At 33.4% G+C, this 219,783-nt stretch overlaps 1 protein-coding gene across 2 annotated transcripts; it reads left to right on the top strand.

Annotated features, from left to right (window-relative positions):
- The first annotated feature begins 377 nt into the window (after positions 1-377).
- On the top strand, positions 378-218,803 carry LOC114343580 (phosphatidylinositol 4-kinase alpha). 2 transcript variants are annotated; one of them, XM_050645476.1, is made up of 30 exons: positions 378-581; positions 644-857; positions 16,041-16,459; positions 24,545-24,971; positions 32,517-32,681; positions 41,659-41,712; positions 50,490-50,741; positions 58,103-58,298; positions 72,944-73,231; positions 78,364-78,512; positions 84,895-85,065; positions 91,132-91,405; positions 96,304-96,609; positions 103,731-103,869; positions 108,902-109,198; positions 120,948-121,133; positions 124,866-125,055; positions 130,950-131,157; positions 141,152-141,381; positions 143,411-143,628; positions 143,850-144,031; positions 152,252-152,426; positions 158,421-158,558; positions 158,652-158,772; positions 176,742-176,932; positions 177,254-177,430; positions 179,870-180,046; positions 193,909-194,155; positions 200,955-201,114; positions 207,494-218,803. In XM_050645476.1, exons 1-30 carry the CDS (start codon positions 492-494, stop codon positions 207,717-207,719), a joined length of 6,267 nt encoding a protein of 2,088 aa, XP_050501433.1. In that variant the 5' UTR covers positions 378-491; the 3' UTR covers positions 207,720-218,803. The 2 variants fall into 2 exon arrangements, with proteins under 2 accessions (XP_050501433.1, XP_050501434.1); XM_050645477.1 differs by lacking the exon at positions 41,659-41,712.
- Positions 218,804-219,783: the final 980 nt, after the last annotated feature.

The following is a 219,783-nucleotide window of genomic DNA, read 5'->3' as shown; positions in this document are numbered from 1 at the left end:
CAATTAACCAAATAAGCTTATAAACTGCAATGCGTTTTCTAGCAATTAACAAAATAAGCTTACAAATTGCAAGGCTCAACTGTTTATATGTATCCGTGTTATATTATGTTGCTATTTGTCATTTAATTTATGTTTTAATTTTTAATCATACTTAACATGACCCAATTAATCTCATTTAATTATAATCATCACACCTCATCAAAAGCTTCCTTACAAGAACATAGTCAGCGATTTTGGTATGGCTTAGAACCAGACTACGTCAAGATCGCTAATAAATCGTGCTGGTAATCGCCTTGCAGCGAAACCAAAAACAAAAAAGAAGAAGAAGAAGACATGACACTTGACACTGAGTGGTAGGAGGTAAATGTCAATGTCAGTTTGTCTTGTATTTGTCAAGTCAAAGATATTGAATAATACCAAAAGCAGTCAATAAGTATTCGAAATGCTTGGGATTAATTGAGTTAATATTAAATGATTCTGAATTATACACAATGACTAGAGACGATAAATTATTTTTTCATAAAACAGTACAACATTTAGCACGATCCTTAGCTTGTATAAAAAATGCTCCTTGGAGTAAAGTAAGTTTAAAATTTATATACAACTTGGAACTTTGATCTTTCAGTAATTTTGTCATTTTCAGATACAAACTTTGTTTTCATTGTGTCCTTCAGATCCACAAAATGGTACATTTATTCTAAGTTCTAGACAACAGGATGCCGTCATAGCCCTAGGAATTTATTTTTTGGAATCTGATCTTCAACACAAAAATATTATATTGCCATATTTTTTTAAGCTAGCCCGATTAATAGAAAAAGCACAGTGGCAGGACGAAATTAAACTTAATCCAACAGACAGTTAGTATATTAAATATAAATTTTTAGTATTTATTTATCTTAAGTCATCACAGATAAAGAAAACACCACATATCTATATAATTTTATATCTTTTTAATTGGTGTAAAGTGTTTTTTTTAGTACCTACCATATTGTTTATACTCATTCTAGTTCTTATCCTGTATTGTTCTCTGTGTTTATAAACTTAGTCCTGTCGCCAGGGGGGGTACAACGGCCTCGTTAATTCAGATGGACTTACCCAAGTTTTTTTTATGTATTTTGACCCGTAGAACACGAATTTTTTGGGTAACAGTTGATCCGGATGTCGATAAGATTGTTATAGACCAAGAACTTGAGGAATCAAATAACAGCGATTTTTGGCAAAACAAAACAATATTTTGTATTTTTTGGGTCATTTTAAGCAAAAAATATTTCTACAAGTTTTTTAGTAGGATGCACAGTTTTCGAGATAAACGCGGTTGAACTTTGAAAAAATCGAAAAACTGCAATTTTTAAACCCGAATAACTTTTGATTAAAAAATAAAATAGCAATTCTGCTTAGCGCCTTTGAAAGTTCAAGTCAAATTATGTCGGTTTTGATTATTTGCATTGCTAAAAATTTATTGTGTTATTGTTAAACAAAGCTACAAACAACTAGTGCGTGAGTGATGTTTCTATGATTTCTCATTTAAAATCGAACGAGTAGGTAGAATAGGTACTAGTGCAATCAAGACTATTTCTACGTTACATGCGTTAAAACGCATGTAAAAGCACGGGAAACCCTACGTGTTTATAGCTTTGTTAAACAATAAAAAAATAAATTTTTACCAATGCAAATAATCAAAACCGATATAATTTGACTTAAACTTTCAAATGCGGTAAGCAGACTTGCTATTTTATTTTTTAATCAAAAGTTATTCGGGTTCAAAAATTGCAATTTTTCGATTTTTTTAAAGTTCAACCGCGTTTATTTCGAAAACTGTGCATCCTACGAAAAAACTTGTAGAAATATTTTTTACTTAAAATGGCCCAAAAAATACAAAATATTGTTTTGTTTTGCCAAAAATCGCTGTTATTTGATTCCTCAAGTTCTTGGTCTATAACAATCTTATCGACATTCGGATCAACTGTTACCCAAAAAATTCGTGTTCTACGGGTCAAAATACATAAAAAAAACTTGAGTAAGTCCATCTGAATTAACGAGGCCGTTGTACCCCCCCTGGCGACAGGACTAACTCTCTAATTTTGATTTATGAGTTACACAAGTTGTATGATCAATGTATCTTAGGTATTCCTCCATTTGTTTTTATTAGTCAATTTTTATTTTTAATTATGACAACACTCTTGTTTATGGCATCCTTATAATGAAACTATTTATGCATATAAACGTTACTTTAAATATAACATATTAACACACAATTATTAAAGAAGTTAGATTTATTCTATAAAATGAATATTTATGAATGGATTACCCAAAATAAAATTATTTACATTGTAACACACAAAGTGTTAACACTAAGATGAATGAAGGCTGCATAGCTCAGAATCGGAAGAGATGTAGGGGTTACTACTTGCATCTGTCTTACTAGCTCAGAAGTAGAATAAAATTGGGGATTAGAAAAATAGGTAGGTGATAGGTACTAGAGCTAAATCAGAAATCAGGAAAAATAAAATAAAGAGAACAGGTCAGAAATAAAACAGAACAATATAATCAAATAACCAAGTAACAAATACCAATCACACCTACTTATTTAGTCTTAATCAAAATCTAGCTGTCTAAAAAAAAGGGAAGGGTCTACTTTAACAATATTTATTATTATTCAAACCAAATTTTTAGTTAAGTATCTTCCAGATTTTACAAATATGTCCAAATGTTACAAACAAAGAAAATATTATTATTTAATACCTTTAGTGGTGTACAAAGAAAACAGTGGTGATAAAACATGCACATACATTATGTGATGTACCCCTTTAACACATTGACGGACAGTGCGTCAAATGAATATGCAAGTGTTGTGATACTATGGTTTATTTCACGTTAAGAATAGAACATTACGCTTACAGAGATCAGTATTGCCAATCCTCTCGTGCACTGGTGGATACTCGACTGCCGATAAACGATTCATTCTAGTCAGTACAGCGTGGCATCAGTGTGCTTCTATAGCTCATAAGAAATGCATGGGGCTATATCCACAATGTTCTATTCTTAACGTGTTATGCACATTATATGTATTTTGCAAAGTATAATAGCAGGGTTGGCAAAAACCAAGGTTTTTTCGAAAAAACCAAAAAAACCAGGTTTTTTGGTTTAAACTTTTAAACCAGGTTTATTTGGTTTAAATCAGGTTTATTTGATACAAAGTATAATAAGTCTAAATACTTTAAAAAGTAATAAATTATTTTATGAAATAATAGTAATAAACAATGAAAAAAATGAGAGAGAGAGACATACTTTATTAATACAATGTACCAAAAGGCCATCGACAGAAGTCTTTCAGCCAATTTACACAATTAATATACATTAATACAGTATAATATGTTTTTTGTTAATATTAATACAGTACAATAATTAAAAAAAAAAATTATTTGTATGTGGCGGTAATCACAATATTACTGACAATTCGTTACAATACAGATGATGATTTAAATAGAGTTGTTTATTGTCTTGATGTGTAGCAGATTTCTTCAAAAAGAGTTCTTCCTGGATATCTACGGGCACTGTCCTCTGGTATCTTCACAATGTGGGGCTCAATCAAATTTTTGTTATTGTCATTAATAAAGAGATATTTAAACAGCTTATTGAGTCTCTCATTAATAAGTTCAATTCCAGTTTTATCATACAGCATTCTGTTTGATGGATTATGAAGTGGATTATCAGGATGACGCATTCTAGTAATTTGTCGAAGGCTAGTTGTTTCAGCCACTTTTATATTATTTTTGGCAGGACCTTTAGAATTATAGAAAATTGCAGAACCATACTCCAGCATGGGCCTGCAAATCATTTTATAAATATTGGCTGCTGTTTCAATCGTAATTCCCTCATTCTTGTATGTTAAACTTCTGAAGTGTTTTGCTCTAGTTATAATTTTCCATTTTATAACTGCTGAGTGGTGGTTGAACTTCAATTTGTTATCTATTTCTATTCCCAAATACTTAACAGTTTGGGAGGGTTTAATAATATTGTCGCATATGTTTATAGTTGGTGAGTGATCTTGGATTCTATGGTTAAATATTATTAGTTTTGTTTTAGAAGGATTAATTGTTAATCTCCATTTATTCATCCAATATATTGTGTCATCCACCTGCCTCTGCAATAAGTCCATTGTCTTTATTAAATTTTTTCCATATGATATCACTGCAGTGTCATCAGCAAATTGTAGCAAATTAGTATTGGTTAGTCTGTTGTCGCATATGTCACTGCAATAGAGATTATACAATAGAGGGGAGAGTGGTGAACCTTGTGGAACTCCTTGTTGCACTGAAAATGAATGGGGATATGTTTCATTGATCTTAACTATACACCTGCGTCTTCTAAGAAATTCGTCAATAATCCATATTAGAGAAGGGGAGCATTTCATTCTGTGAAGTTTATATAACAATCCTCTATGCCAAACGGAGTCAAAAGCCTTCTTGATGTCCAAGAAAACTCCAGCGGCCTTTAGTCCTTGCAATCTTGCTGCCTGTATATTGGATGTTACTATTGAAAGACGAAGGATTGTAGATGATTTTTCTCTAAATCCAAACTGGTGTGCTGGAATATATTGGTTTAATTCATTATATAATCTTCCTTGGATAATTTTCTCAAAATTTTTTCCTATTACTGGGAGAAGGGTGATTGGACGGTAATTTTGGGGTAGTTTATGGTTAGTATAAGGTTTAGGAATAACTATTACAATGCCTGTCTTCCACTCATCAAGGAAGAAATGATTCATGATACAATAGTTATACAGGGTGTTAGTAAATAAGTATGAAAAATTTTAAGGGCTAATTCTACATGAAAAATTAATGCCAGTTTGCTCTATTAAACATATGTCCGCAAATGCTTAGTTTCGGAGATACGGGGTGTTGAAATTTTTTTTTCAAACTGCCAATTTATTTATTGTTCTAAGACCAGTTGAGCTATGAAAATGAAATTTGGTGAGTTTTAAGAGGTAGTTATTACAAATTTTATGACATACAATTAAGAATTTTGTATTCATCATTGGCGCGCCTACGGGCAATGGTCTGAATTATTTTAAAGAAAACAATAGTACGCCACTGAGATATTTCGAATTAGAAATTATTTTTAAATTCCACGTCTATATATATATATATATATATATATATATATATATATATATATATATATATATATATATATATATATATATATAATCTTTATCCCTTCTACCCCGAGGTGTAGGAATCTTTTTCTGTTTCTTTTATTCTTTTTTGTTCTTCGTAAATTTCTTCCATATCTTTCTGTTTTCTGTTAGTTTTTTGGCATCGTTCCATGTTGTTCCCCTCTTTTCCAAAATATCCATTATTACTGCATTCCATTGTTTTCTTGGTCTACCACGTTTTTTCCTTTCTATATTTCTGCTTTCCCAGATTCTTTTAACAGGTATATTATCACTCATTCTTTGAAGGTGTCCCCACCAACCCAGCTGTCTTTCTTCTATATAAGTTTCTACTGGTTCTATTTCTAATTCTTCTCTTATTTTTATATTCTTAACTCTATCTCTTCTTGTCACTCCCATTACTCTTCTTAGATATTTCATTTCTATTGCCTGCAATTTACTTTTATCCCTTTTTGTCAATACCCACGATTCACATCCATATGTAAGTACAGGTCTATACACAGTTTTGTATACACTCATTTTCGTTTTTCTTGATATTTCTCGTCTATTTACAAATCCACTGTTTATTGCATAATATAGTCTATTTGTTTTTTGTATCCTATAATTTATATCTATTTCTTGTTTTCCGTTTTCTTCAAATATTACACCTAGGTATTGATATTTACTGACTTGCTCTATTTCTAGTCCATCTATTTGCACATTTATCCTTTTCCTATTTTTATCTATTACCATTGTCTTTGTCTTACTCTTATTCAATTTCATACCGTATTTTGTTAATACCTCATTCCATACTATCAAGCTTTCTCTTAGGCCTTTCTCGTTTCCAGCTGTAATAACCACATCATCCGCAAATGCACATTCTGTCATCCCTATTTGTTCTAATTTCCTATATCCTATGTATATTGGTTTAGTTCTTTGTTTCGTTTCTCTTATTATTTCATCCATAAATATTATGAAAAGAAGCGGACTCAACGTCTAATTCAAATTCCACGTCTAATTTATGATAAAAAACCTTTCTTGCCTTTTTTCATATGGTGCACCGTTTTTATGCAGAAAAATAAAACATCTTGGCGCATATTTTTCATTTCTTAATACATCATCAAGAACTATCCAATATAATAATACTAAACTAGAACAATAACAGAAAATATTACTAATACCATTTCAACTAGGTACAAAGCTGCAAGAAATGTTTAAAATGATCTCCTTTACAGGTAACAGAAGAATTTTATATTCATCATTGGCGCGCGTACGGGTAATGGTCTGAATTTTTTGAAGAAATAAATAGTACGCCACTGAGATATGTCAAACTAAAAATCATTTTTGAATTCCTCGTTTAATTCACGGGAAAAAATCTTTCTTGCCTTTTTTTCATATGCGGCGCCGTTTTTATGCAAAAAAATTAAACATCTTAACGTTTACAAAGTATTTGAATTAAGTTTCTATGCATATGGAAACTACCTCAAATACTTGGTAAGCGTTAAGATGTATTATTTTTTTGTATAAAAACGGCGCCTCGTATGAAAAAAAGGAAAGAATGATTTTTTGTCGTAAATTGAACGAGGAATTCAAAAATGATTTTTAGTTTGACATATCTCAGTGGCGTACTATTTTTTTCTTCAAAAAACTCAGACCATTACATGTACGCACGCCAATGATGAATATAAAATTCTTCTGTTATCTGTAAAGGAGATCATTTTAAACATTTCTTGCAGCTTTGCACCTAGTTGAAATCTTATTAGTAATATTTTCTGTTATTGTTCTAGTTTAGTATTATTATATTGGATAGTTCTTGATGATGTATTAAGAAATGAAAAATACGCGCCAAGATGTTTTATTTTTCTGCATAAAAACGGTGCATCATATGAAAAAAAGGCAAGAAAGGTTTTTTATGATAAATTAGACGAGGAATTTAAAAATAATTTTTAATTCGAAATATCTCAGTGGCGTACTATTTTTTTCTTTAAAAAAATTCAGACCATTGCCCGCAGGCGCGATAATGATGAATACAAAATTCTAAATTGTATGTCAAAAAATTTATAATAACTACCTCCTAAAACTCACCAAATTTCATTTTCATAGCTCAACTGGTCTTAGAGCAATAAATAAATTGGCAGTTTGAAATAAAAATTTCAACACCCCGTATCTCCGAAACTAAACATTTGCTGACATATGTTTATAAAGCAAACTGGTATTAATTTTTCATGTAGAATTAGCCCTTAAAATTTTTCATACTTATTTACTAACACCCTGTATATGCTCATTATCTCCCTATGAATATCTGGATCTAGTTGTCTAAGGATTTTGCGATTGATGGAATCTTTACCTGGAGCTGTGTTTTTTTCCTTTATATAGAGCCTCGTCATATTCATTTTAATATCTGTGGCAAAAAGTTTATCTAATGCCATCCCCTCTTTGTGAACACACACACATATTCATATTCTGTGATGTCCTGAAGAGCATTCAGATACGACTATTTTCATAAAAACAGAAAAAAACAGAATTTATTTAGCATAGTAGTAAAAGCATAAAATCACCAGTTTGGAAGCTCATTAAAAAAACAGGTTTAAACCAACTGGTTGTTAAAAAAAAACAAGTTGGTTTAAACCAAGGTTTTAAGCATGTTGGTTTAAACCTGCCAACCCTGTATAAGAGGGAAATTGCTGAATTTCTGTTAGCACTTATAGTTTATGGAAACAATGAGTTTTTAACATTTTTTGTAAACATGTGGACGACGACAATTCACATGTTGTTCTGAAGCTATTTTCTTGTGGCATTTTTGTAATTCTAACTATTTTTAATGGGAAATAAGCTATTTTAATAACAATTGACATAGTGCCACATTTAATATGCATCTGTAGATGTAATGTGACATTTTTTACACCGATTTTTTGTCACAACTCTTTATTTTAAAAAGGTGGTCTATAGACATTGTGTGCATTGTGTTACATCAATGGAAATTAGACCTCTATAGGCGTACTGTCCGTCAATGTGTTAAAACAAAATCACTACAATACACTGGGTACACTTGAAAAAAAAATAGAAATGAGGACAGTTATAATTTCTTTTATGGACCTCCATATGGAATTACTCAGCTTAGTTATTCATTTGTTTCCACAAAAAGACATTCTAAACTATTATTCTTTACTTTTGACTAACCGCATATTACTTTATTTACTGACTGCTTACTTCACAAAACTGCACGATTAACTACTGCTAAAGGAACTTTTATCAGCAGAGGTGTATTCAAACACCCAAACATTGTACAAATGCTATAAAATGGGCTAAAAAAGGCTGCATAGCTTCGTTCCCATTGGGATGACTTCCCCAGCTAAGATCTAAACAGCAAGTAACATAAAATTTCGTCATCACATCTCAATTCTCCAGCAAAATAGAACAATTAATCCCTCTTACGGTTGAATTGAGCCAATAGCAAAAGAACTATAATGTGCAATTTGTGCTCTGATAAACAGTGGATGCTTTCTATTGAATCTCAGTGATATTTTAAATAAACAAACTCCCGAAGTATATATATAAATCCCGCTGTAAATATTATAGAATTATCATGTAAACCATATTTCTCGATGTTACCATTTTCATAAGGTTGCTAGTTCCATGTACTAGGCAGAACGCACTGAAGATGATCTGATCTAGATCGAAAACGTTTTGCAAATCCTTTTGGATGACTTTTAATAGTTTTTAATAAACTTTTTATACCATTGTACAAATGAAGTTTTTTACTTCTGTATGATTTTTTAATTATGGTATACAGCCAGCTACTGGGTATTTTCCCATTGATTTTGTTTTTATTACAAAATAACATATGCGATGTAATGAAAGTTACTGCTTTTAGTCCAGGGCTCATCTGTTTTGAGATGGACGTTGAGAGGTGACTCAAATTTTTTTGCAGAAATTGCTTGAAAATAACTTAAATAATAATATGTGAGTTATCCTCCCACTCAAAATGGTCCGGAACATTGTTTAAATAATCAAAATGTCAAAATATGAAGGAAAAATTCGATTTTTTTATTGGTTTTTTGATTATAACTTTAAAACTGTTCATTTCTGAGAAAACTTATACTAACATAAAAGTTGCGTAATTAGATTTGCTACAATATAGAATTGGTTAAAAATTTAAAAAATAGTCACCCTTGTTGCAAAATAGCAATATTTGCGAAAAAAACCATACCAAAACAAGTATTCGCATTTTACGTTTTTCAACCATAAGGCTACACTTAGGACCTTCATATTTTACCCAATAAAACTTTATGATATCATAAAACAACACTGTAGATTTCATTAAGATCGGTTTAATAGATTTTGAAAAATAAATTTTGCAATCCAGCTTTCGCAAAAAAAATTCATTTTATAAAAATGTTACAGGACTGAAAATACAGCAGATAGTAAGTTGAATTTTTTTTGCTTATAGAACTGTACTTTACTTTTCATTTGCAATTTTCAAAATTAAAATCTAATAATTACCACGGCGTCAGAAAATTTTTTAAATAAACATTAATTTTTGGTGCTACGCGCAGGACAGCGGTGTTGGATTCACACAAGTTGATTTCCACCAAAATTTCTTCTAATCTTTATCTAATATATTATTTTCTTACTCTATATTTTGTTGTATTTTAATATTTTAATTCCACAAAAATCAAACTAATTTTATTATTGTTTGTGAAATATTGTTTAAACAATTGCATATGTTTAAAAATAATAAACTTTTATTCTCTAAGTTAAAATATATGAACAAAGAAAGTTTTTGCTAAGAAAAGTGTTATTTTAAAGGATAAAGTATGTGTTTTTATTTTGCAATAAACAAATTTATTTATTTATATCGAAATGTAATAAAAATTAAAATGTATCAATCATTATTAAAGGTCATTGAAATGCCCAATCAGAGCAAACTATCCGCTGTCCTGCGCGTAGCACCAATAATTAATGTTTACTTAAAAAAATTCCTGACGCCGTGGCAGTTAATCGATTTTAATTTTGCAAATTGCAAATAAAAGGTACAGTACACTTCTATACGTAAAAAAAAATTCAACTTGCTATCTTCTTTATTTTCAGTCCTGTAACATTTTGAAAAAACGATTTTTTTTTGCGAAAGCTGGATTGCAAAATTTATTTTGCAAAATTTATTGAACCGATCTTAATGAAATTTATAGTATTGTTTTAGTGTATCATAAAGTTTTTCTGAGTGAAATATGAAGGTCCTAAGTTTAGCATAAATGGTTGAAAAAACGTAAAATGCGAATACTTGTTTTTGTATAGTTTTTTCGCAATTATTGCTATTTTGCAACAAGGGTGACTATTGTTTAAATTTATAACCAATTCTATATTGTAGGAAATTTAATTATGCAACTTTTATGTCAGTACAACTTTTCTCGGAAATGAATAGTTTTAAAGTTATAATCAAAAAACGAAGAAAAAAATCGAATTTTTCCTTCATTTTTTGACATTTTGATTATTTAAACAATGTTCCGGACCTTTTTGAGAGGGAGGATAACTCAAATATTATTGTTTGAGTTATTTTCAAGCAATTTCTGCAAAAAAATTTGAGTCACCTCTCAACGTCCAAATGTACTAATATTTTTACAGATCCGCCCTGGTCTATTTATGAATTAGATGGAATTAAAAAAACACTGAAGGTGCTTTTGGATCATTAAAACATTAGTTTGTGCCTAATCTGAAAGTTTTTTGTGAGTTAGTTTATTATGTATGGTATATAAAATGTGTATCTTTTAAAACTTCAACAATCATCATGTGAATATTGATCAAATAATTTTTATTTATCTCAAAAGTTGGAGCTGATAGATAAAAAAAATTTGAAGACATTCTTGGAATCAGTGTTCCCAAAAGTGATAAATCCCTGTTTTTTGTTGATCTAAAATTGTTTGGGCTCTGTTATTATGGTAGGGGACTCCAAGCAGTGATTTTTGCAGTTACTCGAGCATGTCAGCAAATTACATGGGGAGAAACCTTGTACCCTGTGAATGTACCCCTACCATATCGCTACCTACATTCTAATACCACGTATGAGAATTTTTAGGCAAAAGAGTTAGAGGTTGATTCTGAGTATATTGCACATGCTCTACCGAATGATTCTAATCCCAAGTATGAGAAAACATTATTTCTCGTACTTGGGATTAGAATAATTCAGTAGAGCGTGCGCAATATACTCAGAATCAACCTCTAACTGTTTCGCCCAAAAATCATCATATGTGGTATTAGAATGTAGGTAGCAATATATAGGACATTAATACAGGGGAGTTTGTTAAGGGGAGTCTGAAAAACTAAATCTCTCCTTAGAAAAACTCGAAATCTTCAGATTAAGATAAGGTAAGTTAATTACATGCAAAACAGTGTATATTTCAAAAATCTGACAATTTGATCAGGGCATAAGGAAATGGGTGAGTCACAAAGTTTCACAAAAGAAAAGCGAATATTTCATGAAATGAACGTCAGATCGAAAAACTAAAAAATATGTGTTTAATATTTTTCATAAATCTATCGAATGACACCAAACAGGACCCCCACGTAGAGGGGTGGGGGTAAATTTTAAATACGAACCCCGCGATGTTTCGCGACATGCACATCAGATCGAAAAACTAAAAAATATGTGTTCAATATTTTTCAAAAATCTATCGAATGATACCAAACACGATGCCCCACGGAGACGGGGGGCTAAATTTAAAATTTTAAATATGAACCCCAAGATATTTTGTGAAATGAACATCAGATCGAAAAACTGAAAAATACATGTATTCAATATTTTTGAAAAATCTATTGAATGACGCCAAATAACCTCCCACGGAGGTGGGGTGGGGGGTTACTTTAAAATCTTAAATAGCAGCCGTCATCTTTTATTGCAGATTTGGATTCCTTACTTAAAAATAAGTAACTTTTATTTGAGACATTTTTTCAAATTATGGATAGATGGCGTTATAATCGGAAAAAATGATTGTTGGAAATGGAAAATTAAATAAAAAAGTGGAAAGTCCCCCACTTTAAGGAAAGCTTAACTTTTTGAGTTTAGGACCTACTCTTCACAACCCAATAGGTCTCCATAACGCTTGAGTAACTGCAAATTTAGCATACTTTTCCTCCCCTACTATTAAACTTGAATTTGCATAAAATAATTTCAATTCAATTTTCAAAGTGTTTTTAAGATCCTATCTTTTAATTTATGTGTGAAAGTATCTCGCCGCTATCTCATAAATAGGTGATTTTTGCATTTTTTTTTTCAAAATAAAATTCTTGTTTTAGTTTTTAATTTTAAATTAAAATTGTGTCTTTTCTCAACTAAAATAGTAAAATTCTTGCTTTAACAATGTTTCACTTCATCAAAAATTGACAAAATTAATTTTTGTTTACTTTATAATATGAATCAAATTTTCCATGTGGCAACCTATTACGAATTACAAATTTTTTTCTAATTCTACTTGTTTCAATGTAGGTTAGTGATCCTGGAATTTATATTCACTAGATATATTGAATAAATTTTGTTATCAAATTTAAAATGGGTTTTTATAACAGAAATGATTATAAAAACCATTTTGAGTTCTTATCACAAGAAATGAGGTTTCATACAATGCAGATAATGACTCATAGACATGAAATATTCTGTTTTACCATCATTTTATTTAATTTATTTCCTTCAAGGACATTCTACACTGATTTTGTCATTATGCTAATAAAATAATAACCACTTTCCTGTGCTTATGTAATTAAATTCGTAATTATTTTTACCAAATGAATATATATCCATCATACATGCTTTAGTGACATATAATTTATAGATTTCTATGAAGGTAAATGCAAAACAAACATCTGCTTTAATAGATATCCATGTTGTTCCGTGAGGTAAATGTTAAATATAATTAGACAACATTAAATTGACAACATACAATTTTTATTATTAAAATTTTCACTTTTCATGGATCATCCATAGTTCAAATTCCTAAATTTCCAAAGTCAGTGCATTTTCGCAGAGACATCACTCAATTCCATACATGGTGTGGTGTTGGTGTATACTTAATAATGTCCTTTGACTTGGATTAATTTCTCTGTATTAGTATACCTATTTTATCTATAGAACTTGAGTTTCAATTCAAATACATTATAGTTCAATTTTAGACAGAAAAATGATTTTACCTAAATACAGGGTATCTCTAGGATAGGTAAAAAACTGAAAAATAATCAGGGTTTGCTAAGTAAAATTTTTTTGTAACACCATCCGTTTTCATATGATTTTGCCGAAACTACTGGCAACATTGTAATGAAATTTGGTGGGTTTTAAGAGGTAGTTATTGTGCATTTTTTGACATACAATGATGAATTTTATATTAATCATTAGAAATCATTTTTGAATTCCTCGTTCAATTTGTGATAAAAAATGTATCTTCCATTTCTTTCATACGACATGACATACGAAATATCTTAACGCTTCCAAAGTATTCTAATCAAGTGTTGGAAGTCGTTAGCACTCAAATCCTCGGTAGGAATGAAAGCAGTACCAGTATTTAGAGTTGGTAAAGACAGAGTAACAATAATTGTTGCAGCAAATGTTACTAGCACTCACGCGTTACCTTTGTTAGTGATAGACGATGATAGATAAAGCTAAGAAGCCTAAGCCTAGGTTTTTCATGACATGACATTGCTACCACTTACCTCATCATCATCAATGGTGCTACAGCCCTATGAAAGAGCCTCGACCTTCCCAAGTCTATTACGCCAGTCAGTCCTTTTCTCCCATCCTCATCTACACCATCCTTCCATCTAAGTTTTGGCCTACCCCTATTTCTATTTCCCACAGGTTGTGACATAAGGATTCTTCTAGGAGGGTTGTTATGCTGTGACATAATGTTAGATGTCCTGCCCATCTTAGTTTTCCTATTCTTATAAGAGATACTACGTCTTTACCACCAAATATATGTTTATATCTGTGGTATACCTCGTAGTTGTACCTCCTCCTCCAAATACCATTTTCACAGATGCCATCGAATATTCCTCTCAGGATCCTTCGTTCAAATATAAGCAGAAGGTTTTTATCTGCCTTGGAGATGGTCCATGTCTCCGATCCATATGTCAACACTGGTTGTATAAGGGTTTTGTATATCGTTATTTTTGTTTTTTGGCTTAAGTTTCTGCTTCTCATATGTCTACTTAGTCCGAAATAGCATTTGTTCGCTAGGATTATCCTTCGCTTGATTTCTTCCGTCATGACGTTCTCCTTGGTCATCAGGGAGCCTAAGTATGTGAATTAGTCCACCACTTCAAAGGTAGAGTTATCAACAGTGAATTGGTGACCGATGTTTCTGGCTCTATTGTTGGGTGTTGATGCCAATATCTCAGTTTTCTCCTCCTTTACTTTCAGGCCCATATTTTTTGAGGCATTTGAGAAGGTGGTATACATTTCTTCTAGTTTGCGTGTTGTGCGGGCAACTAGGTCCACGTCATCTGCATATGCCAAAATTTGGGATGATTTATTAAAAATATTTCCTCTGTTGTCTATTCGTGCATCTCTGACCGCCTTTTCCAGAGCTATGTTGAAGAGAAGACACGCCAGCGCATCTCCCTGTCGCAGCCCAACATTTGTTTCAAACGCCTATGATTTTTCGCCCTGTATTTCGACTTTGCAAACGACTTCACGCATTGTAGCCTTAACCAATCTTATCAGGGATGTGGAATTCATCCATGGCTTCATACAATTTATTTCTTAGGACACTATCATAGGCCGATTTAAAATCTACGAAAAGATGGTATGTGTCGATATTGAATTCATTGGTTTTTTCCAGTATTTGCCTTAGCACAAAGATCTGGTCTGTTGTTGATCGACCAGGCCTAAAACCACATTGATATTCTTCAAGCAGCTCCTCTGAATGTGCACTTAGGCGACCATATAAGATACTCGAAAATATTTTGTAAGCTGTATCAAGGAGGGTTATTCCCCTATAGTTTCTACATTCCACTTATCTACAGATCTTAAAAATAAACAACGGAATAGAATAATACATATATCAATTTCTGTGACTATAGCTTTTGAGGAAATCAAGTGAACAACTAAAAGCATCGCATATCATAATTATACAATATTATGTTATGTACTAATATGAGAAAAGTGAAAAAAGAGAGAGAGAGAGAGAGAGAGAGAGAGAGAGAGAGAAAAGAAATAAATAATAAAATAAAGATACGAAAACTGCAATGCCTTGGTTACTTGATTAGAGAAACGAAATATCAGCTTCTGCAAAATATCACACAGGGAAAAATTTTCGGAAAGTGTAGAGTTGGAAGGCAACGAATGTCATAGCTACGAAATCTCAGCTGTTGTTTGATTGCTCGTCTAACCAACTTTTTAGAGCAGCTGCAAACAGAATACAATTAGTCATGATGATCGCCACATTTCTAAAGAAGACGGCACCTTAAGAAGATGATGATGAGAAAACAACAAATAAATTAATGAATAGTAATTCGTCGAATAAAATTTATTAGTAGATTACATTTTTATTGTGTTTCAATATAATTTTGACAATTTAAAGTTAAACTGACGAATTTTCTTTGTTATAGATATTTAAAGCGAGATTAACTCGCTTACAATTTATTGGAAGAGTAAATATTTATTTGATAAATAAATAAAATATGTCTTATTTGACGTTGGTGAAACGTAGATGTGTCAGTTTTATTGGTCGAATAACTTTATTCATCGAATAAATTACAATTTGTCGTTGGTGAAACCGGCCCTAAGAATTCTAAATCAAACAATGCTGTTAGGAACTAATCTTTAGAGTCGATGCAATCTCATATGATAATTTTTATCGCTTATTAAATTTGCTCTTAGTATTAACAACTCTTTTTGTTTTAGGAATACCAACAGCAGAAAAATTTAGCTTTTGTTTCCACACTCTTCTCAGTGATATAGCTATAAAATGCGAGGACAGCATAAGCGACATTATAAATACCCAGGTGGACAGCCTTGTTTCTTTGACAAACCAAGTGCTGAAGATGCAAGATGCAAACAATCGAAACAGCGCCAGCAACTTATTCCTGTGCAAAACTACTCTGCCTGTTCTTATAGGCTTAGCAAGAGCAATGGGAAGATTCTGTACAAGCGATCCACCTTTAATTTGTCGAATATTTCCAAGACCAGAACCGCCATTAAGCCCAGGAGCTGCAAGGGAGCAAAATATTTATAAAAGGAGTTTCAGTAGCTTTAGAAATATCATTCCGAGGAGTTTATCTGGAAATTTACACGCTACTGTTGATATTTTGGCAGTTACTGCGGTTAGTATTATTTTTTTAAGGCACAATACTCTGGTATTGTCTTTTCGTTAATTTAACTAGGATTAAACTGTCTTTTTTTTCTTTTGAACTAAAATTCTGAGAATTCAATAAAATGACACTACCAATGAGTCAATAAACGAATTTATTATACAAGGTGTCCCAAAAGTAGCGGAACGGTCGAATATTTCGCGAACTAAAGATCGGATCGAAAAACTAAAAAACACTTTTTCAATAATTTTTAAAAATTTATCCAATTGTTGCGTTCGGACGACCACAGCGACTGACTGTCAGCAGAAATCGGCTGAATGGTTGTATCCAGCGTTGATAGGGAAAGCTTAGTAAATCTCTCAGCGGCTGACTTCCAGCGGTGTCGTCTGAACGCTACCGCTGGCTCAGCTGTCCAGGTCCAGCCGCTGTGGTCGTCCGAACGCACCCAATGACATCAAATACAATTCCCCACTCCACCCCTTGGAGGTGGGGTAGGAGGCAACTTTAAAATCTTAAATAGAAACCATTTTATTCCAGATTTGGATTTCTTGTGTAAAAGTAAGCAACTTTTATTCGAGACAATTTTTCGAATTATGGATAGATGGCGCTATAATCGGAAAAAAACATTTATCGTGATACCATAGGGGTAACTTTAAAATCTCAAATGGAAACCCCCAGTTTTTCTTGCAAATTTGTATTCGTTACGTAAAAGTAGGCAACTTTTATTCAAGACATTTTTTCGAACTGTGGATAGATGGCGCTATAATTGGGAAAAACGATTTATCCTGATACCATAGGTAAATTATAGAAACGGTCTAATATCTCGAGAAATACTCTTCCAAATAAAAAACCAAAAAATGCTTGTTTAATATTTTTGAAAAACCTATCGAATAACATTAAACATAACCCTCCACCACACCCCCTAGAAATCTTAAATAGCAACCTCCATTTTTTATTGCAGATTTGGATTCGCCATAAAAAACTAAGCAACATTTATTTGGAACATTTTTTAGAATTGTTAATAGATGGCGCTATAATTGAAGAAAAAAAAAAACGATTTATAAACTCCATCTATCAACAATTCTAAAAAATGTTTCGAATAAATGTTGCTTAATTTTTCATGACGAATCCAAATCTGTAATAAAAATGTAGGTTGCTATTTAGGATTTTAAAGTTACCCCCCACCCCACCTCCAGGGGGTGAGGTGGACGGTCGTGTTTAGCGTTATTCGATAGGTTTTTAAAAAATATTAAATAGATATTTTTTGGTTTTTCATTTGGAAGTGTATTTCTCGAGATATATAATTTTCTATAATTTACCTATGGTATCACGATAAATTGTTTTTTCCAATTAGCGCCATCCATCCACAATCCGAAAAAATATTTCGAATAAAAGTTGCTTACTTTTACATAATGAATCCAAATCTGAAATAAAAACTAGGGTTTCCATTTAAGATGTCAAAGTTACCCCCCACCCCACCTCTAGGGGGTGGAGAGGGGGTCGGGTTCGATGGTTATTTCGAGACGTATTCGACCGTTCAGCTACTTTTGGGACACCTATATATTTAAAATGTATAGCACGAGCTGTGGTAGTATTAATAGTTATAAATTAAATATTTGTTAATAAAATTAATTTTTTCCAAGAAAAGTTACATTTTTTACATATGTATATGGTTCACTGTGATAAACTTATAATTCATAGTCAAATTTGGGTGTGTGTGAGAGAGAATATGGCTTGGAAGCCGGTCCGATAGTCACAGATTTTTATTTGTTTTTAACCGTGATCTACTAGTTTTGTTGTATTTACACCTTTTTCATTTAAATGACAGTATTTATGTCGTTGAAATAGTTAATCAGTACGTTAATTGTTTCCATGCCATGGAAACTTGGTAAATACTCTATACTAATTGGAAAATTCATTTGTGCTTGTTGTAGATTGTAACATAATTGTTCTATATATCTCTCATTAATTTTGCATTCCAAAAATATGATTCATATATTTAAAAGAAACATTATTACAAAAGCAACATAGTCAAATTTTATTTTTTTAATTAAAAATTACGTAATTGTGTGGGGAAAAGTAATTATGCCAATTTATTTCCCTATTTGTAAAATTCTTATTAGGCTTTTCAAAAACCGTATACAGGGTGAAAATTTTTCTATGAACCAAACAAACTAATTTTTTAAACCCGGACCTGATTTTTTCTAGTTTGAATAAATCATTTGATTAGGTGGTAGTATTGTAATGTTTGACCAAAATATGAGACACATCAAACTTATCATTCAAAAGTTATGACGAATATAAATTTCAGTTGAAATTCGCAACTCACCCTGTATATTATTAAACAATAGGAGTAGACACTTTTTAATGATCATTTGTTAATCCCCATGGGCCTCCATACGAGGTAGGAGTTTGTACAGTTCCTCATGACTCACCCTGTATAGCTCAGATAATCAAAGAAGATCATCAGTGATTGAGTTGAAGGGAATGATACGAGGCCACTATTATTTTAGGTCATACCAATATTAATCCCCTTCATATACATGTCTTGTCCAACCGTCTCCCAACCGTTTCTTCTTTAGCCTTCCTCTCTTAATCCCTCCTGGAACTTGACACTTAGAGATTCTTCTTATTGGGTTATTATCTATTTGGCGTTGAATTTTCGCTAATCATATTTAACATAATGCTCTCATTTTTACATCAATTCATGCCATGACTGCCACTAAGATTATTTTATCCTATGTTGTCCACTTATCCATGAAAGCTTCCTGTTTGGCTTTACTAACTGTTCAATATTCACATAGTAGTAATATGTGGTCTTACACATTATGAATGTTCTTTGGGAAAACACTTTTTTAAAAACTGAACACATAGATTAAAACTTTTATTTTTGACTAGCAAAGATTTTAGTTACAATTCAAATATGTATAAAAATCAGACTTTAATTATAAGATTTTTTATCACACTGAAATAATGGTGGTTTTTGCATGCTCTTTTATAATATTTACAATTGCTGAGAATGCTGTTCCAGTACGTCGCAATTAGTGTTGCAAGAGTCCAGAATGTTCAGCGCCGACAGGCGGTAGCCTCCTGTTGAATTCGCGTGGTAGAATATACTGAATCGTAGCGGTCATTGTACTGTAACTTACAGCAGTCACACAATATACTGGTCGTCAATTATTGTGCACTTAACTCTAGTAATAATGCAACATATTATTTAAGGCCTGTAATAAAAACTGTCCAATAATTAGCTATCTGAAGATTTATATACCTCTATGTTCATCTTCATGCAACACATTTTCTCATAATGAAGTTGTAGATAAAATGAATATCTACACAATAGGACAAACATGAAGAATGACCCAAAAATGAGAGAGAGAGTAAAACATGTTACTGGATACAAAATATGAGAACTCTTACCTGTAATTTAGGAATGACTTAAACACTGCAGGTTCAAAGAGCTATCCAAAAGTTCTAACACAACCAAATACAAATAGAGTAAAACAAACTAGGAAATAAGGAGAAACAAAATCAACATAAATAAAATAGATCCAACAAATTGGATCATAAAGAGAAGCAAAATTCTATAACTACAATATTACTTACTAGTTAACAAGCCTTTCAAATGTCTATGTGCACTATTGTCCAAGTCATTGTCACGCAGACCCTGAATGTGGAGATGTGGCAACTGGCAACCCTGAGATCTAGGCAACCAGAAAACGATTCGAACTTCTGAACACGTTGGTACAAAAAAGTGGGCGCTACACAACTTTTAATTAATTAAAGAAAGACAGCTTTATATTTACAAATTTATAAAGGCACAGGCCGATAAATAGCGCACATGGAAGAGCCTATAATATACACTCATCACCTGTCCGCTTATCTAGATAAAAAAGACAGCTTTAGATTAAATTCGATTCGGGGCCACCACCATCGGCTGCAGGGCCGGAACTAGGGGGGCAAAGGCACGTGCCCCCGGCGGAAAATTCGAGGGGGCGGCAAATTTTTTGCAAACGGCAAAAAACAGATTTAAAAGGTTTTAAATAACTTGAGTAGTAAGACAAACAACATTATGCTAAATTAGTAAGTACAGTGGAACCCCGATAAGTCGGCCCCCGATAACCCGGAAGTCCGGCTAACCTGGACCGATTTTCATCAGACAAACGTTCAACAATAAAAATGTATGTAATATAATATCTGAGAGATAATGTGTATTTGGGTAATTTGAACTATACGAGAGTAAAAATGACTCATGGCACACGGCGGCAGAGCGACGTTCAATGTCTCGGATTATCGGAAACAACAGGCACCTGTATTCCTTTATTTATTTCAAACTGTCTTAGCATTGTTCAAAAAAGTCTATTTAAAAATTTATTTTTTAAACAATGGTCTTAGTCTCCACTGTTCTTAAATAACTTAACATTGTTCCGTATTGTGTGTAGAACAGTCGTATTTTTCGCTTCCGTTCTGTAATCGTGCTTCTGATAGGTTTGTGTTTGCGTGTATTTTTGTCTACGCATGAGTTCTTTACCAAGAAATGAATAATACTCTATACTCTATTATACAACTTTGCGTAATTTAGATGTGTACTGTGCATATAATAATATATTTCATGTTATTTCAATTATTACTGAGTGTATCTGTAAGTATTCTTTTGCTCATGATCATCTTTCAGTGCGTCACAGTTTTTCGATTTCTCTCTAACGCATTAAATTGTATGTGACAGAAAAAAAGGCACGTCTGTGAATACTTTGGTAATTATTCTAGTTTGGTGATTATTCTAGTTGTCCATAGATGGCGCCATAATCAAAAAAGAATTATTTATTAAATAAAATAATACTATTATCAATATAATCTGTACAATTTATAAGACTACACAAATGAAAGAAAATACCATTTTATAAATGCAATAGGCAGAATTGATTTGGTTTTATTCCAAATTGAAAATAAAATTTGACAACTGTCAAATTTAACTAAAATGTCACGTTAGAATAAATGTCATAAATGTGTATTATCACGGACTTACCTTTTTTTCTATAATTTGTGACGCACTGAAAAATGTTCATGAAAAGGAGAATATACCGTATTTTATTAATTTTTACGATATTCTCCTGCTAACCCGGATTTTCGATAACCCGGATCGGCCGCGGTCCTGATTAATCCGAGTTATCGAGGTTCCACTGTACCATAAATTTTTAAACAGTTGTACTGACCGTGAACCTTTGCATTGTTAACACATTCAGAACGTAATCGCGATTGCCGATTACGGCTGACATTGCCCCTGCCCATACGTAGCGCACTACGTACAAATTGTGTTTTTGTAAATGGAAGGCTTTAGAAACAGCATTGGTATGTAAGGGCATTGGCGAAAAGCTTGAAGACCAAATAAATAAAGAAGCATCTCATTGGACAGTTGGAGAGCTGTGTTGCATTGTGTATTTGACAGTATTTGACAGAAACATTGTGTTTTGTATCTTGCAAAGCAAGGAAGGGCCTTTCGAGGAACGAGAGAGGTGACAGATTTCAGTGATCCAGACAGTGGTTCTTTTTTGAATACCATTGATCTTATTGCTCGCTACAATGTTCCTTCAAGTCAGCACATTGATCGGCATAGGAAAGGTGAAGTTTCCTACTTTTCCCATCAAATACAAAAAGTTTTTCTAAATATTATAGCGAATGAAATCAGGAAAGACATAGTTAAAGATGTGTTTAATGCTAAATATTTTTCCCTCATATTTGACTGTACTCCAGATATCAGCCACAACGAGCAGATGTCCGAAATAATCCGCTATGTTAAAAAAACAGCTCGGTGATTGATGAAAGCTTTTTTGGTTTTTTCACGGTAAGCAATAAAACAGGAGAAGGTCTTACACGAGACATATTGCAAACAGTGGAAAACGAAGGTCTTGACATACAAAATTGCCGGGGTCAGTCATATGACAACGGGGCGAATATGGCCGGCAAATATAAAGGTGTTCAAGCAAGGATCCTCGAGTTAAATGAATTGACATATTTTGTGCCCTGTGTGGCACATTCCCTGAATTTGGTCGGAGTGCATGCAGCTGAGACTTCGGTGGAAGCTCAAAGCTTTTTTGGATCTCTTGGTAGCTTGTACAACTTTTTTAGTGCTTCCACTTTCAGATGGGCAGTTCTAAAAAAGCACGTACCCATAACTTTGAAATCACAAAGTAAAACCAGATGGTCCGCAAGAATAGAGGCCGTCGAAGCTGTGTATAAGCATTTTGGTAAAGTTATACTGGCATTGGAAGAACTACTTAACGACCCTATATCAACATCTCATACCAAAAGCGAGTCCAAGTCCTTGCTGGAAAAATTGAAAACTTTTGAATTCATAGCATTTTGTTGTTTCTGGTATTCCCAATTGAAAAGAATTGATTATGTGCAGAAGTTTCTTCAAACCGACGATTTAACAGTTGATCAGGCTGCAAAACACGTGCAGGGACTTCTGCAATTTATTAAATCTTCTAGAGATTTTTCGACACAAGAAGCCCTTGATGAAGCTAAGTTTCTTGCTAGTTTAAACGACGTATCTGAAGAATTTAAGGAGAAAAGAAAAAGGAAGAAGAAAGCCATGTTTGACGAACTATGTGAGGATGAAGTTGTCAACCGTTCCCAAGAAGACTTATTCAAAAGTTCAATCCTAGAAATCACTGACATATTGGTAGTAGAGTTAAGTACTAGATTCAAAGCTTGGGAAAATGTCAATGAAAAGTTTGGATTTGTGAATGGATATCGAATTAATGAAATGAACATCTCTGATCTTAAGGTGAAGGCAGGCCTATTGGCGGATACTTACAAGAAAGACATGAACAAAAAAGACTCTGTATTTGAAATTGACAGTTTCAAGAACCATGATTTGGCAGTAGATCCTAACTTGAAGGATGCAATTGGTTCAACAACTCTTGACATAATTTTGAAAAATAAACTTGATGATGGTTATCCCAATATCACAACAGGACTACAAATATTTCTAACTATCCCAGTATCAGTTGCTTCGGGAGAAAGAAGTTTTAGCAAATTAAAAATAGTAAAAAACTATCTAAGACATTCAATGGAGCAACAAAGGCTCACTGATTTAAGCACCATAGCTATTGAGCACAAATGTGAATCTTCCATTAGTTTTGATGACGTAATATAAGTATTTGCTTCTAAAAAAAGCCGTAAAATACAATTACCTTTGTAAGGTGGTTTATGAGTAAAGAAAGTTAGTATACCTAGCCCCCTATAAAGGGGGCGGCAAGTTTAAACTTGCCCCCCTTACGGAGTAGCCTAGATCCGGCCCTGAATCGGCTGACCATGGTTTCTGCTTTTCGGCGTCTTCAGAGCCGCCTGTGGTGTATCCCGAAGCGAACTGAATCCAAATTGTAATTAATTGTTTTTTAACAAAAAGCGGACAATCTTTTACAGATTGCAGAGCACTTTATAACTACAGAATCCAGTAAAATCCTTGACGTTTTCTAAGAAAGAGATGGTGCGTGGTCAACATCTAAATTTGCTCTGAGGGTGTGGGTGGATGCCTTGGTGCTTGGAGAGCCTTTTTTTGAAAACATATGTTTTAAGCACACATGAACACTTTCTCTTTAATTACAATGTTGGCAATATTGTCGAAGGTTGAGTTATACAGTGACGAGTACGCTAATAACCTGTAAAATAACATAAAAGATGGAAAACATATTAAGTTGTGATATAAAGAGATGAGACTAGTAGAGGTGGGAAATTTAGCGATATAAACCTATAAATTTACATTATATTGATTGTTTCCCACCTTTAGACGTATCGGGCGAGTTTGGCAACTACCACTATGACAGTGATAGTTTTAGTTGACATACTCCTCTGACAGGCCTAAAGGTGGGAAACAATAAATATAATGTAAATTTATAGGTTTCTATCGCTAAACCCACCGACTAGTTTCATCTCTTTTTATCTCACAACTTAATATGTTTTTAATCTTTTGCGTCATTAGCTCGATCATCACCGCATATCTATTATTAGACATTTATCTGGACAGAAGTGCACTGAATTTTTTGAATAAATAGATGTTTTTTCGTAAAATCTAATTTTATTTAAATGTTTTAGGGTGGTTATGATATGAACGATGTGGCATACAACTCGAATTCTTTAAAAAAGGGCTCATCAATATTATACAATACAGGTCCCTACGACGCAAGGACATATTTTTTTGCCAAATTCGGTTCGAGCTTCAACCAATTCCCGCATTTACGAATAAACGAAACGAACGACAAGAAACCTCAAGTGATCTTTCCTCAAAATCACCTCTCGACTATTCTCACACTTAGTAAATCACTATTAACTAAAGAGATTTTAAGTATGTTGGACGAACAGAGCTTGGAAGTCAGTACGACGGGAAAAATTCAGATATTTCCTTACAAATCCTTTTCTGAAACGGTTAATCTGGTTATGGTGACACTTATGAGAGAATTGTTGCAACCTCAAAAAGATTTGCCGGTGCCTTTTACCAAAGACGTACAAGAATTTGTTAAAGGTAAGTATATACAGAGAAATAACGAAAAACCTTCAAATGTGTAATAAAATGATTGATAGCGACAAACTTATTACAACACAACATTAATCCTTAATCGAAATTAATGGTACTGAATTCTTCTTCTTATTACGCCGTCTCCTTTCGAAGGTTGGCGATCCAAATGGCAATTGTAGTTTTGGAAACTGCCGCATGAAAAATTTCTGCAGATGAGCGGTCAAACCATCTTCTCAGATCCTTCAGTAACGAGTTATGGCATCTTCCTACTGATCTTTTGTCCTGTACTTGCCCGGTACTGAATAGTAGTGTTAAAATATGATGAACGTCTATGTTGATTTGTAGCCCGAAGAGTTTATAATTTATGGTCACTTTCTGTTCCACATTTCCATTCCATACAATAAAATACATAAAACAGCATCTTAATATGAGGTTCACAGATTGTCTCGCTATTTCAACTCATTTTCATATTTTCCTGATCTAGTCTGGTCCAGATATTTATAAATGTAAAGCATATTAGTCCAAGAGCTGGGAGAGGATTTTGCTCTTGATAAGTAATATGGACAAACTATGCGGGAATATGTTGAATTAGTCGTGCATTTTTTTTTCATACATGCCTTTCCCACACGGGTGGAAACCAGAGCGGGGGACGAGGGTGGTTATAATGGGTCAAAGTCGCGGTTTTTAATTTTTTTTGTGACGTTCATGATCTAGATCGTGCACCAAAATTTGGGAATAAGTAGGTCATGCCGTAACTAAGCAAAATCTCAAGGGGCGGAAAGCTGCGTGGGGGACAAAGGGGTGGCGAGCAGGGGAGAATATAAAAATTGTAACGGGTTTTTTGTGACGTTCATGATCGAGATAGTGCATCAAAATTTGGGAATAAGTAGGTCATGACTTAACTAAGCAAAATCGCCAGGGGCGGAAGCCAGAGTGGGGAACGAGGGTAGTTATATGGGGTCAAAGTTGTGGTTTTTATTATTTTTTTGTGACTCCTTTGACCCCTTATAACTAGCCTCGTCCCCCACTCTGGTTTCCGCCCCTGGCGATTTTGCTTAGGCACGTCATGATCTACTTATTCCCAAATTTTGGTGCACTACATCGATCATGACCATCACAAAAAGGATCATAAAAACCGCGACTTTGACCCCTTATAACTACCCTCGCCCCACACTCTGGTTTCCGCCCGTAGGGTAAAGTCATGTACACAAGTGATTCAACATATCCCCATATAGTTTGTCCATATTACGTATCACGAGCAAAATCCGCTTTTATCTCTCCGACTATATCCAAATACACTGCGATGCAAAAAAATCGATCCACTAAAAATTTGGTCATTTTTGAAGTTTCGAAATTCCTAACCCTGTTGTTCGATTAAAGTGATTTTTTTACCACGTTATAGCCTTATTCATTGACAATATCGCTGTAATAATATTGTTGCTAGACAGTCAAACTGTCATTGTATACTGAGTGTACGAATCAAACTGTGTTTTTTTCTCAAAGTTCGCATCACCTTGTGGACTATTCTAGCTGAAATTAAAACCTAACTATACCCTCAGGTTTTCTTAACATTTTGTCTTTCGATTCATTCGCTTATGTTGGATAATAAAAAAGTTAGGTACTTTAACAACTGGCCATGTTCGTCATCAGTACAGGGTTTTTTTTTAAATAAATGCGGCAAACTTTAAGGGGTAATTTTACACATGAAAATAATGACAGTTTGCTTAATAATCATATGTCCGCAAACGCTTCGTTTCCGAGATACGGGATGTTCAATATTTTTTTACAAACTGTTGAGATATGCAAATCAAATTTGGTGGGTTTTAAGACGTAGTTATTGCACATTTTTTGACATACAATTAAGAATTTTATATTCACCATTGGCGTGCGTACGGGTAATATTATGGGTCATAATACCCGTTTGCGATGATTATAAAGCAAATTGTGATTATTTTCTCATGTAAAATTACCCCCTAAAGTTTGTCACACTTATTTAGAAACACCCTGTACTGATGACGAGCATGGCCAGTTGTTAAAGTACCTAACTTTTTCATTATCCAATACAAGCGAATGAATCGAAAGACAAAATGTTAAGAAAACCTGGGGCTATAGTTACGTTTTAATTTCAGTATTTTATAAACGCTAGAATAGTTCACAGGGTGATGTGAACTTTGAGAAAAAGGCACAGTTTGATTCGTACACCCGGTATACAATGACAGTGTGACTGTCTAGCAACAATATTATTACAGCGATATTGTCAATGAATAAAAGGCTATAACGTGGTAAAAAAATCACTTAAATCCAACAACAGGTTTAGGAAATTCGAAACTTCAAAAATGACCAAATTTTTAGTGGATCAATTTTTTTGCATCTGAGTGTATATTCCTGGAATCTTTAAATTTTACTAATCTGGAATTTAAACTACTGAAAAATGTGTTTGTCGATGACATTAAATATGGTCTACGATCCTCGGATCTTCGCGAATTAATTTGGTCAAAATTATCTTCTTCTACAGGTGCCTATCTTCTAGAGATGTTGGCGACCACATTGACCCATCTTATTCTATTCACAGATAGATCAGTTGACGTTAGACCAGTCCACTTCCTAAGACTGGCCAGCCTGGATATACGTCTACGTCCAGGGCCTCTCTTGCCCTCAATCTTGCCTTGTAGAATCAACTGTAGAAGTCGGTATTTATTATTACGCATAATGTGGCCAGAGTAAGCCAATTTTCTGTTCTTTACGGTGTTAATTATTTATTTTCTTTTCTTAGCCTCTCGAGAATAGTTGTTAGTTGTGTGGTGTATATATGTGATCCTCAACATACGTCGGTAGCACCACATTTCAAACGCCTCTAATCGTTTTATGGCATCTTCTGTAAGACTCCAGCTTTCTACTCCGTAGAGGAGGACACTAAAGACGTGACATCTAAGAATTCTTCAGAAGAGAATCTTCCTAAGGCTGTTAAAATTATGCTGAACGATATACAAGGTATTCTTTTTCTCATGATCATCTTTCAGTGCGTCACAGTTTTTCGATTTCTTTCTAACGCATTAAATTGTATGTGACAGAAAAAAAGGCACGTCGGTGATTACATTTCGTCGGTGACATTTATAACATTTATTCTAGTTATTCTAGTTGTCGATAGATGGCGCCATAATAAAAAAATATTTTTTTTAATTAGATAATAATATTACAAATATAATCTGTATAATTTATAAGACTATACAAATTAAAGAAAATACCATTTTATAAATGCAAGAAACACATTTGATTTGTTTTTATTCCAAATTGAAAATAAAATGTGACAACTGTCAGATTTAACTAAAATGTCATGTTAGAATAAATGTCATAAATGTGTATTATCACGGACTTACCTTTTTTCCTATCATTTATTACGCACTGAAAAATGCTCATGAAAAGGACAATACAGTCCATTATACCACGGTAAAATATTTCTATGTCTCTTTCTCTCCTATGGCGCTACAGCCCAAGTCTGGCCCTGGCCTCATCCAGCATCCGCCTTTAAGTATCTCTGTGCCTAGCTGCTCTCCTCCAGTTATCTCCTGGTATAACTCATGGTTGAACCTTATTCTCCGTATATCATTATCGCAAATGGTTCCCAAGGCAAAAAGAAAATTGAATTTTTTAAGTTTTTTTTGGGTTATGATTAAAAATTATTTTTTGAAATCTTCTCTTTCTAACAATATAGAACACATTACAGTAGAAAATATCCTCCTTCTTCTTCTTCTTCTTCTACGGCACTACAGCCCAAATTGAGCCTTAGCCTCCTTTATTTTTTGCCTCTACCCTTGCTTGTCTGTGGCTGTTCTTCTCCATACATGTACTCCTAAAAGGGCTTGTGCGTCGCTGTTTACTGTGTCTTCCCAGCGCTTTCTTGGCTTTCCAATCGGTCTCTTTCCCTGCATTCTAGCATTCAGTGCTCTTTTTGGTAGCCTATCCTCTCCCATTCTTATCACATGTCCGGCCCATTGCAATCTTTGTATTCTAATGAAGTCTGACAGGGGTGTTTCCTTATAGAGTTGATAAAGCTCGTTGTTGTATCGACTTCTGAAGATTCCGTTTTCCCTCACAGGTCATGGTTACAAAATTATTTGTTTTCTGAACGTTTGCACTCAATTTACCGGGGACCGGTGAACGGCACAACCAGGATGATCCTAAGGGGAGGTTACAACTATGAGGGGTTTTAACCCCCAAAACCCCCCTCGTTACGCCACTGGTACTGATAGCTTTCCTTATAACCTATTGTTATAAAGAGGTTATAAAAGGTTATTGTTATATTATATTAAGTGTTTTATGTTTTTTCGATTTCCTGAATACTAGGTTTTTTAACTTTTGATGTCAAATATATCTGGATCCTTAGATGATAAAACGTTCATATTTTTACAGTAGTTGTAGATGGATAATGTCAAGTTCCTGGTAAAGTTTTATGTCGTTAAATGGAACTTCGGGTGCCCTTAATATATTTCTTTCAAAAATATTAAAAAGGTTTATTGTCTTTTCTGTCATGATCCATGCTTCTACGCCATATGTTGCTATTGGTCGTATGATGGTTTTATATATTTTGAACTTTACTTCTTTATTGATGTCTTTGGATCCAAACACCTGCGTCAGAGAAAAGAATGCTTTAGCAAGCCTTATTCGTTTCCTTATTTCCTCCTTCTCGCTGTCGTCCTCAGTTATCTGTACACAAAGGTGTGTGAGCTATTTTACTACTTCAATATTAGCGTCGTCTATGGTCAAATTCTGCAAGTTTCGTTGTTTACTTTCTTGTATTAGGGCTTTATTTTATCTACGGTGGCGGCTAGCCCTATTTCTTTCGCATTTTCTTCAAGCTCCACATAAAGTTCTGTGGTGTCTCTTGCGGTGTTTCCCATCAAGTTTACATCATCTGCGTACATTACAATCTGCTTAGGCGTATTAAACAATAAATTTATTAAAGAGTCGAAGTCAAACAGAACTATCTCCCTGTTTTAGCCCTTTAGTTATCTGGAAGGTACCTGTTAATTTAGTCACAGGAACGCTGTGACTAAATTGTGGAAATCACTACAAAAAAGTAACATCAGCTACACTCTAGTCAAAGCCTTAAAAAATCTATATGAAAATTCTACATCACAAGTAAAAATTGGCAACACACTATCTAAAAAGTTCATAGTTGACAAGGGTCTGCGCCAGGGCTGCTGTATTTCACCAACTTTGTTCAAGATATATGTTGCAAAAGCACTAAACCAGTGGAAACGTAAATGCCACGGTATGGGTATAGACCTCGGAGAGGTTTGTTTATATATCTTACAATTTGCTGATGGCCAAGTCATCATAGCTAATGATAAAGACGACCTACAGTATATGGCAAGAAAACTAAAGGAATAATATGAACAGTGGGGCTTGGAAATTAATGTGGAAAAAACTAAATACCTACCCATAGGAGCTGAGCTATCCAATATCGAACTAGAGGATAATGAACAAATCACAATCAATCCAGTGATTGGGACTAATAGAGATCCTGAAACATAAAATTTCAAAGTTATTATTGAAATATAAATTATTTCCTATACCATCAACAAGGATTTTTGAAAGATATTATAATTTGGAAAAATGACGAAGTGTTGAATTTTTTTTTTAATTTAGCTAAAACATTTTCAGTTTCGAAAACAGCCAAATTGACATTTTTTATCCAATCAAAAAACCCCTAGTTGATGGTATAGAAAATACCTTATGTTTCAACAATATCTTTGAAATTTTAGGTTTCAGGGTCTCTATTAGTCCCAATCACTGCAGCAGTGGAGCTATGTTTTTATTTTCACGGTGCCAGTAGATGGCGCATAATTCGTTTAATTTTCAATATTCTTTTATGAAAATTGTTTTACATATATGTACTCCTTTTTATAGTAAATGCTCATGTAAAATTTCAAAACAATTGGTACAGTTCTTTTTATTTTAGAAATTCCCAAAAATGTATATTAATTTCCACGAGGAAAAAACTTCCTGTAGTTGGCTGTATATCATTTATTACAAAAAAAAAGAATGTGTGTGTACTTTGTACGCACGTAAGAAGATATTCTTCTATTATATAATAGGTAATTTAAACGAAGTAAATATACTTAAAAGGTTATTTGTACTTATTTTATTTAAAAATCAAACTAACTTTCTTATCTACCACTTTCAAAAAAGAAGAATATCTTCAAAAATTGTATAATAATATACTTACAATCATAAAATCTATAAAAAAAATAATAACTTGCTTGGGGCTTGAACCCACTTCACGTCCACCGCGCCGTACGAAAGTTGACGCCATTTCAAACTGCACCAAACTCTCGTATACGTCATGTGGGAATATACACAAACTAAACGTTTACACCATAAATTTATATGAATTTAATAAAATTATTAGTTTGATTTTTGTCGAAATAAAATACAACAAAATATAGAGTAAGAAAACGATATATGAGATGAAGATTTGTAGAAAGTTTGTTCGTAATCAGATTATGGAAATTAAAGCATTGCCTACTAATAGGTAACTACATTATTTTGTTTACATTTTCCAAATAGATAGGTATTGAAACTATTAGGTATTTCCAACTGAAACATTTAGAATTACGTACCTGCGGCTTTTCAAAACTATTTAAAAAGTCACTATAATTATAAATTTGATTTTATTTCTGTCCACACATCAATAAAAACTAATATTATACAATATTTTTGTTTACCGATAACCTCCATATTGAACAATAATTATTGACAGATCATTTCAAAATTTCAACACCCAATCAGAGCCCGTATAACAACTAATACCATACTTTCGGTGTGCGCATGCGCGCGGATCAATTAAATTTTACCCTCAATCGATTCGCCGCTAAAGAAGAATATCTTCAAAAACATGAAATCCTTTATAAAAGGTATATTTGTTAAAATCCCTATACAGGGCTACATCATAAAACAAACAGAACTAGTTTTCAATCGGTTGACCGATCATCATCAGTGTTTCTTGAATCAAACATGCTAACCACCAAAGTAAAAATATTAGGGTAAAAACCCTTTAAAATTAATCCGTCATAGGAACATATAAAAATGATGTGACTTTACACATGAATGTATAAAATATCCAATGTTTCACGCTCGAGGTACCATAGAGCTAAATTCGACTTGTTCACATCATGGCTGTGTAGAAGCAAGTGAACACAGCCATGATGTGAACAAGTCGAATTTAGCTCTATGGTACCTCGAGCGTGAAACATTGGATATTTTATACATCCATGTGTAAAGTCACATCATTTTTATATGTTCCTATGACGGATTCATTTTAAAGGGTTTTTACCCTAATATTTTTACTTTGGTGGTTAGCACGTTTGATTCAAGAAACACTGATGATGATCGGTCAACCGATTGAAAACTAGTTATGTCTTTGATGTAGCCCTGTATAGGGATTTTAACAAATATACCTTTTATAAAGGATTTCATGGTTTTTTGTATATTAATTTCGTACTTTTACACTAGGAGGATAGCCCCTTAATAATGTTGTTCACTTTTAAGGACTCTACTTAAATGGCCAGACGGAATTACAGAGTAGAAACCACGATGCAAGCGAAAAAGAAGATAGAGAAAACAACTATGCTTTAGTCAATAAATTTAAATTAAATGTAATGGCTAATGCGGCTTGTGTAGACTTATTAGTGTGGGCTATAGGTGATGAAACAGGTAAGTTTTATATAAACATTATTGATGAGCTTTATAAACAAATATTCAACAATTCCAATCATTAGAAAGTGTAAAACAAAACTTCTTATAAACTTTGTCTGACATTGAAATAACTTTGGTAAAAAATTTCCTGTTTGCGGAATATTTAACACTGAAGATAATGTCAAATTAATTTTGATATTAATATTAATTATTAATTATAGACTCAACTAAGTTTGATTATATATTTGAAAAACTTTCTTACACATGCTTCACGAGTAATTTGCACTAAAATTTATTAGATATATTCAACGAACAGTTTGGATTTTGTAATGCCTTGAATTGAAACTACATTTCATATTAAATAATTTGATCAAAAAATAATCAGGAAAAAACGAAAGCATAAACTAAAATTAAATAATTTTAAACTAGTTTAAAATCTAAAATGCATCTGCGACTTGAGTCAGACAATGGATGAGTATATTTTAATTTAGTGTAAACCTTAATAATAACCTCTTAATCGTAACTTCCCCTTAATAACCTTAACTAACTCTTAATAGTAACCTCTAGGAATAATTAAAACGATCGAAAACATCTACCAGAACAACACAATAAAAGTAAAAGTGAACGATGAATTAACTGACCCAATTGAAGCCGGCAATGGGATAAGACAGGGGAATTCCTTGAGTCCTTTATTGTTCAACCTGATCATGGACGAAATAATAAAAAAGTAAGAACTAAAAAAGGATACCAAATGGGAGAAAAACAACTTAAAATAATCTGCTATGCGGACGATGCAATACTAATCTCTCAAAGTGAAGATGATTTACAACGTATGCTGCACCAATTCAACATAATCGCCAGAAAATTTACCATGTTAATTTCCTCACAAAAGACAAAATTCATGGTTATAACAGCAGATCCAATAAGATGTAAATTGGGGCTGGAAGATCAGATAATAGAACAAGTGATGGAGTATAAATATCTAGGCATCACACTATCTAGCTACGGAAGGCTCGAAACAGAAGTGGAAGATCAAGTGAATAGAGCAAACAGAGCCGCAGGTTGCCTGAATGACACAATATGGAGAAATAAAAATATCGGGAAAGAAATGCAAGGCAGAATTTACAAAACAGTCATCAGACCAATAATGACATACGCGGCAGAAACACGACCCGACACAGAGAGGACAAAAAGATTGCTCGAAACAGCGGAGATGAAAACCCTTCGAAAAATCGATGGTAAGACTCTATGGGACAGAGCTAGAAGTACAGATATACGACGGAGATGCAAGGTGTATAACATTAATACCTGGGTAAGAAACAGAAGAATAGAATGGAATGACCACATAAGCCGAATGACAACAAATAGGATAGTCAGGACAGCGAGACACGGTTCCCCAATAGGAAGACGATCAGTGGGAAGACCACGAAAACGATGGAACGACAACTTACTATACTAGAGGCACATTAAAAAAACAGACAGAGTCATGTCTATACAAAAAGAAGAAGAAGAAGAAGTAAACTTTAATTTTCATTTAGATGGTAGTTACTTCTATTAGTAATCAACTATCTGGTTGGATTTATTTGTCAGAGCGCTTACCAATATTTTATTTTGAATGAATGTTTTGAATATTTTGTGGAATAAGTCCAAGAGAAGGAGGTCAAATAAATAAATAAATCGTATACATAAATTCAATCGTTTATTAAATGTAAGTCATGAATGGTACCAACAGTCGTTGTTTAAACGTAATAAAAAATCTGTGAACCGGTAGTTCGCACGTTTATCATCACACACCAGGTTTCGATTATTGCCAAAAACTGGCTTTTGGAGATTATTACCCCATAGGTATTCTCCAGTGCCCATTAAATGATAATACTCGTATGTTTGCTAGTGATGTTGAAAAAGTAACTATTCGTTACAAAGTACTCGTTACTTACGAATACCGAAAGTAACGATTACTATACACAGATGCAAACATTAGATTGTGACTTTTCATTATTGCCATGTTTATTATAAACATGGCAATAATAAAAAGTCACATTCTAATGTTTTGACAGTTCTCTTACGTCAAAAATTTTGACCTACGTAATATCGCTTTTGTAGTAAAAATACTATACTTTGATTACTCTCGATTACTTCGTACCAATCGTATTAGAGCGATTAACGACTATTGTATCTACTTCGATTACTCTGGTTACTTCGTACCAATCGTATTAGAGCGAGTAACGACTATTGTATCTACAACCAGTACACTTGATTGCTTTCTATAAAAAAATACCAATCGTATCCCAGCGAGTAACGGACGGGACCGGTATTTTACGAGTGTTATCGAATATCGTTATCGGTATGAAGCGTTTTAAGGGTGTGACGGAATACCGGTACTCAAATACAAAAGTAAATCATAGTAATCAAAGTAACGAATACTGTAAATGATTACTTGATATATCGGAATACCTATACAAAATACCAACCTACTGACAAATACGATTTTCGATATGATTACCGGTACTCAAATACAAAAGTAATCAAAGTAACGAATACTGTAAATGATTACTTGTTATATCGGAATACCTATCTACCGAGAAATACGATTTTCGATATGATTACCGGTACTCAAATACAAAAGTAACAAAAGTAATCAAAGTAACGAATACTGTAAATGATTACTTTATACAAAAGTAACGACTTGTAACGATTACTGGAAAGTAGCTATAATCAACATCACTAATGTTTGCACCATCGGTTACATGATGGTTTGTTTTTGTGGTTTCATCGATAAACAAAACATTTTTAGATATATATGTAAAAATGTCAAGTTTTCGTGGCTATCAGTTGATACGGGATCCGTTCTTCTTACGCCAATAGAAGCAAGTGTTGCATTTGTGTCTATTGATTTATTAAGTTTCCACATTCCAATTTGTTCAAACCTAGTTATTAATAAATACATTTGATGACAATTCTGTAACGTCTATTTGGCGGGGGGCTCTTTTTTAACCCATTAACGCCCACGGATACCATATTGTTATGGTATCACAATCCTTCTTAATATTATTGAGGCTCCACTGGAATTGTTTTAGAGGAAGTTCGAATATTTTCAGTTTCAAGATTAGCAGACATGACATACTTTCATTCTGTATCATTTGTAAGCCGACTGCTTTTTGTTTTATTGGTGTGCAATTTTTTTGAACAGTTTTTATTTTCAGTCGAAATTATGGATGTTCGACAGGCGCAAGTATATTTTCGCAGTAGTATTGCATATTTTAGTAAAAGTTTGATATAAACGGTAATGTAAATAGATCAAGTATTTGTTTTAAGCATAAAATTTTGAATCAGTTTTAATTTGTTTTGGATATAAAGCCCTAAATTATCTTGATACCATATGGTATCCGTGGGCGTTTAGGAGAAATTGTTAAATTGTTTGGAAAAGCGTCAACATCATTAATTCTTATATTACAAGAACTACAAGAACCGAATATATCATGTTTTACATACAGATAACTTGTTTACCGGCCTAAACTTGTTTTTCTACCTTCGCAATCTAGGATATGGAGCGGTAGGCAGGATGCGAGAAAATCGTATACCCCCATCATGTACTTTGATTAGCAAAAATATGTTTAAAAAAGAGGCTCGAGGGAAGTATGAACAAGTGATTGAAAAAAATAACAGTATTCTACAAGTTCGTTGGACGCCAACTCAGTACTGACAATTTGTTCTACAAATGCTGGTGTCCAACTTGTTTAAAGAAACTTGTACGATTTCCCGTCTAAAATCTAGATGGTACCGCAGCAAAAAGAGCTAGAAGAATTGTTCTTAACAAGAATATATTTTCAGATGTACGGTTTGATGGTATAAATCATTTCATATAAGAGTTTCTTGCCGAAGAAGACGATGTGCAGGTACAGATTGTAAATCTTTTGGCCGAACAGTGTGCCAAAAATGTAACGTAGCAAATAAATGTAAGCAATGGCGGAACAGTGTACCAAAAATGTAACGTAGCAAACGTAACGTAGCAAAACGTAAATGTTTTAATTGTTTTGCAGCATTCCATACAAAATGAATAATATGACATGTTGTAATTTTTATTTAACAACATGTAATTTTAGTTTTAATTTTTGCAATAAAATGAACCTAAACGTATCAGCATTTTTTTAACCCCTGTACATACATTTTACAAAAAAAATATTTTTAGTTAGTTTTAACCAACATCTTTAAGATATACAGGGTGTTTCATTGGGAAAGTAACATACGTTAACTGTAGAAAGAGGACACTTAGGCGATCTCAAAAATACCATACTTAATGGATCGTACTACATTAATAACAAAGATACTGGGTGTTTTATCTATTTTGCCATTTTCTTAATTGATTCATAACTTTTTAACCACATTGTATATTTATTTTATATTTGGCACGCAAATATCATTTAAGGTGTACAATAAATTAATTTATTTACAATTGTAAAAAATCCAGATCCGGATTAAAAAATATTGGAAAAATGTTCCGACCCCAAAACAACACCCTGTACATTAAATTTTTTTTAAATGGATTTTTCAGTTGAAAAGAGGATGAAAAACTAAATTCAGTGGTATAATTTGAATTTTCGGCAAAATGATTTTTCTGGTGAAATTTTGAATTTGAATTCGGAAATTAAGTGAATTGCGAGAGCTGTAAGTAGAAAAAAATTGAAATACAGCTTACAACTTGTCAACCTCACTGTATATTGACTTTATATTTAACACGCGAATATTCTTTTAGGTGTCCAATCAATTAATTTATTTACAATTATTAAAAATCCAGGTCCGGTTTAAAAAATATTGTGTAAATATTCCGACTCAAAAAAACACCTTGTATATTAATTTTCTTTAAAATGGATTTCGGATTTGAAAAGAGGATGAAAAACAAAATTAGTGGTATACTTTGAATTTTCGACAAAATGATTTTTCTGGTAAAATTTTAAATTTGAATTCTAAAATTATGTCAATTGCGAGACGTCTTGTAGAAAAATTTAAAATGCGACTTAATTTTAATTAATACCCTTATTTAATCTAAATTGGTAAAATGTTAATATTTTAGTGTTTTTTTATTATGTGTGAAAAATAGTTTTTGGCAATATTCATCTTTAAATAATGAATAAATAATAAAGGGTCAATAAAGAATACATCACTTTAATCAACAAAATAGCTAAAAATTATAATAAAACAGCGAAAATTTGCAGCCTAATCACTACTCAAAACTAAAGTACTTATTCAAAATTACCACCATCAAAAATTATTTTTTTTTTATACGTAGGTACGGTAAATTTTTGTAGTTAGGTACCTAGCGTCATGTGTACTGTGTGTGTTAAATAAGTGTCTTGTTACATTGCAAAGTCGACGTCATTGTCTTTGCAAAGAGACGCTAATTGTATCCGAACGTCTGCGGTCCCTCCGGTGAGTGCCGATCCCACAAGGACAGAAACTATTTTCATTTATTAATTTATAATAAACGAAAAATTTCTGACCCTGGTGAGATTCGAACTCACGACCATTCGGACCTTTCGATCCAAAGGTAGGCGCTCTTACCACTGAGCCACAGAGGGGGTCATCAAAAATTATTGTTATGTGTGCAAATGTTAATATTTTACCAATTTAGATTAAATAATGGTATTAATTAAAATTAAGTCATATTTTAATTTATTTTACTTTGAGCTTCGCAATTCACATAATTTCAGAATTCAAATTCAAATTTTTACCAGAAAAATCATTTTGTCGAAAATTCAAAGTATACCACTAATTTTGTTTTTCATCCCCTTTTCAAATGCAAAATCCATGTTAAAAAAATTTAATATACAAGGTGTTTTTTTGGTTTGGAACATTTATACAATATTTTTTAATCCCGACCTGGATTTTTTATAATTGTAATTAAATTAATTGACTGGACACCTAAAAGAATATTCGCGTGTTAAATATACAGTGTGGTTGACAAGTTGTAAGCTGTATATCAATTTTTTTCTACTTAGAGCTCTCGCAATTCACTTAATTTCAGAATTCAAATTCCAAATTTCACCAGAAAAATCATTTTGCCGAAAATTCAAAGTATACCACTGAATTTAGTTTTTCATCCTCTTTTCAACTGAAAAATCCATTTTAAAAAAATTTAATGTACAGGGTGTTGTTTTGGGGTCGGAACATTTTTCCAATATCTTTTAAGCCGGACCTGGATTTTTTACAATTTTAAAGAAATTAATTTATTGTACGCCTTAAATGATATTTGCGTGCCAAATATAAAATAAATATACAGTGTGGTCAAAAAGTTATGAACCAATTAAGAAAATGGCAAAATAGATAAAACACCCAGTATCTTTGTTATTAATGGAGTAAGACCCATTAAGTATGGTATTTTTGAGACCGCCTAAGTATCCTCTTTCTACAGCTAACGTATGTTACTTTACCAATGAAACACCCTGTATAAGAATTGCCAAAAAATTCAAAAAAATTAATTTGGGTGTTAATGGGTTAATAAAAAAAGTCACTAATTTTCCCTTATTTGACTATGAAAACCTATTTTTATGAAAAATTAAAGAGATATTTAAAATTTTGTGCAGATGAAAATTTTTTTTACTTGGTTTTTTTAATTTAAAATGTAACTGTTGTTTATAGTTCGACTCCGAACGACTAAATATTTGAAGCGACGACCAAGGCAACACTTTTTGAAGTACATATTTTATTACTTGACATTTAAGACAAATTTTACAATCTAAAAGGGTCACACTGTATGAAACAGTTGCTAGAATATGAAAGTTTTTCAAATAAGTTTGATCTCGCTTCTCGTTTTAAGAAGTCTCTCATATCTTATGGTTATATTTACTTTTTTATATATTTTATGTCTTAATTTTTTTGTAGATAATTTTTGCGGAAATTTTGTTTACACAATCTAAAAAAACAAATATATATGTACACTCCAAACAAATACAAGTTGGGAAAGCACACTACTATAGTTCACATTTTCACATTTTCTAATACGCTAAAATAACCTATATATACCTATTAAATAAAAGAAAACATATTTTACTTACTGCTTTTCTCTTTACTATTGCTTATTGTTGCAACTAGTTGCACACACTTTTTGTTCTAATTTGAAATGCTTTCATTGTTAAAACCAATATAGACATAAATTTAAAAAAAAGTCATAATCTTATGAAGTTTGAGTCTTTTAACCTCTTGGGTACATTTGACGAATAAAACTCGTTATCGTTATGAATAACCAAAGTTGCAGATAACGAGTCTGACTCGTCATTGAAATTAAACATATGCGTGGGGTTTTTCTTGTAATAATGTGCACATGCGTTGCGCCTGTACCAATGCGCATGCGTTACGCCAATTCCCTAACACGACAGGTGGCCGCGTAACAATTGACGCACGAATATACATTTGTTTCAGCACGTTTACATTTTCATTTTTATTTCGTGTATATTACCCTAAAATGGCGGAAATAAAACATATACGCCCTGAGCTTCGCTGGTATCGCCACCTACTTAGCGGATTACTCGTACAACTTTCGTTGGAAATTTCGCTGGAAAGAGAAATGTGTTGCCTATCCTCTGTGAGTTTCGCTGGTATGGCTGGTATCGCCATCTAGCGGATGACTTACTGTTTCGGCCGGAAATTTTACGAGGAAAGGAGAAAAGCAAATAATAATTGTTTCAAACTTATTATTTAATTCGTATCGTGTAATATTTACAACGTAAAGAAGTAATGGGATTGTAATCGATAGTTATTATCAATCAGTAAGTACAGAATTTATTATTCATTATGATTATTTTTAAGATTTTGCTTATCGTTTTGAAGTTTATGTTGACAGATAATATTAGAAACAATTTATTCTGCAAAAAAGTATAATAATTTAATATAATTATAGTATAATACTTCTTAAATATTAAATTATGCATTTATTGCACTAAATAATTAATTAAGAGCGTAAACGTAAAATTTCGCACCAAATCTTTTAAAATGCATTACTTTTTTTCGAATCCTGAGAGAACCAATAAGTATATTTGAAAAATTTAAACGCAGAATGAAAGACTACATTATTATCGAGGGTCAAAAGTCCCTGAAAATTTGTGTTTCATTTTAATCAGTTACAGGGGTGAAAAAAGGAAAAATTTAGTGTGATTTTTAATTTTAAATATGTCTTTCAAAAGAAACTTTTTGTTTATTTTAAGGAACTGTCGGCCTTTTAAATGAGACATTTAGTAAAAATTATATGCAACTCTTAATGCAGAACGTCAAATTTCCAGTTAAAGTTCACTGACTTGTCACTAGTGGCGCTCGCGAATTTTTAATTATCCCCCTACCTACGAGCTCAGAGCGGATAGTTTATAAAAGTGATAAGGAGAATGATCTTGAGCAATCAGATGTAGAATTTATCAGTGATTTGGGAAACGAATAAGACAGTGATAGTGGCACGCCCGACCCTAGGGATTTTGCTCAAGATAGGTGACCATGGCCCCCTCACTTGGTAGACCAAGTCAGTTTCAAAAATTAGCTGTTCTCTAAAATTTGCCGCCCTGGATCGGATCAATGTTTTAAAAAAATTAAACGAATAAGGACTAAAGGAGTTAAAAAACTTCTCCATTTTTAATACCCAAGGATGCTTATACCGTATAGAATTGGGTGTATAGTAATACACATATTACTACACAGCAATAAGGTCTACAGTTATAGCAAACAGAGGTCAATAACTAAAACCAGTATATGTAGAAAATAAAATGTAAGCTAAGGCTTGATCTTGGCCTGTTCCAGGATTCTGCTCCATTCTGAGCTGTTGACGGATGAGAGTTTAGAAGAGGTTACAAAAAGTTATTGTAAAAGAAAAAACTTCATAAGATACACTGTAACATATCATAACTTACTTAATTTAAACATAAAATCATCCTTTCAAATTTTATCAATTTTCTTACTTTAACTTGTTTTTTTTTTGTCATAGTTTTAATAATTTCTGTTCTTTGTTTCTTTACAGTTGATTCTGAATATAATTTTACTACTTTAGTGCACTTCATATTAATAATTTTAGGTGAAAAAAAGCTTTGCCTTTGATTTTTTGTAACCCTCTGTAATAACCTTGCCCCCTTTTTTGATATTTTTATGTGTTTGATTACAACCATCCTATTTTGTATTTGGAGAGCTTGTTACTTTCCTAGGTTTGCACCCCAAACGCGTATAAATTATCTGCCAACAGTGGAATCAACAGAATCGTCAACGTTATTATTTAATAATTAAATACATTAATAATTATTACATTCTGAAAAAGTCTTCGATAAGTTAAATAACTTTAGTGCTGTCACCAAGGGGGGGGGTACAACGGCCTCCTTTATTCAGATGGACTTACCCAAGTTTTTTTTATGTATTTTGACAGGTAGAACACGAATTTTTTGGGTAACAGTTGATCGAATGTCGATAAGATTGTTATAAACAAAGAGCTTGAGGAATTACCGAACAGCGATTTTTCGCAAAACAAAACATTTTTTTGTATTTTTTGGGCCATTCTAAGCGAAAAATGTTTTTACAAGTTTTTTCGTAGGATGTATAATTTTCGAGATAATCGCGGTTGAGCTTTAAAAAAATCGAAAAATTGCAATTTTACCCGAATAACTTTTGATTAAAAAATAATATAGCAATTCTGCTTACAACATTTGAAATTTCAAGCCAAATTATATCGGTTTTGATTACTTGCATTACTAAAAATTAGTTTTTTTTATTGTCAAACAAAGCTATAAGCAAATAGTGTTTGAGAGTTTTGACCCGTGCCAAATGCAGGCGTTTCAATGCATGCTACGTAAAAATTGCCTGTTTGTAGGCGCGCCTACCCGTTCGATTTAATGAGAGATGCATTGAAAACATCACTCAAGCACTATGTGTTTATAGCTTTGTTTAACAATAAAACAAAAATTTTTAGCAATGCAAATAATCAAAACCGGCATAATTTGACTTGAACTTTCAAATGCGGTAAGCAGAATAGCTATTTTATTTTTTAATCAAAAGTTATTCGCGTTCAAAAATTGCAATTTTTCGATTTTTCGAAAGTTCAACCGCGTTTATCTCTAAAACTATGCATCCTACGAAAAACTTGTACGAACATTTTTTGTTTAGAATGACCCAAAAAATACAAAAAAAAATGTTTTGTTTTGCGAAAAATCGTTGTTATGTAATTCCTCAAGTTCTTCGTTTATAACAATCTTATAGACATCCATATCAACTGTTACCTAAAAAATTCGTGTCTACGGGTCAAAATACATAAAAAACTTGGTTAAGTCCATCTGAATAAAGGAGGCCGTTGAACCCCCCTCCCCCCTGGCGACAGGACTACTTAATAATTTGGCAAAATCCTAACTATTATTTATAGATATAGCCCGTAAAAACACACTCTCGGAGTCAACATTAAAAAAATAATAGTTTATAATGAAAAATTTGTAAGAATTACTAAATAGACATGAGTGTACGTTCGCAAATAGTGAAAAGTAGGCTATAACGATAAATCAACCATATAGATCGTTGGGTGCCATTGGGTAACAATAAAGCATTGGGTGTGAGTTGTTTAGCAATAAAATGACACCTCAGTCGTGTAACTATAAACAGACACTTGAAGTGCCAATTTTATTGCCAGGGCTTCTACTAGCTCTTTATCAGATGTATGTAGGTACAACATCTCTAGGTACTATAGCTCTTCAGAGCTTTGATCAAATTGACCACGAAGATGATTTTGTAAGCCGAAAGCGTTTAGCTAGGAAATTAAATAATTGTACACACTTCAAAAATACTTTTCTTTTCCCATTCATTCATTGCTATTTGCCAACTATTTTTTAGCGTGTGGTCTAAGTCCTTCATAAATGACGTTTGACATTATTTTCAATAAAAAGTGAAAATCCTAGTAGTTTTTCTGTATACCATAGTTTACAACAAACTTACAGTGAAGTAAAAACTTTCGAATATAATATGACGGTATAATTTATTTAAAAAAAAATTAAAATTCATCCAAACAGATTACAATTCTTCAGAATGTTTTCAGTCGGACCATCATCAGTGAAACATTCTATTAGTAGTTGAAACTAGGCTAGTACCATTTTGGTTAATAAAACCTTTGAATTACGTGGTAATAATAATAAATTGTAAAATTGATATGACACTATGTCACTAAACCAACTCTTGAGATGGTTTGAATCACTCATCGGGCAAACTGCCATATATGTTCTCTTAAAGTGAATCCTCTAACCTCTAACATCGACCTAGTGTCATATCAATTTTTAGCAACAAAATAATCAAGGTAACATAATATGTATTTAGAATTTCCAGAAAGGATTGACACTATATCAGTTTTACAAATATGTAATATAAGTTCAGAGAGGGTTTTTCACAAACTTTAAATGAAAATATGGTATTGATTCCGCTGTTGACGATATAACTGAATATTTTGATACAATTTTGTCTTGTTTTTTTTTTTTAATAAAGCATGACGTCACCGTCAATATTAGGAAGTTTGTAAATCCGTAAAAATGTATAAAAAAATGGAATTTATTAAATGTTTTTTGCAAATATATTTTCTTTATAGATACGTAAAATATTACGTTCATAAGTTTTAAATTGTAATTAGTTATAGGCTTCATACAACAATACATTTTTTTCAAACGATAGATTAAAATATGGAGAAATTAATTAAAGTTACTAATAGTATCTAAAATAAAAATAAAAACCTGTTTAAAATCAGTACATATATGGAATGCCAGGATTTTATATGAACCTAGGAAACTACAAAATGTAATACAAGAGATGCAACGATTAAACATATCGTGGGCGTACTCGAAAAATCCACTAACTCCATGTTTTTAATTTTGACATTTTAATACCATTAAATCCACAAACATCAATATGTTAACAAATTGGACAAACAGCAAACACCGTATATCTCAAAATTTGTCATCCACCGTGCTTAAATCGGTACATTCAATGACAAAGAAAATCGACTGACTCGATTTTCTAAATATTTTTATGTACATGTATGTACACACCACCTGTGGTTAACATCCTTCAAAAACATATCCAAATACCAAAACTTGAACAGCCAGTGTACTCGATTTTTAAGAGGTAAGCCATAAGGTATAATAATGTTTAAATGCGTTTTTCTCAAAACTTTACTTTTGTGAGTTAGTGGATTTTCCCAGTACGCCCACGATATGTATCATGAGTACGACATCATGGGCATCAGCGACACCAGCCACGAAACATCAGAAAGAACACCGAAGATACAGAAATAAAGAGAGGGATTTGTCAAAGTTATGTGCTTTCTACAATCCTTTTTAACATATACTCAGAAAATATTTTTAATAATATCTTGATGATGATGATGGTCATGTTTGGCAAGGAAACTAGTCCATTTGCCACAGATTTTTTAATGATTATATTAACATAAGTTATATTTATGGTATATTTGTGAATTGAAATTTAACTGTTACAAATTTAAATTATATATCCGGAAGCGTATAGATGATTACCTACGAGTTTAAATATTGATTTCTGATTGAGTGACAGGAGATGGGTTATGTTTACTGGAAGTTGCACATTACTTTTTACAAGGTTCTCAGAAAATATAGCTGATAGTGATTTATTTTTATCACATCCAAAAAGGATGCAATTAATATCACACTGGGAAATTAAAGAGACCTTGGATGGTTAGAATTATGGCATTAAAATTAATGAAAGCTCAATTAACAATCTGAGATTTGCTCATGACGCAGTACTGATAGCCTAATCTCTTCTACATGAGCTTGTTAATGTAATTGTGAAAGCTAGTGAAGAGTACGGCCTTTCTCTAAACACAAAATGTTTTGTAAATTACAAATAATATGAGCTATTTTTTAAATTACTAATATTTGATTTGATTATATATTTCACCTTGAGTTTTGATTTTGCAAGATGCAGTTTAAGCTTCCTACAATTGCTGTGACTCACCTTTTATCGATCAAGACAAAACTTTTTACCTGTAATAAAAAGTTGTATATGCCTTTAACACAATGTAACCAATGAACAGCTATATTCCTCTACCGTTAATAAAGTAGCATAAACTGAAGCCACGTTTGAAGTGAAAACATGACATATATGTAGACTGTTGTTAGAATATTGTGGTTGCAATTTGCAACTAGTGCAAATCGGCTGTTACTTGTCAGTTTTTATAGTGGGGATGAATCAGTCCTAAATATATATAGAACTACGGACGTATATATTAACATATACTGAGCCTACCCTCCGCGCTTCCTGACGATAAGATCTCCATAGACATAATAAAAATAGACTAGGTAAGGTATGTGCCGCTCTGTGCATCGAGGTGTAACGCCAGTATCAAGGACGTCATTCACTTTGAGTGGTCTAGCCATATTTGTCTGTCACATGCGCGGGATCGCTTTGTAAAAAGAGATATATAGACCACCGATCGACTGTCCGCGCGTTACGCTATTTTGCTCAGTATGCCTTGTCTATCCTTATGATGTCTATGAAGATCTCTCGGGAAAGGTTTGTGGTATCTCTTTCTAGTACATTGTATCGAGAAACTAACATGAAACTCAGTGGGGGTATATGCACGGAAGGGGAGGCCTACTGTCGCAGCTTTACTATGCGTAAGAGTGAAACAGCACTGAGCCAAAAAAAAGATGGTGTCGTCTCTTCGCTGAACATGACACTCTGTCTATGTTAATATATATATATATATATATATATATATATATATATATATATATATATATATATATATATATATGTCTATGTATAGAACCTTAAATTTAGAAGTCACACTGCATTTGTTGGTTATGTTGTGTTATATTTTAAGATATTTGTGTAAACTTCTTACATCAAGCTTCCAACATTGACTATGACGTTACAATAAGTAGAAAGTAGTTGCTATGTCCAGATTTTTCTGTATGTATTTATTTGAGTGATAATAACGTGTACCGTTTTAACAGTTTATCCATAATTATTAGTTGCTAGTATTAAGTAATTATTCCTTTGATATTTGTTTTTATAAGTAACGATATTTTATTTGACTCCCATTGTAATTAAAAAATCTTGGGGTTATTCTTACTATCGCTTATGGGTTTAAGTAAAATAATCGAAAATACCGGAAAATTGTGTCCCCCTTTAATAAAAAAACTGACTTGTTACTGAGTTTCTCAGTAAAAAATAATTTTAGTTCCTGATAATAGGTTTGTTCTAGCAAACAGTCAAACTAGTCAGAAACCATCAGCAAACAGTTGGTCAGTGAGAGAACATAATAATACAGTCACCAGTGCTATTCCCTCTACTCGCGCTGGTCGACTATTTGCTGATGGTTTCAAACCGTTTGAAACTGATGCTAGAACAAACCTACTGGCTCTGTTTCGATTTCGTCCGGCTATCCTGTATAAATGCACACGTCGCAAAAAGTATCGCATAAATTTATTAAGTCTAGAACAGCGGTTCTCAATCTTTTTTGTCATTTACCACCAAATACTTTTTATTATTTTTGGTACCACCTAACTGAAATACATATCTAACTAGGTGATCTAATTAACTAGAATAGAGGTGCTGATTTTTACCGTTTTTGCGTTTTGTGTACCACCTCAAAAAATGAAATGTACCACCAGTGGTACATGTACCACCAGTGGTACATGTACCACAGATTGAGAACCGCTGGTCTAGAAGTTTTGATTAGTATCTCCTAAAATTTTTTGAAAATGTCAGGGAATGAAACGTAGGCATTTTTTTAACAGTGGTTTACTCCAGTAAAATGAAAAATCAAAGATTAACTGGCCAAAAAAATTAAAATAATTATCTAACAAAAATAAAAAATACAAATTTATGAAATAAGAAATTTCAAGGAAAAATTGAAAATCTTAGTATATGGTATTACCACCTCTGGCTCTTATGACGTCTCTCAGAATATGTGTGGAAGGCTTCTTATCAGAGGCTGTATGTACTCCAAATCCAAATTTTCCCATCCTTCCGTTAAAGCATTTCCCAGTTCATCAAGCTTATATGGAGCGACGATATGGGCTCTTATTCGTCTTTCTAGGTAGTCCCAAACATGCTCAAGATGGTTTAGGTCTGAGCTGACCGTTGACCAATCGGGAACTTGAATACCAACCTCTTGAAGATATTGCATTGCGGGTGAGCATTGTCTTGCATAAAAACGAAATTATCTCCAATAATTGGAACAAAAAGCACGACATTTTCTTCCAGAACCTCTCTTATATACCGATCAGTTGTCAGGGACCCCTACGAAACACTGTTATTTATGTGACTTGCAAAGCATATCATAATCAAGAGAGCTCCAAAATTTCTGGCTGCTCTTATGTTACACTGAGCAAATCACGCACCGACGCGTCTGTAAACTGGAATACGTCTATTATCCACAAAGTGCAAATCTTGACTCATCAGTAAATAGAATATTACCCCAGTCGTTAATATCTTTTAATCAGCATGTTCTCATGCAAACCTTAAGCCCCGGCGCAAATTGATCCTAAGCGAGACACAACCTGCACCGGCAAACTGCGTGGACAGTTTTGTGAAGCACGCTTATAAGCGAGAGACCGCCAATTGAACCCATTCTACGATCAGTGTATGCGTTCGCAGATCTCGCTTGGGAACGTTTGGGAACTGGTCTTCTTGTGTAAGTTCCAGTTTCTCTATACCATGTGAAAGCTCTTGAAATGCTGGATTGGTGGATTCCCAGAACATCAGCATTATAATACTGCGATCATCCATCTCCAATTAAAGCTACGATTTGGGCTGCTTGTTCTGATGTTAAATTACTTATTTTTTTTTCTAAGAACGCACCTCCTCATTGAAAAATCAAGCAGACTTGATCCCAAAACTTAAATGTTATGGGATTGTAGGAGACCATAGACGAATATTAAACCAAAACTACGAGTATTATCTTCTTCTTCTTCTTGACTGGCTTTACAACTCGGGGTGAGTCTTCGCCGCATCCACTATGGCCCTCCATCGTCTGCGATCTTGCGCTTCGATTTGCCATTGTTGTACCCCAATCCTAGATAGATCGGTTTCAACATCATCCTTCCATCTTTTTCTGGGACGGCCCACTGATCTTCTACCGTCTGGTCTCTCGAAGAACACTGTCTTTAGCACTCTGTCTTCCTCTGATCTTACTACATGACCTGCCCATCTTATCCGATTAGCTTTTATATGTCTGACGATGTTTTCAGTACCATATAGAGTCACCAATTCAGCATTGCGGCGCCTTCTCCACTCTCCTGTCAATTCATCTCTTTGAGGACCAAATATCATTCTGAGGACTTTCCTTTCAAATATCAGCAATTTATTTATTTCTCGCTGATGTAGAGTCCATGTTTCACTCCCATATGTAACAACTGGGCGAATAATTGACATGTACAGTCTTAATTTAGATTGTCTTTTCAGCAGCTTAGATCTTAATAATGATGATAGGGAGTATAATGCTCTATTTCCCGCAGCTATTCTTGCTGAGACCTCTTTTTCTATGTGATTGTCCTCTGTGATTACTGCTCCCAGATATTTAAACTCTTTTACTACTTCAAAGTTGTGGTCATTAATAGTTACGTTCTGCCTAACTCTTGGTCTTGGATTTTTGGTCACCAGCATATATTTCGTCTTCTCTTCATTTATTCGAAGGCCCAGGTTACCTGTTTCCTCCTCGAGCTGTGAAAACACCTCTCTTACGTCTCTTGTAGAATGAGCGACTGCATCTAGATCATCGGCAAAGGCCAACAATAGTTTTGATCCTCGATTTGCGAATCCCCCTGTTAGTTCAGACGATATTTTACTTATTGCGTATTCTAAAGCCAAATTGAATAGCAATGGTGATAAAGGGTCTCCTTGTCTAAGCCCTGATGTTATACTAAATGGCATCGATGTTCTGTTTCCTATCTTTACCTGTGCATATGAGTCTGCCACGCACATTTGAGTGAGCTGCACTAATTTTCTTGGTATTCCCATTTCTAGCATTGCTAGCCATAGTGTGCTTCTTTTTATCGAGTCATATGCTTGCTGGAAATCTACGAAGATTTGGTGTACATCTCGGTTGAATTCCCAGTTTTTTTCTAATATTTGTCGGATGGTAAATATTTGATCTATTGTTGACCTTCCACTTCGAAGTATTATAACTACGAGTATTATAACATTCTGCTAAATATTAAATATATATATATACCGTGCTTAGGCTTCAACGCCCTTCGGTAGGGATCTATGGAGGAGTATCACCAAGCCGCAAGCCCTTATCCCTTGCCATACCGCTCCTCCATAGGTCGATCAGACGCCAGTTATTCCAGACCAAGTCGTAGATTCTATTGAATTTTCTACTACGGCGTTGGCCTTTTATTATAAAAATTAAAAATTACTTTTAAACTTTTTTCTGTTTTAAAAATTATGCGATACTTTTTGTGATTAATGTATATTATCACTTTCCCTATTTTCATACACAAGCGATATTATACAATATTTATTGTAAAATACAGTCGTCACTCAACCACAACGTAGGTGTCACATGAAAACACACAAGTAAGACTTACATTTGACACATACCTTGAGCTTTAATTTTGGCCTATCCTCCAATGCTGTTAGTTAGTGGTACCCACATAATATAAAAAAAATCACTTGAGGCACTAGCCTAAAAATTCTGGGATATATAGTCAATGTTAAAGAGTTATATTACTATCGTATCTCATGCAAACAGTGTAATTTATTATTTGTTAAAAATTACTCAAATATTAAGGGAATAATTACTAACATCGTTGCCTTTACAATGTTTTAAACCTTTTACACTAATTTTAGGTGCCGACAGTCTTTGCGGTAGATTAACAGAAAAAATCAATTCGAATCATGGATACCGATTAGTTATAGCACACATGCCACTGTTGATGGTGTGCCTAGAAGGTTTGGGTAATCTCGCCCAAAAGTTTCCAAATATAGCTTCGACTTCGATATACTGCTTAAGGGATTTCTTGATAACGCCTTCACCGATTTTATCCAAACTACATAGGCAAGCTAACGAGAAGGGTATTAGAGAAAATGTAAAAATTACTGGTAAGATAATTGATGTGTCATTTGGAAACTGTTGATAACAATGTTATTTGTCGAGGAAATGAAGCATTTTGGCTCGCAATTTTTTCGTCCAGCATGGATTTACTTGAAATTTTCACAGAAGGTAGGGAATAGTCCAAGGATCATTTTCTATATCATGCCGCTCTACGCTAAAACCTTGGGGGTGGTTGCCACCCCATCTCAGGGCCGGGAAATTTTTATTACTTTTTAACCATGTAAATCGATGTAAAAAGTAATTCTAAAAAAAATGTTCTTTACATTTTCTTCGTAAAACTAATATTTTTCTAGTTATTCGCGCTTGAAAGTAACAGTTTTTCGATGAAAAAATCGATTTTTTAGAGGGTTTTTGAGAATACCACGAAAAATATGCATATAATAAAAAAAACTGTAGATACCAAAATTGTATCTTTTAGTAACACAAACCAAATTATTTTTCTGTAATATCTTTAAGACCAATACAAACCGAGATACGGCATGTTAAAAGTTAGCTTTTTTCGTCAAATGCATAATTTGAAATATTCAAAGTAAAATAACGGAAAAACTTTGCATTTTTCGAGGAAAACGTAAATAATATTTTTTCAAGTATACGGCTAGGCTTTTTAAAAAATAACCTGCTTTTCTCTATGAAAAAATTAGTGAAAACAACCCCATAACTACCCTTCTAACTAAAAATTGATCTTCACTTTTCTGTAATTCATTTTATATTTGTATTATCAATACATCCAAGAAGTTTGACTTATTTAATAGGGCTAATTTTAGAAAAATTGGAGTTACAGTTAGATTTTCATTACAGTGAACAGTTAGCGAGATATAGCTATTTAAAACCTCTATTTACGAGCAAACACCCCCTTATTCGAGCCCTTTAAACCCACTTTTTTCCAAAAATTCGGATAGTCCGCTTATGGATAATTTTCAAGGTATGTATAATATTGTCCTTTTCATGAGCATTTTTCAATGCATAACAAATGATAGGAAAAAGGGTAAGTCCGTGATAATACACATTTATGACATTTATACTAACATGACATTTTAGTTAAATCTGACAGTTGTCACATTTTATTTTCAATTTGGAATAAAAACAAATCAAATGTGTTTCTTGCATTTACAGCGTGTCTACTTAAGTTAGAAACATATGGGAAACTTTTTTATTATTAATTTTACGAAAAAAAGTTATTCTTCATAAAAAGTTCTGCATGCTCTAAAACCTAAAATTCAATCATTAAATATCAAATTTTATCAATATTATACAAGGTATGTCAAAAAATATTAATTTCGTTCAAGGGTAAAGTATATTTATTTCTCTGAATATCAAAAATTCTAATTATGAAAAGTTGTTTGGAATTGAAAACTAAGATCAAATATGCATTATATGCTTCTAATTGAAAAAAAAATAAGGTAAAGTTTCAATCCTAATAGCGACATTAATAATATTGAAAAATATTAAAAATATTACTAAAAGATTTTTAAATTGAAAACTTATTGGTCCATTTCCCTGGTGACACCTCCAAAGCTTCTACAATATGCAAGCCAGATGGATGCTGCAGTGAAGACAAAAGGGAAGGAATTCTACACTATGCAATTCACAACCCCCGTCTGCAGCTTGGTAAAGTTCCAACGGAAAGTGGACCTAGTTAATCTATAGGAGTAGGATAAAAATAAAAAATAAAAATGTATACGATTCAGAGTGCTGGACTGCGCTCCGTATTCTAATTGAAAAATAAGATTGTTTTGCATTCGCATTGCAACTGAATAAAAATGGTATACATTTTTATTTTTGAAAAAAAATATTTTCCCAACTTTTCTCAAATTTATGGATACTTAACTTCGTTTTTATTTATTACACATAAGATAATCCTTTTATTATTACTTTTACGAAAAAAAGGTATTCTTTATAAAAATATCTGTATTTCCTAAGCCCTAAGATGCAATCATCAAATATCACATTTTATTAATTTTATATGAGTTATGTCAAAAAATATGAATTTCACTCAGGAGTAAAGTACCTTTATTTGTCACAATATTGAAAATTGTTATTACAAATGGTTGTTTAGAATTAAAAACAATGTTTCAATATGAAATTACATCGTTCTATTTGAAATATTGTGAAATATAAAGGTACATACTATACTCATTAGCGAAATTCATATTTTTTGACACACTTCGTATAAAATTAAAAAATGTTGATATATCATGGTTGTATCTAAGTGTTTAGACCATGCAGAGCTTTTTATAAAGAATAATTTTTTTTCGTAAAATGAATAATAAAAGAGTTAAGTATTATATTTGTAATAAATAAAAACGATGTTGGGTATTCATAAATTTGAGAAAAATTTGTAAATTTTTTTTTTTCAATTAGAAGCATGTAATTGCATATTTGATCTTGGTTTTTAATTCCAAACAACTTTCCATAATAAGAATTTTCGATATTCAGAGAAATAAAGGTACTCTACCCTTGAACGAAATTCATATTTTTTGACATACCTCGTATAATATTGATAAAATTTGATATCTAATGATTGAATCTTAGGTTTTAGAGCATGCAGAACTTTTTATCAAGAATAACTTTTTTTCGTAAAATTAATAATAAAACAGTTTCTCATATGTTTCCAACTTAAGTAGACACGCTGTATAAAATGGTATTTTCTTTGATTTGTATAGTCTTATAAATTATACAGATTATATTTGTAATATTATTATCTAATTAAAAAAAATATTTTTTTATTATGGCGCCATCTATCGACAACTAGAATAACTAGAATAAATGTTATATGTCACCGACGAAATGTAATCACCGACGTGCGTTTTTTTCTGTCACATACAATTTAATGCGTTAGAAAGAAATCGAAAAACTGTGACGCACTGAAAGATGATCATGAGAAAAAGAATACCACAGAAAAGGTTCGTATACTGGAAGATGACTTAAAAACTATTTGTATTTGTACATGTTTGTAAATTAGTATTTTTGTGTAAATAAATATTTTTGTAATTCTTTAATTCTATTTTTTTTCTGTATAATCTATTAAAATATCTACTTGTAAAAACTGTAATGTTATTAAGGGTGGTTTTTAAGGGTTGAAATATTATGATATTATATCCTAAAGTATAAAACAATCATTATTTAACCAATCAAAACCAAATTTTACCCATATTAAAGTTTACAATGTTTTTATATAATTTTTGACAGTAAGGGGTAGTTTGCACCCCTAAAAATAATCAACGCCCTTAAGCATGATATAGAATATGAAGTACAGGGTGAGATGATCCTAATCCCAAATTTTTATGTAAATCGATGCAAGCCGAAATTATTCTTTTAGGGTAGTAAATTTTTTATATATAGCTCCAACAAGGGTGGTTTTAAGGGTTGAAATATTATGATAGTATATCTTAAAGCATAAAACAATCATTATGTAACTAATAAGAACCAAATGTTGACAACATTAAAGTTTAAAATGTTATTTTATAATTTTTTACAATTAGGGGTAGTTTTAACCCTTAAAAAACCAAAAGCGTACAACGGCTCAATATAGAAAATGAACTAGAGAGTGTAATGAAGCTAATTCCAAATTTTTGTACAAATCGATGCTGGACGAAAAAATTGCGAGGTTTTGCCATTTTTTCAGCTTTATTTCCTCGACTATATTATTTGGTAGAACAATGATTAATGTCAGTCTGTCGATTAAACGATTCTGTATATATTCCGGTGGACCAATATCATATACACTTGCGAGCCAAAAAATCTACTCAAAAGTAAAATAAGTTATTATTTAAGTTTATATTATTTATTAAGGTTATTTTATTTGACTACGCTGTTTGGCAAGTGTCTATCCACATATGTAAATTTAGAAGTAAAATATTGTGAACAGAAGTAATTTTTACTGCAATGACACCAATGTTTATAAAGTTAGTAACTAAAGAACATTACAAAGATAACAGAAGCTACATGTCATCAGCGCGTCATCAAAACGGACAACGCGTTCCAAGATTGCAGCTTTAATTTTGAATATTTTGTTAAGCTATTTGGCACACATATTTGTCATATAGTAAAGAATGGCGGTACGGGACCCAATTTGAAAAATATTTTAGTATGTGGAAATTACTCCATTTCTAAATAAAATATTACAAAAACGAGCCTGTACTGCCATTAAGAAGAACAAAAAATACACTTTCTTCAAATAAACTTTTTTATCCCATGCCTACATTTTGTGTCACATTGGAACTGCATCTATTACAAGAAATTAAAAATATTATAACGAATTAGGCAACATAGAGAAATAGTCACTATCATTTTAACAAACCTGCGTCAAGTATAACATCACCGTTTTTATACCTGTTCTGCTGTTATCTATATCGATATCTGTTCAGTGCAGTAGTGTATTATTTTATAAAATATTGGAATTCGTTAATGTTAATCCGTAGGAAAGTAGTGCTTGTTTATAATTAATTTAATATATTTTTGTGTAATAGAACCAAGTTGTCGGACTATTTGAAAAAATAAATTTTATTATTAATATTGTGAGTTTTGTAGGTAAGTATATTTTACGTAAAATATTTCGCATTCTAATGCGAGTATATAAAGTTTTAGGAGGATATTTTATTCTAGAAATATCATCAATAGTTTAAAATTTAAATTTTAAATTTAAATAAAAAAACCAAAATACACGCTTTTAATAAAATTTTCAACTATTTTGGCTTATTTTTATAAATATTTATTTACTTTAAAATTGTTTTCTATTACTTTCATTTAGCGCGCCTATGAGTATTTTGTCACAATATTGAGCCGTCATCTTAGTGTCAAATATACCCGACGCACTGTTGCCAAAGTTTCGCAGAACTTTCGAAAAAGGGTGTGCTACTATCTCCCGAAGTAATTTTGATGACGCGAATTTGGCCTCTTAATATTGTATGTGAGAAAACTTGTTATGAATGAAAGTCATTATGTAATGTATATAAAAGTAAATTAACATAAAAAATCAAAATTAATACTGAGTATTTCCTTCTCTGCGTTGTATTACACTTTCCATGCGAGATTTTAAGGACCTTATTAAGTTTCTGACTGATTCCTGAAGAATCGGAATATGGATAATGGAATCAGGATAATGAATCGATCATCCATCTGTGTCATTACTCGTTGCCCAAAACTTGTCGTTGACTGTAGCTACCGATCTCCTGGTATGGACGGTAAGCTCTTGAGACTGCAGACTACGTCATAAGAAGGCAACGGGCAGTCTTCTGACTATAGCGCTCTCGTAATTATACAATTACCTGGGCCGCCTTCGCAGTTGAAATATTAATTTATAAAATATACACTTATTGCACTTTGAAGTATACACACACGTCAACGTTTGAAACGCGACTGAGACGACCACCGGCAAATTTATAGGGGTCTAAATTGCGTAGAACGTGTCCGTTACAATGTTTGCTGCATTCCCTATGCAATACAGAAATATGCAAATTTTACAACACTTTGCCAAGGTGCACAAAACAATTATTTTTTTCAAGCTCTAAGACATTCTTTTTTTGAATTAGTTGTCTTAATAATCCGGTCAACTTAGACATCAAAATAGTTGGCAAACAACAAAAATTGCCGGAAAGCCAAATTTTGGTGGAGAGCTAACGTTTACCATAACAAATAAAGTTTTAAAAATCCCCATCGGTCCCATTTGTGGAACAAAAGTTATTCGGGGTCAAAGGTCAAAATTTGAGATTTTTTGGATTTTTCACGAAAAAGGTAAGTTTTATCAAAAAAAAACCTCAAACCAAAGTTGTAGATCTTAACATTCTCTACAAAAATAGTCCTTACGATTTTTTTCCTAAGAGTTACCATTCCTGAGATATCGCGATTTTAAAATATATTGTCCTTTTCATGATCATTTTTCAGTGCGTAACAAATGATAGGAAAAAGGGTAAGTCCGTGATAATACACATTTATGACATTTATTCTAACATGACATTTTAGTTAAATCTGACAGTTGTCACATTTTATTTTCAATTTGGAATAAAAACCAATGAAATGTGTTTCTTGCATTTATAAAATGGTATTTTCTTTGATTTGTATAGTCTTATAAATTATACAGATTATATTTGTAATATTATTATCTAATTAAAAAAAATTATATTTTTATTATGGCGCCATCTATCGACAACTAGAATAACTAGAATAAATGTAATAAAAATGTCACCCGACGAAATGTAATCAACGACGTGCCTTTTTTTCTGTCACATATAATTTAATGCGTTAGAAAGAAATCGAAAAACTGTGACGCACTGAAAGATGATCATGAGAAATACTGTACATTATACATTATATGTACTATAAGCCACGTATATACCTACATATCAGGCACTAAGACAAGTATAAATGCTTATTTGAGTCTCTTTTATATAATATATTATACTATTCTGCAAATATTTCTTCAAAAGATAAATCAGTCCCAATCTGAATTTTCTCTATCCACGTGGCCTTGAAAACATTTGGCTATACCATTGTTTAAAAAAGAACAAATTGTCTATTCTAAACAATGGCTATATTATTGTTCGTAGGTCTTGTTCATGGTACCTGTTTCTTTTAGTGCTAAAGGTCCAGTTCAAATGAATATAAGTACTTATTACAAGCGTCTACTTTTGAACATCCGGCAAGAGGAAGAAGAAGAAATCGAAGAAGACTTGGCTGTTGAAGTAGACTTTCAAGAATATGAATCTGATTAAAATATCTAAAGAAATCAAAACAATAGTTAACCCAATATAATCAATAGCAATATCAGTAATCAATAATAAGGTAATATCTAGAACTTAACCGGTATTGTTTCCTTAAATTATCCTAAAATTGTCAAAACAGTTAGTAGAGTAGGAATACAGGGGAAACCACGATAAAAAAACGCGCCGACTACACTACCTCACAGGTGCATATCATGTATAATGTGACTTTTAGAATCGCGATATCTCAGGAATGGCAACTCTTAGGAAAAAAATCGTAAGGACTATTTTTGTAGAGAATTTTAAGATCTACAACTTTGGTTTGAAGTTTTTTTTTTGATAAAACTTGCCGTTTTCGAGAAAAATCCAAAAAATCTCAAATTTTGACCTTTGACCCCGAATAACTTTTGTTGCACACATGGGATCAATGGGGATTTTTAAAACTTTATTTGTTATCGTAAACCCTAGCTCTCCACCAAAATTTGGCTATCCAGCAATTTTTGTTATTTCAAATGTCTATATAGACCGGGTTATAATTCAAAGAACATGAAATTACTAAGCATAAACTACGATTCATCGATTGTGTCGAGTTTTTTGCCTGCAAATGCACTATAATTAGTTACCAAGTATAATCAAATTATATTTTTTAGCTCAAGGTAATCAACTGAAAGCAGAAAATACGAAAACATTGTCTCCTGTCCAGACAGCATTTGAAAAATTGAGGGACGCTGCTATCGAAAATCTGTGTATAGCTTTAAGTGCAGCTCATACATTAGATCCAGATTGTGTTAGAGCTCTAGTTGCTTCCGTATCGAATCGTTTATTTACTGCAGAAAAGAGCGACAGGTAAATAGACCAAATACATTTTAGAAACTGTTTTCTTGTGGTATCTATAAGTTAAATATTATATTTTTTATATAATCTATATATATATATATATATATATATATATATATATATATATATATATATATATATATATATATATATATATATGAGCAATATTTCTACTTTTCGGTGAATTTTGTGGGGAGGGTCCTCGGATTTTCTTCAAATTTTAGTATGTTATTGGACCTATTTAAAAAACGTTATCCTGAGAGTTACAGACCCCTAGGGGCCTTAGAGCCCTAGTTAGGGCCCGTCAAAGACCCAAAAAAGGTCGTTTTTGCCGTATATTTGACAGGCTGTATATCGGCTCCCATTTAACCGATTTTGACTTACCAAACGTCATTGTCTTTGTAATTTTAAGTAGTTTTTTCCATGACAATTTCAAGGCTTTAGTCAATAACCCTGATTTTTGAGACCATTTTAAGTAACGCTAAAAATTTCAAAAAATTACTATTTTCAAAAATTTATCAAAAATCTAATTTTAATCGGATTTTCATTTTCTGGACGACAGTTAAAAGGTATTAAAAAGGGCTTTAAAATGGTATTTTGTGAGTTAAAATCCCTTCAGTAGAAGTGGAGATAAAACAGATTGAAAATAGACATTTTTGTAAAAATGGGGATTTTACGCATTTTCAAAGTGCTGGCACCTTTTGGGGTATATATTAAATTGTACAAAAATTTTTTTACAGGCAGTTTTTTTATATAAATAATAACGTTTCATTGGAGATTTTCTTGGCCCGAGCCTCTATCTACCTTATATAGCCCTCTAAAAATGAGTATTTTGTTACTCAAATGAGGCAACTTAACAAACAACTTACGGCTTATTTCTATCAATCAGATAGCCTGAAGACTTTATCTATCACAGATTATAAAAGTAGAGATTAAAACCTTTTATTTAAGGGGTCATACAAACTTCTAGGTAGCCTAGAAGTGCAGTTATGATATTTCAAAGTCTTAACTAAAATCAAAGTATCAATTCTGTGAACGCTACTTTTATAGACTAAGAGCCGCTATAGATGAAATTTGATAATTATTTTAAGCACGATAAAAGCCTAAAACTTAAATAGTAGAACCTAAAAGAAAAGCTATGAACACTCTGCCGTCACTTTTTAGAGGCACACACCTCGACAGTGGCGCATCAAACATTCTACTTATGGAGGGGATAAATAAATTAAAAGGTACCCTCCCTCACTCCCAGAATAATTTTTTTTATTTTTTAAAGTTATACGTGATTCAAAAATAAGACTCAGTTGTAATTTCAACCCGCCTCCCCTGTTTTCCTACCCCCACCATCAAAAAGTTCATTTCTCGTTTTTTATTTTTTTTAGGTGGGATGTAATCAATTTTAAAATTTCAAAAAATTCACACGCATACTTGTGGCTTTTACAAAACATGCCTATTTTTTATAGACACGTAGGTTGAGTGACGTAACCTAAAAAAAATTATTTTTTATTTTTATAAACTTTTAAACGAAAAACTTTTTTTGGGGATGGCTGTTGGACTATTTTGTTTAAATCTTGTGTATTTTATCAAATGCTATATTTCTAATTTATTTCAGAAGTTTCCGTAAGGTTCTCCATCTTCAAAAATCCAAAAAATTGTTTTTCGAGGGGGTTTTTGGGGGTTTCAACGTATTTCTCCAATTTTTAAATATTCTACAGGACACAGTTACTTCAATTTACATATAACCTGTAAAAAAACATTAATTTAATCTATTTTGAAGTCTATAAAATAGGGAAAATCACCAAAAATCCCCTAAAAAACAGTTTTTTGGATTTTTTGGTGGTGGGGGAAGGGGGATGGGGGTGGTGTGTTAAAATTACACTGAGTTTTATTTCTTAATAACGTAGAACTTTAAAAAATTAACAAAATTGAATTCTGGGTGTAAGGAAGGGTACCTTTTAATTTATTTATCCCGTTCATAAGTGGAAAGTTTGATGCGCCACTGTCGAGGTATGTGCTTCTAAAAAGTGACGGTATAGTGTTCATACGTTTTCTTTTAGGTTTTATTGTTTAAGTTATGGCCTCTTATCGTGCCTAAAATAGTTAACAAATTTCACCCATAGCGGCTCTTAGTCTATAAAAGTAGCGTTCACAGAATTGATACTTTAATTTTAGTTAGGATTTTGAAATATCATAACTGTACTTCTAGGCTACCCAGAAGTTTGTGTGAGCCCTCAAATAAAAGGTTGTGATCTCTACTTTTCTAATCCGTAATAGTTAAAGTCTTCAGGCTCTCTGATTGATAGAAATAGGCCGTAAGTTGTTTGTTAAGTCACCTCATTTGAGTAACAAAATACTCATTTTTAGAGGGTCATATAAGGTAGATAGAGGCCCGGGCCAAGAAAATCTCCAATACGAAGTTATTATTTATATAAAAAGCTACTTCTAAAAAAATTTTTGTACAATTTAATATATACCCCAAAACGTGTCAGCACTTTGAAAATCCGTAAAAACGCGATTTTTACAAAAATGTCCATTTTCAATCTGTTGTATATCCGCTTCTACCGAACGGATTTTAACTCTTGAAATATTGCTTTAAAGACCTTTTTATTACCTTTAAACCGCCGACCAGAAAAAGAAAATCGGATTAAAATTAGATTTTTAACAAATTTTTGAAAATAGCAATTTTTTGAAATTTTTAGCGTTACTTAAAATGGTCCCAAAAATCAAGGTTATTAATTAGAGACTTGAAATTGTCATTGATAAAACTACTTAAAATTATAAAGAAAATAACGTTTGGTGAGTTAAAATCGGTTAACTGGGAGTCGATATACAGCCTGTCAAATATAGGCTAAAAACGACCTTTTTTGGGTCTTTGACGGCCCTATCTAGGGCTCTAAGGCCCCTAGGGGGCTGTAACCCTCAGGATGACGTTTTCTCAATAGGTCCAATAACATACTAAAATTTGAAGAAAATCCGAGGACCCTCCCCACAAAATTCACCGAAAAGTAGAAATATTGCTCATATATATATATATATATATATATATATATATATATATATATATATATATATATATATATATATATATATATATATATATATCTATAAGTAATTGTGATTGTAATATGACGTTCCAATTTCCATCCGGAAATCGTTTTCAAAAAAAGATTATTTTAAAATAGTGAGCTGTTATTATAACCAATAGTTGTTTGGCGGTTATTGTTTTCCAAATTGACTTACTTAGCCTCCTTCTTATAGATAAATAACCATGCTTTTAGTTGAAAATACTGAGAGTAGTGTTTGTACCCTGAAGATGATATAAAATTTTGATTGTTTTGTGTGCTTGTTATCATTTGAGATAAACCACAAGATCACTAAGTGTAAAATAATCGAGCATGAAATATACATCATAAACAGAGACTTCGACAAATCACAGATATGCAAACATGTCTGGGACAAGGAGCACAGAGTATAATGGATAAATACATCAATAGTCATGAAAAAAACAGACATGAAAAAGAAAAACACAAATTTTAATAATACACTGACCGGCACAAAAAACAGCCACCCCACAAAATGGGTAATTTTTGATGTCTTGAATCTCCTAAAGCTGTTGTCCGATTTAAGTGATTTTTTTAATATTTTATAGCCTTATCTTTTAACAATATTGCTGTAATAAAATTGTTGCTAGACAGGTAAATTATCATTGTATACCGGGTGGACCAATCAACTGTGTTTTATTCTCAAAGTTCACCACACCCTGTGGAATATTCTAGCATTTATAAAATATTGAAATTAAAACCCAACTATAGCCTCAGGTTTTCTTAACATTCTGTTTTTTGATTCATTCGCTTATGTTGCATAATAAAAAAGTTAGGTACTTTAACAACTAGCCATGTTCTTCATTAATACAGGGTGTTTCTAAATAAGTGCGAAAAATTTTAAGGAATAATTCTGCATAAAACAATATTGACCGTTTGCTTATAAACATATGCCCGCAAATGCTTCGTTTCCGATATACGGGATGTTGAATTTTTTCTTACAAACTGACGATTTATTTATTGCTCTAAAAACCAGTTGAGATATGCAAATAAAATTTGGCAGGTTTTAAGAGGTTGTTATTGCGCATTTTTGACATACAATTAAGAATTTTATATTCACCATTGGCGTGCATGCGGGTAATATTACCCGTATGCGCGCCAATGGAGAATGTAAAATTCTTAATTACATGTCAAAAAATATGCAATAACTGTATCTTAAATCCTACCAAATTTAATTTTCATATCTCAACCGGTTTTAGAGCAATAAATAAATCGTCAGTTTGTAAGAAAATAATTCAACATCCAGTATCTCGGAAACGAAGCATTTGCGGCCATGTGTTTATAAAGCAAACGGCCATTAAAGTTTGCCGCACTTATTGAGAAACGCCCTGTATTAATTAAGGTTGATCTGAACCCCCCCAAAAAAAAATTTGAAGTTCAAAAATTTTGAAAAAATTTGAGAAGGTGTATGTGATTACTAGAAGCATTTTGACAAATTTTGAGCAAACTTCATGTTTTCATTTTCGAAAAAACTCAAAAATACTCTTTTTTTCCAAGTATAAAACGGGAAAACCAAACATACAATTTTGTTAATTTTCTTACAGGATAAAGATATAATCCTAAGAAATACTTATGAATTTTTTTAAAATTTTTGATCTTACAGTTTTGCCACAATAGGAAAAAATAATATGTTTTGGCTTATAATAAAGCTACCGGTAAGAAATCGGACAAAATTTTAATAACAACATATATAAAACTGTAAGAGTGGAAAATATTTGCAATAAAATGTTCAATATCTTTTCCTAAACATATGAAAAATCTCGTTAAACAAGAATTATATCTTGAATTGCCGCTGTGAATTTGTACCGCCATGACGTGGCTCCACCTACACCATCGGTAATATTTATGTTCGATAGATAGCAGTACCTTCTGCTAGAATCGCGTCAAACAGAACTTTATCCTAGCAGCGTTGCCATATCAATTACTTTGTACAACAAAATGTTTTATTGTATTATAGTTAGTAGGTAATATAATATAGATATAAGACTACTATAACGTCTATTTATAACGCATCAACGTGACCTTCTGAAATTAATTTAACTACTGTTCCTGAAATATTGTCAGTCCCCTTGGCCGTATGCCGTATTAGATTTTGATATATTTGGGGCCGGTACTTTCTGTCTCGATTAAACCCGAGTTGGCTTTTTAATGTTTTTAAGTAACATAAGTTGTCTTTTTTATTTGTATTTTTTCATGTAACTCTGAAGCTTTGTATTTGACTATACATATTTTGAATTGGAGCATAAATAGTCTTCTTTTGTCAAATAGTTTTTCTAATAACTACCATCCATGGTGTTTCTCTTTTGCCGCACTTATGTTTATTAAAGATTTTAATTTAAACCATTATTTTATCTTTAAAATTTTCCTTGTTCATTACTTTTTGCATTTGTGGTGAGCTAAATTTAAAGGAAAACAATTGGACGATATTTAAATAGATTTGGAGTAAGAGTAAATAAATAACCACTTCTGAAATTAATTCAGGGTAGGTTAAAAAATATTTTCACCTTCATATTAAAAATAAAAAAAGAAATAATAACAATCAATTTTAAAAATCTTACATCTATATTGATTTCTTCTACATATGTACAAAAACAACAGAAATAAATAAATATTAGCGAAGACAAAAGAAAAAATGTGTTGACACTTAATAATATGTTAAATAAACGTATTGATTAGTCTGATGCAAGTAGAACTAGAACTGTTATATGGAGCTAATCTGGATCGGTATAAATTAGATGAGAAAGAAAAAATCTAATAAACAGTTTCTTTGAGAGCAGGAAGAGAAAGAGTATGGAATATTAGAAAATGAAAACGGCGCGGCAGAATAATCATCGATAAAGAAGTAAAAAGGAAACGCGATAACGATATCTAGTTTTATCTGATAAGACACGAAGAAAAGCCAGAAATTGCTATTAAAACAAAAAATATAGTAAAGCAGTGTGGATTGTTTGTGTGCTTGGAAAAAGGTTATCGCTTTTTATGAGCTTCCCCGGACGGTTAGTAGGCGATAATAAGATTGTGGAAGTTAAGTGACTGTATTCAGCCCGAGAATATACACCTCTAGAGACAGCCAAATCCATAAAAACATGTAGCTTGTCAAGTGAATGTCCCTAAAGAAAACAATAACTTCTTCTTTAGCCTGTTTGCATCCACTCCTCGACAAAGGCCTCCCATGATTTCTCCACTCTTCTCTGCTTTGTGTTATTTGGTACCAGTTTCTCCCCACTTTTGCTTTGAAGTCATCTAGCCATCTTTTTCGTGGTCTTCCTCTGCTACTAATATGCTCGCGTGGTCTCCAATGTACAATGTTCTCGTCCACCTTTCGTTGTTTTGCCGTGCCACGTGTCTTATCCAGTTCCATTTCATTTGCGCAATTCTTCCAATTACATATTCCACCTTCGTTCTGTTTCGTACGTCCCATTTCGAATATGTTCTCTCAGAGATACTCCTAACATAGCTCGTTCGATACCCCTCTGTGTTCTTAATCTATTGGCTGATAACCCTGTAAGTGTCACGGTATCCACTCCATCAGTCATAACTGGTGGAATACAATTGTTGAATACCCTTTTTTCTAGATTTATTGGTATCTTTTTGTTTTTCAACACATCACTGAGTCTTGCAACTGCTGCCCAAGTAAATCCTTCTAGTTATCTCTGCCGTTTGATTATGTTTGTCTAGCTTGATCGTGTGACTCTTCGACAGTTTCGATCTCACTTGCATCTAAGTCCATTCTGATATTTTGATTTGTCATCACTTTTGTTTTATTTAAATTTATTTTTAAACCGCTTTTCTCAGATTCCTGTTTAAGCATCTTTAGTATGTAGATTAGTTCTTCTGTATTGTTGCTTATGAGCGCTACGTCATCGGAAAATCTTAGATGACTTAAAAATTTAAGTGACAATTTAACTTTTTCTTTTAAGACATAAGGCATCTTCTAATGCAAGAGTAAATAATTCTATATTCTATTGTCTTAATATTCTAACTTATTGGTCTGGAATTTTCGAGTTTGTGTTTGCCTCCTTTATTTTGTAGTAGAAGTAGCTGCGCATTTTGCCAAGTGGTTGGAATAGCAATATCAAAGAGGCACTTCTTCATTAGGATTTTAACTGCCTTCAAGGTAGTTTGACCTCCAGCTCTAATCATCTCTTTTGTTATTCCGTCGTCTCTATATTTTCCATTTTTCATTTGATTTAAGGCATTTATAACTTCCTCGTTAGTAATAAACCATACCATAATAATAACATTAGTAATAAACTATACCATTTATACTACAGCCAAAGATCAAATGTGTAATTTGGAGGAGAACTGTCAGAAGAAATGGAGATAAGGAGAGGGGCCAGGCAAGGTTACATACTGTCGCCGTTATTGTTTAGTGCTTATTCTGAAGAAATCACACAAGAAGCTTTGGTAAACGAGACAGTCGGCATAAAAGTGAATGAAAATTTAATTATTAAAATTAGGCATGCCGACGATACAGTCATAATATCAGACAACTTGGAAGACTTAGAAAGAATAATGAACAAAATATTAAGATATATGTGGTGGAGAATACGGACTCTCTCTTAACATCAAAAAACCCAAATTTATGAAAAATAGCAAGAACAACAATACAAATGAAATATTAACGGTAGGCGTCCAGCAGTCTGAGAGAGTAAAAAATATACTTACTTGGGAACGATAATCACAGAAAATAACGATTAGACTGCAGAAATAAGAGAGAGAATTGAAAAAGCACGTGCCAACTTCGTGAAAATAAAAAAGATTTTATACAGCAAAGATCTGATACTGGCCCTCAGAATAAGGCTAATTAAATGTTATGTACACAGTGTGCTTTACTATGGAGCTGAATCATGGACATTAAATCGAAATGCAATAAATCGACAGTTCTCTTAGCAAGACAGAGACGAACTAGTTTTGGTGTTAGTGAAATAGTTTTGAGTATATTTTTCTGTTAAAAGTCATTTTTAATATCTTTATTATAACCTTTCGGGTCTTATTCTGCGGTATCTCATGAAACTGATTAGGGTGCGTTCAAGTATTACGTAACGCGATTTTTGAAGATTTTAACCCCTCCCCTACGTAACGCACTCTTATGGGAGTTTATCTATTGCGTAACGCAATTTTTGAAGATTTTTGACCCCCCCCCCTAACCTGCGTTACGTAATACTTGAACGGTCCCTTACGCAAAAAGATCTCATGGGAATATTTTTCCCAAGAAACGCGAGGTTTTCGCCTTGCTTAAACATTTTTGCGGAATTTAAAACAAAATCCTATTATTACATCTACAGATGCATATTATGAAATATGATACTACATCCATGGTCGTCGTCCCCATGTTTACAAAAAACATATTGTTTCCATAAACTATAAGCGCTAAAACAAATTTAGCAATTTCCCTATTCTACTTTGCAAAATTCATAATAGTGTCACAACACTTGATTATACTTTTGACGCACTGTCCGTCAACGTGTTAAAAGGTTTATGTGTATAAACAAAATTTGTGCAATGCAATACATTTTTACATGATTTGTCGACAGTGAATGGAAGAGGTCGTAAAATTTTATTACCATCTTTCAGTGTGAGATAAGATGAATGCCTGACAAACTGGAATATTTAGTTACGGAGAAACATAATATGTAATTAGTCTATGTTGTGAGGCCGCTCCCGTGTGAAAAAAAATTGATTTGGTTTCTTTGCGGATTCCTATTCAAAAATGTCCCCTTTAAATAAATCATAAGGGTGCCGTCGAAATTTTTGGACAGAAATTGTTTAAAAAATGTTTCTAATCAAATTCACAAGATTACCATTTTTTGTCCAGGAAATACTTTTTCTTGTTTTTTGGGTCATTCTAAGCAAGAAAGATATCTTGTCATTTTTCTCAAAAGTTGATAGTTTTCGAGGTGAATTAAAATCTGAAAAATGCGAAAATACACATTTTCGAGGCGTAAAAACTCATATTTAAATTATTATATTTAAGGTTGGCAAATTCTTAAAGTGAAGTTTAAACATTCATTTTTGAAATTCTGAGTAGTAATCTGGTCTAACTTCAATTTAGACCGTTGTTTTTTAATTGCTAATTATGCGCGTCCATCCGATTTTAATGCCAATGCGGCAGGCTCTATTTCAACAATCTCCTATTTTGCTCTGTAATTTTTTAGGTTTTTTGGCTCCTTCTAAACAAAAAAGATATCTTCTCATTTTTCTGAGAAGTTAACAGTTTTCGAGTTACAAGGGATTTAAAATCTGAAAATTGCGAGAATACACATCGCTTGCTGAGAACATTAGTGACGTAACTTCAAAAACGTAGTTTGTAGCGCCGTAACTATTTCATGTATGCATATTGCACGGAGAATATAATATGTTTAAATGTAATACCGCCACATGTTGCGAGTTCTAGGGGTCTTTTACAGAAACGTTTGCACAATATTCCGAAGTATGGGAGAGTTGTAGAAGGAAGTAATAGGACAAACAATTTATGTTTTTATTTAACTATAAACAAATTAAGGAGAAGAACATGCAAAATATTTTTATGAATACCCTTATTATTGGAGATCGATTTATTTGAACAAGTTGGGCTAAGTCAAAAGATTATAACATCGTTCAGAAAGATAATACAGAGAGGAAATCATCAAAAACGCACAACTATAGACGAGAAACTTAAGGAAACCGTCGTAAGAAAACACATAAATAGCTTTGAGCGCGTAGAGTCTCACTATTTAAGAGCTCAAACTCGTAGAGAATTGATCTTGATGGATCATTAACCTTAGCTCAGATGTGTAGATACTACAAAGAGTAACGAGAAGAAAAGCAGTTGCCATCTGTCAAAAGATGTACATATGAAACATTTTTTAACACAGAATGTAATATCTCTTTTTTTAAACCGACGAAAGATCAGTGCGCAACTTATGAGGTGTATAAACAATGCAATCAAGAAGAAAAATACAAAGGCCAAGAACAATACACAAAAAATACAAAGGCCAAGAACAATACACACGTCACTTTCGTAGTAAAGAAAGAAGCCGAGAAGAAAAAGCAAAAGATATTACAAAGCCTACATAAAAAATAATAAACTCATAGTAGCTTGCTTCGATTTGCAAGCAGTATTAGAGTTGGTGCAAAACCTCGTGAACCTTGAAAATGCGTATGTATAACCGAAATAAAATGAAGCCTAAAAACATACGACTATTTTATTTGCTGTGAATTGCGCGACAGGGTCCCATCTGCACCCTGATGTTTTCAGTAATGTCGAATTCACTCGTTTCGTTCGTATATTGACGTCACCAAATGAATGAATTAGGTTCACGAGATTTTGTAACAGCAATACCTACACATTGCGGAGATATTTCTACATTTTTTTGTAAGTCCTGCCTGAATTGCTTTAATTTTACGATTTTCGAAGTGGCATCGCAAACGGTTCCTCCTTTTTTGGCACGAAGCCATTGCTATGCGAGGAGCAAATTAAATTGCAACAAGCCTCTCTAGCTATCGTGAATGAAATGACGCTGAAGACTTTTTTGACTTCAAGTACCTTCCAAAAATTTTTGGGCAAAAATTCACCAAAAATTCGGATAACGACAAAGTAATATGGAATAATTTACAAATTCTTAAAGTAGAAAATGTTATCCTACAAAAGTTTTTTACAAAACTAACTTTGACTATATAACCTATAAAACTATTGACCTTTCTACTCGTCGTTTTTCTGATAATAATAATATTTTAGAGCAATATAACTCAAAACCAGCCTACGAAAAGCCTCCTACTGTAGGAGAGAAAACAAAAGAGCATTTACTGGAACTATGCAAAAAAATCTTATTGCAAATGTACGGCAATAATTTTATTTCAATTTGTTGAGTTAATTTCTTGTAAGTGATTTATAATATACAATTATGATTATAAAATTTATCTAATAAACTACCATTTATAACTTTGTCTGGTTTTTCATTGTTAATCTGTATAATCGTAGCAGTTATGGTTGATGAGTTATTTAAAAAGATAATGCAATACGGTATTGCCAATACCGCCATATCTTACAAATATTTATAATGGTTAAATATTGCTTGTTTTTAAAAAAAGATATCCATTCGTGTGCTATTGAATTACTAATATTCTAATATTCAATTACTTCTCTTAAAATATCTATTTTGTAGAAGAAGAAAACCGCAGTTGTATCGGTATTGAATGGGATGTGCGATATAAATCTGAGCTTTCAAGCTTCTAAAATGCGTATTATCGCATTTTTCAGATTTTAAATCGCCCCTAACTCGAAAACTATCAACTTTTGAGAAAAATGACAAGATACCTTTCTTGTTTAGAATGACTCAAAAAACCTAAAAAACATTTTCCGGAGCAAAAATGGTGATCTTTTAAATTTCTTTAAAAAAAATTGTTTAAACAATTTCTGGCGAAAAATTTCGCCGTCAGATTTCCTTAAGTGGACATTTTTGAATAGGGATCCGCAAAGAAACCGAAACATTCTTTCAGACGGGAGCGGCCTCACAACATGGACTAAATGTTTCTTGCTATTAACATTGTTATTAGGCATTGATAAAATTAGTGTTTAAACAATTTGGCAACATAGCCAATTGAGCCGATGGGTGTAACGATAAAAAAGTGTTCAGGTTTCTACATATTACTGAGTCATCGTGTAGAAATCTACAATTAAGTTGAAAATGTTACCACAATGGTATGCTACAGTAGAGCCATCTCTAGGATCAGAAACAAATTAATTAAGGGTTCATATCAACCTTAAGAACATGGCTAGTTGTTAAAGTACGTAACTTTTTTATTATCCGACATAAGCGAATGAATCAAAAAACAAAATGTTATTGAAACCTGAGGTTATAGTTCAGTTTTGATTTCAGTATTTTATAAATCCTAGAATATTCCATAAAGTGTGGTGAACTTTCAGAATAAAACACAGTTTGATTGGTACACCCGGTATACAATGATAGTTCACCTGTCCAGCAAGAATATTATTACAGAAATTTTGTTCAAGCATAAGGCTATAACATATTAAAAAAATCACTTAAATCGGACAACAGGTTTAGGAAATTCAAGACATCAAATATTACCCATTTTTTGGGGTGGCCGTTTTTTGTGCCGGTCAGTGTATATTGTTACTATGGAATACAATTTTGAACATCTTTAACAAAAAAATACTTGGATCACAGAATATATCCTGATGTATTATCTGCTTGGATCTTCCATAAATAATAAACAATAAATAACTTTTTAAGCAATAACACTCTCTTATAACCTGAACAGTTTATTTTCAGTTATTTTATGTTGATACAAAAGTTTTGTTTTAACAAGCGGCCAAACCTGTCAGAAACGTATCAGCGAATAGTCGACGAGCGAGACTAGAGGCAAAGAATATAGAGCAGGAGTGGCCAAACTGTGCGGTTCTTTGAAGGATTATTTGTGGCTCTCAATAAATGTACCTGAATTACTTTTAATTTTGTGTTAAATGTCTTAAATTATTGACAACAAATATAAAAGACTAAGTGTAACATCAGGACTCAGACAAGAAGACCCCATATCAACGTTGCTATTCAATTTGGCCTTAGAATATGGAATAAGTAAAATGTCATCTGAGCTGACAGGAGGCTTCGCGGATCGAGGATTAAAACTATCGTTGGCCTTTGCTGATGATCTAGGTGCAGTCGAACATTCTACAAGAGACGCGAGAGATGTGTTTTTACAACTCAAGGAAGAAGCACGTAGTCTGGGCCTTCGAATAAATAAAGAGAAAACGAAATACATTCTAGTAACCCAAAATCCAAGACCAAGAGTTAGGTAGAACATAACTATTAATGACCACAACTTCGAAGTAGAAAAAGAGTTTAAATATCTAGGGGCAGTAATCACTGATGACAACCACATATAAATAGAGGTCTCAGCAAGGATAGCTGCGTGGAATCGAGAATTATATTCCACATCATCATTATTAAGATCTAAAGCTGCTGAAATGACAATCTAAATTAAGATTGTGCATGTCAATTATTCACTCACTTATTACATATCGAAGTGAAACATTAACTCTACATCAGCGAGAAATAAATATGCTGCTGGTTTTTGAAAAAAGAGTTCTCAGAATGATAATTGGCCTACAAAGAGATGAATTGACGGGAGAGTGGTACCGCACAGCTGAATTGGTGACTGTGTATGATACTGAAAACATCGTCAGACATATGAAAGCCAACCGGATAAGATGTGCAGGTCATGTGGTAAAATCAGAGGAAAAGAAGACAGACTGTTACAAACAGTGTTTTTTGAAAAACCAAACGGTAGAAGATCAATAAACCGTCCCAGACAAAGATAGAAGGATGATGAAGAATCGAAGCAAGCTTGCAGAATTATTTCCATATTTGAAACAACGATGTAAACTATTTTATTTCACCTTAAAAATTTAATACCATTTTTGCACTTTTTAAATAATTGTTTAATTGCGGCTCGCGAAAAATTTTTAATTTTGGAAAATGGCTCGTACTATCAAGGAGCTTGGCCACCCCTGATATAGAGGGTAATACGTCTATATTCTTTGCTATGAGGGTATAACACTGATGACTGTATTAATGTTCTCTCACTGATCAACTGTTTGCCGACGATTTCTGACTAGTTTGACTGTTTGTAGGAACAGACCTAAAAATGACGAAAAAAACTAACCATCTGTTTAGTTTCGAGCAAATAGTATTTCACTAAATATTTGTGATTTGCATATTCTATCACTCGTGAGACTTCATATATCGCCGCCGCCTACGAAAAGTATAACTCCGAAAAATGCCGTTAAGAGTAGAACTTTCAATGAACGCCGCCAAAAATATTATTTTCGATTATATGATTGTGAAAATTATAATCCCTAATAAAGTGTTAGCGAAAAAAATTATTTTTTGGGGAGTATCGGCAAAAAACATCATTTCTGTTTGTGTCTCCACGAAAATTATAATTAGTAAAAAGTTCTCAGAAATAATTGTTTTCGTCGGCAGAAACAGAAAGGGAAATAATTGTTTTCGTCGGCATTTATTATGAACTAAATCTTTTCATTATAAATATTTTGTGAGTTATAATCTTGGCGGACACGCATATAAAAAAAAAATTGTAATCGCCAATACTTATCAGAGTTGTTATTTTCACTGGAAATGTATTAGGAATCACATTAATCATAGATACCAGCGATATAAGGTATATATTTATGACCATGGTGCATTCTACCAATTATTTGTTTACATGTATTTAAATGAAGACGTAGAAAAGACTTACTCATAATTTTGGTAACTCGGACAACCAGTTTCGGGTTCTACAATTTTAGCCCATCGATTAAGGTTACCTAACCACTAAAAAAATATTACAGTTTTTAAAGGTTATGAAATATAAATCATGCCAATGATAAGTTTATAATGAGTGTATTTATGTGGTATGTATTTATAGTTTACTGGCATAATTGAAATTGTAGAACCCGTCTAAGCTGCAATAAAACTAATGGTGAGTGAGCCTTTCTTTTTCTCTTTTACACAACAATTAATTCCCCATTTTAACGAAAGCATTTATAAATTTTAGCGAATCAACTTTAATTTCTACGAACATCGTGATAATGTTGGGACATGTAGCGGTGTCAATGAAAGGCACTCCAAAAACGACAGACACCATTCTGCATTTCTTCCAGCAGAGGTTTTGTAGAGTACCGTCAGCTTTGGATTCGCTGATAGTTGATCAGTTAGGGTGTATGATAATAGCACAGTGCGAGCCTCATGTTTATGAAGTAGTCATGAAAATGTTCACCATGATTACTGTTGAAAGCGGAAGTGCTGCATATGGTGCCGCTACCAATGACAAAACGCAATATAGGTAAGTGGCAGACATACGTTGAACCAGTTAAATCAAAATAATATTAGTAATATTTTGTGTAGTATTAGTAGCAAAAGTGATATTTGACCCTAAAGCCACATGGCAGTTACTTCCAAACTACGGCCGGTTCACGGTAGTATTTGAAATATCAGCCAATGATGCATTTAAAAAACAAAGTCAATATGAATTTCGCTCAAGAGTAAAGTACATAGCTTTATTTTTCACAATATAGAAAATTGCTATTATGAAAAATTGTTTGGAATTAAGAACTATATGCAATTACATCCTTTTAATTGAAAAAAAATTTGTTTTTTTTTAATTAGGGATTAAAATTATTTTCAGTTATTTCAATTATTATAACTCTTTTATTATTAATTTTACGAAAAAAAGGTATTCTTCATAAAAAGTACTGCATCGTCGAAAACCTCAAATACTTCTTCTTATATAAAATTTTATCAATTTTATACGTGGTATGTCAAAAAAGATAAATATCGATCAAGAGTAAAGTACTTTTATAGTTCAGAATAGTTCAATTAAAAGGATGTCATGACATATTGGAACATAGTTTTTAATTCTAAATAACTTTTCATAATCACAATTTGCCATATTGTGAAAAATAAAGGTATTTGAGGAAATTCATATTTTTTGACATACCTCATATAAAATTAATAAAATTTTATATGTATAAGATGGCTGGTACCCCGTCAAAATAGCCCGACATAATATCCCGCACACAAAACAGCTCCGACAAAATAGCAGCGGAATAATAGCTCGCCCTCAAAATAGCCCCGACAAAGTAGTACCGACAAAAAAGCTCCCTTCAGAAATCATCATGAAATAATCCTTTAAAAATACATTTAAAAAACATACCTTAAAAATACATTTTAATAATACTGAACCTATTAATTTTTATATTGAAACATTGGGTGGTATTAATAAAAACGGAGTATAAACTCCGAGTATGTTCTCATGAGTATTGAAATGACTGAAAATAACGTTGGTTGTCCATAATTTAAGAAAAATTTTCTTTTTTTTTTTCAATTAAAAGGAAGTAATTGCATATTAGTGTAGGAAACAGAGGTTGAACTTTGCAAAATGGACACAAGTCTGGTTTTATTTTTTTTTTTCTGTTATATCAAGGGGTGCTTATTATAAGACTAACTTTTTCTGAAAAAATTTCGCCCCGAAATCCCCTTTTTCACCCCTTTAAAGGGGGTAATTTGTGGTTTTTGCGGAACGTAGCCCTTCCTGTACCTTTTACAAAAAAAAATTTTTATAGAAATATGAAGAGGACTATATTTTCTACGATTTATTTCCCGACATAATATGTCTATCATCCACCGCTTAGCGGGGGTGGCGCCCCAAAGTTGACAAGTTTTTAAAAAAGATGTTTTTAAAAAAATATATATTTTTCCCTAACTGTAACGGAAATTAAGAAGAAATCCTACGGCAATTATTCACAAATAAGTGACTGATTTTTTGGTATAGGTTTTACTTAAGGGCAATTGCCCTATTTTTAATTACAGGGTGTTACATTTTAAAAAACCCCTTTTTATACCATCTGAACCGTTTATGCTAGAGTAAAAAGACTTTCAGCGATTACCCATGTACTGGTGCTATTTACAATTTTGTATAATGCACCCCCATTTTTTCCCCGGAACCACCCAAAAAAAAAGAAGAATTAATAAAAAAAGTTATTTTCTTGGAATCCTTCACACACAATGCCCTTTATTAATATGCTTCATATATCATTTTGTGCACGTTATTATTACCCATGCATGGACACCAAAAGCGATTTCCTCGTGCAACCCCTGTAGCAAAAAAAAATAAATAAAATGGGGGTTTAATTTTTTTTTTGTTTTTTGCTTTTTGATCCATATGGGCATATGCTTCATCAATAGTGCTTTTCAAAAATATATATGGTTATTGCAACATCCCTGCGGAAACCACCCCTATCCTTGAAAATATACTGCAGAAACTACCCCTATCCCTTGGCGAGGATGTTTTTACGATTTTCTCATTACCTATGCATTCTTTTTAAACAAAACTTATACAAGGTTAAAGACCACTATTTACTCTAAAAATTAAGTCCTATTCATTTTTTTCGTATGAGCAACCGTTACGGCACAGTGGCGCCGTAAACCTCATATATGCTTTGGCGGGCTCCAGTTTTTGTTTTTGTTTTTTTTTTCGTCATCTGTTCGTTTTATTGATAAAGTACTTATGTAAAATAAAACAAAACAGTGTAACCTACAAATTATGACCTATGCACATTTTACAATCTTTGCGCCCCAAAGCCACAGTGGTGGCCCAAAATCAATTTTTGCATATTTTCGCCATCTACACGCATTTTATTGCATTAATGCTACCTTAATAGCACAATATTTACCCTTAAGTGGTCGCTAAGCAGTGGCGGATTCAATGAGGGGTGATGGTGATCACCTCCCCCCTCTCAAAACAAGTGATATTATATTCAAATATTATAAAAGTATTCATTTATTTTTATAGAAATACTTATATTATATTATTATTTTTATAAAAATGGCGTACTTTTTATGCTTTAGCGACAGTGGAGGATCCAGCATTGTTAAGAGGAGGGTGCCAATTGGCTAAATTTTCTATAAAAATAAAAGAATATTTTTATAATCTTTGAATAAGTATAATATCACTTGGTTTGAGAGGGGAGGAAGTGATCACCCCCATCACCCCTCCCTGGATCCGCCACTGCTTAGCGACCACCTAAGGGTAAATATTGTGCTATTAAGGTAGCATTAATGCAATAAAATGCGTGTAGGTGGCGAAAATATGCAAAAATTGATTTTGGGCCACCACTGTGGCTTTGGGGCGCAAAGATTGTAAAATGTGCATAAGTCATAATTTGTAGGTTACACTGTTTTGTTTTATTTTACATAAGTACTTTATCAATAAAACGAACAGATGACGAAAAAAAAAACAAAACTGGAGCCCGCCAAAGCATATATGAGGTTTACGGCGCCACTGTGCCGTAACGGTTGCTTTATACGAAAAAAATGAATAGGACCTAATTTTTAGAGTAAATAGTGGTCTTTAACCGTGTATAAGTTTTGTTTAAAAAGAATGCATAGGTAATGAAAAAATCGTAAAAACATGCTCTCCAAGGGATAGGGGTAGTTTCTGCAGTATATTTTCAAGGATAGGGGTGGTTTCCGCAGGGATGTTGCAATAACCATATATATTTTTGGATCAAAAAGCAAAAAACAAAAAAAAAATTCAACCCCCCATTTTATTTTTTTTTTTTTGGCTACAGGGGTTGCACTAGGAAACCGCTTTTGGTGTCCATGCATGGGTAATAATAACGTGTACAAAATAATATATGAAGCATATTAATAAAGGGCATTGTGCACAAACCATACATACTCATAGACGTTTCACGTAAATTGTCAAGGTCAAGACAGCAAATTAGTTACCATTCCAATCCAGAGATGTCGCTGTCAGTCAATCCTCTTGTCATATTTAACAACTGACAGTTGACAATTAAATTAATTTGTTATTTACTTTTAATTTTACAGTTTGTGGCTTAATTATTTTATTATAGTGGTGTTACGTTTTTAATTAGATTTAATCGCAATTTTAATCAATTGTATTAACCTCCTCTCCGTTTTTATGAGTAGAATTTTTAGTTTACATTGATCAACCCGTGTTGTGTTTCTCCACATTTAAAAAAAAAACAATATAATAGATCCTGAAACAGTTTATTCCAATAGACAAGTGTGTCATCAACATTTCGGGCCTATATATTTTTGGAAGTTTGTAAAAGATTATAAGGTAATATTTATTTAAACAATCATCCTACAAGATTCTTTAAAAAAATTTCATTCAACTCAATATTACACATCAGTGCTTTCACGTGACACATGGTAGTAGTGTTTAGCATTTTGAAAACAAATTTTTGAATAAAACATTGAATTGTCTTTCTGTTTTAATTTCCTGCGAAATTTCATAAAAAATCCCGCAAAATTTATAATTTGAAATTCCAACCTAACTAAAATTTGTCAAAGATTAACATGGTCGTGAAACGTCTATGAGTATGTATGGTTTGTGGCATTGTGTGTGAAGGATTCCAAGAAAATCACTTTATTTATTAATTCTCCTTTTTTTTGGGGTGGTTCTGGGGAAAAATGGGGGTGCATTATACAAATTTGTAAATAGCACCAGTACATGGGTAATCGCTGAAAGTCTTTTTACTATAGCATAAACGGTTCAGATGGTATAAAAAGGGGTTTTTTAAAATATAACACCCTGTAATTAAAAAAAGGGCAATTACCCTTAGATGAAACCTATACCAAAAAATCAATCAATTATTTGTGAATAATTGCCGCAGGATTTCTTCTTAATTTCCGTTACAGTTAGGAAAAAATATATATTTTTTAAAAACATCTTTTTTAAAAACTTGTCAAGTTTGGGGCGCCACCCCCGCTAAGCGGTGGATGGTAGACAGATGCTGTCGGAAATAAATCGTAGAAAATATAGTCCTCTTCATATTTCTATAAAAGAAATTTTTTGTAAAAGGTACAGGAAGGGCTACGTTCCGCAAAAACCACAAATTACCCCCTTTAAAGGGGCGAAAAGGGGGGTTCCGGGGCGAAATTTTTTCAGAAAAAGTTAGTCTTATAATAAGCACCCCTTGATATACCAGAAAAAAATAAAACCGGACTTGTGTCCATTTTGCAAGGTTCAACCTTTGTTTCCTACACTATATTAGAATATAGTTCTTAATTCCAAACAACTTTTCATAATAACAATTTTCAATATTGTGAAAAATAAAACTACTTAACTGTTGAGCGAAATTCATATTTTTTGAGATATAATATTGAGTATGTTATTCATAAATTTCGATATCTGATGGTTGAATCTTAGGTTTTAGACCATGCAGATTTTTTTATGAGGAATAACATTGTTTTCGTAAAATTAATAATAAAAAGTTTTCCATATGGTTCCAACATACAGGGACGTACAGTATATTGGAGAGATCGTTGATATCGGTCTTGTTATTGATACAATTTTGATCTTTCTTTATGTGAATTCATCAAAGAAAGATCAAAATTGTGTTTACAAAATATATTATTTATTTAACACATTTATCAACTTTTTAGGCATGTGTCAAGATCGGTTATAAATGCTTTAGCAAATATTGCTGATAATATATCAGGCGAAGCACAAATGAATGAATTGCTCGGGCGACTTCTGGAGCTTTTTGTACAATTAGGTTTGGAAGGCAAAAGGGCGAGTGATAAATCACCAGGTAAGTATCATAACGTTTGACGTTTGATAACAAGTCTAATTATTATTATATCTAATTCATATACAGGGTGTTTCAAAAAAAGGTAACCCCGTCTCTAGGGTAGGTAAAAAACTGAAAAATAATTGGGGTTTGCTTAGTAAAAAATTTTTGTAACGCCATCCGTTTTCAAGATACAGGGCGTTGAAGAAAAAAAATTTTACGCATTTTTTACGATTTTGCCGAAACTACTGGCAACATTGTAATGAAATTTTATACGAATATGTTTTGGAAGCTGATACATCCCATGAATTTGTTTTTATATCTGATTCTCATAGAGGGCGCTAGTTACACGGATCGTACTAAGTATTAGTCAATTATTATCGTACTAACTTTTTTAAGAGTATAATTATTAATCAAAATTTCAGGTAAACTTAAACATCATTCAATTTTACACGAAAAAGGTACTCTTGGTAAAACTCGATACTGTGTACCGTTTTCGGAATATTTTGATTTGAAAATTATGAAGTAATAATTGATACTGGTAGTAATGATAAAGTTCTAATAGGTATACCTCTATTTTCTCCAAGTGTGCCATGGAAATCTGACATTTATTGATTGTTATGATAAATCAACAATAATTAGAGTTTTTAAACCTTGTTTCAATTTTTCAATTTTCAAAAATGCGTAAAATTTTTTTTTCTTCAACGCCCTGTATCTTGAAAACGGATGGCGTTACAAAAATTTTTTACTAAGCAAACCCCAATTATTTTTCAGTTTTTTACCTACCCTAGAGACGGGGTTACCTTTTTTTGAAACACCCTGTACATATTTTTTACCTTTAAAGTGGCTGTAAAGCTAGTTCGCTTTACAGCCACGTAGGAGAATACTGCACGTGCACCCTAGTTAATCTAAATGAACTAGCACAAGAGGAGCCAGACAATCTTTCACAAGATCTCCTGGCAGAAAGAAATCACAGTTTTGAAAGTTATTAAAGATGATACTGCTAACAAATGGACTTTCTATTAGCCAATAATTCACAAAAGAACTCGGACCCATATATTAGTTTGCCAACTTAATATAGAAGAAATAAGCAGAGTAAAATGCTAAATTCTGCACAGCTTATTAAAAGGAAACACATACAGAAAACGAAGTCCAATTCGGCTTATGAAGAAAAATCTCTGACTATGATATAATTATTGTTATTTACTGTTTGTGATGTATTGTCCTCTTTACTTATACACAGAAACTCAACTGTGATGTAGCCATAAGCTAAATAAATAACCAGTCTCATAACCTTTCTGAGAATGGTTATGAAATCCATGTAGTTGAAAATGGTTTGTTATACACGGGACTTTTACCAATGTACACATTACAGCAATATAGTCTTCATGGGCAATAAAGGAGAACAAAATTGAGATCAATAAATGAAAAGTAAAGAAATAAGAAAAAGGACACAACTCAACTTAAAATAAAAGTAAATAAGAACATAGACTGGCTTAGAATGAACTGACTAAGAGATTTGTGGGACATCAGCAGTCATAAGAGATGCAGATTATAAAATGTCTCCAAAATAAAACAGTTTATTGATATATACAGAGAATTTTATCGTAAAACATGTCCCTTTTATAGACGTTAAAATTATACGTCATGTGACAATGTGACCAGTTTAGACATAAAAATTGTGGAAGTGGAATTAGAATGAAAAAATGTTGAAGTTTTTCTGTGTGATCAGATTGGAACTATCTATCTATGTTGAGAAGACAACTGTACTAAGGAATAAAGCTAAAACCAAAAATATGCATTAGATATATGGAGGGCAATACTTTTAAAATCTTGCCATACGGAAATCTGAACTTCTCAATGTCATCAACATCTATCTAGCAGAAACTCAAATTCTTATTTGAAATTAACTCATACAACCAACTTCCATTTCTAGACGTTATGGTTATCAAACTAAAGAGCGGCTATCTAGAACATACTATTTGCTGCAAAACAACACACGTATCCAAACGTTCTGTCACATCGTCCATCACAGGTAGAAATAGTTGTCAATACCCTCATTACAAGATCCATTCGGTTAAGTAATCATTACAGCAAATAATAGAACTGGAAAAAATAATGCGCACCCTCAGCACAATGCCTACAAGAACAACACTTTATAGAAATCAGAATAAAAACAACATGATATATTCTATAGAAACTAAATCAAAGGCCTTCTTAGTATACAGGGTGTTTGGTAAAGAATGGGCCATATCTTAACCTTAGATTCCTGAGGTTAAAATAGGTCGATTTAAGTTAACTTACGTTAGTACGAAAGTTGATAATAAACTAAATACATGGTGTCAAAGTTAAACTTTTATTTTATCTATTCTTGAATATTTCCTAACAGGCATGGGATAATAACAAGAAATTGGGTAAGCGGGTGTTTTTTGGAACGAGAAATATAAATTCGCCACCAAAAATTATGTATTACCCAGAGGGCGCCACATACGCCTTTCAGCGTTCATTTAATAGGTTTAATTTTTTTTATTACCCACTCTACATACTTTTTAAATTAAAACTTTTATTCTCTTAATATTTCTACTTAAATAATGTATATATACTACATTCATTTCGCTAAACTCAACGGTTTTCGAGAAAAACGCATTTTAAATCTGCGAGACAACATAATTTATTGTATAATATCATTGTAGTTAACCCGAAAAATAACTTAAAACCATAGAAATTTCCAAAAAATGTATTGCAAATTTATTTAAATGGAATTTGCGATGAAATGACATAAATATCAGAACTGGCAAAATTATTATGGTTTCAAGTTTATTTTCCGGGTCTAAATATAATATTATGCAAAAAATTATGTTGTATCGCAGATGTAAAATGCGCTTATCTCGAAAACAGTGAGTTTACTTACCGAGATGAATGTAGTATATATTTTTTAAGTAAAAATATTGAGAGAATAAAAAAAAAATTGATTCAAATAGTATGTAGAGTGGGGGATAAAAAAATTGAACGTATTAAATGAGCGCTGAAAGGCGTATGTGGCGTCCTCTGGATAATACATCATTTTTGGTGGCGAATTTAGATTTCTCATCCCAAAAAACGCCCGCTTACCAAATTTCGTGTTGTTATCCCATGCCTGTCAGGAAGTATTCAAGAATAAATAAAATAAAAGTTTAAATTTGACACCCTGTTTTTCGGTTATTAACAACTTTCGTACTAAGTTGACACCAGAGACATACAAATAATATTAAATCTGTACTGGAATCAGCGAGCTAATATATAAATAGAAGACCAAACATCGGACGAAATAGAAATACGTAGAGGGGTACGACAGGGTTGTATATTGTCACCGCTCTTGTTTAATATCTACAGCGAACAAATATGCCAAGAAGCTCTCTCATATGCAAACGAAGGGATAATAGTCAATGGAGAAGTTATCAATAACATTCGATATGCTGACGATACTGTGATAATGGCAAGAACAGCGGAAGATCTACAACATCTAGTTGAAAGTATGAATGAGATATGTAATAACTACGGCATAAGGATGAACGTCAAAAAAACCAAATATATGACCTTCAGTAAGAATCCAATAAATGGCACTAGTATCACAATAAACGGTACCCAACTTGAAAAAGTAAACGAATACAAATACTTGGGAACCCTTATCAATGAAACAGGTGACCAAAATCACGAGATAAAAAGACGTATTGAAATTGCCAGGTCTACTTTTATAAAAATGAAAAAATTATTTTGTAATTGTGATATTAGTATTCATCTACGAACTAGAATGTTAAAATGCTATGTATTCAGTACTTTGCTCTACGGTGTTGAGTCATGGACTCTTAAACAGAGGAATATTAAAAATCTTGAAAGCTTTGAGATGTGGTGCTACCGCCGTATACTAAGAATAAGTTGGGTGGATAAAATTACAAATGAAGAAGTAATACGCAGAATAAATAACAAGCCAGAAGTTCTACTGAATATAAAAAAGAGAAAACTTGAATACTTAGGCTACCTGATGAGGGGACAAAAGTACACATTCCTACAAAACATAATGCAAGAAAAAATCCAAGGACGAAGAAATCCAGGCCGTAGAAGAATGTCCTGGATGAGAAATTTGAGAGAGTGGTTTGGCTGTACCACTAACGAATTGTTCAAAACAGCAGTAAATAAAATTAGAATCGCCCTAATGATATCCAATCTCCGATAGGAGAGGCACTCAAAGAAGAAGAAGTACTAAGGTAAGTTAGCTTAAATCGACCTATTTTAAGCTCAGGGATTTGAGGTTAAGGTATAGCCCATTCTTTACCAAACACCCTGTATATAAAGGGAAAACAGATAAACAGCAAGAAATAAATGCAATACATTTTCTTCCAACACTGAAAACAACATACTAAATGTAAATAATATTACAAAAATATGAAGATAAATTGCAATTAAATAGAAATAAGTGAATATACATCAGATAATGAACACTCATGTCAATAAAATGTATAAAATGGATTTCTATGTAAAAAATGCTGTAGATAAAATAATATTCTACAGTCCATCAAACTTAGGAGTCGCAGGGAAAACAAACAATTCAAAAACTTCTTAATAAAGCGATTTCTACTGTACCCCCTCACAAAGTGTTAATAATATTCGGCGCCTCAATATATTAATAACTTCAATAAGAATCAAACCGATTTTATTTTCTTCAATATTATTCTTTCAATGTACTCCTTACACGTTCAATACAGGGTGATTCATTAAGAATGTCCAATCTCAGAGGTGGAGATTCTAGGCCTCAAAATATTAATATTTAACCCAAATCACTTAAATAAAATGTGCCTCGTTATTGAGTTTTATTTAAAAATTTAATATCTATTTTTACCCAATACTTTAAAACTATTTGACATATCCTTGTCATACTTTGCAGAAAGTGTAGTTACCGTACACCCTACTAAATTATGATAAACAAACGTTTCTAGCCACTACCAGAGGCGTACGACAGGGGACAGTGAATGATTTATCCTTCCCAAATTCTACGCCACTGGCGGAACTGCTATTTTAGCACAATATTTCGATTCTCCAATGCTTTCTAGGTAAATAATATACGCTTTATTTGTAACGATGAAGTCATTAGTTTTCGAGATATATGAAGTTGAAAATGAAAGGGCACAGCTCTTTTGTTTAATGTACTGCGCTCTTTCATTTTTAACTTCAAATATTTCGAAAACTAATGATTCTGTCGTTACGAATGAAGAGTACATATATTATTTAGATAGGAAGTATTGGAGAATCGAAAAATTATGCTAAAATAGCAATTCCGTCAGTGGCGTAGAGTTTGGGAAGGGTCAATCATTCACTTTCCCCTGTACGCTTCTGGTAGTAGCCAGAACCGTTAATTTAACATAAATTGGTAGGGTGTACAGTACCTACACTTTTTGGCAAGTATGATAAGGATATTTCAAATACTTTTCAAGTACTGAATACAAATAATTTTTAAATTCTTAAATCAAACATTCCTGTTACATAAATATTAACTATTTGTATCCAGTATGTACTTTAAAAGTATTTGACACATCCTTATCATACTTGGCAGAAATTGTAGGCCCTACACCCTACTAAAATATGTTAAATAAATATTTCTGCTTACTACCAGAGGCGTACGACAGGGTAAAGTGAATGGTTGACCCTTTCCACATTCTACGCCACTGGTGGAATTACTATTTTAGTGCAATTTTTCGATTCTCCAATACTTTCTATGCAAATATTTTACTATTCATTTTATCGATAAAATCATTAGATTTCGAGATATTTGAAGTTAAAAATGAAGGGGCACAATACATCAATCAAAATAGCTGTGCCGTTGCATTTTCAACTTCAAATATCTCGAAAACTAATGACTTTATCGTTACGAATAAAGAGTATATTATTTACCTAGAAAGTATTGGAGAATAGAAATATTGTGCTAAAATAGCAATTCCGCCAGTGGAATAGAATTTGGGAAGGGTAAATCATTCACTGTCCCCTGTCGTACTCCTCTGATAGTAGCCAGAAACGCTTGTTTATCATAATTTAGTAGAATGTACGGTAACTACACTTTCTGCAAAGTATGACAAGGATATGTCAAATAGTTTTAAAGTAGGTACTGGGTAAAAATGGTCATTAAATTTTTAATTAAAACACCCTGTAACTCAGTAACGACGCACATTTTATTTAAGTGATTTGGGTTAAATCTTAATATTTTTAGGTCTAGAATCTACAACTCAGAGATTGGACATTCTTAATGAATCACTCTATATATTGATGGATATCGATATTGCTTCAATAATATTAACCACGTAAACTACGCTTAAGGACAAAGATATTTTTTAATAAATTCGGCAATTTTCTAAAACAGATAAATTTTCTTTAGGTGCATTGAAAGCTTCAAGTTCGGCCGGAAACTTGGGTGTACTTATACCAGTTATAGCAGTATTATTACGACGATTACCAGCAATTAAAAATCCGAAACCTCGTATTCATAAACTGTTCCGGGATTTTTGGTTATATTGTGTTATTATGGGATTTACAGCTTCAGATTCAGGTAGGAATATTATGAATATGTATAGGTATATTCTTTATTTATTTATTATCAATAAGAATTAAAAGAATTCTATACGTTAGTTGAATGTCTTGAGGATCGTAAAACATTTTCTTGAGAAATATATTTTCTTAATTAAAATTAATCAATATAATGAAATCCGGCTTCAAGGACCATAAAGGAATCGGACTCGAAGGATCGTGAAGGAAAAGCGGATGTTGTTTCACAAATTACCTGTTGGACGTTAAACCCCTCCTGTGACGACCTATGAGTACTTACCGGATTTTGGGTGTAGGTTGCTGGTTCTGTTCGTCTCTTGTAGGGATGAAATTATACACTGCAGTAACTTTTCTTTATCGAATTATTATTATCTTAACTATAAAAACAATTATCACTTAGTTAAAACTATCTTGCTCTTGTAGAACGTGTGTGTGTGAGAGAGAAAGTGAGAACTAAAATTTTTTGTACAGTGGAAAAAAATGCTTCGGTGGAAATGCGGTGGAAAAGAAAGAGCTTCGTGCTTCGAAAGAAGTGCTTCGTGGAGTTACTTTTTTTAAGACTACTTTTTTATTGAGGAGGCGGAAGCGGAACTAATTTTTTGGGAGGAACCGGAAGTTATTTAAATGTCAAGGAGGTGTGGCCTTTGACAACATAGAGTATTCGGACATTTATAAACTTGTTGTAGTTGTTTTTCCAACACAATCATGGTAAAAGATTTGAAAAAAAAATTAAATTGAATAGTTTGTAAGTTGATAAAAGCTACATTTTAAAATTATTTTGAAATATACAGGGTGTCCCAATAAATGGCGGCATATCAAAGTTATATTTTTTCTTATGGAACACCCTGTATTTTATTGAATTTTTAATTGTGCGCAAAAAATAAGGTATAGTTTCATAAGGCTTCCCTATACCTATGTACAGAGTGTTCTGAGTTATGTTGACTTTTCTTAAAATGTAAAGTTTTAAAAGAAGGCTTATTCTCAAGTTATTTACGAAATTATAAAAAGATTACTTTTACATCTAAATAGTTGGATATTGGTTGAATGTATTCCATGATTAATTATTACACATTTGTCTACAGGGTGTTTAAAATTTACAGTTTCATTATTGGAGTATTAAATGTCTCATATGATGCTTATTTTAAATGGAACACCCTGTATATTAATAAATAATTATACTAAAAAAATTTACCTCTTTCGAATGGTATATGGATGTCCTATACCTAGGTGTCATAGTTTTTGCGTAATTTACAATTATTTAAATTCTTAATCTGTAAATCGATTTTAATTGTCGATTAAACTTATTCGAATAATCGATTAATGTCATTGTATGACATTGTCATTTTATGACAATACGGTCTGGTAACTATCTTATAATTAATGCATTTCATGCTTGATTATTACACATTTATTTACAGGGTGTTCAAAATTTACAGTTTCATTATTGGATTATTCAATGTAGCATAATATGATGGTTATTTTATTAGAACACCATGTATATTAATCAAGGATTATACTAAACACAGGTTTTTCCTCTTTCGAATGGTATATGGTATACCCTATTCCACGAACATACGCCTGTTTTAGATAACTTCGACAACGAATATTTTACTGTGCAAAATAAGAAGAACTAAAGTAAATTGCAAATTACATTGTTGTTTATTGGAATAATTCTTAGCGCCATTTACTTCCGTACTTCTTATGTTGCACAATAAAATATTCGTTGTCGAAGTAATCCAAAACAGGCGTATGTTCGTGGAATGGCCCATATATGTTCTATAAATAGGAGTCATAGTTTTTGCGTAATTTACAATTTTCTTAAACGGTACACCGATATTAAAAATATTTATAGTCACTCTCGATTTTTAAACCCATCATCTTGGCATAGTTGTTATAGAATGTAGTTGTAAATAAATACGTAGATATATTTTTATTTTCTAGTTTGTAAAATAAATTTTTTCGCTATTAAGTAATAATATTAAGAAAATAACTAAATACAAAAGGAACCACAATTTACTATAAGTAAAAAATTGTCAGTTATGTAATACATGTTCAAAATGTTTATACAACAAGCGATTTTAAATGATTTGTTTACATTATTTAACATAGCTGGTGTTATAGACGCAAAAGCGTTCGAAATTTTTAATTTCATAAAAATATCATCTGAAGTAGTAGGGTAGGAAGTGCAGCATTTACAATATTTTTATTATAACCCCATTTAAAAAAATTCATCTTGGTCAATCCTGGTGACCTAGGTGGCCAAATATATGAACCGAATCTATCTATCCATTTATTTCTAAATTTTATGTAGAAGTTGTTCTTAACATCACGTCAAAAATAAGCAGGAGCCCCGCCCAATTGGAGCCACATGTTTGTTCGCACGCTAAGTGGAAGATTTTAAGAAGGATTCAAAAATCTTGTTTTAAGAAATTTAAAAAAGCTGCTCTATTCAGATTTTCGTCAAAAAAAAATATGGATCGATAACGTACTCGCTCAGAATCAGAATACTGCCCCAAACATTAACACTTCATCGGTGTTGGCGATCAACAGTAAAATGTTTGTTTACTGTATCATAATAAAATAAAAGCTATGTCTATTAACTAGACGATTATTATGAAAAGTAGGTCTGTACACAATACATTCTTAAAAAAAATCAGGATCTTCTCCAAATTCTTAAGTCTATAAACGAAAAGTTAAACGTTCCTGTTCTGTCTAATGCTGGTGTAGTTGAGTTTTATACGGATGATAGTGGTTTTTCTTGTGTATTCTACATACACTCGTTTGACTGATTTCCAATTGACTCGAAATTTTTCACGTACTAGTATTTGGGTTTTCAGGACATCAAGTTCGTTTACGTCATTAAAAATAAATGGTCTGTTTTTATTTAACTTTTCGTACCTATGTATGCAACATTACCAGTAGCACGGAATCTATCGAGAAATCTCTCAAAAACGTCCTTTTTTGGGTGTCTTCTATCAGGATACCTTTAAGCGTAAACTTTAGAAGCTAAGAGACAATTTTAAAAATATTCCCCAATGAAAAGTAGCATGTCTACTCTTTCATAGATATCGTGATTATTCCTTTTTAGGAACAATTCAATTTGAATGTAATTGGCTCTGCCAAAGCCATTTTTTGCATTTTTGCCAAAAGTCAACATAACTCAGAACACTCTGTACATAGGTATAGGGAAGCCTTATGAAAATATACCTTATTTTTTGCGGTAATTAAAAAATTCAATAAAATACAGGGTGTTCCATAAGAAAAAATATAACTTTGATACGCCGCCATTTATTGGGACACCCTGTATATTTCAAAATAATTTTAAAATGTAGCTTTTATCAACTTACAAACTATTCAATTTAAATTTTTTTCAAATCTTTTACCATTTTGCTGTAATATTCCGTCGCGTTAGTGGTGACTCACCCTGTATAAACAGCGAAAACAATTTTGTCGGACAAAAATATTGGGCCGTATGACGCGTCAGACACGCTAAATATGTCAAATTTGTGAAAATAATGAATTTATTACCATATGGCTAATTTTAACAGAATCTACCATAAAACCTTTTTACAATAATGTGGTAACCTTGTCGGACAATTTTGACGGGGCTTATGCACAATCGGATGCGCCGAAGATGCCAATTTCGTGGAACTTTTTTATTTACAACCATTTTCCGTCAAAAATAGGAGGTTATAAGTAATTTTCTAAATCAAAAAATCTAAGTGTCCGACAAAAATATTGGGGCAAATCGACAGTCGGACAAAAAATTTAATTTTTATTAGTAAACTATACTTTTAAACTATGCTGGGTTCGTGCATCCATTATTTTCACAACCATTTTTCCGACAAACGTAGTAGGTTACAAGTAATTATATTCTTAAACATAAAATGTAATTGTCTGACAAAAATGTTGGGGCAAACGAACAGAAAACTTAAGGTGATACAGTAGCGATCAACAGGTAGCCAAAACGCGTTCCAAGATTGCGGCTGTAATTTTGAATATTTTTTCGAGATATTTGGCACACGTAATCGTAATATAATAAAGAATGGCGGTACAGAGCCCAATTTGAAAAATATATTAATATGTAGAAATTACTTTGTAATTAAATAAAATATTTAAAAACGAGCCTGTACCGCCATTAAGAAGAACAAAAAAATATATTTTCTTTAAATAAACTTTTTTATCCGATGCCTAGATTTTGTGTCATTTTGGAACTACTAATGAAATAAAAAATTTTAGTAGTTCCAAAATGACACAAAATTTAGGCATCGGATAAAAAAGTTTATTTGAAGAAAATGTATTTTTTTGTTCTTCTTAATGGCGGTACAGGCTCGTTGTTTTAATATTGTATTTAATTACAGAGTAATTTCCACATATTAATATATTTTTCAAATTGGGCTCTGTACTGCCATTCTTTATTATATTACGAATACGTGTACCAAATATCTCGAAAAAATATTCAAAATTACAGCCGTAATCTTGGAACGCGTTTTCGCTACCTGTTGATCGCTACTGTCTCCTCTTAATTATTTTAGGTTATCGACGTCCTTAAGAGGAGGCATTGTCAAAAAAAAAATTACAACATTTTTTTTTTCGGTTACTTTTGAATCGATTTAGCTGAAAATTGGTACACACAGTAAGTACAACATTTAAAAGTGACGTAGAGTTGTACCCAAAATTTTCCGACAAGAGGGAAAATTTTGATCAGAAAATTTGTGTACGTACTCCTTGAACAATGACTATCATCGTATTTAGTTTTTTTCTCGAATTTTCAAAAAAAAATTCCGACAAGAGGGAAAATTTCAAAAAAAAATTTGTCCCATTATTTTTGTCCGACAAGTGATCCAATATGCATTACACATGTAAAAAAACCGTACAAAATAAAAATGACATCTGTGGTAATAAATAAAAAAATTCCAGGAAATTGACATCTTCGGCACACCCGACTGCGCATATGCCCCGTGAGAATTGTCCGACAAGGTTACCACATTATTGTAAAAATGTTTTATGGTAGATTCTATTAAAATTAGCCATGTGATAATAAATTTATTATTTTCATAAATTTGACATATTTAGCGTGTCCGACGCGTCATACAGCCCAATATTTTTGTCCGACAAAATTGTTTTCGCTGGTTATATGATAAAAACCATTGATTAAAATAAAATGACTAATGTGGTTATACATTTTTTTCTTGCATAACATTGACAACTTCATGACTGCTTGACAGACAAACGCCCCACTACCATAATGCGCCAAGCTCCAAATTTGTCCGACTCCACCCAAACAACAAGTACAAAAAGTTTCAACGGTGTGGTTATATGATAAAAACCATTGATTAAAATAAAATGACTAATGTGGTTATACATTTTTTTCTTGCATAACATTGACAACTTCATGACTGCTTGACAGACAAACGCCCCACTACCATAATGCGCCAAGCTCCAAATTTGTCCGACTCCACCCAAACAACAAGCACAAAAAGTTTCAACGGTGTGGTGATATTGTCCTTTTCATGAGCATTTTTCAGTGCGTAACAAATGATAGGAAAAAGGGTAAGTCCGTGATAATACACATTTATGACATTTATTCTAACATGACATTTTAGTTAAATCTGACAGTTGTCACATTTTATTTTCAATTTGGAATAAAAACAAATCAGCTGTGTTTCTTGCATTTATAAAATGGTATTTTCTTTGATTTGTATAGTCTTATAAATTATACAGATTATATTTGTAATATTATTATCTAATTAAAAAAAAAATTATTTTTTTATTATGGCGCCATCTATCGACAACTAGAATAACTAGAATAAATCTTGTAAATGTCTGTAATCACGGACGTGCCTTTTTTCTGTCACATACAATTTAATGCGTTAGAAAGAAATCGAAAAACTGTGACGCACTGAAAGATGATCATGAGAAAAAGAATAAATAATAATTTTGTATGTGGGCCCAAGGACTATAAACTGTGTGTATGCTATCAGTACGCTATTAGGAGTTTTGAGTTGAGAGTTGTCAGACACTGTAAAATGTCCTCCTGATCATAATATAATATTTTTAAAATTTTTAGGTTTGTGGCCTCAAGAATGGTATGAAGGTGTAAAAGAAATAGCAGTGAAGTCTCCCACTCTGGTATCGTTTACTTCCAGTAGATCCGAAATGAGGGAATTACAGTTTACCAGTGCTGTTAGAAACGAAAGCGTATCAGTGAATGAGTTACAGGAATTAAGGACCCAAATTTTAGACCTTTTAAAGCATCCGACCGACGTTACTGCTTATGTAAACAAGCTAACTTTTGCTCAATGCACATTTTTGTTGAGTGTGTATTGGGTGGAAACATTAAGGTAACCAAAATTTTTTTTAAGCTTATACACTAAGAGCCGGTATAGGTGATATTTGCTAATCATTTTAGGCACGATAAGAGTCTATAACTTAACACATTGACGGCCACATTATAATTTTTTGTTTTTGCCGTCAGGCTCCTCGTTCAGAATTTCAATGTTAATGTGAATTATATTTAACTCACTGAGCGCCTGGGCCAAACAAGGCGTGAGTTAAATACAACTCACGTGGCGTTCAATGTGTTAAATAGTAGAACCTAAAAGAAAACTTATGAACACTGTGCCGCCACTTTTTAGTGGCTCATGCGTCGACAGAGGCGCATCAAATTTTCCATTTATGAACGGGATAATTAAACTAAAAGGCACCCTCCCTCACTACTAGAATCAAATTTTTTTCATTTTTTTTAAGTTCTATGTGATCAACAAATAAGACTCGGCGTAATTTTAACCCACCACCCCTTCCCCCCACCATAAAAAACTTCATTTTTGTTTTTTTTTTAGGTGGGATGCAATCAAATTTATAATTTCAAAAAATTCACACGCATAGTTCAGGCTTTTACAAAACAGGTCTATTTTTAATGGATCCGTAAGTTGAGTATACATAACCTCAAAAAAAATTATTTTTTTTTGTTCGGACAAAAACGTATAACTTTTTTGGGGGATGGCTGGAGGTCTAATTTTTTTTAATCTTATGCACTGTATCAAACACTATCTTTTTAATTTTTTTCAGATTTTTTTTGTAAGGTTCACCACCTTTAAAAACCCAAAAAATTGTTTTTTGGGGTGTTTGAACGTGTTTCACCCATTTTTAAATGTTCTAACGGACTCACTTCAATTTTCATATAACCTATAAAAAAACATTGATTTGATCTATATTGAAATCTATAAAATAGGGAAAATCCCCAAAAACCCTCTAATAAAATACTTTTTCGGATTTTTGAAGGTGACGAACCTTACGAAAAAATCTGATAAAAATTAGAAATATGGTGTTTGATAACATACAAAAGATAAAAAATAGCCCTGCAGCCATCCCCAAAAAAATTTATACCCTTTTTTCCGAAAAAATCAACTAAAAATTAACTAAATACACTCAACTTACGGTTACATAAAAAACAGACATGTTTTGTAAAAGTTTTAATTATGCGTGTGAATTTTTTAAAATTGATTGCATCCCACCTAAAAAAATAAAAACGAAAAATGAAGATTTTGATGAGGGGGAAAGGGGGTGGCGGGTTAAAATCACATAAAACTTAATAAATAAAAAAAATGAATTCTGGTGGCGAGGAAGGGTACCTTTTAATTCTTCAAAAGGCCCCCCTTTTGAAAACTCAAAATCGAAATTTCATGTTATAAATTTTGAAGATTAGGCTCTATGCAAATTCCATAGCGACCGGTCAATGGAAGTGGTAAATTTCATTGATCTCATCTGAATCGCAAAAATGGCAAAAATTGTGCAACGTTTATTCATTTAACAGCGTTATAGAAACGAACGTCATTTGCGGCAAAATACGAAAGCTGCATCATTCACCTTCAAAACCAATTTTGATATTTGTCGATAAGACACTATAATCAAAAAATATTGAATTTTACCGTCGAGTCGATACAAATTTTACCTTAATTGAATTCACACGCGTAACTTACTTTCAAAATCTCCGGACACGGCAAGCGTTGTTTCTGAGAAAATGGTTCATTCTACACAAAAAGTGCTAATTAACATTTTTGTTCACAATTATCTTAGCTACATTTCTTGTTTGAAACATTTTTTTTCTATGTCGTACAGATTCTTAGTAAATCGATGGTCCCCAAACCCTTCAAGAGGGAGTTATAAGGGCAAGCCCGGAGTAGGAGTGACGATCTTTTTTGCGTCTTTTTTGGGGTCTTAAATTTGACATTCTTAGCAAAATTCAGCACGTGTCTTACGATTTTTTGAGATCAGTGGCATTTTTGTCTCTGGCAACTGGAGTATAACCTAATTTAAAAAAAGTTTGTTTTTAATCTAATAGCACATAAAGTGATATTTAAAATACCATTTTCTATCCTACCAGATAAAAAACAATGGAAAACCTTCTCTGGTTACACCATCCGATGCTTCTAAAAATGCAAGTCATACGGATTCTGAGATTATAGGAAGATAAGGGAATTTTACCTATCTGCTCAGGCGGTAAATTTCCAAAGGCCCTATCCGAAAATTTTTTGCTTTAAATTAGAAAACTTATTTTTAAGTTGTATAATCATAGTGTCAAAAATTTCAAAAAAAAAATGTCGTCAACGACACTCATCCATGTTTAATTGCACGCACACTGTAATAGGTAAGTAACCATTGTAACCATTCTAAAAAGTGGTAACGTGCCTACTAATATCCACAGAGCGCTTACGCCTGCGCCTTTCAAAATTTTGATATACGAGCCGTCTCCGACCGTCCGACCGCTAGCCAATGGACCTTCATTTGTATCCACATTTAAAAGTGGTAACAATAACCTGCAATCGAGTCGCATAAATTCGCCAATATTTTCGTGCGTCTAGTTGGCTTTTTAGTGAATTACTATTAACACTCATATTTCTATTGATAAAAAAATATAAAATGGAATTATTTCACAGTAGTCATAAAATATTTATTTGCAAGATTTTTAACGGTTACCATGGTAACAGTGGTTACATGGACGCTTCGCCAGTGGTTGTTTGATATTTATAGAATTTATGAAACTGTTACACACATCATCCAGCCTCAAAAGTCCACTGCTGAACATAGGCCTCCTCCCCTCGTTTCCAACCCCATCTATCCTGCGCCGCCCTCATCCAGTTTTTATTTACCTTTCTTAAGTCGTCAGTCCATCTTGTAGGCGGTCGACCGACGCTTCTCTTGTCTTCTCTTGGCCTCCATTCCAATAACCTCTTCGTCCATCGCCCATCTGTCATTCTGGCTACGTGTCCTGCCCATCTCCACTTCAACCTGGCTATCCTCTCGATGACGTCAGTCACCTTTGTTCTTCTCCTGATTTCTTCGTTTCTGATTTTGTCTTGCAGAGTTATTCCTAACATTGACCGCTCCATTCTTCTCTGCGTGACTCTTAGTTTGGTAGCCGAGGCTTTAGTTAAGGTAAGTGTTTCTGATCCGTACGTCAAGACTGGGAGGACGCACTGATCGAATACCTTTCTCTTTAGACATGTGGGTAACTCACTTTTAAAAGTTTCTCTCAGTTTTCCAAATGCTGCCCACCCAAGACCGATTCTTCTCTTCAGCTCATGAGTCTGGTTATCCCTGCCAATCGTAATTTCATGTCCCAGGTATTTATATCTATCTACGAGTTCTATTTCCTTCCCACCAATACTGATGTTCTGGTTGGGTACCAAATTTGTCATTATTTTTGTTTTTGAGATGTTTATATTTAAACCAACATTTTCTGTAGCTACAACGAGTTCTTGTACCATCTCTCTTGCCATACCTAGATCCTCAGCTACTATGACTATATCATCGGCGAAACGTAAGTTGTTTAGGTATTCTCCATCTATTTTTATTCCCTTTGTCATCCAATCCAAACTCTTGAAAGCATGTTCTAAGACCGTATTAAAAAGTTTAGGTGACATTGGGTCTCCTTGTCTAACCCCCCGTTCTATTTTTATGCGATTACTGTTAGTATGTAATTTGACAGTGGTTGTTGCCTGTAAGTATATTTTGTGTAATAATTTTGTATACCTATAATCTAGCCTGCATTCTTTAAGCGCCTGTAATATTTTGCTAAGTTCAACTGTATCAAAGGCTTTATGAAAATCGATAAAAACTAGAACTAGGGGTTTATTGTATTCCACTACTTTCTCTATCAGGGTTTTTATACTTTGTAGATGGTCATTTGTTCCGTAATTTTTTCGGAATCCTGCCTGTTCTCTTGGTTGATAAGTCTCTAACTTTCTTTCCATTCTCTTAACTATTATTCGCGTAAATAACTTATATAAATGGCTGAGGAGGCTAATCGGTCTGTAATTCTCTAAATTGGCTTTGTCTCCTGCTTTGTGTAATAGAATCATAGTAGCGTTGTTCCAGTCTGTTGGAATATTGGCGTTGTGAAGGCAGATATTGAAAAGTTGTTTAATTTTTTCAAGTAGTATATTTCCTCCAATTTTTAGTGCTTCTGATACTATTCCATCTTCACCTGGGGTTCGATTATTTTTCATTTTCTTCAGAGCCTCTTTGATTTCTGATTTTGTTATATCGGGCATTAAATCCGATCCTTGATTTAATACTCCAGTTTTTACTGTAATTGGAGGTTGCGCATTGTCATCTTTTTTTCTTGATTTGTATAACTCTGTGTAGAACTCTTCGACTATTGTTAATATTTCATCTCTGTTTGTAGTTTCTTTTCCAGTTCTGTTTCTTAGTTTGTTGATTTCTATTTTTCCTTTTTGTACGCTTACGTTCTTCAAAACTTTCATGTTCTTATTTTGCTCTATTGCTTGTTTTGTTTTTTCTACATTGTAGTTTCTTATGTCTTTTCTTATTGACTTTGTGATAGTCTTATTTATTTGATTTAGCGCTTCTTTGCTGGAACTTGTATCTCCTTTCATCTGTCGTCTTAGTTCTATAAGGGTTTTAGTAGGTTGACTTAGTTTTTCATCTTTTTGGTTTGTTGGACAGTATTTAGTTTGAGCCTGTTGTATTGTGGTGATTATTTGCTTGTTCAGTATATTAATGTCTGTTGTTGTTGTATCTTTCAATGTATCATTAATATATTTTTCGAACTCCTGAATATTAGTTGGTTTTACCCATTTCTTTGGGTGTTTCTTATTTATCATTTTGAGTCTTTCCTTTTCGATCGATATCGTTATTTTAGCTCTTACTAACCTGTGAAACTGTTACAACTTCTTGACAAAACTAACTATAGAAAACATTTTGTTTTATTTTTTAGAGTGGAACATTCTGGAGAACCAAGTTTGGTACCAATCATTTCAGACTATTTAAGTGATTCTGCTCTTCAAAAAGACAAAGCTGGAATGTGGAATTGCGTTCAGTCCGTCAGCGAAAGGGTGTTTGACAAATTTTTAGACGTGATGAAAGATAGGCCCAAAAACGAAGCTAGAGAAGCAGATCTAGAGCTGCATGCTCAGTTTTTATTGGTTAACTTTAATCATCAACACAAACAGATACGAAGGGTATCTGATAAATTCCTGGCAAGTTTGATCGATAAATTTCCACATCTTTTGTGGAGTAGAAGGTAAGGGATTTGATTTTTCAGTATTTATTTATTTCGTATAATTATTAGGAACTCGAATAAGTGAATATGGTTATTTAATATTAGATTGAATGCTATTTTTTCAAACGGAACAGACAGGAACGTGTTTTACACCAACAACAATGCCGCATTACCTTGTTATACAATGCGAGGACAAAGTTCCGTCGAATTTACTGTTAATCTTGAGTCAGTTCATTGCCATTAATTTAAAAATTTTAATTTGATGGCTGCAGTCTGTAAAACTAAGGGTATATACTTGATTGAACTACATAAATATTTAAGAATTACTAGACAAGGCGAAAACGGCGGGTTCGTTGGAAAAAATATTCTCATGAGATTTTTTTGCATAATCACATTCGTGAGACACCTCACAATAAGGTTCAAGAAGTCGCCCACGCGAAAAGTGGTCCAATTTTTTTTAACAATCTTTTTTAAATCACATTTTAAAAATAAATATTTTCGGTACAGACAAATTTTTTTTAGATTTTTTGGACCACTCTGGACAAAAAAGTCTGTTATAATTTTTCTCTAAAGTTGGTCGTTTTCGAGTTATAATCAATTTAAAATTTGAAAAACCTGAATATGGCCATTTTTAAGACTTAATAACTCGTTTAAAAATTATTATTATGAAAGTCAGAAAGTGACTAAATCAAAGTTTAAAGCCCCCTATACGTGATCCTGAAGAAATTTGTGTCATTAATTCATAACTAAGCTGTTATTTTTAATTATTAAAAATGAGCGGTAAGATCGTATTGACGCGCCTGTAAATGTGAGTGCTAGTAAGCGCACCATTGACTGCCCGAATGGCATCTTTCTCGCACTCACCATTTACGGCAGCCTAGTACGTGCATGGCGCTCATTATTATTAGTTAAAAATAACAGCTTAGTAATAAATTATTGTCAAAAAAGTCTTCAGGATCTTGTAGGGAGGCTTTAAACTTTAATTTAGTCATTTTCTGACTTTCATAATAATAACTTTTAACCGTGTTTGTCCTGGAATAAGAGAGATAAAGATTTTCATAAATATTACAATAGGTAGAAAATATCCAATATCGAACTGGGTCAAGATTGCGTAATATCGACTAACATTTACCTTGATTGTTTATTTAAATATTTAGTGTACGAATCTTTGAGCCACGGGTGCTGAATAAGCAACCCGTGTATTTGTAAAAATAACATAGTTCGATTGTCAAATAATACAATGCAAAGATTAGAATAAACTTGGTGTTCGTCGAGGTAAGATGTTTCATTCTCCCTTAACTGCTTAACATTGAAAAGAACCTGAAGATTAGAACCACTTTAGTTACCAGAAGTTTCCAGCGTATATTACATGGCGGTCCAGAAGGTCTTTGTTAAGTAGTTATTGTACTTAGTTAAGTGTAAATATTAAGAAGAAGTTAATTAAGAAATAAGAAGATGGAAAATAAAAGAAAAATTAAAATAAGGGAAACTTAAGTTAGAAAAAGTTAAGTAAATCTAAACTAAAACAATGGGAGCGACGAGAAACTGGAAGAAAAAAAGAAAATTGGGGTAAAGTATCTATCCTCCATAGATATTATTAGCTGATAGATGGAATTTGCGATGCCCACCAGACTAGACATTGGAGACACGTCGACATGGACGAAAATTGGGAATTATGGAACCAGCCGACGCGGCGTCAGGAGGACGCACATCCACGAAATGGACAGTGGTGGACAAGGACAAAAGTACGTGATGTGTGAGTAATTTGACTATATTGTATTTATTGCTTTAATATTTCTCATATATTGCATATAGCCTAACATAAGAATAATTTTTATTTTGGAATGCAATAATTATTATTAAATTAGGTCATCAATTAAATTTTCGAGATTTTACTAAGTACATATATAAATATATTCAATAATTTAGATTTAGATAGTTTTTGATCAACTACATTGATACTTGATATTAAGTTTTATTGTTAACGAAAATAAAATGTTATTTTGCAATTCTTTTAATAGAAAGAATGCAACTATTTGATGATACTATGATACGTCAAAATAATGATTTAATTTTCAATTTTTTTTTCTATCAAGCAAAATATGCCATTTAAAGATTTTTATTTGTGCGAAGGTATATTTATATTTACATATTTTCAAATGTTGACGTTATTTGACCGTGAAAACACGGATAAAGAAATACTATGATAAGGAATTTTGCTGACAGAAGATATATACACGATTTAAAATTACGAATTGTATTATTATACACTAGAAAAAGGTGTAGAAACAGTTTTATAATAAAACAAGATACCTATTGAGAGTATAATCGAAAGAATTATTATTTGGATTATTTATAAGAAAAGGAAAGAAAATATTTTTAAGAAGTTGGAACAAAATGGAAAATCCAACATAATGGACCAGAATAATTTCGACGGAATATTGAGTTCCTGAATAAACTCAAGGATTAAGAAGCAAGATTTAGAGATTTTTTTATTTACCGATGATATGACAAAGAAATAAAACCTAGAAAGGAAAAATATAGCAAAGAAACTATGGAAAATTATGTAAGACTGAAATGATCGACAATTGATATGATTTTAAATGAATCGATGTTATAATTACAAAGAATATTATCCCATACAGTGACTAACGAAGATTCAAACAGCATTCGTAGATGCAATCGGAATAAACTATGAATATTTTGACAAAACGAAAATTTAAGGACAAGTTAGTAAGATGTTACAAAAAAAAATGAAATACTGAATGACATAAAAGTTATTGATAAAATAATGAAGTACCTATCTAAGGAGACATTATTTTGAGACATATGCACATTATATATATAAATATACTTTAAATTTTTATATTAGAAATATATTTAAATATTTGAATGAATAATATAATTTATGTAAGGCTTTATAACAAGTATAACTAGAGAAATAGAGATAAGACTATTGTGTTGTGACGTAAAAGTGACTATACGCGTGAAGAAACTGAACTTCTATTTAACTAGTAACAAAAATTTAAATTAACTATTTAGGTATTGTAGGTTTTTCTCATTAGTAGTTTTTATGTAAATATTTTAATGGACGTCCAGACTTGATATTAATTAGGTACTCAGCAATTGCAAGCTGAAATTTTCTTTATGTTTATAGGAGATTTTCATGATATTTCAGGAGATTTTCATTATTAGGAGATTTCCATGATATTTTTTCTAACAAAATATGGTCTATTTTTATTAACACTTTCTTTCGATTTTTTTCATAATTGAATGCTGAATTTTTTTTTGATACCGACTTTTTATTTAAAATTTTTAATATCGGTCGAATTTTAGTACAAATATGATGTTTAATGTTTTATGATAAATTATTGAGATAACTGATTTTTTTTAAATATATTAAAAGCATAATTAATTTAAGACAATCTAGACAAACCAAAAAAAAAACACACTCTTGTCAAGAAAAAGGTACAAAATGAAGATCAGAAGATTTTAGCATACCCAGTTTTTGTTTTGAAGTAATCCTATTCTCAACTAAGGGGGAGCACTAGGTTCAGACAGGAATTTAGGGATGCGAGAAGTAGAAAAAGATTTTTTAAGCGCACAACTATCCATTTTGTCTTTTTGGAACTAACCTTCTCACGACTAAGGACGTGCAAAAGGACCGGAAGCAAAGTCAAGGGTATAAAGTTGCGGGAAAAATACCCACCAAGTAGGTAAGGGTTAGAAAATGAAGAATTTATGAAGCAAATGATATATAAATATATAATTATGAAAAATGATATGAATATGTATGAAGGAAGATATTATATGCAATATGAAGTAAATGATAATAAAGAAGAAATATGAATAAGAAGAAGATTTATGTTTAATAGTACACTATGAAGAAAGTACTAAGTATAAAGAAAATAAAGAAAAATGTAATTAGTGTGAAGTAGGTACCTGACAAGAAGAAAAAGAAAAAGTAGAAGAAGAAGAAGAAGAAAAAAGAGAGAATTTTTAAAAGAAGAATATATAAAAATTTGAGAACATCAAAAGAATTGTCTTATAAAAGTCTAGTAACAGAATAAGAATTAAGAGAGTAAATTAAATTTTAAGAGTTTAAGCTGTAATTTCTTTTTAAATCTTTGAGTTAAAGTAAAGTATAAAATATAATTTCTGAGCGTAGAATTTCGCGAGTAATAAGAAAAGGAATTATGTAAGAATAGACAATATTTTACATTATCGAAGTTTGTGTTTGTAAATTATGTATATGTATTTATGTTTAGGTTTAATTTTTCAAGGTAATGTTTGTGTTTTATTGGCGTATAGAAGTGAAAGTGTAAAATAAGCAAACTTGTACATAGTTTCACTTTCATTTGGATAGGTCAGTATAATAATATGACACAATTTTGACGAAGTATAAAAAATATATTTGTTAGTAAACACACCGTAAAATTTATCCTTATACCAATTAAGATTTTTTTTCATTTCGTAAATCAGATAATAAAAAAAAATCTTAAAGAGAGGAAGGATGGTGTCCTGGAATAAGAGAGATAAAGATTTTCATAAATATTACAATAGGTAGAAAATATCCAATATCGAACTGGGTCAAGATTGTGTAATATCGACTAACATTTACCTTGATTGTTTATTTAAATATTTAGTGTACGAATCTTTGAGCCACGGGTGCTGAATAAGCAACCCGTGTATTTGTAAAAATAACATAGTTCGATTGTCAAATAATACAATGCAAAGATTAGAATAAACTTGGTGTTCGTCGAGGTAAGATGTTTCATTCTCCCTTAACTGCTTAACATTGAAAAGAACCTGAAGATTAGAACCACTTTAGTTACCAGAAGTTTCCACGTATATTACATGTTATTAAGCCTTGAAAATCGCTATTTTTCGATTTTTTCAAATTTAAATTGCTTATAACTTGAAAATGATCAACTTTTGATAAAAAATTATAAGAGACCTTTTTTGTCCAGAATGGTCCAAAAAAAACCAAAAAAACTTTGCCCGAGCGAAAAACATTGATTTTTGCACTTTGATTAAAAAAAATTGTTAAAAAGAAAAGAATGTGTGTGTACTTTGTACGCACGTAAGAAGTTATACTTCTATTATATAATTTCAATGAAATAAATAATATACTTAACAGGTTAGTTGTATTTTATTTAAATATTAAACTAACTTTTTTACCTACCACTTTAAAAAATTTTTTATTAAAACAACCAAAAATTAAAAAAATATATGATCATCCGGGATTGGAACCCGGGACCTCTCGATCTCTGGTCCAATGCTCTACTAACCAAGCTATCGAGCCCCTTGTAAGTCACGTCTCGGATATAATTACACAACACGGTGACAAATAGATCAAGTGAAAAGTATAAAAATGTTATAATAAAATTTTTTTTGTATGTTAGATATTTTATTATCTTACTTCCGAGAAAGACAAATCCAAAGACAAAAATTATAATAAATAATACATTTACTAAAAACACTAATATATTCTTTTAATCAATTATTTGCGCTTATATATACATACCTATCTTGAAAGATTAGCGACGAACTACATACCGTCTCTGTGCGCATGCGCCAGGGAATTATAAAATTTCACTCTCGATCGTAAAGAAGTATAACTTCAAAAATTGGCCCACTTTTCACGTGGGCGACTTCTTGAACCTTATTCTGGGATGTCTCAAGAATGTGATTATACAAAAAAAATCTCATGGGAATATTTTCTCCAACGAACCCGCCGTTTTCGCCTTGTCTATACACCGAAAGGATGAAAAGATTTGATTCCAGTTCAGTGCTTCTACATAGGTGCTCTGATGAGAATAAGTTGACTTAGAGATACGTATAACCACATAGTAGACACCCTATTCTGTAATCAAATCTGAATCATCTTTACTTTTAGTTTATATTTTTATTTACAATTTTTGGGTATTCTACACTAGAATTTATTATACAGTGCATTCGTAAAGTGTGGAAACGGTCTATTATCTCACGACTTAAATATTTTCAGAGTTAAAGCTCTGACAGGTCGATTTTTATTTTTAAATTATGATTTTTTGACGTGTATCCCATAATAGTGACGTCATCGATTTGGCCGTGATGACGTCATTGATGATTTTTTTAATGGGAATAGGGGTCGTGTGGTAGCTTATTTGAAAGGTGATTCAATTCTCTATTCAGTAATATAAACATTAACATTATTACTTATACCGGATGGCCAAAAAAATAATTTTTGAATTAAATTAATTACCGCAAAAAGAAGAATATATGCAATTTATTTAACTCAAAATACATTTCTCTGCTGTCAGAAAAGAGATGCCGGGTCGTATGCCGAAAGGTAGGCAGACCAGGGCCTCGGCTGGTCGGTTCACTCCTCGGAGTGAGCCGAACAGTCGCAGGCGCAAATCGATTCACCTCATGTCAGAAAAGAGAAAAAAATGTTTATTTGACAAATAAACATTGCTCTTCGCTTAAATTAAATGTTCAAACTGCCAAGAGGCAGGTGTGTGGCTGTTTGACATTTAATTTAAGCGAAAAGCAATGTTTGTTTACGAAATAAACATTTTTTTATATCATGTGGCATCAGTAAAATGTATTTTGAGTTAATTATTTGCGTGAATTATTTTAATTCAAAAATTATTTTTTTGGCCACCGTGTATAAATAATGATGTTAATATTTATATTACTGAATTGAGAACTGAACCACCTTTCAAATGAGCTATCACACGACCCCTACTCCCATTTAAAAAAATAATTGATGACGTCATCACGCCCAAATCGATGACGTCACTATTATGGGATATACGTCAAAAAATCATAATTTAAAAATTAAAAACGACCTGTCAGAGCTTTAACTCTGAAAATAATTAAGCCATGCCATGAGATAATAGACCGTTTCCACACTTTATGAATGCACTGTATAATAGGATCTAATTCGCTAAATATTATTATCACGGTGAACGACAGCTCGTGAATGCAATGATAGATTCCCTTGTCGAGTATTTCATCACTCTGTTCTGCTTTATTTTTCCATCTTAAAAAGGCCAGAGGATTCGAATTTTAATTCCTGTCTCATTTTGGCTTACATACAAAATACATACATACATACATAAATGGATACATAAATATTGTTTTTAATATTCCAGAGTTTTATGGACGATGTTAGATATAATGCAAGTTTTGTCTAATTCCTTGGAAATAGATCCCAATCAGGAAACACCAACCTTAAGGATTCCTCGCACACCATTCTCTATTCAGCTTATGGATATATTAGAAGCAAGAGAGGTGAGTAGCATTCAATTCTGGTTAATTATAAAAATTTTAAAATTATATAAGTCGACATACAGTATGGTGCAAATGAAAGGAATAAATTCGATATTTCTTGATCTGGCGACTTTAAGGAAAAATCCCGAAACGGGTCGATCTTTATTTTTAATTTCTGATTTTTTGCTATATATGTCGTATTAGTGACGTCATCTGTCTGGACGTGTTGACGTAATCGATGATTTTTTTAAATGGGACTAGGGGTCGTGTGACAGCTCATTTGAAAGGGTATTAAATTCTCTATTCAGCAATGTAAACATAGACATAAGACATCATTATTTATACAGGGTGGCCAATTTCTTTTAAATTATATTAATTGACAAAAAAAGAAGAATATATGTAATTTATTTAATTCAAAATACATTTTACTGCTGTCAGAAATCAGAAAAATGTTTATTTCACAAATAAATATTATTTTTCGCTTAAATTAAATGTTCAAACTTCCAAGAGACAGGTGGTTGGCTTGAACATTGAATTTAAGCGAAAACCAATGTTTATTGGTGAAATAAACATTTATTTCTGTTTTTTGGCAACAGTAGAATGTATTTTGAGTTAAATAAATTACATACATTCTTCTTTATTTTTGTCAATTAATTTAATTAAAAACATGTTTTTGCCCACCCTGTATAAATATTTATGTCAATGTTTATATTACTGAATAGAGAATTTAATAGCCTTTCAAATGAGCTCTCACACGACCCCTATTCTAATTTAAAAAAATCATCGATGACGTCATCACGCCCAGATATATGACGTCACTCATATGGTATATATGCCAAAATGTCGTAATTTAAAAATAAAAATTTGCCTGTTTCGGGATTTTTCCTTAATATAGCCGGTTTACGAAATAACGAATTTATTCCTTTCATTTGCACCATACTGTATAGTAGTCGCATACAGGATATTATACTGCATGCAAACTTGTCTTATAAATAAAACTCAATACCAATTTCTTAGTTTGCCCACTTTTCTCTAGTGAAGTATTTCCACATTAGACCAGGGCAGATCTGTGGAATATTGACTACATTTGGATGTAAAGGTGGCATTCTGATTTTGCAAAAGTGATGTGATAACTTTTTTTATAAGATACGGCTAATTAAAAATGTTTTAATTTATTACCCTTGCAGCAAAACAGCAATAAATGCAAAAAAGGGGGGACAAACCTTTTTGTTATTGAATATTTTTCTACCACATGGATTGCACTTAGAACCTTCAGAAAATCTTTAGCAGTCTAGAAAATCTTTACAATATAATAAAACGGTAATAAATATAAATCGGTAATAATAAAAATAAATAAAACCAAATTTCATTAAAATAATAGATTTCGCATAATTTTTCAATATAATTTTTTTTTTAATTGAAATTTTTAAAATCTTGAGACAACAAAAACTAGAACAGAACCAATTTGTTTACATATAAAAAGAGCACTCCACCTATTTACATACTTTATACTGAAATTGGATTATTTGGGCGGCCTCAGGAAGGATTTAAAAGTATTAAAACAACTTTTTGGCTTATAAACTAATAGAATATCTTGGTAACTACACTCCTGGCCAAAAAAATCGGGACACCTTAAAAATGGGTCATTTTTGATTTCTCGAATCTCCTAAACCTGTTGTCCGATTTTAGTGATTTTTTTAATATGTTATAGCCTTATTCTCTAAGAATATCGATATAGTAATAGTGTTGCTGAACAGGTAAAGGTCATTGTATACCGGGTGAAACAATAATACTGTGTTTTTTTACTGAAAGTTCGTAACACCCTGTGGAATATTCAAGCATTTAAAAAATATTGAAATTAAAACTCAATTGTAGCCTGAGCCTTTCTTAATATTCTGCTTTTTGACCCTTCACTTATGTTGGATAACGAAAAATTTAGGTATTTTGACAACTAGCCATGTTCTTTATTAATACAGGGTGTTTCTAAATAAGTGCGACAATCTTTAAGGGTTAATTCTGCAAGAAAAAATAATGACAGTTTTCTTTATATACATATGTCCGCAAATGCTTCGTTTCCGAGTTACAGGATGTTAAATTTTTTCTTACAAACTGACGGTTTATTTAGTGCTCTAAAACTGGTTGAGATATGCAAATGAAATTTGGCAGGTTTTAAGAGATAGTTATTTCACATTTTTTGACATGCAACTAAAAATTTTATATTCATCATTGGCGTGCATACAGGTAATATGACCGGGTAATATGACCCGTATGCACGCCAATGGTAAATATAAAATACATAATTGTATGTCAAAAAGTGCGCAACAACTGCCTCTTAAAACCAGCCAAATTTCGTTTGCATATCTCAACCGGTTTTAGAGAAATAAATAAATTGTCAGCGTGTAAGAAAAAATTAGAGGACGATCACCAACTAAATGGTCTGACCAAATAAAGCATTCAGCTGGAAACTCATTCTGCGAAGCTCTTAGAGCAGCTGAGCAGCTGAAGATAGAGACCAATGGAGAAACATTGTATTGGAAGAAATCACGATCCTCAGTAATGGGGAAACGACAGGAGAGAGAGAAGAAAAAATTAAACATCCTGTATCTCGGAAACGAAGAATTTGCAGACATATGTTTATAAATCAAACAGTCAATATTTTTTCATGCAAAATTACCCCTTAAAGTTTGTCGCACTTATTTAGAAACACCCTGTATTGATGAAGAACATGGCTAGTTGTCAAAGTACCTAACTTTTTTCATTATCCAACATAAGCGAACAAGTCAAAGAGCAGAATGTTAAGAAAGGCTAAGGCTACAACTGAGTTTTAATTTCAATATTTTTTAAATGCTAGAATATTCCACAGGGTGTTACGAACTTTCAGGAAAACACAGTATTATTATTACACCCGGTATACAATGACATTAACCTGTTCAGCAACAATATTACTACATCCGTATTCTTAGAGAGTAAGGATATAACATATTAAAAAATCACTAAAATCGGACAACAGGTTTAGAAGATTCGAGACCTCAAAAATGACCCATTTTTAAGTTGTCCTGATTTTTTGGCCAGGAGTGTATTATTTTAAATTAAATTCAGAAAACGGCGTTGGAAAATAATTGAATTAACGCTTATTTTAAAAGAAAAGCGCAACAAAGCATAGAAGAGAGATGTTATAGAAACTCAATTGCCACTATTTTATTTCCTTACGACGTTGTTCCAAAATGAAGAAAAAAGAAGACCTGCAACCAATAAGTGCTTCCAGTTATGACATAGGGCGCCGAAACACTATCGTTAACCCAGGCCACAGCAATCAAACTTAGAGTGGCCCAAAGAAGAATGGAACGGTCACTACTTGGACTGACTCTCAGAGACAGGATTAGAAACGAGGAAATCAGAAGAAGGACAGGCGTCACAGATGTCATAGAGCGAATAGCATGGCTGAAGTGGAATTGGCCTGGCCATTTAGTCAGCATGAAAGACGGGAAGTGGACCCAAAAAATTACAGTATGGAGACCATGAACAGACAGAAGAAGTAGAGGTAGACCACCTACACGATGGACAGACGACGTTAAAAGAGTTGCTGGGAATTGGTTGCTGGAAGCCCAAGACCGCCAAAAATGGAAGAAATTATGGGAGGTCTACGTCCAACTTTGGATGCAGAAGGCTGTTATAAGCCTTCTCTATAAGAAGGGAAAGTTATAAGCAAGGAAAATAGGAAAAAATTAATTTTAGTTATTTTTAAATATTTTATAATTTTTTTAATATTTCCGACCTATTTGAGAAGGAGAATAAGTGTCAAATATCAAACATTCATTATTCATATCCGATATTTAACAGTATATTTTTATCACCCCGTATATCACATGAACCAATTTGTTATTATATTTAACCATGTGCGGGATATTTCATTTGTGTAATTGTTGCAATTCATAAACAATATTTTGGCAATGGACATTAATTTAGCTGACAAAGTAAAACCTTTTTTCTTTTTGTCGTGTGGGCTATGACCCAATTCATGTTGCCAACAAGAGGGAATACATTTTAGAATCATTCATTAGAATCAACTCAACCAGGCCTGATGTGCCTTTAACTTCATTCCTTCGAGTAACTTCAACGAGTCAATATGTAGAATTATGACAGACTAATTTAATTCGCGTACGAGCCACATATCAGTACAATTACGTTCTCCCGGGGTTGGTTCTACTACCCTAGTGTCAGTCGCTATCAATAAAGTATCTAAGTGCTATTTGGTGTTTCAATAACAGACGATCATCCTTCACTGAGCTCGAAGATTAGACATGGGCATTTCCATCTCGAAGTCACTTATTATTACTGAAGTTATCACACAACTTCTTCTGCAAAAATCATAATGTCACCTCAAAACAGATCTGCTGGTCTGCATGTGCAAGAACTACTATTGTATTGTCGTTTTTAACACTACAGTTGTTTAATCAGCTACTCGTTTTTTTCTAGTTAAACATTTTAACATATTCTTTGCTACAGTATTTCTCATGATCATCTTTCAGTGCGTCACAGTTTTTCGATTTCTTTCTAACGCATTAAATTGTAAGTGACAGAAAAAAAGGCACGTCGGTGATTACATTTCGTCGGTGACATTTTTATAACATTTATTCTAGTTATTCTAGTTGTCGATAGATGGCGCCATAATAAAAAAAATTTTTTTTTAATTAGATAATAATATTACAAATATAATCTGTACAATTTATAAGACTATACAAATCAAAGAATATACCATTTTATAAATGCAAGAAATACATTTGATTTGTTTTTATTCCAAATTGAAAATAAAATGTGACAACTGTCAGATTTAACTAAAATGTTATGTTAGAATAAATGTCATAAATATGTATTATCACGGACTTACCCTTTTTCCTAACATTTGTTACGCACTGAAAAATGATCATGAAAAGGACAATATATTTATATACATATGTTTTTAAAGTTCTTTTTACGTTTTCAAAGTTGAAATAAATTCTTCTCCATATTTATGTAGTTGTTTTAAGTGTATATTTTTTATATATATTTTCAGACTATTGTTAAAGATTTTGCTGCTAATGCAGAACGTATAATAAGAGAAGCCTTAAAGTGGGCCCCTCACTGGACTCGCTCCCATATTCAAGAGTATATTAACCAAGTTCCGGTTAGCGAGATATGGCATCACACCGGTTTGTCGATGGCTCTGGAGTCCCTAATGCAATGGAGTCCACCTAATATATACAATGCTCATTTAAGCATGAGCATGTTGGACAAAAGACCCAAGTGTGTTAAAAGCGACTCGTCCAAACTAATGTCTACTTCAGCTATGAGATCGAAGTATATTGGAGAGGTGAGTGGATATATTTTTCCTTTTACTAAAATTATTACAGAATTTACCAGCATGTGTCTAGTGGTAAAAACAAGTCATCTTTAATGGTTATAGAATTTACCAGCATGTCGGCAGTGTTTCCTGGTACTGGGGGTTGTTACCCCCGATGATGGGATGATTTAGTTGAAACACTAATTACCGAAATATATTTATTTATAACACTATGTACGACAGTAACTAGTTGGTGTCGGGATGGATAATGTCTCTACTCTAACCACGTCGGTTTCTGAATAATGAATAATCCCTTTCTTTACTTTCTACGTATCTATAAATAAATCCCAATTGTTTGTTATGATTTCATACTTGAATGTGACCGTGAATTACTAATAGTACATAATTGTTGACTACGTTGTTTTCAAAACGAGTGGCCTACATTGCCGAAGCAATGTCACCCATTTACGTAATGTAAATAGTATATTTAAATATTATTTGTTTGAGATTTTTAAATATTAAATCGGTATGGATTACTCTTTTTTTGAATGCTAATATATATCCTGTACAAGTGGTAAAACAAGTTATCATTAATAACGGTAAGGATATCAAAGTGCACATGCAAATCTTGCACCAAAAATTCAACACGAAAAAGCTGTGCGCAAGATAGGTGCTGTGTGTGTTTCCTGCGGGCGGATGACAAACGAATTCGTATGATACTTTCCAAAAAGTGCTTAGCGTGTCAAGAAAAACAAAAGTAACTCTTTGCATGAATGAAACAGGTATCCATCGCTACATAATCTAAACCAATGGGAAGTCATAAGCAATAAATAGAAACTGGTTCTTTAATTCCAAAGAAGGCGAGCACCATGTCATGACGAAAGATCATGACATTGATGTTTTAGGGCGCGAAAGGAATTTTCCTGTGTCCATGTTAAAAAAGGTAAAACCATAACTAAAGAATACTTTTCTTGAGTTCTAATTGAAAAAAACTTTATGCAAGCATTCATGAAAACAGATCCAGTTTCTTCAAAAAGAGAACATCGCTCATCCGGAAGAAAAGTGACATAACTCAAAAATGCATAAATCGAGTTATCTTGTTAAATTGACTCCAAATATCCTATACATACTTTTATCAGGAAAAATGTCACATAGATGTTTACTTCCAACTTCAAAAGATGGCGGTAGTGTCATTATTATTTTGATGGTAAAATGAATACTTTTATTCCGAAACAATGACACTTTTCAGTTATGCTCTCACATTCGACGTGAACTTATCGTTATCTAACACAAAACCGTTGTATTTCGAGAAGTGTCCTAGGTATTTTTCGTTAATTTAAAAAAAAGTGACCAATATTTTCAAAGAAAAGTGACATAACTCAAAATTATGATCTTTTTTCTTTGTTAAATCAAATATCATAGTTTATTTTGGTTTTGCCTCTTACATAATTAGACACATTCACTTATCCACATTCTTCGTTTTTAATTTATAAATTTTAGCAGTTACCGTTTAAAACTTGTAGTTAAATTAAGATTTAAAAAATCTGTTTTTGTCTCCCCCGAAAAACGTGTTTTTTGAGTTGAGACACTGTTCTTCCGGATGAGCGACATGCCCACAAAAGAGTTTTGGCAATGGAGAAATTGAGAGATTTGAAGTGTTAGAACATCGTCCAAAATCTCTCATATTTGACTCGCTCGGATTTCCTTCTATTTAATAAGAATGAAGATCAAGTGTGCTAAAACTTGCAGTGTCTGTGATCTACCACAAAATATTAGAAGCGATCGACTATCGACTACTACAACTCTACTGGAGCCTAGAAATTAAAATACGCAGATTTATGAAAATGCTTTTACTGTAAATGCTTATAAATACAAAATATAATTAAGACATCTAATAAGTAACTAATACTAATAGTTGTAAACTAATAATTTTCTTAAATCCATGTTGATGCATGGCATTGCATATCGTAAACTTTTCGAAAGCCGGTACCTACGTAATTACTGAGAGCCAACCGCAAGCACAATGTGAGATGTTCGTCCGTTAGCCGATTGCGATATTTTGATTTAACTATTCTGTCCAGCTAAGGAGAAGTGCCGTAAGTCCAAAAATATTGAATATTGAGTTATATATGGTTTCCTACATTTTCAACCATGCAGAATTCATTGGGCTGCTCAAAATTGCCGTATCTCTAACAGTGAATGAGATATAAAACAATTTTTTGCAGTAAGTGCATCAAAAGTATCAAATTAGTAAGCAAGCAGCTTGAGGCAAGAGTAAGTATAATATGTTTGTTCGTAGTACGATCCAATCGATCAGCAACCGTTGCCAACCATCAGACGCATGCGCAGTTAACAGTTAGCGCTGCGCAGTTAACAGTTCGAGTTCGTAGATTACGAACGCGCTTGCGTCTGACGGTTGGCAACGGTTGCTGATCGTTCTACGAACAAACCTAATATGCTAACCAAGAATGCAATAACTTCTTTGCACATACTGCATTCATGCTTAGTACACTGGACTTCCTGCTGTCTTGCTTAGTGGTTGTTTAAATAGCTGATATACAGGGTTGTTCACTATATTTTGACCCCCCTGTAAACTGCTTTATTTACAGAATTAGAAAAGAATGTAAAATATAAAAGTTATTCGATTTTTAAATTATGATTTTTTGACATGTACATCGTCCATCTGGGCGTTATGACGTAATCGACTATTTTTTTAAATGAGAATATGGGTCGTGTGCTAGCTCATTTGAAAGGCAATTCAATTCTCTATTCAGTAATATAAACATTAAGATAATTATTTATACAGGGTGTCCAAATTTTTTTTAAAATTAAATTAATTGACACAAAAAGAAGAATGAATGTAATTTATTTAATTTAAAATACAATTTACTGCTGTTAGAAAACAGAAATAAAAGTACGAATAGGTATCCCGAATAAAGTACGTGCCTCCTAGTGGCGGGATACGGGCAACAATACATTGGCTTATAGGGCAGTCCTTACAGTAAGGATCTTGGCCTATACAGAAAAATGCAGGCGGGTGTGGGGTAATACTGCACTTTAGTTGCATTGGTGGTGTATTGGCTAAACGTGCAGGGCAGGGTATGGTGCTGATAGAAAAGGCATTCAGGCATCAAATATCCAAAAATCTTTTCAGGCCATAATAATGAAAAGATCTTCTCCAAACGCAATAAAAACTTATACTGAAATGATGGCATCTCCTGAGATAAAATGTTCCGGAAGTAAAATGAGCCTCCGTTCGGATCTCCGGGTGAGAACTATCTCAGGGGGAACACCATTACAGGTTAGAAAAATCAGGATAGGGTCTTGGAATCTTGGTAGTCTTACAGGTAAGAGTCTGGAGTTAGTGGATGCGCTCAAACGAAGAAGAGTTCAAATTGCTTGTATTCAAGAAACTAGGTGGAAAGAACAAAGGGCGATTGAACTAGGTGATGGATATAAATTGTGGTATGTAGGGAGTAGTAACACCAGAAATGGAGTTGGTATAATTGCTGATAGTGAAATGAAAGATAACGTAGTAGAAGTTGTAAGAACGAGTGATATAATGATGTCAGTGAAATTTGTAATTGATAAAGAGGTATTGAATGTTGTGTGTGTGTATGCTCCTCGAACAGGTCTGGGTGAGAATGAAAGAAGAGCTTTCTATGACCAATTAGGAGACGTACTGAGTGATATTCCAGCAGAGGAGAAAGTTATAATAGGAGGTGATTTCAATGCACATGTGGGCCAAGCCAAGACAGGATATGAAACAATACATGGGGGATTAGGCTTTGGAACTAGAAATGAAGCTGGAGATGACATGCTAGAATTAGCAACAGCATTGGATATGGCGATTGTTAACACATTCTTTAAAAAGAGAGAAACTCAACTTATTACCTACAAAAGTGGACAACATCAATCCCAAATAGACTACTTTATGATAAGGAAAGAAGACATACGTGAATGCAAGGACTGCAAGGTAATAGTTAGTGAGACAGTAAGCCAACAACATAAGCTGCTTGTTCTGGACATCGAAGTAAAAAGTGAAACTAAACAAAAATATCGGAGAGGACCACAAAAAATCAAGTGGTGGATGCTAAAAGATGAGAAGAAAGGTCTATTCAGGGAAAGAATAGTAGAAAAAATATGTTGGAACATGACAGGAAGCCCTAACACAATTTGGAGAAAAATGGCCAATATTATTATAGAGACGGCTATTGAAATACTTGGGAAAACGTCAGGAAAGAAGTTTGAGGATAAAGAGACTTGGTGGTGGTAAAATGAAGTACAAGGAAAAATAAAAGAGAAGGGAAAATTATATAAAAAGTGGCAAGAAACCAAGATTGGACATAGATCTTCAAAACTATATGGTCGCCAAAAAGGAAGCGAAAGTAGCAGTAGCAAAAGCAGAAGCGTATTCAAACCTATACGATCAACTTGATACCAGGGAAGGCGAAGCAAAGATATATAAAATAGCCAAACAGAGAGCAAAGAAAGCAAGAGATTTTAATCAGATTAGATGTATCCGAGATGAAAATAATAAAATACTAATTCACGAAAAGGATGTCAAAAAGAGATGGAGAAATTATTTTGACGGTCTATTAAATGAAGAATTTGACAGACAGCCTGTGGAGTTAACGGAGACAGTAACAGCAATGGTTACCAGAATAACAAACGAGGAAGTGGCTCAAGCGCTTCAAAAAATAAAGAAAGGAAAAGCAGTCGGACCAGATGATATTCCTGGGGAAGTATGGAGAGCATTGGGAGAGACAGGAAAAAGTTGGCTAGAAGGTCTATTTAATAGAATTATGGAAGTTGGACAAATGCCAGACGAATGGAGAAGCAGTATATTAGTACATGTCTACAAAAACAAGGGAGACATACAACAATGCACAAACTACAGGGCTATAAAACTACTTAGCCACTCCATGAAAATATGGGAGAGAGTAATTGATAGACGGATACGTGAAGAAACCGAAATATCCGATAATCAATTTGGCTTTATGCAGGGCAGATCAACAACAGATGCAATTTTCATTGTAAGGCAATGATGGAAAAATACAGGAATAAAGAGACCAACGCTCATATTATGGTATTCATTGATCTTGAGAAAGCATATGATAGAGTTCCTCGAGAGGTTCTGTGGTGGGCACTCAATAAGAAAGGAGTCCCTGGCGAATATGTAAAGATTGTGAGAGATATGTATGAGGGAGTAACAACTAGTGTTAGGACAGGTGTGGGAGAGACTGATAAATTTCAGGTGAAAGTAGGATTGCACCAAGGCTCGGTGCTTAGTCCTTATTTATTCTCATTAGTTTTGGACCAGATAACAGCGAGACTACAGGGTAGTATTCCATGGTGCCTAATGTATGCTGATAATGTAGTGTTAATAGGAAATAGTGAAAGAGATTTAGAACAAAAACTGGAACAGTGGAGACAAGCTCTGGAGGAAAAAGGTTTAAAACTTAGTAGGACAAAAACAGAGTATTTGGAATGTTCATTTAAAGATGGAGTTACTACAAATAAAATGGTATCTTTGGATGGTGAAATGATTGTGAAAAGTAATAGTTTTAAGTACCTAGGATCGGTATTACAGAGTAATGGAGAAATAGATGGAGATGCATGCAGTAGAATTAGGACTGGATGCTAGTGGCGGAACCCCAACAAGTTGTAACCAATATTTGGAAAACCTGGAAAAAATTGTATCTTGTGAAGAGTATAAATACCTAGATTTACTACGGTGGCATCTACGAAAGGTTTCTTGTGTTGTGCCACTATATAGGAAATTTTGACGGTTACTGATGGTTTGACTGTTCTAGAGAAGATGAATTACTGTCCCTTCAAATTAATTTTCAAATCTTACAATTTTTATCTTCTTAACTCAATCTTTAGCGTAAAATAAATTTTATACTTTTATGTATGGGCAGTACTACTGAAGATCGACAAACGAGGCAAATACACTTATCCCCGAACATAACAAAACAAAAATTCTTCGTTCCATTCACTATTAAAATGGTACGTTTTACTTATTTTCGCTGCATTTATTTGGCATTTTAAATATTTTTATTGTATATAGAACTTCTACTTCTCGTAACTTAATAAAGACTTATATAGGGCTCCTGCTCCGTTGCCGCAGCTTATCATATATGAAGCAGACACTTGAGAAGAATCGGTAACATTCTCCGAATATTGCGCAGTCGCATTACCTCATAAGTCTGGAGTGTTTCGACCAGGGCTTGATTCATTTTGCATTCTTTCGCGACCGTTTCTGCACCGTTTGGGCACCGCTGCGCTGCTAAATACCTACGACATAACGGGATCATCATCATCAACCTGTACGCGTCCACTGCTGCACATAGGTCTCCCTCAGCCCTTTCCATCTTTCTCAGAGGTGCAGCTTGCATTGGGCTAACGCTATTGAAACACCGTTTAGGCAAGAAAGCACGCAACCATTTATGAATTCCAAGATCGGTACATAAGATAGTAATAAGTAATTGGTCACTATTTAAATTTAATATTTTCAAAGGTACTTTTTTCTGAAAGAAATAAAAAAATATTTAAGAGTTTAAAAGTTCTTTAATTACAAAATAGATAATTTATTATGTATTCAATTCAAAGTGTTTGTTTTTGTTAATAATGGTAGCTTACGGCATTTACAAAGATTTCGAATTATACAATAATCTCGATCCATTTTCTTTGTTTTATTTCTTTTACAAAATGTGATATCTTTATGGCGAATATTTCAAATAGGAGCAATCATGATGAATTGGATGTTTATGGTTCACACAAAATTTGTTCAGACACTGCGGACACATGCGTTGCATAAGTTCTTTCTGTTTGCAGTTTCCAAAAGCGCATACATTTTCCGATAGGGTAGTGTAAGGATGTACAATAGCAGAATTATCCCTGATGAATGCTTTGTTTCTATAAATATATCCTATATTCCAATAGCCATTTGGTTTTCTACATTTTACCCTTTTTTGTTCAGAACATTTGTGTGTGCTATGTGTTTCCATAAATGGCTTTAAATTGTTCTTCGTTTTACTAATTGATTTATTGTTACTTAAAACTGCATTTTTTGTGCTTGACTTTTTGGTTTTTAAGTACTGGCAATTGTGTGATTTATATTTGAAGTGGTTCTTGCAGAAATCTAGATTGCAGGCATCGCACTGTACCAGAACAAATTCGAATTTATTACATTTTAATTTCGAGCAGTATTTTCCGAGTTTAGGAAATTGCATCGAAATTGTCTTGATCACAATTACTAATGTCAATATGACAATTTCAAATTGTTAGTTAAGGGTGGTTAAGGAAACGTTAAGGCATAAGTTCTCTCTTCAATATCACTGCATAAGCTATAAGAATAAATGGACGAAAGCTTAGCGTCAGATGAGAGTCAAACCAGTGCAGTTTTTAACCATGCGGAAGAATATATTTTCTTTATTATAAACTGACAAACCGTTATATCTTTCAGTTTTATTAATTCTGGTTTCAATTTCTTCTATAGAAAAAGAAAAGTCACATCATAAAATGACATGTGACAAAATATCAGTTCAGAATTTACAGATATTTAGGTAACCCCCTCTGTGGCTCAGTGGTAAGAGCGCCTAACCTTTGGATCGAAAGTTCCGAATGGTAGTGAGTTCGAATCCCACCAGGGTCAGGAATTTTTTCGTTTATTATAAATTAATAAATGAAAATAGTTTCTGTCCTTGTGGGATCGGTACTCACCGGAGGGCCCGCAGACGTTCGGATACAATTAGCGTCTCTTTGCAAAGACAATGACGTCGACTTTGCAAAGTAACAAGACACTTACTCAAACACACACTACACATTACACTTGAGTTAGTGATAAGTTATCCAATTACGTGGCTAAAGGTTCTAGTTCTAAACCAAGGCCAGAATCAGAGAAAAAAAAAGATATTTAGGTAAATTGAACCAATAAGCATTAAGACCGCGATTACGTCACGAGAGTACAGTCATTTGAATTTTAATATGATTAATCGGTATTTTTATGTCTTTGATGTATCGAAAATAGTAAAGACAGTTGTGAAATAAATATGTTTAGTGGATTATAATACCTAATTACGGAAAACTGTTGATATTTGGGTGGTTTGGTACTTAAAATTAATCAGGACTGGTTGTTCATGTTTATCCAACGGTTAATGCAAGATTTACGAAAAACTAGGACTTCAATCTCAACTCTACACTGAAAATTTGTCGCTTATACTGAATTTCCATCAATACTGGATTAACTATTGAATACATACAGTCCTTAGAGGTCAGCTAGGATTATGTGAATTAGAATTACTTATATAATTTATTGTAAGAATTTAAATAATAGATAATAAATTTGGCCACACTACAGCATGTACCTGGCAGTCTAAAATTTCATCAACATTATTATTACGTTAATACATAATGAAATGTTAACGTTTTTTTAAATTTAAAAATAGGCTTGTGTACTCTTGTGACGTAAATCAAGTCTCCCCACCACAGTCGGAGTAGGCAACCGTACTAAATGTCTAGGAACCGTGGGTAAATTTAAAGTATGTTTATTTCCCATTGTTTTTCGCTTCTTCGTTTTACGGCCTCGTCTGGGGATGTATTTGGAAAAATTGGTAGATGTATAATTTATTGCCAATGAAATAAAATAAATGTTAAATTAAAAATAATGTATGTACAGCTGGTTCCAAAAAAAAACTAATACGACTCTTAAAGCGTATTTTGTAGAAAATTGAGCAGTGTACTTTCTTCTTCTTCTTCTTTTTGTTTTTGGTCTCGCTGCAAGGCAATTACCAGCACGATTTATAGGTGATCTTGATGTAGTCTGGCTCTAAGCCATATCAAAATCGCTGACTATGTTCTTGTAAAAAGCTTTTGATGAGGTGTGATATAATGAATATGAGTTTAATTATATTTAATTTATTATATTTTGAAGGATAAATACTTATTATTTACATACTATCACTGTCACTACCAAATCTTAAAATTTGTCAGATAACTTCAACCTCAAAAATTGGCTGTTTGTTTGTTTATTTTATTATTTGTCTGTCATAATAAATATAATATATAATATCAGACCAATCATACACTGCTCAAATTGATCAAATCTTACTAAGAGTCGTATCCGTTTTTTTAGGAACCAGCTGTATATTGAAATATATCCTAGCCAACACATAACGTTCCCTGCCATCATCAGCATCCAGCCTTCTGCACCCAAAGTTGAGACATCTGTCTGAACATAGACCTCCCTATTTTTTCCCAGTTTTATCTTGAGATTTCTGCAGCCAGTTCCCAGCGATTCTTTTGACGTCGTCTGTCCATCGTGTACATGGTCTACATCTGCTTTCCCTTTTGCTCGTGGTCTCCATGCTGTATCCATCCTAGCCGCATGATTCGCTAGTTCCTCTTCAGCCATACTCTGCAGTCTATGACATATGTGACACCTATCCTTTATCTTATTTTCTCGTTTCTAACCATGTCTCTGAGAGTCAGTCCAAATAACCAGCGATCCATTGTTATTTGTACTACTCGTTTGGTTACTGTGGCCTGGATTAAGGAAACTGGTTCGACGGCGTAAATCATGTTTGGTTCCAAAACTCATTCCATCGATATCTATCGACCTATTGGGAGCCATCTGCGAGTTCCTCCCATCATATTTTGCATAGTTTGTGACGTTTTAATATATATTATTATGTATTAGTTTCATATATCTCGAATCTACTCTAGAATAATAGCTTGTTCTATGGCCCAAATCTCTATACTCTCAAATGCCTTTTCTTATCTTTCTCTATCAATGTACCTACTGCTGATGTTCCATTGCGGAAGCCAGATTGTTCTACCACTTGGTAATTATCCATTTTGTAAGTTAACTCCTGTAAATATTAATAAACTACTATTGTCAATAACTCTCATAACTAGTTTGTACACTTTACTGAAAAGCAGATTGCATTTGACCTCTCTTTTGTATAACAGTATTACTAGACTCTCGTACCAAACTTTAGGAATTTTGCAATTATGGATATTAGTCCAAGAACCAAAGCTTTTAACCTCGCAATTTTTACGCGAGTACGCATTGGTGGAACGTCTTCTTTTTGATGTGCGGCCCATGTTAATGTGATTCTTCTTTGCAGTTCAGTGGCTTAGTTTTGTCGCTGGCAATTTGGATTTCTTACCTAAGGATTTATATTTATGAACTACGGCTGAACTAACTAATTCAAAACAACTTCATTATAGGCGGCATCTAACTCATTAAGCATAGTCCCAATCTCTTTTAAGTTATCTGTTATTAGAACTATGCAACATCGTCGTCCGCAAATCGCAGTTGGAAGAGCATTTCGCCGTCGAAATTGATTCCTTTGGCGTCCCACTCCAACTGTTTGAAAGCATGTTCCAGAATCCAGAAAGCATCCAACATAAGATGCCGTATTGAAATTGCACGGTCAATTTTTAACACAATAAGAAAACTTTGCTGTAATTGCAATATCACTATAACGCTCCGGATAAGAATGCTTCGATGATATATTTTCTCCAGCCTTTTGTATTGGGTTGAGGCCTAGATATTGAAACAATCCAGCATTAGAAACAATCCAACATTGGCCCTCAGACTAAGACTAATTAAATGTTATGTACACAGCGTGCTTTACTACGGAGCAGAATCATGGACATTAAATCAAAATGCAATAAATCGACTTAACGCGTTTGAAATGTGGACATTTAGAAGAGTGTTAAGGATTTCATGGGTAGATAGAGTCACGAATATAAAAGTGTTAAGGAGAATTGGCAGAGAGGGAAATTGAAAACACAGTAAAAGAAAGGAAATTGCAATATCTCGGACATGTGATGAGAGGCGAAAGATATAACATCATGAGGCTCATAATGCAAGGAAAAATAGAAGGTAGAAGAAACGTAGGAAGGAGACGCGTTTTCTGGTTGAGGAACCTGAGAGAATGGTTTGGTTGCAGCTCAAGTCAACTGTTCAGAGCATCTGCCTCGAAGGTCAAAATAGCCATGATGATTGCCAACCTTCGTCGCGGAGATGACACTTAAAGAAGAAGAAGCATTAGAAACCTGGAAGCATTCGAGATGTGGTATTACCGACATATTCTGAAAATATCATGGATGGAACGCAACATAAACGCACAAGTTCTCGAATAATTAAACTAGGAAAACAATGCGAAGTTTTAAATTTCATAAAAATCAGGAAGTTGGAATACTTTTGGAACATTATGGAGGTGAAAATTACGAACTATTGAGGAATATGATGCAGAGCAGAATCAAAGGCAACAGAAGCGCAGGAAAACATAGAATCTCGTGGCTAGGCGATCTCCGTGAATGGTTTGGATGCAGTTCAATTGAACTATTCAGGTGCGTAACCAACAAAATTATAATTGCCAGAATGATTTCCAATCTCCGATAGGAGCGGAACTTAAAGAAGAAGATGAGTAATTAGCATCCGTTTAGTGAGAACGGTACCATTCTATAATTATTTGTAACGGGTAGTTGCCTATTATAGATGAGAGTTCTTGTGAGGTTTGTGGGATTTACTGAAACTCTAGCGAAGAACAGGTCTGTAAGTTGTCGCCTTAGTTGAAGAGAGGTTCGAAACATTCTACGTGAATATTTTCCACCGGACTGGATCTGAATGCTCCTATACAGAGTCGAATGGAAGTATTTTGGACTGTATGTAGCTGTCGAATTTTGATTAATAATTATGTGTAATATGAAATCAAACATTGAATTTTTTAAATTTTAGCTAACTCGTTTTTATTATTTTTAGGTTATAGGAATGGAATTAGGAAAAGACAAAAACACTTTAGTCAACGAAATACTCAATCGAGTTTGGACATCTTGTAAAGAAAGGTCAGACCAATTGCATAGGGATGCTTTATGGCAAGCCACAGCGCTACTTATTTCTACCAATGAATTAAATAGAAGTCTTCTGCATTGCATAGCTTGGTCACAAGTAAGTAATATTTTGAATTTAATAATGCCAAATTAAAGCTCAATATTCAGTATCTGGCTAAAATTACTTAACAAACATAAATGTCAAAGGATCATAATATCAGAGTTTATAATGACAGGGACAGGACGGAAGTTCCTATACACCTATTATCAAGCATAATAGCAGTCTTAAGAATTATTAGAGTATGATATTTTCAGTTAAATGAACCAAAAGAGCAAAGGAACAAATTAAATCTTCACAAACAGGTTTTGTAAGAAAAATGAAGCGAATTAGTGAAAGCAATAGATTGTAGTTATCCCAAAGATTCATATAGTTCTTCCATTATATCTTTCACATGCATGAAATTATTCACGAATTACTTTTTTACGCACAGAAACTAGTATCGCAAAATTAGCAAAACCGCTTGTCCATAGAAACCACAATAAGTTAAACAGGGATAAACATACGGTATGTCTTTGATACCTTGTTGACTGTTATCATTTTCAATGACAGTGACATTAGCGCATTTGGTGTATTTATTGGAATTTATAACTTATATTGTGTTTATTTTATAAAGCTATATTGTGTCAAGTCTATTATAACATAGTTAAATATAAATGTACAATATAACTTTATAAAATAAGTCCACCGATAATAGCCATTTCCGAATTATTACGTTGACAGTACATATCAATGATATTATGTACATATTGACGTACGTTTCACATAATGTTTTGATTTAACTTGTTTGTAAATTAATCATGACTTTTATGCAAATATATAATGAAACAATTATAGAAGATATTTCAAATATGTAAATATTACAGTCGAAAGAGCAAAATTCGTAGATGTAAACATTTACTATGGTCTGTTTTTAAACCAGGAGGAGTAATTCAAATTTACCGCGCAGTAATGCTTGTTTTTAATTGGTCCAACCTCAGGCAAGTTTACTCCACTGTTATGAAATTTTGACACTTTTGGCATTTCATAGGTTTATTAATTTATATCGGCGATTTGTTGTGTTTTCTGCGTTATTCCTTTAATTTTTAGTCTGCTTTTATATAAAAAAAACAGTTGTTTTTAGAACTTTTTAGTGACATATTAGTACAATATAATACTTATATGCCCAATGCGAGAAAGTGCGAATACTATAGAATTATAAGCCTTATGAGCCATTTACTTAAAACATTTCTAAAGGTCATTCACAAACGAATATATTATACAAAGTGCGAGGAACAACTAACAAGAACACAATTCGGATTTCGTGATGCTCTGGGAACACGGGAGGCCCTTTTTGCTGTGCAAGTGCTATTTCAGAGATGCAGGGATGTAAATTGTGATATATACGTATGCTTTATAGATTACCAGAAAGCATTTGACAGAGTAAAACATGACAAATTAATAACTCTAATGCAAGAAATTGGAATTGACAACAAAAATCTAAGAATTATCAGAAACATTTATTACAATCAAACGGCCAAAATCAAAATAGAAGACCAGTTAACTGATAAAATTGCAATAGAACGAGGAGTACGACAGGGCTGTATTTTATCTCCACTACTATTCAATATTTACTCTGAATGGGTATTTAAGGAAGCTTTAGACGGTTGTGCCAAAGGAGTATTAATAAATGGTGATAAATAACATTAGATATGCAGATGACACCATAGTTTTTGCCGATAATTTCAATGATTTACAGATATTAACAAATCATATAACAGAAGTCAGCAACAGATACGGACTAGCTCTTAACATAAAGAAGACCAAATTTATGACAATTAGTAAGAAACCAATACTAAACGCTCAACTTACAATCAACCAACAGAATATCGAAAGAGTTGAGCAATATACATATCTGGGTACGAATTTAAATAGCCAATGGGACCACTCAACAGAAATTAAACAGCGAATAATAAGGGCGAAAGCAGCATACGTTAGAATGAGACCCATTTTCAACAGTCGAGATATAGCATTAAAAACAAAATACCGTCTGTTGAAATGCTACATATTCTCAGTTCTGCTCTACGCAATGGAAGCATGGACACTAACTGTTGCATCTATGAATCGGCTCGAGGCTTTCGAAATGTGGTGTTATAGGCGCATCTTACGTATATCCTGGGTTGACCGAATTACCAATGTGGAAGTCCTGCGTAGAATGGGGAAAGAGTGTGAAATTCTCATAATCATAAAAACAAATAAATTAGAATATCTAGGACATGTAATGAGAAATCAAGAACGTTACGGCCTTCTCCAACTGATTCTCCAAGGGAAGGTAAATGGTAAAAGAGGACCGGGAAGAAGACGGCTTCAAAATTTACGTAAGTGGTATAACACGACTACCACTGAACTGTTCCGCGCTGCGGTAAACAAAGTCAAGATAGCCATGATGATCGCCAACATCCGGAACGGATAGGCACTATAAGAAGAAGAAATAATACTTATGGATTATCGTGGAAGGCCGATATGATCAACAAAAAAAGAAGATGTATTTATTGATTTTTCTAGCAACTTTCTTGGGTGTGAATCTGTCTTTTTAGTTTACTCCTCCTGGTTTAAAAACAAAGCATAATTTCATAATTAATAGCATTCACAAGCAATCAAATTTAAACTTTCACTAGTAAATACCGACATTGGTAGATCTAGTAAAAGTGTTAATAAACGGAAAGATATAAACGAAATGAACATAGTTTTAAAATTAAACAAAGATTTATGCGCCTGGGCCTCGATTTTTGACCGTTCGCTTCGTTATCGAACGTATTCGTTTCGTATCTCTTTAGTATTCGCGGTGTGCAAGTACTTGGAGGGGATACGAGAAACGATCGTGCGTGAATAGCGGAGAAATATTGCAACTTTCTTAAATAATTCATATTGTCAATTGAAATTGTCAAATTGACGTATATTTGATACCTACTGTCATTGAAGAAGAAAAATTATATATTGCTCCACAATATTGATATGATATGCAGTTATTGTATAAAGGTAAATTTAATTAATTGTATTTTGCTTGCAGTACTGCATTTTAATAACTAATTTTATTTACTACATACAATTGTTTACGTTTTAATAACATAACCTGAATCTTATTTTTTCTTCTTATTATTTTTTTGGACTATGGCCTTGACAATTATCCAGTAACCAGGACTAATATAATTGGCCAATATAATTAAAAGTGCGAAAAATGTTGCTGAGCGTAGAAACCAGGTGTCGCTTTGCCGAACTTGCACGGTCCCAATACGAAGCGAATACGTTCGATAACGAAGCGAAGAGTCAAAAATAGAGGCCCTAACGTATTCGCTTCGTATCTGTTTAGTATACGTAGGGAATACGTTCGATAACGAAACGAAGGTTAAAAAATCGAGGCACTGGGCCTCGATTTTTGACCCTTTGCTTCGTTATCGAACGTATACGCTTCGTATCTGTTTAGTATACGAAGCGAATACGTTCGATAACGAAGCGAAGGGTCAAAAATCGAGGCCCTGGTTCGCTACGATTGCTGTACATACCTAAACGCACAGCAGTGGTAGACTGCTTGAAAGGCATATTCGAAATATTTGGGTCTATGTTTTCAGCGAGATAGAGACCATTTATCTCATATTACCAAGAGAGATACTTTTGTAATACTCTTATTACAAAAAGTATTTACATATTTCCATGAGACATGCATAAACAAAATTGTATTCGAAGCGATTCAGAAAATTGTTTTTTATGTTATTTCCGCTCGTTTATATTGATTAAGCTTAATTCTGTTTTTAGGTAGAATTATTTACAGTGGAGGCTATGCGTACAGCAGTAGAATGTTGGCAATGGTTAATAACCGCTAGACCAGAATTAGAAATTCGTTTTCTACAAGAAATGGTCTCGGCTTGGAAGTGTACAGTCCAGAAAAAGCTTGGATTGTTTTCCGCAGCCAGATATCATACTAGTCCATTAGCAGCATACGAAGGTAATATTTTTATTTCATTAAAATTCTACATCAATTATCCCATATAATTTGCCACAAGCATATTTTATATTGATTATTTTTTAATGATTTTAACTTCCAATCGTATAGTAAGATTTTTGATCACGTGTTTAATTATGTCCAATCAGATTATTGTTACATTGGTAATTTTCTACTGTAGAAAATTACAGTGAGAATTTCTTTAAGTAGATTGTTTCTGTTTAATTTCAACCAGTTTCCTAGTTTTGACAACTGTCACATTTAAGAAAATATCCATAATATACTTTTAGTTCTGCATCTAATGTCAAATTGTCACGAGGAGAACACAAATAGGCAAATTTAAGCGCTCGATTTACTTCGGTAAGATTATTTCATGAATAAAACTGTATTTATAAATAAATTAACTAATATTTTAATATTTTCATCTAAATATTTGCTAAACTGCGCTTTTCACTTTGACAAGTTGAAAAATGCGTGTCACATTAATTGGGATCAATGTCACTGACTGTTTTTATACAGGGTGTTAGTAAATAAGTATGAAACATTTTAAGAGCTAATATTACATTAAAAAATAATGCCGGTTTGCTCTATAAACATATGTCCGTAAATGCTTCGTTTCCGAGATACGGGGTGTTGAAATTATTATTTCAAACTGCCAATTTATTTATTGCTCTAAGACCAGTTGAGCTGTGAAAATGAAATTTGATGAGTTTTAGGAGGTAGTTATTGCGCATTTTTTGACAAACAATTAAGAATTTTGTATTCATCATTGGCGCGCATACTGAATTTTTTAAAGAAAAAAATAGTACGCCACTGAGATATTTCAAAATAAAAATTATTTTTAAATTCCGCGTTTAACTTTTAATAAAAAACCTTTCATGCCTTTTTTTTCAAATGGTGCACTGTTTTTATGCAGAAAAATAAAACATCTTGGCGCGTATTTTTCATTTCTTAATACTAGACCTGGATCCCGCGTAAGAAAGAAAAGTTGATTAATAGCAAGCTGAAAATTTGTTACTAGCTTAACAGTGTCTAGTCGGACAAACTTTGATGCACGGGAACACTGGAACAGGGGAAGTTTTAACTGTGGAGGATGATAAACGTGTCGTCCTGACAAGTTTATGATTGTGAAAAATAGCAAGTTGTTTTTAAGTTTATTCGATAGCCAACGTTATGTAATATATGAGAAAATGTTTGTCCGACAAAAATGTTGGGCATTTTAATGAGTCCGACACGTAGATCATGTCACATCACAGGAATTATGTTGGTGATGAATAGCAATCTGATTTTTGCATGAGAGTTTAATGAAAGGTTAAAAAAGCAATTGGAAGTTCTGTCCGACAAAATTAATGGGAACTTTTCGTAGTCGGACATTCTAAACAGGTAAGATATAGACAAAAATGCTGGTGATAAATAGCTTTCCGACAAAGACGAAATTTAATTAAGTAAATTATTCCTTACCAAGAATGACTGTTGTCGGAAAAAAATAAGGGGTAGATTTTGTAGTCGGACAATTTAAAAAAATAATTTTTGAAATTTTAATAAGGGGTGATTATTCTATGTCGAAAGTACCTACAATCGATATCTTTCGATTTATCTCAACATCATTTAGATACCTCACTGTAATACATTTATAGTAGATCAGGCAAATTATATTATGGATTGAGTGGTCTAGCTACCTTTGTCTGCCACATGCGCGGGATCGCTTGGTTAAAAGAGATAGATAGACCACCTATCGACTTTTTGCACTGTTTCCCTGTCTACCCTTATGTCTATGAATACATTTCCATTTAAGAAAAACTGTCACTTTTGACAATAATTCATAATAAATTGCAATCGTAACTTCAAATTTAAACTAATCGATTTATTTTGGAATCAAATTATTTCTAGCCATGTGACATATTAATTACATTAATATTTCATTTGTAGAAAGTTGAGAAAAATTACGTTATACAATTTTAGTAATAATTTATTTAGGTACCCTTTTTCAATCAAGCAAAGCATTATAGCACGAAGAATGATATTCAATAGAATTTTCACAATTATCTGGCAACTGAACCTCATTGAATTGATGACCAAGTATTTTACTAACTTTGTAAAATGTTCGAAAATTACTCAAAAATGTTCCGTTGAATGGTTTCACTTTTGATTTGGCGACTTAAAATTTAAACTGTTGACACTCAAAAATAGACACAACAACACTCCATAGTTAATATAAATTTTAATTTCCAACACACGTGGCAAACAGAAACTCAGAGACCATGTACTTTCAAATACTACTTTGTATAGCACAAAGTGTCACACTGACAAATGCAGCCTTCTAATACATACTTCTAAGCATATTGTGTCATATTTACGTCTATTCTTATAAGCACCGAAGTTTTAGACCCTTCACATTTTTCAATGTCGTTTACAGGGATAAGATTTGAGTATGGAAAAAAATGTATACAACGTTTTTTGTCGGAAATTTTCCGTACTTTCTGATGCGCCTAATTAGAAAACCCTAAGAGATTGCTTTCACATGTTCTTCGATATTTTTTATTGTCACTTTGAGAATATCAAGAACAAACTCCACCCAAAAAATAATTGTTTTGCAATATATAAGTACATGCATTGATACTTACCTCACTGTTTTTGGAGTGTGCATGTATATATATGCACATGCAAATATGTGAATATAAATAATAATATACAACTAAAACAGCTTTATCAATATGTGACTAAGTCATTCTGAAAAAATGTTTTTTATTTATTTCCTTCGATTTGCCCAAACTTTTTGTCCGACATATAACTTTTTGCGTTACAAAATATAATTTGTACATAAACAAATCAAAATTAGCTTGCTATTTATCACCAACATTTTTGTCTATATCTTACATGTTTAGAATGTCCGACTAGGAAAATTTCCCATTAATTTTGTCCGACAGAACTTCCAATTGCTTTTTTAACCTTTCATTAAACTCTCATGCAGAAATCAGACTGCTATTCATCACCAACATAGTTCCTGTGATGTGACATGTTCTACGTGTCGGACTCGTTAAAATGCCCAACCTTTTTGTCGGACAAACATTTTTTCATATATTATATAACGTTGGCTATTGAATAAATTTAAAAACAACTTGCTATTTTTCACCATCATAAACTTGTCAGGACGACACGTTTATCATGCTCCACCGTTAAAACTTCCCCTGTTCCAGTGTTCCCGTGCATCAATGTTTGTCCGACTAGACACCGTTAAGCTATTAACAAATTTTCAGCTTGCTATTAATCAACTTTTCTTTCTTACGCGGGATCCAGGTCTATACATTATCAAGAACTATCCAATACAATAATACTAAACTAGAACAATAACAGAAAATATTACTAATATATTACTAATAAGATTTAAACTAAACAGAAGAATTTTAAATTCATCATTGGCTCGCGTACGGGTACGCCACTGAGATATGTCAAACTAAAAATCAATTTTGAATTCCTCGTTCAGTTTACGACAAAAAATCTTTCTTACCTTTTTTTCATACAAGGCGCCGTTTTTATACAAAAAAATAAAACATCTTAACGCTTACAAAGTATTTGACGTAGTTTCCATATGCATAGAAACTTAGTTCAAATACTTTGTAAACGTTAAGATGTTTTATTTTTTTGCATAAAATCGGCTCCGCATATGAAAAAAGGCAAGAAAGATTTTTTGTCGTAAATTAAACCAGCAATTCAAAAATGATTTTTAATTTGACATATCTCAGTGGCGTACTATTTTTCTCTTAAAAAAATGCAGACCATTACCCGTACAGGCGCCAATGATGAATATAAAATTCTTCTGTAACCTCTAAAGGAGGTCATTTTTAACATTTGTTGTAGCTCTGCACCTAGTTAAAATCTTATTAGTAATATTTTCTGTTATTGTTCCAGTTTAGTATTATTATATTGGATATTTTCTTGATAATGTATTAAAAAATGAAAAATACGCGGCAAGATGTTTTATTTTTCTGCTAACTACCTCCTAAAACTCTAGTTCAGAGAAATAAGGAAAAAAATATCCTGTTGGTGACACAACCCCCTCCAGGCCGAAACCAAATTTTTTGAGTAGTATGGACATCTATATTAATAACCTTTATGTTCCCTGCAGCCGATTTTGATGATATACATAGTTATAAACAAATGAAGATCAAAAAACGGTAAATTTTCGCTTTTTTCGTTTGTAACCAAAAAGTTAAGCATTTTAAACAAATTTGAGAGTAAGAAACTCATAAACCGTCTAAAAAATTTCAATATGGCGTTCGCTGAATATGACTATCCTTATTGGTTGCTTAGAAAATTACAAAATAAATCATAAATTTTGAGTTTTTATAAATAATCATAACTTATGTAAAAATTAACTTAGAGCCATCTTATTACACGAATTGCTGAGATTTCTGGTGCTTAAATTATATTTTAAATTTCAAAGCAATTAGTCAAATATGTAGTTGAAAAGTTATTTAATTTGTTTATCCCAAATTAATTTTTTTTTCAACGCTATAAGTCAGAAAATGATGAAGTTACACTAATACTTTGGATAGTTTATGAAAGAAGAAGATTAATACTATTAATTTAATTAAAAAAAATGACAAAAAATAATTCTAAATACTGCAAAATTATTTTGCAAAAACATGTGAAATAAAAAAAAGGGGGGGCTAACTTCGTCCCTAATTGTTCTAGAACAATTGTTTTTCTTTCTAAATGTGTATAAAAATTCAGTCTTTCCAAATATGAAAAAATAATTTTTCTACGGGTAACGGTTAAAAGGTTATTCTAATCGTTTATAAGAAAGCAAAAAATGGACGTGTTTTTACAAAATAATTTTACACTGTTTAAAATTACTTTTTGTCATTTTTTTTTTAATTAAGTCAATAGTATAAATGTTCTTCTTCCATAAACTGTCAGAAGTCTTAATGTAACCTCATCATTCTCTGACTTAATGTGTTGCAAAGAAAAATGAATTTGGGATAAACAAATTAAATAACTTTTAAACTATTTGACCAATTGCTTTGAAATTTAAAATATAATTTAAGCACCAGAAGTCTTAATTCGTGTAATAAGAAGGTTCTAACTTAATTTTTACATAAGTTATGAATATTTATAAAAACTCAAAATTTATGATTTATTTTGCAATGTTCTACGCAACCAATAAGGATGGACATATTCAGCAAACGCCATATTGAAATGTTTTAGATGATTTATGAGTTTTTTACTCTCAAATTTGCTTAAAATACTTAACTTTTTGGTTATAGACGAAAAAAGCGAAAATTTACCGTTTTTGATCTTCATTTGTTTATAACTATGTATATCATCAAAATCGGCTGCAGGAAACATAAAGGTTATTAATATAGATGTCCATACTAGTCAAAAAATTTGGTTTCGGCCTGGAGGGGGATGTGTCACGAGAAAAATCTTATTTCTCTGGACTACTCGCCAAATTTCATTTTCATAGCTCTACTGGTCTTAGAGCAATAAATAAATTGGCAGTTTGAAATAATAATTTCAACACTCCGTATCACGGAAACGAAGCATTTGCGGACATATTTTTATAGAGCAAACCGGCATTATTTTTTCATGCCGAATTAGCCCTTACAATTTTTCATACTTTTTTACTAACACCCTGTATAAAGGCTTGAATTTTATATGTAAGTATTACAAAATAATCTTACGAATATCACACGACAGTAAGAAAAATAAGAAAATAATACTTCATTTTTTCTCTTTGTTGTCATTGGACAATAGCCACTCGAGCCCTGCGGGCTCGAGTGTAGGGCTCGAGTGGCTATTGCCAGACAACAAATTTTCGAAAAACTGTCGCATTATTTTCAATTTATTCTCACTCTCTTGTGATATTATACCCGATAATGAAATCGATTTTGTAGGTTGCAGATTGGAACCAGATCCTCCATTTGTAAAACCACATGCGATTTGGGTCCAGTTCATATGTGAATTAGTAGAAACGATAAAGTACAGCAGTTATGAAAAAGTAGAAATGATCAGCAGCTTAATACATCATTCTTTAGCTATGAACGTGGGAAGTAATCCGCCGTCACAAACCAGACATATTTCGGCTATCGGAGTCAAATTTAAGTAAGTTACTTATTTAAGTGAACGCTCAGCGCCTAGAAAGGTTGATAAAAATTTGTTGAGGAAACATTACAGGAGAACTGCGAGGTGCTATCAATCCAACAAAACAAAGTTTAATGTATAAAATCATTACCTTAGCAGAAAATTTAAATGAAAAACATGATTATAACAGGCAAAGTAAGTTTTCAAACTAATAGAAACATTAATAATATTGAAAAATATTAAAAATGTTACTAAAAGATTTTTAATTGAAAACTTATTGGTCCATTTCCCTGGTAACACCTCCATGGCTTCTAAAAATTGCAAGCCAGATGGATGCTGAAGCGAAAAAGACAAGAGGGAATTCAAAATTTGTGGAATTTACCAGCTGAACAGACGGGGTCGTGAATTGTAAGTTTTTGAATTCCCTCTTCATCATCCATCTGGCTTGCAATTTTTAGAAGCCATGGAGGTGTTACCAGGGAAATGTACCAATAAGTTTTCAATTTCAATTAAAAATCTTTTAGTAATATTTTTAATATTTTTCAATATTATTAATATTTCTATTAGGTTGAAAACTTACTTTGCCTTTCAGTTGCCAGATGGCGCTAGTCATCTACTCCATAAACTACAGTTGCAATGCGGGGATAACCTTTCGTGGTTTTGTCACTTCGGGCGATTCTCGATTCGGACGTCGAGTAGTAAGGTCACTGCTTACACACCCTACTCATAACGACGAACAGCGAGAAGTTTGAGAGCATCAATTGCTGAAGATTGCAGAGCACGGTTAGCCCCAAGGAATTAGTTTGGACCCACCGAAAAACCAACGACGCTTGGCCGTGTAAACAAAAGGTAGACGGATAGTGGGGTTTCAGAGGAATACTCTGGCCCCGGGCTCGAGTGCAATACACTCGCCCCGAACTCTACCCAGCGTTCACGCACGGCTGCAAGAACAAGTGCCAGTACGGGGAACAAACTAATTTTGAAAAAGGCTTTCAACGAGGGACCAAATAGCAGCAGGGTAAACTGCACAATTTCACAGGTAGTATAGTCACTGTCAAATATCGGAAAGGCTAGGAGGGATAGGACAAGCCATCTTTATCCCTGGGGTTTACCCCCCAGAACACCCTGAGGCTGGGGTGCCCTCCTACTCGCTGAACCGACATCCAAACCAAGCACGACATGTCTATCCGAGATAGATCATCCGATTCCACCCGGTCGCTCCGTTCACGGACGACCAAGGAAAATGTCGAAACGTCCAACCAATACTCAAGCCTTAAGGAAGAAGGCAAAAAACCACCCCCTAATGAATACAATCGCTCTCAGGCGGAGATGGATCTGGCTAAAGAAAATGCAGACCTGGCTATGGCACAGGCGAGGTTTAGGCAGAGCTATCGCCGCATGAGAGCGGAAGACCCCGAGAACCCCATGCTGTTGAAGTACGATACTGAGTACCGTGAGCTTCAGGCAGCAGGGGAATACATCAAGCAAGGCGCAACTCCAAAGGTAAAATCTAATCAATCATCCGAAACGTCAAATCAACGATCCAAATCAGCATCATCTTCTCATCGCTCAAAATCACAACATCGCACTTCTTCACGTCCCAAAACTTCTTCTCACACACAATCATCTCAAACATCAAACCAAACTTCTAAACAAACATCTACTCAATCTTCTTCACAAACATCTACTCAATCTTCTTCACAAACATCACAACAAACAGCCACAAACCAAGCCCAACAATCAAATCAAACTCCAAACAATGCTCAAAACAATTCGTCTGACTTCGTCTTCCAAAGAAGACAACGCAAATCATATGCCAACGCTGCCGCAGCAAGCACCCGCCCACGCAATCCCAACGTAGTCAACTCCATGAACAACCCTAAGATCTACGAATATTTAATTAAGGACCTTCCAACGGACCTTTGCGTGCAACGAACATTCTATCGTCAACTGAACGCCACCCCCCTTCTAAATAATAAAATCCACTCTATGAAAGTCCTTTCCCACGGTATCGCTCACATGCGATTATTCAATTCACTAAATGCAGAGGAAATCGAAACCACTATCCGTAAAGCCACAGGCCAGACAATGATTACGGTCACAAGCCGTACCAGGAATCAATCCAATTCCAACAACTCTCCGACATACCTCCTCTGCATTACCGGCGTCGAAACCGACTACTCCGAGGATGAGATCACCGCTCTGCTCACCGAACAGGACTTCCCAGTCGTCAGACTGTGGCGAGTAAAATCCCACAGGCTTGGGCGAGACTCTTTGGTGGTCAGGGTGGTGACCAATTCCCAGGAAAAATATACACAAGCACTGAGCCGGGGCATTTCTTTCGACGGTACAATTTACAACGTCGAGCTCCCACACAGCTCCGATCCCGTACGTCCAACCCCGAAATACTGCAGCAAATGCTGCATGAACGGGCACAACATCGACGAATGCCGTGAAAAAGCTTTCGTCTGTCCTCACTGCGGCGGCAACCACAAATCAAGTGCCTGCCAAACCCCTGAGCAACCCAAATGCCCGAATTGCAGCGGTGACCACCCTGCATATTCAAACAAGTGTCCCGACAGACACACAGTCCCATCCTCCGCCCAAGAAATTCAACCTCTCATGGTTGAAAGATCATTTCCACCACACGCTATGCCTTTGGAGACGCAAAACATCATACTGATTCAAACAACGCTTTTGTTGAACTTGATGCCTGAACTCGGGGAACAAATCGCTACAATCACAGCTAACCTGGTCAGCCAGATCTACGATCACTCAACCGTGATCCATGGACATGGCAACCAGATCAAACTGGCCTTCAGCCCGAACAACTAAACCCCCCTTTATGGATTTCACCCTAGGTGCAGTTAACTGTCAGGGTCTCTCCAAAAAGAGACCCCTCATCAAGAATATCCTGTCGAAGCATAACATTCAAATCCTTGCACTCACAGATACTCTGTCGAAAAGCGATCCACACTTCGCAGGATATTCGATCATCCATCGAAGCCGCTGTCAGGTTTCACGCGGGAATGGTATTCTCGTTAAACACGGAATACCACACAGCATACATACATTCCCACAAAATTTTCGTCCACCAGACGTGGACTTCCTGGCAGTTGACGTGCACATCCCCAACAACGAAACCCTCACGATAGTCTCTTACTACAAACACCCGGATCAACCACTCAACAGGCATTTGCTAGAGTATTTTTCAAGGCTCGGCAAGGCCGTGTTGATGGGCGATCTGAATTGTAGACACACTCAGTTTGGTGATCACCGTCAAAACCCAGAAGGCATCCGCCTCACGGATTTACTACTAGACCTTCCAATCTCTCGAATCACCAACACTGAATTCACGTTGTTGAACGCCAATGGGGCCTCTATTGTCGACCACATCCTAGTTACTAGTAACATTCTGGATCGGTTCGGGGATAGATGCCACATAGGCGATTCGATAACGTCAGACCACCTACCTCTTCTTGTCGACACCGACATACTCATTCCAAAACAACCAAACCCTCCAAGATCTATAAGAGACTATCGTCACGCTAACTGGACTGAATTCCAAAACTTCATCACACAAAATCTTCCTATGTTAGGCGAACTCGATACTAACGATAGTATCGACACCAGTGCAACCAATATCGAGAACCTCATCACTGAGGCGATCACGCACGCAATTCCACTCAAACAAATAACTTATACATCACCGGCACTTCCACAATACATCATTGCCAAAATTCAACAAAAACGACGTCTTCTACGTCAATACAAGGCCAACAGAAACCCACTAATCAAAACAGAGTACAACCGGATCTGTGCCAGGATAAAGAGGGGGATATCTGTCCTAACGGCTCGCCGGTGGGAAGATGCTACCTCAAAACTGGATTACAGAGACGGAGGTAAATTCTGGCAAAAATTCAAAGTCCTAACAAAACAAAAATTATCTCAACCATCTCATCTGTTGGTCAACAATCACGTAGTCAATTCCCCAGAAGGGAAAGCCGAAGCATTCAGAAATTCGCTTCAAAACAATTTTCAAACGCCAGATAACCCGAACTTTGATCGCATATTTAAATTCAATACAGAATACATAGTAAATGTTACTCTCAACCACTACATTCCAGTCTATGATCCTATCATGGACCCCCTCACCGACAGGGAAACGGAGAGCTTTTGCCAAATCGGCAAAAACAGCGCTCCCGGACCTGATGGCATCAACCGAAGGTGCCTCAAAAAACTTCCAGAGAGTATCATTCCTCTTCTAACTAAAATATTCAATGCATGTCTCAAAAACAGCCACTTTCCTACTCCTTGGAAAGTGGCCAACACCATCATGCTTTTGAAAAAAGGCAAACCCCCAACCGACGTGGAATCCTATAGACCAATCTCACTAATCAATACTCTGGGTAAAGTCCTTGAGCTAATCCTAAAAGAGAGGCTCAATGACTTTCTCGAAAATCACAATATCATTCCAAAATTCCAATATGGATTCCAGTCAGGTAAATCTACAAAACATGCATTAATAGATTTCACTACCAAAGTTACTCAAACCATCAACGATGGTTCATTCGCCATAGCCACATTTCTGGATGTGCAGAAGGCTTTCGACCAGGTCTGGCACGATGGGCTTGTTCGGAAACTTCTGGACATCGGGCTACCATTGCAATTTACCAAAATTGTACACTCCTACCTCCACAACCGTACTGTCAGAGTGAAAATATGCGATCAAAAGTCCACCCCCTTCACTCCACAAGCTGGAGTTCCCCAGGGTTCAGTCCTAGCGCCGCTGTTGTACATCATCTACAACAGCGACATCACTAACCAAAATATCCCAGGTGCTCGGCTGTTTCTCTGTGCAGGCGACACGACTCTGCTCTCAACTACCTCTCGATACAACCCAAGACTCCTCTTCAGAAGAGCCCAGGCTCTGTTGGACGGCGTCGGCGAATGGTGTTGTAAGTGGAGAGTCACGCTCAACGCGAACAAAACAACAACAATTGTGTTTCGCGCCCCTTCTGTGTCAAATAGAATCATTCGCAATGAGGACGACCAATATCCTCTGAGTTTGTTGGGAGAAAGGCTTGTTGTTAGCCCGACTGTGAACTACTTGGGAGTACTGTTTACCAGGACTCTCAACTGGGACGCAGATCTAAAGGCAACTTTAGATAGGGTAAGGAACAGGGCCAGACTTCTCAACGCTCTCTCGGGAAAAATTGGCAAGACACACAAGAAGACTCTCATTCACACTTACAAGACCTTTATTCGACCCGTCATGGAGTACAAATCATGTATCTACTCTCTTTGCTCAAGACAAAAACAAGAGAGGTTGTTGAGGACGGAGCGCGGAGTCTTGCGTAGATGTGGCTATGAGCACTGGCGATATCCCTCAAACGAAATCCATAACATCTCGAACATCCCCAAAATCACCGAGAGAAAAAACTCTCTGAACAGGAACTTCACAATCAAAGTAATCAACGGCCCCCCTTCCGACACACAAGAATCTCTCAAATGTTCCTGTTCATCTTCCGGCCACGTACTCTACCGAAAGCCCAAACGCAAAAAGATTCACGTACCGTCCGCTCTAATGCAAACATGCATTGACGAACTCCCGGTAGAGTACGAAAACATCCTTGAGGCTACCCCGTTAGCCTACCGTACCCACCTCTAACATTTCCTCTTCCCTACCCCGAACAGGGAGAAGTTGGTTTTTTGCGGTTTCCCAACTTCATTGCACAATTATACCTGTTCGTCCCAAGAAAATAGCCGCAACTATTTTCTCCACTCGAACGCTCACTGTCCACGCTGCGCTCAAAGCCACCTCCTGACCGCCGACGAGGGACGCAGGTTCGCCTGTCGTTGTACAATGGTTTCTAGGGAGACTGGTCGAGAGCAAAGCACGGACAGTACACGTAAATGTCTATGGAACCAACAACAATCCATCAAACTTTCTTCTCTGTTGTCTTCTTAGCCTTCTGGACACCACCGTCCGGCATAACCAAGGATCCAAGAACACCAGGACACGGCGCTTGCCCCAGTGTGTTTTTCGGACTGTTTGCTTTTGCTGCCAACTCTAAACATTCACCACAAACCCTGAAGAGGACAAAATCCTAAACGGGGAATCACATTGTACGCATTTCTTCTTAACATTATCAAGACAAGCAAATCAAACAATGTAGTAGTAGTCACTTCGGGCAGAGAGCAGCAGACCTACGCCTCTCTGATGATGACTCCAAATAGAGTCGAAAATAGTCGATTTAGAGTGCTAGTCTGCGCTCTCTGTTCTAAGTGAAAAATAAGACGGTTTTGCCTTCGCATTGCAATTGAATAAAAAAGTGTGTGTACTTTGTACGCACGTAAGAAGTTATACTTCTATTATATGATTTAAACGAAATTAATATGCTTTTTATTTAATTTTATGTAAATATTAAACTAATTTATACTTACTACTTCTCAAACATTTTGATTAAAACAGTGCCAAAAATTAAAATAATAAAAGAATAAAACACACACAAACACATTAAACATGCCACAAATGATTTCTGAACATTAATTGTCGGAAATTTTTTTAACTAAATACGTATTTTCTGAAAATAAAATTATATAATAATTATACTTACAATCATAAAATGTATAAAAAAAAATAAAAAAAAATAAAAGTTTCTATTGGGATTCGAACCAGCTTATCAGCGCGGTTGGTATTGGGGTTCATTCGCCTTGAATTAAATTAAATTATTTTGATTTTGAATTCAAATGATTTAGAATTAAAAAAATACAATAAAACATAAAATAAGAAAACAATATATATTAGGTGAATATTGATAGAAATTTTGATGGTAATTAAATTATGTAAATAAAAGTATTACATACTATGTATTTTGGTAGGTTCAAATAGGTAGGTACCTATGATACATTTACAATTATTACGTACCTGTTGCTTTTAAAAACTATTTAAAAGTCACTACAATTATAAACTTTTTTGTTTCTGTCCTCACAACAATAAAACTAATATATTATACATTTGTTTACCTTCATATTGAACAATTATTTATTATTGACAGATCATTTCAACACCCAATCAGACCCCGTATAACGACTAATACCATACTGTCGGTGTGCGCATGCGCGCAGATCAATATAAATTCACCCTCAATCTCAATCGCGCCTAAAGAAGTATAACTTCAAAAATGGAATTTTTATTTTATGATTATAACACTTTGTGATACAATAACTTTCTCCAGAAATTATCAACCAGCTCTCGGTCTATAAACTTTCTTCTACTTAGTTCGTCTATCGACGGAATGATTCAGACTTACTTAAAGGTGTGACATTACGGTATGGGACGATTGCGCCGATTTTACCTAAGGTGCGTTCACTGAGGGCACGATTGTGTCGAACTAATTTTGATGGTCCCTAATCCCTGGGTATGTTTGCGCCGTTTCACATGGTTACGTAATATCTTAATGTCTTTCTTATGCGACTTCACTGCCGCTGCCGCACTGTAATGCATTAATAGACGAAATAGGTTAGGTAATTAAAACTGGAAGTAAAATATAAGAATTTATTTCAAGGATATACACTTACGGATTAAAGACCGTATGACACTATGCATTTTCTTGTATCATTTCTTATATCATTTCTGATATTAGAAAGTTATATACATTTTCTTGTATCGTTTCTTGCACATACATTTGTGCCCTGTATGACACTATGCAAGTTGTTTTACTGAAAATTGTATGTAACTCGGCACGTGATTGGTCGAAAGTTTGTTTGCCAGTCTGTGTCACATTACATTGGGATGGTAGTGCTGCGTCTACAGCTGATTTAAAGGATTTTATAAAATTTATTAACTTATAAATTTAACATAATGATTAACTATTTAGATGGGAAATAAGCCACAATTAAATTGAAAAAAATAATTTTATTAACGTTTCGACGCCCAAATCGGGTGTCGTTGTCAAAATACAAAATACTACTAAATTAAACAAAAATGTTGTTGCTTAGCAAAAAATTCTTCTAATAATTTATTTAATCTGACTCATTCATATCGGCAATTCAGACATATATTATACATTTTAAAGTCGAACACTTTAAAGTGATATTGTCAATATTTATGAGTTGCGTTCCTAGGACGACTTTACTGAAAGATAGTTCATTCGATTACATGAAATCAACCCCAACTCAAGAATATCTGCCACAAACAAAATCATAGCATGTGATATGTCTTTAAAAAGACAACCAAATGCAGCGGTGACAGTAAAATTATCGCGTTGGGGATTCCATAGTAAATCACGAGGGAAAACCAGGAAAAAACCTCGTGATACTATCTCGACATCGTAAGTACTTCTATAGCTTCAGAATACCATAATGATAACCAGAATTTTTACGCTGACTGTTTGATAAGATTGATTATTTGTGTTTTTATTTTGTTTTGATATTTTTTTTCCTCTTAAAAAATTATGCAACACAATGAAAGCCAAAGTTATTGTTTGAACTTTACTAGGAGCTAAATATCGTATTATTATGTAGAATAGTAGTCCATATTAAGTATCAATAATTTTTTTTTAAATAATACCTACAAAAACACAAATAAATGCATCAAGACATAAATCATATCCCATTTTCAGCCACCATTATGACATTAGATTGTTTTACCAGCAGATTTTACGTTTTTGCTTTTTGCGCACAAATTGGCGCATTTCTTGTACAAGAAACTGTGTCTGACACAAATTCTTGTATCATTTCTGATATAAGAACTTGTACCCGTGTATGACACTATGCATTTTTTTGACATATTATAAACGATATAAGAGATGATAAGGTCTTTATATCTACGAAATATAAAACATTTTTTACTATTATTTGAGATATATAATACACTTAATTAATTAGATTAAAGCTATAAGTAAGTACTTAACACGTTGGCGTCACGGTAATAATTCGTCACACATATCACAGGCAATCAGCCGCTGAGACAACAAAAGCGGTCACGGGCACATAAGCATATAAATCAGTTTAAAATATCCTGGCCGGGGGACCCATGCTTAACGTGTTTAATTATCGTGATGTGGGGATTAAATGTGTACCGGCGCAATCGTACCCACATCTGAAAGGACCCTTTATCGAGTCCGGATTATAGCAGACACCATCGACGCAGTCGTCCCCTTCCCATGACATTAATGTATAATATAGAGTAATAAAAATCTATACGCATTTTGAGATTATAAGATATATTTAAATACAGTGCTAGTCAAAAGTCCGTACCCCCCCTCATATCTTTTCAACGATTATTCCTATAATAGTGAAATTTGAAAGGAGGAAATAAACGGACGTAAGCTTCTTAACTAGTAATGACAGGTGACGTAATAGTGACAGATGACGTTACAGAGCCACTGTGACCGATAATTTTAAATGGGACCTTATGGCAAGTGATACCTCGCTTGAAAGGTATTGAAAATACCTATTCAGTCATACTAATTTTGTTTGAGTTTAAGCTAATTTTGATGAATAAATGAAATAAATATAAAATTGTAGTTTCGCATTTAATTAATAAAAATTCAAAATTCCGCCTATGATTACTTGTCAAACAGGTTGACGTTGACGTAAAAACTACTAGAGAATTAATAAACGTCAACTTTTTTGACAAAAAATCCATAGGCGGACATTTGAATTTTTATTAATTAAATTCGAAACTACAATATTATATTTATTTAATTTATTCACCAAAATAAAAATCAACCTAAACCCAAAAAAATTAGTATGACTGAATAGGTATTTTAATTACCTTTCAAACGAGGTATCACTTGCCATAAGGTTCTATTTAAAATTATCGGTCACAGTGGCCCTATAACATCATCTGTCACTATTACGTCACCTGTCATAACTAGTTAAGAAGCTTACGTCCGTTTATTTACTTCCTCCAAATTTCACTATTATAGGTATAATCGTTCAAAAGATACGAGGGGGGTACGGACTTTTGACTAGCACTGTATATTAAACATACATCATTTTTCAGGCTCCTATCATGTGGTTTGGCTTTATTACAAGGTGACATTCTCCCGAAAAGTCTAGCAAAGAATGTTCTTAGAGAAAGAATATATTGTAGTTGTCTAGATTACTTCTGCAAGCCTGTTACATGTCCATCTCAAAGTCCAGCAGAACTCAGAGAAGATATATCAACGCTGATCAGATTTTGGCAAACCTTACATTCAGACAAGAAATATCTCAAGGCTAGTGATGTAGGAGGTAATTTTTGAACCATTAACTATAAACATTAACTATATTAAAAATCAAATTTGTTTTTGAATTTGACTATAATTGGTTAACTTCATTATTAAAGAGTGTCATTTAAAATTATTGAATTATGTGGTTTTATATTTTTAAAATGGCATCATATTTGTTTATGCCCTGTATTTAGACATTTAGTTCATATATGTATAAATTTCTTGAAAAAACATTTACTTTATGTGTATAAATTATACAAAAAAAAACAAACTCTACCCAAAATTTTACGCAGAATCTAAAACACGTGAATACATAGAATATTCCATTAAAAATAACGAAGTTGAGGACGACTTCCGGTATAACCGGAAATAATAGGGAACTGTAATAGTATATTATGCAACGAGTATTTAATGATGGTCATTATGATGCGAATATGACGGATACGACATGAGCCATGCCCGGCGAGTTTCGTATAGAATACCAGCATCATAATGACAGTTAAATGCAAGATGTATACATGATTTTTCATGGTCATATTGACCATGATTACAAAAATATATACAAATTTATTTATTTTGTAACACAAACAAATTAAGTAGTTATTTGATTAAATTAATGATTTTGTTGATATGTACATTTATATTTTGAATAGTACAATTATTAAAATGAATTTGAGGTTAAATTTTAAATATTCCTATCGTTACATTTGACTTCACATTGCTCATTGCGATGTGCCACCTTCGAGACAGAACGTCATCTCGCGATTACAACATAGAGTGAGCCTACGCTCCGCGCTTCTTGACGACAAGATCTCATGGACTTGTTTGGTGCTATCTCTTTCTAGCACATTGTATCGAGAAACTGAGATGACATTAAGTGCGAACATAGGCACGGAAGGGGAGGACTACTGTCGCAACTTTACTATGCGTAAGCGTGAAACAGCACTGAGCCAAATAAAAAAGATGGTATCGTCGCTTCGCTCTGAATGACACTCTGTCTATGATAATATATAACTCTATGAATCAGACTGCGTTTGTAGAGACTGTCGGCGACTAGTCAGTGATAAATTGTCAGAAAATCGCATGTGCACTTTAAAATAATATAAATAATACCGTTAGTAGATAAATATACAAGGGATATTTATCTATTAACGGTATTATTTATATCAGGTGAGGTTAGGAGTTGTCAGTGACAAGTTGTCAGGGCTCTGCGAACGCACTTATTGAAACCCACTATGATGCAGGTATTGAATCATATTAATTGATATATTAACCCTCGCAGGACCAACCTTTTAGTAGAAACAGCGAGGACCAAGGAGGGTCAATAAATGTCCACACATTAATCAAAAACATGCTTCTTTATTTAAACTAATTTAAAAATAACACGTTTATATTATTTCTAGACGTTAATGGAACAGTTAAAAGATACGAATTTATAATTTACCCGGAGTCTTCGGCTTCAGTGGAATTGGCATCATCGTAGGATACATAAACTTCTTGCTGTGCTTACCGCATACATACTTAAATTTTGAACAAACTATGGTTGTTTTTGCCCACTTATTGGCCTTTTTTCTTTTAGATTTTGCTAATTTGACACATTAATGATATCGTCTCTTTCCATTTTGGGATGGTGTTGAAGGTATTCAAGGGGATTATTTACAGTCCACTGTCAAGTTTTTATAAAAGTATGAGGCAATGAGTTAAATTATAGAAATGCTAATTATGCCATCTAATAGGGCAGTAGTACGCCGACAACTACTAATTATTTGAGATTTTTAGGAACAAAGGTATTTAGAAAATCGGATGTAATGCAATGTTGTGGATACTTTTTAACCCTCCTTGGTCCTTCTAGGGTTAAAGTATGGGAATAGAAAAATATTTTAGACATGAAGTGCAAATTTTAAAATTTCAAATCAGATTATTTTTAAAAATAAGTCTAATGAGCAGTTTACGTGAAAAACCCTGTATGTATGTATATGAAAAGAGTCTAAGTCTAATCAGCTAATACAATAATGTTTCGAAACTCTTCTAAAAGAACTTAATATTTACAGAAGTGGAATTCACAATTGCTCCTCCGGTACAGGGTAACGAATTGGCTAAACCTAACGATTTTAACAAAGCAGCTACAGGTTGGATCAATACTGTACCTCTTTCGAATAGTACCAACACATTAAGTAGAAGATCTGCGAAATCGACGAAAAGAATGCCTGTTGCAGATAATTTCGTAAAATGCTATTTGAAGAAGAGAAATTTAATTTTAGAATTATTGGTAAGTAATACTGACCCTATTAATTTACCCAGATTTTTTGTTGACCAATTTATTGGTAACAAAGTGATTAGTTATATTTTTGTAACGACATATTTTCGAGACTTCTCTTGATCAACAGAAGTTAGACTTAAGCAGCTTGAGTCAGTTTTTGTTCAAGCATTCAATAGTAACTGTCTCGTACCTGAATTTTTAAATTGTAATCAATTTTGATACATTTTTAGGCTGTGGAAATCGAATTTTTAATAGTCTGGCATAATCCAACACTAAGACCAGAGTTACAAATGGCTGGTGAAGAAACTGTTGCATTTTGGAGGACCAAAACTATCACAGACAAGCATTGGCAAGACTATACGAGATTAGCATGGGATATATCACCAACTTTAGCAGTTTATCTACCTTCTAGGTAATAACTTAATTTTTATAAAATAACTGACAATACGTTCTCATCATAATCTTTTTTTTTTCTTAAATGAGTATGGTCTCCACTTTTATAATATTATATATGTTACAGTTCAAGTTGATTATCCAGTTGGAGTTGACTTTTCGTAGTTCGAGTCGACTCAAACGGCTGGTTTTAGTAAAAGTTGATTATAAATATAAAATGAAGATTTTTATTCAACATTTACTAGTAAAAGTAGACTCCAACTAGTTAAAGTATACTCTTCCCAATGCCATTTAGTAAAAGTTGATTCACACAAACAACCGATTCTAGAAATTAAATGTTACTGTATATTATGTTCAAATCGTGATATTTATAGTCCAGGCTGTATCGTCGCCCCCGTTAGGTAAATTATTCCAGTTCGATTTTTTGCACAAACTTACTCAAAAAGAGGTCCTTATAACAGCGGCGGCCGGCCAGGTGAAGTAGGTGAAGGTGATCTTCACCAAAAAAATGTAATTAAATTGAGACAAAGACATAAAAATAAAAGCAACATTATTATATCTAAATTCTGAAATTAATTATTTATTCTTTTTTAATTTATCAAAAAATTAAAAAAGACAACTAACTTTATTAGTCGTAGTCTAGAAAAGTATATTTACACCAACGCAACGACGTTGTTTACCTGAATTTACTTGGCGCTAAAGTTCTGATCGGTGTCACTTCACTTGCCATATACTTGCCATATACATAGCGATAGGTGAATATCAACGTTTGAAATTGCATAGCCATCTTCACCCGCATCAAGGGTTGTCATGGCAACGTGACGTCAGCCTATCGCCACTGATATCCCGAGAAAGCTACAAGTGCAGCTCCGTTTAAAAATAGATCATCCGTCTTCACTTTGGTGTCCAGTATAATTGGATTGGTATTTAATATTCGTTTTTTCGGAAATTTCGCAGACAATATTTTTAAATTTAGTCTATTATATATTATACTTTTTTTATAGTATAGTATATGTGTATATTATATAGTATCTAGTTTAGTTTAGTCACAGTATTAAGTTTAGTGCAGTTTAAATACATTTCTCTGTGGTGTGTTTCGGATATAGTGTTGTGCTGGATTTCTTTTGGACAAAAATCATTTTAGACAGACATGAATCCAATTAATGACTTGGTGTGTAATATATTAGAGACTCCGTTTAGGCATTGGAAAAATGAAGATAAAAGGGATGTTCTCTTACATGGCCGACCAACCAATATTTTAAACATTGGATTAAAAAAAGAAGTAAAAAAAAGGGGCAAGTCATATAACATTAATTTTAAGTCTTCTTGGTTTACAGAATTCAATTGGCTCTGTAGTAGCACAGCTTTAGAAAAATTATATTGTTGGCCATGCCTACTTTTTTCAAATAAACATTCTGTGTGGAATAAAGACGGTTTTGTAGATTTTTTGAATATTAATAGATCGTTGCATAAGCACGCAGATTCTGGTGAGCATTTAAAAAGCCAATTAATGTTTAGAAATTTCGAACAAAATCAAAATACGATTGCCGATGCCTTAAAAGAAAATGCTAGATTGTATAAATTAAATTTTAATGAAAATGTTCGACTAAACAGAATTTGTTTGCGAACAGTTATTGATGCAGTTTTGTACCTCAGCAAACAAGAGTTGCCTTTTAGGGGACATGATGAGAAAAGTGACTCAAGTAACAGGGGTAATTTTAAGGAATTATTAAATTTGTTAATTGTTCAAAGCCCTTTGGAAACTAAAAATCATTACGATAAAATCAAAAATGTTTTTAGTGGAGAGTCAAAAACAATCCAAAATGAATTAATTGGGTGCATTTCTAATTACATCAATGATAATATTACGACTGAAATTAAAAACAGTCAATTTTTTTCCCTCCAAATTGATGATACTACTGACATAACGCAGACGTCGCAGTCTTCAATAATATTAAGATATGTAAATTCTCAAGGATTATTGGTTGAAAGGTTCATGGGATTTTACGATGTAAGTGCCGGTAGAACAGCTGAGCATTTGTTCACTATGGCTGCGACAGTATTAGAGCCTTTGGAATACCGACATAAGCTTGTAGGGCAGTGTTACGATGGAGCCAGTGTGATGTCAGGGCACTTAAATGGTCTTCAACAAAAAATCAAATCACATGCACCACAAGCAATTTTTGTACATTGTCTAGCCCATCGACTTAACCTTGTTTTGCAACAGAGCTTTAAAAAAATATCAAAATGTCGAATTTTTTTTGCAACTATTACGGGAATCCCATCGTTTTTTCATAGTTCGGCAAAACGATCGTACGCTCTTGCATCTACGTCGGCTAGACGTATGCCAACAATTACAGAGACACGATGGTCATCAAATTCAAAATTAATCAATGTAATTATTGAAGACTGGCAAAAATTAAAAGAGGTTTTTGAAAATATAATGAATTCTGAAGAGTCAGACCGCAAATCGATTCAGCTGGCTAAAGGGTTTTTAGGAGACTTGAATGATTTTGAATTTACATTTTTAGCAACAGTTTTTAGCGACATTTTTCATTTAACAGATATTTTATACGATGTTCTTCAAAAAAAGTCCCTGGATATTAATTTTTGTTTAAACCAGATAAAAAGAACTCGTCAATTAATAAGTGACAAAAGAAATGAAGAATATTTTAATTCCATTTTTGATAAAGCAAGCGCAATAACAACCATTAACATTTCCAAAAGGTTTAAGTGTGATGATGGAATGAGCAAAAATGTAATCACTACCCAATACAGAGCATTATTTTTTGAAATATATGATCATATTTTAATGGAAATGGATGTTCGCTTTCAGGATAGTGATAAATTAAAATTCGTCAGTTTAGCAGATACAGCAAAGTTTGAGTCATACAGTGCGACCTTTCCTTCCGAAGCTTTCCAAAATATTTTCGAGTTTTATGGCACAAAATTTACCAAACATCAAAGACTTAAAAGTGAACTGTGCCTCCTGTATGCCGACGAAAATTACAGAAATGTTAATTTGCAAGAATTGGTTATAAAATTACAACCAATTAAAGACATTGTTGCAGAAGCTTATAATTTGTTTTGTTTAATTCTGACAATTCCATCAACAAGCGTATCCGTAGAAAGAAGTTTTTCGTGCTTGAAAAGATTAAAAACTTTTACAAGAAACACCATTTCACAAGATAGACTATCCAGTTTAACGGTTATCGCACTTCATAAAGAATTATTGAATGAACTGATGCAGCATCATCCTTTCTACGATGATATTATTGATAGATTTGCCTCCCTAAAAGACCGAAGGATCGACTTAATTTATAAAAACTAAGCACCTAATTCAGTACTATTAATCTATCTAATACTGCTTTTTTTGCTTAAGAATCTCTTCACCCTCGTCTCTAGTATCATCATCATTGCTCAGCCTCTTGCAACCACTGTTGGGTATAGCTCTCCTCCATATTCTTCCGTTGTTCTCTATCTTGTGCCTTCTGTATTCATCTTTCCACTGTTTTTCTCAAGTCATCCATCCATATTTTTGGTGGTCTACTTCGCTATCTTTTATCTTTACTAGATCTCCATTCTGTGAGTCTTTTGGTTCACCTATTATCATTTAACGTGTCAAATGTCCAGCCCATCTCCATCTGGCTTGTGCAATTTTTCTATGACATCTGTCACTTTAGTCCTCTCCCTCTCTCTCAGTCATCCCGTCAGGGGTTGCTGGTCCTCCATCGGGCGCCTCCCCAGGTGGCGGATAGGGGAATGCCTCCTAGATATAGGTGGTACCGGGGAAATGAAATACTCGGGGCGGACCAAAACCAGCAAACACAGCAGCGTCTGCTCCAGAGTGGACGGCAGCAAACAGCGTCTGGCCCAGAGTGGACAGCTAAATCGAAACTAACCAATTCGTTTTGGCAGGCGTGGTGTTTTAATCGTCAAAACCTTCAATGAAATGTCAAGGTTCAAAACTAAAATACCGCAGGCAAGTAGAACGAATCGGCTCTAGTATAAGTGTCCTACAAAAATGTCAAGTTATTAGGGTCCTAATCCCTAAACTTTTTTTAACGAATTTTTAATGAGATTTGGGCGTAGGTACCGAAACTCTTTTTGGCTCCGGCAGGCTTTCCTCATCTTCACCACTTTTTTAGACCACGAGCCGCCGCTGCCTTATAACGAATCCACAGGGTGTCAGGTGGTACCGTAATCGAAAAATTTAAACAATTTTTTTTTTAAACAAATTCACAAAAAAATTCACTTCGGACATTTTTTCACATCATTAATTTGGGTCATTCGGAGCAAAAGAGGTCTTTTGTGATTTTTCTGTTAAATTTATTGTTCTCGAGTTATACGCGATTTAAAATTTGAAAAATGTTAAAAATTATTATTATGAAAGTCAGAAAGTCACCAAATAAAATTTTAACGACCCCCCTACAAGGTACTGAAGAAATATTTGTCATTATTGTATTACTAAGCTGTTATTTTTAATTATTAACAATGAGCGCTAGGAGCGTATTGAAGCGGCTGTCAATGTGAGTGCGACTGAGAGATGCACCATTGGACGGTCTGAATGGAGGATCTTACTCGCACTCACATTGACGGCCGCCTCAATACGCTTTTAGCGCTCATTGTTGATAATTAAAAATAACAGCTTAGCAATAAAATAATGACAAAAATTTCTTCAGGATCTTGTAGGGGGGGCTTTAAACTTCGATTAGGTGACTTTCTGACTTTCATAATAATAGTTTTTAATCGAGTTATTAAGCCTTAAAAATGGTCATTTCGCACTTTTCAAATTTTAAATCGCGTATAACTCGAAAACTATCAATTTTAGAGAAAAATCACAAGAGACCTTTTTTGCCCCGATTGACTAAAATAATCTAAAGAAATTTGTCCGGAGTGAAATACTTAGTTATTTATAAAACAGTTCGTGAAGTATGCTTTTTGCGCACTCACGCGATGTTTAGAGCACGAGCGGGCCGAGTGCTATACATCGCCTAAGTGCGCAAAAAGTACTTCACGCACAGTTTCATACAATATTTTATCTACCAAAAAACAAATAAAAAAACTGCAACTCTTCGTCACTGGAATACATTCCTATTTTACAATCCTTTAGAACTTTGACATTTAAAAATTCAAACTTCTGTCAAACCACAAAACTGTCAAAACTTTTTTTGTAATTTATTGCTCACATGCCATCACCATGACAAGGCGAAAGTTACGAATATTTGATTATATGAAAGTGTGCTAAAAAACAGTACGAAAAAGTAAATCCCGTTTAAAATACATTATTACTTCACGCACACTTTAAACCCTTCATGTACTGCTATCTATATTTACAATTTTCACACAATCAAAACTTATACATAATATGAGGTAGAGTAGATCAGAATTATTTTTGTGAATTTGGTTAACAAAAATTGGTTAAACAATTTTTCACTGACACTGTGTATTTGTTATAAGGATGTATTTGTTTGAGTAAGTTTGTGCAAAAAAATCGAATCAGAATAATTTACCTAACGGGAGCGACGTTACAGCCTGGGCTAATAAGTAGTTGAAACGGTCAAAACAAAGAGACGCACACTCATCAAAAATGCACGTAAGATTATACTCATATAAATTGTATAATCTACTTTTACTAACAAGAGTTAGGAAGAGTCAACTTTAACTAGTAAAAGTTGATTTAAATTTTTCAAATCAACTTTTACTGCTCGTTTCAGTTGGAGTTGACTCGAACAAGGAAAAGTCAACTCTAACTGAGAATCAACCTAAACTGTAACATATACCCTGATGAGCGTGTTAATAACGGCAAAATAGCACAAAAGATGCAAAACGTATTAAGTTGTGAGATAAAAAGAAATGAAACTAGTTGAGCTGGGAAATATAGCGATATTAACCTCTGAATTTACATTATGTTGATTGTTTCCCACCTTTAAACGTATCGGATATGTTTGGCAACTGCCACTGTCACAGTGACAGTTTTGGTTGACATACTCATCTGATACGTATAGTATAAAGGTGGGAAACAATCAATATAATGTAAATTCATACGTTAATATCGCTAAATTTCCCAGCTCGACTAGTTTAAATCAATATAATGTAAATTCATACGTTAATATCGCTAAATATATCAATATAATGTAAGTTCATACGTTAATATCGCTAAATTTCCCAGCTCGACTAGTTTAATTTCTTTTTATCTCACAACTTAATACGTTTTCCATCTTTTGTGCTATTTTGCCGGTTATTAGCACGCTCATCTCTGTATATTGGATCCACTACTTTTTATAACTATTTAAGGTAATGGATTTTCGTTTTTTTTTACTAAGCTTTTTTTTAAACCAAGAGGAGTAAACTAAAAAGACCGATTCACACCCAGGAAAGTCACTAGAAAAATCACCAAATACATCTTTTTTTTTTGTTGATCATATCGGCATTTAACGGTAATCCATAAATATTATATTATACTAATACGTCTCTAAAGAGTTCTAAAAACAACTTTTTATATAAAAATAGACTAAAAATCTAAAAATTAAAGGAATAACGCAGGAGATACAAAAAATCGCTTATATAAATTAATTAACCTATGAAATGCCAACAGTGTCAAAATTTTATAAATGTCTTTAGTGTCAAAATTTCAGAACAGTGGAGTAAGCTCGCCTGAGGTTGGACCAATTACAAACAAGCATTACTTCGCGGGAAATTTGAATTACTCCTCCTGGTTTAAAAACAGGCTATAGTTATTTTTCTACTACTCTACAGTGAGCACGTAAAGGTTGGAATAAATTCATTTTCTCGAGAATGGACGATTTTGGAAAAAAATCCCGAAATAGGTCAATTTTTATTTTTAAATTACGACTTTTTGGCATATATATCATACTAGTGACGTCACCCATCTGTGCGTGATGACGTCATCGATGATTTTTTTAAATGGGAATAGGGGTCGTGTGATAGCTCATTTGAAAGGTAATTCAATTCTCAATTCAGTAATATAACCATTAACATAATTATTTATACAGGGTGCCCAAAAAAAATTGGATTAAATTTGCTGACATAAAAAGAAGAATGCAAGTAATGTATTTAATTCAAAATACATTTTACTGCTCTCAGAAAACAGAAAAAAATGTTTATTTGAAAAGTAATCATTGCTTTTCTCTTATTTAACAATACTTAAAAACAATATTTATTTGTCAAATAAACATTATTTCCTGTTTTCTGATAGGAGTAAAATGCATTTTGAGTTAAATAAATTACACACATTCTTCTTTTTATGTCAATAAATTTAATTCAAAAAAAATTTGTTGGTATAAATAATTATGTTAATGTTTATATTACTGAATAGAGAATTGAATTACCTTTCAAATGAGCTATCACACGACCCCTATTCTCATTTAAAAAAATCGTAGATGACGTCATCACGTCCAGATGGGTGACGTCACTAATATGATATATATGCCAAAAAGTCGAAATTTAAAAATAAAAATTGACCTGTTTCGGAATTTTTTTCCAAAATCGTCCATCCTCCAGAAAATGAATTTATTCCAACCTTTACGTGCTTACTGTATATTAATAGTAATTACTATTTCGTGAGATATAATAAATGTCTACAGTTCTATACTTCTAAAGAGATATTAACTTGCCCCACGCAGTTGATTTGAATCATTTTTGAAGATATTCTTCTTTAGCGACGAATCGATTGAGGGTAAAATTGTACATTTACCGCGCGCCTGCGCACACTGACAGTATGTAGTTCTGACAGTATTGTAGTTCATTACTAATCTTTCAAGATAGGTATGTATGTATCTGTAACCGTGCAAATAAGTCATTAAAAGAATATATTAGTGGTTTTAGGAAATGTATTATTTATTATAATTCTTGTGTTTTTGGATTAATAAAATATTATGTAAGCATAACATTTTTACACTATATGTCGCCGTGTTGTGTAATTATATCCGAAACTTACATATCTATTTCTAATGCCTCGATGGAGTAGTTAGAAATGCGTTAGCACTGAGATTGGAAGGTTGCGGGTTCAATTCCCGGGTGATTCATATATTTTTTTATTTTTGGTTGTTTTAATAAAAATTTTTTGAAAGTGGTAGATAAGAAAGTTAGTTTGATTTTTAAATAAAATACAAATAACCTTTTAAGTATATTTACTTCGTTTAAATTACCTATTATATAATAGAAGAATATCTTCTTACGTGCGTACATAGTACACACACATTCTTTTTTTTTTCAGATTTAGGATGAATGATACTATTATAGGTGAAATAAAAAGTCTAGTCCAAATTAATCCTACAAGTGTAGCTCACGTAGCGGAGGCATTGCAATATTTAGTTACTACTGATGCGATTTTAAGTGACAGTCCGAAATTAGTGAACATGCTCACGTGGGCAAGAGTCTCTCCAATTCAGGTAAATGATTTATCTTAAATTTGAATGTTGTTGTCTAATTACTAACAAACTAGACGGAATGAGAAGGCTTAAAACAGCTAGATGCAGTTGACTCAAAAATACTTTTAAATATGTATCACACAAGTTTTTAATACTGACGACTCACAACAAAACCATATGCCACAAACCTCAGCTTGTTACCATGGACCATACTCAAATCGCGAGATATATAAGGGAAAATAATACTCTTGAGTCTAAAATTACTAAACGAAAGAATGCAAGGAAAAGACCCGTTGGAAGACCAAAAAAGAGATGAGAAGGCGAAGTAGATGAGAATGCCAAAAACCTCATAAAACACGTTCATGACAAAGGACAGCAGTAGATCGAGATCTTTGGAGAAGCTTACTGAAGGATGCCAAGCTTTACTTGGGCTGTAGTACCATTGGAGGGATTGATTTGCAACAGAACAGTATTACTCGTAATATATATACCTGGCTTGTAATCAAATAACTCTGCAATGTGACGCTGGGCTGGTCACATAGCCAGATATGATGATAACAGGTGGACATAGAGAATCCTGGAATGGAGACCAAGGAGATCAAACTGTGGATTATATTGGCGTAACATAGAGAAATATGGAATCAATTGGGAGATACCTATATTCAGGAGTAGAGGAGTAGAGTGAAAAATGGTTGATGAAGAGGAGGAAGAAGAAATGATCCTTTTAAATATTGCAGTTGTGTCTAAAGTTGGAACATTTCAGGAAAGAAGAAACATGTGCTCCTATATTGTATTTTTTGTATATAGTTTTTTTTTTGTCATATATTTTTTTTGTTTCATTTTGTCGTTTAGTAAGTAAAAAAGGTGTTTTATATCAGGTTTTGCGGTCAAAATATACAGTGTGTCCACGATTGGGGTTCCCAAGAGGAAAAGCTTTTTTATTTTCAATTCTAGCAAAAAATGTCATTCTTGATAAAAAGTTTTGCTTGTTCTAAAACCCCATAAAACGAAATAAAATTCAAGATTTACAAATCCTGTTTAATTTTGTAGCCAATTTTATGTAAATCCCTATAAATTTTTGCACTAAGTTCCAAATCGTAACAATAATCTAGTGTTGCCAAGCCAAAATGTAGCTTAGTAACTGTCAACTCCGATAAATAATTTGCGAATTGTCATTTTTTTTTGACAATGTTAAGCGTTCAAAAAAAAATTATCTTGTGATAATTTTTATTGTTAAAATTATTGGATTAATAATTATTTAATTATTAAATAATTAGATGTTTCAAGGAGAACGACAAAGTTTGGTTTCATAATCCAAAGAAGCGAAAGGGTTGTTCTCCCTAGTTATTATTGTTACAATTTTGAATTTAGTGCAAAAATTTATAGGTATTTATATAAAATTGGCTACAAAATTAAGCATGATTTGAAAAACTTGAATTTTATTTCGTTTTATGAGGTTTTAGAACAAGCAAAACTTTTTATTAAGAATGACATTTTTCGCTAAAATTGAAAATAAAAAAGTTTTTCCTCTTGGGCACCCCAACCGTGGACACACTGTACATCTACTAAGTAAAATTAATCAAAAGAACACATTTGATAGTCCATTGGTGAGACCGCTCCCGTCTGAAAAAATTTCTGATACGGTTTCTTTGTGGATTCCTAGTCAAAAATATCTCCTTTAAACAAATCTGAAGGATGCCAGGCGGAATTTTTGGGCAGAAATTGTTTAAACAATTTTTTTAAACAAATACAAAAGATCACCTTTTTGACCCGAAGAGTATTTTTTAGGTTTTTTGTGTCATTCTAAACAAGAAAGGTATCTTGTGATTTTTCTCAAAAATTGATAGTTTTCGAGTTATAGGCGATTTAAAATCTGAAAAATGCGAAAATACGCATTTTCAAGGCTTTAAAATCTCATATTTAAATTAGTATTTTTGAGGTTGCCAAGTACTTGAATTGTAGTTTAAACATTCATTTTCAAGATTCTGCGGACTGATCGGGTCTAACTTAAATTTACACCGTTGTTATTTAATTGTTAATTATGCGTGTCCATCCGATTTTTTTGCCGGTGCGGCGCGCACTATTTCCAAAAATCTCCTATTTTCCTCCGAAAAATATATCTTTTTAGATCTTTCGGGACATTCTAAATAAAATAGGTTTCTTGTCATGTTTCTCAAAAGTTAATATGTAGTTTTAAAGTTATTCTCCTTTTCATGAACATTTTTCAGTGCGTCACAAATTATAGAAAAAAAGGTAAGTCCGTGATAATACACATTTATGACATTTATTCTAACGTGACATTTTAGTTAAATCTGACAGTTGTCAAATTTTATTTTCAATTTGGAATAAAACCAAATCAATTGTGTCTATTGCATTTATAAAATGGTATTTTCTTTCATTTGTATAGTCTTATAAATTGTACAGATTATATTGATAATATTATTATTTTATTTAATAAATAATTCTTTTTTGATTATGGCGCCATCTATCGACAACTAGAATAATCACCGAACTAGAATAATTACCGAAGTATTCCCAGACGTGCCTTTTTTTCTGTCACATACAATTTAATGCGTTAGAGAGAAATCGAAAAACTGTGACGCACTGAAAGATGATCATGAGAAAAAGAATATAAGCGATTTAAAGCGCATTTTCGGATTTTAAATCGCTTATAACTTTAAAACTATTAACTTTTGAGAAAAATGACAAGAAACCTATTCTATTTAGAATATCCCGAAAAATCTAAAAAATATATTTTTTGGAGGAAAATAGGAGATTTTTGGAAAAAGTGCGCGCCGCACCGGCAAAAAAATCGGATGGACACGCATAATTAACAATTAAATAACAACGGTGTAAATTGAAGTTAGACCCGATCAGTCTGCAGAATCTTGAAAATGAATGTTTAAACTACAATTCAAGTACTTGGTAATCTCAAAAATACTAATTTAAATATGAGTTTTTAAGCCTTGAGAAGCGTATTTTCGCATTTTTCAGATTTTAAATCGCTTATAACTCGAAAACTATCAACTTAAAATCACAAGATACCTTTACTGTTTAGAATGAACCAAAAAATCTTAAAAAGTATTCTTCGGGTCAAGAAAGGTGGTCGTTTGTATTTGTTTAAAAATATTGTTTAAACAATTTCTGCCCAAAAATTCCGGCCGGCACCCTTCAGATTTGTTTAAATGGGGCATTTTTGAATAGGAATCCACAAAGAAACCGAATCAGAATTTTTTTCAGACGGGAGCGGTCTCATCACATGGACTATGAAGCTAAAATTGGAATTGACAATTTTAGATTTGGAAACTACTCGTTATTGAATATTGTATATAAAAATGTTATCCAGAATCTCTATTGGAATCAAAAAGCATGAGTAAGGCTGAACAAATCAACGCATACAGAGGAATTTGAAATTTTAAGAGGGGTGCGACAGGGGTTTATTTTTTCTCCTGTGCTATGTGGAGAATGTTTTGCAGAGGCACTTAAAGGCTCTGACTGTGGTATAAAGGTCAACGGGTACCCTATAAATAACATTCGTCGCGCCGACGACACCGCGATAATAGCAGATAACGAACGTGATACGCAGCTGATGCTAAATAAAATAAATACCGTAGGAAAAACATATGGCTTGAAGATAAATGCTGGAAAAAGTAAATGCATGGTAATAAAAAAGCGCGCACTTTTAAAGAGTACAACTTAAAGTAAATAATGCTCCAATCGAGCAAGTGAAACATTCAAATGGTTGGGAAGGATGGTGAATAACCAAAGGGAAGGGGATCCTCAACAAGAAATAAAATGCCGTACAGAACAAGTAAGACAAGCTTTATTAAATTTAAACCGCTACTTTGTAACCACAATATTTCCTTCAATCTCCGTTACAGAATGGTTAAGACTATGTATGGTCCATATTGCTATAAGGCATGAAGACATAGATGTTGAAAATATCTTCCATTAATAAGTTGGAGGCCTTCGAAATGTGGACCTTGCGAAGAAGGTTCCGCATACCATGGACAGATAGGGTGAGAAACGAGGAAATCTTAAGAAGAGCAAATGCTGAAAGAGAATTGCTCAATTTGATCAGGGCACGAAACATTGGATACCTGGGCCATATCGTATCCTGAGAGGGGAAAATACGCAATCCCTCAACTAATCATCCAAGGAAAGATTGGCAAGAGCAAGAGAGGAGTAGGTCGTCAACAAATGTCGTGGCTACGAAATATAAAGAACTAGACAGGCATAAATAACACTGGCGAGCTTTTGCATGCCGCAAAAGACATACGTCTGACCTTAGATAATTCGCCAACTCACTATAGGTGCACGGTACCATAACAAGAAGATATCGTTCATTTGGAAGAAGAGGGTTACATCTCAAAATGTTAAAGTTTTTTTTATTGCATCAATACCTTCCACATAATGACTTCTACTATGGAAAAAATAGTTACATGTGTAAGTACACTAGTCTCCGAGAGATGGTAGATGTACCTCTTTGGTTTTCCCCTAACTTTCTCTACAGAACGGTATTCGCTTTAGAGAATATGGTTATATCTTGGAATATAATAGACAAAAATAAGTTAATTTAATTTAAAGGGTGATTTATTTTTGGGATATAGGGTTATAGGTAAAGATATAACCATTTTTCTTAAAAGTTATACCACTAAAAGTGAACAGTATGTTCTGATAGAAGGATACTTTCTTAGTTGTAACTTTTTTTTTGACAATTAATCATAAAAAAGAAGCAATATAATGTGCGTAAAAAGTAGTTTTGTGAAATGTAACCTTATTCTTCAAAGTTATTTTGTTATAGGTATGTCAATTATCTTTTTTTGCATTGGGTAAATTATTATAAATTAAACTGTAGTGTTATTTTAGGATTAATTTAATTTAACAACAAATGCTTGTTGTCTTTAATAGAGAAACACAATGTTTTCCTGAATACTATTTAAGTTTTCACAAAAAATTTGTAAAGAAAAACAATTATTACTATTATTGCTTTATGTTTCATTTTGTGTTGTATGAGGGATACGAACTATTTAATTAGTTTTTTAATGTTTTATTAATTTTTAAAGTTTTATTGAATCATAATTGATATAATGGCATTTTTAATAATACTTTATTAAAACAATTCCTAAAATGAGCAAACATAGTGTATTAAAAAGATAATATTTCTTTATTCAAGAAGGTTATATCTAAGTTTTTTTTCTAAACCTGATATCTTAAAAAAGAAAATTCTTGTCAGAGCGATAAAAAGATGAGAAATCTATCATACTCAATCATTAAATCCTATAATATTAATAAACACTGCACAAAATAAATGAAATAAACTAATATGAATCTTAAAACCTCTCTACTGAAAAAGTGATAATTCTTAGAACCCTCTTCTTCCAAATGAACGATATACAAATACATAATTTGAACAATAAATTCCAAGAGTTCCAAAAAGTTTAAGTACTTATCTATTATTTAAGTATGTTGTTCTGAAGCTATTTCCTTGTGGCATTTTTATAATTACGTATTTTTTATGGGAAATAAGCCACAATTTTACTAAAAAATGAATTTATTAACGTTTCGAAGCCCAAATCGGGTTTCGTTGTCAAAATACAAAATACTATTAAAATAAAACAAACATGTTGTTGCTAAGTAAAAAAATTCTTCTAATAATTTATTTAATCTGACTCATTTATATTGGCAATTCAGACGTATATTATACATTTTAAATATATAAATATTGGCGATATCATTTTAAAGTCTTCTACTTTAAAATGTATAATATACGTCTGAATTGCCAATATAAATGAGTCAGATTAAATAAATTATTAGAAGAATTTTTTTACTTAGCAACAACATGTTTGTTTTATTTTAACAGTATTTTGTATTTTGACAACGAAACCCGATTTGGGCTTCGAAACGTTAATAAATTCATTTTTTAGTAAAATTGTGGCTTATTTCCCATAAAAAATACGTTATTATTTAAGTAGTTCTACACAAAGTTTAAAAAAACTAAATTTTTGTTTTTAGGCTCTGGCATACTTCAGTAGACAGTTTCCTTCACATCCAATCTCTGCACAATATGCCGTTAGAGTACTCAGTTCATATCCAGCAGATGCGGTACTATTTTACATTCCACAACTTGTACAGGCGTTAAGACATGACAAGGTACAGTGTTGTATTTATGAATTTTTTTATATAGAAATATTTACTTCAGTTCGAATCAATGTTAACTACAAACTTTGTTTTTCTATTTTTTAGATGGGTTATGTAACAGAATTTATAAAATACATAGCGAAAAAGTCACAAATAGTTGCACATCAATTAATTTGGAACATGAAAACGAATATGTTTATTGATGAAGATATGCTACAAAAAGATCGTATGTATCATTAATTTTATTACCTAAATTTAGAATTAGAATTACCAAAGATTTAAGTTTATTTAGAAATTTATTCCATATGGTCCATTCGCTAACGGTAAAATATTGCAAAACCTCTAAGGTTTTAAAGAACCTCTTGGATTGACATGAAATTTGGCATACACATAGTTAACAAGTCAAAGAAAAAAAGCGATATTGTGCCGATGTGTGCTTTTGCCCTGGGAGTGAGTTTCACCCCTTCTCGGGGGTGAAAAAATATAAATCCAAAATAAGTCCGGAACTGGATAAATTCACTAATTCTAAGCTACTTTTATTCTATAGCGTTTTTTCACTAAGTTAATACTTTTCGAGTTATTTGCGAGTGAATATGTTCATTTTTCAACAATAGAACCATGTTTATAGACGGTTTTTCGCAAATAACTCAAAAAGTAAGTATTTTGTCGATAAAACATTCTTACCAAAAATATAGCCTGTAAAAAAGTGAAAAAAAAATAGTGGATGTATTAGGTCTCTAAACCTAGTAGAAGCAGAGTTATAGCTAATGAATCATATATTCATATTCGTCTAATTCCAAATCGAATATTTTAACGTGAAATAACCAAAAAATTAAGCACTTTTGGAGAAAATTTATTACAACTGTTTTACAAAGTGTTTTTAAACTATAATAAACAATATTTTAAATCTAAGACTTTTCGTTAATAAACTGCTTTCTGGCTGCATCCTGCATCTCCGGATTTTACAATATATAACACAGAGACGACGAAAATAGGAGAAAGCAAATAGGACACTTTGGCCACGCATTTACCTTCTCCTCGTCAAGGAAAAGGACCGAAAGACAGTTTCTAAATACTCAAAACTGAGTAAAAATGCCTTAAATAGGCAGATTGTTTATATTTCTTCGAACTGCTTCTCTGCTGTAGCTTTTCCTATCAATCGATTTACGGACCCAATGTAGGTGCAGCCATTTAATACCATGAGTTTGTTTTCAAACCGACGTCGGATCGGATCGTAGAAATACGGATCCAATGTAGGTGCGGCCTTATTCGTGTATGTATTGTTTATATAATCCATAAACTTCATCGGTTCAAAGTCCTTATTTTTGAAAGGGCTGTAGTTGAAGGGGCTTGCACCAGTCACTAATCACGAGTGTATGCAAATTTAGAAACACTAAATCTTAACCAGTTTTTGTTTTACAGAAAAACAAAAAAACCAAAATATTCAGAAAAGCAAAGCCGACTTTTCTTTACTCTTTAAGATTTTTGGTACTAATAATTTATGAGTTATTTTGCAAAAAAGCATTTTTTCAAAATTAAAAATTTTACTTTAAAACCAAATTTTTTCAAAAGTGAGCACTTTGAACCGTTGAAATTTACAGATCATATAAACACAACGTAAGTAAAGCAACATATGAAGCGGTAACGATTAATTTCAGTTAAGATGCTAAATAGGGGGTGATTTTCCCGATTTTTTTGCCAAAACACAAGGGGCTAACTTTATTTTGAGCGTAACTTGCTTACATTTGATGCTAGAAGCTTAAAAAACAGAAATACAGCATTTTTTAAACATTTTAAAAAAATTGTAATGAGTTTTCCCCAAAAAGTGCTTCATATTTTGGTTATTTCACGTTGAATATTCTATTTGGAATTTCACAAATATGAACCTATTTTTAATTAGCTATAACTCTGCTTCTACTAGGTTCAGAGACGTAATACATACACAATTTTTTTTCACTTTTTTACAGGCTATATTTTTGCTAAGAATGTTTTTTTCGATAAAATACTTATTTTTTTAGTTATTTGCGAAAAACCGTCTAAAAACGTCTTTTTTTGTTGAAAAATGAACACATTGACTAGCAAATAACTCGAAAAATGTTGATTTAGTGAAAAAACTCTATAGAATCAAAGTTCCTTAGAATTAGTCAATTTATCGAATTCCAGACTTATTTTAAACGTATGTTTTTTCACCCCCCAGAAGGGCAAACTCAGAAGGACTCACCACCAGGGCAAAAGCACACATCGGCACAATAACAATTTTTTTCTTTGACATGTTAGCTATGTGTATGCCAAATTTCATGTTAATCCCAGCCCTTCTTTAAAATTTGGAGCAAAAACCTTGATTCCATGTACTAATATGAAATTTTAAGACTGTACTACCATATACTAATATGAAAAATGCTATAAATCACAACAGAATATAATTTAAAACATATATCCAAGAAAAAAAAGATTTTTTTGTCTTTCGTTTGGCCCCTAAAGCTGATTAAAATCGAGAGAAAATTCAAATTATAACAGGCAACACAAAACGCGCCCTCATTGGTCGTGACGTCATATCATTATAGTATTTGATGATCTCGCCATTAATTCATTAGGTTTGGCATTCGTTATGACACTCAGTTTTATAAATATTTTGGTATGGTGTATTCCACGAATATACGACTGTTTTGGGATTATCGCGACAACGAATATTTTAGTGTGCAACATAAGAAGTACGAAACTATTTTGCTCTAATAATTACTCCAATAAACAACAATATAATTTGCAATTTACTTTCATTCTTCATATTTTGCACAGTAAAATATTCGTTGTCGCGATAATACAAGAGGGTCGTATATTCGTGGAATGGGGTATAGTTGCTATTTCTGACTAAATAATATTTTGAGTATTTTTGTTAAGACATATATTATTACAATGGCATACGATACATGTCATTATAAAATATAATGATATGACGTCACACGTGTTCGCGCGCTTTTTGCGTCGTTTTAAAAGGTTTAAATGCGCAGAAGATTTTAAATTTGTACTTCTAGGTTATAATGAGTTTTTAAGTCGTGAAATTTTGGAAATCTCATTTTCAAACAAAACTGAACATTATTATATAATAAAAAAAATGTGCAAGTGTTTTATGTTAACATTTGTGTTATGCAATTATGGCATAACACAAATTATATTGGAAATACTTATATAAAAACATCAGTGGAGACGATTATCATTCTAAAAAATTCTAGAATTATAGGGTTGTCCAGTTATATCTAACGTTACTCTAAGTAATTGGCAATTGGTAATGTATATAAGGTAAACAAAACAAGAGTCGGGTATGTTTAGGAATATCTTCTGCATCTTCTTGACGCTACAACCCTTGTGGATTTTCACATGCTTAACAGTATTCCTTTTATCTGCCTTGCCAACAACTTTGTTCCTTCTTTGTATGATATTAAAGGCTTTAGGTTGCTCCTGTACATCCTTCATACATATTTTACGCTTTCTCTGGTTTTTCTTTCTTGGGACTTTAGATTTGGACCATATATTTTTTAATAATTTGCGCTATTAAGAGCGTAGGCGCAAAATTTGCTTGCAATGCTTTTTAAATGCATTCATTTTTTTTTCGAATCCTGAAAATACCAATAAATATTTTTGAAAAATTGAAACGCAGATTTTCTTTTAAATAAGATATTTGAAATTAAAAATTACACTAAATTTTCTCTTTTTTTTTACCCCTCTAACTTATTCAAATAAAACATTATAGAGGTTTTCTGGGACTTTCGGCCCTTGCTAATAATGGAATTTTTCATTCTGCGTTTAAATTTTTCAAAAATACCGATTAGTTTTCTCAGGATTCGAAAAAAATGAATGCATTAAAAATGCATTGCAAGCAAATTTTGCGCCTACCCACTTAAAGGTTTTTAATTTATTTTCATAACATATTGATGGAGTAAATCTGTTATGAAAAATGGAAAATGGCACTGGCGAAGCGTCCATGTAACCACTGTTACCATTGGTAACAGTTAAAAATCTTGCAACTAAATATTTTATGACTACTGTGTAATAATTCCATTTTATTTTTTTTTTTTTCAATAGAAATATGAGTAAATTGAAAAGTCTCAGATGCAGAATCCACCACTTTAATAAAATTAAAATGGTAAATAGTTATTTAAATCTGAAACTTTTCGTGTTGAAAGTTCTGTCTGGTACATCCTTAATCTGCGACTTTTACAATTTATAAGACCGCAGACGACGAATATAGAAAACAAAAAGGACTCCTTGCAATCACATTCCGTTTTCAATCGTCTAGGAAAAGGACAGAGAGAAAGTTCCTAGTACTCAAATCTGAGTAAAGATAGAAAAGTAAAAGATGGTCTTGCTTGTTTTCGATTCAGAGGGATGCACAATCGCCGGACAGCTGTTTTCACCATTTCAGGCTTTATCAACAGCGCTAGCGTGCACTCCTCTGAATCGAAAAACAGCTCGACCATCAATTTAAGGGGAATTTCAAAAATCATTGAAATTCCCATTGGGACGCGGTCCAGCGACATCTCTTAACAAATTGAAAAGTCTCAGATGCAGAATCCACCACTTTAATAAAGTTAAATTGGTAAATAGTTATTTAAATCTGAAACTTTTCGTGTTGAAAGTTCTTTCTGGTACATCCTTAATCTGCGACTTTTACAATTTATAAGACCGCAGACGGAGTTGAGTTGAAGCAAGCGAGGAGGTCGCACGTATTTTATGTGACTCGGCGGTAAACAACTCGGATTCGCGCTTTACCACGAAAACCATTTAGATATGTGATGTAAATTGATTTAAAAGTGATTTAGGATTGATTTAGGATTATTTAGTGTTGTGAATGTTGTTTGTGTACAAAGGACACAGAAGGATTTTGATTTAACATTTTGCGAGCGGTAAGTGATTTTTTAATTAGTAATGGTTTTATAAATTTGACCTAGTTGAAATCGGTGTCAAGTTCCTCGTGCATAAACAATTTGAATTAAACCTTTACTGTAAATAGCAAATTGATTGCAAAACATATATTTATTTTATAAATAAAAACAAACAACATTCAGATAGAAATAGGAATACCAGTAAAATACAGTCAAACAATTAATTATAATAGTAATTGAAATTAAGATGACTGACAGCGGCAGCGACACTTATTTATCAGAGGATGGTAAAAGGAAAGGAAATGAATTTGACGGAATCTTTAGTAAGAGCAGAAAAGTATATCGATCTCCCGATACAAAGAATGCTGGAGGTAGAGAGAATGAAATTACGGAACTTATGAAAACGTTAATAACTGATAATAAAAAGAAAGATAAGGAACTAGAGGATATAAAAAACATGGTAGGTGAGTTGGTAGGAGAAATGAAAGAACTCAGAAAAGAGAATAGCGAGTACAAAGAAAAGATTAAACAAATAATTCAAGAAAATGAAAATTTAAAAAAGGAAATGATGAGTATGAAACAAAAAATGGATAAATTAGAGCTAACTTTAGAAATCTGCCAAAAAGAAAGAAAGAAAAATAATTTAATAATGAAGGGTTTGCCAATAAGTACGTCTGATATGGAACAGCTTAAGAATGAAATAGGAAACTTTTTAAATAAAGAGCTACGAATAATGGCAGAGTTAAATAAGGTACAAAAGATCAACGACAATATGTGCATTATTGAGGTTAGTAATTTTGAAGACAAACTAAGAGTACTAAAAGCAAAAAGTAATCTTAGAAGTTATAGACAACACCGCGTATACATTGAATGCGATTTAACACTTAAAGAGATTGATATGCAGAAAAATCTTAGACATATAGCAGCAAAAGAAAAGGCAAATGACAAAAGAATAAAAATGGGTTATGGTTTTATCGTTATTGAAGACACCAAATGGAGATGGAACCATAGTACGAATAATATAGAAATAGTCAGAGATAATGTAGCAGCAACTGGTTTAAAAAACTACTAGTTAATGCAAATTCGAGGATGGATATGGATACGAACATGGCACAGATTATGGACATGAGAGAATATAACAAAATCGATGTGAGTCTTGACAAAAATATGCAAAAACTAAACCATAAAAATACAGACAATGAAAGAACTATGAATGCAAAAAATGAAAAACAAAATAAGTATTGGAAAATTGGGTTGTGGAATATACAAAGTCTAAATGGTAAAGAAGAGGAACTTATTGATGAGTTTGAAAACACAAAAATGGATTTTTTAGCATTAACTGAAACAAAGAGAAAAGGTAGTGGATGTATTAAAATGAGAAATGAGCACTACATGATTTTTGGAGGTGTTAATGAGTCAGAACGTGCGAGGGCAGGAGTTGCCCTAATGGTTCACAGAAATGAGCATAAAAATATCACTAGATGGAAAAATATTTCGGAAAGACTCCTTAGAATAGATATGAGTAAAAACGAGAAGACAACAATTATTGTTGGGTATGGACCATCGGAAAATGAAGCCAAGGAACTCAAAGATAGCTTCTGGGAACAATTGCAGGACGAAATGGACCAAATAAATCATAAGGTCATAATAGTAGGCGATTTTAATGGGCGAGTGGGGTCAAGCAATGAATATGACTACCCTACTATAGGACCATATGGAGAAATGGTCAGGAATAATAATGGACAAAGAGTCATCGAGTTTTGCATCATGAATGATATGCAAGTTAGTAACACATTTTTTCAACACAAGGAGATTCATAAATACACACGAGTGATGGATTCGCGGAACGAAAAATCCGTTATTGACCTAGTATTAGTACAGAACAGATACAAAAATGAAATAGCGGACGTGCGTGTTAAAAGAGGCTATGAGATCAGCTCGGATCATTTTCTCGTTGAAACTAAAGTAAAGACAAGGAGAGAACAGGCATTTAATATTAAAAATGAAGAAAATCGCTACGAACAACCAAGTATTAAAGTATACAAACTTCAGTCTGAAAATATTAGGAAAGAATACTGTCGTAAATTAAATGAAGAAATACGAAAAACAAATTGGAAAAATGAGGAGGATATAGAAATATTATGGAACATTTTTAAGGAGCTGGTGTACGCAACTGGGAGTAAAGTATGTGGGGTAACGAAAGGAAGATATCTGAAAGGTACAGCTTGGTGGAATAATGACATAAAATTGGAAGTTTCGAAGAAGAAAAAATTGTGGAAAAAGTATATAAGCAATAAAAGTGAAAGTAATTACCAAGAATATAAGGAACAGAGAATACTGGTTAAAAATAAAATTAAAGAAGCTAAGAATCGACAATGGGAAGAATTTGGAAATAAAATGGAAAGTGATAGTAAGGGGAATGCGAAGTTGCTTTATAGGACTTTAAAAAATCTAAGACAAAAAAAATCAAACGGATTAACAGGTTTAGAGGACAAAGATGGTAACATATTATTAAAAAATGAAGAGATTACCGAAAGATGGCGAGAACATTTTATGGAGTTATTAATGGGAGACAACAACGAAATAGAGAATGACAGGGAGGAGTACAATTTAAATGAACAACAAGATGATGATGACATAACATACGAAGAATACAGGGAAGCAATTTTAAAATTAAAAAATGGCAAGGCTGCAGGACACGATAATATTAAGGCTGAGCTAATTAAATATATGGAAGGAGAAGGATTACAATTACTATGGAAGATCATAAGGAGCTGTTGGCGTACCGGATGCATACCTAGAGATTGGACGCTTGCAACTATTCTACCGTTACACAAAAAAGGCGATAAACATAAGTGTTCTAACTATAGAGGAATATCATTGTTGGTAGTTGCTAGTAAAATCTACGAAATAATACTAGAGAAAAAGCTGCGAGAAAAGATCGAGGCCACACTGGATGACAGCCAATGCGGCTTTAGGCCAGGGCGAGGTACAACCGATCTCATATTCACGGTGAGACAGTTATCAGAAAAAGCCCTAGAGCATAACAGTAAGTTGTATCTCTGTTTTGTGGACTTGGAAAAAGCATTTGATCGGGCGCCACGTAACAAGATCTGGGAAATATTAAACCGTAGAAATGTGAAACCGAAGTTAATCCAAGCAATAAAGAGTATATATAAATGTACACGTAATAATGTAAGAACGAACAATTGCTCATCTCTTGAATTCTACACAAGGACAGGTGTAAGACAAGGTGGTGTTCTGAGTCCTTTGTTATTTATCACTCTAATGGACGAAATTGCAAAAGAATGCAGGGGTAAGGTAAAAAGAACTAGGGTTGGGGTGTATAAACTTCAACAAGTTTGCGTGTCAGAGTTGATATATGCCGATGACCTGGTTATTGTGGCAAAATCAGAAAAAGACTTGCAAGTAAATGTGAATGTTTGGAATGAAGCCTTTAAGAAATTTGGGATGAGAATAAATATTGAAAAAACAGAAGCTTTAGTAATATCGAAAACACAAGAAAATATAAATGTTAAGTTGAATAATGAAACCATTACACAAGTTGAGGACTTCAAGTATCTAGGATCAACAATGAATGGGCAAGGAAATATAGAACCAGAAATAAACAGCAGGGTAATGAGTGCAACAAAATTATACTATGCACTAAATAAAAGTTTTATTAGGAAGAAAGAAGTAAGCCTGAAAACAAAAATGAAAGTATTTCAAACCGTATACGAGCCGGTGCTACTCTACGGTAGTGAAACGTGGACAGTGAACGACAACATCCGTAGTAAAATCCAAGCATGCGAAATGCGATATTTACGTGCGGTATCCGGGGTGACCAGACGTGATCGTATAAGAAATGAAGACATACGTGAAAGGTGCGGTGTTGGAAGGACCTTAGACAGACTTGAAACGAAACAGTTATCGTGGTTCGGACATATGGCGAGAATGAGTGAAGGTAGAACTGTAAAGAGGGTATGGAAAGCGGCATCTGACAACAAACGAAGAAGAGGCAGGCCAGCAAGAAGTGGAATGCAAATATTGGAAAGGCTTGCGGAAAAAGAAATATTGGGTGGAGAGAAGCAGAAAGACTAGCTACCGACCGAAAGGCATGGAGACGTCTCATTTCTCCACTTACCTCGACACCGTAAGGTACAAGAGGACGGCTTAAGTAAGTAAGTAAGTAAAGACCGCAGACGACGAATATAGAAAACAAAAAGGACTCCTTGCAATCACATTCCGTTTTCATTCGTCTAGTAAAAGAACAGAAAGAAACTTCCTAGTACTCAAATCTGAGTAAAGATAGAAAAGTAAAATATGGTTTTGCTTGTTTTCGATTCAGAGGGATGCACAATCGCCGGACAGCTGTTTCCACCATTTCAGGCTTTATCAACAGCGCTAGCGTGCACTCCTCTGAATCGAAAACAAGCAAAACCATCTTTTACTTTTCTATCTTTACTCAGATTTGAGTACTAGGAAGTTTCTTTCTGTCCTTTTCCTAAAGGAATGATAACGGGATGTGATTGCAAGGAGTCCTTTTTGTTTTCTATATTCGTCGTCTGCGGTCTTATAAATTGTAAAAGTCGCAGATTAAGGATGTACCAGAAAGAACTTTCAACACGAAAAGCTTCAGATTTTAATAGCTATTTACCATTTTAATTTTATTAAAGTGGTGGAATCTGCATCTGAAACTTTTCAATTTGTTAAGAGATGTCGCTGGACCGCGTCCCAATGGGAATTTCAATGATTTTTGAAATTCCCCTTAAATTGATGGTCGAGCTGTTTTTAGATTCAGAGGAGTGCACGCTGGCGCTCAGGGCCCCCGTAAGGGTTACTGACGCCTGTGTGCAAAAAAGGATTTTGGCGCCCCTTGGGCATTTTGGTTCATGTTTATTTATTTATTTTTTGAAGGTAGATAGGTAGGTAGGTGCTTGAAATAAAGCAAAAAACTGAACTTTAGAGGTCATAATAAGTTTTAATGAGTTTTACCCGAAAAGTACTTCATTTTTGGGTTATTTTACTTTGAAATATTCGATTTAGAATTTGACGAATAGGAACGGATTTTTCATGAGCCCCAATGTTTCTTTTACTACGTCTATATACTTCATGAATACACCATTTTTTAGAACAATATGAATACACCATGTTTTCGTTTTATAGGCTACATTTTTGATAACAATACTTTTTTCGATAAATACCTACTTAGTTTTTGAATTTAACTGTCTAAAAACGTGTTCTTATGTTGAAAAATAAACATTTTCACTAGTAAATACATAACTCGAAAAATATTGATTTAGTTACAAAACTCTATAACATTTAGAGCAAAAGTTACTTAGAATTAGTCCATTCCAGGACTTACTTGAAACCTATATTTTTTACCTCCCGAGCAAAAGCAACCAACTACACAAGTCCAACTTTGAAGTGGAGGGCAAGTAGAAACTAAATCCACATTTTCATGCAATTCGGTGGTGACCTCGAAATTTACACGGTATCGCCGTATTTCACGTTCATTTACTGGGCTATAGGTACAATAGATAAAAAAAACAGCTATTGTAGTAGCAATATTTTCCGTTTGCAAATTCATTAATTACATCGCTAAAATAAATACCATCAAAAATTTCTTGTTCAATTGCTAATATTGCCCAGGCAATCTTTCTTGAAGCATTGTCCTTAAATTATTTTTAACATTGAAAAAGATTGCTTGCCAAAAGCTACAGATACAGGCAATGTGAAAAGAATTCTTAGTGAAATGCTTAGGTTTGGAAGGGTGGAGAAAAAATTGTTTTCAAATATATACCTATTGGAAAATACTTCTTCTTCTTCTTCTTATATTAGGCGTCTTGGCCTGTTCTTAACCGATTTTGAGCTTGTATTCGTAGCTGTGATGTTGACTGCCAGCTATCTCGCCGCCTTTTAAAGGGCCTTCCTATTGGTCTATTGCCTGTTGGCTTCGAATCCCTGGCTATTCGCTCGCTGTCCATTCTCGTCACATGCTGATCCCACTCTCGTCTTCTCTATCTTCCCCACCGTACTATATCTTGTATGTTACAGGGATCTCTTACTCTGTCGTTCGGTATTCTGTCTCTCAGTGTTTTCCCAGTTATTGACCTCAACGTTCTCATTTCTGATGTTCTCGTATCCTCTTGGTTTCTGCTGTGTCACATCTTGTTTCTATCGCGTACGTCATGATCGGTCTTACACATGATTTGTATTTGCGCACTTTCCCTTCCAGCCTCATATCTCTGTTTCTCCAGATGACATCCCTCAGACATCCTGACACGTAATTGGCTTTATTTGCTCGCTTTCGGACGCTCTCTTTAACATCTCCATTATAACTCCATAACTACATATTTCGACACCCAGATATTCGAATCTCGTAAAATACTTAAGGGGTCAATATCATCAGGTAATAAAAATAACTTCTTCAAGAACAAAACAACGTTTTAAAAGATCGCTGTCACTTAATTTAAATATGTTTCTTGTGTACTCATACCTAATCCTATTTAATCCAAATTTTGTTTTAAAATGAATTATTTTTTTACAAATTTTTTTTTAATTTTTGACCCTTGATTTTGGCGCCCCTAAAAGATGGCGCCCGTGTGCATTGCACACTTTGCACATATGGTAGCGGGGGCCCTGCTGGCGCTGTTGATAAAGCCTGAAATGGTGGAAACAGCTGTCCGGCGATTGTGCATCCCTCTGAATCGAAAACAAGCAAAACTATCTTTTACTTTGAAATATGAGTGTTAATAATAGTAATTCACTAAAAAGCCAACTAGACGCACGAAAATATTGGCGAATTTATGCGACTCGGTTGCAGGTTACGTTGTTACCACTTTTAAATGTGGATACACCATGATGGTCCATCGGCTATCAGTCGGACGGTCGGAGACGGCTCGTGTCTGAAAATTTTGAAAGGCGAAGGCGTGGGAGCGCTGTGGATATTAGTAGGCTTTTTTTTACCACTTTTTGGAATTGTTACAATGGTTACTTACCTATTACAGTGTGCGTACAATTAAACATGGACGAGTGTCTTTGACGACTTTTTGTTTTGAAATTTTTGACACTATGATTATCCAACTTAAAAATAGGTTTCCTAATTTAAAGTAAACAATTTTCAGATAGGGCCTTTCATCAATTTGTACAGATATATGGGCACAAATTTGACACAGTAAAATTAAAAACAGAATTGACAGTTCTTTATAATGATCCAGATTATCTTAAAAAAAAATGTACAAGAATTGTATCAATATTTAACGTCTTCAGAACTTGATAATACATTTCAGGAACCTTTTAAATTGGCAAACCTATTTTTAATAATTCCGGCTACAAGTGCATCCGTTGAAAGAAGTTTTTCAGCAATGAAACGGATTAAAATATGCCAAAGAAATACCCAATTGCAAGATCGAATGTCGTCATTTTCTTTAATTTCCATTGAGTAACTCTTTTTAAATGGATTAATGATAGAACCTCTTTCTACGATTCTGTTATTAATATTTTTCCAGATAAAATAAACAAAAATTTATATTTGCGAGGTTCTTTTAAAAAAGATTTTTTACATCTGGGTTTGGTAACACTTTAGAAAAAGTCACGCGTCGCCACTTGAAAATTGATTGGGTGAAACTCATAGTTCAATAATTTGCTCTTCATTAGGTCCTGGCATGTATAGAAATGCATACCTACGTATTACCGCTCAGGATCCTTACTTGTATTTCTTGAGGAACGTACATGTTATCATTTAATATAGACCACTTGCAGATAAAGCTGAAGGCATATTCGTTTGTGTTTATCCAATAAATTTATTTTTATCCAATAAATTTCTAGTAGTTACCTGACCTCTGTTGGTTGTTTTTATGATGTTTTACGAATCTAATAATTAAAAATGGCTAATCATTAAAACTGTGAACCAGTGTGGCTAAATAGCAGGCATACCCACCTGGGCGACACTCAACTAAACCGTGCTATGCGTATGATAACAGGCACAATTAAGCCCACCCCTACAATGTGGCTACCTACCCTTAGTAATATAGCACCACCCAAACTACGCCGCGAACATGCATTGGTTAATGAATATAACAAAATAATGGACAGTCGCCAGCTTCTAGTCCACAACGACATCCCCGATATTCTTGGGAACCGTCTCCGATCCAGGTTACCCCCTCCAAATTCTGCTCAAACGCTACAGCAATCCAATTTTGATTTAAATACTCGATGGAGAGAAGATCTGAATATCGATATAATGGGCATCAGTGAAATGCGATGGCCTGATGCCGGAAAATGTCAAATAAACGAGCACCAAGTATATTACTCTGGAAATACAGAAGGTCAACATAAGCATGGCGTCGGAGTAATTTTAAATAAACAAATAAAAAAATACGTTACGAATTTTGTTCCAATATCCGAGAGAATCATGCTCATTCAATTGGATTTATTCCCAGCAAAAACCAACATAATCCAAATATACGCACCCACAGCAGACAAATCAGACGAAGTAATAGAGGCTTTTTATTACGATTTAAGGAAAGTCCTAAGTAAGTTAAAAACCAATGAAGTAACGCTAGTTATGGGTGACTTTAATGCCAAAATCGGTAAGGGTAGTTATGGTGAAGTAGTAGGTTCATGGGGTTTGGGTGAGCGAAATGAGAGAGGAGAACGCCTACTCACATTTGCTACGGAAGAAGAGTTGGTAATCACCAATACACTCTTCAAATTACCATACAGAAGGTTATACACATGGCGCTCACCCGGTGACACGCCAGAAAATCTCATAAGAAACCAGATTGACTATATTTTAATAAATAAAAGATTCAAAAACTCTATAACATCAGTGAAAGCCTACCCTGGTGCAGATATTAAGTCAGACCATAACCCACTTGTCGGTAAGTTTCGTCTGAAATTTAAAAAAATCCACAAACCTAATCCTATAAGATACGATCTCAAACAACTAAGAGATGATGACATAAAGTACGGGAATATCTGAAGAACAACATATCCAAGTCAGAAGTAGTTAATGATGTTGACACAGAAATAAACCACTTAGAAAACATTGGGAAGGAAATATTAGACCAATACCAGCGACCGAAAAAGACAGAAAAGAAAAAACCATGGATGACCGACGGTATATTACAGATGATGGACAGAAGAAGAGAATCCAAGCGGAAAGACTACGTTGCATATCAGTTTCTAGACAAAGAGATAAAAAAAGCTGTCAGAGAAGCTAAAAACAGAAATCTGGAAGAACAGTGTGAAGAAATCGAGATGTTGGAACGTAAACACGATTCCTTCAACCTCCACAAACAGATCAAAGAAGCAGCAGGCATCTATAAATCAAAAAGGCCGGGACACTTAACAGACACTCAAGGAAATCCAATAGTTGATATTGAAGAAACAAAAACAACATGGATGAACTATGTGACAACAACATTTGAAGACGATAGGAATGTCACCATCACACAAAATAAAAATGACGATACCGGACCACCTATTCTCGAAGCGGAAGTGGAAGCTGCTATAGACAACATTAAGGAGGGAAAAGCCGCAGGACCAGACGAGTTCTACTCAGAATTTTTGAAAATTATGGATAAAGGCGAAGTAAAAAGACTTACCTTGATCTTCAACAAAATATACCAAAGTGGAAAAATACCCCAACAGTGGCAACAGATCAACTTTTATAACAATCACTAAAAAACCCAATGCCAAAAAATGTGAAGATTATCGAATAATAAGCCTTATGAGCCATCTGAAAACTTTTTAAAAAATTATACATAAAAGAATATATAAAAAGTGTGAAGAACACATGAGAAACACACAATTCGGCTTCAGGGATGCATTGGGTACTCGAGAGGCACTTTTTGCAATACAAGTTCTCTTTAAAAGATGTAGAGACGTGAATTGTGATGTGTGTTTTGTTGATTACCAGAAAGCGTTCGATAGAATAAAACATGACGAACTGATGAAAATATTAAATTCAATTGGTCTAGACAGCAGAGATCGCCGTATAATAAACAATATCTATTACGAACAAACTGCAGCTGTTAGAGTAGGGGATCAGTTAACAGACGACATAAAGATAAAAAGAGGTGTGCGACAGGGATGTATATTGTCCCCATTATTGTTCAATACATATTCAGAGCACATTATGAACCTAGCGCTAACGGACATAGACGAGGGAATACTTATAAACGGAGAACGATTGAACAACATAAGATACGCTGATGATACTGTCATTTTTGCAGACAGTCTTGAAGGTCTGCAGACACTTGTCTCCAAGGTGGCAGAAGTAAGTAGCAGGTTTGGGCTTGATTTTAACATCAAAAAAACCAAATACATGGTTATAAGCAAAAATAGGATACCACCTGGTCAATTACTAGTTAACCAACAACCTATAACACAAATCACCAACTTTTGTTATTTGGGTGCAAACTTAAATGACCAGTGGGACCAATCGACGGAAATTAAGATAAGGATCGAGAAGGCAAGATCAGCCTTCGTCAAAATGAAAAAGATCTTTAACAGCCACGATATAAAATTGGAAATAAAAATTCGTTTACTAAAGTGCTACGTATTCTCCGTTCTTTTATATGGCGTGGAGTCATGGACCTTAACTGAAGCATCACTGAAGAGACTCGAAGCATTTGAGATGTGGTGCTATAGACGCATTTTGAGGATTTCCTGGATAGACAGAGTTACCAACGAAGAAGTTCTACATAGAATGGGTAAAGAGCGCGAACTAGTCGTAACCATAAAACGTCGCAAACTGGAATACCTGGGCCATGTAATGCGCAATGAACAACGATATGACCTACTTCGGACCATACTTCAAGGTAAAGTGCATGGGAAAAGAGGTCCAGGACGAAGAAGAATATCCTGGCTGCATAACCTGCGAAAATGGTTTAACTTAACCACTACCGGACTTTTCAGGGCAGCAGTCAACAAAGTCGGAATAGCCATGTTAGTGTCCAACATCCGTAACGGATAGGCACCATAAGAAGAGAAGGAGAGAAGATTGGGAAAGTGAGACAGATCCGCATTACCATAGTCTACTGGACATCATTGAAAAACCTGGCGAATTTGAACGTCCTCGTAAGATTTGGGCATTCCTTAATTGAATTAAAACAAACTGTGGAAGACGTGCCGACTCTCTCTACAGATGGGGTAAACTTCCCTCGCCTTCTTGTGACTGCGGCGCTGCAAGACAGACGATCAGACACATAGATCAGGACTGCCCACGCAGAGCATACACAGGGGAACCTATAGACTTTGTAATGGCAACCGAAGGGTCAATCGAATATATTTAAAAAAACTGGACATCTATTTGTGATGCATTATATAATGCATAAATCTAAATGATTACCTATTCTGTGATGTATTTACGCCATACGCTAAATAAAAAACAAATTAATTAAAAATGGCGGACAGGCCTCATCAGCTACATAAAGTATCAGTTGAAATATGTAAATATCAAAATTATTATCATTAGTTAAATAATAAAGATAAAATTAAAATTTTTTGGGTAACTGAACTAAAGTTTCATCGGTTTTGATGGAATTCAGTAAGGTGATCGTTAAAAAGGCCTCATCAGCTCCACAATTATCAGTTAAAGAGTGAAAATGTCAAAATTATTAGTTACATAATAAAAATGAAATTAATAATTTTTTTATAAATTAGTCCTGTCGCCAGGGGGGGTACAACGGCCTCGTTAATTCAGATGGACTTACCCAAGTTTTTTTTATGTATTTTGACCCGTAGAACACGAATTTTTTGGGTAACAGTTGATCCGGATGTCGATAAGATTGTTATAGACCAAGAACTTGAGGAATCAAATAACAGCGATTTTTGGCAAAACAAAACAATATTTTGTATTTTTTGGGTCATTTTAAGCAAAAAATATTTCTACAAGTTTTTTAGTAGGATGCACAGTTTTCGAGATAAACGCGGTTGAACTTTCAAAAAATCGAAAAACTGCAATTTTTAAACCCGAATAACTTTTGATTAAAAAATAAAATAGCAATTCTGCTTAGCGCCTTTGAAAGTTCAAGTCAAATTATGTCGGTTTTGATTATTTGCATTGCTAAAAATTTATTGTGTTATTGTTAAACAAAGCTACAAACCACTAGTGCGTGAGTGATGTTTCTATGATTTCTCATTTAAAATCGAACGAGTAGGTAGAATAGGTACTAGTGCAATCAAGACTATTTCTACGTTACATGCGTTAAAACGCATGTAAAAGCACGGGAAACCCTACGTGTTTATAGCTTTGTTAAACAATAAAAAAATAAATTTTTACCAATGCAAATAATCAAAACCGATATAATTTGACTTAAACTTTCAAATGCGGTAAGCAGACTTGCTATTTTATTTTTTAATCAAAAGTTATTCGGGTTCAAAAATTGCAATTTTTCGATTTTTTTAAAGTTCAACCGCGTTTATCTCGAAAACTGTGCATCCTACGAAAAAACTTGTAGAAATATTTTTTACTTAAAATGGCCCAAAAAATACAAAATATTGTTTTGTTTTGCCAAAAATCGCTGTTATTTGATTCCTCAAGTTCTTGGTCTATAACAATCTTATCGACATCCGGATCAACTGTTACCCAAAAAATTCGTGTTCTACGGGTCAAAATACATAAAAAAAACTTGAGTAAGTCCATCTGAATTAACGAGGCCGTTGTACCCCCCCTGGCGACAGGACTAAATACCTGAACTAAAGTTTCATCGGTTTTAATGGAATTCAGTAAGGTGGTCGTTAATAAGGCGGACATGCGCCATTTTGTAATTTATTTTTAAATTAAATCATATTACAAGTAATACCAGTACCTCATTGAAAGGCCCTTTTAAGTCGTGTTTAACGACATATACACAATTAAGTTCCATTCCATTCAAAATTATTTGAACAAAATGACTTAGCAAAATGAATATTTTGGGATTTTCAAACCGAAACTGATAATTGTTGTAAGAGTCGTTGAAAAGAACTTAAAACTAACTTTCAATCATATATTACTTGCCATATAATCTCATTAAAAATGGCGCCTATCCTTCATTATTAATGATTAGGTACGTCACTGAAACAAAAAACAATTAACAAGTGTCGTAGTTTATTTATATAATAGGTAATTTATTTATTTGATTTATTTCAGTTAAAAATATGGAGACTTTAAACGCACCTTTTATATAAGTGTTTTGTGTATTAATCTACAGAAGTAGTTTCTTGCGCTACTTTTTAGATTTTGTTCATCAAGCAAAGTTAAAACTTATACTATTTATTCCTTTTCCATATCTATCAACATATTATTCATAAACTATACTTTTAGCTGTGATCTACGAAAGTTTGGAGTCTTTAGTTGGAAGTATTGTCAGTGATCTTTCTGGACCAGCCAAACTGTTCTATGAAAGGGAGTTCGATTTCTTTGATAAAATCACGAATATTTCTGGTGAAATTAGACCTTTCCCCAAAGGTATTGAAAGAAAAAGGGCGTGTTTAGAAGCATTAAGTAAAGTAAAGGTAAGTTAGAATAAAAAATAAAATATTTAGTTTACTATTTTATTGGGAAATAAGCCACAATTTAATTTAAAAATGAAATACGTATTTCGATAACGACCTCCGAAGTGGAAGTCGAAACGTCAATAAATTTCATTTTTAAATTAAATTGTGGCTTATTTTCGAATAAAATAGTAAATTGTATAAGATGCCACAAAGAAATAGCTTTAGAAAAATATTTAGATGTTACATTGGATGTTGTTGCTAATAACGACGCATGGATCTATTTATTATTTTATCTTTATGATTTTAATTTTATCATTGATTTTTATTTTATGTTTTTAGGTGCAGTCGGGATGTTATTTGCCCAGCAACCCTGAAGCAATGGTGTTGGATATAGATTATAAAAGTGGAACTCCTATGCAAAGTGCAGCAAAAGCTCCATATCTTGCTAGGTTTAAAGTTATCAGGTGCGGTATCAATGAATTAGAAAGTATAGCAATGGCTGTATCAACAAATCAAGTAAGTCTGTTAGCAGTTTTTTAAAAGTAGAAAAGTATATGAATACTTCTTCAATTGTTATACATATTGTGTTACCAAACCATTCTAAGTGACACCATTCAGGATAACGAACACATTAAATAAGAGTGATATGCAGATTGTTTCCCATGAATAACACTTAACTTATCAGTTATATCATAATTAAATCCCCAGTTTGCTATGCTCCACTGAAAGTAAAAACTGTTGTTCCACTACTTTTTCCACTTATCATTTTCTTGCATTCCACAATCATTTCACTATCCAAAATTGCATGCGATCTTATTTGTAATCGTAACTCCATATATAAACAATCATTCTTCACTCTGTTTTTGTTCTAGTAAATTTTAAATCTTTTTATTCCAGCTCCTTTCTACAGTCTTTCCTTTCCAGTCTTTTCATCATCAATATATCTAAACACCAAGGAATGTCATTTTGAAAATTTTCTGTCATCCTAAAGACTGACCTGCTTGTGCAGGAAATTTATCAGCCTCTACAACACCGGTCCTACAGTAGTTGTTACCCTCTCATACGTGTCTCTCAAAATCTTCACGTACTCGCTTAGGGAAATTCATTCTTATTCAGTGCATCTATTTCATTTGTTTTCGTTGGAGTCCAAACTAATTTTCGAATATATCGGTTTCCTCACATATCCATCTAGCAATTACTCTCTCCCATATTTTCATGGTGTGACTAAGTAGTTATGGTCTTGTAGTTTGTGCATTGTTGAACCTCTCCTTTGTTTTTGTACGCTGGTACTAAGATACTACTGCTTCTCTACTCCTTAGCATTTGTTCAAATTCTGTAATTCTATTAAACGATCTTGTTAGTTAACTTGGTCCTGTGTCTCCTAACGCTGTCTATAATTCTCCAAGCATATCATCTGACCCAACTGCTTTACCCTTTTGTATGTTTACTAGTGCTTTAGCAACTTCATCGTTTCTTATGTTCGTATAATCTGATTAACCTTCCGATGACCAACCTTTTTTTGTTACACGGATTACCAACGGGGGTAAAAAATGACCCCAGGTCAAAAATGACCTGGAATGAATGTTTTCAGCATTTAAATCTTCATCTAACAATACATCCTCGTTTTCTGATACTATTTCATCTCCTATATCATCATAAAATCGATAGAAGTAACAATTTCCTGTAACTCAGCCTCAGTAAGGTATTTGCGGGCCATATCTTATATGTACACAAAATACTAAGAAACTATAATAATATACGCCAGGAAATAATAATAATGACTAACTATAGCAGACAGGAATGTCATGATTCGTACATAACGGGCACCACAGTCTAAAAATAGATTTTGATAACGCGCAGTGTAAAACTACTTGGAATTCCACATAATAAACGATATTTTACCAAACATCAACTTCAGAATATATTTTTTATTCGTAAAATATAGGGAATTTTTTTTATCTCAAAATATGAGGATATCTAGAATGATATTTAAGTCAAATAAAAAAATAATGAGTTAAAAATTGAAAATACTTTTGAAATTAATAAAGAAAAACATACGCTGGGGTCCAAATTTACCCCCCTTGGTCATCCGAAGGTTAAGGGCCGGATAGCTCAGGCGGTAGGATGTCTGACTTCCAAGCAGGTAAACCGGGGATCGAATCCCAGGCGAGAACATATTATAGACATTTTTTGAAATGTCTATAGGCCCCAGGTCGACTCAGTCTGAATAAAATGAAAACCTTGGGTAAAACCAGGTTTAATAAAACCTATAAATAAACCTGTTAACTTTCTTGTATACTGTAGGCTCTAGAGATAGCAGACTACCTTGCTAGAATCCCAAAGCCGCGTTAACAGTATAAAACGGGGGACTATTATTATTTATATAATCTGGTTAACATATTTGGATTTCTTTACCATATGTATGACTATTTTATATATTTTCCTTTCACCTTCTCTACAAGTTCATCATATAGATTTTTATGCGTTCTGCTTTAGTTCTTGGTATAGCTAATTTCGCTTCTTTTTGGAGACAGTATAATTTTGAAGATCTTCGTAGATTACTTTTTGCCCCTCTTCGTAAAGTGAAGTGTTTCCCTGAGGTTTTTGTGAGTATATCAATTGCAGTATTTCTAATAATACTAGCCATATTTCTTCAAATTATGTTAGGACTTACTTTAACGTTCCAGCTCAATTATTTTTGTAGTATTTTTACCTTGAATGCATCTTCTTTTTCACCATTTCACTATTTCATTGTTGTGATCCTTTCCAAAATTTTGGTTTTGCTCCGTTTCTTACTTCAATGTTCAGCTTAACAAACTTATATTGTTAATAGAACTGTCACATTGTTAAATATCACCAAATAAAGTAAGCCACATTTGCAAGTAATTTGTAATAAATAAAGCCACATTTGCAAGTATTGGAAAATCCATTTTGATTATGTAATATAATTTTTAGGCCAAGGATCAAAGTATGGGTCCTGAATTGTGGCAAGCTGCAATTTTCAAAGTTGGAGACGATGTCAGACAAGATATGTTGGCGTTACAAGTTATTGGAATATTTAAAAATATTTTTCAAACAGTTGGATTAGAATTGTACTTGTTTCCTTATAGGGTAGTAGCTACAGCTCCAGGGGTAAGTATACAATAGTCATTATATACTAGGCGAACTTCGAACCGCCTTAGAATAGGGAACTTGCATAAAATTTTAAATTCGAAAAAAATGTAATCACAACAGAGCATAATTTAAAACATGTATCAAAGATAAAAAAGTTGTTTTTGTGTTCCGTTTTGCCCCTAAAGACGATTCTAGATTCAAATTAAAGCAGCTAGCCCAAAACGCGTCGTGACGTCATATGGTTGTGTGTTTACATTCTGCACCAACAAAGAAAACAAAATTGTATATAAATCAAAAATGAATAACCATTTTCAATTTCGTTGCAACACGAAACTACAGCCGCATCATTATTCCAGTTCAATCAGAGAGTGCAGCAAGCACCTCTACCGGTTTCGAAACTTATTAGTCTCTCATCAGGAGGCACATACGCTACTCTCTCTGACCCAACTAGGACAAACTCCGGCGTGCAGTCACGGATTGCAACGAACGAAATGGCACGGATGCCCTAGCGGCAACTGCTAGCAAAAAACTAAGTTTTCAATCTAATACAACAAACTAAAAACAACATCCAAAAATGATATTCTACATCCTACCAGATTGAAAACAAAGGGAACCTTCTCTGGTAACACCTCCGAGGATTCTACAATTTGCAAGCCATAACGGATGCTGAGACTAAGGAAGATGAGGGAATTTTACAATTTATAATTCACGTCCCATCTGCTCATCGCGGTAAAGTTCCAACGAGAATGGTTCCCTTCCTACTCCAATCAGAGTAAACATGTAACTCAAAAATGAATAACCATTTTTAATTTCGTTGCAACACGAAAGTACAGCCGCATCATTATTCCAGTTCAATCAGAGAGTGCAGCAAGCACCTCTACCGGTTTCGAAACTTATTAGTCTCTCATCAGGAGGCACATATGCTGCTCTCTCTGACCCAACTAGGACAAACCCCGGCTTGCAGTCACGGATTGCAACGAACGAAATGGCACGGATGCCCTAGCGGCAACTGCTAGCAAAAAAATGGGACGTGAATTATAAATTGTAAAATTCCCTCATCTTCCTTAGTCTCAGCATTCGTTATGGCTTACAAATTGTAGAAGCTTCGGAGGTGTTACCAGAGAAGGTTCCCAGTGTTTTCAGTCTGGTAGGATGTAGAATAACATTTTTGGATGTGGTTTTATGTGCTATTAGGGAGCGTTCAAGTAAACTTAGTTTTTTAAAATTGTATATAATTTTAAATTAGACATTATAAACGTCATGTCAGTAGAAAATACGTTTGATCGTTCGAACTATTTTAAAAATATAGAAAATTTGTACTTTTACAAAATGGTACTAAACAACATTTATAGTGTTTTATTTTATTTTCCATAGTAAACCTTCTTTCCTTTTCTTCAAATACTGTATCAAACTCCAATCTCAACAAACTGGTATATATTATTACAATGACATACGATAAATGTCATCAGAATATAAATTTTTCCCTTATTTCGCGACGATGAGTTGGCCAAATACCCAAGTAGGTGGAGGCCAATAAACTAAAGAAGAAGAAGAAGAATATGCCTAAATATAACCATAAATATAAATATAACCATAAAGTTAAACTATGTGACTTCACGGGTCGTTTGAACTATTTTTTTTAAACAGAAGCTTTTAAATTTGTACTTAAGATATTATGAGTTTTTGAAGCGTGAAATTTTGGAAATCTCCCTTTTAAACAAAACTGAACATTATTATGTAATAATAAAGTGTGCAAGTTCCCTATTAAATGTGTCAAAGTTCAATAATTAAAAATTAACAGAAACCCAAAAAAAAATACTCAAAAATATTATGTATAAAAAAAGTTGAATCAGTTTATTGCGTTCTGATAATATTTTTTGCCATGTGTAAATATATAACGAGGCCGGTTTTTCGACGCGTGAATAAATTTCCATGTGCGAAACATGGAAACTTATAAATTAGTTCCGTAAACTTCCAACGATTTCTTTGTCTTGCGATTTGTTTATAATTATTTGAAAAACTAATGGTATGAAAAATTGTTTGTGTCATAGGCAACATCCATGCTTGGGCTCTAAAGATGTGAGGTTGGATTTTTTGCCCTGTGCAATTTCAATTTATGATACTAGTAGAGGTGGAAATTATCGATATAAACATATAAATTAACATTATATTACATAGGGTAGCGGGTAGGAACTCCTTTGGACTCTATTGGATAGTCCAATCAGGGAAAGTGAATCAATCCCTGCCCCCCGCAAATTCCAGGAGCTTCTTGACCCGGGAAGCTAGCACCTGCTAAGGGCCCCTTGTCCAGGCTCACAGATGAAGTCCAGAACGGCATCCAAGGCGACGAAGAATACTTCCGGTACGGCGAAGATGGCGGAGCTGGCAACCCTCGATTTTAGGGGTAGTATAAGATCACAAACCTAGAAGCGTCTGACCCGGAGCGGGCGGCTTCAAACAGCGTCGGTACTCACAATGAGCGGCTGAAATAAAAACTCACCAACCCGCCTTGCCAGCGTGGTGTTTCAAGGCAAATACCTCCCAACAAAATGTCAGATTTTAAAACAAAAGCGGATGTACCCCAGGTGAGTATAGCGAGAAATCGAAACTCTCACACTGATTTATCAGTCTGTCCCAAGGATTCCTGGGGGGACAAAAAACTGACGACGCGAATGACGAAAAAACCTCTTTACACTCTTTATCTGTACCTACAATGCCAGAACATTATTATCTGAAGAAAAAGTAACTGAAATGGAAATCGAGATGTCAAAAGTAAAATGGGATATCATTGGAGTCAGTGAAGTAAGACGACATGGAAAAAACCTGACAACACTAAAAGCAGGGCATATATTTTATAGTATAGGTAGTGAAACCGAATCAATCGGGGCTGTCGGATTCTTTATACACAAAAGACTTGTAGATGGCATTGTGATTACAAGAAGTATATCCACAAGAGTAGCCTATTTAATCGTAAAGCTAAACCGAAGGTATAAAATAAAGATTATTCAGGTATACACACCAACAACGGACCATCCGGATGAGGAGATTGAAGACTTCTATGATGACATCTCAACGGCACTGAAAGAAACACCAACACATTACACGATTATATGCGGCGACTTTAACGCAAAGATCGGTCTAAAGCAGGATGAACAGGAAACAGCACTAGTAAATTTGGATCCAAAGGCAGAAACGAGCGTGGCCAAACACTACTAGAATTTCTATTACAACAAAATCTATACCAGATGAATAGTTTCTTATCTAAAAAATATCACAGAAGATGGACGTGGAAAAGCCCAGATGGTAAGACCAGAAACGAGATAGACTACATAATCAGTGACAAAAAATATATATTCAACGATGTCACAGTCCTTATAGCTTTACCACAGGCAGCGATCATAGAATGGTAAGAGCCAAACTAAAATTAGACTTAATAACAGAAAAATCCAAAATGATTAGGAAGAAAGCCAACCCAATATGGAACGACCCAACTAATTTAAATGAATACCAATGCAATATCAATAAAATCCTACAACAAAATGAATGCATGAATAATGTAAATGCCCTAAACGAAAATATCGTAGAAGCTATTCGAGAGGCTCAAGTAACATGCTGCCCTAAAAGACGCCAAGACGAAAAAATAACCATTGAAACAAAGTAACTAATGGAAACTAGAAGAAAAATCAAAGGAAACGAAAGCATTGACGAAGAAGAACTGCGAAAAGTAAACAAAGAAGTATCAAAAGCTATAAGGAAATATTTAAGGAAATTTAAGAATGAAAAAGTCCAGCGAACTATAGAAGAGAATAAAAGTCTGAAAGTCCTGAGAAGACGGCTAAACAATGGAAAATGCGAAATACATAAACCAAAGAACAAAGGAGTCCCCGCATCAAATAAAGAAGAACTACTACACATAGTTGAAGACTTCTATCAAGAACTATACACAAGCCAAAGAGAAGACCAAAAGAATTTGGAAGCCACTGCATCTCGCAAAATTATCAACCAGGGTTCGGAGCTCATGCCAGAGATCACACTAAGCGAAATCCAGGACGCAATGAAAAAGATGAAAAACAACAAAGCGCCAGGAGAAGATGGAGTCGTAATAGAAGCTATAAAGATGGGTGGACGTGCCCTTCTCAACCAAATAAAAATGTTGTTTAACCTTTGTCTAACAGATTGTTGCATACCGGAAACATGGAACAATGCAGTATTGTCCTTTTCATGATCATTTTTCAGTGCGTAACAAATGATTGGAAAAAGGGTAAGTCCGTGATAATACACATTTATGACATTTATTCTAACATGACATTTTAGTTAAATCTGACAGTTGTCACATTTTATTTTCAATTTGGAATAAAAACAAATCAATTGGGTCTATTGCATTTATAAAATGGTATTTTCTTTGATTTGTATAGTCTTATAAATTATACAGATTATATTTGTAATATTATTATCTAATTAAAAAAATTATATTTTTTTCATTATGGCGCCATCTATCGACAACTAGAATAACTAGAATAAATGTTGTAATCTGAAACGTGCCTTTTTTTCTGTCACATACAATTTAATGCGTTAGAAAGAAATCGAAAAACTGTGACGCACTGAAAGATGATCATGAGAAAAAGAGTAACAATTTTACTACACAAGAAATGAGACAAGGCGCACCTAGAAAACTATAGACCAATCAGCTTATTGAACCACATCTATAAAATGTTTACCCGAATAATTACGACAAGACTAGAAAAAAAGTTAGATTTCTACCAACCCCGAGAACAAGCTGGATTCCGCTCAAAATTCGGAACAAACGATCACCTACAAACAGTAAAAACCTTAATAGAAAAGTCGATAGAATATAACAGACCACTGGTACTTATCTTCGTAGACTTTCACAAAGCCTTCGACACTGTCGAATTAGACAGCATTATAACTGCTCTGCTCTGAACAATAGTATGATAGATTACCGGTTTACAAAGTTAGTGCAAACATACCAAAACGCCACAATGCGTGTAAAACTACATGATACTAGAATATGAAGTGGGAAAGTAGAGTCAATCATCTGCGTTTTGCCGACGATATAGTACTTATTACCGAAGATCTGGGTGAAGCACAACAAATGCTACTAGAATTAGAAAACGTATCTTCAACAATGGGTCTAAAAATGAACATCAGTAAGACCAAATTTATAACAAATTTAGTTCCCAGCGAACACCTAACCATCCAAAATCAAGTGGTAGAATTGACAGAAAAGTACATATATCTCGGTCATGAAATCAGAATAGGCAAAGACAATCAGACTTGCGAATTTCAACGACGAATAACACTTGCTTGGGCGGCGTATCTAGGTTCATCTCTTTTTATCTCACAACTTAATGTCTTTCATCTTTTGCGTTATTTTGCCGGTTATTAGCGAGCTCATCACTGTATGTGCTTAAATGTTTGTGTATGGGTGATTATTTGTGTATTGTGCTTGGGTGTTGCATATGTATTGTGTATGACTAAAGACGTTGAGTTTCTTAATCCGCTGTCATTGGTATAATCTTGTGATTGACTTCTTTTAGTATTGGCAACCAAAAGTATTGATTTTTCTTTCTTTAATGATTATTGATGCATCTTTCCATTGTACTCTGTGTTTATTGTCCCAGGCATGTTTGCATATCTGTGATCTATCGAAGTCCCTATTTTTAATGTGTTTCATGCTCGAAATTGTTGCATTCTGCTGCTCCTGCAGATAGAAATTGTTGCATTCACAGGGATGTTATAGATGTACTTCGTCGATCTCTTTTATGTGTTATTAGGTTTGGTTTTAGGCAAGATATTAATCGATAGAAGACATAACCTCAACATTAACTTGACGGTTATACTCATACACTCGTTTTAACAAAATTCTTAAATAATCTTTTTGATATCGAAACATTAAACTGGGCGTAGTAAAAAATTTTAATATTACAATGAATTGTGGCTTAATCTTAAAAAAACACAATATTTATCGTTATTTTTATTTTCTGGCTTAACCACTTGTTTGCTAGAATTTTGTGATGGAGTCCGCAAAGGGTTAAAGACAGAAAAAAACATGCAAGATTGTTAATTATGAAATAACTTATCACGGGTCTACACTAGGTTCGCTTTCAAGATGCAGTAGAAATAAACAAACCAAGACACGTTAAATGCCACTAGGAGCACAACCGAATCATAATTTACAATGTATTGTATCAAAACAATGAGTCACCGGCCGCAAGACGTAAGCCGAGAAAAGTCTAGATCGAAGCACGCCATACGTGGAACCGACGCGCGGTTGTTGGAAGGTCACACGATAGTCGGAGAGCTGGCTTAGCCCGGGAATGATCGAGAATAACGACTAGGATATATAAGGCATAATTTTTGTAAATAGAGTTTAGTCTTAAGCTAAAGTTTGTAAAGTAAACTTGTATAAATAAATAATAAAGTCGTAAATAAATACCCGAACGCTCGTTTTTGTTACAGTGGTGTTAACGGTGTGGAGTGTAAATAAATGAAAAGTGAAAAAAAAAAGACTTTTGAACTTTATTCGTCGGGAATAATCGGAGTGCGTTAATTGTTCGGTATTCGGAAAGACTTTTAAAAGACTTTAGAACTTTATTCGTCGGGAATAATTGAAGTGCGTTGATTGTTCGGTATTCGGAAAGACTTAAGACATTTTGAAAAGTACGTGTGTGCCGACCAAAGATGTTGCTACAAGAACTGACCATAAAACAGCTCCGTGAACAATTAGAAGAGTACGAATTAGACAGCAGTGGGTGCAAGATAGTCCTACAAGCACGACTCAAGGATGTCCTCACGAAGAACGGAGATGACCCAGAGACGTTCCACTTCCAGTCAGCAGAACAAGTAATCTTATCGAAATTAAAAACTGTTTCTGAAACGATCGATGAAACTTGTAGAAAAAGCGACGATAAATTCGAAAATGTTGCTAAAAGATTCGATGAGACTTCTCAAATAATTAAAGACGTATATAGTCAAAACAATGAGAAATTCGAAAGTGTTTCTCAAAAGATTGATGAAACTTTTAAAGAGGTCTGTAGGCAAAACAACGAAAAACTTGAAGAAGTTTGTAAACAGAACAATGAGAAATTTGAAGAAGTTTCTAGAACATTCGATAAGATACAGAAAAGTGTAGACGACAATAAACAAATGTTAGAAGAGAAGATCAAACAACTAGAGACTATGGTAACCAATACGAAAGTTCTACCTTCAGTTAATGCAGTAGTTTTGGCCGTAGAAGAGAAGATCAAAGAATTAGAGAGCATGATAACCGATACAAAAGTGCAACCGTCAGTTAATGCAGTAGCTTTAGATCCTGTAGTGAAAGATGAACTACCGAGAGACGAAATGTCGCATAATATGAGATTCAAATTACCACCATTTGATGGAAAGTCCTCTTGGTCCATATACCTTAGACAATTCGAAGCTATTGCGACCGCCAATCATTGGACCGAACAGGAAAAGGCTGTTTCCTTGACTGCTGCTTTACGAGGTGATGCTGCAGATATATTAAGGTCAATTCCCAAGGGTCAAGAAAATTGTTACCAGACCTTGTTCACTCGTCTAGAAAAACGCTATGGAGATGCCCATCTACAACAAGTATACAAAGCACAACTGCGAAGTAGAAGTCAACGAGCAAGTGAGAATCTGCAAGAATTTGAAGCAGATGTGGCTCGTGTGGTGCGGTTGGCTTATCCAGAGGTGCCAGACAGCGTTTTAGAAGAAATTGCAGTAGATACCTTCGTCAATGGGCTGAAAGATAATGAACTACAGAAAGCTTTACGACTAGCAAGACCGAAAGTTTTAGATGAAGCACTTGCTATTGCATTGGAACACGAAACGCCTAGTCAAACTTCACGAGGCCATAGAGTAAGAACCATTGAAGAAAGTGACGAACACAACGATGAACGTCTGGAGGAAATGATACGGAGAGTATTAAGTAATCAGATGCCAAAGACACGCGAGCCTAGATGTTGGAATTGTGGAGACGTAGGCCACATTCGTCGTAATTGTAAGAAGATCGTACAGCCGTCGGAAAACTAGAGCGGGTCGACACCAAGGGGCAACTGCCGACCTCGAGAACTAGAGCCCCCATAGTAACTGTCAACCTTACGTCCTCCGGTGGAATCCACAACTTATACATCGAAGGTCGTATCAGTAATAGATGTAGATCATTTTTGGTGGATACAGGTGCAACGAGAACTATCGCACGTCCAGATGTAGTACGAGACCATAATAAATTATCACCTGCGACAGTAAAGCTTAGAACAGCGACTGATGAGCTAATTAATACATATGGCGAGGCTAATATGTCAGTATCCATTGGCCAGACCACAGTTGAACATCAAGTATTAATTGCCGAGATCTCCGACGAATTCATATTGGGAATGGACGTACTAAGGAAAGTGGGGGCAATATTGGATGTTCAAAATCGAGTTCTCAAGATCAATGGTGAAGAGTTGCCCTTTCACGACGACAAAGAAGATGTCATCCGCTTACTTACTACATGCGACGTAACCATACCCGGTAATAGTGAGAAAATTCTGATGACCATGCTTGATGGACACTGCCGAGAGGGAAGTTTAAGGATGGTCGAAGATGTGGATAATGTCGAGTTCCTAACGGCGAAAGCTTTGGTAAAAGTTCGAGATGTCATCCCTGTAAGAGTTATGAATTTAAGGGAAACTGCTATCAAGTTAAGTAGAGGAGCTTTGATCGGACAGTGTGTTCCCGTGGCTTCAATTTGCTCTGTGAATACCAATGAGAAATCATCGAAGGCGATGTATCCAAAGGAGCTTGTTGAGATGATCATTGAAAGATGCCAAGATCTTGATCATGAACGAACGGAAAAAGTGACGTCTATGCTGATAGAGTATCAAGATGTTTTTGCTATTGATAAGAAGGATAAGGGCAAAACAAGCATACAGTAGGAAAAATGAAAGAATACCCATGAACGAACATATAAAACACGCTGTATTTTCCTTTCACCGTGTCACACAAAAAATTGGCCAGCGCAAGTACATGTAATAATAATTATTACATGTACTTGCGCTGGGCAATTTTCTTTGTGACACGGTGACAGGAAAATACAGCGTGTTTTATATGTTCGTTCATGGGTATTCTTTCATTTTTCCGACTGTAGTAACGCATAAAATAAATACCGGAGACGCTCAGCCAATCAGACAACGGCCTAGACGACTTCCATTTGCGAAAAGAGATGAAGCCGAAGAGATTATCAAGGATATGGACAAACAAGGGGTAATTGAACCATCGAACAGTCCATGGACATCACCAGTAGTTCTGGTAAAGAAGAAAGATGGTTCAACGCGTTTTTGTATCGACTACCGCCAGCTCAATGCGGTAACAAAAAAAAATAGTTATCCTTTGCCGAGAATAGACGATACGTTGGATACTCTCTCCGGTTCTCGTTGGTTTTCCACACTCGATTTAAAAAGTGGATATTGGCAAGTAGACATGGAGCCAGCCGATCGGGAGAAAACCACATTTTCGATAGGATCAGGGCTTTGGCAGTTTACGGCTATGCCGTTTGGTTTATGTAATGCACCTGCCACATTTGAAAGATTAATGGAGGCAGTTTTAAGAGGTCTAACATGGAAAACATGCCTGGTTTACTAGATGATGTAATCGTGGTTGGAAGGTCCTTTGATGAACATGCCAAGTCTTTCAAGGATTGAGGGCAGCGAACTTGAAGTTAAGTCCGAAGAAATGTCACATGTTTCGACGAGAAGTTAAGTACCTAGGACATATTGTATCGAGTAATGGTGTAACAGCTGATCCTGAAAAGATTGAAGCAATTAAACATTGGCCAGTACCAAAAGATAAACATGAAATTAGAAGTTTCCTTGGCTTATGTACATATTACCGACGATTCGTCAAAGGATTTGCCAATATCTCCAAGCCCCTAACAAAGTTGACGGAGGAGGGCAAAGAATATACATGGAGTGAAGAGTGCCAAACAGCTTTCGAACAACTACAAATGGCTCTGATCAGTGCACCGATATTAAGCTACCCGGGACAGGCAGGAAAATTTGTTTTGGATACCGATGCTAGCAACAGTGCCATAGGAGCTGTTCTCTCCCAAATCCAGGATGGACAGGAAAAAGTCATCGCTTATTTCAGCAAAGTCCTGTCGAAACCAGAAAGAAACTATTGCGTTACCAGAAGAAAACTGCTGGGTGTAGTGAAGGCTTGCGAACATTTCCATAAATACTTGTATGGCAGAAAGTTCCTTCTTCGCACCGATCACGCTGCTCTAAAATGGCTCATACAATTCCGTAATCCAGAGGGCCAGATGGCAAGATGGTTAGAACGATTACAAGAATATGATTACGATATAGAACACAGGGCCGGAAGAGTTCATTCAAATGCTGATGCCCTTTCGAGACGACCATGCAGTGCAAATTGTAATCACTGTGCCAAATTAGAGGAACGATTTTGCCCCGTGAGACGAACCACCGTAATTAATGAGCAATGGCAGCCCCAACAGTTACAAGACGCCCAGAAGGATGATCCATGTAAAAAAAGAGTATTGGATTGGATGCGGCAAGGTGAGAGACCTAGTTGGCAGAACATTAGTGCATGTAGTCCAGAAGTCAAGGCCTACTGGAGCCAATGGAATTGCCTGGTACTAAAAGATGATCTTCTGTACAGAACCTTTGAGAACGATGATGGTACAGAATCGAAGCTTCAGTTGATTGTACCTAAAAGTAAAGTGTCAGAAGTATTGCGTCAGTTGCATGACGGTACATCAGGTGGACACTTTGGTATTACGAAGACTCTGCAAAAGGTTCGAGAACGGTTCTATTGGGTGAACTGTAAAGATGATGTAAGAAGATGGTGCCGGAAATGTGAACTGTGTGCATCCGGTAATGGTCCAGTTGGTAAAAAGAGAGCACCCATGAGACAGTACAATGTTGGCAGTCCTATGGAAAGAGTAGCAATCGACATTGCAGGTCCATTTCCAGAAACCGATGCTGGAAATAAATACATCCTGGTAGCCATGGATTATTTTACGAAATGGACCGAGGCCTATGCATTACCGAATCAAGAAGCTGCTACCGTTGCAGAGGTACTTGTTAGAGAATTCTTCAGCCGATTTGGTGTTCCCTTGGAGATCCACTCCGACCAAGGGCGAAACTTTGAGTCAGCTCTTTTCCAAAACGTTTGTAAATTGATTGGTGCCAATAAGACCAGAACAACACCCCTGCATCCTCAATCAGATGGAATGGTCGAGAGGATGAACCGAACGATGGGTAAACACTTGTCCAAAGTTGTGTCTGAACATCAGCGAGATTGGGACCAACACATTCATTTATTCCTGATGGCATACCGCTCGGCCGTAAATGAAACTACAGGTCAAACACCAACCTGCCTGATGTTGGGTCGTGAAGTTCGTTTGCCCTGCGACCTAGAGCTTGGCTGCAGACCTTCCGAGGAACATGTTGCAGGCGAAGAATACGTCGACCGCCTGAAGTTACGAATGAACAACATTCATGAATTTGCCCGACAACACATCCAGATAGCCAGTGACAGAATGAAAGATCAATATGATTCTCGATGCAAGAATGAAAGCTTCGAAGTAGGTGATCTTGTCTGGCTTTATAATCCACAACGTCGTCGCGGCTTGTGTCCTAAACTGCAAAGACAATGGGAAGGTCCGTATGAAGTTAAGAAGAAAATAAATGACGTAATATACAGAATTAAGAAGTTGCCAAACGGTAAACCAAAAGTTATTCACATAAATCGTCTTGCACCATATGCTGGCTCAAATGAAACAGAAGAAGCCCGAGTCCTCCAACAGTCATGAAAGACGCCGCACAGCCAAGTTTTAATCAATTTATGTCAAATTACTCAGCGAGAAAGAGTGCTAGATTCGGCGTGACCACAGAAGTTCAGCAAGATCTGTTTGGTGTTCCAGAAAACGTCTCTCTAGCCCACTGTGTTGCCCAAGACCTCGAGATGACTAAAGGAATCTCGTCCGTATTCAATAGAAAGTTCGGCCGCCTGGACGAGTTAAGAAATCAACAACAATAATAAAATTGGAAGAGTACTGAGATTGGAAGATGGTCCTCGATCTTTGCTGTATATGGTGACCAGGAAGTCTTATACGGACACGCCAAGCTACGAGAACATATGGCGTGCTCTAACTAATTTGAAGGAAATCGTGTGTAATTATGACATCAAAGATTTGGCTTTACCAAAAATAGGCCATGCAGTAGAAAATCTGGATTGGAAGATTGTGAGAAGCATGCTTGAAGTGGTCTTCAGGGAAACTGGCGTACGAATTACTGTGTGTTGCATGAACCCGAAGATGTCGGATCCTTCAAAGACAGTAGACTGTTATTTCTTTTTGAAGGGTGTATGCAAAGCTGGAGAGTCGTGTAGATTCCGCCATCCTGGGCCTTCATCTAGAGTTGCTGATCGGGACGCTCAGATCTTAAGAGGGGAGCAATGTAGCAAAACAATGAGTCACCGGCCGCAAGACGTAAGCCGAGAAAAGTCTAGATCGAAGCACGCCATACGTGGAACCGACGCGCGGTTGTTGGAAGGTCACACGATAGTCGGAGAGCTGGCTTAGCCCGGAATGATCGAGAATAACGACTAGGATATATAAGGCATAATTTTTGTAAATAGAGTTTAGTCTTAAGCTAAAGTTTGTAAAGTAAACTTGTATAAATAAATAATAAAGTCGTAAATAAATACCCGAACGCTCGTTTTTGTTACAGTATATACATTGTAAATCCCAAATCACGATTTCCAAAGTTTATACATTGTAAATTATGATTCGGGAGTGCTCCTAGTAGTATTTAACGTGTCTTGGTTTGTTTATTTCTACTGCATCTTGAAAGCGAACCTAGTGTAGGACGTTTCATCGCCGCCGTTTCGATGCCGCCAGTTCATCGCCGGCCGATTCATCGCCTGCCGATTCATCGCCGGCCGATTCATCGCCAGCCGGTTCATCGCCAGTCAGTTAATTGTTAACTGATATATTTCCGAATTTTCTACCAATTTTCGACAGTTACATTTATTATTTATTTTTAATATTAATTAGGAATTCTAGGAAATGCGAGATATGACCCTTCCCGTTGCCATACTTAATCTTTTAATAGACTTTTAAAATTTTATAATATAAAATATAATTTAACACTACAAATTTAATATTATTTAGTATCAAATTTAGGGGAAGTAAAAATAGAACAGTAAATTAATATAATAATATTTTTTATCTTTTTATTTGTCATAAGTTTTGAACTGAATTTAACGTCGTGTCGTGTCATCTCAGAATCAACTGACTAACTGGCGATGAAACAGCCGGCGATGAAACGGACGGCGATGAAATGGACTGGCGATGAACCGGCGGCGATGAAACGTCCCATTCCGACTTATCACTTAGTCTGTAGTTAATCATCCTGTACGACCCCTGGGTGCGAAAAGTTTTTTTCCCTTCCCTACCCTTGATTGTTCGATTGGATTCGTAATGGTCTTGGTGTATGGTAGGTTTGGTTAGGCGTTGACTTTAAGAAGTGTTGCTGGCTAGATGGGCGCAGTTTCCAAAGGCCATAAAAGAAAAAAAATAACATAGTTCTGTCGTAGGTAAAATCGAAGTCGAAGGTAAAATACTTAATGTGTAAAAATTAAAGTAGATTACCATATCAAATATTGCCAAACAGCTATGCATTATTTAATTATTATTGACACAGTAAATGAATTATAAAATATAACTTTGTTGTTTTATCCTAATATTGTGTCTATTTTATTTTAAAAATCTAATAATTCTGATATAAGATTTGTTTGTAATAATGTTTTTACAATCTCTAGCATTAACCATGGCATTTTTTTAGTGTGGCGTCATAGAATGTGTTCCTAATGCCAAATCAAGAGATCAGCTAGGTAGACAGACTGATATCGGAATGTATGAATATTTCTTGAAAAAATATGGTGATGAAAGTACCAGAGAATTCCAGAATGCTAGAAGAAATTTTATTATTTCAATGGCAGCTTACAGCGTTGTCGGATTTCTTTTACAAATCAAAGATAGACACAACGGCAACATCATGTTAGATACTGATGGGCATATTATACATATTGGTAAGTATGTATTAAACCCATAAAACGGTTAGTGCGTACGGTATTTCAGAAACGTCCAATCCAAAAAAAAAATGAGTAGAGGATTGGATATATCAATTTTATAACTTTAAACTTTAAGCAAATTCGCATGTAAGAATAATTACAATAATTGTTCAAGTTTACTCAAGATATAATTCCCAGAAGAATTGATAAAATAATGTGAATTTCTTTGAAATCTTTGCAAGGCCACTCAGTCATGAGTGGCTTTGATTTGAGTGGCAAGATTTAATTTTCCTTCGTTATACTTTTGATCGATTGTTTACAATACATAGAAGATGAAAGCAAAAATCAAATAAAAGAAACATAGTAAACAAATGTAAAAACAAACAAATTATATAGAATACGGAATATTGACGTAAATAATAAAGTAAACATAAAGATATTCAGTTACAAAATAAAGTAGACAAGTTCTCGAAGCAAAGGAATATCAGTAGGTACTGGGTATATACTAGATTACTAGATTTTAGAATGACCCCTTTCCAACCTGACTCTCCTACCCTGGAGAATGGGATTTATTATTGCGCCAGGCCCATAAAATTATAGTTTTGAAAACATAATCAATGAGGAAAAATAAGCGTCAAATACAATTATTTTGTGATGTGATGATATCCGGTGAAAGATAAGATAATTAGCGTTAATTACTTGTTAATTTATTTGTTAATTACAATCTACATATCGGACTTTCGTAAACCTCGGGCCGATGTGACGATATTTGATACCTGAATGAATGATACTAAACCACGATATAGACCGGGCAGTATCTAATAATGACAAATAATGACAACTGTAATAAAATAATGACAAAAATCTCTTCAGAACGCTAAAGAAGGTATTTGAATCTTGATTTTGTCACTTTTTGAATTTCATAATAATCATTTTTGATCGAGTTATGAAGCCTTGAAAATGGCCATTTTCGCATTTTTCAAATTTTTAATCGCGTATAACTCGACAACAGTCAATTTTAGAGAAAAATGACAGGAGAACTTTTTTGCTCAGAATGACCCAAATTATATAAAAAAATTTTTGGAAATAAAAAAATTATTTTTGTGAATTTGTTTAAAAAAAAATGTTTAAAAAATTTTTCGACCACGGCACCGCCCGGCACCCTGTGGATATGTTATAAGGACCTCTTTTTGAGTAAGTTTGTGCAAAAAAATCGAATCGGAATAATTGCGCTAGCGGGGGCGACGATACTGCCCGGTCTAATAGGAATTGCATTTACAGTATGCGGCAAAATAAACTACTGAAATGAATATTGAAATGTTTATGATTATTTATAGTCCGTTCGCTATAACTTTTCCCATGCGGTACAATTCATTTTCAATCAAATTAAGTCAAAACAGAAAGTGAAACGTACGCCGATGTGTGTAGTATACAGGGTGAGGCAGATAAAGGGCCTATTAGAAATATCTCTAAAAATAAAGGTAAGAGAATCATGAAAATTGGAATACAGGGGTTTTGAGGTGTGAACTATTTAATGAAAATATTTTGGACTCTTTGCTACTTCCGGTTATACCGGAAGTTGATTGTAACTTCGTTTTTTTAAATGGGACACCCTGTATATTTTTACTTTTTTGGATTCTTCTTGATTTCTTCTTTCTTAAAATATAAGGTTTTATAATATTATACAGGGTAGTTTAAAAGATAATTACGTTTCCTTATTAATTTCGTAGCAACATTCACACCCGGTAGAATTGTAACAGTCTGAAATAATAAACTCTATTTATGTTCAAATGATTTTCAATATAGTCTACTATTGTTAAAAATTATTGGTATAGTTAAATTTTTCATTTTAGTATACAGGGTTGGTCGAAACTCGGAATGAGTATTTTCTGAGTTTTCTTAAATGAAACACCCTGTATTTTAGTATTGTAATGAAATGTTATTTTACGGTACTTTTTAATTTGTTAAGCATTTCCTATACCTAACTGCTTTAGTTTGTGAGTTATTGGTGATTAAAGCCAAACATTAATTGCAACACAAAATACGTGAAATTTTATTGTTGGCCGTGAAAATATTCAATCACTAATAATTTTTTTGGAAATAAATACATATTAATCTAGACTGATACTTAAAATTGCCAATAATGGTTGAGCTATCAAAATACCTACGTAGTTAAGATTGTTGGTGCGATTAACAATTAAGCACAAATTAAAGCAGTTAGGTATAGGGAATACTTAAGAAGTAAGAAAGTACCATAAAATATCATGTCATTACAATATTACAATATAGGGTGTTCCATTTAAGAAAACTCAGAAAATATTCATTCCGAGTTTCGACCCACCCTGTATACTAAAATTAAAAATTTAGCTATACTAATAATTCTTAACAATAGCAGACTATATTAAAAATCGTTTGAACATAAATACAGATTTTGATCTCAAATTACTACAATTCTACATGGTGTGAAAGTTGCTACGAAATGAATAAAAAACGTAATTATCTTTTAAACTACCCTGTATAATATTAGAAAACCTCATATTTTAAGAAAGAAGAAATCAAGGAGAATCCAAAAATGTAAAAATATACAGGGTGTCTCATTTAAAAAAACAAAGTTATAAGCAACTTCTGGTAAAACCGGAAGTACCAAATCGATGAAAATATTTTCATTACATAGATCAGTCTTCAAAACCCCTTCATTTCAATTTTCATGATTCTGTTGCCTTTAGTTCTCGAGATATTTCTAATAGGCCCTTTATCTGCCTCATCCTATATAGTATACAGTATACAAAATGTATATACACATCGACGTTCGTTTCAATTTATGTTTTGACTTAATTTGATTGAAAATGAATCGTACCGCATGGAAAAAGTTATAGCGGACGGACTATATATATCTATAAAACATGATATAGCCTTGCAAACATCATTCACGACGACGCACGTTCCCGATAAAACAGATGTTAAAGATGCCCTCTGGCCAGTGGCGGATCTACGGGGAGGGAAAATGAGAATATGTCCACCCTAACAAGGTCCAAAATTAAAGAAAAAAAAATTGTTCAAACATAAATATATTAGCTCACATGAAACCGAAACCACAGAAATACAAATTTAACCCAATAAACACGCTAGTTAGGAAAATTAAGGGAACTTTATCTTTTTTATGTCTTTTGGTTGGTTTTTCATTGGAAGTTCCCCCCTAAAGCAAATTTTCCCTCCCAAGGCAAATTTCTAGATCCGCCACTGCCTTTGGCACAAAAAAATCTTTAATTTTAGTCCTCAATTCCGAAATGGCAGACGGTGACCCCTTCAGCATTCTACATATGTACGCATCTGGTGGCGTTAGTTCTGGTGAGTGGAAGTTCCAAAAATGATCGCACAGTATTCGAAGAGACTTTTATTATTATTATTTTTTTTTTATTTATTGTTTATACATATGACCTGGCCTCTAGTGACTAATCCAGGTCGTTTTTTCCTGATGGGATTACAGATAATTTTTTTATATTTTTACATTTTTTACTAAACTACTAAATCTATTTTTATAATTTATTAACTAACTTGCCATAATCTATTATACATTTATTAAACAATATACATTTGTTAAAATATTTTTGGTACCATCAACTCCCTTCTAAGTTATAAAGACAGACTCTATTTTCAGAAGAGAGTTGGTAGTCTTTTTTTTTATTTAATGAATTATTTATTGAATTATTATTTTTATTTATTTTATATTGAATTATTATTATTATAATTGTATTCGAAGAGACTCTCTGACAGTGTGACAGGTTATCTTGACCTGCTGAAACCACTGTTGATTTTAAGCTTGGACCATTTTCGTGACCTTTTCTGTATGGCCGAAAATAGTACTCCATTATAAAAATTTTTTCTGCAAAACTGAAAACCATCCTGAAGTATAACATTAACATGATATTGACAAACGTTATAACAACGTTCAGAAACCACTCAATACGTTTCGGCACATGGCACATACAAATTTGAGGCATACGAATTTCAGTACCTGGGAGAGTACTGGAAACGTTCTGGGGAAAAGATCAAGAGGACGGTCACCAACTAGATGGTCCGACCAAATAAAAAATTCAGCTGGAATCTCATTCTGCGAAGCTCCTAGAGCAGCTGAAGATAGAGACTAATGGAGAAACATTGTTAGGAATATTGGAAGAAATCACGATCCTCAGTAATGGGGAAAGGACAAGAGAGAGAGAGAGAGAGAGAGAGAGAGAGAGAGAGAGAGAATTTCAGTACTGTTTATTTTGCCGCATACCGTATTTATTAATGTGAAATGGACATATAATGCCGCGTCCGCATTGGTAAATTTTTCGTGCGTACCAGCTGTTCGTCGCAAATATTTGCGTGCTCGAAGTAAATTGTGCTAGTGTGGACGTGTTCGTCGCATAAATCAGACGCAATAATTTTCGACGCACTCGCTCCATCGGTTATCGTTTTCGAGCGAAGATCAAATGATTTGAGCACCGCGTCCTCACTGGTAAAAATTTGCGACGCAAATTCTTGCGACGAACCATTAGTTCAAAACGCACGAAAAATTGACCAATGCGGACGCGCCATAAGGAAAGGACATGTCCCTCAACTCGCCAGGGGGAAAGACATGTAAGGAGGTACAATCACCTCTCGTATGGGATGGGGTAAATGAACCGTCGAAATCGCTCAGCACGCCAAGTCGGCGGGGTTCGGAATATGGTCGGGATATACACTGCGCGTCAGAGAAAACGGGCACCCCAAAAAATAAGCCATTTTTGATGTCTCGTATCTCCTAAACCTGTGATCCGATTTAAGTAATTTTTTAATATGTTATAGCCTTATTCTTTAACAATATCGCTGTAATAATATTGTTGCTACACGGGTCAATTTTCATTATATACCGAGTGTACGAATCAAACTGTGTTTTTTTCTTAAAGTTCGCAACACAGTGTGGAATATTCTAGCGTTTATAAAATACTGAAATTAAAACCCAACTATAGCCTCAGGTTTTCTTAACATTCTGTTTTTTATTCATTCGCTTATGTTAGATAATACAAAAGTTGGTACTTTAACAACCAGCCATGTTCTTCATCAGTACAGTATAGGGTGTTTCTAAATAAGTGCGACAAACTTTAAGGGGTAATTCTGTATTAAAAAATAATGACAGTTTGCTTGATAATCGTATGTTCGCAAATGCTTCGTTACCGAGATACGGGATGTTGAATTTTTTCTTACAAACTGATGTTTTATTTATTGCTTTAAAACGGTTGAGATATGCAAATGAAATTTGGTGGGTTTTAAGACGGAGTTATTACACATTTTTGACATACAATTAAGAATTTTATATTCACCATTGGCGTGCATACGGGTAATATGATCGGTCATATTACTCGTATGCGCGCCAATGGAAAATATAAAAATTTTAATTGCATGTCAAAAAATGCGCAATAACTATCTCTTAAAACCTACCAAATTTAATTTGCATATCTCAACGGGTTTGAGGGCAATAAATAAATCGTCAGTTTGTAAGAAAAAAATCAACATCCCGTATCTCGGAAACGAAGCATTTGCGGACATATGTTTATAAAGCAAATGGTCATTATTTTTTCATGCAGAATTACCCCTTAAGTTTGTCGCACTTATTTAGAAACACATTGTACTGATGAAGAACATGGCTAGTTGTTAAAGTACCTAACTTTTGTATTATCCAGCATAAGCGAATGAATCAAAAAACAGAATGTTAAGAGAACCTGAGGCTATAGTTGGGTTTTAAGTTCAGTATTCTAGAAATGCGATAATATTTCACAGGGTGTTGCGAACTTTAAGAAAAAAAACACGGTTTGATTCGCACACCCGGTATACAATGAAAATTTACCTGATTAGCAACAATATTACTACAACGATATTATTAAATAAAAACGCTATAACATATTAAAAAAATACTTAAATCGGACAACAGGTTTAGGAGATACGAGACATCAAAAATGACCCATTTTTTAGGGTGCCCGTTTTCTCTGACGCGCAGTGTACTTAACTCACCTATTATACCTTGTTGATTATTCTCCGTTCAGCACACCGAGAAAAGTAGTGTCATTATAGTATGTGTACTATAATTATAGTATGGTTATTCACGCGACTGGCTTCAACTACGCTTTTCAGACCGTACAAACTGTATGTATGTATGTATTAGGTCTGGATGCCGCGTATGAAAAAAAAAGTTGATTAATAGCAAGCTGAAAATTTGTTAATAGCTTAAGGGTGTCTAGTCGGATAAACTTTGATATATGGCAACACTGGAACAGGGGCAGTTTTAATTGTGGAACAGGTTAAAAATTTGGAACGGTCAGACCACGAAAACGGCACATTTATTTTGTCCGACAGAATAGACTTAAACTCTCCGAACAGAGATTAAACTCTCATGCAAAAATCAGACTGCTATTTATCACCTGTCATAATTAATGTCATTTGACATATTCTACATGTTCCACTCATTAAAACGCCCATTTGGTGATAACTAGCAGTCTGATTTTTGCATGAGAGTTTAATCTCTGTTCGGAGAGTTTAAGTCTGTTCTGTCGGACAAAATACATGTGCCGTTTTCGTGGTCTGACCGTTCCAAATTTTTAACCTGTCCCACAATTAAAACTTCCTCTGTTCCAGTGTTCCCATATATCAAAGTTTGTCCGACTAGACACCCTTAAGCTATTAACAAATTTTCAGCTTGCTATTAATCAACTTTTTTTTCATACGCGGGATCCAGACCTATATGTACAAATTGTAAACTCGAGAACTAACTGGTGCTTTAACATTTGTTTATTTTCAGACTTTGGGTTTATGTTTGAATCTTCTCCCGGAGGAAATTTGGGTTTCGAACCCGACATAAAACTAACAGACGAAATGGTTATGATAATGGGTGGGAAAATGGAAGCTGCACCTTTCAAATGGTTCTCTGATTTATGTGTCCAAGCATACCTCGCAGTACGGTAAGTACTCTTCAGCCTTGATCATTACTAGATAATATGTAAAAATAAACAATACAGCAAAGGGAATAAATGTTGTTCTGAAGCTATTTTCTTGTGGCATTTTTGCAATTAACTAGTTTTGATGGGAAATAAGCCACAATTTTACTAAAAAATGATTTTATTAACGTTTATTTCATGTCGTAATAGAATGAACTATCTTTCAATAAAGTCGTCCCAGGAACGCAACTCATAAATATTGGCAATATCATTTTAAAGTCTGCTACTTTAAAACGTTTAATATATGTCTGAATTGCCGATATAAATGAGTCAGATTAAATAAATTATTAGAAGAATTTTTTTACTAAGCAACAACATTTTTGTTTAATTCATTAATATTTTTTGTATTTTGACAACGACACCCGATTTGGGCGTCGAAACGTTAATAAAATAATTTTTTTAGTAAAAGTGTGCCTTATTTCCCAAAACTAGTTAAAGGGAATAAAGAATAACAAACAATGATATGTGGAACTTCTTCTTCTTATTGTGCCGTCTTCTAACGACGGTTGGCGATCATTTTTTTAAAGGCTTCCCTATCGTTTGCAACGAGAAATATCTGTTCAACAGTGAGGTTAGTCCAATCTCTGCTATTCCTCAGCCAAGATCTTCTTTCTTGTTCAGATTCTTCTTTCTTCCTAAGCCTTTTCTTCCCGATTCTCTTCTTTGCGTAATGACTTGTAGCAGAACGTATTTATCGTTTCGAAGTATGTGGCCCAGATACGATGTTTTTCTTAGTTTAATTGTGTTCGGTACATTCCATGTCAAATCACTCAGGCAAAAACTTTTGGATCTCCGATTTTTTTGAAACTTGGTGTATAGCTTCTACGAGACGTAAAAATAAGACATTTAAAGTCAAAAATTCTTCTTTTTCTTCTGTTTTTTCTCAAAATGTTATTTTATGCGATTTTACAGTCATTTGGTGTTTATTTGTTGTTGTTTATGTGGGTTAATATGACTGCGGACACTAAATCCATTCGCCAATTTTACTATTTTTTATTTTATTAGTCATTTTTTCGTATCTGATCCTAAAACTAATACTAATATTAATCTCTAATAAACAATTCTAATAATAAATAATTATTTTTGTATTTTTTTAATAATTTTTTATAATATATTTTTTTGTATTTTTTTTTCTAAATGATGTTCTCAGAGTTCCACAGCAAAAACTGTAACATTCTTCTTTAGCCCTCTACTTAATTCGAAAGCTTTTTACTATGGACTATCCAAGTTCGTCATTCATTTTTATCTACATATTTTTTTTATTATATTTTTTTAATTATCATATTTTTTTTCTATTATTTTTTTATACACTGGGGTGCAAAATTAACCGGACACCTTAAAAATGGGTCATTTTTGATGTCTCGAATTTCCTAAACCTGTTGTCCGATTTAAGTGATTTTTTAATATGTTATAGCCTCATTCTTTATCAATATCGCTGTAATAATATTGTGGCTAAACAGGTAAATTTTCATTGCATACCGGGTGTACCAATGAAACTGTGTTTTTTTCTTAAACTTCGCATCACTCTGTGAAATATTCTAGCATTTATAAAATACTCAAATTAAAACCCAACTATAGCCTTATCTTTTCTCAACATTCTGTTTTTGATTCATTCGCTTAAGAGGGAACATAAAAAAGTTAGGAAATTTAACAACTAGCCATGTTCTTTATCAATATAGGGTGTTTCTAAATAAGTGCGACAAACTTTAAGGAGTAATTCTACATGAAAAAATAATGACAGTTTGCTTTATAAACCTATGTCCGCAAATGCTTTATTTCTGAGATAGAGGGTGTTGAAATTTTTCCTACAAACTGACGATTTATTTATTGCTTAAAAACCAGTTGAGATATGCAAATGCAATTTGGTGGGTGTTACGACGTAGTTATTGTACATTTTTTTACATACAAGTGAGAATTCAATATTCACCATTGGCGCGCATGCGGGTAATATAAGCCCTCATATTACCCGTACGCGCGCCAATGGTGAATATTAAATTCTTACTTGTATGTCAAAAAATGTGCAATAACTACTTCTTAAAATCCACCAAATTTCATTTGCATACCTCAACCGGTTTTAAAGCAATAAATAAATCGTCAGTTTGTAAGAAAACCTTTAACACCCCCTATCTCGGAAACGAAGCATTTGCAGGCTTTATCGCTGATAAAGCAAACTGTCTTATTTTTTCATGCAGAATTACCCCTTAAAGTTTGCCAATTATTATTTAAAAACACGCTGTATTGATGAAAAACATGGCTAGTTATTAAAGTACTTAACTTTTTTATTATCCAACATAAGCAAATGAATCAAAAAACAAAATGTTGAGAAAACATGAGGCTATAGTTGGATTTTAGTTTCAGTATTTTATAAATGCTAGAATATTCCACAGGCTGATGCGAACTTTGAGAAAAAAACACAGTTTGATTGATACACCCGGTATACAATGAAAATTTAACTGATTAGCAACAATACTATTACAGCGATATTGCTAAAGAGTAAGGCTATATATTAAAAAAATTACTTAAATCGGACAACAGGTTTAGGAAATTCGAGACATCAAAAATAACCCATTTTTAAGGTGTCCGGTTAATTTTGCACCCCAGTGTATATTTTTTTATATTTTTTTTGTTTTTTTTTTCCGCCTTTTTTTATTTTTTTATTTTTTTTATTAGCATTTTATTTATTATTATCACTAGGTGTTTATTTATTTGCATTTTCTATAGGGCTTTTCATCGATTGTCATTTGTTTCGAGCTTCTGTCATATGTTGTATAATCTGTGTATAATATTAATATACACGGATTATACGACATGTGACAGAAGCTCGAAACAAATGACTGTGAATGAAAAGCCCTATTGTAAAGTATCAATGGAAAAAATCATATTTTAATAGAAAGGACTCAAAAATGTTATTATAAGAAATTATAACAAGTTATTTTGATTCACAACAAGTTTTTAATCAAATTTTAGTGTAGAAAATGTTGAAATACATTTACATTCTCCTCCATTCCCAAAATACATCATATTCGATTTGGCTGAAAATTTGCCCACAGATAGCCAAAACATAGGACTTTAAGTAGTTAAAAGGATTTGAATAGTTTTACAATATAAAAAAAGTCACATGCAATAATATCAGACTCAAAAGCATATTAGTCCAGTCGGGATAGCATTTGACCTTGCATGCCGAGCTGTCCAAAATTTTATTTTTCTAATATGTAGGGGGGTCAATCCTAGTCTAAATTTAAAATCGCGAATGAATTCCTCCGTTACCTTAACCGCCATCTTGATTTTTAAGGAAAACCGTTTTTGCTCAATATCTCCGCCGTTTTTAACTTTTCGATAAAAATGATAGAAACTGAATTATTACAATTTATTTTTAACAATTTTTGTCATGTGGTCTATATTTTCCGTTAATTGTACTTACAGTAGACACCTATATTTTTGACTATGATATTGCATGTAACTTTTTTTGTATTGTAAAATTATTATGCAAATTTTCAGCCAAATCGAATGTGATGTATTTTGGGAATGGAGGAAAGTGTAAAAGACGGCATTTTAACGTTTTCTACACTAAAATTTGATCAAAAACTTGTTTTGAATCAAAATAACTTTTTATAATGCCATATAATGATATTTTTCAGTCCCTTCTATTAAAATATTATTTTTTCCATTGATACTTTACGATAGAAAATGCAAATTTGTTTATATGTTGTAATTAAATTCCAAATCACTGTAAAATCGCTTAAAATAACATTTTGAGAAAAAAAGAAGAAGAAGAAGACAATTCGACCTTAAATGTCTTATTTTTACATTCATATATACTATACACCAATTTTCAGACAAATTGGAGATCCAAAAGTTTTTTGATCCAAAATCGAATGATCTGAAATGGAATCACCCGTTCATAAGCTTTCTGTCGAGTCCAGTTCGTCTGAACACTTCTTCGTTTGAGACTTTTGCAGTCCAAGGAACTTTCAGAATACGCCTATATAGCCACATTTCGAATGCCTTCAATTTTTTAACAGATTGTGCTTTCTGAGTCCAAGCTTCTACCCAATATAGTAGTTGCGACCAAACATAACATTCGACGAACCTCAATCTGATAGCCATACTTAATTTCGTATTTGTAAACATTGACTTGTATTTTATAAATCCTTTTCGAGCTATTTCTATTATTTCCTTTATCTCTTCATTTGATCTGACTGTGAGTTTATAATTGCTCCGAGGTATTTAACTGTCGACTCTCTCTAACGGTTTATCCTCTAATGTCAGATGTATGTTGCCAAGAGGGGTTTTTGAGATCACCATGTATTTGGTTTTATGTATATTCATTGATAGTCCCATCTTTTTGCTTTCTCTGGTAGTGCTTTCTAGAAGAATTTGTAAATCGTCTATATTCTCTGCCATTACTGCGGTATCGCCTGCAAATCTTATTTTATTAACGATGCTCCTTCCAATTCTTATACCTAATAGGGAACTTGCATAAAATTTTAAATTCGACAAAAATGGTATAAATCACAACAGAACATAATTTAGAACCTGTATCAAAAATAAAAAAGTTTTGTTTGTCTTTCGTTTGGCCCCTAAAGACGACTAAAAATTCAACTTATACCAGCCACCCCAAAACGCGTCGTGACGTCACTGGGTTGTATACTTCTTTTCATGAGCATTTTTCAGTGCGTCACAAATAATAGAAAAAAAGGTAAGTCCGTGATAATATACATTTTAGTGACATGACATTTTAGTTAAATCTGACAGTTGTCAAATTTTATTTGCAATTTGGCATAAAAACAAATAAATTCTGTTTATTGCATTTATAAAATGGTATTTCCTTTGATTTGTATAGTCTTATAAATTGTACAGATTATATTCGTAGATATATTATATAATTCGAAAATAGCGCCAAAATTCGAAAAAAATTTATTTCGATTATAGCGCCATCTATTGACATCTAGAATAAATGTTATAAATGTCACCGACGAAATGTAATCACCGACGTGCGTTTTTTTCTGTCACATGCAATTTAACGCGTTAGAAAGAAATCGAAAAACTGTGACGCACTGAAAGATCCTCATGAGAAAAAGCATATGTTTACATTCTACACCAATTGTATATATAATTTTGGATTAGACATTATAAACGTCAGTAGAAAATACAGTTATGTAACGTTACAAATGTTTTTGATCGTTTGAACTATTCATAGAAAATTTGTACTTTTACAAAATGGTTTTATTTTCAATAGTAAACCTTCTTTCCTTTCCTTCAAAAACTGTATCAAACTGCAATCTCAACAAACTGGTATATTTTATTACAGTGACATACGATAAATGTCATTAGAATATAAATATTTTTCCTTTATTCCCCGACGACGATCTGGCTAAATACCCAAGTAGGTGGAGGCCAATAAACTAAAGAAGAAGAATATACGTAAATATAACCATAAACTGAACCACATAGTCAAACTCTGTGACGTCACGGGTCGTTTGAACTATTTTAAGATAAAGAAGACTTTAAATTTGTACTTCTAAGTTATTATGAGTTTTTGAAGCGTGAAATTTTGGATATCTCATTTTTATACAAAACTGAACATTATTATGTAATAAAAAAAATGTGCAAGTTCCCTATTGTGGCGACAGCACGCATCTCTGTCTGAGTTAAGGGGGGGGGCTATGGTTTAAAATTAACATTTCAAGCACATTTTTGTGTTTTTTTTTGAAACTATTGTAGAATTATTTTATTTTTAAATTCAATAATTATATTCAGTGCAATTCAAAGAATATTAAAAAAAATTGAAGTCAAAATATTGAAAAATAAGCCAGCCAACGCGGTGGCAAATTTTTACAGACACCTAAAAAACTGATTTTGTGGTGGACATCATAACTCGTCATTAGATCATGCGAAACAAAAAATTTAAAAAGATTTTATTAGCCTATGATTTTCTCGAGGTAATGCTGTCGAGTTTTTGTAGTTTTAACAATTTTTGAGTTTTTGTCAACACTCAGAAGTCAAAACATCGAAATTTCTTGTAAAAAAGGGTGAAAATCAACATATTTATTATTGTTAAACAAATAATAAGCATAAAACAAAAAATATCTCGACAGCGTTACCTTACGAAATGTCTAAAGAAAATCTATGCAAAATTTCAGGTCGATCGGTCAAGTAGTTTTTGTTAACATTTTCAAACCATACCCCCCTCCCCCTTAAGTGACGAACTATCCAAGAGAACGGACGGTTATTTCAATGCATATTCCAATTACGATTTTTTTTCGATGGTTCTTTATTTTTTTTAACCTAATATTTTTTTTAACCTACCCTAATAATTGATTATAATATTCTTATTTTTTAGACCGCATACTGAAGCAATCATATCACTCGTCTCCTTAATGCTAGACACGGGCCTTCCGTGTTTCAGAGGCCAAACTATTAAGTTGCTTCGAGGTCGTTTCAGTCCGGGAGTTAACGATAAAGAGGCTGCAAATTATATGCTGCAGATAATCAGGAACAGCTTCTTGAATTTCAGGACTCGTACATATGACATGATACAGTATTATCAGAACCAAATTCCGTATTAGATAAATATTGTGAACTTGTATTGAAGACTGTATTGTAGTTAAATTCAAATATTATGAAAGAAGGGTAAATTGTATACATTTGAGATTATTTTATCATTTTATGGATCTTGAAAAAATCTAATAATAAGGTTTTGACAATTATTCTCTACGAAATTTCAACATCCGTGACTAAGGTGGCTAAGGATTATAACCTCGCTTCATATTCTTGCCTTTTTGTATTATATTTGTTTTTTATAACAAAATGAGGGCAGCATTTACATAGATCCAAATTTAAATTAATATTTTCTAAATAAAATTTTCCTAAATTTACCCTTTTATTCATAAATAATCATTTTATAACACGTTACACCAGACGGATTTACTGTACTTTGTACATAATCAATTTCATCAAAACAATCAGCGTTGATAATGAAAAGAATAAGTAAATTTACGGATTATATTTTTATATTATTTATATCTTTTAGTGATGGCATTTCTTCCTTTTTCCGTCAACCTACTATTTCCTCCTCATTTATCCACGGAGAAAATTAATGATCGAAAAAGCCAATTATTGGTTATAATTTGTTGTGTACAATTACTAAACGCTTATTAATTATTAAAGAAACTTCTTCTTCTGACAATTACTGGGACACACCAACTTTTTCAAAGATAAGTAGCCCACTAAATACAGAAAACAGAAAATTTACAGATCAACATTCAAACGGGTTATCATATATGGTGCTGAAAGCTGATTTGATAAAAAATGATTGATTTATCAAGGCACAAAGGTATGATGTTGATGTGGGGACATCTAGAAAGGAAAGGACCAGAAATAAGTTATCAAAGAAATCACGTAGTGCAGCGGTTCTCAATATATTTGAGTCATGTACCACCAAATACTTTTTATTATTTTTGGTACCACCTAACTGAAATACCTGTCTAGCTAGGCGACCTAATTAACTATAATGATGGTGCTGATTTTGGCTGTTTTTGCGTTTTGTGTACCACCTCAAATAATGATATGTACCACCAGTGATACATGATGGACCACAGATTGAGAAACGATGACCTAATGGAAACCAGTAATAGTAAAACCAAGAAGAAAACTCGAAAAAAGATTGGAGGACCGAATAATTGAGTTAATTGGGAAGTTTGTATTCAAAGGTTGGAGAGACGAATGCAAACACAAAAAATTGGAAGAAAATTATAGAAGATGCCACATAATATAATTTAGAACCAAAGAAGATTAATACGAACTGATTTCCTTCGACAAATGAATTGGAGTAGGCTGAAGAAGACGCCAATAAGTGCCACATGAAATCTTGTATTTTCTGGATAAAAATGATGAAAAATAAACCATTCAAAATTTTGACATATTTTTGTAACACAATATAAAGGTAAATCAGGATAAGATTTTGCCAATTAATAACTATAGAATAAACGATCTAAAAAACGGAATATCAGACGAAATATGACAAGTGAGTGCATATCAACTTTACTAATACGAACTAAGTAATCAAGAACCATTGAGTACAATGGAACAAACAAATGGCAGAGAAGGAAAAAGGGAGATAGAATTATTAAAGACAAGAAGAAAATAAATAAAATTTACAATTTAAATAATATAATTTTCGGAAAAAAGAAAATTGTGGCTTATTGCCAGTAGAAATAGTAAATTGTATTAGATACCACAAGAAAATAGCTTCAGAACAAAATAATTGAAAGGGTATAACACAATATCCTCAACATTAATATATGCCAATGAAACATGGCTAAACAATACAAGAAATATATTAAATGAAGAAAAGGAAAAGATGAAAAGATAGATAAACTCGATCTAGATATAGGAAAAAGGAAAAATATGTTAACAGATGAAATAATTTTCGCAACACTGAAAGAACTATAAGAAATGAATAGAAGAAAAATAAAAATAAGAACTGTACCTACGATGTTCCTAAATGGTATAAGCAGTTTCGAGAAAGGAAAACTATGGAACCAGGTGTTCCATTTAAGAAAACTCAGAAAATACTCATTCAAGTTCAATCTTTATACCAAAATGAAATATTTCGCTATTAACCCTTAAACGCCCAAGGGTGGGTAAAAAATGTCCACCTAATGCGTATTCCCTGGTAACATATTTATTACGTGTTTAAATTTTTTTTTAAAAATTATTTATTGTTAAAAAGACAGCCCTTTATCGAATGTTAATTTGGTTCTACCGATATTTTTGAAAATAAAAGTAGCATCTTGAGTTAAATATGGGTGGGCATAAAAAGTACACTCTTGGTAAAACTTGTTACTAAAGGTTTCTATATAATTTCTCGTTGGTATAATTACATAATCTACATAATTATCTGCCATTGAGGAGGTTATGGAGGTATGTTAATTTTGATGTACATTGTAATTTTGTTGTAAGGTTTGTAAATTGTTTATATTAATATTTTAGAAGATGCTGCGTTTATTAAGCATAAGATTCTTAAGTTTAATCCATTTTCAACAACTCTCAATAAATATATTAGCTATGTTCGAGGTGGACATTTTTTACCCACCCTTGGGCGTACATGGAACCTAAAAAAGGTTGGGCGTTTAAGGGTTAATAATTCTGAAAAATAGTAGACTATATAAAAAAGGTTTAGACATACATTTATTACATATAATTAATAGAAAACCGTAGTTATCTTTTTAACTGCCTCTTACATAATTACAAAACCGATAACATTGAGAAAAGTCCAAAACCTTTGAGTGTTAATTTTCATATTATAACACAAAATACAATCGTTGAAGAAATCATTTACATTTCTGATACCGTTCCATGCACGATGCTGTGTTGCCTAGTTGTATCATTGGATTAATTGGATCTCGTGCAAATTTAAAGAATTGTAGGCAGAAAACATCAAATGATTAGTGCGGCCAAAACACTACAAATATAAAACGATTGATGACGCATTCATATTTAGTATTATATTTTGGGGGAAAATTTTGAAACAGGAAGAAACTAGAAAAGGAAGTTAGTTTATTCAGCGATTATGAGATATTGTTTATTATGAGCCATATTGTGTTAATGTTCGTTGTTCTTATCAGGTAAATCTATGTTAGGGACCTACATATTTCGATACATATAAATTTTTGTAAAAGTTAGTATCGTCTTCCCTTTTAAGGATGTATTATATTAGATGACAAATTAATTTATGTCAATTTTTCTTTGGAAGTTGTGTAAGATTACAAATGATATTAGGACTGTGATAGGATTAGTAAAGTACATGCAGTAAAAAGTCTGGTTGTAAGGTAGCGATTATATTTTTGTGCGATAAAAAGAGATTCTTTCTATTTTTAAAACTTCGTTGTAAGTAGATAGTCAATATATGTGGTGTTAGTTGAAATTTATATAGGTATTCGCATATTTGGGATTCGGTATTAACTGTGCTAAAAGGGTTTATGATACATTTTTGATGTTTCAACACGAAATCTACAAATAATGAATCATACAAAAATTGGGCTTGGACTGTCAATTGGTGGGACAAATTTTTCATAAATGGTGTTAAAAATTAAATGAAACAAATTTTTCATAAATGGTGTTAAAAATGAAATCATTCCTCTTAAGGAATTTAAAGTTACAATAAAATTTTCTCATATTTAGCTGGTAAATTTTGGGATTTCAGTTTTTGTTTAATTTTGTTAACATCAGTTTTGTGTATTCTAGATTTTTATATTAACCAAATATAAACTTTAAGTTTAATGTATAACTCACTAAAAGATACACAGTCAAAACTATTAGCATTTCAAGTAAAGTTTTCATTTGACTCTTTTTAATATGAGCTACCCCATTTGAAACGTGGGTAGCTCCTTTGTTTATACAGTGATGTGCGCGCTAATAGCCGGCAAAATATCGCAAAAGATGGAAAACATATTAAGTTGTGAGATAAAAAGAAATGAAACTAGTGGAGGTGGGAGATTTAGCGATGAAAACCTATAAACATACATTCTATTTATTGTTTCCCAATTTTAGACGTATCAGAGAAGTATGTCAACTAAAACTGTCACTGTCACTGTGGCAGTTGCCAAACTCGTCCGAAAAGGTTGAAAACAATAAGTAGAATTAAAATTTATAGGTTTTTATCGCTAAATTTCCCACCTCCACTAGTTTCATTTCTTTTTATCTAACAACTTAATGTGTTTTCCATCTTTTGCGTTATTTTGCCGTTTATTAGCGCGCTCATCACTGTAGATCTGAGACCTACAGTTTAACATCGACTCCGAACGACTAAGTTAAAGTTAAAGACTAGAATGATTATGACTTCATGGTTTGCCAAGACTTTCGAAGCAGTGATCTGGGCAATAGATTTTGACTTTGTAGTGGAAACCAAACCTACATCATTCGACACCAAAGGCGGATATACTCACCTATAAGCAGAGGCGTGCGGTCCATGGAAGCGGGGGAAGCACCGCTTCCCTATACTTCCATATAAGAAAATACATATATTATTAATTAATATTTAATTATCAACAATTTTTCTCTAATCTAAGTAGCGCATCTCAATATCGCCGTTTGTCATGCATTTGTCCCGTTCAAAAATTGGTCAGGGTTTAATACCCTCACCCACTAGTCATGTTCCATTCACGCGAATTTTGATACCCCTGGAAGCGATCGTCCGAGCGCCTTCCGATTCCGAAAACGAGATGCGGAGACTGTTACTGCATAACGCTGCACGTTTTAATCCGCTGCACGGATAATCTGCACCCGGATAATCGGGTTTCTACTGTAGTAGAATACATTATCTCAGTTTAGATCCATAATGAAAAAATTGTCCAAAAAGCAGATATAGGTAATTCTATTGTAGGATATCAGATTTAAGAAAGTAGTTAATATATTTATGTGTACTTATTTGCGGTAATTCACTGGTATATGCATTAATCCAATGGCAAAACACACAATTTTTTAGAAATGACAAACATATAAATAAAGAAATTTCGTTATCATTACTCACCGAGCTTATCTAAAATACTTTATTTTGCATTTTTTTTACATTATTTATTTACACTAATTTAGCAGCAGTTAATTAAGATTTTTAATCTATATACACTCAAATTTCGACAAAAATTTCTTTATCTTTTTATTGACACTTATATTGATGTAGAGAGTATTATCTTTTTAACAGTTTTTGTATAGGTAAGTTTAAAAATTCAATTACAGCAAACGTCATTTATTTGCGCCAAATTAATGTATGATAATGTATATCGACGGTTGAAAGGCAAAAGTTACCAAACGCCAATTTGGCGATATTGACATATATCACTGAAATCAGAAAATTTTTCTGCGTCGATTGGTTGTATCCTCATGCGGCTACAATGAAGTTTTTGTCGCTTGGTTACTTAAAATAATTGACATTTTTAACAATTTTCGGCGACCAAGCGACTAGAATTTTGTAAATTTAAGAACAACTTTCATTTGGTACCTCTTCCATTTTAATCATTTACAGTTAGTAAGTTTTTATTAGATTGTATTTTAAATGTTTGGGCGCGTAGTGATTTTTTACAAACAATATCTAGAGTTTTTAAAATGCTTAAGAAATTTTACCCTACCCGAAAATTTTGTTTTTGTCATTTATTACTTTTTTTCGCACATTAATTGAATACCATTTTTGTTTAGTTGATTATATCGAGATGTAACTTTCTTAAAAAAGATCAATAGTTCCTTCTTTCTACCGAAAATAGGTCGAAGTTGTCGCTTGGTAATAATTTACCTGCCGTTTTTTTATGTTTTTGTTGCTTAGATATAATATTATATTTCTTTAAAAAGGAAATTTTAAAAGAAATTTTATCATTATTGCACGTAACCTGTTCCGCCGTTTAGATGGGCTCCAAATCATAGTTTGATTTGTAGTTAGTAACAGAATACCGGTCAGTGTGCTTCGAAATTGTGGAATAGCTAAATATAATGGAGAGTAGAAAACGAATACATAACATCCTAAACCTAGCTCTAGCAAGAGCAGGGGCATCTACCAAAGATTTACCTGCGGTAAGTCCCCATATTTATAATATTTTAGTGTTTCTTATACCATATTAGTGTTTGGTGTTACTAACTTCTTCTTCTTCTGTAAGTGCCGTCTCCTAATCGGATGTTGGATATCATCATCACTATCTTTACTCTATCTACCACTGCTCTGAATAGTTCTATAGAACTGCTTTTAAACCAGTCCCTTAAATTATTCAACCATGTCACTGCCTTCTTCCTATACTCCCTCCGCCTCTTATATTTCCCTGTATTATCAGTCTTAGCATTTCATATCGCTGTCTCCTCATTGCGTGCCCCAGAAATTGTAACTTTCTTATTTTTAATGTGTTTATTATTTCGGATTCTTTAACCAATTCTCGCAATACTTCCGTGTTCGTTTTCTTCTGTGTCCATGCTATTCCAAGCATCCTTCTGTAACACCACATTTCAAATAACTGTAGCTTATTTATGTGTTCTTGTTTTAATGTCCAGCTTTCAAGTCCATATTGCAGTATCTACATAAGCTAAAGTCTTTGTAGCAGATAACTGTTTTCATTTTTACAAACGCTTTACTGTTATATAAATAGGTCACTTGTACTTAATAGAAATATCTTAACATTTGCAAGTGTAGCAGTATGCCAAGAAATCAGTAAATATTTCAAATAAGAAATTTATGCATTTCACTGATCATGCATGTCGTATAGATAAAGACGACACGATTCAAAGTAAGATTTGTTATTAATATGATAATTACTGTATATTATATTTTTTAGTTTTCTAGTTCAACCATTTTACCTGTTACAAAACATGAATGATTTTCGGATAGGTCATATTTCTGAAAATACATTCAAAAATTTATCGGGTTTAGTCAATTTTACCAGTTCCGGTAATAAAAATTAGTCGCTTTCAGTATTTTTTTCCAGTTGAAGGTAAAAAAATATAGTCGGTTGGTAACTTTTTCCTGGTTGCGATTTAGCAGAAAATATTACTAACCGACACTATTTCATAAAGTATTAAAAAAATAGATAGTCTACAAAGGGTAGTTTATAAAGTATCTAAACTGCATTTAAAGTTCGTTGGAATTATGACAATAAAACCACTTGATCATGTTTTATGAATTTTTTTCCAAATTTTCAAACTTTAAACCGCTCTAGTGTAAAGTTAGCCAAATGTCGCTTGGTCATTTTTGCCTTTCAGCCGTCGATATAATGAGTTAGGTACTTACTATTACTTAATAAGCGACCGAGATAGGCGACAGATAGGCGAGACCGATTGTAGTCTGTACACGTCTTCTCTACATGCAATTAAATCCAGGGTCGTTCTGTAGCTCGCGACCGAGACAAGCGACAAACGACTGTCGCTTGTCTGTGTCTCCTCGGTCTCCTACAAGAGCAGTAGTGAAGTCGGTCGCTGCGCGACACTTTTGTTGTGGCACCGATTTGTACATGTTTTTTTATTAAAAATAATAACTTCCGAAATAAAATTTACTGGTCATCATCAGGCAACCTCTTCCGTCCACTGCTGGACATAGTTCTCTCCCATTATTCGCCACTCTCCACGGTTCTGTGCGTCTTGTTGCCGTTTCTTGGACATTCGTTTAATGTCGTCCATCCAGCGTGTTGGTGGTCGTCCTCTGCTGCGTTTTCCTTCTCTTGGGCGCCAGTCAGTTAGTTTTCTGGTCCATCTTGAGTCTTTTAGTCTCGCTACGTGACCTGCCCAATTCCATTTCAGCTTGGCTATACGTTCAACATCAGTGATATCTGCTCTTTTGCTTAGGTCTTGGTTCCTTATTTTGTCACGCCGAGAATCGATCTTTCCATGCGTCTTGGTGTCACTCGCATTTTTAGTGCTGTTCTTTTTGTGAGCGTGAGAGTTTCTGCTCCGTATGTAATAATGGGAAGAATGCATTGGTCAAATATCTTCTGTTTTATAGCTATCGGGATGTTGCTCTTGAATATGCCTCTTAGTACCCATATGCCGCCCAAGCAAGTGTTATTCGTCGTTGAAATTCACAGGTCAGATTATCCTCGCTTATTCTGATTTCATGACCGAAATATAAATATGCACTTTTCTGTCAATTCGATCACTTGATTTTGGATGTTAAGGAGTTCGCTAGCAACTAAATTTGGCCTTACTTCATTTTTTTACCTATTGTTGAAGATACGTTTTCTAATTCTTGTAGCACCCAGATCTTCGGTAATAAATACTATATCGTCAGCAAAGCGCAGATGATTGAGCATTTCCCCATCTCTTTTATTCCTCTATTTCTCACTTTAGCATTTTAAAGACGTATTCGAGTACCGCTATAAATAATTTGGTATAATTCACCTCGCTTGATATGAATTTCTCTGGTGGTATCATGTAGTTTTACACGCATTGTGGCGTTTTGGTACAATGTTTGTACTAACTTTGTAAACCAGTAGTCTATTCTACTATTGTTAAAAGCAGTTATAATGCTGTCTAATTCCACGGTGTCGAAGGCTTTGTGAATGTCTACGAAGATAAGCACCAGTGATCTTTTATATTCTATCGATTTTTCTATTTGAAGTTTTTACTGTTTGTAGGTGATCGTTTGTCGTTTATTCCGAATTTTGAGAGGAAGCCAGCTTGTTCTCGGGGTTGGTAGAAATCCAACTTTTTTTCTAGTCTTGTAATTATTCGGGTAAAAATTTACTGGTGAGGAAGACAAATTGCTAATGGAGTTGGTGGCTAAGATCACGGCGGCGGCGCCATTTGATCCTCAAAAGGAATCTTACAAGGATGTTATCGTCCTGGAAAACGTAAAATCTTTTACAATTTTACAAAAAATTTATGCGCCTTCTAGTCCATTCTTTCACGGTTTTTGCTCTAAATTTTAAAGAACCGCTTGGATTGACATGAAATTTGGCATACGTATAGCTTACATGTCAAAGAAAAAAAGTGATATTGTGCCGATGTGTGCTTTTGCCCTGGGGGTGACTTTCACCCCCTCTTGGGGGTGAAAAAATATATGTCCAAAATAAGTCCGGAAATGGGTAAACTGACTAATTTTAAGTAAATTTTGTTCTATAGAGCTTTTTCGCCAAGTCAACACTTTTCGAGTTATTTGCGAGTGAATATGTTCATTTTTCAACAAAATAACCACATTTTTAGACGGTTTTTCGCAAATAACTCAAAAAGTAAGTAATTTGTCGAAAAAAATGTTCTTAGCAAAAATATAGCCTATAAAAAAGTAAAAAAAATGGTGTACGCCTTAGGTCTCTGGATCTTGTAGAACCAGAGTTATAGCCAATGAAAAATAGATTCATATTCACCAAATTTCAGATAGAATATTTCGACGTAAAATATCCAAAAAATTAAGCACTTCTTGGGAAAAACCCATAATAACTTTTTTAAAGTGCTTAAAAAAATCTTTAATTCTGTTTTTACAAAAAGATTCTAGCTTTAAATTTAAGCAAGTTACGCTCAAAATAAAGTTGGTCCCTTTTGTTTTTACAAAAAAAAAATCGGGAAGACCACCCCCCTAATTAGCAACTTAAATGAAATTAATCGTTACCGCTCCACAAATTATTTTACTTATGTTGTGTTTATATGATCTGTAAGTTTCATCGATTTAAAGTGCTTATTTTTGAAAAAATTTGGTTTCAAAATAAAATTTTTAAAAATTTTAATTTTGAAAAATATGCTTTTCTTCAAAATAACTTAAAAACTGTTAGAGATACCAAAAATCTCGGAAAACAAAAAAAATTAGATTTGCTTTTCTGAATATCATGTATTTTTTGTTTTTCTGTTAGACAAAAATTGATTGAGATTTGGTGTTTCTAAATTTGCATACATTCGTGATCAGTGACTAGTTCAACCCCTTTTAACTACAGCCCTTTCAATAATAAGGACTTTGAACCGATGAAACTTACAGATCATATAAAAAATATATACACGAGTCAAAAAACTTGTGAAGTCGTAACGATTAAGTTCATTTAAGATACTAATTAGGGGGTGATTTTCTCGATTTTTTTACCAAAACCAAAAGGGACTAACTTTATTTTGAGCGTAACTTGTTTAATTTTGATGCTAGAATTTTTTTTATAAAACAAAAATGAAGCTTTTTTTAAACACTTTAAATAAGTTGTAATGAGGTTTCCCCGAAATGTGCTTCATTTTTGGTTAATTCAAGTTAAAGTATTCCATTTGGAATTGACGAATATAAACCTATTTTTCATTAGCTATAACTCTGCTTCTACTAGGTGTAAAGACGTGATATATACACCATTTTTTTAAATTTCTTACAGGCTATATTTTTGCTAAGAATGTTTTTTCGACAAAATACTTACTATTTGAGTTATTTGCGAAAAACCGTCTAAAAGCGTGGTTATTATGTTGAAAAAATGAACATATTCACTGCCAAATAACTCGAAAAGTATTGACTTAGTGAAAAAACTCTATAGAACAAAAGTTACTTAAAATTAGCCAGTTTATCGATTTCCTGACTTTCTTTGGACGAATATTTTTTCACCCCCAAGAGGAGGTGAAAACCACCCCCAGGGCAAAAGCACATATCGGCACAATATCACTTTTTTTCCTTGACTTGTTAGCTATGTGTATGCCAAATTTCATGTCAATCCAAGCGGTTCTTTAAAATTTAGAGGTTTTGCAATATTTTACCGTTAAAGAACGGACTATTCATCTTTATCTTTTAAAAAATCTGTTATGTAATTACAATATTTTCTATATCAGAACACCTGTTCTTACACTGAGCTCGTTTTCTGAAGGTCTAACAGTATTTTTGCGTAGCCAGCCAGATAATGGCATGTATAAGAAATAATTTTTTAAAACAAAAACTGTTAAAAACAAAGAATTTCTTTTTACAAAGAAAGTATGTATACGAATTCAGTCAATCAATTTGATTTCGAATTATACAACTTTTCAATTGTTGTTCGTTTACAGCTTTTTAATACATCTAGAAATATTTTAAATTGTAAAAATAATTTAAATTTTTAAATATTAGATAATATACTTTTGCTTTCCTAATCTTAATGTTCCATATTTTTGTATTATACTTACCTAATTGATGTACATTTTATTGATTTTTCTCATGTGCGTTATATGTAAATATAAATAATTTATTATTGTTAAATTGGGTTTTATTTAATTACTTTCAGTAAATTTATGCAATATAAAGTTATAATCATAATCAATGAAAAAATGATAAACTTTGAGAGCCACTCGAGGGCAAATCCAGACTAAGGAAATAATCAGGAATATTGATAAAAAACTCTCAGACATTTTGATGAACCTCAGTAAACGAGAGATAAAACAGTCTCTGAAATGGTGACTGGGCATTGCTGTTTAAGAAAACACCTATACAAACTTGGTAAGGTGCATGAACCATGGTGTAGAAAATGCGAAATGGAAGAAGATATTGTCATACAGATCCTATATCATTTCAATGCGCTAAGCTAAGTGATATGAGGCAGGAATTTACTGGTCACCTGAGAGGTGAAGCAGTAGATGTCCTAAAACTACCAATAAGGAAACTGTTGGCCTTCGTTGAGACCACACAGGACTTATTAGGATTAATAGAAGAACAAGGTTGTAACGGTCCCAATGCATATGTTTTTATCGTCGTATAAATAAATTAGACGTATGGTATTGCGTAATTCTTTTTCCCATATTACGATGTATTTTTCGTTGACCGTTCAAGTATCAAGTTGGGAATTTGTTTATCTTCGGCGAATTATCAAAAAAATTTAATGATTTTTCGAGACTAAAGTCTGAGTTTTTGTTGATAAGAGGTACTCATTAAGATCAAATTACTGCATCTGGTGATGTGCGATTATTGCACTTCTGTGGAAATCAGGAGAGCCTTAGCTGATGTGGCTCTTTGATTTGGATTCGTCAAAAGAAGATTTACGAGTTTAGTGGGCTGTGACTTAGTAAATATCTTGGCTATTTTATTGGTAGAAAAAATATTTGGTTTCTTTTAATTGGATAATATCTGGTGATTGCCAGAATGGGAGGTAATTTCTGTGTTTGAGACCAGGAATCTTGTCTTGAATTGGTACTAGAGAAGGTCAAGATCTAGCTACGACAGTGTATAGGGAACATCCATAAACT

The sequence above is a fragment of the Diabrotica virgifera genome, chromosome 3, assembly GCF_917563875.1.
Source record: "Diabrotica virgifera virgifera chromosome 3, PGI_DIABVI_V3a".
Lineage (NCBI taxonomy): Eukaryota > Metazoa > Arthropoda > Insecta > Coleoptera > Chrysomelidae > Diabrotica > Diabrotica virgifera.
The sequence above is the reverse complement of the archived record's forward strand: the minus strand, read 5'-3'. Positions and strand labels throughout refer to the sequence as shown.

What these genes read in the sequence shown, in the direction of transcription:
- LOC114343580 (XM_050645476.1), top strand. Translation starts at nt 492, where the DNA reads ATGACTAGAGACGATAAATTATTTTTTCATAAAACAGTACAACATTTA. An exon ending in ATATTTTGGCAGTTACTGCG is followed by an intron (nt 16,460 to 24,544) that starts GTTAGTATTATT and finishes TAAATGTTTTAG; the next exon opens with GGTGGTTATGATATGAACGA. An exon ending in TCCATTAGCAGCATACGAAG is followed by an intron (nt 125,056 to 130,949) that starts GTAATATTTTTA and finishes TCGATTTTGTAG; the next exon opens with GTTGCAGATTGGAACCAGAT.